The sequence below is a fragment of the Pholis gunnellus genome (genome assembly GCF_910591455.1).
Source record: "Pholis gunnellus genome assembly, chromosome: 3".
Lineage (NCBI taxonomy): Eukaryota > Metazoa > Chordata > Actinopteri > Perciformes > Pholidae > Pholis > Pholis gunnellus.
The window spans coordinates 22,351,604-22,586,821 of record NC_136529.1 but is presented as its reverse complement, the minus strand read 5'-3'; the positions used below and the strand labels follow the sequence as shown (position 1 = coordinate 22,586,821).

Below are 235,218 nucleotides of genomic sequence, written 5' to 3'. Positions count from 1 at the left end.
GTTTGTGTGTATGCGTGCACTTTGGTGTAAGCATGTGTGTGTGTGTGTGTGTGTGTGTGTGTGTGTGTATAAAGGAAATACAGGAGGGCTTGGAGCCTGTGTAAGCTGTGAAAGAGCCGCCACGCAGCTCGCTGAAATGCTTCTCATTGTGACAGCGGCTCTGTCTAAACAGCAATCACGGTCAGAGGGCAAGCCCTGCCACCTGCAACGCTGGTCGTCTTTAACAGACCCCCAACGGGACCGACAGTAAATTAGGTGAAGCTATGTCTACCCGGACAGTGAGATTCTGTAGGTCACTAACTGAAGGTCTTTCCAAGCAGCTCGACAGGTTTCCCTTCCAAGTCTATTTAAAGCTAAGCAACTGAAGTCACAGCCCGCTGTTTAGAAACGCTGATTTCAGTGGAACCTGAATGCAAGCGATGAAAAACACATCTTTGAGTGAGTTCAACTGTTCTGTATAGCACGGTTCGTACAAATCCACAGTGAAAACATTGGTATAAAAGTTTCAGGGATGTGATGGTAAATAGATGAACTCACCACATCACCAATCTTATTTTTATTCCCATTTCACAATTAGCAATACAAGGATAACATGTCATGAATTACACAAGTTAACATTATCTACAAAGACCACAATAACCTGCATCAACCTGTCAAACTGTATTCTAGAAATAAAATGGTGGCTGAACTGAGTATGTGTTTACTCTCCACTACATTACTGCCTGTTATCACACATTACACAATGAATGTATCGCTCCTTGCAATGGATTGCTCATCATAGTGTGTAGCTCCTGAGTGATGTGTATCAGTGCCTGTGCAGCCTTGTTAACCCTTTACTTCAGCTTTATTGGGCAGGAGGGGCTGCAGCGGGGCTCTCACAGGGATCCTGGAGTGCGTCAGATTGTCTGCGGGCCTGTGTTTGGATAAGGCAGCATGCCCATTGTCTCTGATGCCCCAGCTGGGTCATGGTATGCCTCCATGCTCCTGAAATAGAAAGACAGCTGAGGGCTGCCGTGCATACTGAGGGCAGGGCTGGCCGGGCAGGCCGGGCCCACTGACCCAGACCACAACTTAGGACAATGAGAGACGCGGTATTGTCTGGAGCCAGAGGCTAATAGCTGACGTATCAAACCCCCAAACAGCTCGCTAAAAGACTGATTAACTTCGCTGTGTGTTATTACTGCGCGCGCGTGTGTGTGTGTGTGTGTGTGTGGATAGATGTCAGGGGGGTGGAGTGGGTGTGGAAAAGTAATTGGGGCTTTAGAGAGTTTGTGCCACGCGTCAGTCCGTCTCCACTCTGATGAACCGATGGCTAAGACCTGAGCCCACACAGTTGCTGCAAGGTATTGTGGGCAGGCACGAGGCGATTACAGAAATATCCACCCTCTAAGAATGCTTTGATCCAAAATGAAACACTGCTCCACCGCCCATTTTTAGGCTACTGCTAGAGAGCAAAACAGGGAACTTAATATTTGTTCTGGTCAACAAGAAGAATTATACAGCACTTTTAACAGAAGGGGAAAAAAGAAAAAGAGTTCATAAAAGTATAAAAACATGGACAAAGAGTGAAGAAAATATGAAGTTATAGCTACATTTCTCAAGACGTTTTTTCCGTCACATTTTGCACTGATAGTTGAGTTTGAAAATAATCAGATAAATGGATAGATATGAGGAATATTTATTTTGACAAATTCAACTCTGTTGTCCCATATTTCAAAGCGTTAATAATAATGACATATCCAAATTAAATATACTCATAGGAGAAGGAGAAAAGGTATATCCCAATATGTATATTCATTTTAACATGGTCGTGTACTTTCTTATTTAGATTCTTTGGCAACATTGTTTTTTCAGAAACTTTCATGCCAATAAAGCCACTTTGAATTAATAGAAAGATAGAAAGATGGATGGAATGATAAAAAGATGGATGGATGGATGGAAGGGTGGATGGATGGATGGATATTGTCCCAGCAGTCCCACCTGTGCAGAGGCCGAACATGGAGAGAGGTGCGACTCTGTGATGTGCGATTACACAGTGCTGAGAATGACTGCAGTCATAATTCCCAATCTCTCTCCATCCCGCTGCCTAAGCCTGCTGGCATTCTGTGCATGATGATCTAAAACAACTGTGACAGACCCCCAGATCAAGTCTTGATGACCAAAATGTCGGCTCCTCACTTGCATGTCACCGAACTGTCGGCGAACCAATCCATCCGAGTGAACTGAGGACTTCGTCCCAGCCTTTTGGGCTTGAAGGCTACAGCCGGATGCCAGTTTGGTCATTTTATGCAAATGTATTATAATCAAAACATGAGCATTAATGGGCCTGGCCACATTAGGGTCTAAATGATTTTGAGAAACACTGGGGACGTAAGGAGAGCTGTTGCTCGGAGGAGTCAGCTGTTGCAGCGGGCTGCGGTATAGCAGTGCAGAGAGATGTGCTGGGGGACTGCGCTAACGGCTGCATACATTTCACTATGTGTTTGTGTGTGTGGGTGTGTGTGTTTACGTGCCGGAGAATGTGGACTTATTTAAAGCCAGCAACTCTGGGGACTTTGGGATTCATCTCCTCCTCATGTGTTATCAGCATGCCAGCTTTTCAAATGGTGCAGCGAGTGACATAGTACATAAACCAGCCTCTGCCTCTCTGAAGAGCCCCTTTTCCCAGAATAGCCAGGCCCGCTCTATCTAACTGATGCCCAAGAAAGTTTGAGCCATCACGGAAACACCTCTCAGTCTGCCACGGCAACAGATAACGGCATCAACAAAGATGGCCGTCCCTCAAGTCAAGACATCCATTTTGGAGTTTGTTTTTCTTGTTTGTCAATGTGTGTGTGTGTGTTGAGAGAAACTAGAACGAACCCTTTCTGCCGCATTAAAAGCAGGCCCATCGCTTCTCAGGGTTTGTAAAAGTTAAAGCGTCTCAGTTGGCAGCAGACGGCCGTCTTCGGGCTTATCTAGGTGGCGTTCTGCAGAATCCGACACAGCCAACAGTTAACAGTCAATCTCCCTATCAGGAATGCTGGACTCTGGCTTTGTCTATTCTGAGAAACCATGGTCCCGTTTCCCTCCCCCCGTGCTGCACTGTCACCCTGCTCTCATACCAGGCACCCACCTCTCCCCTTGCTCTGAAGGTCAGATCTGGTGGAGCCAGAGTGTGAGAGGCGCAGCACTAATGCCAGAATTAGTGGATACAGGGGAGCAGTTTGTGGATATACTGTATATTAAAAAAAAACTTTTTAGCCAGGCCTTTCAATGTAGTCATTAGTTGTATCATAGTATACGTGTTCAGCAATTGGAGTGGCATTTGACATGTGACTTGTTCTATATAAATAAAGTTTGATTGATTGCTTGATTGATACATAAAATGACAGCAGCTACATGTGACAATTTAACACACCGTGCTACCAGTGGATAGTTTCCAAGATACTCCACATTTTCCATCGCAGGCCCAAGGTGCTAAAGCCCTACATATTGCTGGCAACAGCTTCGTAGAAGCAATCTGAAAAACCTAAATGAAATAGAAGATCATCACATATCTTGAATGAATCGTCGCTCATGTTTATTGCTTTTAAATTATTGCAAGACTCTTTATTGCGTAGGAGCCCCGCGCCATGTTTCTCTCTATTAATATAATGTTGTGTATTTATAGTAGCATGTTTAATGCCACACAGCTCCTGAAATAATCTCTTCTAAGGTTGCATCCTCTGTGGCCAAACACAATAGCAAACATCACTGTTGGCACTGAACGACACAAAAGCTACAGGGCTGTTACTTTGAGGCCAACATGAGCTCATAAGCATCACATAAAGTGGGAAGTGTGTTTATCAGGAGGTCGGTGGTGAGTAAAAACAAAAGTAAATTCTAGATGTGTTCCTAAAACTACGGATTGTTACTTAAAAATGTCTTTTAATATTCCATGCACATACTTTGGTGGTTTTCCTTAAAATATTCCGTGTAATTTCCTGGTTTTGTTTTTGTGTGTGGACACACATGATGCACTACCCTTCAAAATCTGCTAGTGAAAAAATTCCCCCCAACAGGGATGCTCCGAATGCCACTCTCTCTCCTACTCCCTAGCAGTGTGTACAGTGCATAAAATAACTGGGATACAAAAATAGCCGGCTTGGTTTTAGCGCAATGACAAAAACGTAGCTTTCCTTTTGTGTCAATTGTGACAAGCACTCAGCACCAATAGGCGTCGGAGGAGGTGGCATATGCTAATGACGGACAAATGTCCACTGACCGTGACCTTGAGAGACACAGTATAAAGGAGGGCACATCTCACCAAGCTGTTATTTCGTTGTGGACGTCCCGAGGTCAGCGGACAACTATTGTTTGGTAGGTTGATCTCTACGCATTTTACGCACGGGCTGGCTGCCCTTTAAAGTGTTTTGTAGAGTAGAAGTTTCAGTCAAGCAGTATAGGGTTAACTGTTTGTCTTTGCTGGCACGGGTCAATTAACGCGCAAGAGGTTTCTATATTTGTATTCTCACTTGTTTATAGTGGATTTGCGCTCTTTACGCACGGGTAGTGATTTCATGGCCACGTATTGTTTTCATTAGAAATTGAGGGCTGAAGTAAGACAATCTAGCTTTAACATATAAAGAACTACTGACCCTAATGCAAAGCTTTGTTTTCTTGCCAGAGGAGTTCCTCACCTCGTCTGTCTCACTGGTGCTTCGGGTTGTTGGGGACGGCGAGGAGCTGCCACCATGTCGCGCTTTGACATGAAGGAATTCGGGGAGGCTGCAGGGTTTTTACGCAAGTCTGAGCTGGAGCTGCTGGCGACGCACAACATCGCTTTTGACGGTAGGCCTAATGAGGAGAGTTCAACGAAAACGGAACATAATCAACAGATATTCATATCAGAAATTAATTCAGTTTTTGATTTAAACATAAAGTCATACATCTGTTTTTAAATAAGGCAAACATTCAGCTGATGGTGTGAGATTCCTGTTCGTTATTGCAGTTGCATTCGTTGCAGTGTTTTTAAAGACAAAAACATAGCAAAATAGGTACAAACTATATTAACCTATTAAATAAATCAATAACATCAACAAACAGTTTTTTTCAAAGCAAAGTGTTACAATTCATTTTATTGTAAATGTGTTTTTGAAAGGTGCTTTATCAATGTAGTTTAACAATTTGTCTTCAATAACACACTTCGCTGTCTTCGGTGATGATTTGGTGTATTTCTTTATTTTTTGTACTATGGAGCGTTTTGCTACTTCCCAACATCCTCCTCTGTCTGCTGTACTGTTAGGTAAGAAGCGAGCCTGGGTCCCTGATGAAAAAGAAGCGTACATTGAGATTGAGATCAAGGAGCTCACCGGTGACAAAGTCATTGTTGAGACCAAAGATGGGAGGGTAAGTGATAACCCGCTCTCTAGGCAGTACTGAATGAAAACACTACAGCACGATCCCATGTTCCCCTCCTCATGTCTGCCTGCGTCCATCCCTTTAGACTCTGACAGTGAAGGAGTGTGACATCCAGCAGATGAATCCTCCAAAGTTTGACATGATTGAAGACATGGCCATGCTGACGCACCTCAACGAGGCTTCTGTGCTGTTCAACCTGCGCAAACGTTACTCTGCCTGGATGATTTATGTGAGTATCACGTTATGGACTGATGGTACTTCCCCTCTGCCAGGCATCTTTATCCAGATTATATTTCAACTGCAAGCTTGAGCAATGACAGTACTGGCCATTTTGGCTTTCGGTGTGTTAATGTCGTGCCATGTCCTGTGTCCCTCAGACCTACTCCGGGCTCTTCTGTGTGACGGTGAATCCATACAAATGGCTGCCAGTCTACACACCCACTGTGGTCGCTGCCTACAAAGGCAAACGCCGCTCTGAGTATCCGCCGCACATCTACTCCATCGCAGACAATGCATATAATGACATGCTGCGCAGTGAGTACACACTATGATATTATAAAAACACACAGTACACACAAACATATACCAAAAAAACAACGCACAAACTCTTCAGTCATACGTATGTTACAAGCCTTGTGTTATTTTCTTTTCCTCAGATCGGGAGAACCAGTCCATGCTCATTACGTAAGTATCAAAGTGAACACATTTCTCTGCCTCGTCACAAATGAGAGAATTAAGAAGTTTGTAACTGTAGAAGCCATATAACGTGTAGACCGTCCACACACAGCCATTTCAAATTTTTTTACTCCAAAGTTTTTGTCTTTAATTGAAATCTATCTTCACTTGGGTTTTTTTTTTCTGTCTGTTTTGTGACATGCAGTGTAATTATTTTTGATTTACACTACCTTTGCCACTTTTTACCTGTTGTATGTACACTTTGTTATTTTTTCACACTCCTATAGCGGAGAATCCGGTGCTGGCAAAACTGTCAACACGAAACGTGTCATTCAGTATTTTGCCATTGTGGCAGCTATTGGGGAAACAACTGCCAAAAAAGGAGTAAGGCTGATGTGGCAACATTTTTGTTTCCCAGCTTTTTTCTTTTTTTTGCTGTATTTTTTTTTTTGCCTTCATTTTTCCTTCATTTTTTGGTCCCAGGAATCCTTCCGTGTATCCCCTTTAAACCGTGTCCATACATTCTCCTCACTGTGAAAATGGTGATTGTCTTTACCCTCATGTGTTGTGAAGCCCTTTCCAGCCACTTTACTCTTTCTTATTGATTTTTTAACTATTTTTATTTTTCCCTTTCCCTGTCATATTTTTTGGCTTTTTTTTCCATTATCTTTCCTTTTGCTTTGAGTTTTGGTTTTGACTTTTCTGTGTTCATTTTTCTTACCTTTTTCTCCCCTGAGTTCCCTACACCTCATCATATAAAACCAGATGGCCATTGGTTTCCACAGCTTTAACAACCACTATCTAATTCTCCAGTTGGTTATGATGTTTCCCTTTTGCTTGCGTAAGCATTATTCAATCTGGCTTTATATGATATGAAACTCACAGGCTTCTCAACTTATTCTTTTGCAGCAAGGTCCTGCCACTAAAACAGGGGTGAGTTTAAGCTGCAGGGGGAGAAATGACACAACAACATTATGTTTAACAGTGATTTAAAATAAAATGCGAATTGTCAAAAATAATTTGACTGGGCATCTCTACATTTTACTTACTCAGGGGACTCTGGAGGATCAGATCATTGAGGCGAACCCTGCCATGGAGGCGTTTGGTAATGCCAAAACGCTAAGAAATGACAACTCATCCCGCTTTGTGAGTACCAGGAAAATCCCCTGTACCCTGTACATGCTGTATGTACATTCAAATGAGTTTGATACATTTTTGCCCGATTTCTGGAGCATTTAAAAGATATTCTTTCCCACAGGGCAAGTTCATCAGGATCCACTTCGGGCCTACTGGCAAACTAGCCTCGTCTGACATTGACATATGTGAGTTAACGGTCAAACATCGTGTCAATCCTGTAGATTCTCTTCTTGTTCCATACTGAAGACGGACATGCTGCTCTCTCTCCTTTCTGTCCTTCAGATCTTCTGGAAAAATCCAGAGTGATATTTCAGCAGCCCGGCGAGAGGAGCTACCACATCTACTACCAGATCATGTCACAGAAGAAACCCGAACTGTTAGGTTAGTTATTCTGGCTGCTTCGGATATTTCATGACGTACTACGGCAGGACTGCGACGTGATCCTGTAAACTCTTTCTTCCAGACATGCTGCTGGTTTCCTCCAACCCGTACGACTACCACCTCTGCTCGCAGGGCGTGACCACCGTGGAGAACATGGATGACGGACAGGAGCTGATGGCCACCGATGTATGAGCTTTTATTATGTCCACATTGAGATATGTGAAGTTGTGAGATAACTGATCTTGGGCTTCTTTACAGCATGCCATGGACATCCTCGGCTTCCTGTCCGACGAGAAGTATGGCTGCTATAAAATAGTTGGAGCCATCATGCACTTTTGCAACATGAAATTCAAGCTGAAGCAGCGTGAGGAGCAGGCGGAGGCCGACGGCACTGAAAGTAAGAGCCAGTAACGAGACATCCGGCACAAGAACAATTTGATTTAAAAAGCAAGTTTGTGATTTCTTTTTCCTGTTTGGTCACCAGGTGCAGACAAGGCCTCATACCTGATGGGTGTCAGTTCAGCTGACCTCATCAAGGGCCTCCTGCACCCAAGGGTGAAGGTGGGCAATGAGTACGTGGTGAAGGGACAGAATGTCGAACAGGTGAGGAGGTGCAATGTCTGCCGCCTGTGCTTTCATTATTTAGATAATCTGAAAGACAATGAGATGATATTTCAGTGATAGTGGAAGTGGAAAATGAGGCACAACATACCAAACAACTAAAAGCAGAACTGCAGTACGAAATGTACTTTACAGGGTAGAAATAATTCAGTGTGTTCATTTTCACTTCATTCTGGTTGGATGGAGTGTGCCGATGTCGGACGGCTTCTTAAACCTTGCTCGATCAATACACTCGCCACTCCACACACACACTGGAATCTGGTATCCAAGCAACAGAGGCTATTCATGTGAATGACAGCTGTATTGCTCCTGCGTGTGTGGGTGCTGTAGGTTAACTACGCCGTCGGTGCTCTGGCCAAAGCCACGTACGACCGCATGTTCAAATGGCTCGTGGGACGGATCAACCGCACCCTGTACACCTCCCTGGCTCGCCAGTACTTCATAGGTGTCCTGGACATCGCTGGGTTTGAGATCTTTGAAGTGAGTAAGCATATTTTGGTGTAATATCAACAGGTCTTATTGTGATGAATTAGCAATACTGCAGCATGTTTTTCTCCGTGCTGTTCACTTCTGATGCTCCCTCTGAACACCTGTTCCTCTTTCGTTGCAGCTCAACAGCTTTGAGCAGCTGTGCATCAACTTCACAAATGAGAAACTGCAACAGTTCTTCAACCACCACATGTTCATCCTGGAGCAGGAGGAGTACAAGAGGGAGGGCATCGACTGGACCTTCATCGACTTCGGGCTGGACCTTCAAGCTTGCATCGATCTCATCGAAAAGGTAAACAAAGCGGTTCATCCGTAATAATAATTACAAACAAGTTTCAAGGAGAGGCGTATGTAACACTCCGCTCTTTCTCCAGCCACTGGGCATCATGTCCATCCTTGAAGAGGAGTGCATGTTCCCAAAGGCCACTGACAGCAGCTTCAAAGCCAAGATGTATGATAATCACATTGGCAAGTCGCCCAATTTCCAAAAGCCAAGGCTGGACAAGAAGCGCAAGTACGAGGCCCACTTTGAGCTGGGGCACTATGCCGGAGTGGTAAGTGCGTTCTCACTCAAGCACTGTGACCATCTTTCAACGTTAATTCTTACAGACATCATTCTCTAACATTGATGTCCCTGCTGCTTTCACAGGTACCGTATAACATTATTGGCTGGCTGGACAAAAATAAAGACCCACTGAACGAGACGGTGGTGGCGTGTTTCCGGAAGTCCGCCAACAAGCTGCTAGCTTCTCTGTACGAGAACTATGTCGCCTCAGACTCAGGTACAGTGAACAGGATTTTAATAGCATACAGCGGACATCTTAAGGAGGTCAAATTAATCACCCTGCTAATTACCTCGCAGTGTCCGAACACAAGATCGGCGGCAAGGAGAAGAGGAAGAAGGCAGCCTCTTTCCAGACCGTGTCTCAGCTTCACAAGGTGAAACTGACACCACAAGTTAAAATGGTCTTTTACTATCCTTTACTGTTATTCCAATGTTTTTGTGTGGTGCGAGAAATTGCGGGCATCATCGTTGGACAGCTGAGGCGGAGGCAGTTAAGACTTGCAGTGATGTTTAGGGCAATGATCACATGAACATCACTTTAAGTCTGTGCTGGCTCCTCTCTCCTTTACGTCAAGGATTTCACGTGTGAGGAACTCAAAGTCCTGCAGAATTAAACACTTTACATGGTGATAGTTTTGTTTTGTTGGAATAGTTAAGGTATTGTTATTTATTCATGTAACTTGACTTGCGGCGTTTTTCATTTCCCGACAGGAAAACCTGAACAAGCTGATGACCAACCTCCGCAGCACCCAGCCTCACTTTGTTCGCTGCATCATCCCCAATGAGACCAAGACTCCAGGTAACAAAGCAGCACAATCACGGCATATCATTCGGAGGTAAACAAATGCGACTGGACTCATGTTTGAAACTTGCTCTGCACAGGGATCATGGACGCCTTCCTGGTGCTGCACCAGCTGCGCTGCAACGGTGTGCTGGAAGGCATCAGGATCTGCAGGAAAGGCTTTCCCAACCGCATCCTCTACGCTGAATTCAAGCAGCGGTACAGACCACCTTCAGATCACTTTTGGATATCATGGCAAGGACTTTGAGTCCCAGTAATCTGTCCTAAAACACTCTTTTTTTCGTCCTTTCAGCTACCGCATCCTGCACCCCCAAGCCATCCCGGATGATAAGTTCATTGACAGCAGGAAAGCTGCGGAGAAGCTGCTGTCCTCGCTGGATGTCGACCACAACCAGTATAGATTTGGGCACACAAAGGTAGGAAGTAGCAGCTTACGTAAAGCAGAGCCGTGAATGGCAAAATAAAGCTAAATTGAAAATTATTTCAAATTGGATGATGATGGTGTTTTCTTTTTAATGAACAAGTAAAAATAAATAATCTCTGACTGTATGTGATCGATTCGGTGATTCTTTGGTTCGGTGTTTTTCTTGTTTGTTTTTTTAAAAATGGAGACCTTTAATCACCGTTTCATTGTATCCCCATTCATGTAGGTGTTCTTCAAGGCAGGCCTGCTCGGTCACCTCGAAGAACTGAGGGATGAGCGTCTGGCCAAAGTCCTGACGCTGCTGCAGGCCAGCGCTCGTGGCAGATTAATGAGGATGGAGCTGAATAGGATCTCAAAAATGACGTAAGAAGACTTTCGTTGTCTATCACTGGTTTTTATAGTTCTGAATGAATATAAAATGTATTCATAGGCAGAGGAAAGACTTTGAGCTTGATACTTCACCGGAAAATGAAGACATGAGTACATAAAAAAAAAGAAAAGAAACGTCCCCCAACAGTTGCTCTTCTGAACAGGTTCAATAGCAACACAATCAGCCGCGAGCCTTTCAGCTTGTGATACACTATACCTTAGTGTTCACTCCCTCGCTCCAGTATGTGTGGCATGCAAGGGCAGCGTTATCAGCGTGTGTGAGGCGTGCGCTTGCCCTTGTATGGTTACCAGGCATGTGTGTGGCCTTACTGGTAATAAGGGCCGCGTCCATATCTCTCTCTCTCTCTCTCACACACACACACACACACACACACACACACACACACTTCTCGCAGGTCTCCGGCCATTCTCTCCAACCAGTCTCTCTAAATTACACAATGCTGACGGTGTCCTCAGAGCCAGGTGGCGACATGTGTCAAGTGGCAGCTGCTCGGGCCCTCCCTAAAAATACAACCCCCGGCCCCCTCTCTGGATGCCCGATGGCCCCTGGCCCCTTTTGTCCGCGGCGCCTGTACTTCTAAGTGAGTGCATTGATGGGATGTGTGGCGGGTGACAGAGGATTAAAGTCGACCGTCGGACAGAGGGCTTTAGTTTCTAAATAAACACAGACGCTCACCTTTGAGAGGCACCCGGCATGGAGTCATGCCGAAAATGCAATCATCCCCCCCCCCCACACACACTCACCTCCCACCCCGACGTGTGCACGCTCACTCAAACTCACCCTCTAAACACTGACAGGGAGTCCTTGACCAGTCTGCTCTGGGTCCATATTTAGGGCCGCGAGACGCCATTCTACTGAGACTAAATCAATCTGGTAACCCTGTTTGGTCACAGTCATGAAACATCAAAAGCAGCATAAGGTGTATGATTTCATTTCGCATCACTCTGTGTATGATTAGATACAAGAGAGCGGATAGCAGCAGGATTAGTGCCAAGATAAGTAACTAAATAAACAAACGGGGAACTCCAGGATGAATCTTTTTGACCTTCTTCTGTTAACTTGATCTGATCTTCCCTTCTGCTGGTTTTAAGAGCGGTGAACTCAAGTCCTTCATACAGTCTACCACCATGTCATGTCAGAAACGCGTGCACGTGTTTAGTTTTATTTTAACATTATTATAAAAGTGGATATTGTCGCAACTGGCAATGTTTAGTTTGATTTAATTACGTTTGCATTTGTACTATTAGTGTCAGAAGCTACATGTTTCCATTATTTATCCAAACTTTTAGCTAACTTTTTTAACTGTTTATCTATTAGCTAACTATTTCAACCTTTTATTAATTACTTTGACTAATTACTACAACTATTGTTTATGCTGTTCTTTCAGCTAACTAGTAGAGCCATTCATCCGTGACTTTTCTCTAAGTATTACAACTGTTTCTTTCATTTATTTTTAGCTATTTTCAACCATTTATCCAATATTTTTAGTTAACAGTTAGACCTTTCCACTTACCTACTTGTTAACCACTTTTCACACACTCTCAATTTAAAAGTTAAAGTGTTTCAGCTGATTCCACATGTGGATATATGCATCCACATATAAATCAAATCACAAGTCTTCCTAATATTTTCACGTACCCTCTGACAATTGCATAAGTATCCCCTCGAGTAGAAGTACACCTGAAAATTTGAATGGCATAAAAATCCTCACTCTTCCAACGGATCCGTTTATTTCGCCGTGTTTTTAGTGAGGCTCTGATGATCATCCAGTACAACATCCGGGCCTTCAACGCTGTCAAGCACTGGCCGTGGATGAAGCTCTTCTTCAAAATCAAGCCTCTTCTGAAGAGCGCCGCCACAGAGAAAGAGCTGGCCGCTCTGAAGGAGGAGATGGCTAAGTTGAAGGAGGCTCTAGATAAATCGGAGGTCAAGCGCAAAGAGCTGGAGGAGAGGCAGGTCAGCCTGGCCCAAGAGAAGAACGACCTCTCTCTACAGCTGCAGGCAGTAAGTGCCAGTCCTCATGTATTCACACATTCATCTTTTGGAGAGACAGACAGTAGAGTGAGAATGTTCTAAGCGCATACGCTTTCTCCCCTGTAGGAGCAGGATAATCTTGCAGATGCCGAGGACCGCTGTGAGCTGCTCATCAAAACGAAGATCGTGATGGAGGCCAAGGTGAAAGAAATCATGGAGAGGCTGGAGGACGAGGAGGAGATGAGCTCCAACCTGCTCGCCAAGAAGCGCAAGCTAGAGGACGAGTGCGCTGAGCTAAAGAGAGACATTGACGATCTGGAGATCACTCTGGCTAAAGTGGAAAAGGAGAAACATGCCACTGAGAACAAGGTATGGAAAGTGGAAGTGGAATGAGTGGCCTCCAGAGGGCGCTAAGAGGCCACAGAGAGAGCCACAGCACATTCAGTAGATTGAGAATGTCAATCACTTTTCATGAGTGTCAAGTATATTTTCTTCTTCTGGCTTGCAGGTGAAGAATCTGATTGAGGAAATGGCAGTTATGGATGAAACCATACTGAAGTTGACCAAAGAGAAGAAGGCTCTTCAGGAGGCTCACCAGCAGACTCTGGATGACCTGCAGGCAGAGGAAGACAAAGTCAACTCTCTGACCAAAGCCAAGGCAAAGTTGGAGCAACAAGTGGATGATGTGAGTGTATTTTTCGCCTAAAAAGAAAAGCACAGGTCGGTCACCATCCTATACATAACATGGAACATATGTTACCTTCCTACTGTGAATTAGCTGGAAGGATCACTGGAACAAGAGAAGAAGCTGCGTATGGACCTGGAACGGGTCAGACGTAAGCTAGAGGGAGATCTGAAACTCTCCTTGGAGTCGGTTATGGACTTGGAGAATGACAAGCAACAACTTGATGAGAGGCTGAAAAAGTGAGCTTTCATATATTCACAGAAAAATATGATCTTGCTGTTAAGAAATAATGATTAACAATGACTGTTCTCTACCAGGAAAGACTTTGAAATGAATGTGATCAGCTCAAGAATAGAAGATGAGCAAGCCTTGGTCAATCAGCTCGAGAAGAAGATAAAGGAGCTACAGGTGGGACCAAGTCTCTCAACCTCCAATAGAGCAGCTATGAAACATCATTTTGACGAAATAACTGACCTATTCTTTCTTCCAGGCTCGTATTGAGGAGCTGGAGGAGGAGCTTGAGGCCGACCGGGCTTGCAGGGCCAAAGTGGAGAAGCAGCGTGGCGATGTGGCCCGTGAGCTGGAAGAGCTGAGCGAGCGTCTGGAGGAGGCTGGTGGGGCCACCTCGGCTCAGATCGAGGTCAATAAGAAGAGAGAGGCGGACTTCCTGAAGCTGCGGCGAGACCTGGAGGCAGCCATGCTGCACCACGAGGCCACCACGGCAGCCTTGCGGAAGAAGCACGCCGACAGCGTCGCAGAGCTCAGCGAGCAGATCGACAGCCTGCAGCGGGTCAAGCAGAGGCTGGACAAGGAGAGGAGCGAGGCCAAGCTGGAGGTTGATGATCTGGCCTCTACTGTGGAGCACCTCTCCAAGGGCAAGGTAAATCGAAAATAAGAGGATAGACACGCTGAGTAGCATGGAACCAAACTAGATCAATCCCTCAAAAATCTAACATTTTGATCGCTTGTCTGCAGGCCACTTCAGAGAAGATGTGCCGCCTGTATGAAGACCAATTGAGCGAGGCTAAAGCCAAGGTTGATGAGCTCCAGAGGCAGCTCAACGACACCAGTACCCTAAAAGCTCGTGCTCAGGCTGAGGCTGGTAAGGAGCTTTTGTTTTATCATAAATCTCATAAACAGATTTCACAGACAGGTGAGTTTCACAGGTAACTTTTTCGCCTCCGTGTAGCCGAGGTGAGCCGGAAGCTTGAAGAGCGGGAATCCATGGTCTCCCAGCTCCAGCGTGCCAAGAACTGCTTTGGCCAGAATGTGGAGGAGCTGAAGAAACAGCTGGAGGAGGAGAATAAGGTGAGCTCCATGTCACTGCTTCAGTCAGTGGTTATTTACAAAACTGGTAGCTACCTCTGAAGAAATTCGGAGTTCCTCCACTTCGACTAACTGCTGTCTACCATCATGATTGGTCTCCTAAGGCTAAGAATGCCCTGGCCCATGCACTGCAGTCATCTCGACACGACTGTGATCTTCTGAGAGAGCAGTACGACGAGGAGCAGGAGGCCAAGGCTGAGATGCAGAGAGGTCTGTCCAAGGCCAACGCTGAGGTGGCTCAGTGGAGGACTAAGTATGAAACTGACGCCATCCAGAGGACTGAGGAGCTGGAGGAAGCCAAGTGAGTGAGATGAGTTTAATTTACAGAATTCGATGGTAATGATCGTTTGAATGCATGAGCGTAAATTGTGATTGCCTTTCATTAGGAAGAAGCTGGTGACACGTCTGCAGGACGCTGAAGAAAAGGTGGAGGCTTCAAATGCCAAGTGCTCCTCCCTGGAGAAGACTAAACATCGGCTCCAGACAGAGATCGAGGACCTTGTCATTGATCTGGAGCGCGCCAATGCTGCTGCTGCTGCCCTGGACAAGAAGCAACGCAACTTTGACAAGGTATGGGCTGATGGCAACTAATACAGAGGGTTGCTTTTGCTGTCCTCAAGGGAAATCACCCTAATTAGTCAAATGAATAATAGTTAATTTGTGCATCTGTCTTATTACCTGGTGACTTGGTAGGATTGGGTTCTGGTACCATTTACAACCATGCATATTATTTCAAGACTTCAAGTCTTATTGTTTTCTCCAGCTGCTGGCTGAATGGAAACAGAAGTATGAAGAGTGCCAGTCAGAGCTGGAGAGCTCTCAAAAAGAGTCTCGTGGCCTGAGCACAGAGCTCTTCAAACTGAAGAACTCCTACGAGGAGACCCTGGATCATCTGGAGACCATCAAGAGGGAGAACAAGAACCTCCAAGGTACCTGTCTTTGTAGCTCACATCACAGATCTTTAGTGTGTTTTTACCTTGACTTTATAAGAAATATAAACGTTTTTTTCTATCTCTACTCCCTTAGAGGAGATTTCTGACCTGACAGATCAAATCAGTCAGGGAGCGAAGACCATCCAAGAGCTTGAGAAAATCAAGAAGAGTCTGGACATGGAAAAAAGTGAGATTCAAGCTGCCCTGGAGGAAGCTGAAGTAAGCAGTTTGCAGTGTTCGCTCACACCTTCTTGTGGTCTGGGATATTTTTTGACAGAGGTGACCCACAGAATATCTTCAAGCATTAAGTGTATTTCTGTCTCAGGGCGCTCTGGAGCATGAAGAAAGCAAAACGCTCCGCATCCAGCTGGAGCTTAACCAGATCAAGGCCGACATTGACAGGAAGCTGGCAGAGAAGGATGAGGAAATTGACAACCTTCGGTGAGATTCATCGCTTACTCTTTTCGTCCTTTTGATTCTATCCCGTCGGCCACTCCATACAAACTATTTTCTTTCCGTGATGTCTTTCAACTTCTAGCCGTAACCACCAAAGAACCCTGGAGTCCATGCAGGCCACCTTGGATGCCGAGGCCAAGTCTCGCAACGAGGCAGTGCGCCTGAGGAAGAAGATGGAGGGCGACCTGAATGAGATGGAGGTGCAGCTGAGCCATGCCAACAGGCAGGCCGCAGAGTCCCAGAAACTCCTGAGAAACCTGCAGGTTCAGATCAAGGTGAGCCCGTCTAGAGGCCGGTCGATGGACCTACCCGTGTCAGATTCATTAGCACATGGAAAATAATTCCAATCAATATATTTTGCTTGTACATCCTCTGTGACTACAGGACATTCAGTTGGAGCTGGATGAGACTATTCACCAGAACGACGAGCTGAAGGAGCAGGCGGCGGTGACGACGCGCCGCAACAACCTACTGTCTGCTGAGGTGGAGGAGCTCAGGGCTCTGCTGGAGCAGAACGACCGTGCTCGCAAGCTGGCTGAGCATGAGCTGCTCGAGGCCACCGAGAGAGTCAACCTGTTGCACTCTCAGGTAGGAGGAAGCAGTTAAAACATAGTGACATAGAATACTTCAAATAAATAAATGGGCTCATCCAACAATGGTCACTCACTTTCTGTAGATCTGCATGAAGAGGGTATTTCCATTTTCCCGCTAGTCTTTGTAGATATTATCTGAAAAGAATCTGCAAATGGTTAAGATAATCTGATTACATAATCCCAGCTAGTGGTTACTAGTTTTAGAAAAGAAATGAAAGAAACCATATTGAAAACAAGATTCAACTGACATTTTAATCCTGTTGGGATTCTTGAAACTTGCTCTTTTGATGCAGAACACTGGACTGATCAACCACAAGAAGAAGCTGGAGAATGATCTGTCCACGCTGTCAAATGAGGTGGACGATGCTGTGCAGGAGTGCCGCAATGCAGAGGAGAAGGCCAAAAAGGCCATCACTGATGTAAGATCTGGAATGAATAAAATACAAAGTGCATGCTACAATACATTTACATAACAGAATCAAAAATGGATCTACAGGGGGTTTGGCAGCAAGTTTGTAATATTCTGTAGTTTGAACTGTGCTGTAAGATCACTTAATGCCCATTTAACACTGATCCTCTGTATTCTTGTAGGCAGCCATGATGGCGGAGGAGCTGAAGAAGGAGCAGGACACTAGTGCCCATCTGGAGAGGATGAAGAAGAACATGGAGCAGACCATAAAGGATCTGCAGATGCGTCTGGACGAAGCCGAGCAGATCGCCCTCAAGGGCGGCAAGAAGCAGGTCCAGAAGTTGGAGGCCAGGGTGAGAGATGAGACAAATGAAATGCTTTTATAGAATCTCCGTCACACATGATAATCCTCATGAGTTTTGTTTGTAATGAGTGGATTGGTTTACTTTCTGGTCTTGCTGGTAGGTCAAAGAACTGGAGAACGAAATGGAATCTGAGCAAAAGAAGAGCCAAGAGTATCAGAAGGGAGTACGCAAGTACGAGAGGAGAATCAAAGAGCTCTCCTACCAGGTAAACCACCAGTGTGGCTGCACATAAACACATGCCCGAGGCGTAAAATATGAATCCATGTTATTAAGAGGCCCCTGTGCTGTCTGTGAAGGGTGAGGAAGACAAGAAGAACCTGGTCCGCCTGCAGGACCTCATCGACAAGCTGCAGAGCAAGGTGAAGAGTTACAAGAGACAGACGGAAGAAGCGGTGAGTCCACCATCAGTAGTTTAATATTATTGTACTGTCAGTGATCAACTAGCCCGAGCGCCTCTTCAGGTCACTGTGTACACTAAATGGGTTTCTCTGGTTCCTTCTGTCTGCAGGAGGAGCTGGCCAACACCAACCTCTCCAAGAACAGGAAGCTCCAGCACGAGGTCGATGATGCAGAAGAGAGGGCCGACATGGCCGAATCGCAGGTCAACAAGCTCCGAGTCCGCACCCGGGACCAAGGCAGCAAGGTGTGTAAACTTACATGTCATATTACAGTACGCAGCCAAATTGAATGACCTTTTAGAAGTATTTATTAAAATTAGCCAGCAGGCTGCATAACAAGAACTAATCTCTGACGAGACTGGATGTAATCCTCTGTTGGAGATGACCTCACGCAGCCCTCTCATGTGATCTCTAGTGCGGCCATGAGTTAACGCCGTGACACTGTGTACGTGGTTGCTAATAAACAGCCCTGTCTTGTGTATTTCAGCATGCTGAGTGACGGGAGGCTGAACGCTACGGCCTAACATATCACAGCCAGCCAGCTGCAACAGCTGTGCTCAACTGTGACGACACACCCAAATAAAGACTTCAAAAATGTACTTTAAGCGTGACTGTTCTGTTTTTCCATTGTCAAATGTGTGATGAAGATAGAAATTCCACAATGAAGGTCTAAAGAAGAATTTATTATAATATTAATTTGACAAACAGCTGTTAAGTAAGGAAAATGAAGTTCAATACCAGCATTAGAGGAGGAACAGGTGGGTGAAAGTTGGTTACAGAAGTAGCTATAGTAGAACGTGAAACCTAAAACATTAATCTTCTCTCCGTCTCTCAAGAAAGAAATTAAAACATTTGTGTGCAGAGGTGAATTCTTAACATAACCGTGAGGGATTTTTATGCATCATTCAATGCAGACACATATGAAAAAGCATGGCTTCTTATCTAAAATGAATTAATAATTACGATTTTACACCATTAACCGTGTTCACATCTCTTAAAAGTCGTTCCTTTCAACAAACAGTAGATGCTATCGATCATAGTGAGGTGTAACATAATCATATTCCATAAAAGAAAGAAAAAAGCACCACATGGTCTGAGTGAGTTAAGGACTAGATGCGAAACACATCTCATAACAAATCGTCTTCATGCCGAACATTACATGAACCTCCAGTAAATAAAGTCAAAGCGTCAGTGAACTAAAATAAAAATAAAGTGTTTTGTTCAACACTGTGCAGCATGTTCTTGGCCGAGGGGGATCACATGTCACCATTTTCTATACAAATCAGTAAATGAAATCTAAGGCCTACGAGGAGCATCACACCACATACAGCAGAAGTGTTGAGAACCATTTCTCTTGTGCATCATACAGAGGGATCACTCGCTCTGAGGTTCAGATCACAAAGCTACAGAAGTCACGGTTCAGAGATTGTTTATATAGTTGCTCCAGAAGAGCGCTCACAACATTCATGTTTCTCTTAACAATAGCGTCATTGACTTCCATGGTGGATGACTGGAGTGATAAAAAGAGGTCAATGATAACATACGGTGAGTATTAAGAGTATAACACCGCTGCAGAGGTACCCTGTGTCAAATCACATCATGTTATCGAGGAACCACGGCAATTATCTCGGGCCTCCGGCAGACAGACTGAGGATCTGTGAGAGAGAAGCACTTGTAAAGTGTACCTGCATCAACTTCACTGCAAAGCACAAAAGATGAACTAATTCAAAGTATGCGCACACACCCATCAAGAGATTTAAGACATGCTGAATGAAAGCTAGAAAAAAAAAAAAGGAAACATTTCTGGTTAATTAGCTTTAAAGCAAATAAAAGGCTTTCAAAGTGTAAAGGACGTTTTTTGTTTGCATCCCAAGGCGGCATAGCACTAGCAACTCATGGCATCGGGATAACCGTAGAAATGCCCTTATACATTCACATGAACATTTATTATGACTTATGACATGCTGGGAGTAAAACTGTACACTTTGTCATTAGAAGTGGTTTGATCTGTACGGTGTCGGGACAAAATATGAGGTAGCTCATCCGTGTGTGTGTGTGTGTGTGTGTGTGTGTGTGTGTGTGTGTGTGTGTGTGTGTGTGTGTGTGTGTGTGTGTGTGTGTGTGTGTGTGTGTGTGTGTGTGTGTGTGTGTGTGTGTGTGTGTGTGTGTGTGTGTGTGTGTGTGTGTGTGTGTGTGTGTGTGTGTGTGTGTGTGTGTGTATATTGGTGTCGGGTCCGTTTCATCTGAGACATTAGCTCTGCGTCTTCCGTTTCCATAAAACAGCTGCACATTCAGGCCGTGAAACACGTCAACACAGTCGCGATTATGCCATGCAAACAGAGCCGTCACATCCCAGCTCGTGGTCAAACATTTTGAGAGGCCAGTGGAAAGCGGTCGACGCTGATGGTGTCGGGCGGAAGGCCAATTCACAGAAATGTTGTCTGGACCGGAACAATGAAAAGTGGTTTCTTTAACACTAGCGCCTGCATAGTTTATTCTCTTCCCAAAGCATCTCTCACAACATGGGTACAAGTTCTGTTACAAAGAGGAAAGGATTTTTTTTTTTTTTTTTTTAAATCAACAAAATGTGGTAAAACATAAACAATAAAAACAATGTAATCTGTGCAATGTTTTATTCTACAGTTCATCCAGAGCTAAAAATCCATTGTTTTCAACAAGACAAAAGTAAATCAACAACCAAAAAAAAAAACCTGGTAAAGAAACGAGTCCCTGGGCGAAGACGCCACAACGAAGTGGATGGTTTCCGGTGAGAGGGGCCGCCGTGGGGTCTGTGAAAGTCGTCAGCCGGGCCCACGAGCTACCTAAATGTGCCAGTAGAGCCAGAAAGCACCAATCAACAACAGCCACCTAATAAAATAGACCCACAGACGGGTTAAATGAAAATGCTGTTCATTGAGAAGACCCCCCTCCTGCTAAAACTCCACCAGCCGCCCCCCGCCCACGAGCCAGGCAGTGGAGAGGCATGGAGTCCACAGAGAGAGTGTGCCGGTAGTGGGAGAGTGAGACCGGCGACGCACCACAGACCTGCGTAACGGTTCAAACTGTGGCCATTTTCAAACAAAGTCCACTCTTTTTTTTCTTCTTTCTGACATATACTTTGTAGAATCATACACTTTTTTTTTTTCTCCATAGAATTTTATATAGGTTATATAAAAAAAAGGCTCTATTTGAATTTCACCTAAAGCAAACAACCAATGCAGGTGTCATTACGCAAGGTCCCTTAACTGTGTGTTTAAACGGTGACGGCGATCTGGGGCGGGCAGACAGGTTTCCACCTCCTGCTTTGAAGAGGTTGGTAACTTAGTGAGTAGATGACGTCCAATCACGCGCGAGACGACGGCCTCGATGAGTACAGACGGAAAAACAGGAGAGTCTTTACATCCAGAGCGCAGTCACAAAGCGCCCGGATGAGCTCAGCGGAGTCTTCACCAGCTTTAGGTGTCCATGCTCCCTGTGACCGTCTGTCCCACCCCACCCACCCCACCCCCCCGGCACGGAGTGTGCACACACACAGGAGGTCAATCTTCCAGCAGGTCTTTGTCAAGATCCATGAAGGGCTCATCGATGTAGCTCGCTATGGCACACAGAGAAGTCCTATCTGAGCCCAGCAGCACCGACACCGTCTCCTTCCAGTAGCTGAAGGGGATACAGGAGCTCTGAGAAGAGGAGAACAGAGAGCATTTAGAACAATCATTTTCACACAGTGCTCGTTATTAACAGCCTCTTAATTAGCTAACCACCATATATGGTAATGGTGGATATGACCTCATTTCATTGTGAAATTGTCAGCTCAGTATAACGTCACAACTAATAGCAGCTACCAAAGGGATCACAACCATGTGTGTACATGAGTAAACATCTACAGCTTTGGGGGTTTTATTATATACGCTTGTGAAAATGTTAGGACACATCGTTAATGTTGAAGCAGCCATGATTTGCATTTTCTGCCACTTGGGGGCAGTGGAACCAGCAAACCCTAAACACTGACATCACCATATGAAGTTGTCAGGCTCACTCGTCAGTCAAACAGTTGCCTCTTTACACATCCAGCAGTTAGGAGCAACACGAGCAATACTTTGGAGTTGTGTTTCTCTCCACCTGGTAAATCTGTGGGCTCTTCAGTGGCTAAATGCTCCAGTATGTCACTCACTCACTAAAGTATCTGCTCCAGATGATGTATTTCTAATGCAGACTTGGGGTCTCTGGAGTTGAGCAGAAGTTCACGTTACCGTTTTTTCCCAGCAGTCTTAGAGAGTCATCAGATATGGGATAACAGCCTGGTGTGCTAACTTGTCTGTACAGTATAGACTGCTATGAAAAGTATGGGGGTTAAAAACACTTCTTCCTCCAAACAACCTATGAGGAGTCTAATATCAGACGGGCCCAGAACATATTGACAGATCTAACTCACGTTCTCTCTTACCCTCTGGTAGAAGATTCAGTGTTCCTCAGAGAGGCTGAACCCATATAAACACTCATTCCTGTCAATCAAGATTCTCAACATTAACAGGTAATGTAGGGTGTCGGCCAATGGGGGGTTGTGCAATATGTCGCCATTGTCTAAAGATGCATACTGTTACATGGAAGCTGTGTGTTGTTGTGTGTTTTTCTCATCTGTGGTACTGCAGGGAAGAAGTCCTGAAATTTCCCGGCAAGGAAACTAAAAGTTTATCTTATCTGAGCTTTATGTGAACAGCTGAGAGCAGCCACACAGCTCGACCGCGGCACACCTAAAGGTTCAAGATGTGGTCTATTCTTCCGCATGCAGTTCACAGATAAAATAGTTTACAGACACTTTTTTTTTTCTTCCTGAGGACAGAATCCCTTAATTTGTTAACAGAAGGCTTTTATTCTGAAATATTTGCAGGACAATATAGAGGACTTGCACCGACTATAAATTATTGAAGTACCGGCTTTAAATTGTGGGACTAAAGTTAAGAAAGGTCTGGTTGTAGCAGTGTAAGATACGCTAAAGACAGGAATCAGTTTGGTTCAACTAAACAGGACAGAAGTTATACAGCACAAACAAGATGTTTGTTTATGTTGACTGAGATAACTTCTCAATATCTGATTTGAACTAGTTCCGTTCAAGGGAGCTAGAGCAAAGTATTCTGTATCAGATGAATGGAACATAAATGCACAACATCAGTCAATACTTGCTACTGAACACGACTACATTAACATGTGCTGTATTTGATTTTCAAGTCCTATTTGAGGTTTTCTGTGTGCAGCCACTTTCTTTCTCAAAGCACATACATGAGTATTCATTCCGAAAACGGCAATACGAAGTTTGGAAACTGCTACTTCCTGTTTTCTTTACCTCAAGGGAGGTACGCAAGAATACGTTTTATCTATACAGAACAGAACTCACCTGCATTTTATTTTGTATATTTGTCTCTCTGGCTTCAATTTGAACCAATACGAACGTCTAAACCAATTGTACACGCTTCTGTTTCAGCCCCATAACACAAACAAGAGTGTTTGCTTATCCCAGCATGCAAACATCCAATGTCCCCGACAGAATGTTTGGAATGAGTGACAGAAAAGTGACTGAATGTAAACAGTAGACACCGAGAGGGGGACTCGCACATGGTGCTGCTGACTTTAGTGAAACGACGGTATTTACGGATGCTTTAATTATGTACAGAGCCACTCACGTTCTCCAGACAGGTGCTGTCTTTGTCCTTGTTGAGGTAATGGCGCTGCCAGAAGCGCAGTAGGTTGTGGAAGTTGTTGAGCAGGAAGCCCGGGTACTTCTCAGCATACTCCTTCTCGCGCAGGGCGTTGAGGTAGAAGGGCAGTTTAGCCTTTCTTCTGGCCAGCATCAAGACCACCAAACTGGTGTTCAGACAGCTCACGTTCTCCTGCAGGACAAATGGTGATGGATGCAGAAAGGAGCGAGATTTCAGCGACACCCCAAACAAAAAAATCAAAAAATCTATTAAAAGACTTATTGTAGCCGATGTTACTTTAAGTTTACATTCAAATAGTTCACAATTAGTTTTGTTAAATCTGTGAGTCAAATAATAATAGTATAAAGTGATAAAATGAAGCAATACCTGAGTGAGTGTCTGTACGTTGATGATGTTGATGAGTCGGAAGAGGAAGGACAGCCTGTTCTCAACTCTGGCCATGTAGGACAGCAGGCAGCATTCAGACAGCACCTCCACCACTGAAGGACACAGTGAAAAATGTTCAATCAATCTAATACAATACATTTATTTCAGTAACTTCTCCTTTAAGTGTTAAACTATCTATAAGTCTATAAACTAGTCTAATCTGTAGACTTTCCATCCCTGTTTACCTTTGACATCTTCAGTCTGGCTTTCAAAGCGGTCCAACGACAGGACGATGCAGCGCACCAGCATGTTGGAGTCCACCAGAGAACTGTTGATCTGCGTCAAGAAGGTCTGAAACTACAGAAGAGATGAACCATTAGTGGTGCAACGGATCAGAAAACAGATCGGATCACAGAGCAGATCAGCACAAAAGAAAAAAAGGAGCAAATAGAACTTTTTTGCAGATCATTGATGATCCATATTGACAGATACAGATCCCTTTGCTATTTGATCACAGCAGCTGGTCTGGCTCCAGAATATTATTTTTTGCAACCGTCCCAAAAATCATTTCAACCGCTCTGAAGTGTAAACCATCAATGTTTCTAAATGTATCCTTTTATTTTGTTATAGTAATTTATAGTGGTTTTTTCGATGTCCTGATCGCATATTTTACTGAATATTGGCGGATAATGATGAGTCAGTATAACTTTATTTCACACTGCGATGGTTAACGTTAAACTGGGTAATTAATCCGCGGATCATATGCATCCAAAACCCTGAGAGGGGATCCGTAAAGATGGTCCATTACACCACCATAAAATATACTATTAGACACACTTGTTCATCCATCACACAAGCAATGTGTAAAAATAAAAAAAAATAAAAAAATCTATACCAGCAAATGCATTTGATTAATGGCTTTACAGTGTCCAATCATACCTTCTCCGGAGTGTTGACATATTTGTTGAATCTTTTGAAGGCATCAATGTTGAACTTCATGAGCTCTCCCAGCAGATCAAAGTAGCTCTGTAGGACGTCTCTTGATGTACAGCCGCTGTCTATGATGCAGAACAGGATGTGCTGTCGAGGGGACGGAAGCAGAAAGTCAGCAGCCGTTCTTTCATGACAAGATCTGTGCAACGTGGACGGTCTCCATGGAAGGTGTGTTGGCTGCAGTTCTTACCTCTAGTAGTCCCCTCTTCAGGAGGAACATTTGGTCTGCATAGGAGGTCGCTCCTCTGAGGAAACTTTCCACCGCCCTCGCCTGCCAGAATCTACGTACACAACAGAGTTATAAAAAGCAGAACTAGAGACAAATCTTGAGAAATCCTTTTTTAAAAATAGAAAAGCGCTTGGTGCTCCGGAATGGGAACTCTTTCAAGGAGGCTGCCACTTAAAATATAAACATATTTATATCACACTTCTTAATCTTTGGCCTATGTGATGCTGACCTGAACGACGAGTCTGGAGGCTCCCTCTTCATGACGGTGAGGAGGCGTGTGAGGAGGCCCTTCTTCCCGTCACACACTAGGCTTCTGTCTGTGTTGACCAGTGCTTCCACCTCTGGGATGTTGGCCTTCATGGATATGGCACTCAGTTCATTCAGCTCCTGGCTATTCAGCAGGAGGTATTTGTTCCTGAAAGACAGATAAAACATTTTAACAACAGACACAACTTGTTAGGAGAAGTCAGATCCAAGGACATTCCGTTACGGGTCGCTTACTCATGGTGATCACTGAAACTCTGAAGTAGCCGCAGGAACTGGATTTTGAAGGATATTTCCTGCACAACGAGAATAAAGAGTTTTAATGGTTAAATGTTAAACTGTAAAAAGGTTTCATTTAATTGCCAGTTATTGCCAGAGTATTGAAGGTTCATACCGGACTGCAGTCGCAGTTCTCGTTCTGACCGTGGACCACATGATTAGAGGCCGTGTATTTCCTCCAGATCAGCTTGTCAAACAGGTTGTTGAGTCCCGGGATGAGGCGGAACTCAGCCAGCATCTTGTGGACCTGTGCAGACACACAATACCGGGCTCAGTGAAATACACAGTCAAACTCTGCTTACATGAAACACTCCATCTTATATCTGAAGGAGGGAAGAGACGTGCGCTGTTAAGTACCTGGTTCCTCTGTCGGCCCATAAGAAGGACACACAGCACATAGAGCACTTCCACCTTATACATGATCTCATGGACGATCTTCATGGACTGGGGCAGTCGGTGTCTCAGAGGGCTGGTGGCCAAAGAGCTCTCATCGGACGACTCTGGAGGCGAGGTAAAAACATAAATCTATCTCAATCGGAGGCCAGGGGATTTTAAGCAACGTAAAGAATCGGCAGCACGACTGACACTTGTCTCACCTGTACTGCTCTGTTCGGCCTCCTCGGTCGCCATCTGCATGAGGGCGTCCAGCACCAGAGCGTTGTCCAGCCATGTGTACCAGTCCTCCAGCTCCTGCAGGAAGTTCGCTCCTGTGGCCTCAGACACCTTTCTAGTGGCCAGCTTACACAACCGCTCAATGAAGCCAGGGATGTTCAGCAGGGTTACTAGCGGGGAAAAGGTAATGACATCGATTTATTTCACAATTTACTGATCTATTTTTTTATTAAAAGCACAAAATTCATTGCAGCGTGGAGTCGTTACTCTGCAGTCTGAAGACAACCTACCCTGGTTGACCTCTGCCAGCGATGGGCTAGCGTTGCGTTTCTGCTGTGCATTTTTGGCCAAAAGGGTGTGCTTGTCGTCGTTTCCGACATCAGGCTCCGAGATGGTGACGGAGAGGATGCGGCAGAAGTTGGCGAGCTGTTGTTGGTCAAAGCTCTGGACCAGGCCCGACAGGTTGGGGATGCCCTCTAACTGGATCATCTCCTGGGAAATGCAAACATATAAACTGTTACCAAAGTGAAAGTAGACATTTTACATTTCACTCACTTAAGATTGACCCTGACTGAATCTGCTACTCATATTTCAATAGAGAGAGATATATATATATATATATATATATATATATATATATATAAAACGATATTTACCCATAAAACATACTAAACGTAATTTTGACGTTTCATTTGAAAAGTAGCAACATAATAAATAAGAGGGTAAAATTAAGTTGTGTCTTATAAGTTTCTCATTCCATTTTTGTAGCAATGGTTCACAATTTATTTAGCAATACTGAATTGTGACAAATACTCAGGACAGGTTATAAGAGGCAAAAGCATTTTCTCAAGAACATAATACATGCAAGGTATGCCTACACATCTTCTCTTTGCACAGGGAAAGAAAGGCCACTGTAATGCTGGAACAGAGGAGGACATCCATGTTTTTATACCCTAAATTCTCCATTGCTACAAAAAGAGTTTTTGAAAACAAGAAATGTCTCAGCTTCCTGCTTAACGGGAATTGTTCCCCCTTTTAGCACCGCTATTCAATAAAGAACTATAGTTCTGTCATAATGTTGCAGAGGTTGTAATATAAATGTCACTTTTAAAAATGTAAACTGTTGCCAAACCATCGCAAGTAATGTAGACATGTTGTGTGTTATCTAACCAAAAACAGTCCATAAGACATTCTCTCACTGTTTAGTAATTAATCTCATAATTACTAAGAAGATGAACATAGACTTTTGTCAAACTGCTCCTAGTTGTCTTCACCACTTAACACTACCGGAAATATGAAGGTAAAAACACAAAGCTACCCCATAACTGCACGAGTAAGGTCTACAAACCCTCCATATGTAGACACCACAATACCAGCATTATTTTAACATTTAGAAGATTTAGCAACACTCATATCACACTTCTGGGTTTGACTACAGAGTACAGTGTTTGTCAAGAAATCTAGTAAATCAATAAACTTTCATTTTACAGAGCTTAGCAAACAATGCTGCAATGCATTGCATTGTAATTTTAAAATACTGAAGAATCCAAGTGGAACACTAAATTATTCTACATAAAAGACAAGGGTGAGACATTTGGGTGGAAGCCGCTGCCGAGCATAATCATTCTGGCTTTAGAGGCGTCTGGACATTGAACATTTAAATTGAAAGAGCAAAGATATAAAAAAAAATGATGTCTTCACAGAAAAATTAAGATTAATAATAAATTTGACTTGACTTTTAAGTAAGAGGGGCTTTCCAAATGTGTAAATGCTGCATAAATCATAAAGTAACTTCATCGGCCCCTGGAATGGCCATTAACAAGTTTGACATGCTCATGAATTAATACAAGTATAACTCTGACCTTTTTAACTCCAAGAATATCTTCAATTAGGGTAGCCGTCTGCAGGAAGGTCTTCTTGTTGGTCATCAGGGTGAAGAGAAACAGCACAAAGTCGTCCCTCGCTGCCAGGCTTTTCGTGACCCCCTCCGTCTATGAATTGAAAGAAAAAGACATGAATTAAACCACGCCCACTCCTGTCTGTAAACATGATTTGAGACAACAGCACAAACCAACTGCAGGGAAAATACTTCTAGTTATACACACGTGCTAATTAGAAGTAAGATATAATGCACCGTGTTATAGGATACTTACACATATACAACAGTTGTAGAGAACACTAAGGCAGTCCTTGACCAAGTCATCATTCACTGTTGTAACGCAAACACAGCCGTTAGTCTTATTGTTAGAACAAATCATATTATGATCATGTACAAAAATGTTTACTCCCAGACATATTCACACGTGTGTTGTCATTACTTACGATTGTTTTTCTTCTTCTGCATAGTTAATGTGGGTCTCATCAAGATCTCCACAAGCAGCTTCAGGGGGAAAGAAAATGTTGTCAGTGCTGTGAGCAAATACTGTTTTTAACATCCAGTGTCTCCACATGGAGGTGTACTACACATGACAACAATTAGAGAGCATCAAGGAATGTTGAACTTACATCGACTCCGCCGAAGAGGTCAAAGGTGTACGTGTTGGGGAAGGTGGATTCCTGAGCGGTCTTCCTGTCCTCCGTGACAAAAGACATGGCCTCCATGGAGAGCTGGGATGATAATACCTGTTAAAAACCATTGTCCACATGTTTTTACATCACCCAGGCTCCCAAGTAAAACAGTCAACCACAAGTGGCTAAAAACAGTTAGTTCTCAGCATCGTTGTTAGATGGTCTAGTCCCGTGTGGCTACCTTAAGAAAGCTGTGAGCGTTGGAGAGGTCACTGTTTGGATGGCTGCTCTCGTAGAGCCTCTGCAGCAGAGTAGGGATGCCATGCCACTTGGCCCGTTTATCTCTCTCCTGGAGCAGGCCTCCTGGAAGCTGAGACAAATAAACAGAGGAAACATTAAACAGTGCAATAAAACGCAGTAAAAAGGAGAAGTTTTAAAAAGGTCTACTTTTACTTGAAACAGTAAACTTTAAGAAAAATGCAGGTATTTATTTTGGCCATAGAATCATTTTGAAATACAGAGGAAAGCATTGTGTGATTTAGAGTGAAACAATGATATGCAGTCTATAACGTGTGCATTGCATATGTAGTCGATCAAATTGCATAATAAAAATAATAATAAAAACCTGTCTCAGTCAATCTTCCCCCATGGAAAACACATTAACAACTAATCAAGAACAAAAGGTCCCAGAGAATAGGATGGCTGTGAGTATTCTTTTAAATGAGATTATTGTTGAGACATAGCAGACTATTGCAACAGGGAATACAGAAACCGAAAGCAAACTGAGCAGCTTCTTATTTTATACCTGTAATAAATTGTAAGACAAGAGAGTCCTGGCCTGGCTCATACTCTACGGGTGCAAATGTATTGTGGAGCAAAGACATCACGTGCAGCTGAATATTAAAGATGAGGTCACCCTACAGCACAATGTGCGCAAATACAGTGTAAGCATAGGTGTGCCGTGTTGAGTTTTTCTCCTTTAGAATAAACTTATGTGGGGCATTTTGAATAGGTCACAGAGAAAGGCGTTTTAAATATTTCTCCAGGGCTAATGACTTTACAAGTCATTAATGCATGCACACCTTTTCTGTCTGGTCAACTTTTTTTTTTTAATAAAACGCTCTGACAACAGTGTAACTTTAGAGATATGCATGAAAAATGTGATGATAATTCCTCAGCTTGCATGGCTCATTGTAGTTAAAAACAGATCTCTTGACTGTGCATTTACTCCTAAAACCAATGGGACCTTTCTGCAAGGGAGACGCATTCTGTAAAATCTGTATTTTCTATACCAATCCTATGTACCAGTCCTATAATCCAATCGGGTTCAGCCTCCTTCTGTAAAACGGTGCATTGTATAAGATCTGGCCAGAATTTTAGTTAAAAACATTCCAAAATGATCAAAAGAACGTGAGGTAGTAACCGTTTTGACGTTACATCAATGTGCTGGAGACGCCTACTGCAAACCAGCAAAGCTCGGCACGTGCTTTCTTGAAATATTACTTGTTCCTCGAGAGGCGACAATGAGTCGCTGTAGCGCCAGTCTGCCCTCAGTCCAACATGAGAGGACAAAGAAATAAGAGCAGCAATTTAAGATATGGCACATGCTGAAACCCTATAGTTAATGGGGAAATACGTCAATTTTCAAAACTCATACATGTTATTACTATGATTTAAGAGACACTCCAAAAATATTAGTAATAAACATGAATAAACTGTATGAATGAATGAAACTCAAACGTGTATACGTGTCCATTGACAATGAATTCGGTAAAGATGTTGTGGATGAGACGTTAAGTATATGGGCTCATTTACTGTTTCAGATCTATAAAGCTCATTTAGGTATTAAAAAAATAAAAACATTCTTTGTGTTCACACAATCAGTCTCCCATTCATTGTCTATGGAGCAGCTCCAGACTTGAGACTACGTGACATCACAGGTTTGAGACAGTCTTAGGTTTCGGGCTTTAAAAGAGAGCAGCTCATGTTCACTCTGCTGGGGCTCGGAATGAACATACGGGAATTCTTGGCATCAGAGACATTCCGCTCCAAAAACAAACCAAGAAGTGACTATAAATCCCTTTTACAGTTGAAAAAAAAGTCACCACAACCCACAAAAACTGACCCCAAAGTTAAAAACTCTCACTTGATGACAGTAACTCCTCATATTTGTTGTTACTGTGTCTCAAGGTTATAATGCACATCTGTATTTCAAATTGAATTAATGGATATTTTTTTTGTGTCGCTAATGGTTGTCAAATTAAGTAAGAAACAGTGTTGGGAAAAAAGGAAGTAGCCTTGTTGAAGAATGTTCTTAACCACAGCTTTTGACATGCTAATTATAACAGACTCCTTGGAAAACCATTCTTTACACTTAACAGTAGTATATTTTACTTAGTGATCATATTAGGGGAGCTGTCTAAACACTGAGCAGTATTAAAACTTGACAAATTCCACATTTTCAAGTTGATCAGTCGTCATACTGCGTCATACTAATAGTTCACTTCACCACTGAAGTGTAAATCAACAAGGAAGTTAAAGGTACTGACTGCCCAGGGGAAAAAAGATTTAATTAGTTTTGCAATGTAGGGGATGGTGTAAATAAAAACGTGAAATAGAGAAAACGCTAATTAAATCTCAGGACGACGTTCATATCGATAAAGACCCGACAATATCCCAACAGTTTAATTTAACGTCAACCAACATATCGAAATTAACCGAACGAATAGGTACACCAACGTTACAAATGTCCTATTATTGTTTGCTTCCGTGGAAAATTAAAATAAACGTGCTAACGTTAATTTAGGCAAACAGCTGTTGTTGCCACTCCATTTATGGAAACGGTCGTTATTGTGGTTTCTGTGTCGTTACGTAATCACCTGAGCTGTTCAGCTGGCTTAGCTTAGCCAGCTAGCTAACGATACTCCGTTTGCTAACATTAGCAAACGATACTGCCGTTGGTCAACGTTACGTGATTTAATAAGCGCTTCAAAAAACAAACTAATGCATCTCTAGTAGTATTCAACATCTAATGCACGAAATAAACTCCAGTTAAACGCGGTTATCGCAGTTAACGTGGCATACTGTGCTAAGCTAACGTGGGGCTAACAACAAAAGACCCACTTGAAGCGGAGCTAGCTTAATACACTTTGTTGTATAGTGCTAACGGATATTTGCATGGTCAGCGAGCAAAATATCAACACCCAGAAACTAAATGGCGTCAACGTTTAATGTGTTTTGCTGTAGCTAACTGTAAGGCCAGAGCTGTGACTATATCTAACGGTCGGGTCTCCTAGACAACAAGCTTCATGTTCAGGCTGGATTCCAAGCGCGAGACCGTGGTCTCAGTCGACCCAACTGTCGGGTCTGTCTTTAACGTTCGGAACATTTCCTCGTTTCCTCTTACCTCCGTCCCTCGACTGAAACCCTGACCGGTAATTTTACTAGCCGTAAACTTCGTGACGATACTGCCGTTGCAATGTCTCCGTTTTCCTCCGGTACAGGGGGACTCGGAGCCCAGAAGCGTCGCCATTGTTTCTTCTTCCTGAACTGAGCTGTTCAGGGCAGGAAGTGGAGGGCTCTGATGACGTATTCGAGGTTAATTAAGCGGAAGCCCACCCTGCGAGAATCAAGTGGCTTCAATATCATTATATGAATACACATAGATATACATTATTATAACAAGAAAATACAGTCGAGACTCTCTTGTGTTTAGGTTGGATTTAGGTGTTTAGGTGCTGTTGTTGTTTGTTTGTTTGTTTAAATCGTTGCACTATTGTTTAGTTAGTTAATTTTAACTTGATTCTATTTCATTGTATATATTGTGCATTTTCATTTTTATATTTCATTTTTATATTTATTATTTTTACTCTGTTATTTTTACTGTATATATTGTGCATTTTCATTTTTATATTGCATTTTTATATTTAATTAGTTTTACTCTGTTATTTTATTTAACTGTATAAATGCTACTGTAGCAAAAAAAATCCCCTTGCGGGACTAATAAACTATCTATCTAGCTATCTAGGTGATTATATACAGTATATGCATGCGCTGCTTTATTACATAGCTAACATATTTTATTGGATTCCAATAACATAACCATGACAATGATCATATTACAAAATAATTAACATATTTCATATTGCATTCAAACAGCATGTACATATATTGGAATATAAATTAAGAGAAATATTAAACTTTTGAAATCAAATAAGAACAGATATCTCATTGACTTTAAATGTTCAGCTCACGACTCCCCTGTGTGACTATAAAAACAATCTTCTTGCTGACATACATGTAGTGTCTCAGCCCTCCTGCTAATCCAGGGCGGTCCGCAAACTCTATTGGTCGTACACATGACCTCTTCCGATGGCTCTCCCAAACTGCAGATGAGACAGGACAGTATCTGACTTCACTATATCCTTCTGACTTCTTCCTCCCAGACTGATCCACTGTCTTCTCCTCAAGCGTCCCAGCTGTGGTTGTTGCCATCGGTCATTTGGAGGTAGGAGCTGATGGCCTCCCTCAGCCCCTCGCTCACCAGAGAGTTGTCTGACTCTGTTCTCATCTTCCTGAAGATCACTGACCTGGAGGAGAAAGAAAGGGGATTTCCAAAGACTTGGATGAGTAAAGGGATTATGGTATTGGTTATAAAAATAAAAAATGGTGCTGCAATTTTACCACAATGTCCCAAACATTGTATTTTTAACTGCGCGTGTTGCACTTTATCAAATAATCGTAATCTATTATGGTAGTCTTTATCTTTCTGAGGTATGGTTCACTGAACATTATTGCTTAACATCCTGCTCTGCACTCACACATTACACACAATCGAAGCTGACATCCAGTACAACCAGTCTTAGCTGTTGGCATATCTGCTGCCATTGTGTGCACGCTCTTCTCAATCAGTTTACTCAGCACTGAGTCACAATCAACGGAAATAATAAGCTGCACGAAGATTTATCGATTGCTCTCCAACCAGTACGCCACCAGGTGCTGCTGCTCTACTGTAATAGAGTGACATCTTGTGGCAGTCATCAGTGGAAGCGAGGCTAAAGGGAGTCTGGCTCACCTGCTAATGTCCTTCCAGTTGATAGTAGGCATCCTCGTAGTTGTAGGTATAGGCCTGGCCTCTCGAGCGTCGTCTAAACCCTGGATGAAGCAAGGCTCCCTCAGCCGACAGCACAATCCACCTTCAGACTCTGTGAGAGGAGGCAACATTTTAATATCACTCTTCTAGAGTTGTCTCTGGTATGTTTAGGCAAAAGAAAAATCAGCATTTTGCATCCTCGGTGCAAACCTGAATAGTGTTCCACAAGGTGATGCAGGGTGGGGAAGGTGACTCTGGGAGATATGTAGACCCAGCCATTTTGGAGGTGAGAGATGCGGTAGTGCTTGACGCAGTCCAGGTATGAAGAGTTGGCCCTCCTCAGGACAGACAGCGAGTAACAATCTGAACATGGACGTAGCAGACAGATGCAGCAGTTAAACGACGCGGCTCTTGATTCTTAATTGTCTAGATTGAATATGTTTCTTATGCAATCCACAGTTGAAAAAAACATCCCTCCAACTAACCTTTGTTTGTCTCTGACTCTCGGATCAGGAAGGCTCCGCTCCGGTTATTAGGCTGCATGAGCACCTCCACTGCTTTGTTCCTGCTGATGCCTGTGAACAGCCACCTGAACAGAGAGAAGACACATCAGGACAATGAGACAGAAAAACAAAATTGTTTTTTTTATTTTTTTCAAGATTGGAAAGTCCACTGGAAACAGTATCAGAGCACATTCCTCACTGGAGGAGGACTGAAACTACAGGAGGCAGAGGCTGATGTCATGTCACCGGAGAGAACAGCAGTCTTGTTCCAAACCTCCGTCTCCACTGAGGAAAAGGTCACCTACACAGAGACTCCTCCCACCTGTCAGGGGACTCCCGACCTTTCATTTCATCTCTGTACAACCTCTCTGTTGTCTCTCTCTCTCTCTCTCTCTCTCACACATACACACACACACACACACTGCGATGACACGGGTGTCTTAACACACGTTTTCACAACTTTCTTATGACCTACCTGTGTGTCAGCCTGGCTGTGTAGTTGGTGGGAATGTAGCTCTCACGGCCCGTGGTTGTGGATCTCACCATCATGAAATCACCATCGCTGTTGAAAGAATAAAAGGCAGTCATGACTAACTGTATCTGTTTAGGTGAAAACGAGAGCAGAGGGGTGACACATTAAGAGCTCCATCACGTACTCTGATATGATGGTGAGTCGTTCTCCAGTGCACATGGTCAACTCTGTACACTCAAAGGACGGGTAGTCACAGAGGGATACGAGCACACTGTCCTGGGAGGCTTCGGAGAGAAAGAAGGAGATCAATAAAATAGTTCAATTTGTTACATTTTTTTTTTTTAATTTTGTGTGTTAATGTTTTGGCAGTATAACCTACGTGGTGATTCAGTTTCAGGTTGATTTTCCAGGATTGTCCGGTTGAATCTGCATCTGATGGGGCAGGTCCCCATGTTCTCTGGCTTCTCGTACTTGTGGCTGAAAAAAGAGAGAGACAGGTTGAGATGGGGAGCATAATTAGAAAATGTCTGTTGTCAAAGGCCTTCAACAACTTTCACATCATAATTTAATCATCCCCCTAGTTATCAAGTTATGACTGCCACATGGGAAACAGTTTACAGGTACTTCACAGTTTTGTAGCCTGACAACACAAATCTAGATGATACAGGAAGGTGCCCAACCACAACAAGAGGCATTGATATCCTGTGCTAAATGTCCCTGCTGCATGTTTACGAGGAATCAAATCTATTTAATGTGACCGATAGATTAATAAAACGAACAGATGAGATTTTATTCGTATGGTGCATGCTCATAATGGCAGCAGCAAGTAAGAATAAAATATCTTAAATCAAATATAAATACAGTTTATTCTAATTCATACATATTTCATTTAACACAAGTCAGGCAATAATATTCTGGAGGTAAAAGTCAAGTCTTTGAAGAAAAAAAAGAAAAATAAAGAAAACTGCCTTCAAGCAAAAGACCATCATCAAATCAAATAACATACCTCCTTCAATTTCTGTATTAAAAGTGTTCGTAGTGAGTCAGATCCTCCTCAGATCAACTGGTAAATTCCAAATCTTTTTTTGCTGAAAGATGCTCGTCCGCCTTCAGCACACACTAACACACACACACACACACACACACTGCCGCTGTTATATATGTGGCTGAGCTCAGGGTTCCAACTGGGGCCTGCTGATCAATCGGAGTGACTGTGTTCCCTCCTCTGCTCTGTTCCAATGAAGGCGGCTGTGTTTTTGCAGCTGACTGAAGAGATGAGGCCCCCTGCGAGGCCTTTATGTATGTCACCCTGCTGCAGCTTCCTGTGACGCTCAAGGACCTCGACATCCGGACTCAGAACAGCTCGCGTTGATCTCTCAGGATGCACAATGTTTTTCAAGTGGGACTCAAAGTGCATCACTTGTTTATGGAATTAACTGTACGTCTACGTAAGCAACTTGTGGTGCAACGTGATGGCTTTCAGCGGTGACATACATTTCACACAGAGAGTTGGTGTCTTTCAGGCTTTAGACTGGTCCACACTACATCTTATCTGCCTTTAGATGTTGCAGCTGGACTGCGATGACTGGATAATGGTAAACGGTGACCACATTTTCATCTTCAGTCCAGTGCTCTGATTACATTCAGTTACTGTCAGTCATGCTAAAAATCAGATAAGAGTTAAACCTCTGCAGAAGCATGACGAAGGCTCCCCTGTCTGCCTACTCTTGATTCATCAGCAATCATAAAGCTCATCCATCATACTGACACTGCAGTAAACAGTCGTAGTGCCGCAGTATGACTGGTGATTTTGTTAAAATCAAAAATAGAATTTAGTTTCAGTCTCTGCTAAGAGAGATGTTCACTCTCACAGTCCGGATAATTTAAAGCAGCTCAAATGTTCTCTGTGATCTCCTCTAGTCGTCTTTAATCAGATGGACTGTGAGTTTCTTTAGAGTCAGAAGAGCAACGCAACTGCGGATGGGAAAAGTTAAATAATCTTTACCAGAACAGGCCAGTGTGCTGTAATCACTGAGAAATGAATGCTGGTGCAAAAGACGGAAACAACTTTTGATTAAAGAATGTAATCATTCCATACCAGTGTGGGGGTTATATTTCTGAAATAGTTTTCTAAATTGGTTCACCAATTACTGCAAATAACCTATTATCTAACTGTGTGCTTGGTTAATTCCTCTTTGCAATCAATTGAGGCAAATTGTAGCGTTGCACAACGAGGAAAATGATATATCAGATACCAGAAGCGTGTAACACATCAGATTTGGCGCTTTATTCCTATAGCAGTACATCGTTTCAGTTTGAAATCAATCTCATCTCATTTGTGGTGCAGCTGATCATTGTTGGCTTTTTTAAATGTGTGCTAAATATAGACAGCCCCATCTGTGACAGACAACAGAAGTTGTCACTCTGTGGTTGGAAACTAACTCACCACTGTCACCTCACTTTTCCACTAACAGGAGAGGAAAAGTACAAGCACAAGCACTCGCTGCACTGAGAGGCATGCAGTACTTTCTTCCTCTGGCATTCAAATACATTTACTTGTTATTTATGTGCATTTCGCTGGCAGAATTATTGGCAATGTACTGATAAATGAAAACACCAGACATGCGGTCATGTTGTAGCTTTATTCAGTAGTAATATAAATGAGTTGAATCAGCAGACAGTCCCTCAGTGAAGGGACTCGTACTTTTCACTTCAGAACCCACTTGTTGCAGGTTGTTAAAACAATAATCTATTCAACTGAACAAAAGCATCCAACACAAAGCAGAAAGAAAAGTAGACGAGCTCAGACACAAAAAGAATACAAAATAAACAAATGTCTGTGTGAAGTGAAGGAGTTGACATACCGGTACGTGACTTTACACTGAAAAAAAAGCAGCTCTCACCACAGCTGTAGTTTAGTTTTACTGACATTGTGCTACAGTCTGCGATGGTTCTTACATGTATCACTTTACCTACATTTCTGCAGCTACAGCAGGTTCCGTGATCCCTCTGTATACTTTGTGACTAAATCGGCCTCACATTGCAGCAAGTTTTGGATTAAAACACAAAGATACAGTGACTCAAATTCAACCGTTTAGAGATCACAACCAGCTAGAAGAGTGAAAGTGTTGTACCTCGCAATGAATGTTATTTTGAACACAAAATTTCTATAGTGTGTGTGAAGACATTCAAAACAAAGACGATGTGAAAAAAAATAAATAGAAGGAGTTGGGGTTGGACAGTCAATAATAATGGTTTAACCATTTGAATACGCAACACATTTGAACATGGTTATGGTTTCTGGTAAGAATGTGACACTGTATTAAATATTCCATATTTAATAATATGCATCTGTTAATATATTTATTACATCTTCTCTAATCACATAGTTTATTACAGATCCTCCTGGCATTGAGTTGCTTAGGAGCAGTGAGAGAGAGAGAGAGAGAGAAGAGGGGGGGGTGGGGGGGAGGGAGAGAGAAAGAGAGGGCACATAAGTTACTATAGGAATGTGCAGAGGGCGGAGCTTAGCAGGAGACCTCCATGGTCTGGGGTCCGGCCTGGTTGTCCAAGGCCCCGGTGACGCTGCCCTCCAGCAGGCTGTTGAGGTTGTTGCGGCTGCGGCTGCTGTCCATGGAGGTGATGCTGGAGGAGGAGGCGGTGCGTGAGCGAGCCAGACGAGTCATTCCTACGGACGCCACTGAAAAAACAACAACAAAGCGAGACTCGCATTAATATTCCACTCACACGGCGCAGGAGACTCAGTGCAGTGTGGGAACACCCGGACACAACAACAACAGAAGTGCGCACCATGCAAACAATTCTCAAAAGCCTAAAAAAAGACTAATAAAATAAACAAAATATGGAAGAGAAAATCATTGCATGTGTGTCCACTGTTGGAAGCACAACAACATGAAAAAGCAGTGCAACAGCAGAACACAGCAATCCAACTGAAGTGACCGAGGAAGCTTGTCATGCAACAAAATAGGACACTGAGGACAGAATCCATGCTAACGGGGACAAAGTGAACTCCTACGGGGAGATGAATGTATGCAGAATGATCTCACTGCGTTTAGTACTGTGACTGTGTCCACCACACTGAGCTGCTGTTGAATACCAAAAAATGAGCCAGTGCTCTCTCTGGAGAATTTCTGCATACATTAACATTCATCCACTGTGCAGTAATATGAGGCCAATGGGTTCAAAGCTTTCTAGTCTGACTGCTGCTCAAAAACCAGATACCTGAATCGTTGCTCAGGTGACTGAGAAGAACGTAGGGAACTGTAAGCAATGATTAGAGAAGGAAGAAAGAAGAAGGGAGAGACATGTTGAAAAGATAGCTCTCATGTTGCTTTATTCCACCTCAGTGTGTTTCTGATTCAAGCTGAAAATCCGTGGCAGCTTGTGGTCATTGAGGACAGAGAAAAAAAGCTGTTTGCTACCAACAACAGGTAAGAAATCATAGCATGTGTGCAAACTAGAATCTTAATTAATCTCCTCTACTCTTTGGCTGTTTCTCTTTTGCATTTCACACTGCGGCAACGTGTTAATGAGGGAAAAGCAGCTTTCAGAAACACGCTGAGGTGTTTGAGATTTATTTTCCACACTTTCTCTGCATGAAAGCACTCTTTTTAATCAGTTTTAATCCTGCAGTGGCATTTACTCAACAGGGGGACTCAGTGGCCTTTAAAGCAACACTGAAGCACTGACATACTGGCTACACCCGGGGGTGCCTCCCACGGTGAAGGGTTTGGGAACGGGAGAGAGCAGAAGAGAATTAGCATTACAGAAACACACACACACACACACACACACACACACACACACACACACACAGAGACAGGCGTCATCTGTAAGCCCAGAGCAACGATTTCATCCATCCATAGAGGCTGGTGGGTGCACTGAAAGTCAGAGCAGTCTGACAGAAACGTGTTGTTTTTCTTTGCAGATGAATGACCTGGAGTCCTGTTTAAGTATGCATGTTGAGTCTCTCGAGAAAGAGACTGCACCATTAAACAGTTCTGGATAGAAAAGAAAAATCACACAAGGCAACAAAACAAAGGGTATTTTTTGACGCCCACTTCGAACTGAACAGGACGTGAATTGCTGTTCAGCATATCTCGAGTGCCACTGTCATTTCAGCCATGCTAGAAGCACTCACACCTCACCTACTGAGGGTTGTGGGGACCACACACTGCAAAGAGCAGAGAGGAAATGGCGTTAGCATCCTCTGAGGCGCTTGGCCTGCCTCTCCGTGACCTGGCTGACAAAGAACTGTGTCTTTTCATGCACTGCTGGCCACAGTCCAACCACCATCAGCAGGGGTGTTTAGCAACAGCTCATTGGGAGACTGCAGTGAAAACAATCCTCGTTTAAGTTACTGTTGTCATTGCACTCACGTCAACAGGAAGTTCTGCGAAAAACACAGACAAACCTCGACCACAAACACGTCACCTCGAAAGGTTTGAGCCTGTAAACAATTCTTGGACATTCAATATAGAGTCAACTAGTTTGAACTGGTATTATTTCATATTTAGATGTTTTTACTCACAAACCAGAAGTAGCTAAACACATGTGAGCACGTGTACTTACTGTAGCCCATTCCCTGAACAAAGTACTTGAAGGCCTCGGCAAGTTTCCCTGGCTGTGAACAGATACAGTTAACAAAGTTAGAAGATAATCTAGACAAAGGAAATTGCTAAATGATTAAACCTAGAACCTTAAAAACAAACCTGCACAACTTGGGGCAAGCCTCCACAATCAGCCATCTGGAGAAAATGATCCGTCTCATTAATAACTTCTTTGTTCAGTCAAAAGAAATATATATTTTATTCATCAAGAAATGCAAAAAGCGTCACCTTTAGCAGTGTGGTCTTGACTGGATTCAACCTGGAATTGCACTCCACCTGAAACACGAACAAGAGAGTTACTACTGAGCTCAAAAAACGCTTCCCAAAGATCCTTATGTTGCGGAGATGACGGAGTGTAACTCACCACAGCCTCCACAGCGGGGGATGTGTCACCGACCACCAACAACGCAGGGCAGCTGGATGGGAAAAGAAAAACGAGGCTTAAATATTCTCAAAGCTGTGCACTCAAGAGACAAATGTTCATCAGAGTCTTCTTAGCCTCAAAACCTACGTTAATGTGTTGACTGTATGCTCGTTCAGACCTACGATCGGCCTCTCGATCTCCAGGTCCCGACGGCTGGTGCAGGGAGACAAATTAGGATTTAGTTAGTGGAGCAGGAACAATGCGATCCGGCTAAAATGTAAGGTGACTTGGCAGGAATCCGGATTTTCTGTGCACCTCAGAATTTATTATTATACCCTTGTCCTTTGTAGTGTTTGATGCATTGCTTCTTTCTATATTCAGATCTGGCTTACTACAGAGTTTGATACTGGAAGCAGAATTTACATGCTTCCACTGTACCTATAAATGCGATCAAGAACACAACAACTGAGGGGAAAATGCTGCTTACAAAGCTATTCATGTACAGTGTGTACTAATGTATTGCTTCATACTATTGGTAGGAGCCACAGAAGAGGGCCAGGTTGTCCTGGTTGATGTCTTGGGTGATGTGGAGGCGGTAGCTCTGGATCAGCTCCGTGTTATCCGTCAGCTCGTCCTGGTGAGCAGAGGAAAACAGATGAGTTCAAATGAAATAAGAGGGAGAGCCGACAGAAAGGGCAGTTTAGCAGCATGTAGTGAATGTGCACGTGAACATCAGTCATCCAGACAAACCGTGGGATTAGTATATACAGTACGCTTAGCTTCAGCACTGCAGTTATTAACTCAGAGTCTGTAATCTCCATGTCACACCCTACCAGTCTATATATCCAGGAGGACAGAAATAGAATAATTAGTAAATGCTTGTTATAAGAGCGAAATGAGGTAAATGGTACCCAGGGAAATCAAGAAAAGCCTCCTGAGGTTCTGTCTCACATTGTCAATAACAAAAGGTCACCATCACTATTTAGCAGAAACAGAAATGACAAAAAACGAGCACATGGTGAGTAATGTACTGCAGGAGGAACTCACGGTGCTGAAGTGGTGAGACATGATGATATCCACCAAATCACTGGTCCATCCAGACAGCTGCACACGAGAGGAAGACACATCACGTCAAGACAGAAACAAGAGCAGACTTTGTTTTATTTACGCAGTAACCTCATAGTTATGGCTATACAAGCATGTCTGTGCTTACATGTAGTGGATGCACTGACAGCTTTAATGTTTGATTTTGACGCAAATGCACAAAGAAGTCATATTTAAGTTTTAGACCTAGTAGGTGTTGTGGCACATACCGTCATTAAAGAAAAAATCTTTTAAAAAAAGCAAAGGATGTCTCCTCTCTATCATTGCCTTTTATGAATTTGGCTTGTTGAGCCAAATAACAAGACAACAGATGAAATGTGGAGATTCTGGTTCTGTATGGGACATATGGTGGTTCCATGATTCCACAATAACGTGGCACACAATGTTCTCCCCTGAACAACCGTGTGCAGTACACACAGCAATGTACAGTTCACAGCATTATTAAAGTAGGACAAGCAAATTATTCTACTCAAAATCAAACTGTTTTTCAAACTGAGCCAAAGAGTTGTCCCCCAAATACATTGTGAGAATTCTGGCTTCCTGGTTTGTTCACCACACTATGCAAGTAAAATGGAGTAAAAGTGTCTCAGCCACATTTGGGGTTAGCAATGGTGTCCGACAAGTTATTTTAATTTATATGTTGCTGATCTGTTTAAGCAATGAAAGCCTGTAGTACTGGGTGCATGGTTGGAAATACTCTGGTTAACCATATTATGTATGCTGATGATCTAGTGTTGGTTCAAACCAAGATAGAGAACGAGTCATTAAGCCGACAAATAAATTCATACATAAGATTTCTGAAAACAGTTTGAAAAGTATTGACTCCTGCAGCCATGAACATTTCACTGGCTCTACTCCATCTCGGTCTCTTTAGGAATATTCTCATGGCGTCATTATAAGCTACTTGAAGTCTCTGTCAGTTCTTTTTTTTGTAGTTTGACCACAAGTGTGCAGTGTAGACTGTTGTACAATATGTCCTGAACAGAGACATCTGTACGCGTACCAAACATGCGTCAGAGAGTGTTTGCGTGTGCATTCATCCTACGACATTGCCTCGAAATGTCATCATCATCGGTCATGTGTTCTGTTATAAAAATGACCTAAAAGATACTTTACTTCATCACAGACACCAAGATCAGACAAGCACTCTCTGGTTCTACAGATCAAGATAGCAATCTTACTGGCATTGTATTTGATGTCATGCTCCACACCATAGACGGTACATATAGTGTGTGTGTGTGTGTGTGTGTGTGTGTGTGTGTGTGTGTGTGTGTATGTATGTATGTATGTATGTATGTATGTATGTATGTATGTATGTATGTATGTATGTATGTATGTATTTGAGTAAAGCTTAGTTTTGATTCATCAAACATATCGTTGGTATTAAAGACTTGGTGTCAGCCTCCGTGATTTTATTACTAGTAATCTCATCATATAGAATAGACTGGAATAAACTCAACATACCATAAAACCGTGAGCTTAAAATAGTCTGGTGATAGTAAAGCGCATGAGCAGGAAAGTGGTTGAACTAGACAAGGCATTCATTAATAACAGCCTGACAAATGGCTGGAAATTGAACTCAAAATGGCCGGTTAATGATTTAAGAAATAGCTTTGTGTATGTTACAGAGTGTGCCGAGGACTTTCTGTGCTGCAGCGGTAACACTGACCTTTGAAGCTGCCCAGTCGATCCAGCCTTCAGCACACGGGTCCACGTTGATCAGAACCAGCCCCTCCACCAGGGTCGGGTTGTTCAGCTGGGAGGAGAGGAACACACGTCAGTCCCAACTCCATATGGACAATGAGTGGACACTTTGACCAATAAGACATGGCTGTTATCGAGCACGATGCGTGCTTTCAGTTTTCACTCTTCAAACCTACAGAGTGGTTCAGTCTGATCCAGTGAACTAAAGGAAGCATGCCTATCAGTAGCTACATCTTCACAATTAAACGTTTTTAAATGTTTTGCTGAGGATTTAGCGTATTCCCTGGACATTGCAGATATAGGATAAACCCACGGCAGTGTTTTGGTGGTAAGAAGTGAAGCATTTCTGTTGCTTTAAATGAAGATATGAAACAATGAAGATGGAATCCTGGCTTTTAAATTAAGATTTAGTAATTGCTTGAAGACAGAAAAGAGGGCGTCAGGGGAAATCTAAGATCCATCCTGCCCAATGTTGATACTGCGGCTGCTGCTTTCAATGTGATGCAAATGCAATGCAGCAACAGCTGCTATAAATCCATCAAGGGTAAACTCATTTCGTTCCAAGCCGGTTAGAGAAAATGCAATTCAGAATCAATTTTCTTCATTAATTCCAAACCAGAGCAGATTCTCCATAGAGAGGCTGGGAATGTGACTGCTAACCCCTACACCTTCCCTGTTTTACCCCTGACCACCATCTTCTCTCTCTATTATTCATCTTTCAGTGCTCTTCTCCGTCACTTCCAGCTCTTTCTGCTCTACTGTACACACATCAGGCTTATTTTAGCCCCACTGAGCCGAGTGCGGAAACAAGATGTAAGCAACTGAAAAGGAGAATCACCGAGGTGATTCATCAGACTGTGGAGAAACCTGAAGCCCTGTGTGGGCTTGATGGGAGGCTTTAATGTTCAGCGTAACAAGCTGTGTGGCCCTGAAAACCTTTAATTATTACAGGCGAAGCTGAGAGGTCGGGGGTCAGATTAGAAAGAAATAATGGGGTTGAAAGTGTCGACGTTCTGGTACGGACGGGGACTCACCGCAAAGCGGCTGAGGATGTACGCTCCCGCTCCCACGCCGATGGCGATCACACTGTTGACCCTGCAGAGAAAGCACTGGTTACCGTGGGACTGGACGTGAATAGTTAATCCAAACACATTAGCATTGATCGGCCGTCAACATGGGAGCCACTGACTTGAGCTGAGTCATCACGGAGGGCAGCATTTCAGCCAACTCATCCATGGTCGGGTAGCGATACCTGGAGAAAGATGAAAGGCATGCGATTCCATGTTAGTAGTGAGTACGAGGTCATTTCCTCATGTTTGAATCAACCAGAGAAACGGAGTTAATCATGAATTCAAACACAGTCTGACGCGCACCCGCTGGGGAAGGGAGGAGCACCCTCCTGCTGGCCGGGCGCGTCCACATGAACCACCGCAAAGTGCTGCATGATCTCCTGCATGTCCTCATAGTTGAACAGGGTGTTGAAGCACGACTTGTCTGGAAAAGGTGCAAACAGGTCAGGGGTTTAAACTCTGTGGAGGACCTCTGTGTGTGTGTGTGTGTGTGACTGCACAGACTAAAACATCCAGGACATTGTGTATCGATGACTCTATTTTTGGCGGACTCACGGTTGAGGCCGATGTCGTGATAGGTGAGGATGACGGGTTTGTTGCCCTTTGGGACGCCTCTCATCGTCACGTGGAGAACGCCATGAGGAGTCTCAATGTCATGCTCCTGCAGCCACAGAGAAGAAGAAGAAGAGATGAATGTTTAAGACTGACGGAACAATACATGGTGTGTTTTAGGTAAAAGACCTAACTGATTAAAAACATGTGAAGGAGTCATTTGGTTGACATATTCCTCCACCACGATGAACCGGGATAATGTAGTGCATTTGTTTCCGTTGGTCAAACTATCAAAGTAGAACAAAACAGGACTACATCCCCCAGCATTCTCAGTAATGTCTGCACAACACAGATTATCACTAGAGAGAAACAACACTGTCCATTGTAAGTGTTTCAAACTATGTTTGGGACATCTATGGAGTTGTACGGCACTGAGAGATAAAGTACATCAGGCGGTGGCAACACAGACAATAGTAGAAGTAGGATAAATTAATCCAAGTATTGTTTTATTCATTGGATTTAAAAATAATAATAAAACAGCTTTATGCTTTTAGCAGCGGAATATGTATTCTATTGTGTGGGCGTTTTCCTCTATAGATTAACATTATCTCAGCCAAGCACAAAGCCACAACAGACATAAACTCAGAACAATTACAGCTAAATTGAGCAATTTATGCCAGAAACAATACATATTGTGAAATGCCTGAACTAAGCTTGGACACAACAATCAGACACAGGAGACACATATTGTGTTAAACAAACATGACATGTGGGGTTTCTATCTCAGATTGAGGATGCAGAGCATGCTCCTCTTCTCCACCACACATTCCTCGCTACCCTGGACAAACAAAGCACAGAATGGGCCCGTCTGTGAAACGAGTCCTTTTCTTCATCCTAGGGCCTGAGCCGCACAGCGCTTTCATAAGTATGACTCTGCAAAAATGACCGTCTTTGCAGAAAGACCCATTAAAATTCAACGAAGTCACACCAGCTTCATTCTCTCTCCATCGCTTCCTTTTGAATATATTTCTTCATCGAGCACAAGGACGCCCCACGTCAGTATTTCACAGTGCTTCAACTGTAAGCACATTAAATGGCTTTCGGGTCATTTTCAACTGACACCTAAAATCGACTTGAAGACACGGAAATGTGATTAAGCTAAATCGGGGGAAATAGTGAAAAGATGACATGGCGAAAAGAATCAGAGGCTCTCGTGAATGTTTCTGAGAGTTGTTAATTAAGAGAGACAAAATCAGGAAGTGATGACATTTACAGGAAGTAAAGTCAGTTTCCAGAATCATAGCATCACACACACACACACACACATTCCCAAGGTCAGCATGCCTTGGTGCTGCATACAAGGTTGTGCAAGGCGCAGCTCTGTGTGTGTGTGTGTGTACTGTTCCTAGCAGGACAGCCTGGGTGGGGCCCAGCGCCTGCCTGGTCTCAAGGCCCAGTGGTCATCAATAATAAAAGAGAGCGAGCCTGGGCGGACGAGAGGCGCGCGCACACACACACACACACACACACACACACACACACACACACACACACACACACACACACACACACACACACACACACACACACACACACACACACACACACACACACACACACACACACACACACACACACACACACACACACGTACGTACGTTATGGCTGACAGACACAGACACAGACACAGAGTGACTGACTAGTTCCACTGCAGACATTTTGTCTGACGGATATATGTGTCAGAGTCTCTTCAGAGGACATAAAGGTATACTCTCAAGGACAAGGCTGCAGTAAGTTGCATCTGCAATCTGTAAAACACCACATCTAGTCAGTACCAGAATGAGATATTTTCATGTGTGTGGGTGTTAGTCGCATGAAACATGAAAACGGTGCACACAGAGCCACCGTCACCGACTGTGTGCTACAGTCTGCTGCTACTGTGATATAACCTCCCAACAGGAAATGGAATAAACCCAGAAGAAGGTCTCCTGCTGACAGGAAGCCTTGCGTTTATCGGAGGCCTTTTCACAGATAACGAAATAATTCTGCAACCTCGGCCTGGTGTGTGTGTGTGTGTTTTTGGGGGGGGGGCAACAACCTGTTCTGTTATAGACAGAGCAATCTCATGATGGCTGTGTTGCTGCTGATTTCTCTCTTTATTAGACAAGGACAGAGTCAAGGACACTGTCTAGAAATGGAGGCTTTGCGCGAAGTAAAAAGGCAAAAACACATTTGTGCAAACGCCTGCCTTCTTGTCATGTGTGTGTGTGTGTGTGTACTGAGAAAGCAGGCGTGTACGCCCCACCAGTAATAGAAAAAGGTGATGACATCAAGTAAAAAGACAAGAGAGATGGATAGAACAGGGGATGGAGAGTCTGGAAATGGATGAGAGGAAATGGAGCGTGAAAAGCGAGCAGGGGGAGTCCTGTAGGACTAACAGAGGTATGTGCCTTGAAACAGAAGGGGCGCCTTGCTTCAATGCATCGTGCCTCTCCAGCCAAGTCCTGGCACAAACAAGGGTGAAGAACCGTGGAGAAAAGGGGCTGTGGGAAAGGGAGTAAGGGAGAGGACTTTTTAATCTATCCATTTAGCTCTTGGCATAGTTTAAAAGCTTATTGATCGGGGAGCGCTGCTTCTTTCGCAGACACACACACACACATATTGGTATACATGTACACACAGCAGCATCTCAAGAAAAACATACATAGGGTGGGGCTGCTAGCCTGGACAGCTAGAGGGGGAGAAAGAAAGAAAAGAGGGAGAGCACTGCAATGGCAGCAACCCCTCTTCATCTTTGGTTAGTTGGACAATAAGTGTGTGTGTGTTGTAGATGAGACTGGAATACTGAGTAGGGGGTTTGTGCTTCGAGGAGAAGGGCTCCAGGAGGTTGACCGGGGCAAACCTGGAGGTAAGCACTTGGGTTTGGGTGAGGGAGGTGAAAAAAAAGAGAGAAGAGAGCAGCATGTCATGCTGTTCCTCTTCCCGCAATCCTTCTCTTATCAATCTTTCCTCCCTCCCTCCCTCCCTCCCCCCCCCCCCCCTCCTCCCCCCCCCCCCCCCCCCCCCCCCCCCCCCCCCCCCTCCCTGTTTTCCACGCCCTGCCGGGAACGACATCCATCACCCCTGAGAGCAGCATTACAGGGCAAGAACCACCCAACAGCCTGCAAATGAATGTAATGGATCCACAAGCACATCCACACACACACATCCACGTCTCCTATGCATGTTCTCCAGTGGGATCATCCCAGGTATGTACCCCCCCCCCCCCCTTGACACAAACACAGCCCGCATACAGTAAGCATGTGTGTCATTGAAGCAGTGGGTTGAAACTACAAACTCAAAAGTCTCTGCAGGGAAGGGAAGAAGCCGCCACAGTGGTTTTGGTGTGTTGTCGCTAAAGTGTGTGTGTGTGGGGGGGGTGACCTCCCTGTTTTCAGTGATAACAGAAAAAGGAACACAATGCTAGCACTATGCACCATCCACAGGCAAAAACACATTCCTGCAGTTATGGATGAACACGAACAGCTACACATTTGAGATGTTCAGAAACATGCATCCTAAAAAAACACAACAAGTACCAACAATCGTGCTGATAGGACAGCCGTGCACACACACACGCACGTATGCATCATTTTGGTTGTGGCATCTGCAGATTACCGTAAGCACTGCACACATGCATCTTTCATATCACCACATTAAAATTCACCACTGCACCCTCAGCATGTTTAGGCTGAGCAGACTGCACACATGGGCACTGTGTGACCTGTAGACACAGACACAGGCACACACACACACACACACACACACACAAACTGAACAAATGTTCACCCCAAACTAGCAGCTGCCCGGAGAGAGAAAAAGCCCCAAAGTGCAGGTGGTGACAAGCAAAGCCAGGAAAAGAGCCGCACCAGCTTTTCCCTTCCTCGAGCCAGCTGCTGTCACCTTCTTTGGGGGAAACTGCACAACAACCTCCAAACCCTAATCCCAACCAGAAGCCCCTGCTGCATGGACCCAGCCAGGTGTGTCAAGGCAGGCAAGATGCATTTGTCACTCACCACTCCATTCCCTGAGCATGCAATCTGGTCCAGGTCCAGAATAGCTGACATGTTTTTCCCACGCAGGAGAGGAGTGTGTTATGCTATGTGCAAGTGTGTGCTGGGCAGCTTTGAAGATCTCCAAAAAGGAGGAGGAGGAGGAGGAGGAAGAGGAGGAGGAGGAAGGCGGGAGCGCTGGAAGGAAAGGGAGGGATGTAGGGTGAGGAGGCTAGAGCAGCAGCGACAAGGAAGAACCAAGAAGAGAGGGAGGAGAAAGACACAGCGGAGTGAGGAGGAGATGGGTAAATAATCTGAATGGAAAGCAGAAGAAGGGGGGCTGGATAAGATGCAGAGAGAACGAGAGAGAGAGAGAGAGAGACAGAGACAAGAGGTGGGAAAGAGACAGAGGGGGAGGAGAGTGAGACTGCAGTTTGTGCTTTAGTAGTCACAGTGCGTACGTACATCCAGCCACCGGTGCGTCTAATTGGACTGCGGAGGGTCAGGTGGGTAGAGGGAGGGGCTTAGAGGAGAAAAGAGAGAAGGAAGGGGGGAGAATGGGAGGCAGAGTGGGGGAGGTGGGTGTGCGATGAAGAGGAGGTGAAGGGGTGCAAACGATGCAGAGGCAGTCCTGTAAAAATGGCCAGGCTGCTGACGTCACAGCCGTGATACTGATGAAGTGAGGAGAGAAGGAGGCTGATCTGACAGCTCGCCCTGGACGGTGTTCTGCATCAGCAAAATGGCTGCTGGTCACTGAGACTTTAGCAACAATCGTCTCAAGGTTCACCTCACCTTGCTGAGGGAGACGACCGAGTGACCTCGGCATCCACATTAGAAACACCTCAACATGAATACCCAACAATCAGACCCGGTTAATAACTTCTATTTGACGTATAGTCACCCAGCAGGACGAGCGTGAACTGCAGCAGTCTGATGTTCACCAGAAATAGCTTTGCAGCAAATGTTGGCTCATCGTGTGTTGACATTCAGAAGATAACCCTCGTTATGTTCTCGGCTTACCAGAAAATAAACCCACAATGATCTCCTATTTTTATTTACATTGACGACCCTACATGAGAGGATCCATTTCTTCTAAACCTGCCTCTGAAGCATTTGATCCTAGTAGTTTATTGATCTCTGTTTATTCTACTCTCCTCTGCCAGCACTGTGGCCTCACGCCTTTGTTTCAGACAGGCTGCTCTGTGCAGCCAATGGCACACATGCGAGCAGCACAGAGTGGGCGGGATTAAGGAGAGAAGGGGCGCTTCTCATTGGTTAGTCTTTGTTGCAGCAAGTTTGGTTGTGTGCTGATGTTTCTCCTCTAAATGTTTCCTAATCCAACACACAGAGGGTGCCACTGACACAACATGCAGTGTCTGCACATTACGAGAAATAAACCCTTGACGTACGGTTTAGACGATTAAAGTAACACAGGTATGACAAATACACATATGATCTCCACAAAAGAGTTGCATCAGTAGTCTTTTCCATGGTGCAAAGTTTGCATACATTTATTTTAGTTCAACTTCCAGTCCTTCAAGCCAGATTGTGGCGAGAACATGACTAATTGTACATACGCAGTGACGTTATACCAGATTATAGTGGACATGCGATTCGTTACGTCGGCTCATGGAGATGATGTGTCGTGACTGAACTTGTGTGTTCTAGCCTTTCCTCAACAGAGCCGGTTTGTGTCACACACTGAGTCACGTCTCAGCGGGACACTGCAGTCAGAGGAGCGTGACGCTCTGGTCTGCAGAGCTCAGCTGAATGCAGAGCTTTGCATTGACACAGACAGCGTCTACGATTTTATGTCCGAGCACATTAAAAAAAACGCACAAGCTCAGGGAAAACATTTGGTATTAAACCGTCGAGCACGCGGCACGACACAGCATGTTACATTACATGGTCTATTCCATCCTCTTCTACGATGGTGACCGAGCAACACCTGTGCACTGCTCTACATTTCTGAAACAGACGATCGACACCAAGAGGAGCACAGCGGACGATGAACACATCACATGAGAACATCGTCCTCCAGCCACACAGACTTATGGCGCCCTCTGCTGAGCGCAATGAGACGGTGATTTAAAAAGCCAAAAGACGTGACCTGGCAGCAGACAGTTTCTTCTAGTATTTGTGTTAGAATGGATAAGAGAAGAAGTAGAATCAAAACCACAAAATGTGAAACCTGGTGAGTGATTACAATCAAATATTATGATCTAATAATGACAATTATGAGCTCGCAAAACATCACATGCATCCAGATTCCAGAGATACATCTCAGCCTTTTTGCTTCCCCACAGCAAACACCATCAACCAACTAAGATGTTCTATTTGTAAAATGTACAGTCAGCCATTTCCACGAGGGAAGTCGGTGTTCATGGGTGGGTGAGGCTGACTCACACCTTCCTCCCCTCAGTGATGTGAGCAGCTTAAGAGACACAAGACTGCAGCACCACACCCTCCGGCTTCTCCTCTCTGACTCCACCTCACCACCACCACCACCACTCCCACCAGCACCGCTCTCTCTCTCTCTCTCTCTCTCTCCTCCTGCAGGTGCAGACAGTGTTGACTGTGACCGCTGCAGTACCTCGGAACCGCCTGTGGAAGGCGCTGTAGTACCAGTCAAAGAGGAGAGCAGCTGGATTTGTCCTCCAGCTGCTGGAATGTCACATCAGTGCTCAGAGAGAGGGTGTAGCGGTGAGGACGCCTCCCCCAACACACATACTATATATTCATAGGGAGTCTGCTGCTAACGCCTTGTACTGCATGTGGGCTCCGGCTGTTCTTGTATTATTAAACTGGGAGTCGGGAAAAATGACGGACCTTTTTATAACTGGCTTTTTTTAGATCAGAATGGAGCTTTATGTCAGTTCAACTGAAACCAGCAAGACGAGCCTTTTCCTACACTTGAACACAAAAATGCACGAGGTATAAATAGCAATTCTTGTTCTTTTTTCACAGCATAAATTTTGACTTGCAGGAAAAAGCTCTGCCGGTACTCATAACACCTCCAAGTGTCCCAGTAAGCCATGACAGTGCAACAGTGAGTCGGCATGCACATTACCAGGACCATGAGACTGAAGTGGCTAAAAGTAATTCGGTCATCATTGATTTTTTTATCAGTGACGTGAAAATGTCTTCAACAAAAAAAAAAAGGCCTCTTATCAATATACATTATATCTATCGAGTTATCACTTAAGTGTTGAAGTAGCGTTATTTAAATGGACATTTTTTTGAAGAATCAGCAGGTTAAGGATGTGTCTTAATCATTTCTTCAAGACTCTGACCGTGTGAGGTCAAAATGGCTGCCATGGATATAAGGTCAAATACACGCAACCCTCAACACCACTGGGACAAATCCTGGAACACGCCTTTCCTTTAAGTGCAGCTGCAGCAGCTGAATCACAAGAGGCTATGTGGAAAGAAACACTACACACTGAAATACACTGAAAATATGAGCACCTGAGTGTTCTCATTGGTTTTAGTGACAAAGCATGTAGCACACCTGCTCCAGCTAACATGCTCCCCCCCCCCCCCCCCGCCCCCTGCCTGCAGCAGCTATATTTAGCTCTGGTGGGATGCTGGAAGCAGCCATGACTGCAGAAAGTGAGAGAGGGATGAAAGAGTTAACCCTTTGTGGCCATGATGCTTGTGAAACACAGCGTGGGGAGTGCTCGCCTGTGGGAAGTCTCATGCAAGAAGAAGATTGCACAGCGCAGAGGCAGAAGGCCGGCAAAGAAAAAACATCAAAGAAAAGGCATCTGGAACAGAACCCACTCAAGGCTGATACACTGCTTCCTTGAATGATAATTATTCTTACATTATCACGTTAAAGACCTGACCACAATCTAACTGTGGGAGACACTAGCTGACACAAGAGGTCTGAAATCGATACCTCTTCCTGACATTTACGAGAAGAGGACACACTGTCTCTAGAGGCAACAGCACAACTCACCATGTTGTTCCTAAAGCCCTACACGGGAAGACCAAAACGGTCCGATTCCAACTTTTAGGTATTATTATTATTATTACTTTTAGGTATTTTGCTTTGTTGCAGGGCTTGACAGTAGAGAGTGACACGGGGGAGAGAACGTGGGTTGACTTGCGCTTAATGCTTCGTGTTTAGAACAAACACACACACAATGCTAATCTCTAAATCTTCCTTGGCCTAAATAAAAGAAATAGGCCACCAACGTGATTGTATGTTGGCTTTTCATATCAGTACAAAAGATCCACATTCCAGAAATGTAACAGGTCAGTATGCATCCATTCCAGACAAAGAAGCCCTGAACATAATATAAGCTAGAATTAATATATTATATATATAGTTAAGCTATTGGCTCACCACAACACAACCAAGAATTTACATTCCAACAAATAACGGCACACTCGCGCTCTTCAGCATTGCTGTCTGTTTAGACTCGGGTGGTGTTCTTGTGCTTTCTCTCTGACTAGTACAATGACACGAAACAGGATTTTCCCCGTGTACACACACACACACGCACGCACATGCACTTTAGCAACAGTAACAGAAGGTTGAGGGGGAAGGAGCCGGTTTTGCTGAAACACAGTGTTTTTTATATTGTGCTCAGGGTCAGAATGAGCGAAGGAGAACAGGCTGGAAAAAAATGTGTTCGACAAATGCATTCGACGTGAGTGGACGACCCTCATCAATTTATCCTAAAAGATATCCCCAAAACACCTATATTTGCGGTATTGTGCGGTAAAACTGGATTTTGCCCGTGAGGAATGTGATCAGATGTAGGGCAAACAAACAAATGGGTTCAGTGGTGGAAGGGGGGGGATGGGAACAACGTCCAAATGCAACAACCCCCTTCCACTAACACAACAAACCATCCGGGCGTTGTGTGGGAGCAGTGAGCAACACTCACCTGGCAGTCGAAATCCTGAAAGTTGCGTGCATCCTGCAAGACAAAGTGAAAGAGGAGAGTTAAAATATAGCATAGGCTTATATGCCATATACATAAGGCCAATAATAATAATAATAATAATAATAATAATAATATCTTGTGTACTTGTGTAAAACTCTGATAGATGGTCGACTGTGCAGTCACATGATGTGTGTGTGAAGTATTCATGTGGGGACAAATAGAATACATTTGTCCCACGTTTTGACGAGCTCTTAATGACTTACGGTTGCCAATATCATTCGTGATAATTAGAGCTCAACATTTGGTCATTATGCTCCAGACAATAATCACGTCTGGTCTGGTTGATTTCACCATATTTTAGTCGAGGGATTCAGGTAAAGAACTGTGACCAGACTGCAGTACCGGACGCACATTACAGCTTTAAGATGTAGATCTAGGTGTTTATGGATCCATCTATTGCTGGTTTAACCTCGTGCTTTTGAGAAACAATTGTGTTCTTCTAAGCATCTTAAATCCTCATCATTACCACGTTAATATCATAACTTCACTCTATACGCATGGAACACGAGTAAGGTTGAAGCAGTGTTACTGAGAGTAAGCTGCAGAATAGACGGGTAGGAACGTGAGAGTGGGCAGCAACGATAAAGGAAGATTCTTTAGGGGATTGAGTAGTGGGCCAGACCAGTAGGGTACATGTTGGTGGGGAGGCAGATGGTGGCTTTGAAGCACTCGCTTTCTTCTTCCTGCTGAAATAGCTGTGCAGCAGAGAACAGAATAAAAACGTGTTTCTGGCCAAACGTCTGCAACATTCCATCGCTGTAATGCAGTTTTATGTGTGCAGTTTAAGTGCCACATACATATAAGCTGTTTGACAATTTAAAATATAATTCTGCACATCAAGAAAGATGCATGTTGTCATAAAACCGTTGAAGAATAAGACCGTGAAAAGACGTGTTTCGGTCTTCTGCTTCATGGCTGACATACAACGAGTCGCTGGATAAAACACATCAGGCGAGATAATGGTACATTTGTGCACGGAGCATAGCTAAGCTACCTAGCTAGCTAGCCACGGTAACGGCCATGTTGGTGCTGGTGACGTACAGAGATGTAGCTCACTGAACTAAATGGTACTACGACTAACTACAACCCTCTCAACAGATTATCTTTTGAACTACCAAACAGGGTCATACAAATATTTCTCTGAAATGCCTCTCGCTGTTGACTACCATACGTATTTTCCCATGTGGACAACAGAAGAGGAGACACTTCGCTTCGTTTTATTATCGTAAATCTTTTTTTATTCCAACTGAGATCTGCACTGTTGTTGTGGCTACTTCGCTGCTGCAGGCCATACTTGTGCCTGGCTGCGTCATAAATGTATTATCGTTGTGGGACTCAGAATGTGTCCTCATCACTTCTACAAAGGATCAGAGAGAGAGAGAGCGAGAGCGAGAGAATCCTCTTTCATCACTGTTATCATTGTCATGATCTCCATCTGCTTTCCAGACTGCTGGTTGGTCTCTTTAAAGAGCTGGCCACTAGGTGGTGTGAGAGGTCAGTATCGCTATCCTTCATTCGGATCTTTTTCTTGATGACATATACTCTACAATACGCAGCATGCAGCTGCTCCTCCTCAGACCTGATACTCCACCGCTCACTTCTCCTGTGAGGCGCCGGACCCTCCTGACTGTCTGTGACAGTTGCCTGGGGAGAGAACAAAACAGTCCTTCTAATCAGCTAATCAGCTGTTGAGATGGAGCAGGGAAGAGGAAGAGGAGGAGGAGGAGGAGGCCAGACGAGGATGGGAAGAGCTTTGATCTGACACAGTTTTTTCTTTCCCCATCCTTCCTTCTGTTTTATGCTGTCGCTCACTTAAAAATAAAGAGATGAGTTTTCTTCAAGTTTCTCCTTTGATGTCTCCTCGTTCTTGCTCGTCTGTCTCTTCTGACTCTCTGTCTTGTGTTATAGACGCTGTGTCTTCCACTCTCTTGCCTCATTCAGTCTACAACCTTGATTTTTCTCCGTTTGACTTGTTCTCTCCCTTCTTTTCTTTTCCCACTCGACACAGTCAAGCGGATATGAATAATTCACTTTGATGAACAGGACTGCAGAGTTTTCAGCGTATGCATTTGCCTGGGAGGACCATATGGGGTGCTCAGTCACTTTAATTTGCACCACGTGTCCGTTTAGTTTGTACGTGTGGTTCTGAATGTTGGTTCAGGTGCAGGAGTTGCGTGCCTGTTGCCTCAGCAGCTCTTGACACACACACCACCCCCCCACACACACACACAACTCACCTTATTGGTCAGCAGTGGCTTGATCTCGGTCAGCTGTACGTCCTGCAGCTCATCCATCTTCCTGTCTCGTCACTGTAAACCACTCTGTTGAAGAAGAGAAAAGAGGGAAAACACATTACGTGCTGATAACAAGCATCGGAAGTCAGGAACGCTACATTTTACATTGTGAGGATTTTCTTCCAGCTTCTGAAGGGGGAAAAAAATGCCCATCACTACTTCTTCTCAAAGTCCAAGATGTCAGAATCAAAGTAAAAAAAAACACAATGAAATCTAACAAATAGGAACCCAGGAAATGATTAGCAGTTCTAAACAATTAATCGACTAATCTATTCAGTACTAGGTGCAGTTGATGGCAACACAACCTACTTATCCGATACTGATCGATCGGTATGGCACTGACGGAGGTGGCAGCAGGTCACAAGTCAGCCCTGATAGTATTTCTCTCGGAAACCTTGCCGTCTTGACTCCATATTGGCATCCTGTGATATGTACAGTACATGACACATGAGCCTGTTCTTCATCAGTTCTGCAGGAAAGGTCACACTCCCAGTCCACACAGGTGGTGTGCAAACACACACACACACACACACAAAGATGGATCAGCGCAGGTTTAACAAGAAGCTCTAAAGTCCACCTCATTTGTTTTCCCCTTGAAGCCAGCCGTGTGTCCCTGCACATAATTATCAAACAAGAACACAGACAGACGAAAGTGTCCCCCCCCCCCCACTTTCCCTGAAATGACACCTCTTCTGCCTTTCCTCAAGGTGAGGACGGGAAGAGGTTTTGAATTACCCGACACCTGCCCAGGAGAGAGTCTCATGTTGCACATAACAGCAGATGGAGCTTATTTTAGGTCAATGCTTACGACTGGAAGACAAAGCCAAAATTGTCCTGCAGCACACCACAAACAGCCTTGATACAGAATGATGCACATAACGCACAGACAAACAGGAAGTGAAGGGCAAACTGAGCAGAGCAACAGCCTGGTTGGGGGAGCTTTTACGATCACTTCCTGAGTCGGAGCCAACCCCCTGGAACGGCCTGGAGACCGCTGGTATCAAATAACCTTCAGGGTTGGTTAGCGAGCTGACAGCGGGAGGAACCAGCAACGAAGACGTAACGCCACATATATCCGTGTGACCAGCCGTTTTATCCTCTTTAATTCCCTGAACAAGGTCCGAGCAGACAGCTGTCTGTTGATGCATGAACCGGGTCAGAGGTCATCCTGCTCTGGAAACAACCAGGGGAGCAGACGGGTACAGCGGAGCACAATCCTCAAATGACATGAAAAAAAAACAAAAAAAAACAGGCAGAAAACATCAAGTGGGGAGTGAAAACATTACCAGCAAAATCCCCTGCTGACAAATCCGGCTCAATGGCGGAGCTAAATAATATTTAGACAAGTGAACCGAGGAAAAAAAAAAAAGAATAACAAATACTCTGCATGCTCGAGCGGATTGAGCGTATTGGCCCGGATCAATCCAACGTTTCCTCAGGCTGTCACAGTAAGTGGGATGGAGGCGAAAGCTGCTTTAATTGTAAACAGCCTAGCCGGGTAATCGAGGTGTTAAGAGAGCGACGGGGTCAGGTCCAGCTTGAAACCATTCAATCCTTTGGTTTCCTCTGGGCCCTCTCAGATCTCAGACACCCTTTTAACCAATGCACCAAAAATCACTTGATTTAACAACAGATCCTATTTAGCAACATGCGCCATCATCTCCACCTCCTTCCCTTCCTCCTCCACGCTCGCTCTACCGTTCAGCATGCGCAGCTGTTGCCATAGAGACAAAGCCGGTTGCCCAATGTTTATTCTAAGCCGGGCTAGCCCCGAGGGGACAGATGTGAGGCGAGGGGAATAAATAGCGGTAGACACGAGAAGAACTCGAAAGCATGTGCTTTCAGCAGCATTTACTACCCCCTCTGACAATTACGGGGACTCAAATGAGCCACACAGTCATGTCGAGATATGACAGCGAAGCTTTGTGGGTAAGCGAAACAGAAGATGAGGGGAAAAAGTAGTCCCAGATGACAGGAAGGGGAATTCCAGTTTGCAATCTGTGCCAGCGAGCATTTGTCCCACATTCACACCAGACCATTAGTGGATCGGGACGGGAGAAGAGAGCTGATGATGGAGAACACGTCCCTCTGGCCTCGACAGCAGGGAGCCGTCTGCTGTGCCGGATCGCTTCCACGTCAGAATCCGCTTTACTCTGCTCTCCTGTGAGTAATGAGTAACATGCGAATTGCATGATGGACTCTCACACATGATTTCCCCGGAATCTGTCCTTCAGGTCCATTTCCCCCTCACGGTGTTCATCTCAGCGCTTCATAATGCCACGCAGCGAGGGACTGAAGGAGGCTGAACAATCGTCAGCAGACACAAACACAAGCCACATGAGGCCCTTTTTTTTTTTCAACGCAGCAAAAGGTCAACCTTCACTGTAGCCTAGCGTCAGCGCTGCCTTCTGGGAGACTGAAGAGTCTGCAACTCTGACACAATGACTCACAGCAAAAGACGTGTTGAAGTATGTCAACTTAATAAATGGATAACTTATTTAGCATCCCTCCCTCTCCCCTCTCTAGCTGGCACACATCATCATCCGGCCTCTATGGCTGTGAGGAGAGAGAGAGAGAGAGAGAGAGAGAGAGAGAGAGAGAGAACACGCCTTTAGCTTCATGCTAAGGTGCAGGTGTGCATGTACGCATGTGTGGGCACAGACACCTATACTGTAGATATATACGGTGTCTCTGCCAACACAAAGGGAGCCCTGTAGCTGCCATGTCAGCAGACGGTGCAGAGTGATCGATGAACACAGCCTTTACTCCTCCTCCTCCACTCTCTCCCCGTCTTCATCTATCCATCTCCATCTCACCTTGGGCCGTCAGGCAGCATGATGGACGACCGAGAGCCCAGCTGTGAAGCTGACCCTACTTTTAGCCCCTTCAATTAGGCCCCTTTTCCTCTCGGTCCTCATCATTCACATCATGGCCGTGCTCTGACTCTCTGACCTCCTTCTTCGGCTCCATGTTGACCTAGGTGAATGTCACCACAGTGACCTCATGTTAACCTACCTCCGGGTCTCCGTGGAGAGGTTTACCGCTAATATTTATATTAAACTCAATCTGCCACATAAAACAATATTGTAAAAGCGTGATAAAAATGAACATATGCTTGATTTCCATGTAGAAATATATTTGTGTCACTTCTAGTGTCATTTTAACACTTGATGGAAGCTGTGAAACAGGACATGGTGCAGGGTTTCTAGCTTGAAATCAGTCCGTAAAGAGCACAGATTTAAACGAATGTTTGTTGACGGTTCAGAGAGAGCATTGCTGCTACTGTATGTTCAAAATGTAAGGGGGTTGGGTCCTCCAAAGTCTGCATCTTTAGACTGAACACGTCTTAACGGACCAACAGTGCTTTTCCCAAATAAACACTGATATAAACTCCACAGTACCATATGAAACATGGTCCATAGAGCAAAAGGAGCCGGTTCAGTCGGGGCTACAAAGCCTCCGAAGGACTCATCTTAATGGGCTGCGTTAATCAAAGCATCCGGCTCTTGATTTTGGGTGCACAGCTAATTGCAAATTCAATTCCAGCCAGAGGAAGTAGCCGGGTGTCTTCCGCCTGTCTGCTTTCTCTGGGAGCCAAATTATTCTAATGACCGTTACTATTACAGAGGAACACACACACACACACACACGCATGTCTGTCCTCGGTCTTCAATCGACCCTTCACCGGGCTTCACTTCACAACAGAAAATAGGCCAGCACGAATTCCAGTCATACCAGCCGCCGGCCAGCCACTCGGAAAGCCTTCGCTTCTGTGTCCTCCCTTCGTCAGAGCTACAGACCGGGTGAAAACAACGTATCCCTGCACAGTCACCGGGGCGGTGACGCCTTCCTCTCAGAGCTCGGGGGAGACTTTTAGTCATCCGAAATTTCTTTCCCCCTCCAACTTTTTTTTGCAACCAGGCATCATTTGTTTACAGTCTGCGGAGGCAGCAAACCCCGCCGGAGTAAAGCTAATGAACCGTGACGAGTCTCAGTTCCAGATTACTGCTCTAAACCGGGGCGGTTTGGTAAGAGAATTAGAAGAGGGAAGTCTATTTGTTTAGCAAACAAGCCCGGTGAACAACAACCTGGATTCTTGGATTGTGTTCTGCTCTAGAGGCGGAGGGGTAACACCGGATTGTGATCTGGAGTTTGCCGTTTTGTTCTACAGACCACCTCCTGCTGATACTGTCAGCAAACACACACACACACACACAGCTGAACAAGCACATACACAGAAAGCACACACACACACTCGCACACAGCTTCACGTCTACTTAATTAAATGACAGCTGCTCTCCAGAGGCTCCATCATCCTCCTCACAGCTTACACGAGTCTCTTGACACAAGATGACAGAGATTCCTTTCTTCCTCTTTTTCACGATGAGACACTTCTCTTGATGTCTTCTTCTGTCATGACTCCATCAAAATAGTCTATTCTTATCCAAAATGTGGAACACCACCCACCTCTGCTGTTGAAACCAGACTGAAAACTCTTTAAGACGCGATGCTGCTCAGCTGTATACGTTCACATAACGGCTGTGTGTGCACACAGATGTGTGTAGATGACCGCTGAATATGAGACGAAGCAAAGACAAAAGAAAGATAAGCAACTCAATCTGCAAAAACTATTTTAAGACCATTAAACACCGACCTCCGTCTCTGAACCTTCCGAGATTAAAAAGATCTAATGAATGCTAAATACTGCATTACTATAATTGACTCGTCCCCTCATTTGGAAACCGAATCTGACGGCAGACCCACATTTAATATCCTGAGCCTCTGGCCAGCTGTAACTCAAAACACGAGTGGTTAAAATGTTGAAGAGGTTTTACTTGGGATGGGACACGAGATATCTTCACACACAATACATTGCGGGTGCTGCTGTGACACACAAATCCGATACCATGACCATGTTGTGATATATTCTCATAGTGTGCACGTCTTTGTCTCTTAAATGTGTCAAACTGCATCTGTTTTAACAGAGGAAATCCTGAACCGATCGTCCGTCACTTGAATTGTTCTGTGTGTGCCTGAGAGGAAAAGGCTGGTTCATCAGCACCGACACTCATTAGCACCCCACCCCCCCCCCCCTTTACACCCACCCAAAACCCTGACCTCTATACTCACGCAGGATTAGGGTCAGCCTTTGTGGCGCTCACAAACAGACAGCCATGTAAACAGACACACAAACTCCATCTAAAGACCAGGCGGCAACCTCCAAGCCAATGAGGATGTCCCTTAAAGTTGCATTCTCTCTACTGACCAGCAGGGGGCGACTCCTCTGGTTGTATAGAAGTCTATGAGAAAATGTGCTACTTCTCACTTGATTTAATACCTCAGTAAACATTGCAAACATGTGTTTATGGTCTCAGTCGCTAGTTTCAATTCTTCTTCAATGAAGACTGATGTTCATTTAGTAAATTATGGTCCATTTAGAGTAAAGTAAACCATAAAGCAGGATATGTTTTAGGGCGATACAGGTCGCTCATAACGACCACAAACCATTGGGTGATGTCATGCTGACTACGTCCACTTCTTAAATACAGTCTAGAGACACACACACACACACAGTCTTAGAACACAGCATACACACAGTAACACATACTGTATACACACTAACACACATCTCTAATCCTGCAAAGCAACTTGAGTGCAGGACCCCACCCATTACTCTCCGAGGGCTTTTAAAGAATTACCTTATTCCTCGAGGGGCCGCTTTATCTGCTAATGGTCTTATGAGATTAAAGAGTTCCATCGAGCTGAATTGATTTATAACCACATATCTATCGGCATCATCAGCATGCTCATGAAAACGCACACAGCCAGAGCGTCTGAGGACCGAGTGGCTTCCTAAATACGGTGTGTTATGGTTCATGAACACTATTCGTCATTATGTTCCAGTGGCATGCTAAAGTTACTGCGCTGATCCGGAGACCAACAGACAGATTTTCCTCCACTGGTGACGTAATGTTTCGGACCAGCAACCTGGAAACTCAATGCATCCATTAAGCCTGTGTCAGACAAGGAAGTGTGCGTAGTCATGTTATGAATTTTGTCTGTGTATGATATGTAAGGACAGTGTACTGTAGCCACACAGTCAGAGTCGAATTTGGTTTCTTATGTGTTTTGTTTGTTTCCTCTAAAAACCTTCTTCTCTGGTATTGGTCTATAAACTAAGTCCTACTTAATTAACCTAAATCTGCCCTAAATGTACTCATAATGCAATTTTTTTTTAACTTAAAATATGTCTGAATGCCATATAATTGAACCGAGAAGGGCTACAACAATATATAATATCTAACAGTGTCGTACTAAGCACATATTTTAGCTGATTAGACCCATAAACTGAATATAACGAGTGGATGAAGTCACCGTACGTCACCCATTTGTTTTATGGCACGTTGGCTGTTCATAATCTATCAGGATAACGATATCAGAAACTAAATATAACGCATTTATGTACTTTCCTTTCCATCTAAAATGTAGCATAATGTAGGTTTTTAATCACATTATCCAGCCATTAAAAATGGCTCTACATTACAAGCTGTAATGAGGTCAATGGCAATATATTAAATATATGAATTATGTGCCTGCACACACACACACACGCGCACAGACAGATTCACACACGTGAATCGTGTTTTTCCATCTTTCCTTCGACTCTAAATAAAAGCCTGTAGGGAGCTGCCACAGCAGATCCTTTCAAACGGTGATAAATAAACTAATAAGAGAACGCGGCAATACAGACAGCAATTTAGATAGCTGTAGCTACATGACACACATCATCAATAAATCAATACACACACTAGCATAGACTAGTCTCACACAAACGAAGGCATGGGAGGGATGGAGGATGAGGTAAAACCACAACATATCACTAGTAACGGGGGAGCCGAGATAAATCTGCTGCGATGGGTCAGAGAGAAGTGAGAGGACTGACCGAGTCTCTCCTGGCTCCTCCTGGTCTCTGCTATAAATAAGACTGAATGGCTGCTTCTGTCGGACCTGCACTCAGGGCTGCTAACAGAGTACCCGCCCCTACTGCGCTACGCGAGGCTAGCTGCCGCTCAGTCTGTGGGGATTTCCTCTGCCTGGCTTAGCTGTGCAGACAGCGAAGACGAAGATAAAAGTGCGAGAACGGGGCTACGTGTGTGTGTCTGAGTGTGTGTGTGTGTGTGTACGTGTTTGTCTGAGTGTGTGTGTGTGTGTGTGTGTGTCCTGGGGTCCCAGCTGGCTGATGTGAGTGGGCAGTTTCCAGAGCAGCGGCGTCCTGCTGGAGGCTCTCCCCAGGATCTGTCGACCGCGGTCAGGCTGGCCTGAAGGGCAGCTGTGGATGCAGCAGAGAGGCCATCTGTGTAGCCTGGCCACTAGCTCACTCACACACACCCACACATGATCTCTCACACTCACACACACAATCCCTTTCAACAAGCTGGGGTGGAAACTTAAGAAACGCTTCCATAAAATATTAACGCACCACGGAGACATGAGAGCCCGAGTGAAGACCTCTTGGATCCACCGAGCCCTTTGAATAGAAACACGTCTCGGCGTGTTTTCAGTGTGTGAATCAGTGCCGAGAGGCCTGTTGCCTCACAGGAACACGGCCTCTGCTAACAGAGTTCTCTGTGTGGTCAGCTGGGCTGTCTCAATGACTGATTACTGACAACTCAATCATCTCCCACAGAAACACACAGTGGTGGCTTCTCTGGCATCCACTTATCTTACCAATGCTCGACGTGGAGGTCGGTGGTGTCCTTGGCAACCCCCCCCCCGACACACACACACACACACACACACACAAACAAACAAGCCATCCTAGACTCCGCTGGTGGTTGCCTCTGAAATCACATGACCTTTTCCACCATCATTTACATAAAGCTATTCTCTCCTCATCACAACAACCAATGCTTTACCGCTCGGCTCTCATTAACATTCAGTGCAGCGATAACGCATCAAATGAGTCATAAAAAGGCATAACCAATCATTTATCTCTCTCGTATGCATCAACACCACGTACACATCGCGTACACAAGTCACGACTCGGAGCTGAGCTGCTCTCACCGGGGACGTGAGCGCTACAAGTGAAATGTGAGCGTTTGATGATTCGGGGCTTTTGGGTTTCGTCTTGGCCTGAATTTTTAAAAAGCTTCCGAGTAGGAACACAGCCTGGGGGGGATGGGGGGTCTTCAAACCCTCTGCCGTTTGCTCGGTCACCATAAACCACCACTATCTTTCCTGGGTGATCCCCAAACCATTAAAGCCGACCAAGTGTGAAATGATTTATAATAAGACGGCGTAAAGAGATCTGCTTCAGAGAGCTCAGTGTGCGCTCTGTGACAAAAGTCTCAGTGGAGAGCAGGAACGTCACACACAACATGATCCTAAAAAGGAATGCTGAAGGACGGTCCGGGGCGTCCGAGAGGTCCGGCTTGGCTCGTAGCCAACACTTTGGATCAACAAGCTCACCACCTGTGCTCTCTCCGCCTCTCCTCATCACCACCTGCTGAGTTTTATTGCCGGTGTTGATGAAGAAAATGGAGACAGACAAGAGCCGTCCCTTCAGCAGATGAGGGTGTCCGATAAATGGGTGGACCCCGCTAGCACTGCACTCAAAGCCCGCTAGCGACCGTCTCTAGTGTTTTTGTCATTTCCCTGTTTTCGACAAGTATATTTATCCTCAATTTCATCCCGACGGAGCGAGGAAACACGAGCTAGCTGCGCAGTTCAGCTGGGGTCAAGGGAAATAGATCACCTGGAATAGTTTGCATCAGCTGTTCTTGTGCTGAAACTCTCGGCCCGGTGCAGCTTAAATTACAGATGCAGCCCGGTTACACACACACACACACACACAAGCTCTTTCTCATAAAAACAAGGAGTATATTTCCAACTGTTCCGGTAAATGTCTGTGTCGCAGGTTGTGTTTTGCTCTGCTGTAGACTCGGTAATGCTGAGGAGGTGAGAGTGAACACCAGGCAGACTGACTGTCAGCACCGTGGCTTAATTACTGTCTCCGTCTCTCTCTAGTGAGCGTTATTCCCTCACATCCTGACATTCATCCCTGCAACAAATCCTCTTCTAACACAAACAGCACTTCTCGCTTGTCCTGTGCTCTGTAATCCCCGAAATAATGCATGTGTAAGTAGCAAAACAAGCCCGAAAGGCACCTTAATAGTGTCGTTTCTTGACGGTGACATTTCAGATCATTCACTTACAGAATTAAACAAGTTTGTTTTAATTTGCATTTGTGGTGGAATTCCTCCATAGGTGAATCCCATGATTGTTTCCTGTGTGTGGCTTAATTAACAACTTTTAACACTCCCTTTAGTTAGGCAGTAGGTTTTCACTCTGCCTAATAATCAACTAGGGGTGGATTGCCTCCAACGATACGGCAATAAACCTCAAACTATACCCACCGCCTGCTGGTTTCTGTTCGCAGTTATTCTGTTTTTCAAGGCTTCACAACCGTCTTTTACGACAATGTTGTCAAAGACAACAACGCGCCGGGCGTTGCTTGTTGTGTAAGCACCACTCAAGCCTTACTGATCATGTGACACTGCTGGGGGGCATTGTGGGAGATAGAACACCTGCATTTAACCCCCCCCCCCCCCACCATGAAACAATAAAATACAAAAAAATTAGATGCCAGAATTAAGGCTGTAATACACAGATTGTGTATTATGTGCTTGTGGTACTTAATACAAACTTAAAAGGGGATTTAATAGATTTCCGATAACTATGACTACTTTAGTACTAGTTTTACTGGGGAAACTGTAGAACATGTCCTTGTTAAAATACATCCCCAGATGTGGTTATTTTAGGGATTTGAGGAAACACCTGAAACCCCCCCCCCTCTCTCTCTCTCTTACACTTCCCACCTGGGTGACCTTCGCATGGCCACCACTGACATTGTCACATGTCACGTGGTGTCTGAATGGTGTCACACCTGCAGCTGCATCATCATCATCATCATCATGACTGATCTGGTGGATAAAGATGGATCTACCATGTGTCGACTCAGACAAGTGTTTTGGAAAAAAAATGTGCAGATTAAAGGAGTATAATCTACAGAACAGTGACACCATGAGAGACACATTCAACACACAGTGTTTGGGCCTTTTTAAGTAGTGTTCAAGACTTCTTGTTCAAACTAAAAATAATATTCCTCTAATAAACCTGGTTGTAAAGCTTGTATTTTATTACACATAACAATGAGTTTATAACATAAGAACCTAAAACTGGTAAGTTATCAGTATACAAGGATAATACCTGACGTTATTCCTGAACTGTACCACTGTATAAAAATTCATCAAGCTTTAAACTATTCGACAACATTTCTTCAGCTGTTTTTAGCTCGGTAATTTACGATGTACAACGCATCGTGACAGGTCACATTTCATTATATTAAGTTATTATTTAGCACGTACACAATATAACAGAAAAAAAACTAACTAATACCAAAACGTACCGCATCGACAACAATGAAGATACGGTGTGAAAATAGTGGTCATGTCGCATTTAGTGTTGAGAGAAGCAGCGAAATGAACTCCATTCAATTGAGCTGCAGATAATCTCCTGTGGCATCGAGCACATCTGCAGATAAACGGGAAGAAACTACCGCGAAAACACGGATTTAAGACTCACCTCGTCGGTAAAAATGAGTGTCCGCTGGCTTCCGGCTAATTCCTCTCCGAGTATATTGTTGAGTATTAAAGGAAATGTTAATATTTAGGTGAACAGTACACGCCGCTCTCTCTCTCGTCTGCTTCAACTAGTATTTCGATGTGACTCTGGGGCGGAACTACGCGCTGCGTCGCAGACACCGCGGAGGAGCCAATGGGAGGAGGCGGTGCACGCCCACAGACAGGAGGAGCCAATGAGAGGAGGCGTTGCACACCACGGACAGGAGGAGCCAATGAGAGGAGGCGTTGCACAGCACAGACAGGAGGAGCCAATGAGAGGAGGCGGTGCTCACCACAGATAAGAGGAGGCAGCAGGAGGTCTCACGCCGCTCCGAAAGGATGAGGACGAGACTCGGTGGAAGCAAAATGAAGAGGGCTCGCACTACCTGTACTGTTACTGATAAATTAAATGTATTTAGAGTGCATTCAAGAACTTAAAGTACGTTTCATGATGTGTATACCAACTTTATTTCAGCAGTCTTGGGTTAAAATAGATGACGTACAGCGCATGTCTGAGAGTAAACGCTCACTTTTGATAAGAGATGAGATAATAGCATTTATTTTATTTTAATTTTTTTAAATTAAGGGTATTTGTCGTTGTCCCATGTTTGGTAATAGTACGACAATGTTCGTGAGGAACGTATTTGTCCTGATGAAACACCACATGATGCTGGCTCAAATTTTGGAGATTAACGATTAGAATTCCCATCAAGTTTCTATTTTCAATCTTATTATGTAACCAACCCAAATCGGCTACGTAATAAAAAACACATTTCATCAAAGTATGCACGCAATCACTCTTTCTGGCATGTTTTTTCTTTCATAAAAGTCCTTTCCAGTCCTCGTTTCCAGATTTCACCCAAACTGCAGCAGTCCAGTGCAACCGGTGCTCTGCGTTTGGTCATGAGCAGCTTTACTGTAGAGCTGTTGGTCGAATGCCTTGCTCAGTGGCACATCAGCAGGGTTTCCTCTAGTTTTGAGCGCGGCCCTTCGAGGCTACCTGCTGCCCTCAATTTCAATCTGATTGTATAAGAGCACAAACATGTTACATGAAACTGTGAATGATGCAACCGTTAACAGCACTGGTGGTGATGTCAGAGGGATAAATAGGAGGAGGAGGAAATCTTCAAACTTTGAGAAAATAGCCAAGAAAATGCCCGTAGTGATTAATAAGAATGATAGTTTATTTATGTACCAGCAGATCTGTTTGCATTGTTTTTGACATTTCCCTGCTTCTAAGCCACACACTTACAGTACAGTAGCATACAATAAATGAATTTGGAGGATGTTTTCAATAAAGAAGAAGAGCACATTTCTTTGAATAACATATTTACAAACAAGCCGAATACTGTAAATAAAAGGATGAAACGGAACAGAAAACTTTGCATGTCTTCATAGTAGTATTTGTCAAAGCACGAGATGCTAGCTGAAGAAAAGACACGTCCACGCTACAGGTTTCAGTGAATCGTGGGTCAAGTGCTACAGCAACAACGATGGGATGCTAAACTGAAGTAAAGGATGCAGTAACTAACATACAGAGAGGTTAACTTATAAAACCGTAACACTCGTGAGAGGACCGTTAGAAAAGAAGAAGCATTACCGTTTCAGACAGAACAGAAATCACTCGTTACGTCTCTAAAACGGAAAGAAATAAGATGCCTTTGATTCCAGACAAAAATAACTTCACAGTGTAGTAAAAAAAAAAAAACTCCTTGAGTAGATCAAAAACAGAACTAATTATTCGAAGAGACGGCTTGTTTCAGTGTCTTCAAGTTACTGTCCGTCCACACTTGCAGCAAATTGTTTTAATGCAGTACGACGTGAAACGACCAAAATGGAACTTTGGGACATTGTTGATGCAAAAAACAACAGTGAGCATTTGAAAACTATTGCAAAGAACTCAATTGCAATTTCAAAATATAAAGCTTCTGCGTGTAAAGCGCTGTGTACTGAGACAGAGAGGGAGATAGAGAGAGAGCGAGGGAGAGAGAGAGAGAGAGACAGGGCGACGTTAAGCAGTAGCTCAGACAAAAAGGCATTCATTAGGTTTAGAGTTGCATGGGAACCATAGAAGTGGAGTCTGGTCCGGAGGAGTTTCTCCTGCGTTTACGAGGTTACTTTTTGTGTTTCATCCTGATTTATGATGCCGGCTTTCCATTACGTGTTCATATAAAACGTTAATATACGACACTGGCTGGCTGCAGCATCGGATTACACCACACATAACCTTTTTTTTTTTTAAAGTCTGGTCACAGAGAATGTGCGGAACAATCCGAGTCTTGCACTAATCGTCGTTATCTTTGCAGCCAGAGACCAGTGGGCTTTTCCTCCGCTGCACTGCCCCTGCATGCCGTGTGGAGACCGACCGACCGACCGACCGACTGACTGACTGACGCTGTTCTCTGGCGCCCTCATGTGGAGCTGAACAGGGCGATCTGCTGCACCTTTCCCAGCTGTGTCAGCAGCCGTTTCATGCGTTGTTTGAGCTGAGGCAGGCGGGCCAAAGGTTCAGGAGGCTCCAGCTCCCCGGTGTAGTCCAGCCAGCTCTCCAGCACTGAGGGGGGATCAGAAGAACCAGAGGTTAGCAGAGCCCGTGGTGACACAAACACTATCCTGTTCTTAAAGACACACCGTGATGGGAGTGTTTCAGTATGCTGGCTTTGATGCAATCCTCTCAACCACTAGTGCCCGACAATGAGCTCTGAGCTGTTGAATAATATCATGAATCATCAAAAGCAAATGTGTCTTTATTGAGGGCTCAACTCTGAGTGCTTCTTAAATTGTACATGTGTGCTTGACCCAGTTCTCAACACTGTGTCTGCGCCTAAAAGGCTTTAACAAGGTTCATCTTCAACATTTCTTTACATCTAGGCTCAAAGTGTCGTGCCCTGCTAAAGAGACCAGGTCAACGCCGCCGTAGGACTTACCGTCCAGCTCCCTCTCAATGAAGTCCATCCGGTGCGAGACCTCGTCCTGGACCGAGTCTATGTGGTCCAGCAGGTTGATCTGCCTCTGTTGATGCTGCCTGCTGTTATCGGAAGCCTCTCCGGGACCTCTTCCGCCCTCCTCCCTCGTCTCGGCCTGGGACCACGAGCCACCCATCGAAGCCTGGAGGCGTTCAGGGGAAATCGTCAAGACAAGAGTTTCATAACAAGCAGGTTTAGACCTCTTCATACAAACGCTTTCTGCCAAACATCGTTCAAGCACACAAGAGACAAACAACCAGTCTATAGTGACCACACAGACTGCACTTTGTGGAACAAGTCCTAACCTTGTAATTGCTGCCTGTTGATTTGGGCTTTTCTATCTCCATCAGGCTTCCGTAGCGCTGCTCCCGCTCCAGCAGCTCCTCCGTGCTCCTCATGCTGTCCTCCAGCTCCGAGCCCTGTCGGGTCTCCACCACCAGCCTCTGCTCCACCGCCGGGTAATACGCCCTTGGCTTCTGGTAGCAATGTTCGCTGATAATGTACGAGTCCTGGAAGGACGGGAAGGGGAAGGAGGAGCCGGACGAGGAGGCGGTGGCGGCTGTGGCCGCCCGGCTCAGCTTCTCCAGAGCGTTGGACATGAGGATTTCCCCTCGGCTCATGTCGTCGTCGGGAGTCGCGGGAGACGGAGCGGCGTCACTGCCGCGCCACGAGTCCGAGCCGGTCCGCGATCGCTCCAGGTGCTTCCAGGGCTGCCGCCACAGCTGCAGGTCTGGGTGAGTATTGCTCCTGAAAAGCCAAAAGGAGAGATTAAAACTACCATCACATAAAACAAAACGAGCAAATAATGAAACGTTTAATAGAAACCGGGCGAGAAAACAATCATTTCTGTCGTGATCCACGTGTAATGCAGAGTGTCTTCCTGCAGTACTCACTGTAGGATGCTCATCTTGAGCTGCAGCCCGTTGAGAATCTCGACCACGTGGTGCACGTCTCCCAGCAGCTGGTGGGTGGTGGTGATCTTCTTGGCGTTTTGGTGAGAGTAGTTCTCATCCAGGAAGGACAAGCCGTACATGTGACCGCTGCTCAACCACTCACGGTCGTACCAGTAGCGCAGACTCTGCCTCTGACCTGGAAATAACCAACACATTGCAAAGATTTATCAAATGCAATGACTGAATTGTAAATGCACGAGTAGGTAAAGCGATCAAGAGCGTCTCTTCGGGAGCTACGCCGTGTCCGCTTGCTGGTGTACTTGGTTGGTTGCGGTGTAACAATCTCCATTTAACCTTTTTAAAATAATTATTAAAGTTACAATTTAATTTGGATCAAAAGGTTTTGAATAGTCCTCCTGAGCTTGGCTCAGCGTTTGAAATGATCAAACCTTGAAGATCTCTGCAGTGCAGTTAGATTTACGGCTCTAAAATAGTTTTAAGAGTTTATTAAGTTACGTATTTAAACTTAAAAAAAAAAAATCTATTGAAGAGCAACGACTCCCCGTTAAACGTCTGTGTCTGTGCTGGGTGAGATTATATCACAGCATCATGTTCTGTTGAACATTATGAGCTTATCTTTAATATTACAATCCAAATCATTCCCATTAGCATTAACTACTCTTATGGAACGCAGAGAACATTATGGTGAGCAGGCATAAAGCCGGGTGTCAGATCCTTGAAGAGAGACGGCAAACTGGTTTGTAATTAAGGATTTAAAAAAAAATCACTTGTGCTGATTTACGGGGCTCAGCAGGCGGACATGCTGCTCCAACTGAAACTTAGATTCTAGAGATCATTTTCATAACATCTTGGTTCTGATAGCAAGTTTGTTAAAATCTGCACAGAAAGAAACAACTGCTGACCATCACCTCAATCGTCCTTATACAGTCCAATCGGCAACAAGAACAAAAAATACAATTCTCGGGTTTATAGAGAAAGACGATGTGTTTCACTTGCTCCGATCATCAACAGCAGCTTCAGAGTTTCTCTGAAGCATAATCAATGGATCGTCACCGATTGTTTTCTCATTACTTTCTATAGCTGGAAGCATATTTACTACATCCTGTGGTTAAAACGGTTCTGTTTTAGCAGGAAACAGTTCAACATTATGATGCGCGAGAACATAAAATCCTCAGCAAAGATCCGTGTGAATAATGATGCAGATTTATGATCCAATTTGTTGAAAGAAAATACTTTGAGAAACTCGAAAAACGGTGAATTTCAGAATCACAGCATTATTACACAACGCACTGTTGAATAGTCACTTTAAAATATACGTCCACTGTTAACTGTACACATTGTCATTATTCTTATTGTCCACTAGATGGCAGAGGATGCTTCGTCGGGAGGAGGAAGCCTGCAGTGCTCTCTACCAGACCAGACTAACAGATGCTCTGATGTCAACAAATTTGAATTATGTATACTTGAAAGCTAAAAGGTGGTGTTGTGTCCCCCCCCCTCCCTCCCTCACCTGGTGGGTCTCTGCAGATGTGGCAGGTGTATCGGTCTGGAACATTGTCTTCCAGCAGGCCCATGCAGGTGCCGTGCTGCCAGCACAAACAATCTTCACACTGAGGGAAGGACACGCATATTTTATAGAAATGCAACCTTAAGACTAACACAAAAAAAAGAGCTTTCAATGCTTTAAAAATAGACTCACCTGGATCATGAAGTCATTCTCTTCCTCCACCTCACAGATACATCGCACGATCTCTTGGTCACTTGTGTCCACGGCACCGGAGTCCACGCTCAGGGGAGGCGTGGTGACGTCCAAATCCACCCCGAAGTCATCGTCGCTCCACCCACAGCTGTCAGTGGACCAGTCACTGATGCTGTCCTCATCTACCGTAACAGGAACAGACACACACATATATTGTTTCATTGTTACGGGAACGACACGATTTAGCTAAATTTATGTTCTTTAACCGATTCAAAATGTGTCGCACTGTGTGACTTTTAACGAAGCAAGCGGTGGCAGCAAAGAACAGCTCAGGATTCAATCAACCAAGCGTTTCAGAAGTATTGATTTGATCTGCAGCTTGTTTCACTCTGCAGGTCATGATGTGTTGTTATGAGTAACATTCAGACACATAACAGGTATGATGCACATCAGACTAGAACAACATGATGGATTGAATCCAGAGGGAATAGAGGAATGGAGGGGAGAGGAAGCCATGTGCAGCATACACACACACACACACACACACACACACACACAGATACCCACCATCCACATGTATCTGCTGTGAGCAGCTGTATCCGGGCCTGCTGGCGTAGGCCTCAGGCTTGTGATTGTGTGAGGGGGGGAATTTGAATGGCAAATTCAATTTGGACTGAAGACCCAATACTGAGATGTCAATATTCTCCTCACTACCTGTGTAGTCTGTCAATACAGGGAAGGGGGAGGGGGGAGGGGGGAGGGGGGGGGAAGCAGATGTAGAACAAAATGTCAACTTTGGAAATGCTTAACAAACGGCCATCAGGAGGAGGAGGAGGAGGAGGGAGGACAAACTGTGGCAAAACAAACATGGACAAATAATAGACTCGAGAAATCAATAGCGGCCCGTGTTCCAGGCATTTTAACTTTTAACTGGCATTATCTGCCAAAGCTACTGTACCTACATGTGAATGCCAACTGGGACTAGAGAGAACGGTGTTTGATTTGGGCTTTTAGGCAATATCACAACTAGATTCTGGCTTTTCAGACGCAGCCGCGTCGTCGTATATATACGAGAAGCCACGACGTTAAAGGAACAAAGTTGAAGCGTTCGGATTGAGTGGCAAGAGGCCGGCGACAGATGTAACACTTCTCCCACACACTCAAGGCTCAGCCAGCACACCAAAGAGGAGTGAATGGAGGAGCGCTCAACGCTTTGCAGGAGAGCCGTTTCCACAATGTCACAGTGGGTGCACATGCAGAGCAACAGATATGAGAGGAGGCCCGACGCCGGGGGACCCGTTCTTACCGGACTTGGCCTTCTTTTTCTTCTTCTTCTTCTTTAGTTTAATGCGGAGGAAGTCCTTCTGTTTCGGCTTCTCCTTCAGTTTGTCTTTTACTGACCCTGGGGACCGTTAGGTGGTAAGAGTTAAAGCCTCGCGTGTGCACAGTTATCACAATTCATTCTCTCACTCGTACTGCACGACACCTACCGACGTCAAAGCCACTTCTGTCCGAGTCTTTGTCCTGCTGCTGGCATCCGTTCCTGTCCAGCTGGTTCTCCTTGCTCTTCTCCCTCAGTAGCGTCCTCTGCTGGTGGCCCTGGGTGTTGACTGCAGGCGGGGCGGATGTGCGCCTGCCTGCAGTCTTCACCTCACCGCGGGGAACCGTGGCCGGCCCGACAGCGTCTGAGGGAAAAAACAATATCAAAGAAAAGGGTCAAATAAAAGCCCCAAAAACCCTGATCTATATACCGCGCGGCTGGAAGCGCAATATTTACAATACAGCCTTAATAAAGAAGATGATGCTTATCAAATAAAGCATGTCATGATTCAGCATTTCTGTTATTTCAATCAGGGCGGAGGTGAAACTAGAGAGGAGCTCACGCATAGAGGCAGAGATGGTTCTCCTCCTCTTCGGGCCGTCCAACCCGGCGGGGGGGGCGGCCTGCTTCTCGGAGGCCCGGGTCTGGACCCCCTCCAGGGGCTGCTCCTCGCCGTGGTAATATTTCATGTGGTAGTGCAGCAGCTTGGCCTTTCGGAATGACTTCGTGCAGCCGGGAGCGCTGCACTTAAACGGGTTGTGGTCGAGGTTGATGGACAAGACGGGGGGTGGTTGGTTTTTGATGACTCGGTACACTGAAACAAGGAGCAACACCAAGTGAATAAAGTACATGAAAGAAGGGCAGCGATGGCTGTATGTGTGCGATAGGTTCTACGTTGTACTCACATGGCTCCCTGCTGAATCTGTTGGGGTTGTGGAAACCCTGTTTTCTTACCGCTACCGAAAGGCAAAAGAAAAGAAAAACATTTTATTCGCTTACGCCTTCAGATATGCCCGTTTTCACGACCCTACAGATCCAATGGATCGTCTGCCAATCGACTTCATCAACACTTACGTTTCACAGGCTGGGGAGGCGGCACATCCGCTGCAGGCGGCACATCCGCTGCAGGCGGAGCGCTTTCCGATTGGACGTTCGGCTTCTGCTCCGCGTTTCCATTGGACTCTGTGGTTGTCATAGGGACAGGCACCTGCTCCATCTGTGCCGACGTCTGCGTGGGCGACTCTGTGTATGGCTTTGTTCCACTCGGTTCCGTTTCCACCTCTTCCTTTTTCACCTCTCCGTTTACGTGACACCTTTCCTCGCTACGCTCTACTTCTTCTTCTTCTTCTTTCACCGTCACCCCGTTTGTGAGTCCTGTTCCCGTTTCTACACCTCCGGCCTTCTTCTGGTCTGCTTCCTCTTTTATGTCCTCTTCCTGTTTGATAGCGGGCGCGGCCTCGACCTCACCGTTCGTTTTCTTGTTCTTCTCGTTGACCATCCCCTCGGCCCGCTCCTCCTCCTCGCTGTTGCTGTCCTCCTCCTGGTCGGACGTGCTGCGTCTGGCCCGCTTGTTCTTGGGGCCTCCGTTCTCCTGGGGCCTCCGGTCCCTGCGGTTTGGGGCCCTCCTGACCATGTTCCTTTCAGAGGACCGAGACTTCCCTCCTCCGCCAACACCACCACCACCACCACCACCACCTCTCTATTTGGAGGCAGGACAGAGAGGAAGTTGAGGAAAAACGAGCAGAAAAGGGCACTTTTTACGGATGTTTATGCTTATTTCTTACATGTACCTCTTTGATAAAAGGCTTCACGTGTATCCCCTTCACTGTCTGGATTACACCATCGTAGAACTTCACAGTGTAGGATGCTGAGCGGGACAAAGGAGAACATGTTTTACACCAGAGCCAGCAGCAGTCAAGTAGCCCATTAAACAGTTATCTCTGTTGTTAGTGTGAGTTTTGCGCATCAGACAGATTTCTCTTTGCTGAGCCAGTGAAAGGAAAAGTCATATTGCTGCTACTGAAAGCCACAGCTTCCTTTATAAAAACAAAAGTGAAACTATAAACATGTCAGTCGACCATGTGCTCCATATTGCCCAATCTTGTACTGTAAGCACACAGCTTGAACAACAAAAGGAAAGGCGTTATCGTCCTCCAAAAAAAAACATCTTAACTTGAAATACTTTGTCTCCATATATTTAAACTGTTTTAAGATAGATAGAAGTTATTGATACCCACCATCTTTGTTGACAGAAATGACCTTAGCGGGGTAGAAGCGGCAGTCGGACCAGCTAGCCAGGACCTTGTCGTTCACCTGAAAGTCCTGGAAGGAGGACGGAGACACTCGGTCAGCGACATACTGGAGCTGGTAAATGCTAACAAAACCAGCACTGTCGGCGCATCTTTATTAAAAACGGCATAGTGGTACCCGCAAGTAAAAGTAGCAGATATCCATTTGGCTTATGCAAATAAAACCCTAGTATCATGTTTAAGAACCCTTCAATGCAGATATACATTACAAACAAAGGCGAGAGGAGCACAACATAACCAATAAGTGGGGCAGAATGGATCATTTCTCTATGTAACGGAGAACAAAGCTGGCGGGAGAAGCGCTGAATGCTTACAGGTTCGGGAGCGTCGTCATTCAGGCCCTGCCGCCTCAGCTGAACCCTCTCCACGGGCCTCAGGTACGGACTAGTCCAGTCAAACCACTCGTCGTAGCGGTGGCTCCACTGGCGGTAATGGATAAGTACTTTCTCCCCTTCGTAGTCGACCTTCTCTATGTTGCCAGCATACCTACACGACAAAAAGAAACTCAATGACGTGCGATTGGACGGGGAGAGGTTTTCAAGTTCCTTATCCTGTATTATAACATATAATAAAGGTCAGGAGGAATTAGTCAATCTAGAAAACGTCAAAAACATAAAAGAATCATGAGAGGATGGTGTGCGAATAGACACGCTAGTATAATGTTTTCGGTACAGCCAGGAGTTGAATAAGAACAATATCAACTGTATGTTTTGTGTCTGTCCGTTAAAAAGACTGCTGAGTGTCCCTGAGAGGTCTTTCCAAAACACTGCTCACATTATTGTGCTTTTGACACCAAATTCACGTGGTTTGCTTTAAAAAAATGTCACAATGACTATCTTCATTTCTATCTTTAGCGTATTAAAACCGTTATGATGTATAATACGATTTAACAGTCAAAGATTATTTTACTGTCCTTCAGTGTCAATCCGGATGAAAAGGCTGCTTCGTTGCAAAAAATGAGGTCAGAGTGGCTTCCTTCTTTTTTTTTAACATTTTGGTGGGACGTACAGAATGGCTGAACCCGGGCCCCAAAAAATGGAGAGAATGAGAATTTATGAGGGGGAGGGTGAGGGTGAGGGGAAGTGAACGGTCACAGGGATGGGGGAGGAATGAGCGAGGCCATGACTCACCAGTTTTTGAGGGTGTCTCTGGCCTCAAGCTGAGCTCCCACCTCAAAAGATATCCCTCTTCTGTTAGGGGGCGTCTTACTCATACTGCCCACATCAAGGCTCCCTTCCTGTACACACACACACACACACACACACGCACACACACACACACACACACACACACACACACACACACACACACACATTAACATACCAATCATATCTCTACCTCCTATGACTTTTCGTACAACTACTGACAAACACACATTGTGCCGAACCCAAGCACACAACACACTCGACTATCAAGGCCTTCACAGGCTATCCTGCAGTCGGCCTCGTCTCGGGTCATCGCTAACAATTATTTTACCAAATCACAGCTTTGCACCAGAGAAGCAATCTTTGGAGTGGCACTCCCACTGTATGAACAATAATGCAGTCCAGACTCGGGAGAAAACATATTACCGGTCTAACCACACACTGCAGCTACACACGTTTTAAAAAACACATTGAAAAACGCAGTGGGGGATACAAAAAAGTGACATAATCACGGTGAGCCATGTACCTCAAATGGTGATGAAATGTGTACCTAATAACAGATGTTCCAGTGGTTTGAGACAGCAGGAGCACGACCTCACACAGGTTGCTCAGAGAATCTTCATCATAAATGAACAATATCTGAGTATTCAGTATTATTTCACTCCCTATCGAGAAGAACGACTACAAGAACTTGCTTTCACTTCCTCCTGTAAGCCCCCATTGGTCCAGTCATCGGGCAGTAATGCACCAAGCCTATACTCAGTCAGATGAACAGTATATTTGGTGGTAAATTGGGTCATTGTCTCATCGAACAACGTCTCATCACACATGCAGACTACGGGTCCTGCTGCTGATTATCTATGGCTTGGTGGAGGCGGTTAATCGCGTCGGTATCGCCTAGAAAACGTCAACTCCGTCCGGATAACAGCGCCTCCTTTGTCAGGCAGTACGGAGGACGGAGTGGCGATATCGGCGCCCTTTATTAAAAAGGTTTACACTATATATAATATATATATATATATATATATATATATATATATATATATATATATATATGAATCGTCTTACTGTTCTCCGCGTTGCAGCCGACTTGGTTCCCCATCGCGGAGGCAGTCTGGAGCCTATTGGCGTTCAAACCGGATATCTTCGCACTGCTCGGCCCACGTGTTTTCTGGTCAGCCGATTTCACGCATACAGACACAATAGAAGACGGTGGAAAAAGACCCTAATGGCTCTCCGTCTGCGACAAGTCACACACACACACCTCCCGCGTTATCGGAGAGCAAACATATGCTGTTCAGTAGAATACAGTGTGTGTAAAATATATAAAAGGTGCATTGTAATGGGCCTGCACAAAGAAACCCAGACAAGAGACGATAGCGACACAGACCGAGACTTTGTGATGCCACGATCACGAAGCAGGAAACGGATACATTTAAATGTTACACTATAATATTTTGCAAAGATTCATTTAATCGTAGGTTTGTATTCTACTGTTATAAAAAAGGAGAGAACCGCATCTCGCACCATTTGTATTAATTTTATTTTTTAACTGTACATTTAACATAAAATACATACAATAATATATATATATTAAACTGTTGACGACGTCTGCTGCTTTAACCACTTTATTGTCCAGCGTTTTATAATCAGTGGGCGTCGCGCGAGAGAGGAAACCATCGCCTACGTCAGCGCTTTGCGCGAACGTGACTGGTGGAAAGATTCTGGTGTGGGCGGAGTACTCGAATCTGATTGGCTGAGAAACAGGTCACTCACGGAGAGAGCTCTTCGGGGCCTCGCGCTAGGGCCTACTTTGTCATACTTTTTTCGCGCTGTGAACGCGCGGCGTGGAAATGCAAAGCATTATAAACTTCCCCCCAACTCAAGAAACCCACGGAGCCATTTAAAAATCACCAAGTGGGGAAACAAACCCGACACAAGAGACAACAACAACAAAACGAACATAACATCGCCATGTTAAAACGTTACGTTTTATTATCTACTTCGTCACGTTTGTTTTGAACTCAAGAAGCCGACATGCGGCACCTACATCATCTAAAAACCCGTTGACGCATCCACCAAACCTGCCTCGGTCTCGGTTTAGGGATTATGAACTCGGTACGGGCTCCCTACCTGTTCTCCAGTCCCTCTTTGTCCGGTTGGGTATCAAATCTGCCGTGTAATCACCTCCAAAGTGCAGGTCCCGCCGCCTCCGCCTGTCTCCTTCCAGATCACGCAGTTGAATTTCTCCCAGTTGCATTCACCACCGGCGCGGGTAGTGTGGCACTACATTGCGCATGCGCCAACAAGGGCCATGGCCTTCAAGCATATATCACCTAAAATAAAAAAAGCTAAATTGTGTTGCTCTTAAAAAAGCCACGTTTATGTATTTTCATTAGCATGTCAAAATCTTTAAGTCCACTTTAAATACATTATAAATGGATCTAAATGAACAAATCAAGCTCTTAGGATGTGTTTTAACACCAAATAATATTCTCAACATGAATCAAATGGAGGCCATTATTATAACTTGGTGGTCTTTTAATGCATTTGGATCCAATATGTCAGGAAAGGCACTGAGCAAGTCATTATTCAGGTTCTCATTTAAATATCTTTGGGCACATAGCGCCACCCATCGTCCACACAAAGTAACTGTTGTTTATTTACAGGAGTGGAGGGTGACCAAGCTAAACTCAATTTACTAGTGTGTGAGTTTCTCTCTATCTACTTCTGGTACATTAAAAAGTAAGTACAACACGTACGATTAACTATTTACACATATGGTACAACTACACTGTGACACTATAAACTCAATAAAACACACTGTGGTGAAACCATAGTTCATATAAACACAACAATGAAAGTAAAGCTGATGTTTTTTTGCAGTTGAGGACGATTTGAAAGGCTGTCATTTGTTTTATTTTATCTTTAACAACTAAAAGTCCCGCAGGCTGAGGCCAGAGGTCCAGTGCCTACCGAGCTTCTCACCAGTGACGGACAGGTACGTGGTTGCAAAGAGCGTGGCAGATGACGCAGGTGACAGTGATTTTTGTGCAGCGATGTGCATGAGAGTCCAAATCAGTTGAGTGTGAGGGTGATGCCGTGTGACAGGGTGGGGAGAGGCTTGTATCTGTTTGCCAAAACCTTTCGCTTTTGAAATAGACTTTAAAACCTTCTGAATGGCGTGTGTCTAAAGCTGATATGAGAAGTCTTCTTTAGCTGTGTCAAAACAAATGAGACCAATGGATCCTTATTCTCTGTGTCTGATTGCGTAACTTTCAACAGGCCTTTGGATTGAGGAATGCAAAGAGTAACTGCCTCTACTTTCAAATTCCTTCATTTTTAAAATGAATGCTCCATTTATTTGTCAGTGGGCATGTTTACTGAGGTATTAACGGGGTAATTCATAGATTTACACCATTCATGTTATAAATATACATTTACAAACCTTTGAGTGTTCACCGTGATTGAAAAGTTACGGTCCTTCAAGATCCAAATTAAGGAATACATGCAACGTTATTTTGTGGATTTGACACCTTAGACTGTTTATATAACTCATTAAAACAGCTTAATATATAATAATCAATTAGTTTAGCCTTTTATTGAGCCCACATTTCAGGTGTTAATTCACAAATGCTGTTTAAATATGATTAAATTCCACCTGAAATGAATAAAAGAACAATGCTCTTAGGTAAAATAAGAATCCTGTAAGATATCACCTGCAGGTATTTAAGACCAAATCCAGGTGATCTCACTGTTGTAGGTGATCAGGAGAATATCCAACATTTCTGTGGATTATTTCAAGCTTTAATTCAGATTTGTTGTCATTTAATTCATGAAGAAATACTTTCATTCAGAATAAATTCTTCACAAGAGGCAGATGAAATGTTCTCTAGAGACCCTGCACACTCTCTCTCCCCTCTGCAGTCCACTACCAAAATAAACACAAAGCATCCGATCTACAATTGAACAGATCTTTATTTATGGACAGTCATTCCATATTATAACAAGAATGTATGCAAACACACATATACACACACACACCCGCACACACACACACATGAAGAGTGGTTTGAATCCGTCCTATGTTCAAAAGGCAGGCGGTTACAGCAGAGAAATTAACAGTTAATTACAACAAAAAAAACACTTTTTGTATTGCTCTTTACAGCGACGTTTAAGTTCACCCTTAACCTGGATCATTAGAATACACTTAAGGAGAGTTAATACTATTTACACAGATAGTTTATTTACATATAGGCAAAGCCTGAGAACGGACACAAGAAGCTTAATCTACATTCTCGTAGTGCTCGACAGTTGAACAACACTCCATTGTTAGTATCGGGGTTTGTGGTAGATTCAATGTTTAGTCTGTGAGGGAGAACATGTACAGTTATCACATCCAACACCCGTTTTATTAGAAGACCTGAGCCAAAACACATACAGACCGCAACCAAAACAGAACACTAATCCAATTGAAAGATGTTTTTTATATATATAGATAACAGAGATAGAGTGTCGTGAGTTGAATTACCAACCTCCCACATCGCTATGACATGAACTGTAATTACAACACTCTTCACTCGAGTGTTTAGAGTTGTAAAATCAAAGCACTTCCAAGATTATTTTCTTAGGAAATGTCCGTTACAAAGAGCTTTCTGCACATCCTTCCAGTTTGTGCTTTGAAATGAAGGCTCTGTGCTCGGAGCGGCTTCTTGTGCCTCGTAAAATGAAATACGAGGAGACCAGCTATCAGCACGACTACTCGAAACGGCACAAGCTTATTAGTAAGACACCATCACAAGAGTTCTTTTACTTTTTTCATATTTTAAATTTTCCTGTACATGATTAAGGGAGGCTGTGTCTTTCTTACACGCTCAGACAGTCACACACACACACACACACACAATTGACTGAAACCAGAATGTCAACACTGCCGTCTTTAGGTTTATTGTGATTACTGCTGAAGGAAATACTCTAAGACTCTCACTTTTCACCGCCCAGTTGTCCTGTGAAACTGTAGCACTACTCATTCAGAGTAAATCTGTTTTCACACGCAGCGCTTACACTTTAAAGCCGTCGCTGTTGATTTTAGTATCAAAGAAACAGTGAAAACCTAAAAGGTGATGTGTTTTGTCTCTCAGTGAGAAAGCTAAAGTGAGAACAAGGAGTCCAAAGTCTGAGCTGTTTTCACAGTGCTCGTGTTGTAATGTCTCACCCAGAGAGTTTCCAGTGTGGTCTGAACCGAAACAGTGTTTGCGTATGATTGTAAATGTGTAACTGGAGATGCTACACCACCCCTTCGATGAAACTCGTCTCCAGGTGAACGATCAGCATTCTCAGGAAGGACATCTCCTTGCGCGTGTTCTCGAAGATGATCCGCGGGTCATCGGATTGGCACCGAAGGCAGTTGGGGGCCATCACCATGGCCAGGTTGTTCACGTCCATCTTGGTCACAGCCACGTTGGACGGCTGAGCGAACACCTGGAGATAATCGGGAGGGAGGGCGAGAGACAGAGAGACAGCAATGAGCGAGGCTGAGTGCACAGGCCGACCTCTGACCTGCAGCGAACAATGGATGAGTCACAATCAGTTAGAGCTCAAATATATTCCTGTTTTTAAAATCGGTTTAAAAGCTTGAGTTGAAGTTTAGTTTTAATATGTCGGTAGGAGTAATACATTTTTAACGTAAAAGATTGAAGTTCACGACAACATTGTACTCAAAATGAATTCACAGTAGATATCCCCGGTCACCTAAAAGTACCAATGTAGGTTCTTGGCCGTTACTTTCTCCAGTAGCGGAAATGACGGACGGTGGAACAAACTGTGACAATAAAGTGTGTCCTGTGTTGGTGGTAATTGCTCGGCTCGGAGGAAAACAGAGCGCCAGCTGGTTGTATTCGCAACAGCGGTGCCAACAATAATGCCAGTTGGAAACACCGGTGTGGAGGTTTAAAAAGTTGTGGGTTTTCACTTTAAAAAGACGAAAACTAAAATCATTCGACCTCGAGTTTTAATCCTGATTTTCATGTTTCATTAGGTTTTAGTTGGTTTGTTTATTACATTTTAAATTAGTTCCTGAAGTATTTTATTTTTGTTTTCGTTGGCAATAATGACCTTTCTTTCAGGGCTGAATATAATATTACAAATAGCTGTGTGTGTGTGTGTTTGTGTGTGTGTGAAAAGGTAACATGGTGCGTCTTCATTAAAACAAACTAAAGATGGAAACCCAAGAAAACGACAGGTGCAAAATTAGGAATATGGACCCTGGTTGGGGTAAATTATGGGCTGTGCGCACAAATCTTCATCAACATGGTGGCTTACCTGCAGGAAGTGGATGAAGTAGCAGAGCACCAGCCTGTTGAGCTCCGGCAGGGACTGAACCACAGCGATGGCCGCCGCTGGGTCGTCACAGTTGCTGACGCACTGCTTGTAGAAGTTCATGGGGATGAGAGGCTCCTCCAGCTCCCGATACCACAGCTTCATCAGAGAGGCTGAACGAGACAAAGGGTACTCGATAAACACATTGTGAAAGACTGCGATATTGTTCAGGGATTTTTTTTGAGCTAGTTGAATTCAACAAAGTATTGGCATATGTTCCTCATATTGTGCAGCCCTCACACAGACACACAATAACAAAACGAGCCAAATACATCCTTCCTCACCAGGAACGTTGGGATCAGAGAGATTCTCTGGGATCCTCCACTGGTCTACTTGGAGCTTCAGCGCATTCACTTCATCAATGTCTCCCGGCACTCTGAAAATGTATTAAAAAAACAACAGTTACACTCAGTGGCCACAAGAGGGACCTCTACTTCCATCGTCTCAGCTTCCCCATGCCCTTTGGCAAATCCGTTACTCATGCACACCCGATTGGCTTCACATGTGGCCTGGTGGCTGAAAGTACTCTGTTCTTTGTTTGCAGTACTTCTTTGTAAGGAAACAGAAAACAGAAAACAAGAATAAGAATAACACGCGCCGCTCAGAACGGTCCCTGTGTAGGAGCTGTGAGCTTCACAGGGAGATCCGACACTTCTCTAAACAAGTCAAGATGTTACATTTGCCGGAGAAAACCCTTCACAAACACACGGCCGTGTAATTCCCACGTGCTTGTACGCTTAAGCGGTAACGTAAACACACATTATGAAGTATCACATGAAACAGTGCTGGTCTCAGGGCTGTGTTTGTTCTGCTGTCTGCTGTGTGTACTGTACACACCCTGAAATACAGTGATACAGGAGACCACACGCACAGTTGTTTATGCACACTATGCATACAGTAAAGCACAATACAGTACATAGATCCCCCGTCTAATTTCCTTAACTCCTCCTCTCTCTCACGTCGCTCAAGTCGAGGCATGCAAGTTAGGAGTTGGTAAAGCCCGTCTTACCTGAAGATGCCCTCCGTCTGAGCCCCGCCCAGAGCCAGGACATACTGGGAAAGCTGAACCTGCACCCAGGGCAGTTTCCTGTCGGGGAAGAGCTCGCTCTGCCTCTCCATCACCTCCTCCAGAGAACTGCCAAACAGGGAGGGCGTGACGATGGCCCGCCTACTGTGGTCGATCTCCTCCAAGGTGGGCTTACGAAGACCCTGGAGGGGTGAGAGAGGTAAGGAAAGGAGAGAGATTTACTACCTGTGTGTGTATCACGGACTATGATACTAATCATGACTGTGTGTGCAGGTGCGCTACTATGACTGGGTCTGTGTTTATGTTCCTGTGACTGTGTCAGTGGGCCTGTAATTATGTGTCTCTGTGACGGTACCCAGGGTGACTCAGTTGCCGAATCGCAACTTTCAATCTGATGCGTCCTATTTTTATCACGTGCACGTTTTTATATTTCACTCCCCTGTCTTTATTTCTTTCAGCTTACCTTTTTGCCTCCGGTGATCGCCACCTTCTGCAGTTTCCGATAGCAGAACTTGGAGTACGTGCTGATGGGCAGACCTGCAGGTTGACAGAGGAGGAAAAAATCGAGACTGAAAACAAAGTCCGCAAGAAACACTATGCGCACTATGATATGTCCTCAAAGGGCCCTATGTAACACCCTTAAGCATCAGGCATTACTGAACGCACACAATAATAAATGATTTAAATTCTTTCCCACAAACACGGGAAAAAAAACTGTGTTTTTGGTTCCCACAGATGTCTCGTAGCGTACGAGAGACAGGCGGTGGTAACTGGAGAGGCATGTTGACGGTGTGACTCTGGCATATGGGGATTAGAGCAGGCCCGGCTAAACTGTCAGGCTGAGGGAAGATTTACTACTGCTGTTGAACAAAAGCTTTAGAGACAGGATCCGGCCTGCACGTCCAACGCTCAGGTGATTCATCAGCGTACAAAGACATGAAGTGCTCCGAAGACAACGAGAAGCACAGAGGCTCCCTGTCTGCTACCTGCCCTTTGTAGCTGCTGTAGGGTCCGGATCTATTTCGTAAGTGGATCGACGTGTTTTTTTCGGAGTTGAAGGTGTCCTTCGTGAGACCTGATCTCTCCTTAAAACAGTTAAGAGATACTGTACACTTCTAGCTCTCAAACAAGCAAAAATTCAACAGAAAAACCCTGATTGTTGAGTCATTGTGTGCACACATGAAAATCGTTCATTGCTGCGGTAATGCGGGTTCTCATTCCCAGACTGTATCAGCTGCCTAAATCAGGGCCAATGGTAACGTTTTTTCAAAAGTAATAAACACCATCATGTTCCCTACAGCCCCAGATTTATGGCAAACAGGTGACTCCCGGTCACAACTGCTGCTAATCTGACCGAGTTTGACTATAATCATGTCTAATTAGACCTTGATCTTGGCAAAGATGGGCTATTTTCCCCCCCAAGGCTCCCAAGACAAGATGCTGTACACCCACTCGCAGAAAAGCAAGAGTGCACAGTCCTTTTGGTGCAGTGAGAGAGGGTTCAAACACTACCGGTGGTCTATATTTACATCAGGTTTAATGGCATGAAAACAACAACAACCAGGCAACCAATGCCCAGGAGACGTAGGAGCTCATTAGGAGCTTGAGTGTACTGTACCAGGCTGAGAACAGCATGACACCCGTCTACACATGCGCTTAACAACAACAAAACAGAGGCATTAAAGGATGTCGACGAGACAACTTCAGTCTCATCTCTGGGATTGTTTATGAGACAAGTCTACACTAAACCAAGTGCAGGCCGAAGCCAGCGCTTTCCCGGGCCCCGAGCCCAAAGAAGTCCTTTTCCAAGCCAAGACCTGGTCTGTCCTGAAAAGAAGCCTCCACGTGACTCCTCATCCTGCTGCTCACAGCTGCTCATTACTCTGGTCCTACACAATGGACGTGTCCCAGCTCCTCCGTCCATCAAGCAAACAGCAGCTCCCATTATGCTGTTTTTTTGCACATGTGAGACTTTTTTCTTTCTTTTTTTCCCCTCGCTGGCTTTCATCAAGATTCCTTTCTCTAAAAAGACCTTCAGACTTAGTCAGAAACATTCAGCGGGCTCTCTCTGTGACCTCTTAGTCAGTTGGCGTCTGAGTCACTGAGGTACAATGTGTGAGGCCACGGCTGTGGTGTCTGCTGTGAGATGATTGGGTTCCTCTCTGGTGACGTCACCGCCAGAGCTGGCAGTGTGGGCTGCTCTAATGAGCGCACGGGCCGATGAGTAGGTATCCTTTTAAACGGCTGTGGGGACATGCGAGTGGCAAGAGCGAGGCCACTAATATGACTCACAGTGTGGTCCATTGTGTGCACAGAGAACGTTCTAAAAATTCTCATCCTACATATTTTTTTTTTTCCAGCTCAGCTTTCTGTTAAACCCATTCATTGTGTCTGCAAGTACATCAGCATGTACTCATCTGACAAACTGCACAGAGTTGAATTTTCCATCCCACTCAGAGTGGTCACTCTGCAGGGAGCGATACCTTAGATCTGTAATGGTTTCCACGGCTTAGACTAGAAGTATAAAAACATCTTGGGGAGTTCCTCCCCTGCCTACTTGCTGCTCTGTCAAACAGATACGCTTGTAAAAATGGGATCCAGTTCTTCTTAAAGTAATATTTTGTACCGACGACCAAGTAAATGAACAATTGATTTACCTTCTTCCTCATCTGTATTCTGCTTCCTCTTCTTTCTGGACTTTGAATTCTTCTTCAGCTTTAGTTCCTGCTGCTCCAATATGAACTGAGTCACTGCGAAACAGAAGAAAACACAAGATAGATAGTTAGACAAACACAAGGCCGACAATCAGATTATTGGGCTCATCAATATCAATACTGTGCTTTCTCGCATCATCATAATAACTCAATTCAATTACAATTCTGAATCAAAAGGGAAATGAAATGCAATGCAAACGTGAATCTCTCTGGCCTGCACAAACAATGCTGACTATCAAACAACGCAGGGAGGTACAGAAGAAAGAAAGTTGACCCACCCTCTTGCTCAGTCTGAGACTCACATTTCTTGTCGCTGGTGGGCTCCGTGTGTCTCTGGATGTAGCCCTCCAGGTAGCAGCGGAACTTGGGAGAGGGGGCGAAGAACGCCAAGCTGACGGCCATCAGCTCCCAGCCCGCCGCCAAGCTCCTTGGGGTGGCGTTGCTCGTGGTCTGCCTCACCAGCTGCACGTACAGCTCGTCCCGCAGCCCCGGCATGTCCCAGCACTTGGTGATGACGAGGAGGGCACAGTGGCGGCGGTCCAGACGCGAGGGCCTGTCTCCCATGTAGGCCTGCACCAGCTTGAACATCTCGCAGGCCTCCTTCCTGACGGCGCGGTTGCTGGTGACCAGCATGGGCTTTTTGATGGAGCCGCGGTTCCACGACAGCATGTTGGCGATGGAGACGCGGCGGCGGAACAGGCCTTGCGTGTGCATGTTGAGGTGCTTGCTGGCCCAGTCCTCCATGCCCGTGTCGGGAGGCGGGGGCTGCCGCAGGGTGGCGTAGCAGAGCTGGTAGGCGCTCGCTCTCCCTCCCGCCCCGTCACCTCCCTCCCTGTTGTCGTGGCTGGCCGGCCGGTGAGGGCCCAGAGAAGCCGTCCGCCCATCCACCATGCCTTTCTTCCGGCTCTCCAACTGAGCCTGCAGTTCAAGGGTGCCCTCCTGCAGGGGGTACAAGAGGTGGACATGAGATAGAGAAGAAGAGGAGACAGGGGGGGGGGGCAAGAGTGCAGCAGAGGTACAAACTGTGTGTGTGTGTGTGTGTGTGTGTGTGTGTGTGTGTGTGCGCGCAGCTGCAGAGTCTTCACTGTGTCACACTCGGAGCTGCGCTGCCTTCCACCTACAGTGCTGGGGCTCGAGGGGGGAATTGTTGTAGGAGAGGCACATTCATTTCCTGATGCCAGAAAAGAATTGTACTGGGAAAAAAAAACAATCCTCCCAAATCCTCATGAACCCTGGCCTCAGGAGCAGGTGACCAGATAGCGGCGTCACAGTCTTCACCTCTCCTACCCTGCAAAACCAGCGCTATGCTCGACACCTCCCTGTGATCCCTTGTGGTGGAGTTTAAGCCTCTGAGGAGCACCTCAAACTCCCTTAATAGAGGAAGACAGTAACCAAGATATGCTCCGCAAAACAGTCAGGAACAACACCAAACCCGAGCCAGAATCAAAGCTCAACTTTACTAATGGGACATAAAACTCTTTGGCATGTCTTTTCCATGAGACCCTGACGTAATGAGGAGCTCATGAGTGAAAGACAAGCTGGACTTTTTGGTTTCTCAATGAAATGGAGCAGATGTGAGGTTCGGCTTTGGCAGAGAGTCGTACAAACTTCATGTTTTTTGTTTTTATAAAATGGGTGACAGAGGTCAACTGCAGAAGATCAAATGCAACAAAGCACATGTTTAACTATGGAACGGGAATGTAAACTTCTATTTTTGGTAAATTACACTGTTCAACAGATAGCTTCCAGATGCGAAAGCACAGGATGGTCAAAATATGAACTGAGACAGTGAAACAGTGGAAAATGCTCACAACTTAAAAAAAAACATGAATTATTCATGTTTCTTTTGGGGGGGAAATGGACAGTTTCAGTGCATACTTTGAACAAGCTAGTTCAAAAGGTCTTTCAGCAAGAACAGAATGTTCAAATATGGAAATATAGAGCCGCTCATACATAGCTAGTCATAATCTGTGAGTGTGTGTGTGTGTGTGATATAACAGCAGGTCTGAAGAACATTCCAGGACAGACTTAGGGGGCCCGCTCAGTGCTCCTTGGCTGTTGTCTAACATGCTTAAGCTACAGTGGTACCAATCCGCCGTGGTACCAGCCTGCCTCCTCTTCCTTCCTCATCTCCCTGCCAAGCCTGGGCCATATGGGCCCCAGCGGCCCTCCTTCCTGACCGAGGGAAGCCGTGTTCTGAATCTCTCTGGCCTGGCGTGGGCCCCAGATGCCAAAAGCACAGAGCTGGCATGCGAGTACACGGTACCTGCAGTGCGAGGCAGATGGACGGTGGTAAGAGCACGACAGGTAATGCTGGGACTGTGGCCATTCTAGTCAGCAGTGCCCAGCCCGCCCACTGTCCCGGGGACATTCAGGAGACTCAAGATTTGGACCGTAAAAAGGCATCACTCACAAAATGCTCAGTGTTCTCTTTAAAAGAGACGGATTAGCCTGACTGTGTTCATCCCGAAGCTGCCTGTAGGACCAAACATTCATTATCATAGGTGCAGAGGTGAAGTGGGGGCCGCTTCTAAAAACAACACAACAACGTAATATTGCTGTATGGGGTGTGATTCTGCTACAAGAGAGGATTTGGAGATTAGAAGTAGCAGATCTTGAAACTGGCTCCACTTCTTGCTACTTATGTAACCGTTCTTCCATCTTTGATCATGTGCCGCTTTTGTGAGGACCCTTGACGCCAAGATAAGCCCTCATCGTGTCCTCCACGTGTTCCTCTTTGTAGGTTAGTCAAACTATAACCAACTCAAGGGATATTTATGATCAGTCACACAATCTGTCCATTCTTCTGCTTCACTGCTCTCTCTGGGAACCAGACACACTACACAATACGAAAGCAGCAGCTTAATATTCCCATAATACGCCGATGCTTTATTCAGGAATGACACATTGAGACCGAATTCTTCTCTAATCTGGAGAGACATCAGTAATCGGAGCACTTCTAGACCAAACAAGGCAGAATCCGAGCAAAGCTGCTGAGGTAAACAGACCTCACAATAACACGGTCACAGCTGAGCTCTTAATCAGACGGGAACGTATCATAATATTGGATTAGCTACGATGTTTTCACCTACTTATTAACAACAACTTATTGTCTGCCTTACACACACACACACACACACACACACACACACACACACACACACACACACACACACACACACACACACACACACACACACACACACACACACACACACACACACACACACACACACACACACACACACACACACACAACAGGAGGTGGGGTTACCTGGGAGGGCGGCCCTGGGGTCTCTGGCGAGGACAGGCTGACTTGGCTATTCACACTCATCTCCAAGGTGTCCACCTTCTCAAAGGTCCTTTTCTGCCTCCCCGGCATCTCCAGAGGCGTCAGCGCCGGGTTGCCGTGGTTGCCCGCCCTACTCAGTGACCGGGGCGCCCCGGGGAGGTCCTCCCGCGATGCGCACCTGCTGGCTGACCCGCCTCCTCCGTACCACCTGAGTGAGTCGGCGGGGGAGCGCGTCCGGGGTACGACAACCCCCCTCTCGCCTATTTCCGGGTCCAGCCCGGCTCTCACCTCCCTCATGGTGTTGGAGCGACTCACCACCTCCCTCATCTCGGCCATGAGCCTCTCGTTGAGGGCGCAGAGCTCCCCGCTGCTGCCCACCGAGCCCGGCCTGCCTCCTGCGGCAGCACCGCCGGCTCCCACCCTCCTCCTGCTCTTCCTTCTCAGACTCGGAGAGGGGCCGGTGGAGTAACCGGAGTCTTGATAGTTTGCCGTGGGGTTTGCCGTGGGGGTTGAGGAGTGGGTTGAGGAGGGGAAGTCCTGCGAGGCCTGGCTGCTTTGCCTGCTGTGTCGTGCCTCCATGGCGCGCTGGACAGTGGCCTCAAGGACCCGCCAGTTCTGCTTCTTGTCCAGTGTACTTGGGCCCGGGGTCCCTGGCTCTCTGTCCCTCAACGGGCCTCGAGCCTGGGGCAAAGAGTGGGCCTGGGGCTGGGAATGTGGCTGAGGCTGGGTCAAGACAGGATCCTGCCTGGAGGTAGGGGAAGGGGTACGTGTCGGTACAGGAGAGCTGGATAGCAGCCCCTGTTTGGGGTCCACGTTGATCATGTGCTTGATGCACTCCAGACCAGCTGGGCTGTAGTCAGAGGCAGAGGGGTTCCTCTTGTGTCTGGACCCTGAATGAGAAGAACCAGGGTGCTGGAGCTGTCTGGGTTTCTGGAGGCTATGGGTAGGTGTCAGGCGAGACAGAGGGTGTCCGTTGTACAGGTGTGCCCCCTCTACCTCCATGTCTGTCGGGGGTTCATCATATATGGGACACTCTGTAACCGGCTCGTCATAGATTGGGGTAGTGCAACCATACTGGGGAGAGATGGGGCACGGTGTGCTGGTCTGTGACCTGTGAAGGAGCGGACTGGGTTGGCTACCGTCTAACGACACCAAACAGAAGCTGCCATTGCTGGCTTTTCTCAGGTGATGGGCCTGACGTGTGTCGGCGGCCATTTTGCCAGAGGGGGCAGTTTTATATCCCTGGGTAGAGTTTGAGTGCCCCCCCTGGGGCTTGCTGCCGGATGTGTGCAGGGTGAAGGTGTTGGCTTTGCCGTGTGCACTGTGCTGGAGGTGTTGCTGCTGCTGCTGCTGCTGCTGCTGCTGCTGCTGTGGGGCTGGGATGGGCTGGCTACGGCTCATGCTGTTCACCTTCACCAGCATGGCTGCCTTAGAACCAGGGGCAGGCTGCCATCTTTGAGAGGCATCCCTAAAAGAGAGAAATCACAAGCAGAGTGAGATTTGACATCAGAGCAAACAAAGTATATATATATACTGTATATAGAGCCGAAATAAACAAGCTAAAGTCAACAGACGGTGCCATAAAAGCACTATTATCATATCCAATCGTGTACAGGCACTGGCTATATTTCATCCGTTCTAAAGAATCTAAAGCTGACAGGGCTGGGAAAGTCAGCAGCAATCCACAAATTCTTCTCCAAACATTTCGCTGACCTCCAAAGACTTAACTCCATTTTTAGTCTGGCAGTCATAAAAGCCTTGTCAAACCCTTGAGATGAAAACTCCAGTGTGTGTTGTGCAAACCAAGTGCCTAAAATACTGAGCACAGCACATCTCACTGAAGCTCATCCACACGTCCAACATGTGGGACTGGGTCTGGAGAGTATACACGGGGTAGTAAAATTATTGCTGGTAGTTGAAATGCCTGTGAAGTAGCTAATGGTGGTTTCATCGCATGGCATAAAAGTCGGCCATCTGAGTCAACATTTGGACAGTAAACCAGCAGGCCACATGAAAAGAGGTTGATGTGGGAGAAGTCCGGATGGCAGTAGTTCACAGCTGAGAATATCTTCACTCGGGTCCATAGGTTAATTCTTCTCCTCGTGGTTGAGCGGCTGGGCTAACCTCAAACCCAATGGCCCACTGCTAATCCCCGCAATGTAAAACAATCTGCCATCAATCTGGTCACGCTGCTCTGGTCGGCTGCCCTCCTCATAATCTCCCCCCGCAATCAGGACTTTTCATTCCTCGACTGATCAAAGTTTGCCCTTTTAAAACCAAAAGAGTGTGTCTAAAGTGGGCATTATCGCACATGGACACAGTTGGCGGCTGGCCTCAGTGAGACACATGTGACGCAGTAGAGAACACAGAGGCTCTGTTGACTGAATCAAAAAAAGGTCAAACAGGTAGTCTCAATGCATTAGGAGACTTACCTTCCCTCCCTGCAACCTCTTCTTAACATTCAGTGGGGGGTAATTAATTAGATCACAGCGGATCACCTTCTGTCCTTTGTGAATCCGAACATAAACACGGCCAGAGCAACTGTTCAAAGGCTTCCCTTTTCCAAGAAGAGCACTACGACTAAGTGGAGAGTTGGGCTGTAACCGTAGAAAGAGGACGCAGAGGGAGGAGGAAGGAGGCGGAGTGACCTCCCCCCCTCCCTCTCCTCCCCACATCTCTCTGGAACAATGCTAAAACGATTCCCCTGAGGTCCTGAAGCCAACGGTAAACTTCCTCTAATCTCTCTCTCTCTCTCTCTCTCTCTGTGCCACCCCCGTCTATAGAGTGAGTCACACCACCTCTTTGAATGTAAACAGGCTCCCATCTTCCAACGGTTCCACAGATTCGCCATCCAGGCAGGGGCCTATATACAGCTGGCTCTCAGCCACCTGGCACAGCACCAGGACAGCCTGCCACAAGCACTGCTGTTGGGAACGCGCCAGGGCCCCCCCCCCCCCACCTCCCCGAGACCAACACAAGAAGGTTTACCGTCTAAATGACACATAAGACACACACAAAGACAGACACGTGTGAAGACAAGAAGCTTCTGACAAGTCGGGATTCACCCCAAACCACCGCTGTTTAGTAGTTACGAGCAAGTGTGAGTGTGTGTGGTTACACAGGGTGGAGTCGGGGGGGGGGGGGGGTTGATAGGTGACAGCTGTAAACATGAGAAGCCACTGTTTGTACTCTTTGAAGCAGTGTATGTTTTCGCACTCTGGTCCTGTCAGGCGGGAGGAGGTGATACAAACGCTCCAAAAATCATTCCCACCTCAGCAGCTGACTGTTTAGCGCCGGTTTGCTAGGAACAGGAACAGCTCACACATGAAACATCAAGGCTTTCCTTATGATTGGACGGCCAAAGAACACAGCAGACCTCACACGTGAAACCACAATAATCAAATTCCCCTTCCGTTATCCAACAACAAATCAAACCTCGTTGTTCACACATAGAACGATCTGGGGTTCATGTGATGGCCGACTGTAAAAAAAAACAACATGGCTATCTTCTATCTTCTTGTTCTTGGTGGGTGGGTGACGTACTTTATGAGGACTGACCCTGAGATAGTAGTGACCACTACTTCCTGTCGGAGGAGGTCCTCTGGAGGGTCGTAGAGGGCTTCCCCATGTGCAACACAAACAGGAAATGCCGCATGCAACGCTCACACACTGCTCCCAGGGCGGAAGTGTGGGCTAAACCTTAATTATAGGGAGCTTATGTACAGATTTACAAAAGGTTTCACATCATGCATGGGAAATTCTATATCCTGTAGATGCTCCATCTTCATATCTAAAAAAAACAAACACTCAAAGCGTCTTTGCTATTCCTTCCTGTCCATAAAAAACACTAAATGATATCTTATGATAAATTCAGTAGAAACATTAAACAACCTATTCTTCAGGGACTGACACAGAACACATTCATGGGCCCGGGAGGAAGTCCAGCTCATGGTGTTGGCAGAGAGGGATTTTGTCAGGCTTTGTCTCTGTTGTCTGCCGACCATTGTCCCACCCAGGATCAGCAAAGGTCTAGCACGTTCACCCCCTCCGGCGCTGGCACATTATGTTGGCTGTCAGCAGGGAGTTTGGTGTGATGCTCAACGCGATCGCAAAACGGGGGTTTTGGGGGAGCCAACTCCGACAGTGAGTCTTTACGGTGTCTTCGATCTCTTACCTAAAGTCTCTAATCCCACTACGCAGCGAGAACAACACTCGCATATCAGTAAAACCTCAGGTCAACCGAATAAAGTACGATTACAAACCCCGAACCGAAAGAGGGACAAAGACAGTACAATGGTGAGAAAACAGCAACGGGCTCCGAGAGCGGGGAGACGATTGGTGGGGGTGTGAAGGACAACAGAGCTAAGGAGACAAGAGAGGAGGGTGTGAGCATGTGTAAATGAGAAGGGGTGGGGATTAGTCGTGGGAGAGTGCAGCGAGGGAATGAGCGGGAAGGGATGGCATTCCTCAGGGCTCATTCAGGGGCCTCTGTGTGGTAGTGGGGGGGGGGCTCACACAATGAATGCTGTGCCATCGTCATGGAGACGCCTCCGAAAACAACAGGGGGGGAGATGATAGGGAAGAGGCCATCTTTAACCTCCAGAGTCAGACAGGGGAAAACAGGCCGGCTCTTACGTAACACTGAACAGGCCTGGACTTTACTCGACTCGAAAAGGAAAGTTGTTTAGAAAGGGCGTGTGTGCGTTGCCTGCTAGTAGCTCGCCTGTCAAAGAGTTGAATGTGAGCTGAAGGTGGGGATTACGAACAGCGATTCAGCACAGAGGTTAAATGAGACGTGATGATTACATTCCCGTCAGATTTTTCTGAATCTCTCGCTGTTTGCGAAGAGACAAACCACATTTTAACCACTGCTCAAGCACACGTGATTAGACACACACCGCTGTCCTGCGTCCACAGACAAACCCCTTCAGTCAGAGTCTGAAGCTGGCATGTGAGAGCCATAGGAAGACGGAGAAATGTGCGATAAAATGAAGTTAAGAGGCCCTTTCGAAACCAACAAGGTATAATCTGATTGGCCTCTGGGGCAGCAAATCAACTTAACAGTCAGCAAATCTCAATTAGTCTCAGCAGCTCTGGTGTCTCACACCCACAAACACAGTCCCAGATACCTCTGTCACTGTTCTGCATATTGCTGTGGTCGGGTCGTCTCAATAACCAACTAAATATACTAGGGGGACCTTGCTGTCAGCAGATGTTCTGTCTCTCCTTACGCTCCCGCCTGGAATAACTGTCGTTTGGAAAAGCCATCAGCTGAGTCACTCTGGCGGAGAGAGGGATATGGATTTGGAAGCTCTTAACCCGCTGGGAATAGAGGGGGGTCTGAAAAACAGGGGTTATTATTAACACTGACTGGACAGGAAGAGGAAATGAGGTCGCACAGGCCAAGCTTCTGCTGCACAAACACCTCGGAGCACCAACCAATGGGATCACTGCGATCTGAGCAGAGGAAGGAAACTCAAAGGACAAAGAGGATTCGCTGACGACGTCGAATCCACTTCGTCAGCGTGCAGACCTCGTTTTTTTTCTCTCAATTTTGAACAAATCGGTCATAAGAATATCAAGCAGAAGAATGAAGTGACATTGTGGGCTTACGGCGAAGCTGGTAGCCCCCTGCTTCCCGCCAGGCCCCTCCAGAGAGCCAGCTGTCCTGCAACAGCTGAACTGATGCACCTCCCTCCTCTGAGCCAAGATGTCTACCAGTTGTGCATGTCTGTGGCTCCCGCTGCCCGACATCCAGAAGGGAGCTGGGCTGGGCCAGAAGACAGCCACTAGGAGCTTTTTCAGGGGACAGGATGAGGCCAAACCCAACGGAATTCCAGAGAGACCCCGCCTCTGGAATTTGAAAGTGCATCTGAAGCTCTGATCCCATTAAAAGACACACTCTCTGGATGATTAAACCTGGACCGCACACACAGAACCCGTTCCAACCAGTCTCAAGTCTCTGAGATAAGATCAGGGACACAAAAGAGCAGAAAAACAATAATATGGTAGTTAACAATAATCATCATCATCGTTAAGAAATGGATGCGCAAAACCTGTGGAAACCCTGGAAGCAGCAACCTGAAAAACACTGTGTCTGCATGCTGCAAGTCAGCTGATCCAGTCAGAGCAGCACGCCTAAAGGCCAGTTCACACGCAGTGCCACTGGTTCCTCATGAAAACACTGGAGATATTCTCACAACAGCATCAGGCGTAAAAGCAGCGTTTCAATCATTTCTAAAAGAAAACTGTGCCTCTGTGATCTCTCTCTCTCTCTCTCGAATACCATAAACCTTAATCGTTCAGAAGAGAGTGAAACACGGGACGTGTGGAGAAATAAGGACATCGCCACTGTTAACGAGACCAAGGCGCGTAGGCACACAACCGGATCCCAAGTTCAAAGTGCAACTTTTTTTTTTTTTCGCAAAAGGAAAAATAAATACAGGCAGACTTAAAAGACCATCTGGAAAGGGCTGGAAATGAGCTTTCCACACCAGGAGCGTACAGATGAAACATGTCTTCACAGTGTGCGTAAAAGATTTTGCGGCGGGAGATGAAAAGCACGAGAGGCTTGCGCTCTCGGAGTAAACACGCAGACAATGTGTGACTCATTAGCAACTTAAAAACTTTATCTACCCCATGAGTCGCCCCCTCGCTTCCTAAATAAACCCAGTGGTGATATCTACGACATGACTCACAGCCAGACAGTCTCAAAGCACACAAGAGGAAGCTTCTTCTGTTTGGGCTTTCTTTATATAATTTTGCTTTCACATGCATGTTTTATTTAAAAGAAAAACTTCCCCAAAGTAGAAATGTTTTCAGTTCTGTTGGTTGTGTCATCAGACACTTTTGGGTAGAGCTTTCTACTTTAGCTTCCCTCAAGTCAGACTAACATTCCTTTTACTAAACTTGCACACTCATGAAAAGTCAAGCTGCCCTGTCCCCCTCTGTAATGTGTAGAAGCTGATTCAACTGTGGTATGAGCTCATGAAACAACGCAGACAGAGCAGAGGTTTTAGGTACTGATATACCCGACTCTGAACCTTTTTAAAAGGCAACACAAAGCCAGTCAACAATCCGGAAAAGCGAGTTTCAAGTGTCCAATGTCAGCAGAGCTTGAATGCTGGTGCACCGCTCTCTGTCATTGCGGGGCTAAATGAAAGGGAACATACAAGTCATTTGGTGTTCTTCTCCATTCAGCATACCTAGACGCACTGCGTAGAGAAAGGACTCAGCTGACCCTGGGGAACAACTGGGTTTTAAGTGAGAACCTTTGTTCCTTTTTAGTGGTCCATTATACGCCCCAGGCCGGCCCATAAGACAAAAGAGTGCCGTGACCCTGAAGTGAACCACCTTGGGTCACTTTCTGGGTTGTCTTACACCATGCGGTCATGTGTCCTCAGTAGACTTTTAACATCCACTCAAACCTCAGCAGGTCTCCTGTAGCTGGAAAGCTCGGGGGAGAGGAGCCCACACACAGTGAAGACAGCCACACGGTGGTGAAATCCCATACAGATGTTATCAGGTTGACGATAACAACACGCGGACACATAAGTGCATCGAAAGGTGGGTGAAATTCAATACAGATGTCATAAGCCGGTTGATCTGCAACACCTAAATCATGGAAAGAGAGTTTGCTTCAGTTTCCTGTGCCCAATAACCACATGTGACTGACATGTTTACCTCCGGAGACCACGGTACTTCCCTGATGAGCTCCACAGACTCAAAGTACCCAGAAATTCCCAGGACATGTGATAAGACTTGGGCAATGAGTAACAGATTTGGCACTCAAGGCCTCCAAAAAGTGTGCTTCTATAATAATGAACAGAGACAAATGCAAAGATATGAGCTTTACAAAGACAGGAAGCGGCACCAAGCAACCAGTGCTTAGAATAACACGCAGGGTGTGTTGTGTGGAAACTCTTCTATCTGTAATGAACAGATTTATTAATAGCCCAAAACAAAAGGGAAACTGCCGTTGGAAGAACTGGGATTGTCCCATCTCCACAAAGAACACTATTGTTTTTCAACCGTCGTAAGTTAGTAACATTTCATCTCCGCTGAAGAGAAAGAAAAAAAAAAGGGAACATGTGACGACATGTCTAAAATAACTGAGACGCTCACAGAGGAACTGTAAACGATGAAATACCCAAACTAAAAAAAGTTATGACCGGCAGTAGCATGATCAAATAAAGGAAGAGGACATTCTCATGAAAGCCCCCAACACTCCCATGTTTTGGGTGCGACAGAACAATTAGCTCACCGCAAACCACTGTGGCCCTTCCAACTCTTCATTTAAAACTTTCTCCCCGGCTCTTCCCCCTTCGTCCTTGTCATTATCAGTGAGGCGGGCCACCAGCTGCAAACAAGCATGTTTGTTTTCATCCATTTTGAGCCGTCACATTCCACCGTCTCTGTGCATTTTGTGGCGGTTTCTAATTACCTGCTAAGAGATGGAGGCCGGTGAGCATGTGGAGGGGCCAAATGGCTAAGTAGGGTATCAAGCCTCTGTGGGCTAAAGTCCCCCTCGCCCCTTCCTCCGAGGAACACAGCTGGCCATTGTTTTAAAGGGGGAGACAGATAGGGCTCTGGGAGTGGTTGAATCACTGGGGCAAAGTGGGACCCAGTGGGGAGCTTTAACACTCCCCACACACACACACACACACACACACCAGAGGCAATGCAACGAGGCCTCCAGTAGTGTCATTCAACAGCCGTGGCCGACCAATTAGTTCCCCGTCCGTCTAAACGTAATCCCACAGGATTGGAGGGGTCAGAGGAGAGACCTCCTGAGGGCCAAGGTGAGGTGCACGAAGAGCCGGGAGGAACCGGAGAGCCACAGTCGCCATGAGGGAGCCTCTGAAAAGCAGCAGGGTCCGCCTTGTTTATACGCAGCTGGAATGTGGCGGTTCTGCTTGCTATTAACCACAGACAACACTCTCTCACATGCCTCTCGTGCATGCGCATTTAAGCTCTCACCCATAAGAGGCAATCTAGTCTTGAAACGGCCTGGGGCCCTCGGTTTGTTTTAGGAAAATTAAGAGAGCGTCGGAGCAGCGTGGGGCAGGGTGCTGGTGAGCACACAGAAGGACACTGAGACGGCCTCGGTGGCCCCGTGCCAGGGGAAACACAAGTGGCATGTCTGGAATCTGGCTCTGGAGGGAAGAGGCGGCGGTTTGGACGAGGCCCCAACGCCAAACACATGATGGGGTCTCTGAATGACTTACTGTTAGGGGCCGTTCTGCACCGGTGGTAACCCTAGCGTGAGAAGGGGAGGGGGGGGGGGGGTGTCGAGCTCTGTAGTATAACTGACCGTTCTCCCCATTTGGTAACGATTTGCTGAAATGGCTGAGCACGGTTCACAGGCGATAGTATGGCAACACGGGACATGTGGAATGTTCAGATAAGTGAGAATGAAAATTTCAAAAAGCCGTTTGAGCTCGGCCCCGAGTGGTCAAAAGTCAAAATAATCCTGCGAGTTCTCACAGCAGAAGCATTTGAAAGTCATTACGACTCACTATGCCACATGCTGCGATGACTATCGCATTTCCTTACTTTTCTCCTGGTAATTTGATCCATTAACGATTAAGCACAATTTCCTTTCCAGACTTACTGTAGAGGCTACCGAAGGTTTGAGTTAGGCTTACCTCTGTGGGTCTTTGCTGCCGTCGGTGCTGTTTTCGGTGCTGCTTCCGTCTCCCTGCGATCTGCTGTCCACCGCTGGGTCCAGCTCCGGGTCGGCGGCCTCCTCATCGGCCTCCGGCGCTCCGGGAACGGGGCTGTCTCGGTCCGGCTCGGGCAGAGGTGTGAAGCGCCCCTGGCTCCCTACACTGCCGATACTCCCCGTGGTCCCGTGCTGGTGGTGCCTGTCCACGCCCCCTCCGGCACGCTTGGCCTCACTGCATCGTCTCATGGCCTGGAGCTGGGAGAGGGGCACTATATCGGCTCCCTGGGGTCGGTGCCAGACTGTGCGGCGCCCGGTGGAGTTGTAGTAGTAGAAGCGGCCGCTCTGGGGGTCGAAGAGCTCCCACCACTGGTTGCCGTCGGCCTGGCGGACAGGAACGCCCGAGGGGGGGTCCCAGCCGCACTCACCGCTGGTCAAGTTCACATACATGCGCTCGCGGGAGCGTGGCTCCAGGATTTCCACCCAATCAGAGCTGAATGAGAAGAAACAAGGAAGGAGTATTAACAGATTATACACCAACAGGACACTGTGTTGCAATAGAGGCCACGGTCACGCCTCGGTACTAATCAGCTCAACGAGCAGTAAACAACTCACACTGTTTGACAGACTGAGAGGCCCAACGATGCCCATATGGATAGAGTCATGGCTTGTGTCCGCTACATGCATCCATCTGTGTGTGTGTGTGTGTGTGTGTGTGTGTGTGTGTGTGTGTGTGTGTGTGTGTGTGTGTGTGCAATGATGTCATCTCTTTCGTTTCCTTAATAAGGGGACAGGTGGACACTCTCAGCGAGACACCAGGCATGGAGTCAGCAACGGCCCAAAGAGAACCATACGCTCCGAGTGCCACTAACGCTAAAAAACCCATCGAGCCAGCTCAGCACAATACACACAGACAACAAATAGGAGATAGCGGAGAGGGGAGGTGCAAAAACAGAGATAGAAACAACCCAGATTGCAGGAAAGCACACATGCAGATAGGAGGGAGAGCCAATTACATGTAATTAGACCATGAACTGAATTTCAGACAAATAATAGGACACTATCTGTGTTAAAGGCTGCGGCATATTATTGCAATTGAATGATATCGCCCCATATAACAGGTATGTGCTGTAGCTACCTACATTTAAATCAAGGTCAATAAATGTGTCTGACAAATAAGCGAGGACTGCAGTCATCCAGGTCATGCTACACTTTAGTTTCCTTTGATCTAGTTCCCTGGTGCAGGCCTGAACTGTGCCAGCAAATCCATGTGGGAACAGGACGACTGGAAACAGCCAACGAGAGTCCTTCCCCCAGCCTCAGACACAGTAGATGTCGAGACCAGGGCGAGAGAAAGGACCCGAAATATAAATTACCACGCTCCTTACTTACTGTCTCTCATACCACTTGAGGGTTTTGGCAAGGTTAGGTCATTTCTCTTCTATCCCACACAACTCTAGCCTAGTATCTTTGAGAGAAAAGTACCAGTGGAGAGGAATTAGTGTCACAACAATCCGACATAGGTTTGGATATTTTCCAAGCTTTCACCGGACAGAGAAGCTTTTCTTCTCCCCCGTCACGGTTGTTTGCGACAGGGAGCCTGCTGTCCAGGCTACCTGTGATGATCAGAAAAAGGGGGCAAGGAGCTTAGCATGGATAAGAGTGCCGACAATGTCCACCACATATATACAACCAAATTCGTTTCTTACGTGCCTGCCAATTCAACCCTGAGGTGTGCGGCCCAGGGCTCAGAAATAGAAACAGAGAGGCGGTGCCAGTCGGGTCTGCCAGGGTTACAATGTCACCGTGATGACGACTAGGGATCAACAGCTGTTCTCCTTTTTTTAAACCGCAAAAGCCCCGAGTGACTGTGACCTACCTGTTCATATCGATCTACATCTCTTGTATGTGCTGCCAGCTCCTGTTTCTCCATAGGTGGATTTAACCACGAGGTAAACATAGAAAGAGCATGGAGCCTTTCACATACGGTCTTCACATGTGTCCCAGTGCTCTATGCTGGGAGGCCATCTGGTCCAATCCTTCACACCGGGCAAGTAGCCCTGACCCTAGTGGACTCTACATGAAGGGTGAGTTTATACTGCGTTTTTTAACTCCTCTCCCCTTAAATATAAAAGTGTAAGTAAGTATCAAAATGTGTGAATGTGTTTGTGTTGCAGGGGATGGATTCTATATAGCAGAACAGTGTTCACAGTCTGAAGGGACCACAAATGAGGCCCAACTATCAGAAGATGACTTACAGGCTTGATTCGATTCGCAACGCTTCATGGGAAGGAAGCCTTGCAAATAATGGGGCATTCAAGAGTCAATACCACCCCACACATACCAGAGCCTACATCCCTTTGCTGCTCCCAGCCTCCAAAAAGGGAGGCCTTCCCACTCTCCGCGCTGCATTCCTTGTTATTCAGATCCGTGTTTGTCGGCACTCTCTCTGGAAATGCAGCGTTCGTATCGGAATCCAAATAGACGAATCCCTCATGAACACGCAGTGACAGAAAGCTGAGGCTGTGTGTCCCGAAACTCCACGACAGTGGGGAAACCAGCCCGACCGGGTCCTGAACACCCCCAACAGAAACCAGGGTTTGAGGGTCACCCGCGGAGGCCACAGCTGACGAGTTCAGCAGCACGGGGTGTCGTGGTTGCGTACGGACCGTTCCCTCTGGGTAAATAAACAGCAGTTAGAGCTGAGAGCGAGCCGGCTGGGCTCTGTTGACACGACCAGATAAGCAGGAAGACAGACCAGTGTTCAGGTTTGGAAAAATTCCTAAAACATCCCTTTTGGGAGTACTCAAAAACAACAGGAGTGATGTCCATTACATGGGTTTGTCTAACACAAAAGGGGTTTGTCATCTGCAGAATTTACCAGGACTGACGTGGACACTCTTTGATTTCTCCACATTTAAAATGAAAATAGAAATATTTCCACCGTAACTACCTATTCACACTCACTCTCAAAACGCAGGTCATTCCCTGGTATAGAGAGGCAAACATGAAAGTACAGAGCAGCACTTCAAGTAACCGAGGCAGTCTGCCACGTGCTTCAAATGTTCATAAATGGTTTGGAATGCAGTTTGCTCAGCAAAGCGCAACTCCAACAGAAATGTTTTATGTTGGACTAAAATTAACTTACTACACACACACACACACACACACACACACACACACACACACACACACACACACACACACGGTCCTTTTACTGAAGGACACAGCACCTGATTTTACCTCTGGGGAAACTCAGTTTAATTGAAGCAGACTTGCATGCCGCAGACTTGTGTTGGGGGGTTTGTGCTAAAACAGAACCGGGTTGCCTTCAGCGACCACAGGAACAGTAGGATTTTACAGGTTCTTTTCATTAATAGTAACTTTTAGTTCACAAAAGACTTTCTTGAATATAAACAGGATCGGTTTTCCCGAATGAATCTATTTTTGCACTAGTTTTTCAGCTAACCCATTGTTCACATGAGTTTTATCATTCATTTTTTGAAAACAACTGCCCACAGCTTTGAAACATTTGGAAATACAATGTCCTCTCTGCTCTTGTGCGTAATAACACTCGCGTGGCACACAGGGTCTTTGTCTCCCATTTGGGTCAAGAAGATGCTTCAGCAGCATATTGGTATTCCACAGCGACTAAAAATAAAGCTTGTCAAATTGTAAAAAAGAAGATCTCTGCAAACAGAGCCTGCCACAGAGACCATGAGGCCAATGCAAACACACACACACACACACATGCACACAAGCACCTCTTCTTAACCATCTAGTTAGTTCCTCCCTTTCTCAATGGGCCAGAGTTCTCCCTTCTGAAGGAGAAATACTGAATTTACAGTTCGCTCCAAAAATAACTAACTGAGCGGTTTCCCAGAGTGAGGGAAACAACAGAATACAGCTCATGGAATCTGCCCCATTGTTTCGAAGCAAACGCCAAAGAGTAAAAAGTACTTTCCCCCCCCAACATTGGAAAACACAGAGGACTGGACAATACGGTCACTAGAAATAGGGCAACGAGATGCCTTGTGTCATTGTCCAGCTTTAGATTCCAAAACAAACTCAAAATACCAGAGTGGTCGTTTGATTTCATCAAAGAGATAAATAATACTGTGTAGCATAGAGTTTCGAATAAACTATGGCAGCAGTGTTTCATCAGATAATGTAGTAACAACTGAAATGCAGCTTACGTGCTTCAGTGCCATTGTGGCATTTCTGATGGACGGATAGGACGCCTTCAGATACTGAGCCAAACGGGGGTTTAACTGCATTAAATGTGTCCATATATTTGCGTGTGAAGATGAATTGATCAGCTCCCATTTAGCAAGCAGGACTGTTGTAAGGTAACCTCTGACCTTCACCAACAACAGCCTATTCTGAGCTTGTGACGGTCCCCTGTGGGCCCGAGGCAGGCTGAGCTCCCACACAGGGCCCGCCATTCATTTAGGAAATCTTAGCACTCTGTTCACCAGACACAGCAAAAAAAAAAAAGTGCAAGGTCCACGCTGGCAGGTATATATTTACAGACCTGCCATTTTCTATTTAGAGACATCACACGTCCTCTCTCCTCAGATACTGGCCGTGAAATAAGTCATTTCTCAGAGAGAAGAGGAAGGAGTTTAAACTCACCTAGCCGCACAGGTACAACGCTATTAAAAAATATAGTAACAAAGACAAACCTGTGGTGATTTGCTCTCTCGAGGGCAAGCAGAGGCCTGTAACTCAATACAATAGAAGGGACGATCTGCCTTAAGCTGACTTCTGTTTGATTATGTATAAATCATGTGCAAAGTCTATTCAGCATGGCTGCTCGGCAACCTGCTTATCTAAATATTGTAAAACAGACAGAGACCGACTACCGAGTGCTCGGCAGCGGTGCCAGTAGCCGTGAGTAATCGTAAACCAGGCGACGCTAGACGTGATCTGATGATTATGATAGGTCAGCTTGGCTTCCTCCTCTACGTTTCCACTGCAGGTGGTGTTTGTGGATAGTGATGACATGAATCAGGTTTGATGGGAGGCCAACTTTGTCCTCATCAAGGAGCATACTTCCTCTGCAAAAGGCCTGTGTGTTTGTTTCCTGGAAGTCTCCTCCGCCGAACTAAATGTTTCTGGGACGAGGTGTATGTGGGTCGTCTCTGTGCAGGATAGGCTCCAGAACAATCAGGGGGGGGGGGGGGGGGGTGCACATGTTTCAGATGAGAGAGGGGGGGGGAAAGCCCTGCACCTGTCGCACACACATTCTTTCGCCCCTTTTTTGTTTGACACCTCTCGTTCCTGCCGTGTCACCGGGGTTAGAGGTCGGTAGAACACGGCCTATTGGTCACTGTGTGAATGTGTGTGTGTGTGTGTGTGTGTGTGTGTGTGTGTGTGTGTGTTGCATTTAATTTAACAACAAACAAACTTGCATAAAAGGCAGCCGAGTCTGTTATAGAGTAATGGACTTCTGGGAGGCAACTCGGCGTCCATCCCCCACTCATAAAGTGAATGCTCGGGGTTTAGGATGCCGTACACTTATCTTGTCCTCTGACTTTAACAGTGATGTGCTTTGTGAACCAGACCCACGGGGCTGCATTCTGCCTGTCTCGTCTACTCTATTGCCCCCCCCCCCCCCCCCCCCTCCCCCCGGTCAGACTTTATGTAGGTTTGTACTGTAGATCATTCTATCGACTCTATGCTGCGCATTGTGGGGCTGCTATGCCTTCGGATAAAGTTTATCAATCTCCTGTGCAGCCCCGGAGGAGTTCAGACGATCAAAGGGGCGTGAAAAAAAATCAACGGACAAGAACGTGTGTTGATCAATGAGACCTTGAATGGATGGATGATGCAGACTTTCAAAAACCTACTAATAGTTATTATATATATATATATATATGTTATATAGATTTGTCAATGATAACACTGATATTATGTTGAAACAACAGAGATTTTTTTGCATTTTAATGTGTATAGAAAACCTGTAACGTTGACATATTAACACTTTTCCAAATTGAACCACATTAATGGGAACATGGCCTAAATAAAAAAAAGAGTCATACTCGTTCCCTCTGCTTCACCCCTCCTCCCCTCTCAGCAGCAGTTGTCAGTGTCCGTTCCACACTCCTCGTGTACTGACATTGGCAAACGAGCTCAGGGGGTCGTCTTTCACGGAAAAAACACGAACGCCATTGACAGAGCGGGCCTTCTGTGAGCCGACGCCGGCTGCAGACTACCACGGAGGGGAGGAGAGGTAAACGCACTTTAAGACCAAACGGCCAGACATCCACATGCCCAGCAGAGACAACAAGGCTGGCATGGGAGGATGGAGATGAACAGGGGGGGGGGGGGGGGGGGGGGGGGGGGGAGTTGAAGATGAGTAAATACACTTTCAATGTTGTCTGGTATCAACTGAGAACAGCGTGATCAGCAGTTCTGAGTCACTAGAGTGACTGCACGCTGCGAAAAAAACCCCTGCAAGAACCAGACGATCCAGTTTTGGTCTGTGTGCTACATGCTAGGCTCATAACAAAGCGTGCCACTGTTGGACATGGGGTGTATTTTAAAAGCATGGCGTGGTGAAAAAATGCAAAGTGGACTTTGATGCGTTCTGCACAGTCTATACTCTGTCTTCAGCAGGAAGGACTACAAAGTTGACTGCTCGCCCATGAGAGACAGCCACATGAACACACTGATCAGATCGAGACGTCAGAAAGACTTTCCCTGTAGCTGCAGTAGTCGACAGTTTCTCGCTATACATGAATCTGTAGGCTCGCTGGGAATAAAAGGGGAAAAAAATGGTTACCTAGTTGACAGGAATGTCCTGTGATGACTCACGGTCATATGCATTACAAAGCCTGTGAAATGCACCCTATTCTGAAGCCTGCGATGGATCAGGACAATGCAGACTATTGTCAGATCAACAGGCAGACTTCATTCTAACGAGAACTCTCTGTGGTGCCTCCAAAGCAGGGGGAACCGCAGCCAATCAGAGCTGGGGGGAGGGGGGGGGGGGGGGGGCTTGGGATGTGTATGCGAGGTCTGGGGTGACCTCCTTCAAACAGCTGCCATGATCCAGAACCAGAGACGGTTTCCCCCTCTCCACTGGCACCGATCAGACTGGACCTCACAAGGTCGTTCAGCAAAGTTCTCATGCTGCTTTCCAACTAGCGATTTGACATGGCCCGAGTGAATCCCCCCCCCCCCCCCCCACCCACCCCAACCCCGCTGCAACAAACTGATTCTTCATGCGATGTGAGATAACAGTGCCTACCTCGTCGCCGGTTCTGGCAGGACGCTTTAGTGTTGGCGGTCTTGGAACGTTACTTCAGATACCCGTCGCTGTAATCTGCCTACAAGCTCAGCGCTCTGAGGCTTCTGTATGGAGAGTATTGTCTTCCCCTGCTCCGACAAATGCCGCAGCTTTCAGCAGAAATGCCGGGAAACTTCCGGCCCCCTTTTACTGCTCTGCTGAACAGTCGCTGTCTGTCTGAGACACCGCTCAGCAACAGGGTCAATAAATTCCCTTTTTATAGGGTTAAGCCTGACCAAACAGAAGTACCCGTCCTTTCCTTGAATCCACCCCTTTCCTTGGTTGAGCGGGGAGGGGGGGGGGAATTTTCAGGTCACACATAAGACTCTGGACGAGAGCGAACATGTGCGGGAGACGCCGAGGACGGGATCAGGGTGTTTACCGCATACAGGCCGGCCTTTCTGTCCAGTGCACCAGCTGTCGGAGCAGGAACAATGGGGTCGCTTGTCCAAACAAGAGAAACGAGTGAGCCTATTAGGATGTAATTGTGCTTAATAACCCCCAACATTCATTGTCCAAACGTTATCTCGTCAGCTCGTTCAGGGTCATACATGCTAGAAAATGAAGACATGTTCTTTCGCAGCCAGAATAACATTTACTACGAGTATCTGACCTGCTTGCCTGCCACCAGCAGCAGCACCCCCAACCCACCCCCCCCCCCCCCCCCCTCCCTAGAATCCTCCCCTCCTGCTGACAAGACAAACGAGGCCGCAGCGTAATCCCAGAGGGCCGAGTGGCCGGCCGGAGGAGCCGCACAGGAAAGAAACGTCCGGATTGTCCTCTAGAGGAAGTGAAGGTGCAGACGGCAGAACCCTCCGAGGCCTCAGAGCGCAGAGCAGCCTGGTGAAGATGTTAACGCGGGGTCAGTACGGGCCCCCCGGGGGGGCCAGCAGGGGTGGATTATGATTTAAGAGGCCATCGCTGGGGATCAGCAGCGTAGCGACAAGACTAATGTTTCCAAACAACAGTTTTAAGTTCGTAATAGAGGGCGATAACTGTGACACTGCACAAGGGGCGAAAAAAACCCTTTACTGGTGTCAGTGTTACATTTCTGTGTATAATGACTCTGTTCTATGTGGTTGTTACATTTGTGTCGAGCTTATTTTAGGTTGTGCACTGACAGCTCACTACAATTACACAGACTTGTTCTTTAGAAGCAGATTACTCATCCGTATGACCATCCCACTAGTTATTATCGCCTGTAATGCTCGCGAGTGTTGATCAGCACTCTTACGATCAGGTTCAAGCCAGCGTGTGGGAAATAAAACCAGCCTTTAATCTCTGCAGAGGAACGGCTTGAAAACGGTGGCTGCACAGTAACAGTTCAATGTGTTTTTGCCAAATGGCGAAGAATCACAAAGTCGGCTGAAAAGTGTGTGTGTGTGGAGCGTTAAGAGCACCGATCCACAGGGACGTAAACCAGCATTATAGTGCAGAAAGCAGAGAAGATTTTAAAATATGATTTGAAGCATTATGTCCCACACATATTATTAACATGTCACAGCACACAACAAACCGCTGTCACCGGAGCACAAGCTTCAAAATCACTTCCTCTCCAAACAATCTTGTCCATTGTCACACCGTCTGTCATGTGGACATCCTGCCTGGTCCTCGTTAAAGGACACACAGGTTTGATTCATCTGGGTTGTTTTTTTTTGGGGTAAACGCACGTTGTTGTCCCGTCGACTTTAGTGAGCCAACAGAGCAAACAGTCAGAAAAGCATCCTATTGTGATTCCTGCTGCTCACATTGACAAGCTAAGACGAATGGAGGACGTGTTTAAGGAACGGACCATTGTCTCCGTCCCGGCCACCCTGCCCTCTCTGTCTGTGATGTAGTGCCGGACAGATAAATAGAGAAGTTACCCCGTCTGCATTGAACCAACACCACGCTGTCCTCGGGCGAGCACCAGCTGGCAGGAAGATGGCGAAACTTGCTGCACCCAGGAAGTCAGGTTGGGCCTGGCGTGCCAAAGTAACCGCTCCAGGCTATGCAAATTACATCTGTGTGGGCTGTTTAATCCAACAATATCCAGTATTCAACACGCATATGGAGGAGGAATATTAAGACACCAAAGACTCTCCCAAAAACTTCAGCTAGAGCCATTAAAAGTCTGAAAGTAGCTTATCCCATACATCTCAGTAGCTTTAAATAGTCTGTGAGGACTCAAGCAAAACCATCTGTCTCAAAAGCTAAACAAAAGTTTGAATGCAGTAAAAGCAGATGCTGAAGAAAGTCAACATGTGGAGATCAAACCAGGAGCCAAAAGCTGAGAGCCCCAGTTTTACCTTCCACCAGTAAAAAACAACAACATGGGAGCAACAAATGGGCTGTGGGACGTTTGTTGCCTTCTGTCTGTGTTATTGGTCTCTTCACCACAGCAAAGGGTTAGGAAAAACAATATAAAGACGGGGCTGGTGGTGATAGAATAACAGCGACAGTAGAATCAATATACTCTTCAGCTAATGTGACTCTACTACACATACTAAACGGTGTCAAACACAGTGTCTCATAGAAAACATAGCTCAGCTGTTCAGAGCTGCGAAACGTTGTGTCGTAAAGTAAATAAAATAGCGACACCACTTGTAAAAAATTAAATTTAAGTTTTAAATGACTCCTTTTATACATACTCTCTTGAATTTCCCTCTATTTAGCGAACTTTTAAAACTACAAACACACACACACGCACGCACACACGCACGCACGCACGCACGCACACACACACACACACACACTGTAAAGTGCTTAAACAGTGTTGTCCGCTGAGCAGCGTGGTCTCGTTCGAGCGGTCGGCGGCGGAGTGATATCGAGCTTTAGCTTCGTAACTTTCTCCGCTTTAAATGTTTTGTGTCCCTTTTTTAAATGAAAGAGTGAGAGAGTTCACCTTACCTTGTTCCGGCCATTCTCCTCACATTGTAAACAAGAAGTAACCAGACGGAGAAAACTGTGTTTAAGCGGTGTTGTCGGGATGAAGGTAAATGTTCTGAGGCACACGCAGCGGGTCCGACGAGTGAGTACGGGACGGTCCTCCCGGTGGTGATCCGATACGGAGTCTCCGCCTCCGCACGTGAGTCATTGGGATGAGGGGGGGTCACCCAGTCTGCCCCCCCTCTCTCTATTCTATGGAAGCCCATTTCCGCCAGCACAATAAATAAATAAAAGATGAAAAGTTAGACTTGATTATAAAAAATATCCCCATGGTAAATCGAAATTATCATAATTATGAGATAGACAGTCAAAATGATGATAGAAAGCCGAAATGATGAGATAAAAAGTAATAATTATGATAAAAAGTCATAATTATGATAAAGTCGAAATTATGAGATTAAAAGTCATAATTCTGATAGAAAGTCATAATTACGAGATAGAAAGTCGAAATTATGAGATAAAAAGTAATTATTAGTTAACAAGTAATAATTATGAGATAAAAAGTAATAACTATTATTTAAAAAGTCAGAATTATGAGATAAAAAGTCATAATTATGGTAGAAAGTCGAAATGATGATAGAAAGTCGAAATCACGAGATACTTAAACACAACAGTCATAGAAGCAGCTCTTTGGCAGGTTACCCTACATTTGACATAGAAATGAATGACCTTTATCTTTCCACTATTAGCAGCTAGCCTTGTTACCCTGGTGTTACCCTGTGGACAAGCAGATGGAGACACCTGCTGGACAGGAACACAAACCACCATGCAAATTTCAGAATAAAAGTCGGCTCATGGTAATGGTCAAACAACACTTTATTCACAATTACTATCAGCGCTCAGGTCTATGGAAATATTTGCTAAAAAAAAAAATCAAAGAAGCAGGTAGCTAAAATTCACATCGATAAGTATTACACTGTTGTGTTCTCTGGCACAGAGTAAACTATATATCCATTAAACGTACACGGCGCATCTCTTCACAGTGAACCCTTTTATGTGCTTTTCTGATGTAAATAAGAAAAGGACGAACATACAAGTTCCGGGCAATGACATTTCTCAAGCTACATTTCTCCCCACAAGTCTGTTTTTTTGTCACCCCATATCATACAAGGAGGTCTGCCTCTTCAGTATTATAAAAAATATTGTAAACATTTATATTAATTGCACAACATACATTCAAATACATACTGTACTGTACAGCAACATTTTCCTTCCGTATTGTTATCCTGTAGCACCATGTATAGCAAGCTGAACACACTATTTGGATACTTCTACAGTGTGGTACTGACAACACAAAGGAGTAAAATGGCATTCACTAATGACACATTCTGCCAGTGGTCAAATATTCTGGAGGTTTGGGTTGCATCATTGTGAGATGGTGATCACTGTATGCCTGTTCAGGGTGTGGCTGACTCCGGATGGGGTTGGATGAAGGCAGGCAATATCTAGTCACCCCACATCTCACAGCTTTGAGGAAGATGATGCTTCATAAAAGGACATTCATCGGCGTTAAGATCAACTATAATACAAAAGATTATGGCGGAGAGTCCTGTCGGCCATTCAAAAGTCCGTACCACTTTTCATGCGAAGACCATACAGTCTATGGTGCAGACACGTTGGTGCAGAGAAAGAAAAATACGTCTTGTTGTTACTCCGAGCGTTAATGATTTAGCTAATCAGCATTCGCCACAGAGACATCATGAGGCCATGACACCGTTGAGTAGCAGCAGAGTTGACATGTAACTCATCACGTTTTTTTCCGCCCAGTCCCGTATGACAAGAAAGAAAGCTGATTAAAGCTGATATATACTATGTACAAGCAGTACTGTTAGACAGAATGGCCAGTGGACATCAAACGGTCCCACGTGATTCACAGCATCCTGTTAATGTTAAAGGTACTGACAGCTGAGGGGTAACAGAAGATGATAGTGAAATGTGCGCGAAAGGTAGAACTGACAAATTGGAGAGTCTTTAAGCGTCCTCTCAGTCTCAGCGTCTCCTTTGCCTGGGTTAGAGTTACGAAGAGCAGCTCTCTCAAAAATGAAAACCCAGATTAGAGTGAAGTAGTATCTCAGGGTTATGGTCCATCGAAGTGTAGTCAAGGTCCTAGGGTTTGCCTGCACTCCCCCTTCCACTTCCTGTCGCCGGAGGAGGCCGATGTGGTGGGCTGAGGGATGCGGGTGGTTACCCAACCCACCCTTCCCAAATCTGCCCTCTGTGCAGAGGAGACAAATACTGTGAGTTAAATGTGACATTCACTGGAAACCATGTCTCCAGCTGTGATCTGTCCCTACCAACAGTGCGAGGCAAAAAGTAAGTAATGACAATAACAGGACTGAGAACACAACGTAACGAGACAATGTCACACCTGCATTGCTTTATTGAATTTGACTTGAGTGAGGGAATGACAAAAGAAGATGGCACTTTGCAATGCAGGTACATGAGGATTACTGTAAGTATAGGAGTACAGAATTACAGTAAATAGGAGAGGGGGGGGGGGGGGGGCATGCTGCTGGGTCATCTGACCAAGCTGAAAATAATCTGGTAGGAGATAGGACTAAAGCTTGGCTGACTACAAAGGAACAGATGGGTTATGACAAACTCACATTGATTTGGAGGAAGGCTTCTTCACTTTTGGCCTCTTTCGACGATGAACTGGCCTGAAGCATGCACAGCAAATGCACGTGCATGGAGACAAACACACAGGTATATATACACACAGACACACACACACACACACAGACACACACACAAACAGGTTCACACACATACATGTATGCACGCACACACACACACACACACACACACACACACACACACACACACAGACAGGCACACACACATACACCCCCACACACACAGCAGAGACAGGCAATTAGGCTTCATAACAAAAAGGGAACAGCAGAAGCTGAAAAGCAGGCTGGCATATTGGCCCTCTTTGGCTTCTGCAAAAGTCTAAAAAGGCTTTGATGACAACAGTAAGGAACCAGCTTGAAAAAAGGTTCAAATTCAGCACAACATCTCTGTATTTTATTTTCTTGACTCCCCTAGATGACTTGCAGAAAGAACAAACATAACCAAAAGGCACACTAGGGAGGCTGTAACCTCGCCGAGCTAAAACTGTAACATGTATTCCATCTGCGGTGTTTGTAAAAGTAATCAACTGTGCTGTAAGAGGAAGAAGAAAATACCTGTATTCGCTGAAGTAGTTTCGCTCCTTTCCTCCTGAAAGGAAGTAGAGGTAACATAAGTCTCAGTCTGAACTTACTGGAGACACTAAAATCAACCATGTTTGTCTCAGGAGGCGTTCCACTCACCCTTCTCCGGGTTGCACTGCTTGTGTCCCTTGCAGCTCCGTAAATCCATGAGCTGTTGATGCATTGCATTCAGAGCATTGCGGTCGAGGGTGCTGACAGCATTTATCAGCTACAGGAATAATAAGGACAAAATGTCAAGCAAGTGCTTTGGAAAAAGACTTTGGAATATTGTACCCCCTGTGCTCACAGGAATGTACTATGAATCCTGTCGTGGAATCATTTTATAGTTGTTATTGGCGAAGTTATTTCTGTATCTGCTGTATTGTACAGCCTGTACATATGACATACCTGGTATGGGTCAGTGTTGATGTCAAAATACTCCAGGAAACCGGTAGCAAATTCACAAAACAGGAAGTTGTGTGTGTCATTGATGGTCCTGAGGCACCAATAGGTGTTGTTGTTGGCACTGGTGCATGCACAGAATGGACCCACTGAGGGAGGGAGGGAGTGGGTGAGGAAGGGAGGGGTGAGAATGGAAAACAAGAGGTATTACAATAGCGTCCCAAAAATATATTTCACCATACCTGCTTTGGAAAAATATTAAAAAGTCCCTCAATAATATTCTTCAAATGTCTTTTTACAGCCATGCGTTATTCCTCACTTGTCCAGAAGGGGGCTGTCTGCCAGTGATGGTTGTCATGAGTGAAACAGGTGAGGCCCGGCATGCTGCAAGTGTCGTTGTTCTGGAGCCTCTTGAGGAATTTACGTAGTTTCTTTCTGCGCTTCTGGTCCTTCTGCATCCACAGACTCTTTTGCTTTGATGGCATCCTGATGAGAACAAAACAAAATTCGATACAGTGAAGACTGCGAGAGGAAATAAAACAAAGAATTGTCAAGCAATGTATATCTTTACCTGACTGAGTGCATGCGCCCTGCATTGAGCCTGAACGCTTCTTTGTTCTTGAGGACATAACTGTAAAGACAAAAAAAAACAGCTGTCACATATGCAATTAGATCAACATGCAGGCGACTGGTGCGGTTCGGACACATTCTCACCTGGGTGGTGTGTTACACTGGCATTCCTCTGGCCGCACCTTTTTCAGGTGACCTTTGACATCACGCAGGTTCTTGATTTTGGTCTGCAAGGTTTCAATCTGAACACAGTGGGAACAAACACACAGCCAGGCAAACACCCATTACATACCACGAGCTACTAACAACCTGTGAAATGGGCTCAATTTAACAATGCAGCAGTACCTCATGCTCAATGTGCAGTTTGTGGTCTTTCCATGCTTGAAGAGACTTGTAGAGGCCGCCATCACATTTCACTGTGTCATTCATAAGAATAGAGCACCTGCAGAATAAAAAAAACCAAACATAATAGCACCACTCTGACTCATGTGCAGTCTAAGTTTTATCTATCACGAGAAAGATTCCACATTAATGCAGACAGATGTACGCCAAAGTACCTGTAGGTGACTTTAAGAGCAGCAGGTGGTGTGGTCTTATTGCTGTCGGTGGGTTTGGCTGTGACCCCCATGCCACTGAACTCATCGTTGTCCTCCTCGTCCCCCTCTCCACTCCTCCTGTGTGTGGCCCAGCTGCTGTTCCCGGAGCCCAGGGGCCGGTAGCCGTCCTCCAGGTCTACGGCATACAGGTCACCATCCAGCTCAAACGACACAGAGCGGGCCCAGCGCTTCCTAGAGACAGTCTTGCCGGATTTTATCTCTGAATAAGACGACACAGAGGGACCTGAGTAAGATGAAAAACAGCGATTCGTTTTTGATGTAGACAAGTGAAGACAAAAGAAAATAGTGATGATATGAGACAAGAGCTCCGTGTCATATTCCAGGTATAATTTACAATCTTCTGTAATTGTTTCTTTCAAAGCCCTGTGATTAAAGACTCACTTGTCCACTCTAGTCCACCACTTGATGGCAGCACCGACACATGCTCCTCCTCTCATGAATACTTCAAAAGCTGGTTATTTTAGCTTGAGATTAATGGCCCTGTTTGGCGAGGCTTTGTAGGCTACTGCAAGGACATGTCAAAGTACAGCACGAGTGTCTTTCTGAACAAAATCAGATCTATTAATAACCACCAGAACAATGGTGTACGTGAGTGACAAGAGGAACTTACTCTTCTTGGTGAGCAGCCTCTTCCTCTTCAGGACGGATGTTTTGAATCCCACGTCGTCACAGTTGCAGCTGTCGGAGTCAGAAGTGGGAGACAGCTGGACGTGGGAGGCCCCGCTGGCCATCAGAGCCTGCATACGTGGAGCATAGAGACTAGCCATGCCCTTGCACTTATACAGCCTCAGCTTGCCAGTCGGGTCCTCCACACACTGCCACTTCTGAAACAAGGCAGAAGGAAGTTTCATGACATTGGGTCTTTAGGCTTTAACTACAGCAGAGCATCATTTTTGATACGTAGAAACCAATTGACTTAAATTGGGTTTCAAATTACCCGACACATACCTCTAATGGTGCTCTGAAAAAGCGATAAAAATGAATTAAAATATCCATTGAGTCTTTTAATTTAGCCCAAAGCATCGGTTCCCTCACACACGTACACTTATAATAACAATTGATTAAATGTAAACTCTGAAAGTTTGATGTTTTATGCACAATCAATAATCGTTACCTCTGCGTCTGTGGCCAGAAGCAAACACAGACACTCCCAATTTCCCGCCGTACACAAAGTCACTACAGGTCTCAGCTACACAGAAATAAGCATATTTCTGCCACTTATTCACACCCGCACACATTACACCTAGCACACCTCATTTTAAGGGATTAAAAGAGAGACTTTGAAGTCAAATTGAACCCTGAGAGTACAATGACTGCATATTATACTCAGTAAACTGTCAAACAGATTGCTAATTATCACCCTGCATGAGCTACACCTCATGTTGTTCTCCTGAAACTTTAATAACCTCTCTCTCTGAGCTCCTGCAGGTCAGGTACCTGTCCTGGCTGCTGGCAGGAGGTCTGGTACTCTGCTTTCTGGCACAGGTCCTTCACCCGCTGGTATTTTGGCAGGAAGTTCTCCTCCTGGGCCATTTCCTCCCCTCTCTTGTGCGGCGGCTTCCTGAAAGAACAGGAAAACAAATGCATATTTCTTTTTTTCAACCAACCAAAGACAAGGAGTCTGATGTCACCAGCACACAATGCCTGGACTGAGAACATGTGCTGCTGAAGGTCAATCAATAAAACATACCCTCTCTCCACCAGGAAAGAATCTCTCCATGTTTTACCCTTCCTGTTCAACTGGAACCTGGAAAATGATTTAAAAGAAAGAAAAAAACATCCTGTCACACCACTCTTTGATGTTTGCACTGAACAAATACGCTCTCCATTTTCAAATGCCATCCTTGTGTTGCATTAAAAAGAAAGTAGTGTTATACATTTATATTTGGATTGTTCATTATGTCCAAGAAAAACATGAAAAACAGAGGTCAAGTACAACTTTACGAAGTCCAGGGCAAATTGCTTTTTTGGCAAATGGCCATCTAATCTGCAACGTTATAAATGTCGTTCTTGAAATGTCTGCTGAATGCCAGGACACTGCGTAAAATAAATGTGTGGTGTGTTCACCTATTGACTGGCCTGTCTGTGTCCAGCAGCTTGAGGATAGACTTGCCATCCATTTCTGCAGGAATATCAAGGCCGGCCATGTCCAGCAGAGTTGGTGCCAAGTCGACGTTTAACACTATATGAGGATTACTGCAGTGAAGCAAGAATGAGGGGATATTTGTATTGGAATTCTTTTAGAAAAACAGTATCACAATGTCAATAATCTCACACATATAATTTTGGAACACAGCATCTAGAGATGATAATATTTGATGAATAACAGGAAAAGTAGCAGTCTGTGTCACTCACATGGCCCCTTGCTCCACATTAGGTCCTCGTACGAAGAAGGGAACACGGATATCAAACTCATAAGGCATTGATTTGCCCTTGACCAGACCAAACTGCCCGATGTGGTAGCCGTGGTCGGAGGTGTAAATGAGGTAGGTGTTGTCAAGCTCCCCCGTCTCCACCAACATGTTGTACAGCTACGGAAGAGCATATAACTCATTGAACACTCACACAGTGTAAAAAGTTATACTTCATGTTTGATAGCTCAAGTCCCCTGTGCAAGTTTCAAGGAAAAGCAATTGAACAATTTACCAAGTGTGTCAGTGAATATATTACACAGTCCCTCTCAGAACAGGCACAGATCTCACAGGACTTGAGACTGTCAGATGGAATGTGTGAGTGTGTGTGTGTGTGTGTTTAAGTGTCCGTGTGTGTTTCTGTGTTTAAGTATATATCTATCTGCCTGCATGTCCGCCTACCTTCTCCATACTGTCATCCACAGACAGCAGGGTCTGCATCCTCCGGCGCTGCAGCATGTTGGTGAACTGCATGTGGACGGGCTTCATTGCTCCTGTGTAGCGTAGGATCCAGTGTTTGTCGAGGTTCGGGGCATAGTTGTAGCTGGGAGTTCTGAAAGAGGTAGAAAAACATCAAACTGACTTAACATTTAATTTTTGTAAAGAAAATCAGCCTACATTTGCATTTATACGATAGCTGTAAATTGGATTATAGAAAAATGTACCAGTGTGTGTACAGTTACATTGTGCATTCACAGCAATATCCTCTGCCGGTGTCTGCTGATGTCTCCTATTCTTTCAAAAGTAGCAAGAAAACTGTTTATGCAACGCTAAACTGGAGGTTACATAAACCATGTAAAATGCGAAGCGGCGCAATCGATAGGACTGAACACAGTGAGCACAGTCTGATCAATAATTAACTCCGAGCCATATGGAACTTTAATTATTTGAGAATAAACACTGCTAAATAGCTAATGGGATCCGAGAAGAAAATATATTTAACGTTTAAAGCTAATCGATTCGACTTTTAAAAAAATGCTAATGTCCCACAGTGGAAACTCTAATGTAGTGTGAAGATGTGTCTGCAAGGAGCCAGGGTGAGGAGAAGGTTTATCACCAGAGGAGTGCGGGACTTTTACAGCCTCTCTCTCTTAATTTGGTTGATAAGAGTGGAGGGAGATGGAGTGAGAAAAATAGCCACCGAAGCGCTCTCAGGAAACATCACCCGAGGGAGAGCAAATTTATAGAGAAAGAGCAATTAAAAGTTTGTACAAAGACACTGGGGCTGAATTTACAGAATATTCTGTGTGTAAAGCCTGCGTGGCACAGGTTAATGATGCTAGAGGGATTAGACAAAGCAGGAGAACAGGTCTGAGTTGGAAGGAGGGGGCAGAAACGGCAGTCTCATTACTGGCCTTGGATCTGTCTCTGGGGGCCAATATCAGGCCCGCCATTAGCCAGCAGCACTAGACAGCAAGGCGGGGTATGGAGGGTCAGGAAGACAATGGCTGAAGTGTTGTGTGTGTGTCTGTGTGTGTTTGTGGGATCATTACCTATGCATTAAACACACATCATGCATGCCTTTCTTTAATCACGGCTGACAAAATGGTACAAATTAGCAGCGCTTACAGTGATAACACGAATGTGAACAACACATGAGCCGAACATACTGGAGTGAAACACGGGCTGTGCGTGGAGAAGGGCTCAGCTGCCAAGAGCGTACCGCAGGCGGAGGAAGATAAGATCGAGCTGAGATTATGGAATTCGTGTCATTCTGGGTCAAATGAATAAAAAGGGAGCCTGAACGTGTGGATGACTCATACGCAAGCAAATAGCTGTGGATGTGAAATTGTAAAAAATAAAATAAAAACCTACCCTTGTGTTTTGTCTGCTTTGTCTAACATGAACCAAATCAGTACACATTAAATGGGCAAAGCCAGTCCAGTTCCAACTGGAAGAGTTTTGAAGCGTAATCATTTTTCTTACATGTGCTGTGATGCGTTGAGGAAGGCAGAGCTGTACTGAGGGGCGGAGTCCTCTGGACCGTGCGGAGCAACGTGGCTCAGGACCATCATGACGGGACGGTGAGGGTACATCTTCTTGGACATGCGGAAGTAGTTGGTACTGTCGTTGGTAATGATGTCTGTCAGGTAGTCCTGCAGAGCGAGCAGACATTGTCCATCAGGCACTCGATGAGTGACAGAGGGAGGGAAAGAGCATTCGGTGCTATGCTGGGCCAGTGCCCATTACTGACCTGAACTAGTATATAAAAACAATGACAATAGTGTATCTAAACAATGACCCACAATGGACTTAATATGCCATTTGACCGTTTCTTTGCAAAGACAAAAATTGGAATTTTCAAATGCTGGTGATGCTTTTTTTAGTTCTGCTTAAACCGTGGAGAGTACTACATCTCTCAAAGCAATCTAAAAGCACTTTGTGTTATATCTCTCAGGTGGAGTGTTTAAATACCTTTGAGTAGACACCGCTGTGTTTCTCTCGCACTCCGTTCCTGCACAGGGTGTAGTTGTAGAAGCGAGAGTTCTTCACCAGTGCTACCCATTCCTTCCAGCCAGGGGGCACATAAGAGCCGTTGTACTCATTCAGATATTTTCCAAAGAAGGCTGAGTGAGGAACAGGCGAGCAGTGTGTTAATTTTGGTCCAGCGGCTCAACGCACCAGTGAAAGTATACCTGTTCCAGACTTGCGGCGCTCACCTGTCCTGTAGCCAGAGTTGTTGAGATGCACAGCGAAGGTATGCGGCTCGTGGTGGGCCTGCCACGAGGGTGAGGAGCAGTTCTCGTTGTTTGTGAAGGTGTGGTGGTTGTGCACATACTTCCCCGTCAGGATGGAGGAGCGGGACGGGCAGCACATGGGCGTGGTGGAGAAAGCGTTGGAGAAATGTGTGCCGCCCTTCTCCATGATGTGCCGAGTTTTGTTCATGGCCTGCATTGAGCCTGGGAGAAAACAGTGCGTGAAAGAGAGAAGGCGGGGGGAGAGGTTGTAAGAAGGGCAAGGAGGGTGAGAGGAGATTCAAAGGCCAAGGAGTGAAATGAAAGGGACGCAGGGGGGTTATAAAACGGTTGGAGAAGAGAAAAAAAAAAAAAAGAGTGAGAAATTGAGGAAAACAGTGAGCGAAAAATATAAACATAGGGCACGAGGGGTAAAAAGCTAAAACCATTATCGACATGGTATGAAAAAAGGAAGGGGGGAAACTAAATGAGGAAATAAATCTTTGTGGTAAAGTGTAACCCATTTGGATTCCTGTGTGCTAAAAGCTTTCCAGGCTGATGGCGATTGTTTGGGAAAACAGATGCTTGACCATAAATTCCTGCTTTTCAATGAGAGTCTTCTCACCAGCGATCACAGGAGGACAAAAGATGTCACAGAGGCCATTATGCAGCCACTCCAGTCCAATACGCCGCTAAAGGACTTAAGCGGGAAGGGAGATGGCCAGGATTTGGCACCCAGACAATGGAAGCCATAGGCCGCCCTCATTTAATGCCAGCATTGGAGGAGTTGGCAAAGGGAGCACATGACTTTGAGTGGGCCAGTTGTTATGATGCCAAGAGGCAGCATTAGGCTGACTTTCCTCTCGCTGATGTTGTTGGATACACATGGAGAGAGTACCCACACCCATGGGACACGGACATAAAGCAAACAGAGAGAGAGAGACAGCTGCACAAACACACAGGAAAGGATTAACGGCGGAAAAATGTCTTACCCAGTTCTATGTCCTGATCATCGGTGAGGATGAGGATGATGTTGGGTCGGATGTTGCGGAAGTGGCGGTCCCTCTGCGGGCGCGACTTCTGCCGATAACCGGACAGATAGCCAGAGCCATCGGCCACGGGAACGATTCCCACCAGGACGAGAAGGAGGAGAAGAAGAGGGAGAGGGCCGGAGAGCCCCCGCCCTGCCATCACGCTAGCCTGCAGTCACCTCCTCAGTCCGTCGTTTCTCACACAGGAGTCTGCAGCACCCTCACTCAAACTGAAAGACGGGACACAGAGGGATCTGATAAGAATAAAACTGCACACACACACACACACACACACACACACACACACACACGGACGCACACAAAACATGGTGAAAAATAGCAGATGCAAGCCTTGGACAGCCATTACAGGGTGCTCTTCCGTACATATGCACCCGTTTGGGCTGAGCTCAGCTCGTTAATCAATCATTAATGATGCATTAGAGCGGTGTCATTGGCCGGGTGTAATGATCTCTGGTGATGAGCACATGGCTGCCAGGCTGGGGCTAATGGGCCTGGGCCCTGGGCCAGCTCAGGACTCACCTCCCCCCTGAGAGGGTTAGGGTGGATGTGAGGGGTGTGGGGAGGAGGTGTGGGGGGGGGCAGAGGTGAAGGAGAGAGACAGAAGAGGAGGGGATGAGAGGAGGAAAATAACGACAGGGGTCAATGAGCAGAGTGACAAGACTCCAGCTCTAAAGATTAGAAAAACGCTGACTTTAAATTATACCGACTATACACACAGTGTGGCAGAAAGAAATGTGGAAGTATATGTGGAAAAAGAAAGCCGGTACTATTAATGTGGCAATATCACTAAGGACAATAAAAGCAAACTGCCTCCAGATGTGCGGAAAATTGCAAATTCTGCTCGCCGTGTACGAGTTTAACATAACAATTATAGTCAAGTGCGTGTTTAATAGAGCTTTTTCATAATTAATCTCTACATGCAGTTTACAAAAATTACACCACAATCCTATTAGTTCTCTACTAACTCTTCCTCATTAACAGCATATCCCCTCTGAGTTCACCATGGCAACTGTTGTAGCAGCACCTGACTACCAGAAGGAATGATTTATAGCAAACAAAGCGATAGAAACAAGAGCATTGTTATGTTTTTAGATTTATACCGTTCAACCACGTGAACTACATATTAAATCTCAACAGATAAAGCAAGAACCTGTCTTAAAAGATCGTGTAATTTTGAAACAATTACTATTAAATATTAGATGGGAAATGCATATTGATACATTTAGTTTTAAATAAAAGTAGGCTAAATAACATGAAATCGTTTTATTCACATATCTTTCATTGAGCTGTTATTTATCACACATGTATTATGCAACGAATATAAGATGGCTTAAGACAAGAGCTGAGTTTTGTGATTATTTTATCATGACACATAATATAAGAGCAGCAATATGCCTCAGTGACCAGGATCATAAACACAGCTTCAGTGTGCCCACTGAGATGCTCCGCTGTCAGTGAGGTAAGGTGGGGGTTTGAGCATGTGTGTGTGTGTGTGTGTGTGTGTGTGTGTTTGTGAGTCCACAAGGAGTATGAAGACAAGGTCAACAACACAACGGCAACCTCTCTCTCCTGCCTCCTTAACGACAACCCGCCTGGAGTACAGTCCGACATGGGGGATAAGCATGATAAGAACGGAACAGATGCACACACGCAAACACGCACGCAACTGACGCATTCATCAAAGACAGCATGAAGCCCTCAAAAAGCAAAAATGTAAAATCTATTAAAACATTTAAGGGAAAAGATGATTAGAGAAGAGAAACTTCGCTCCTCAGTCTAACGCAAAACTGTTTTGCAGATTGTGCTCATTAAGGTCTTCGCTCACACCCGCACATGTCCTCTATCCTCCTCCACGCAACGCACACACACACATACACACCACGTGCATATGAATAAGACTGTATAGCGGCAGCTGTGTTTGCTCTGGCTTCCTACTCCCAGGGCGTGCGGTTCTTCCCCAGAGGAACACATGAGCTCTGACCCGAGTCGCGCTGTTTGATATTGTCCTCGCTCCTTTCTGGTGCTCTCTTCCTGCCTGCCTTCTTTCATTTCTGGCATGGGATTAAAACAAGACACAAGCAAGGAGGGGAAAAAAAAAAAAAAAAACTTGGTGAAAGAACAACACAGAATTAACTAGCTCTGTCTGCAATCAGCAGTGAATACCCCCATCACCAAAATGGATTCCAGGACATCCACCGTGAATAGAGAATAGATTCAGTGTGCTCAAATTGAGACTCCTCTGCCATTGGCTCCCCTTTTTAGAGTGGTTTGTGGTGTGGGAGGTACAGTAATTCCCTTTGATAGTTGTTTATCTGTTCAAAAAGCTGATGTGGGCAAAAACCCGTCGGGGAAGAGTACCAAATGTAGACCTGATTTACAAGAAAAGATCCAGCTCGATTTTACATGCTGATCTACCAATAGCTAAGTATGTAAATGCTGTGTTATTGACATGCTACGGTGTTGGATATTTTCTGACACTACCCCCATGAGGCCTCCTCCTTCGCCTTGATACTGAGGACTAATTGGATTTTCAGGCTTTTATCAGCTCTAACTGACACATACAGTCCTTTCTTTCCAGTGTGCTCTCTCCCTCTCTCCTTTATCTACCCGTATTGTTTATCTCTCTGGGTGGCAGATGCTACATGACACCGCAAAGAAAAGAAAAAAAAAAAAAGAGGAAACCGTAACGTCCAAACAGACAGAAGAAGCAATTTTACCTTGAAGATGTTTGGAGAAGCAGAGATGGACAACCATTGAAAGACAGCAGTATCTATCCAAGCTTTTCTCAGTCTCCATCAACGAGACCAATGTGATGGTTTGTATACATTCGAGCCATGTTGTTTCTGTAAACTGGGATGGTTTAGAGCCCGTTTGCCTGATGGAGCTCTGGCCCCATCAGCTCTTTCCACTGAGCAAGCTACCAAACGACAATGCTGATTCAGCCCGATAGCGCGGAGTGAAAGAGGAATTTTTGCCATTTAGACAGAAGCACAAGACAACACGAGTAAATATAACTTTCAGCAAAACTCATTAAAAGGCTGGGGGCTCAGAGAGGAAGGGCTGGGGAGTAAGCTAGCAGAATATGAGATCACAGGGAATACGCTTCTAAAAAGCATGTTGTGGGAACGAGGATCATCTCAGGTTATACTAATGCCAAGTGATGCCTGGAAGTCAGAACAGAGAAGGAAAGTTTAGCTCTTCAGTCTTTTGCTTGTAAAAGGGGCTCTAAGAGACAGCAGCACTGCATCATCAGATAAAAACTTAATGCCGTCCATCTCTTATTGATACGACTGAATTATAAATGGCCGTGGCAACACAGAGCTGGCCATGTCACAGCATGGGCACGATGGTAAGACGCGGGACGAATACACACACCAGACCGGCAGTAAGATATGTTACACTGGCCAACAACACACATCTGTACTACAAGTATTACAGTTCCAGTGAGGCGGTGAGGAAGCTGGGAGAGCGCTTGATAAATCTCCCAAATACTTTGCAGAGGCGTTAATGTACTTTCCCCCTATAAATAAAACACCTTGGGCTTTGAAACAGGCATAAAGTTTGATTCATCCAATCTGAAGCTCCCTGAGAAGGCACAAAACACAGACAGCATATGAGAAAACTGAGGGCAAAAAAACAGACATTTATTACATATTGAAGGAGGACGAGTCATGGCGTACACTCGCAATTTAATCAGCTGTGTCTCATAATGCATATGAAATATGGAGGAGAAAGCCCACAAGCTCGAAGCCAGACTCCTGAATTCTCTATCACAAGTGTTCGGAGAGAGATAGAGAGAAAAAGACGGAGAGCGTGAGAAAGGGAAAGAAGCTCTAGGCATATAGTTTGGAGAGAACAAAGCCTGAGCACTACCCATTGCAGATGGATTTTTCCCAAACATGAAAACTAGATTCACAAGAGCAAGGCTTCCATGAAATAGAGGAGAATAAAACAGAATACGGTAGCAGAGAACCTCCACATCTCTTCTGCGCCGTTCTCGACGCAGGAAATTGCAATATCCAATGTATTCTAGTGCTGGAAAACATAAAGGAAGCGGCCAGGAAAAAAAGTTTAAATAGACACATCCCGTTCTGAATGTAGCCCGCTGCAGCACTATCGAGCCAATCCCTTTGGTCATAATTGAGGCTGGCAGGGCTTTGCTAATGTGTGACTTTGTTCCCATTGGCCTGCCTAGCTCTGAACAGAATGTGCAAAATCTCCAAGGACCCTTGAATTTACCAACAAAAGTTGGCATTCAGATGCAAATTCTGCAACGGCATGCATCTATGTGAGAGTAACTTTCTCTCAGAGAAGTTTATGTGTGTGTGTGTGTGTGTGTGTGTGTGTGTGCATGCGTGTGACTATGTGTGTCACTATGTGTCCGTCAGAAGGAGGGATTTGCAATTCTCAATACAGTATGGAATGCTTTTTTCATGATAATAAGAAGCCGTGGTTTGTTGCCATCCTTCATCTATCATTCTCTGCTTGCAAATCTTTGCTCCACCAACAGAACCTGGAAAAAACACAGCAGCAAAATCATTATTTGAGCATTTTCTGCTCATTTGACCCTATAGTTAGAGGTATGGTCGAACATGCAATAACAGATTTGTCGCAGGGGTCCACACTTGGGAACACATTGACATATCATCTTTTAAGTTGTTGATGGTGAACAGTTGCTTATTTAAACATCCAGCAGACGCAGAGCAACATGATCATTCAACATGAGTTATGTTTCTGTCCACCTAAACTATCTATTTAGCTGTTTTTGGTCCCTTCCAACTCTTGAGGGAAATATATGGCTCCTTAGCTGCTAAATGCTCCAGTTCACCAGCTCGTCGCTAACTGTGTCTCCGAGTTGTTTCTCAGAGCTGCCTGCTGCGGCTGGAAACAATGCAACGGGAATGAAAGTTGCTACAGAGCTTCATAAAGCCTCGGGGAGCTCGTTGATTAAACTTGGGGAAAGACTTCCATTATGGCTAAAGCGTAATGGATAAATGTGAACTGTTAGTAAGAGTTTCGTAATGCATTTCATGACAAAAACAAACCGGGCTTTCTGATTTCAAATGCCTTATGTGCCCATCAACTACCTCACACCTACCGCTTTACTTTCCCCTGCTTTAGTACCAAATCTAAACACGGATTACTTTTGAGTTGTTTCAACCAGCAACCTCCTCATGACAGGTGCTTTGACGGTACAGCGGCATCCCACATGATCGGTTCTACCAATGACCTTTAAACTAACATCTTATCATGAATAAGTGCTGGTTTGCTGACATCTAAAACAATGGCTCCTTTAACAGGTCAGCATGCGAAACTCTCCAGTCCCTGGCTGATAACCCTGAAATCATATTCAATAACTCTCTACATTCCTTTGACAAATGTGTCTTTGCTTTCTAATAACTAACTTTAATAGTTGAGAATGACAAGAGGTAACGATGAGGCTGATCCCATTCACCGGGAAGATTTAATTTAGATTTCCCCCAGGTTCCGATAAGCTCTGTATTCTGCAGACGTTTAAGGTGGCAGTCAGAACCTGCACAGCAATTTTATGTTTGAATACGCAGACACAAAGAGCCGTGGTTAGCCTCTAAAAGTGAGAAAGGGAGATTTGTGCTGCAATTAGGGGACTCAAGTGGGAAATATTTCTTTCCACAGTTACCGTTAAACTGCTTGCCTCACATTTGTGCGTTTCTTTTTTTTTGTTTATACATCATCTTCTTCCCTAACCTTTAATTCCGTGTGGAATGTGCTGCCCAGACAGTGAAATATGAATGAGAGTCATTTTAGTACTTAACACATCATTAATCCTGCAGAGAGTCTGTTGCCCTGAAAAAAAGGTGAAGCCGTGATGTGTTCCGGCTGGAAGCACCCCCACACAACCCCCCCCCCCCCCCCCCCCCCCACACACACACACACACACACACACACACACACACACACACGTTCCGGCTGGAAGCACCCCCACACAACCCCCCCCCCCCCACACACACACACACACACACACACACACACACACACACACACACACACACACACACACACACACACACACACACACACCAACTTATGTTATACACACATTCCATTTCTTTATATACATTTTTTCCAGGAGTGAAAGAATTAATTTTCCTACGTACACACCTAGATTTACTTTATCTACACTATATGGCCAAACGTACATGGACATTCCTGGTATGGGAATTTATGAATTCATGATAATTTGGGCAAAACACCTAAACTCCAAGCAAGTGAAATCTTAATGCTCCGGGATAAAATTATATTTTAGCCAGGTCCGTAAAGAAATGGTTTTCCAAGTCTGTTTTGAAAGCACTTGACTGGCCTGCACAGCTCTGATCTGTGAGCCAGGCGCTATCGCCCAACATTGGTGAGCGACCTCACTGCAGCTCTTTTGGCTCAATGGGAGTAAATCCCTGTAGCCAGAATCCAAAATGTTGAGGTAAGCTTTCCCAGATGGGTGGAGGCTGTTATAGCGGCTTATTAATGCTCACGATTTTAGCACACAATTTAAATTTCTACATTTGGCCATGCAATGCACTTTTTTTTATTTGGGATTTTAAGATTTATGCTGCAAATCATATTCACAAAGTAGAATGTAAAGTGAAAGTGACACGGAAATAGGGAAATAAACAAACTGCTACATTCTTAATGCAGAGAGGCACAGTCGAAAACTCTCCTCAGAAGTCACCTTCTGGTCACGCTTCGCTTTGGAAGACGCCTCATGCGGTTAGCTTGATTCACACCCAGACACGAGGAAGAAAAATCATCTCAGCTCATCTCAGCTGCAACTCTATAATCCACGGGGCCCATTATCTTTGAAACGGTGCGGCGAGTGATGGGATGCCGGGTGAATAGTTTGGTGGAAAAAAATTAGAGGGTGAGGAGGAGGAGGAGGAGGAAAGAAAGAGACATAAACAGAGAGAGGTAGGAAGAGAAAGAGACTGTATGATGGTGTCAGTTCAGACAAAAGGCCCAGTCATGATGTGTTCTCGCTTGAGAACAAAGAGCTCTGACAGATTCCCTGGGTCTGTTCTGTTGACTATAAATGTACCCCATACACACACACACACACACACACTCGTACACATACACAAAGACATGCAGGCAGAGCGACAGACAGACACACAAACACACCCACACTCTGCGTATCAGACTTCAAACATCTCTCTCCAACAAGGGGACATAAAAGAAGAGAACAGCAGTTCGGCTAATTATCTCAGAATCTGGAGGAAATGAACAGCATCGTTTTGTTGTATTGTTCTGAAATTGTTTGGCCCCAGCAGCACCAGTGGGCCATCACTAAGCTACTGCTTGCATATTTGTCTCCTCCAGGTTCAACAAACTAAAACAGTGAAGATATTCTTCAATAATGAGCTTGGAATGCAGCCACGACCACAAAAAAACAACAACGTCAAAACCTGCTGCAGTGAGGATGTTTTGGTCTCCATCTTCTCAAGACGCCAGTTTTTTCTTTCATCCACACACGTCCACTTCGCTGTTGCCAGCAGCAACAGAGTGGCATGTAGGGCTAGCGCGGTGGTCTGCAGGTTTTTTTTTTTTTTTTTTTTGGGGGGGGGGGGGGGGGGGGAGCTCTTCAGTCAGGGTCCACAGCAGGGTCATGGCATTTACCCCTCCTTTTCTGCACCCCTTGCAGTACGCTCCACCAGAGCCCAAAGAGAACACGGAGGTGTTAGAGAAAACACAAACAGAGCCCCGATTGTCCCCGACTTGGGTTCAACCCCCCCCACAGCCCCACCTCCAGGAGTTTTAGGACTGAGAGAATGAGCAACTGTCAATGGTGTTTTGTCAATACGTAGCTTTTTCCCCCCTTCAGATGGGTTTATTCTGATGTCAGAGGGAAATGCGCCTGTTTTGCAGTCTGCGAGTGTCCTTGCCTTTCCTGTCCCATTGAGGTCTGTATGGGAAAGCCATTTGTGGCGCGTCCGAGAGAGCGGCACAATTGCCAGCTCCTTTGAGACAGAGGTTGACAGCTGAAACAAGTGAGCAAGCTGGTGGACAGGGCAGCCCGCTGAGTGATGGCTGTTTCTTATTGGCACTTATTGACCAGAGGCAAAGCCCCCCTACAGTGTGTCACATCTCAGCTAAATGGATTACAGACAAATCAGCCGGGGCCAATTGTTCCACAGAACTAACTACCTCACCGAGGCCTCAGTGCAGCCAAGTGACTTCTGCTTGACATTGCATAGCTGGAGCACATCAGACATCACAAAATATGATCTGCTTCGAACTGCAGAAGACAAAAAAGAAGCTTAATGAGAGGAACGTTATTGGGGTGCACACCGTGATATTTATCTGCTCGGGATAATGCAATTATCCCTATAGTTCGTGAAAATTAGACCACGTTCCTTAGGATTCATAGATTTTAAGATGCCGTTTGTTGTGTTTTAATTACATTCCATTTCTCTCCCATCATCAAATTAACACCTGCAGTGGGGACTGATCCTAATGGCCCTGACTTAATGATGATTACAGACAATATCGGGTTCATCTTTCGGTAAACAACTGCTGCCATGCGCGCTGAATAAATTATAGCCCAGATGATTCAATGCGCTGTTTGGAAGTTACAGTTCAGCTGCTGACGAGGTGATCGCTTTTACAGACTCGAGATTCCTTCACTCCACTGATAAACAACAGCTCTCGACTACTCAAAGAGGCCCTGCGCAGCAGAGGTATGTTTTACCCTGGGGTGGTGGGGGTCTGTGGGCTCACTGGGGACCGTCTTCTCTGGTGTTAAGCATACCCTTGGGGGTTGGAGAGGCGACGACCACTTCTTTATTTCTTCACTCCGCCCATTCTCCGTCCTAACCCCTCAACCCCTCGCTAGCCAGGCTTTCTCCCGGGCCTTTTGTCGGCGGATTACTGGGGGTTTAGAGACGCACACAGTGATCCCGCCCTCCCCTATCGGAACCACACAGGGGGTTAAGACTGGAGCACAGAGGGGAGACCTCCACACAAAGATCTGGATTACAGAGGCTTTCTATGTATGGCCACTTATATTACCCCCATTTGCTCTACTCAGAAATCACCACAGATTCAATTCAATGCTTGTGGTTTTCCCAGCAGGAATCTTGGGATATGTGCCAAAATAAATTTGTGACAACACAGCGTACATTGAGTGTGTGTGTGTGTGTGTTTTTTTTCAAACTAAACTCTGTATTTTGTTCAGTTGTGACGATCCACAGTAATTGACCGACACAGAAAATACTCACGGCAAACAAACAAGCCTCAGGTGAAACCGCAGCGACGTGTAACTGTACGCAGTCAACACAACGCAGCCCACATCGTCCCTCCGTATTGCGAGAGAGCACAGGCTGTCTCCTCCTCTACAGGTCGGTATCCGTCTCTCTCTGCCACGTCGCCTGGACAGCTGCCCAGACAGCCCATCTGTCTGTGCTGACCTGTGTTTGGGACCATGGGGGGAGCCTAAGTGGTCCATGAAGGGGGTCTCTGGCATGTTGCCTGCCCGGTAATGATAGCTAAGCTGCCAGCGGCCTGCCTAACAGCTCTGGAGGTCTCTCTGTGGTGCTACAGTATTGATATTGTATCAGGTTGCAAAGGGCTTGGCAGCCTTTTAATGAGAGCTCAGATTGATCAGGCGGTAGTGGCTCTTACTGCGGATGATGCTCATTGGCTGTCCCTGTAGACCTGACCCCCCCCCCCCCTTTGATTAGTATCATTGAGTGAGGAGGGAGACGTACACAAAGTACACAGTCACCCTCACACAAATACACTCATGTAGGAATGTGCAAGTTGTCAGGAGGAATATTAGTTGTAGTAGTTAGTTGTAACTGAAATAAGTCACGGGCAAAGGATTTTGTTACAAACATTCTCCGCCTGGAGCGTCATAAAGTTTCAGCTGGCAGTGGTCATAGAACAGTTGAAACAAAATGCAACTGTTAAGGGACTCACAGGCACCACAGTCATCAACTTTAAAATACTACCGGCAGTAAACTTTACAACATAATTGAAAGTTGAAATTGACTTCCAAAGTTAAAAATCTGTTCCGTTTTAGTCTGCGTGTCGTTATAAAAAGTTGCTGTAATCTCAATAATTATTTCCCCAAACAGAATACTTTATCAGCATTTACACAGAAAAAAAAAAACGCTTTAAGCTTCTCTCAGTAAAGAGAATGGCTGAAATGACAACTAACAGTAATAACGCATGAATCAACCATCCACACACACACACACACACACACAGGGGAGAGAAAGCAAGATCGCTTTCCTTTTTGCAGAAGTAACTGGACAACAGGGTATGCAAAGTTAAAATAGACAGAGAGAGAGAGAAATGGGAGGAGAAAAAGATATTTAAACCACCTGCCTGTCACCCTCCATAATGATACTTCACCTTTCTGTCCCTCCCCCTCTTCACCTGCCTCCACGGGCTCATGTCAAGGTCACAGAAGTGGTCTCTGGGACTTGAATCTCTCCTATTAGACCTCTATTAGGCTCCTGTCAGACAGGCAGCCAGCTGTCGCGCCCCCCCCCCCCCCCCACCTCCTATGGTTGTGATCATGACCCCCCCCCCACCCCCCCCCCCCCACACACACACACACACACACACACACACACTCAGCCTCTGGACCCCCCCCCCCTTGGGATCTACAGCAGGGAAGTAACAGGATGGAGGTAGAAATGAAACCCTCAGAACATTGTGATTACTTTTCAGTGGCCTTTACTGCTGAAGCAGCCGAGAGACCATTTCACGACCGTGCTGCCGATCGGTCGTGCTGAAATGCGATGTGAAAAAAAAATACCGAATGCACTGGATTTGCACGGGGTGGAAATGGTACATGTTGTGATTATGACCTTCGTGAAAATGTTCTCGACGCACCCGAAGGCAGCCCGCTCGCCCCCTGCTTTGCCTTCTTTTCTCGGTTTTCTCCCGCTCTCTTTTATTAAACATGAATTAGCAGCGCTTTGATCAAGTTCATCACCCTTGTGTTGTAATTAGTGCGGTGTCAGCGCAGAGCGCGAGCCCATTCCGGTAATAGAGTAATTACCGGCCAGCTCTCTGACCTCAATAGCCCGACCCCCACACACCTACAAACCTTTCTTATCACACCTTCCTATCAGCTCAGATGGAACATTAAGCATCAGACAGGACAGGATATATAGCCAGCTTTTCAACCGGGTGATGGAGGGAGGGAGGGGGGGGGGGGGGGGGGGGGGGGGGGATTAATAACCTTTTACCGTGGATCACACTGAGCAAAAAGGTCAATCAGATTCATGAGAGAAGCGTCATGGATGAATGTCTGCACTTAATGAGCGTCGTATAGCGCCAAGATCACTGTTGCACCCTCCTATATGTCAAGTAGAAAAGCATTAAAAATAAATGGGGAGCACAGCCAATTCGAGACACGCATAAAATGGCCTGTAAATTCATAGGGTAAGCAGACCAGACAGGGAAAGAATTAGACACCCTCGGCCTATATGGAGGAGAGACGGTCACTCTTTTACGGCTGCAGAGATTCAATTAATTATCTCTACATTGTAGTTAAGGGAGGGTAAAACACTACAAGCAAACGGTATATATATCGCAACCAGATGCGCTGCATTTCTTACAGGGTGGGCAGCGATGCTATGCTTGGTGCCATCCTGTGTTTGGAAAGTGCCTTGTTAAACACGGCTGTGATTTAAAGCTATTAAAGCAATTTTCTGAATGGCAGGAGAGCTGGGCATCGGAAGAGAAGAAGAAGAAGAAGGCCTTTTTGTGGAATTCAGATGAAACCTCCTTTCAGCACCATCGCCCCAGATAGCTTAAAGTTGGCTGAGTGGTTATGCAAGTGGGCAGAGAGATTTCTATTTTTTTCAAGCGTACACACACACACACACACACACACACACACACACACACACACACACACACACACACACACACACACACACACACACACACACACACACACACACACACACACACACACACACACACACACACACACTTTATTTACAGCCACTTCCTTACAAATAGAGAGCCGACTTCCCAGCCAGCCGATGGGAGCCGACACGCAGCAAAAGAATGGGCTGCCTCTGTGTTGTTACTACAAAGCTTGGCCGGAGTGCCGAGTGGCCTCTCTGTGTGTGGCGCCGCAGGTTGGCACACTCACAGGGGGCTTTATTGGGGGTGCCGTCCTGACCGTCAGGCAGCATGCCCGATGTTGACAAAGCCTGGTATCGCCTGCTGTCAGCCCATTCTGTGTGCACCCGGCGGAAAGAATCAATTAGGCCAAGCTCACAACAGAGCACTTTAATATTTGACTTTTAATCAGCGGGCAGAAGGCAGGCAGGGGCATGAAAGCAAGCTAGCAGTTCCCATCTTGCTGATGTGGAAAATGAGGGACAGGAAAATACTCCCAGAGCCCCGCAATGTGCATCACGTAACCCCGAGAGGATGTGAGGAATCAGTCTGAAGAGAAACTGCCCCAAACAACAGGCTAATCTCCCAAAGAATTGGGGGAAAATATCTCTCCGTCACTCACAAGATATCAAAAGCACCTTACGCAACGAGCTGAAAGGACTGGAGGAGAAAAATCACAACGCTGTTCGTAAACAACCAGAGCTCTGTGGAAGGGACAGTGGTTTAAGACGAAAATGGAATTGATGAGGTCTTCACGAGGCAGATGAACTGCTCCTTTGAAGAGTTTCTCTTGAAGAGTTTTTTTTATCCCACACTGCCGAAGGCCCCTTCTGCCAGCAAGGAGAGGAGGAAGAAAGAGAGAGGTGAATGCTGTCCTCTCACTGGGGTTTTGAAGTGGAGATCAGTCCTCCCTCCTCAAACAGAATGGCATAATAAAAGGCGTATCATTCACCTGTCTGCGCTTGCGAGTTTCACAAAGACAAGACGGAAAATCAAAGTTCAGCTCCCTCAAATGCTCGGCGAAGAAAAGAGTTACGTAGCCAGGCATGTTTTTTTTTTCCCCACAAACAAAACACTGAACTAACCCGGCGTTATTAGGAGCCATTTGTAGCGAGTCGCTTGTTAATCAAAAAAAGGAGAGCAGATTACAGTCGTGCATACTGATGTTTTTGCAAGTGATAATGAGTCAGCTGTGCACAGCTGTGTACATAATATGCCCACATGTGCTGAGAGCTGCTTCATCTGCTGCTATCTAACTGTTCACACAGGATGACTGTGATCACAGCAGCAACACAAGCCTGTTACTGGTAAACAGCCACAACAGGACAGTGGTAAGTGGCCATGTGTCCAGATCATGCAGATTTATGGATCTTTTTAAAAACGGCGTGAGCACAAATGCATTTCCATTTTTTTTAAACTCAGTGCCTCCAACTACTGATTTAAAGCATAAAACATGGCCCCAGTCATCATTGCCTCTTTAGTGGAGAAATGAAGCTCCCCCAAAGCCACAGGGGGCGAAGGCAATTTTTCAGCTATTGATTTTTATAATTCTCAGCTTTGTAGCTTGCTCGTTAATTCTCATGACTATTCCCCTCAGCAGCCTTAACCCCCGCTCTCTGCATCCATCATTCCGCTCTCTTTTCTCTCCTCTTCATAATTACCATTTGGACAGACGGCCACTGAGGGGGCATGTGCTGCGGCCGCAACACAACCGCAACACCCACAGCCCTCTTTGATCTTCAATTCCACCTCGGTGGGGCCAACAACAGCCATCCTCTTATTCATGATGAATAGAATACTAAGCGCCGGCAGCTGGATCAAATGAGGTGATTTTGAGAACCGACTGAAGCGGCGTGATGCGCGCGTCGCCTCTGGAGGTGAGGAAATCTATCCCCCACAGTAGATAAAGCGTTGACATTAACTATAGCTCGCTGCGCTTGTTTCCTCGGAGGTCTGTAGAATCCATAGCAACAGGAACAATAATTAGAATGTGATTCATGTTCGGGATAGCCAGATAGCCAGATAGATAGGCAAGACTGCCCTGGAGAGAGTGAACCTTGCACAGTAGGGCACTGTCAAATGAATACAGAAACCCACAGTCGCTGTAGCAATCAGACAAAAACCTGCATCCATACACGCAAGTGAACTCTGTGTGTGTGTGTGTGTGTGTGTGTGTGTGTGTGTGTGTGTGTGTGTGTGTGTGTGTGTGTGAGGGAGAAAGGAGAGGGCAAAATATTTCACTTTCACAGTATATATAAGAGGTGAACAGCCTTACCTTCCTCTCTAAACAAGGTGTCTCTGATGTTCTCCTCTCCCACAGAAATCCGCCCGACTGCCAAGTTCTGTAAGCAAACAAAGTCCAGAGTGGATGAATACTTGGAACATAATATGCAACTTCCACTCAGAAGCTCAACCAGAGCCAGGCTATCTTGTTTCTATGCTATTCTGTCTTGTTTTTAAAAAAAATCTATGAATCTTTTAGACATTCTGGTTTGTCCATGCCTGACGCTGGCCTGCATTGTCTCTGTCCTCCCTATCAGACACCATAAGTCATTGCCACTCCCAGCCACCACTCCTCCCTCACACATACCCAGAGGATGGTGACACATCTGTTTTAGAGGAAAACACTGCGGCGAACTGCAGGACGTGGAGATAAACAAGCGCACACGTCATATCAGTCCACACGCTATTCGCACAAGGTAAAATCCATATTTGACTGATGCTGTGACGCCTGAGGGAGCCGGGAATAGCTCAGGAGGTGGTTTAATTAGACCTGTGCCAGAAATAGTGAAAGACATTTTTACATTTTCAACATAATTACTTCTCACCCTCCAGAAGACTTTTAGCGATTGTGATAATAATTAGTTTCTGTTTGTAATGCTGTGTAAGCACCGCTCCATCACATCTTTCCCAACACTGTCTCCACGTCTCCAACCGCCTCTAGTATGGATTTTTGTAAGCTACAAGGCCTTGTTCCGTGTCTGTCTGTGAAGACACGTTGACAGCAGTCTGAGCTGTCTGATCCATGTTCAGATTGGACAGGTGTCAGTGTCCCGCACGTAAACATCTGAGCTCTGTGAAATCTTGGCCTTAATCTCTCTCTACTGATGGAGCCTCTGATATGTCATATGGTAAAACGATTTTGCACCCAACAAATGTGGTGATGCACACACAAATGCATCCGTCTGGTATGTGCAGCGGGGCTAAGAATACACTGGAGAACCTTATAAGCCCACATGAATATCTCCCTGCCAAGGCACGTCTCTGACCCCAGCTGCTCTCTGCTGGAGCCAGCTCTGCCAGCCACTCATGGGCATCAAAGAGAGGTGGCCGGACACCTGCGCCTGTCTATCTGTCCATCTGAAGCCTAGGACCTCTGCCACGGCTCGCTTTTCACCGTGATGGCATATTCATAGACAGCTTAACACATTTGAAGCCAAGGACACAACGAGGAAGAGGAACGTCAGTTGCGTGACAACAATACAAACCAGCAGAGACGTCGTTTATTTTTGACAGAATTCTATTTGGCCGAAAGATGACATCCAAACAAACTTGCAGCATTCAGCAGACACCGCGGGCTGCAAGTGGTAAAAGTGATTTACTCTCCTTGTCTCTCGCTAAAATAAAGGAGCGACAGATTTAATATAAATAAGCAGAGAGGGGGAGGAAGAAGGGAGTGGATTGGAACAGGCTGTGGGTGACAAGGCAGTGTGACAAGCGTGGCAACTGAGAGAAAATGCGACACCTGGCCTTGTCCTTGATGTGAATAAGAGGATGATACATCATAAAGTGACAGGGCAGAAAGATGGCTATTACCCAGGCGAGGAGGAAGACCAGGAAGAAGAGGAGAAAGTGACTATTTTAAGCAGTGCAGTAAAAATATGCCAGGGATTCATTTAATATTCCTTTCTATAAAGCGCTCCCGTGTAAATGAATCATGTTTTATTAGTTCCAAAGATCCCCTGTTCTTGGCAGCTTTACACCAAAACTGTAATGGCATTTTGAAGCATTCCAGCGATGAGATCAAATGCCCACGTCAAATACAAGCAATCAGGCGACTCCATCCTCCTCTGACTGGCATTAGACGGAATGAGACATCTGTCTGCGGATGGTGATGAAGTTTGATCGCGAGGGTAAATGAGCGGAGTCCGAGGACGTGTTTTCTATGATTGGCTGCATTCTCCCTGTCGGGCAGGACGCTGATTGATTTCAGTGAGTTGGAACCCCGGCTCTGCCTCTATTGATCCCCTCATCTCCAGCCCCGTCTCTTCCCCAATTAAGAGTTCCCTAAGCCGGCGCTATGGAGCACTCCTAATGAACACCACCCTCCTGCCAACATCTCAATGTTCAATTCACTACGCAGCCCCTCTCTCTATCATTCACTTCATTTCTCACTTTTTTGTCGACTACTCCTCCACTCCAGTTGTGGTTTAGGCTCAGTCACATCTGAACAATAACAAGTTTTTTTTTGTTGGGGGGGGGGGGGGGGGGGGTACAAATGCAACCCACAGTTCATTAAACGTAAGCTTGGGGTAGACGGTTTAACTCTCTGTATCACTGAGAATCAATTGCGTCTCCAGCAGCCAGATTTTAGGGATTAGAACGAATTGAGCTACTCTGGGTGTAGAAATCTGTGATGTGTCTGGGGTGTCAGACGAGCATAGATCAAAAGATTCATTAGATTAGAATTAGATCAAACACAGTCAAAAGTTGTGAGGACAGACAGTGGAGGAGGAGTGTGTGAGAGTGGTCGACGTGAGAGAAACAGAAATCCAGACGTATAGAAGCCAAAAGGCTGTCTGACTCAAGATCTATTTAATTGCCAGGTACATACACGGATACAAGGGATCTGCCCGGCTTTCTCCAGAGCTATTGGCACATCAATCTCTTGATTTGCCCACCTTGAGGGTGCAGTCGGAAAAGACGCAGTTCAGACACAGGTCAGTTGTGCCTCCATGCGCCGGGCCTTAAACCCGTAATCCCACTGCTATGGTGGAGTGAGAAAATCCAATTTCAGAGATCTGTAATTCCATAAACCTTATTAGGCACAACAATAGCTGCAACACCCTGAGGGAGAGGCACGAGGGAGGGGTGAGTGGGCGGAAGGGGGGGTGGGTGGTAGCTGAAGTTGTGACCGGGCCAAACACAGTGACGGGGAGAGGGTGACGAACACAGAGGTGGAGATTAAGGTAGAGCAGCAGTGTAGCAAATCAGGGAAATGAAGAAGAGTTCTGGCACGGACACACTTCCACTAAGTCACCGTGACTCGGTACAACATGGTGAAAGGGGGCGACACACTAGGATTCACTGGGTAAAATGTTCAACTTGCCAATAAGCAGTCAGAGAATATGTCTTCCCTATTTCACGGATGTCATTCAATGTTGTCTTAAATTTGTCTTTGCTCTTCCTTTTTTTGTTTCCTATGTTTTTCCTTCTTCCCCAGACGGTTTTGAGTGATGTTTTGTTCAAATTAATAGAATTCGGGAATAGAAAATAATCTGTTTTTACGTGGTTTGGGTTGGTGTGTCCATACCATCACCGCCGCATCCTGTATTCATTTAGTCGTAACATCAATGGGCCACTTAGACTGCTGTTATCCGAGTGCTTCCATTGATTGTTTGCCTAAATCCAGGAGAGCGGGGTGTGTGTGTGTGTTTGTTTTGCCGTACTAATGGAAATCATCTCGGCGCACACCTCAGCGAGAGCGGAGCCAGTGGCGAGCGGTGGAGGAGACACGGCCATGAAGGAAAGCAATGCAGACAGGATAAATGGAATTGCATCAGATTGATCAAATTAAAAACACCGTACGTGAGGAACTACGGTAATGGCAATGCAGATAAATATAATTGTGATGATAATTACATCTGCGGTGATGAGACGTCACTTATCAGACAGAAAAGCGGTTGGCTTTGAACTTGAGCTAGATTTTGGCTGCGTTCCAAAATCTCCCAATCACTGCTTATAGCAACCGCAGTTAATTCTGTCATAAATTATTCACAACTGGAACAAAACTGTTGCAAAAGGCCACCGATAACCCACGGATCTAAATGCTGATTAGAGGAGATTGGAGCGTGGCTTTAAAAACAGAATTCAGAGGTATCGCCGGGCTTAAGTGACGTCTCCGCTGTTTGGCATTGCGAGTGAGAAGGGGCCTCTTATCCGCTGCATCTCCTGAGACGGACCGGGCAGTGAAGCCCGTGCTCTGCGGCCAGCGGGGTATGATTACATTCCCCCGTGGGACACCTCCGCTGCTGCAGTCAAATGGCTGTCCCCACGTGAACGTCGGGAATCACACGTACACACACACACACCGTGCGCTGACAAACAAACACACACAGAATGGCGTATAAACACAGGGACATGTGCTTCTCCTTATTTGCTCCTGTCAGCCGTGGACTAGGCCTACTCGCTGGTCTCTACACGCTGTTAACAGAGGAGTGTTTGAGAGGTCTCGTCAAATAACCCCTGTGCCTTTTTCTTTATCATCAGAGAGGAGCAGCAGCACTGAGATTTACACACTGATCTCCGGCTGCCGCCTCACAGCAGGACCTGTTAACAGCAGCTCATACATACAGATGGACTCGAGAGTGGGAACACACGAGTGCTGCTCACTGTCAGGCTACTTTTAACATCTTCTTTAGGAGCCCCGTGTGCGAGAAATGAAACACTAGCTGTGCCCTCCAAGTTTAAAGCTGTGTGCAGTAACTATATATGCAAATATATTTCAGTAGATACGCATTCAAGCTGCTCACCGGTACCGCTGATATAGCATCACATTTAATTGCTGCGCCTTCCTTAGATGCCATTTTGTGTTTGTTATGTTTTTCAAACCAGCGACATCATATTTATGTACGCCCCCAAAACCTTGCTCTCTTTATTCTTTACTTTTTTTAAGTCTCTCTAGTGGAGTGAAGCCTTGTAACGGTGTATGGCAGAATGGTATGAATGCCATGTCTACAGTAGACGAAGAAGCAGGTACGATAACGCCAAGATGTATTGGAAAAACATGTTTCCATCGGTTCTTTTATTGCATCTTCTCTATTTCAGTACGCCAACTTTTCCCCCTCAGTCGAGCATTAAAAACTTTTTTTTGCAGCTTTTCCTACATTACTGGTGTTTTCCACTGAGGGCTTTTATGGACGAGTTAAAAATGTGCATAAAAAAAACAGCAAGTGGAGCAGGTGGAAGAAGCTGCAGCGTTGAGAGGGCTGAATGAAGCTAATGGGGAAACATTCGCTTTAGGGCCCTCCAGTCTAACCTCGCTGTGTCTAACCACAAAAGGTCAGGGCGGCGGTAAAAACGAGCAGACACCGGCGCTGCCCTGGCCGCCTTCGGGGGCCCGCAGAGACCATCGAGCGGTGTCACCTTGGCTGCTGCCACTGATATCTGCCACCTGTCACCACACTGCCCCCGCGGCCGGGGACGCGGCTGCGTTGACAATGGGTTTGTCGATAGGGCTTCCTCCTGAGAGTGGCGATGGGGGAACATGTCCTCTGCTTTCATCAACAGCTTGAGTCAACAGCTTTGGCGTGCGGCATTAGCATGCAATACATATTCATGCCAGTGTGTCTCCCTTCAACTGCCTCGCCAGCCCCCCCCCCCTTGCACATTTTCCAGTCATTTTTACAAACGGAATGTCAAGCGCCCCATTTTCGCCGGGAGTCCCACATGGCCTCTTATGTATTCCCGGCACAACCGCAAAACAACGACAACAGGTCTCAAGGTCGTCACTCCCACTGATTGTGTGCGTGTGTGTGTGTGTGTGTGTGTATGCGGTGATTATGTGTCTCAAAGAGTGTGTGAACAACGGAGGAAGAAAAAAAGGAATTGGGGAAACGTGAGCAAAATAAAATGGTTAAGGATGTAATGAGTGTGTGTGTGTGTGTGTGTGTGTGTGTGTGTGTGTGTGTGTGTGTGTGTGTGTGTGAGCTTGAACACTAATGTATGCAGTGTGAGTGCAGCAATTGGACGTTTGGGTTAATGCAGTGGAAATACAGTAAATGTCTTTGTGTGCACTTCCCATTTCATTTGTGAGTGTAATCATGCAATTACAGCTCAGAGTGTGCAAATATGAATCTGAACAAAATCTCGTCTACATCTGGGGTGTGGGCCTATGCGTCCGTGCATGAATGTGTGTGTGTGTGTGTGTGTGTGTGTGTGTGTGTGTGTGTGTGTGTGTGTGTGTGTGTGTGTGTGTGTGTGTGTGTGTGTGTGTGTGTGTGTGTGTGTGTGTGTGTCTGTGTGTGTGTGTGTGTGTGTGTGTGAGAGAGAGATAGAGTCCTGACATGCAGTCTAAACATGCCTGGGGACTGGCAGACAGGTAGACTTAGCAGGAACATCCTCCTTCAGTCCACTGGCACCTCAGTGAGAAAAGAGGGCAGTTGATGTGGGGGTTAGAGCCTCCATGGCAGAGTAGTGGTTGTGATAAATAATGAATGCTTAAAGAACAGATCTCGGAATCTCTTCTTTACTTTCCATCCATCATCCCTCCATCCTTGCATTCTTTCATCCATCCACCCACCCTTATCGCTACAAACAGCACGGGGAGTTCAGCTGTCTCCATCATAAATATTTCAGCCTCTAGGTCAGTGCTCGCCCCCCCCCCCCCCCCCCCCCCCCCTCCACTCCACTGCTCTTAACCGCCACCGCTTGGTGATGACACAGCCTTTTGACCCATAAAGATATTGACAAAACACTGATAGTGAGTACATTCACTGGAACCAGCCTCGTAGACTTAAGCCGCGCGCCAGCTTCTATAGGAGTGGCTGCAACTGTTGAAATGGCGTCTCCTGAATGAATGCCGTTTGCCGGATACCTCCTCAATTTCTACAAAACGAGGTCCCCACGAGGTAAACAATCCAAAACTGGACCGCTCCTGCCTTTTGGAAAAAAGTATTAATTCCTAGTTGTTCTTTTTGCTCCAATTTTAAACCCCCACATACACATTCAGCAGCAGGATTATATGTGTCTGAGTAAATACAAAGCTATGCCGAGACAATGAATGTTCCATATTTCAAAAACACCACAGACTGTGAAACAGGAAGACAAAGAGAACTAATCACAAAAAATCAACACCAAGACGGACCAAAGAACAGTGAATGCTGAAGCGATGTGCTTTCTGACAGATTCGGAACACAGTCGTAATGTAATCATTTCCCTTCTGGAGGGTACCATTGTGTGGAAACATGATCACTTAGATGGCAGACACTTAAAAAAAAAAAAGAAAAAAAGCTACTAGAGACACAGCACATGTCAACAGCGTCCAGCCCCCCCAAAAAACTACCAACTTGTTTCACCCGATGAACAGCAGCTCCTGTCAACACAGCTCTGATTCAGACTGGGAGAAGAGTCCAGTGATGAACGAGAGGTCTTATCTCTCTATAGCCTGATGAGCAGCGCCGTTAGCGACTCCATGCATAAATCTCAGAGGCGAACAGGAAGGATGAGAGCATTCAAGTGTAAACTAGGGCAGAGCTTCGGCACTGTACCCTCTGGATACGCTACTCTGGAAGCAAGTCCTGTGTGAGGAACAAGCGCTCCCACACTGAGGGATGCACATGCCGCTCTCTGTCATCTAGCACAAATCCACACACACACATGCACCGACACAAATTCACACACACACACACACACACACACACACCTGCTCTGGCCGGTCCAGTAGCATCCAGTCCTGTCCTGTCCGGTCCGTTCAGATCCGGTCCTCTGTGCTGGCAGAGTGAGGAACTCGTCTCACTCGCCACGCAGCCCGGTGCAGACAGCTCACTGTTATAGATGCTCTGAAAAGTGAAAGGAGGGAGGCGTGGTTTCACATGAGATAAATAAAAGAGGGAGGGAAAGAGGGAGGGGAGAGGCTCCCTCAATCTACAATTCAATATTGTCCTCACTCCCTTGTTCAGCAGCGTTCCGTCTTCTTCTATTTCTCTCTTCTTTCAGCATATTCTCGCTGTTATTCTATCGCTCCTTCTCCCTTTTCCCCATTCTCCTCCACCGACTCTCTCCGTTTCCATTAGTTTTAGTCTTCCTTATGTGTTGCTGTCTGTTTCTTCTCTTTCTCCTTGTCACATTTAACTCTGCCTCTTCCTCTCGTTCTCTCTGGGCTCTCATTCATCGGGCAGTAGTGTGTGTGTGTGTGTGTGTGTGTGTGTGTGTGTGTTAGACAGTGAAACAGGGCAGCTCCGGCCATCTGTTGGAGCCTGTGAGCTTCACCTATTCACAGTCTCATAAAGGCAGAGGCACACAGAGGAGTGAGAGAGAAAGGAATGGGAGGGAACGAGGGATCAATCTTAATGCTGCAGGGGTGGGGAGGGAAGGCACAGCCTGGCACACACACACACACACACACACACACACACACACACACACACACACACACACACACACACACACACACACACACACACACACACACACACACACACACACACACACACACACACACACACACACATCTATCAGGCTGGCACCTCTGAGGCTAACTGGCGTGGGCACGCCTGCTCACTGGGTCCAGGCAGCACAGGGGATTTGGGCTCACGGTGCACGGGCACGCAGATAGAGAAGAAACGCACACCCAAATCAATTTATACACAAAGCTCACAAAAGGCATATACATGGGTGAGTTCACACATACACACACACACTCTCACACAAATCCACAAAACCAATTTCCTCTTTGACAAAACAAACAGGATCTATCATGACGGATAATCCTGCAAACTCAAAGAGACAAGGGGACGGAGGACAGGGGACAACTCTACAAGCTTATGCAGACGAACATGCAAAGCCCAGGACAAATCTTTTCATCTCAGCAGAGCTAGAAGAAAGCTGAAGTAGGCGTTTCCCTGGCCAGTCTAAGCCAGGTATTTCTCCTGAGTGCCGGTGTCACTTCTTTTCCCTGACCAGGGGGGGAAAGGTTCGGCGGAGGGCGGAGGCATCCATCACTGTCCGCACCAGCCGTCGCATGATGGATGCGCCTGTTTATCCCTCTCTGCAGGTTATTTAGATGCAGTCACAGCCGGAGAGATTAGTGAAGGAGAACCTCTGCACCTCCTCACCTCTCCTCACACCCCATCCAATCAATAACACTCTTATCTATTATCTGCATTTCTGAGGTGGTTCTCCGTGGAAATTTGAAGCAGGGAGAGAACGAGAGATTAATTGTCCACCCCCCCCTCTCGGTGTTTTCAATTACAACGTCTGCAATGGATCATCTATCTGTCAGCATGGCACACTACGGTATTTGTGTCACTGCAAAAGAGACGAAAACATGCTGCTTTGAGAAAATCAGACGGTATTTTCTTTCCAGCCGTCTCAATGCTTATGCAAAACAAACTATTCAGAGCGGGGGATTTGCATGGCATTTGAGGATAAAGACAATTATATTTCCTGCTGCAATGTCAGGTGCATTCAACACTAATCCTAGTTCAAAAAAGTATTGTCATTTAAGCCAATTGGAACCATGAGCCCTTTGTAAGCATGGCTTAGCCTGTTCTAATGCAATTCATAATCATCCTGAAACAAAATATACTGATGGGAAATTATTTATTTCTCCACTGTAAGCATATCAGATGATGTCTGAGACTCTGGGACTGCTTACATAAAGAAGCCATCTAGCTGCTCTAACATGCCGGATTACAGACAATGCCCCAGAGACGGCCATGTTTTTCCAGAGCGGTGCCGACATGCCAACACAGCAGCCCAGCGACACCACTTTAGGACATGCTTTATTCATGCTCCCACTCTGTCTCTCTCGCTCACTCTCACGCACATTTAAGATGTGTCATACCCTGCCTCTAATTGGGTTTAACATCAACAGATGTAGTCTGCATCAAACCGGTATATATGAGCAGGGAAAGGTCTCTGCGTGTAAACTACAGAACGATATCTTCCAACCCTGCTGGCTTTAGCGGAGGTCCCAAAGAAAAGTCAGAAGGAAAAGACAGACAGAAAGGGAAAGACAAAGATTGAAAAAAACAAGATGAGCTAAAAGAATACAAATGTCTGCATGCCGACAGAGAGACACGTGTGCACTTTGTAGGCAGGTCCAGACCTCGGGGAACACATTATTTGCTTTTCTGACACATTTTTAGCTATTCAGTTTTCTGCTTCATTGGACACAGAGCGGGTGAGGCCTTGAGCATGATAGTGTCGAGGCAGGTGCATAAATAAGAACGAAGGATTTCTATTCTGATCGCGCTGAAAGACAGCTATAGCTTATCCTGCTGAGATCTTGTCCTTTTTTTTTTTTTGCACTGTGTGTGCCAGGCTGATAAAAATATCCCCTGTCAGCTGGCTGCGTCAAGAGGAGAGGACTCCAGTGCAAATGAGGCAAACCCCCTCACTGTCTTCTCCTCCTCGCCAGCCTTCTCTATCTACAACAGCACTCCTCCTATAATTGTCTTGGTTTGGGCTAGTAGTCAACCACCACCACCACCACGCATCCCCTGCACTCTGCCCTCCATCCATTCTGTGATTCCCTGGGCGAATGTGCACGTGGGTCCTGTGCAGAGACAGCTCGACATCACCATGGCTACATTAGGAAGAGAAACAGAGGTAGAGACAGAGGAACAGAGAGAGAAGCCGCGATGAATAGCCCAGGAGCTGAAAACGTGGAGACTCAAGGACACGGAACTGACAGAACCGAGGATGATAGAAGTCCTGGTGCCATGAAACAACTCTCCTGAACATAGTCCAGCAGCTGCTGCAGGTAGAGCTTCTGAGCATGTGGCTTCAGAGGCAGACAGCCACATACCTCATCCTCCTGCTCATCTTGTATAGACTCCAACTTTATAAAAACAGGTCTCCTGTGTGTATTAAAAATACAATGACCAGACACAAACAACACACGCAAACAGCAGAAGATTAAACATATGTCCAGAGGACGGCTTTCTTGGCTATTTACAAATGCAAATAGTCGAATGAGTCTCATTCTGCAGCTGTGCTCATTGTTCCTGGACCACGTTTCCTCGCTCGTGTTGTCCCGTGGCGCAGAAGGTCGTCAGAATGCCAGACATAAATTAGTGGAATAGTCCAACATCATTACATCCTGGAAGTGATGCACACCACACAGCGTCCTGTCATGTCTAATGTATTCTCCTCTTATTTATCTCATCCTTCCTGTCATAGTCACATCACACGCTTCCATTGAAAATATGAATAGTTAATAAGACAGTTAGGAGAAACCATCGTTTTCCAGCAGTTGGTTCCATATCCTGAGGTGATGTTATAATTCATTCATGACTGCCCCACAACTCTGAATGGTACAATTAAAAAGAATAGAGGCTTCTCCAAAGTTTCCTACGCCGCAGATTTCAAATTTAATTGCTAAGCTTTTTGTTATAGACGTTTTTCAGACCAAACTAGTCTCTGACTAAAAGCTTTGCAATAAAATATGAAATCTACAAAAGAGCAACTGTGAGGAAGCCATCATCCCCGTTAATTGTACTACAGTCTGTAGATTTCAAAGTGCAAGTTTTGGTTTTTAAAATGTTGGACCCAAGCTGCGGCTTCGTTGATGCCCCACGAAGCTTGTTTCATTTCTTGTTAGTACAAAACAGTACACTACATTGATTTCTTGAGTACTCTATCTGCCAAAACAGTGTGCTGTCAAAATTATTATGTGGTGTATTAGCACACAGTAATTAGATTTGGGACACCCTGCCAGCATCACTCAAGGAACCCATGTTGTTTGATGATCAGCCAGCAGGGGGAGGTGTACTCAGGCCTGGAAGGAATATATCAACCACTGAGCGTTAGGGTGAAAAAAACATATGCATTACTTTGAGGCTGAACAAACAACTGTACTGATTATAAAAAGATGGTAATATCTCATTAATATCTCGTTGTTTTCATTGAAACAGTGATGCTGAAAACTGTCTTCCACCTTTCTGGTTTTTGTTTCTGTTCCCTCGTGTTCCTGCACGTACCGAGCTGTTGTCTTTTGGAGCCAGAGTTTGTCATTGGAAATCAATGTCAGCCTTCGTTTGTAATGTTTACATGTGTTCCTTCCAATACCTTTAACAATTCATTGTTATACTTTCGGAAGAACGAAAAGTGAAATTCAGTTGAATCCATTCTTTAGCGTAGTGGGATATTTTATGATTAACTGAATCGTTGCTGAAAGGAATGAAACCAATTAGAAAAGCAGTTGCGTTCCATCTAATATAGTGCTCTGTGTTGAAGAAGAAGAAGAAGAAAGATTTCAGTATCGCAGTAACATTAACTATCATTGCTCAAACTTGTAAAGTTTATTCAACTTTATATGCCCGTTCATTAATCATAGTAAAGGAAGTTGTTGTAAAAACAACAGAACAGATTGGATCCGTCACATGCACGAAGGTGCACCCACACACACACACACTTCGTTCCCATCTGTCCATGCGCAGCAGGCATTGCAGAGGTTGGGGAACCGTTAGCAGACCGTGGGATCCACAGATCAAAGAGCGCCCCCCCCCCACCCACCCACCCACCCGCGAGGTCTGCGGTCCCGAGGAACACAAGCCGCTATGGGCCAGAGCCAGCATCACATCTCCAGCTAATTAACTAAAACCCCTTTGACACCGAGTTATTTGCATTCCTAATGTACAGCTCTCCGTGTAATATCTGCCACACATATTAAATAAGAAGCACTTGTGGGTCTGTCTAACAAGGCACCCCTGTGTTTTTAGCACAAATACGTTTGTAATCACTTTAAGACGTGGTGAGGGCGGCTACGCGGAGGAGTTGAATTACTGTGAAACACCGGTGAATCTTACAAATACATCTGTGTGAACTTGCTTGGTGCACACATTCATATTTTAGTTTATTTTAACATTGATCGCCACAAGAATACCTTGCACATAATGCACACAGGACCCTCACTGAAAAGTCACACCTTGACCCAGTTGGAAGTTTCAAGTGTCCTCAAGTGCAGCCGTCCAACGTCGGCACTCACCGCAGTGAGAGAAGAAAGGCCTGAATTATAAATCGTGGAGCTTTGCACGGCTGTGAAGATTAGTACGCAGCCGTGTTTGGTGTCCTCAATAATTAATTACTTGTTTGTACCAGAGTGGACCTCGCTCTTCTTTTCTGTATGGCTCTCTGTGTCTGCAAACAAACACTCGCTGACATGCAATTAGGAGCTGTCAGGGTGTGAGCAGGGCTCCTGAAGAGTCTGGTGTCGGGACTGACTTCACAATGAAAGGTCACCGCCGCAGGGGGGGCATTCTCATAATGTGTGAGTATGTTTATTTTTGTACTATACTGTACAGAAAGATAAAAAAAAAAAAACTAGAGCTGGGCCATAAATCGATTTTTATCAATTTATGTAAATGTATGGTTTAGGACGATGTCTAAAAATCAAAAGGCGCGGCCCCCTTTAGCAACCTCGTGCAAAACACTGTCCGCTTCACAGCTCATCTGTAGTCTGTCGCAACTAAAAGCAACAACACAACTAATTTATTCCAGCATCTCAAACAGAGGCACACACAGCCGAGTGGAAGAGGTGTGCGGCACTGCGAGTTGCACAGACGGTGGCAGCCCTAAAACCACATCAGCAGAGTCATGTTCTCATTCTGTGTGAGAAAAAATGAGGCAAGGACGAAGTGTCGGCGTTTCAACCACCGTTGTAGGGTACGAGAATGGAAACACATGCGACATGCTAACACACAGTGGATGTAACATGGCCAAGAAATACCTCTCCATCTCAAGTGCCACTTCAGAGAAGGTCTTCAGTGTGTGTGTGTGTGTGTGTGTGTGTGTGTGTGTGTGTGTGTGTGTGTGTGTGTGTGTGTTTACATTGCATGCTACAGAGTCATCAGATGAAGATGATAGTTTGGTTTAACTACACTGGGGTATTTTCATCAGCAGAATTCTTATCAAATCAACTTTTCTGAGATATTTGAGTTAATATGTGCTTATTATCATCAATTTAGACAACGTTATTGTGTGTCATGGTATATCTCATATATGATTTCATCACAAACGTATCCTCATACAACGGTTCTTATGATATCCTACGAAAAGTTACACCTCATTTCACCAACGAGTTTTCCTACGAAAGCCAGCAACGCGTGTCAATTTACGCTTTTTGAAATAAACGTAGGTTTCGACAACAAACCTACTTAGTTAGGTTTAAGAAAATATTGTCACTTGGGTTCAAATAACTTCGGAAGTGCAGTTACTGAAGAACACAAATTACGTGACAAAAATATCAACCTTGACTTCTCGTTTCATATGCGGAAGCAACGAGCGGTCTCCTGGCTGAAAGAAAAAGCAAAAAGCTCTCTTAAGTGAGGAGGTTTTGTGTATGAGGTTGTTAGATTTATGCGGATTAGATTTGGTTCAGTTAATTGAGTGTGTTCTGCTGAAACGAATGGTAATGGAGTTTCAGTGCTCTGGCAGCATATGGACCACTCTCCAGTAACTCAAGGACTCCTGTAAAACAGACTGTCACAACACGTCGCCTCTCCACCGTTTCCTAAAAAGTGTAAGACACACCTCCTCTCCTTATCTCAGCCCCGTGGCCATCTCGCCGTGGCTGCCCTGAAACAGCACTGTAAGCAGACTGAAGACAAGTGGGAGGATGCAATAGCATCTCCCCTCTCCCCTGTGAGGAGCAAAATGATGAATTGTGTAAAATCTCATTCGGCACCTCATATTAAAAAAAAGTCAAAAGATTAAGCCAGCAGCGCAAAAGGCAGGAAAGAGCTGATGCAGACAGAATAGAGGAAAGCCCATTAGAGGAACGCTCCTGTCTGTCTTTCTGTCCTGCTGGGTGACACCTCGTCCCTTAATGAGCTGTCTGAAGTCATACAGGACAAATACCAACACAATAAATTACCAAGCTCATCGCTTCCCGTTTCCCTCCACTCAGATACGGCTGAGTAATCTCTCTATCTGGCCTCGCACCATCCACAATGAGATTCTGTCAAATCACATTCCACAATACTCAGGGCCATTTGCATAACTACATTCGATGTTTCCAGTCAAACTGGTGGCATGTTTTTTTTGCCTCAGTTAATTAGATTTTAGAATTACTTTTTCAAAAAAGGAAAAAAAAAACAGAATGATTTCTCCTCTGCTTGCTCTTCTATTCCCATTTAGAAGTGACAAGATTAAATTGTGTATAAGGGTAATTGCGTGGCAGTGTTGGAATTAGAGCTGGAGAGAGAGAGAGAAGGTATTTTTTGCAGTTGAGGAGCTAATACTCTATTGCAATTCCAGTCTGATTAGCATGCAGGCTCTGAACTGTTCCCTCTGACATGGCAAACCTCATTAAGATAGAGCAAACTAATCCACTTGGGGGTGAAAGCTAATTCTTCAAATCTTTTTTTTTTTTTTGAAGAGATGTAGAGACAAGCCGAAATTGGGTCTTCGGGGTATACACACTTGAAGGTAGAGTGCTTTCCCAGCTCTTATCATAAAACATTTGGTGTAGATTAAAGAGAAGAAGGGGCGAGGACGTAAACATGAGATACTTTTGAACTGGTGCTGCCAGCGAAAGAGAGAAGAGGCCAACTCTTTGAACGCCAAGCCCTCTCTGGACAAAACTGCCCCGAGCGTGGACGTCTGATCTATGTGGGATCATTCAACTCATTCCCGCTGATAAAGCACCGCTAACCTTTTATGAAGCAGAGGCGGAGGAGAGGCCAGAGGAAAGAGAAAGGAGGAGAGGAGGAGAGGAGGGAGAGGAAAGAAAGGAAAGGCCGACGCTGGGCCTGCAATGGGCAGACATCTATTAACCAAGCACTCAGCATGGGATGTGGCATTTACAGAGAACAGCCAAATGCCATGGCAATTAATCAGGGTGTTGAATGCCAGCTGTATCAATACCCCTTGTTCACGGTCATGAGCGCACACAGAAAAGAAACACACAACTCAAAATAGAACTACACTTTTCTCTCGTCTCTTGACGATCGCCATGTGGATAGAGCACCGTGGCTCGTCTCGCACCGTAATACAATTTCTATGCCTCAAAGTTGGACGCACACAAAGAGATGGAATGAACACATCACTTGAACAATCATACACTAAGGCCGGGGAGATGGCACACATTTTACTCCGCGGGGAGTTGCAAATTGCTTTTGAATAACCAAGGTCTAATTGACAGGAAAAGAATGCTCTGTCACTTCGCTGGCGCGCCTGTCATTAACACATTTTTCATTTTCTACATGCTCCGAGGCATTATTGTTTTGTTGGCCCCAATCCCTCCCCGGTGCAGTGAATATGTTTTAAAATGGTTGTGAGCAGAATGTTGTTAACTACACAACGCTCCCCGAGGGGAACAAAACACAAGAACAATTGGCTCATTAGAGGCAGAAAACATTTCAAACCACAGTATGGCTGGAACACACTCGGAGGAGAGGCAAAGTCAGCGAGCGTAGAGCACAGATGGATGGAGGGACTGGTGTGGGAGACAAAGGCCCACCAGCAGGGAGAAGCAACCTTGTGTTCAACACACAGTGTGCAAGAGAAATCTACTGCAGAGATGAGGTGACGAGACTGTACTTAAAGTCAAGATGAAATGGAAAAAGTGCACATATTAAATAATATATGCCATTTTTTTGAACAAAATATCAATTTCGTAGCATTTTCAAGTATAATATCCATTCACACTTTCTAGCGTAAGCTATGCACCAACCAATTTCAACCAATGACATCATGACGTCCAACATCCATCAATTAATCTGCAACCTTTGGCGAGGGAGGGGTGTGTTAACCCGAGCAGCCAGACGGTTTGTCACACAGAACCATCTGAGAAGCCGTCATTGGGAACTGTTTGTTAAAGGGCAGAAGCTTCCAAAAGAAATGATTGGATGAACAACCTGTCAATCAAACGCTTACCGAAGCCAGTGGGGAGGAGAGCAAAAACATCTTTTCCATCAGGAAAAGCCTTCAGCGTGATTGTTTTCAATGAAGAAATGTTCTCAAGCTATTGCAGCATCTACGCTAACCTCTTCAGGAGCCGCCTTTGTTTATGACATCCATGGATGTGTAACAAGAACTGGATACGGTGTTGAAGACTCCCGATTCTTTGCAATAAAAGGTTGCTCAGTGGCTCATAAACCAAAGAAAGTTTGACTTCCGAGTATATAATTACCCGGATGTTACGATGATCTTACGCACCCATGGGGTCTGTAGAGCAAGGCACTAGTGTTTTTTTTTTACCCCGCCTCCCAGGCTTCAGTCCAGCCTCGTTCTTGGCCTCATTCACACAGAGACATATATTGTACGTTTTACTCCGCTCCATCTGTCTGACAGCTTTAATTACTTTTTTTAGATTACAATTTTTCGTCCCCTTCCTGTCCAGTGAAAAGCATTTATCTCCAAATTAGCTGATTGTGTGTTCTTTGATGTGTTGATCAAACTCTTCTACTTCTTACGCTAAAAAGCTATTTAAAACCTTTCTTGGATCAGCTGGAAAATGCATCGTCGCAAAGCTGAATACAGGGCTGTTTCTCTGAGCTCATGAAAAGTTGACTACAAACATGTGAAGATCTCATAGAAAATGCTGCATTGCTGGAGATTAAACTACCCAACAGATTACAAAGACATCATAACATCATATATGATAGTAGAATACTGACAGCGAACATGTTAATGTGCTTACTGAGTACTTTTACTTTTGATACAAACGAATATTTTGCTGATTACAGTAAGATTTTGTATGGAGGACGTTAACTTGTAGTGGAGTATTTTTACAGTGTGGTATTAGAATTTTACCTTTTTCACAGTAATATTGAATGAGGAAAAACACTATTGCTACTGATAACATGAACTAGATCTTTGATTTAATTTTCCCGGTAAGCCACAACACTGTGACAAAGAACCAGCATGCACAAACACTCCTTAAACTGAACAGCTGATTGGATTCAGCCGTTGTTCATCTTATTATTTACACCCACAGACTGTATGTTTGACTTATTATAGTAGTTCTGTCCTGTGGGACAGAGGACGTCGTATATTGTACAAATTATAAAGCCCTCGGAGGCAAATTTGCGATTTGTGATTTGGGGCTTTAAAAAAAAAAATATTGAATTGAACTGAATTTAATTGAATTAACTAATTGTGATTTATAGTTACTTGGAGGGTCCCAGTCCATATTACATACTAATTCTATAAGTAGATTTTTGAGTATGTAGATGTATTCACACTGGAAAAAGTAACTAAATAAAGTAGCCAATACTCAAACCAGACAGTATCAAACCAGTAGTCAAACCAGTAGTATGTATTTAGTATCCAAACTAAATACAGACAACGGCTAAGAGAAATGATGTCCTAATGCCTTTTCCTAACCACTTGTCCTTTAAGGAGAATTCATAAGGATCCACACGGATTTAGGAAAACCGCGGTGCTCAGAGAATCCAGCTGCCCATACGCTAGGCAACCTCATTTTATTTAACAGTAAAGTGACATAGTGAAATTCCAATGCTCTAAAAGATGGACAACTCAAAGCCCATTTCACCCTTTGCCTTGTATTGTATGTTCTCAATGTGCTGCTTCATGCAGGTTATATAAACAGCTCCCTCAGCGACAGACTGCTTGGCCCGCGGCGTGTGAAGGAGAGACACCGCAGCGCCTTCCTTCCTGCTGCTGTCACACTTCACAATCAACACTGCTCCCAGTTCACCGCACATACCAAAACTGACAATTCACTAATGTGCAATATCAATTACTCTGTTCAATATACATATTTCCTATGTGGAAGAATGTGAATTCAACCGTTCAGTCTGTCTACTGAGCTTTCTTTACAGCTTAATTAGCCAATTTCTTATTGGCCTATTTTAAACTGAGGCTTCTTGTTATTGCACTATCCCCTCAGCGGCTGCAACACTGCTCATTTCCTCTCCCTGGGACTAATAAAGGATTGTCTTATCTTGAACATGGACAACACAATGAAAAATGTTACTTCATTACCAAAGTTGGAATTCAATTCAAAAAAACTAATACAAGCTACCGGTCACAGAAGTTGACATGATAAATAGTGTGTTCATTGTTGGAGCTATGGAGAAGGGGAACCATATATACCTCTACTTCTTCCAACTCCTGGGGTATGAAATATTTATTTACGTTGATTATAGATGTAGTTCGCTATATGTATTGTTCTTTTTATTTGTTAGTCTTGTTTTGTTTTTTACTTATTATTTTACATGTTTTAAAATAAATAAAAATAAAAGTGAAACAAAATAGTTGTCACTAATAATGTCAATAATGCAAGATGAGCATATTGTTTCTTTTTAAATGTTGCTGCCACAATGAATTGTGGGACGGCATTATCTCCCTTCCTGTCGTAAAGGAATGTCCAGTGTTTCCTGTGCTGAGGGAGGCTGGCTGCCACTTAGATACGTCCGGGTCATTTTACTCAGTTGGGAACCTCTCGAAGCAAAAAATGCTTTTTGACAGCAGCCAGTTCTTGAGCGTGCGGTCGATGGATACTTATCTTCCACAATGCAATCCACAGAAAAGGGGAGAATCTGTTCACAGCTTTGAAAACTAAAAGTCACGTTTCAAATCATAAGAAATCAATTCTGAAATCAATTTCCTTTCAGTACAAAATTATAAAGTATGTTGATTTTTTTTTGTATTAGTATTTTGTACCTACTGAATAGAAAGACTATGTAGTAAGGATTTGGGACATGCTGACAGTAGAGGGGAGGTTGTGTGAGTAACTGAAACTTACAATGAGTATTGTACTTAAATACACGTTTGTGCTCCCGGTGACTGTATTGCATCACAATCCCAAAAAATGTGATGCAACACAGTCTCCTGGACCAGCAATATCATTGAACGGCTGCTTCTGAAAGGCTCATTACTCATGATGAGTAAAGAGCCCCACACACACACACACACACACACACAATTGTACTTCTATCACCTGTACTTTTTCTTAAGTGCACTTTGTCAGTACACTTGAAAGGCTGTATTTTTACATTGATGTGTTGCAACTGTTACTTAAGTAAATGACCAATGTGGCCTCCAGCTATTGTAATCAATAATCAATACTTTCCTGCCTTGCACATGGATGAACTCTGCAACACAGCTTCAGCTGCTCTCTGGTTGAGACCGAGATCCTCATCAGAGCTGCTTCACTACAGCGTTTGTCACAAGACACATCTATAAAAAGAATAAAAGAGTGTAATTCAGCGATTGAATGAACTTACTGTGAGAGCCACACTGAGACACAGACGTCCCAAATAACACCTGGCCGAGCCATACCACTGATCTGTGTGTGTGTGTGTGTGTGTGTGTGTGTGTGTGTGTGTGTGTGTGTGTGTGTGTGTGTGTGTGTGTGTGTGTGTGTGTGTGTGTGATAGAGCGACAGACAGACAGACAGAGATGAGAGAAACAGTGGAGCATGTTATCACAGACAGCCCGTCTCCTTTCTCCTTGGCTGCATGTCTTCGAGGCAGACTGGAAGAAGCTCAGGAGCTGTAGGCTCCTGTCTCTAATGTTTTGCTCAGAGATTAGAGAAAATATTTTCCAGCACATATATCATCTATAATTCATCCCGTCTATTGAATCGGCAAACATCCCTCACGGTCTATTAATATCAAGTTCACAGACTTACAGTCTGATGAAAGTGACTCTGCATTCATGACACTGTACTACAAACACATGAATGCAACGTGTGTTAGTGTAACACACCGCCTGGAGGTTTAAGCTTATCACACACTGTATGTTTGTAACTGTTACAAGTGAATCCTTATTTTCATGTGACTTCACTTTCCAAAATTGCATAAATATTGTGTAACAAGTGTCATTCTAATAAAAACAGTAATGTTGCACGAATTGCTGTTTGTTTACGGGTGTTGTAGGCTAACTGATGGTCTCTATAAACTGGCCGATAAACGTTTGGACCTACCTTTTCTTTGACATTGTGGACATCTTGAAACAGTTGCACAAAAACCTTGACACACAAGGTGCTTGGTAAGTCATTAATAAAGACAAATTCACACACCTGTGATTGAATAACCTAACTTTTGCATCTTCAAACCTCTACTATTGTTTCACAGCGACCTCTACCGATTGTTATTGTTGTCTACAACTACTCTCATGAGTTCATAAAAACAATAGTACTGCAACAATAGGTGACTGACCAAAGACGGGACATGTATAAGGATGATTTTCACAAGTTTAGTCCGTGTTTGTTTCCTTTAAAGGCGAGGTCGTCGAGCAAAAAGGAGGGCCGGGCTGACGTTTAGCTCAGCGCATTGATATGTGAGTTGTTATCCGGTCGCAGGTGATTTTACAACTCACTCTGTCAGGTCTAGGGTTTTTACATTAGCGATTTTGTATCACCATAGCATGGACGTTAGCATATTAGCTGTAAAATAACAGACATCTCGAATAAAATATAACACTGGCTGTCTTTTTTATTATTGTTACTTGCCCATTTGACACACTAGAGGGCGCCACCAGTTTGGATTATTTTCTCAAGTAGTCCAAGCAGGCAGGAAAACTGGCTCTAGTTTTTCATTTCAGGTGGCAGGACAGAGGGAAATGTGTGTATCTGTCATATAAAAAGGTTTTTCTGATGAAAATAAAAGCTTCTTTGTGCTGAGTTGACTGAGTCTGGGTGTGATTTTATGGATTTGTGTTGTGTGGGCTAATCTAATAATAACGTACGATCTAATAACTCTTCTTTTAGTGGATTTCTTTATTAACCTACTGCCTCTGTAAATCTAGAAATACTTTAATAACAAATGTCATATTTATAGATTTATGTATCACTCGTCTTTTATTGTTAGGAAAATTAAATTAATCTGTGGGGATTTTAGGCACATCGGGGGCCAACATCCTCTACAAAAGATCTTAAAATGTCTTTAATTAAAAATTATTATTAACTATTTAATTATCTGTGCACTCACTGGGTCTCAGCATCTTTTCAATGTTGTAATTGAATGCCCTAAATTTCCCTTACTTTGCATCTTCTTGCACTTTGCATATGTTTCTCGACACCCTATACAAGTAAACACAAGTTGAGGATGTGAAGCAAACATTGGGGCTGCACCTTTGTTTTAACAGGTAAAAGAAACAAAAAACTACACAAATTGGACATATCAGGAAACTCCTTCAGCTCTCTTTCAGATCAAACCATCAGGAGGTTGTTTTCTTATGAAAACATTGGGAAACATGAGTCTATAACCTCGATGAACGGAGAGGGAATTGCTGCTTTCGCATATGACATGTATTGATGTGATTGACTACATCGACCCCAGCCATAAGTGAGAAATCACAGCTTAAGAAGATTTGGATCATAAACACCCTCCATCTATACATTACAGCTGCAACGCAATAGGTGTAAATGAGACATGACAGCAGCATCGGACAGCTATTGCCCAGGAGGCCAGAGGGGGGGGGGGGGGGGGGTTAGATTACATAAACTCATCCAAGAGCCATGGGAGAGCAGGAGAGAGAGGAGTGCAGTAATAACCTGTGGATCACTTCTCTCTGAGTCAACATCAAGGCTCTGTGTTTATTTTTCATTATTTCCCAGAGGCACTGAGCTCCTGGGAGAGAGGCCTCATGCACGTCAACAGTGTCTCATCCGAAACTACAAGCTTAACGTTAACAGTCCCTTTTTTTCAAGTCTCAAAAAACGACTGTAGCCATGAGGACCAAATGATGGCTTCGCTGTTTGTGTTTGCAGCTTTTTCTCGGGGTGATGGTGGAGCTTTAACAGATGACACAACAGCCTACAACCCAGGGAGAAGAGCTCCATAATCTGTTTAAATATATTCTCTGAGAATAGTTGGTGTGATTACCTGCAGAGCTGTTATTACAGGCATTACTGCGAGCTTGTTAAGTATCTCCCTAGCAATGCTTTTCAGTTCACTGGGCACGTTGAGATCACTTATGACAACAATAGCTGGAGGACAGATGATACGTACGTGCATCATTTCAGTTCAAGCGTTGACATGAGAGAATAAAAAGAAACGAGAGACCGACCGTGAGTGAAAGCGAAAAAGATACAGCCGGACAGAGTTTGAGTGAAAGGGTAAGTGCCACCAGCAGACAGCAGAGAGTTCAGGACGCCACAACACAGTCGTAAAAAAAAAGAAAAAAGAAAGCTCTTTAGGCAGTTTGTTACGAACCAGGTTAACACACCAGAGGAGTTCACAACTAATGGTGAGGCACAATAAAGCACTTTACACAGTCACTGTGACTGACTGGTTTGGCAGACACACACACACACAGACACACACACACATACAAAGACACTCCCAACACAGATTTTGGAACAATTATCTTTGTTTTGAGAGTGTTTGGGTCTGGTTCTTCATGACTGCTGACACCACTCTTTCATTTTCATTTCAACTCCCACGTTCAGTCCCAAACCAGCCTTTGATAAACAGTATTCAATTATTCATTTTAACCCCACAGATAGTGGACGTTTGCTAGATCCGCCTGTCCATCTGTAATTATATGTAAAGCTCGGCCCAGTGGAATTTTCCATTTGATGTAAGACAGCAGTTTGATTTTTTTTCCTTTTCTCAGTCAGCAAAGTGGGATATAGCTTCAGTGAAGAGACACAGAATATCAAAGCAACTCCCTGCAACATTAGCTGAAAAGCAAGATAATATCACACTCAATTTCTCTTCATTTTCACCAGATTGTCTTCGGTCTGTTGAATTAAAGATGTCATGATTAGCTGAGCTGAATAAGAGCGAATGGAATGGGACCACAAGCAGGAAACAACCCTGGATGCATTAAGAGAGCTGAATAAAGTATCACCAGTTGGTGTTGCTGCCAACCTGCACCAGTGGCCACTCCCAGTACTGCATCTGTGTTTTCCCTGTATAGTCCATCAACACAATACAAGTCAAACTGCAAAATAAGCCAATTATTACTCTCTATATCATCACATGTAAACCTCTAAAGGTGTAAAACAGCTATTTTTTAATGAACGTGACATCAATGTAAAGTCAAACAAATGGGCTCAGGGAAAGAGAGTAATGTGCATATTATGCCTTGGGCCAGATAATGCAAAAGCAAACTGTGAAGGGAGTAAACATAATGTACTAGGTGAGCAACATGTCTAATGGTAAGATAGGGAGTGTTTTTATGATCAAACAACTTAAATTCAGTGTAAGAGATAAAGTGAGTGAGCTCACTCAGTAATGTCAGTTACTCAGCAACATAAAGCGTGCTTACATTCGCCCCCATAAGATACCGGTCATACCAGAACAACCGAGGCTGGAGTAGCCAAAACAACAAGTGCATTGAATTGAGCAACGGTGCATTTACTCGCTTTAGAATTCACCATTGCATTTTACAATTTACAAAAGTTACATAGAATCACTTTTAGGGGAGGGTTCAGGGGAATGATGCAAACACGTAAAAGGAGCATTTACAGTGAATCAGTATTTGTTGATTTCATGGAACCAGGTGGTCGGTACACATTGCCGTTCTCGCCCACTGTGGCTGCGTAATTGATCTTTGCTCACACCTTTCTTTATAACTTCACCACCACCACTTTATCAGCAGTCAGATCATATACGCAGCACTTCTCACCTACTGCAGCAGTCTGATTGCCTGTCTTCATACCTGACTTTATCACCCGTCAAGAGTTTATTCTAAGCCTCCTGATAACACGTTGAGCCTGTGTTTACCTAACTCTCAAGCACAGCTAATACCAGTGCGGGCGCACCACCTCGGCTGTTGAGCCTCTCCCAGCGGGGCACTTGGCAGGCGTTTGTTGACAGTGGTGTTGCCCCAGTAAGCCTGATGATTCACACACAACATTGTGCCAATCTGACACGTCTCAACATACACCAACGGTACACATGCCGATAGCCAGCCAGCCGGTTGCTTATTGCTCAACAACAGGACACCACCTTTTTCTTGACTCATGAGTGGAACACACTCCTCTCTCTTGGGTATTTATTGTGCAACTACAACATGATTCAGCACTTGAAATAACAAAAAATCCACTCAGTTTGCCTTTCGGTCTGGTTTGCATTAAGCTCTATTTGCGGCTGTCAATGGGGATACAAAATATAACCACTGCTGTATTGTTTGGAAATGTCAAAATGATGCTTTTGTCAGCGACCAATAGAAGGTATTTTACTGCGTCAGTGGAGAGCACCTTTTGTTCTCAAGTCAAGCAGGGTCAGGTTGGTGCTTGAGGAGAACCTTTGAGCCGTGTGACTCTCGCAGAGCAGCACAGTGGAGAAAAACCTGTCGCCGCGACCTTTGTCAGGCGTGACACTCAAGCCCCGGGGCCTCACTGCAGGTGAGAGCCGTGCAGACGGTTGGCACCTGTAATCGGAAGCCCAAGTGATAGGTCACCTCTATCACTTGGGTTTACTTGTTCTCTTTGACTTTTCACAAAAAATACCCCCCCCCCCCCCCCCACCTCTGTTGTATCTGGTGTCTTTCTCCCTCCTCTCACCCTCAGTATCTGTCCTGTGACGGAAAACAAGGGTGGGAACCAGAGCTGATACAGATGGTGAGAGGACGTGGAAGGTGAAACGTGAGAGTGACAGAGCAGGAACGCTGTTTGTCCTAATGGCTCCCAGAGAAGGCAAACAGCAACCAGCGCTATCCAGATGTTGGCAGGTCCTTCTTTACTTCTTTCTCTCTTAAATGAACATTTTGTTTTACCCAAGTAGCAGTATAATTTGTTCCATTTGAGGGGAGGGGGGGGAGGCAGGCAGGCAGGCGACAGTCAGGCGAGCAGCCTCACAGGTTCAGGCCTTGTTGGAAGGGTATCATGTAGCCGCTTTTTACGACCTGTTTAACGCCAGAAAGTTGAACGCAGCCATTTATCCCGCAGAGCATGACACAGTGTGAATGCGATAGGGTGAACACGGCAGTAAAAAAAAAGAGCTCATGTTCATTACTGGGAGAGGAAATCAGGCAACATGGAAAGAAAGAAAGGCCCCTGTTTGTCTGCAGTAAATTACACTGACGCTGCCTCTCTGGATATACTGACAGAAGTTGTTGCTACAACAACTTTCCGAGAGGGAGACACTATTGTGCTTGTGCTCATGTGCCAAGGGGAAACCCTGATGCATGCTGTTTACTGGAGGAGCAGTTATAAAACTGAAAGCAGCCACTGTCAGAGCACAATGGATCATTTGCATAACAATTCATGTCTCAGCTAGAAAGTAGAAGTTCCCAACTGCCTCCCAAGACCATCTGACCCACCAAAACATATTTATCTTATGGAGCCGAGTGCTTCATCCATCACGTCGGTGTAATGAGAGATAACACACATGTCTCTGTTTACACATTAAGGGCTGCCATACAAAGGTAATGAGTGCTCCCTTATGTGATGTATGTGTGAGAAAGCGGAGAGAGAAAAAAAAAAATTCAACATCAGCATTATTAGCTTTATCTCGTTGTGGGAGTGTGTGATAGAGAGAGGAGAGATTAATGGTGAGAGAAGACGTGCGCGAGGCGAGGAAGAAGAGCAGGAGCGTGTGTTCGGACACGAGTCGTCACCTTTACAACGTCTTCGGCAGAACGAGGAACATTTTTCTTGACAGCAACCAACAGGAGCCACGGTTAAAAACCGGCTGTGTGTGAGAGAGAGCGAGTATATGTGAGGTATCATGTTTATCGCACTGCTGTTTATTATGAATGTCAGAGCCAATATGTTTATATGACCGCTCTTTGGCTGAGGAGCATGATCCACCATTTTCTTGAAAGATCACGAGAGGGTCCCCCTGTGAACACTTAGGCTCTGGCTTTCAGAGGGAGAGGAATAACAATCCCCTCTATGATGTCTTCCACATGCGCTCCATGACGCGCACTCTTCATTTTTTTTTCTTCTTCTGACTACTTTGTCCTTCATCAGATGTGTTGGGAGGTTGTGTATGAAGGAGGGAGAAGAGAAAGAGGGAGACATGGGTGAAGGAAAGCGAGTGGGAGAGAGGAAAAAGTGAGAGCTGATCTTAAATTTCAATTGAGCCCCGGCAGCTACGCAAACAGTGGATGAAGGTGGGAGGGGGGGGGGGACAGCAGCTGAGGCAGAGGGATGGATGGATGGATGTGGATGTGGAAGAAGGGAGGGAGTGAGGCGCTCGGCAGAGCCACTCAGTCTAGACTCCAGATGTGCAGGCAGCAGCAGTGTGGCTGTTTTGGCCCCCACCAGGCTGCTCTGGGAGTATCCCCGGCACATGTCCCCACGCCGCCTGTAAATCAGCCCAGCCAGGCCTCAGGCAGCACCGCAGCCACAAAAACCCTCCGCCCGGACCCCCAAAACGGGCCGGCCAGCGACAGACGGACGCCGATGAGCCCACTGTGCCGCGTTAAGCCTGTAATAGTCTCCCTCACTGCCTGTATGAGATAGAATGGGCTCCAAGTTTTAAGAATTGCCATCATTTTCCTTGTACACCTTATTTTTTATTTGTTTTTGCTTCTTGTTTTCGTGCGTGCGTGCTTGCATGCATGTGTAAGTGTTTCTATAAATGCAGATGAGGTACAGCATCAGGGTACGGCTGCCTATAGATCAGAGAGGAATGCAGCTCGGTGTCATAAATGCTGCCGTCTCTCCTCATTTAGATCTACCACAGCTCGTCTGCTGCTCCGCTCCCTAGTCTCACTGGCACCAGGGCATGCCTTCAATAGCACACTGCTTCCCAGACTTCACATCCACTCCAACATCCACAGAGAACATTCACACAATTACAGATTCCTGCTGGATGTGAGTGTGTGTTTGTGTGTGTGTGTGTGTGTGTGTGTGTGTGTGTGTGTGTGTGTGTGTGTGTGTAATCCTTTCCCATCAGTGCTCAACACATAATTAGATGTTGGACTGGGAGGCCCGCCCCATATATAGTAAGTAATGCAGACCGCAAACATGTACTTAAAACCAGATTTCGTATTGTACTCCGTCAGACCAGAGTGAACTATTTTAAGCGGGGGGGGGGGGGGGGAGTCTTTCAGTGGGTCACCGTGCAGCGTTTAACACATCCAAGTCCATGCGAGCAGAATGAGCACATGGAGGAGGAAGCCTGTGTGTGTTTCCAAACCAATCCCGTGCTATTGTGCAAAGTGCTAAAGTCAACGCTTCACTCAGCTGTTCAAACAGGTAGCGTGGAAACATTGGAGCACTGTTTAAGTTGATCCGGCTGCAGGCATCCTCTGAACAAACAGGTGAGCGCCGGGAAAAAAATGCAGAGGTCACTGTGTGTGTGTGTGTGTGTGTGTGTGTGTGCGTGTACACTCAGCCGTGACTGTGGCCCTGTGAAAAGAGGCTGCCTCCCCTTCTGTCTACTGTGTGTGAACAGGTGAGCAAGCCACCATTTTCGGTCCAACCAGTAGACACAAACACAGGAACTGAAACACACAAATACTCCTATTCACACACACACACACACACACACACACACACACATCCCAGCTGATCCCCTTAAACACCCTTGTTCCATGGTGGGATTCTAGTAGCAGTAGCACGCACCCCGCCTCCTCCTGCATCCACACGTGTGTGTGTGTGTGTGTGTGTGAGTGTGTGTGCACTTCACTTGTTCAAACACCTTGATTGTGTTGTTCCTTGTCGTTGGGATTCGGTGGGAGGTTTCCCAGCATCAAGGCCCAGACCCCGTATGGGACGCTGCAGGATAAAACAGCTGACAGCCGTTGGAATGCTCCTGGACATATGAGGTTAACTGGGCTTTAACCTCTGCACCTCAGGAGGGGAGCGCTGCTAAAACACAACACAGACCCCTGACTGGACTGTCATCCCAAGCTTACATTACACAATGAATTGTACAAGTATTACAGTACTGTGAGATTTGTAGTCAATGTTGTTTGTATACAGTATGCCTTTGAGATGATGAAACACCGAGAGATGAAAAAGAGGGGGATGTTTATGAATTAGTAGGAGCGCTGAAGTAATGAATTGATAAATTGACAGGAAATAAATGTGTCTTTTTTGGTAATTTATCAAGAAGTTCATGTAACTTTAGTGAATATCTTTAGGTTTGAGACCGTTGGTCGGACAAAATGCGGCCAATTGAAGTCTCTGGGAAACTAAACCAATGGTTCCCATGGTTTGCACGTTTCCCCGCTGTGGGACCAATAAAGGATTATCTTATCTTATCTTATCTTTGTTTGTCAGGTGACCAGTAAAACTCACTCATTAACACCAGCCCCTCAAGCTCAATAGCACTGATTTGAAGGTGGATGTTATTTAACACTATTAATTAAGAAAAAGTTAATACTTTTACAATATTTTGTCAATATTTTCAATAAGTTTGTATTTGCACTACTGCCACTTGGAGTGGCATTACCTTTAGCGAACACTCGCTGACTTTAAACCCTTTCAACCGCTGAAATAGCTTCACTTTCAGCCTTTCGACTGTTAATCCAGTATCTCTATATCTATCACTTTGAGCTATTTTAATCATTCATCCGTCAGCCTTTTCATTTAATACTTCTGGCTATTCATCTGTTTCATGACCTTTAATGATTTGACCGTGTATACAATACATTTAGCTATCTTAAGCTAACTTTAAGCTATTTCAACAGCTGAAATTGTTTTCAGTAAGATGGATGAAAACTTTTAGCTTGTTCATTTATTTAATAGGCCACTTAGAACTGTTTCAACTGCTAACCCATTACCTCTATATCCATCACTTTAGCTATTTCAACCACTTATCATTAGATTGTTCATCTATCTGTTCAATTTAGACTAACTATTCAAGTTAACCATTTAGCTGCAGTTTCAACAGTTTATCTAATACTTTTAACTATTTGACCTTTGGTCAAGTTTAGCTATCAGTTTCCACTGTTCATCTATTACTTTTGGCTAACATTTTGAACTGTTTGTTCATTATGTTTAACAGTTTAGACTCCTGGCAGTCTCAATTGTGTAAAGGGGCAATGTACACGTAACCCTGGTTGGGATTTCTGGACTAAACAATTAATTGTGTTTCATAATAACTGGAAAATGATTTGATACTGAAAGTAGGCTAAAAGTTAGCTGCAGCCGTAGATAGCATGTAGCTATCCACAACCAAGCTTAAATGTGATCATCTACTTCTTAGGTTTTAGGAAACTCATTTAGTCGAACAGCAACTGAGAGGATTACTGAGGACTGACTAATTATCATCAACAGCCTCTGCTTTGTACCACAAGAGGGCCACCTTCACCGTCTAAGATCCTCCTGGGGTCCACAACAGATTGGAGTCTGTGTGTGTATGTGTGTTTTTTTCCACTGAGTGTCTGTTAGTATGCATGCATGAGCAATCCTGAGTGGGGGGATTGCAGGAGACAAGGCGGTCAGTCAGAGGGCCCTGGGCTCTCCCAGTTAATTAGTAGCAGGGCTAGGCCACAAACGGGCCAGCAGCAGCCGCCTGGCCCACAGTCATCATGTGAAACGGCTGGAGGGGAGAACGTCTCCCTGACGCTGCAGATAGAGCCGTTCAAAGAGCTTATCTGAGGCAGTCTGGCCTCGCCTTATCTGATCTGACCCCAGCTCATACGCCTCCTGTTACACTATGTTTCATCTGCTGCAGAGCGTGGAAGGTGTTCCCGTGTGTGCATGCAACTGAAGGCCCTCGGAATCTGGTTATAATGTTAAATGCTTGGATTGGATATCAACCAGGCCAGTGTGAGGTCACCATCCGTTGTAACGCAGTAAAATAATAGCGAGGTGGGGGTAGTGGAGGGAGGCTGCATATCAAATCAACCACAGGTAATGTCATTGTTACGAGGCAATCTGAAATCATTTAAGCGTACATTTGTGCAGTGATTTATGAAGTGATTTATGGGAAAGTTACTCAGGCGAGCTCTGTGGCCTGAGCTGGATATGTTCGGGAGTGTGTTTTTGTTTAAGTGTGTCAAGACCGCAGCTCAACCAGCACAACAGAACTTGCAGAAACCCAGGGTTTACAGAAAGAAGACCGATATAGTGGAAGGTAATCAGTAATCTGTGCAAAATCATTCTTCAAACAGCCCTCTGAGCTTTGCAATGAGTATGCACTCATCCTGCAGGTGATCATTTATTTTCCATTATATGCTAATAAGCAGTGTTGTGTCTTTCAAATGAGCCGCTGCACAGTAATTACGTACCCACTCTAAGCTTTTCTCTCTTGGCACCGGCTGGCTGTGGGCAGGGACGAACAATTCAGACACAATTTAGCTACAATGCTGCAGTAATTGTTGTTGCCCACTGTCTCCCCCGGGGGTGACCCCTCACTTCCTGAAACACAAACACATGCAGATACAGATGCACATACTCACACACATTAACACACAATGTTGACACAGCTTCAACCGGGACACCCCCTTCTACACCATGACACCCTCCCTCCTCCTCCTTCTCCCCCCCTCCTCCTCCTCCCTTTTGCCTTCTTGATCCCTCATCCCACCGTCCCTCCCTACACACACACACACACACACACACACACACACACACAGTGCTGTTTGGTGGAGATCAGAAGCCCAGCTCAGAGGCCCCACACCTGGGCATGTTTGCGAAGGAAGCGGGCCCTGGGCGGGCTGCGCTCCATGCGCCTGTCGACTGGCTCCACCAAGTCTGGCCAGCTGTGCTCCTGGCCTGGCCTCGCGCTGTGGGGGCTGTGCAGCTGGGAAAGGCATGTTTCCCAAAAGAGGAGAAAAAAAAGACAGGGAGAGGGGGGGGGGGGGGAGGACACAGAGAAGAGAAAAAGAGAGAGAAAAAAAGGGCTTTAGGGTTATTTCAAGCTCATTACACATTCATCCCCGAGCTCTCCTAAAGCATCTCCCTTTATAAGAAAAAATAATTCTGGACTAAGCTGGTTAATACCTTTGAGGTGTTGGAAGTCATTATTAGATTTTTTTTTTCATGGAATTATCAAGCATGTTTAAATGATTGGAAGCTAAACATGTGGGTCTTGCATAGCAGATAATCAAATTGTAGCTCTCTTTTTGAGATAACTGTACCATGGTTTTAGCACATTTTTGTTTTGAACTTAAAATGAGACTTGAATGTAGACTTCCTTGCACTTTTCCTTTTTTTACTGGTAATACTTAATATTCCTTCCAAAAAAATCTCATAGAAAGCAATATGTTTTAAATTATCAGGCACAAATTCCACAAGAGTTTTACTGCAATGAAAATATAATGTTTAGTTTGTTCCACATTGTTATTTGGCAGATGCTCCAGTGTGATGAGACGGCCTGGGGATACAGTGTGCGCACTCAAAACGTTCACCAGTTCAAAGTGACGACAAACAAACTGTTGCAGCATCTGCTGTTTCAGATGTCACCTCTTCCTGTGTGTGTACTTAGCCTGCTGCCATGTGGAGCTCCTGAGGGCTGTCGAGCCCAGCAGTAGCTCAGGAAGTGGAGGACGTGTGGAGAGGCCACCGTGTTCTCCTGTCACTCAGCACTCCGAGGAGCAGCCAGCCAGGCCGAGCCAGGCGGACCGGGGCCAGAGCCCGGCAGAGCTGGTGGATCCCGTCGCAACATGCCCAGAGAGCAGGCCACGTCCTGGGCAGGAGCCACTTCTTAGCCCTCTCCCTCCAGCACCTCCATCCCTGAGGATAAGTCTCGAGAACAACATCAACTTAATGATGATGGATGGAGAATGAGATTGTATCTCTGCTGCTGTTATTTTGTGTGAGGAAAGTGAAACTGCCAGAGATTGCTACACTGATATGTCTCCAAGGCACCTTCACTTGTTCAGTATCACTTGTGTGCTTTATGCTCTGTTTGCATAGTTCAGATTTTAGACACCTTCATGCGCTCTGTGTCGGTCAAGAAGCTGTACACTTCAACAGGTACGCTTTGGGCTTTGAGTGTTCAGGTGAAACAACACTAGTTATCCTGTCTAGATATTTATTGCCCCTGCCAGCTCGATCCCCTCAGAGGACCTCAAACACATGAGGGCTGCCGTGCAAACAGAGGAGCAACACACTAAACCCATTTGTCTGTTTCGCAAAGCACAGAGCCTGCTGACACACAACGTGTTCTGTCTGCAAGGAGCCCATGTGTGAGCCACATCCCTCAAAGGAGGCTCTCACAGTTTGGCCTCAGCACGGGGGGGGGGGGGGGGGGGGGGGGCTGAGGTGGCATACTGGCCTCTCTACAGGTTGGGTTGGCCGGCACCCCAGGACTTTCCCCTCTATCCCCAGACTAGTGCTGCTCCCTGCTGCCCCCTCTCCTCTGGTCTGACCCCCAGACCTGCCACCCTGCTGTCACCAGTGGGCCCAGGTGGCCAGATGGACACACGGTGAGGAAGCGGCATAAGGTGAACATATGCTGCCGAAAAAGAAGTGGACTGCTTTCACCACAAAGTCCATTTTCTTCATGTGTTGACAACAGATAGAAGATGTTGCGGCGATAAAACAACATGCATGGATGATTGGTGACGTTTTGCAGGATGGGATACACCAGGAGCTCAGATAGAGAGGCCTATAAAAACCAAACTATTCTCTCTCCTACACACTCTTTCAGCTTCTTTCCTCTCTTTTTCTCCCTTTCTCTCTGCAGGCCTGTCCTTGCTCACCCACTGAGTCGTCCTCCTTGCCGGCTGTCTCTGTGCTCTGCCCTTCCTGCCCCATCCCAGGAGCCTGTTCTCAGGCTTGGCGTACCAACCGGAGCCAGTCTCTGCTCGCTACCAGAGGGCCCACACACCCACCACATTCCTCCACCTTGTAGCCAGAGGGGAGGGCGAGGTGAAGATCAGTCCTAATGGATGGGACGGCCTGCCGTAATATTGCAGGATATTTTCTTCAGATCAGCAGGTATGAACTGCGCTTTGTGCCTGGGCCAGATATCATTAGGCTATGTGATATCTGTTAGACTCATTTTCCTGTGATGTCCTTCATAGGTCTGCCCTTTCAGAAGATGATCCATCTCTGGGGGGATCAGATGTGCTTTGCTTCGTATCAAAAATAAACCTGCAGCTTAGCAGAGTAAATGGAAAAAACAGTACAGGGGGAAAAGGAGACCTCTGGAGACACAGAAAGAGAGATAGAAAAAAAAAAGTCCTGACAAAAGCAGAAAGAGGGGATTATCTCCCCAGCTGTCTGTGCATCAGGAAGTCTCTCCCAGAGAGTCCACTCTGACCGGCCTGATCACAGAGGCAGGACAGGAAGTCCCACCAGAAGAAAAGGAAGTGAGCACCAGCTACAGGAAGTGAGTTTTTGCAGCTTCGGCTCCACAAAGTCTGGACCCCGAAGGGAGGGGAGGGGGGAGGAGGAGGAAGGGAGGCAGCCCAGCTGAACACCAGAGTGTGAGAGAGGAGGAAAAGAGAGGGAAAGACACACAGAGGGAGGGAGAGACAAGTTAGGGCGTAGTGACGGTAGTGACAGCTGTCTCCATGCCGCCAGCTGTGTGTCATTTAGTGAGTGCTTATAAAAATGAGCCTGGCACCAGGGAGCGATGTGCCTGATGCTGTGGCGCCAGGCGCTCCGCTTCAAATGACACTGGGTGCCACCACTGACTTCCTCTCAACCTACACACACACACACACACACACACACACACATATATCTGCACACAAATGAAAGAGCACAACAAGTCCAATTGAGCACAAGTAAATGCAGGCTTGTGTTTGTGAGAGGCGTGTTTTCGGCTTCTTGATATCCTCTGCAATCTCCTACAATAGAAAATTGAAATGTATTGTTCCACAAGTCATCTAATCACACAATGCTGTGATTCAACACTATCACGGCAAAGCCGAGTACGTCAGGGCAAACAGATTAGTGGCTCACCCCCACCGCTCACATACCCACCTGTGTTCACACATTTTCTGCCTAAGCCCGGCGTTTTGCATGTAAATAGTGTGTCGCTGTGCTGAGGAGGTGCTAACTTCCTCTGTGCTGCACCTGGCCGACTGCTCATCTGCATAAAGAGAGAGGGGGGGAGGAGTGGAGGAGAGCTGCAAGGGCAGAGAGAGAAAGAGGGGGAACATCAGAGGTGTTAATGGGTTAAAACCTGGTAATTGGGGGGTACTTAGTCAACTATTGTCATCCTGATGCCCGAGGGACAACAGATGAAGCCTCATTTGGATTTCTTAGAGTTCTCATGTCACTTGGAGCGCCGATTCCTTTTAACTCATACAAGTTACTGTCGTTTCTTCCAGTATTTTTTTCACCTCATGCCAATGAAACACTTTTTAACTATTCCAGTACCTTTTAGTGTTTGCGCTTCACATTTTATATGGTATTCTAGTGTTTTAGGTGACTTATGCATCTGTTTTGTGGGATCAATAAAGTCGATCTTAATCCTTTATCCTAAAAAACATTTCCATTATGAACAGACTGGATGCCATGTATATATTTTCAGCATACGATATTTTTACCAGCGTCCATGCCATAAACATGCAGTCGTAAAATCCCAGCCAGTCTTGAAACCACATCTTAAAATGTGCCCTTTGAGATCTCTCCTGATTTCTCAGAGGCCGCTCATGCGGAAAGGCAGAACATTGAATGACGAATAATAAGAACGCACAGTTTGACTTCGCACAAAACACAGATACGTTGTCGTGTTTCGGCACAGCCAGTGGGCCGCTTGCCTTCGTGTCCTGCTTGTCCTTTACATCCATCCTGTTCATTTTTTCCGCGATGAATGATAAAGCAGAGAACTTTGTGTTGTTTTTTTTGCCACCAGAGGCTATCAGGGCCTTCCAGCAGTATAGTATCTACCAGGGCCCCATCAAGGTCAGGCCGCAGTTCATCCAAAAACCCTTCAGGCTCGCAACTGCTTTTCAGATTGGACTCTGGCGTCTTGGAGTCAGCACGAGACACACAGTCATAACATTTGCGTTGGAGTCCTCCAACAGACATAATTCAGCACAGCTTTAAAAGCAAAAGCTGATAATATTCAAAATGACCGCTGTCATCATACTCATGAGAGTGAGCACTCTGGCTCGGGGCCAGCCGAATCGCTGCTCTATATTTGGTCATTTCTCCCGGCTTAAAATGACTCCACCGATGCAATTTCAGCCCGGGCCCATGTGTTGTTTCAGTCTCATTTTCAGTAAACTCTGTGATCACCTTGCCTCTGCGTTCCACAGGCCTTTCACTGGGAGCACAAAGAGAGAGAGGGGCGTTAGTCCACAAGAAAAGCCCAGCTTTGGCTTCTTAAATAAAGCAGAGGTTTAGCTCTTTCACTTCCACTGCATTGTTATGCTAAGGACCAGCTTGGGAATAAGAGTGAACCATTAGCATCTGAAGAAGAGCCAACATCTGAGGGAAACATGTCTTTAAGGCCCCAAAGAAAAGAATCCATGCTGTCTCTCCCTCTCATTTTCTCATTCTCTAACTCACTCACTTGTTCCTCGACTCAACTCTCATTCCTCGCCATTCGAAGGCCCATTCTCTTCCCTTTCAGTTTCTCCTGCTGGCTCTTTTGGCGCGAAGAGGGATAAGAAGTGTATATATATATGTGTGTGTGTGTGTGTGTGTGTGTGGGTGGAGAGGGGGATTAGGAATTGAAATAATCAATGAATATAGTTCTTACCAGATACTATGCATCTATACCAAAGATGTTATATTCATTAAAGGTCTATTATTAAAGACACCACCTACTTAACTGATGTACCCAAGAGAATGTGAGCTTACTTGAAGATGTTACTTAAAGTTTACAAATTGAACATATTTTACAAAATCATCTCAAAGTGAATGTCTTAACCGATGCAGGTTACAGGTTATTATTTGAAAATTGTAATACTTCAGCCAATATGTGTTGATACAAACACTTTACTGATATATTAGTTCATGGAACATAAACATGTTGCTTGGTTTCGAGTTAAAGCTTTAGGCTACAACTTAACCTTATTTATGGTAGTTTTCATTGTTTTTGTCAGGTGATCACTGGAACCACAGTTGAGACACTTTTAAAGCACTCTTCAGAGCACTCAGCAGGTTATAATGTTCTTTGGGATCAGGTTTTTTACGAGCGAGTCGGTTGAAGGAAACTCAAAAACTTTGCATGTTGGTGCGAGACAGCTGAAGAACAGGAATCTGATGCCAACAAGTACTACAAGTACTGAGCCGATACCTGTTTTTGGTATACCTCACTGCAAGGCAGTCATTGGAGTATTTCATTATTTATTTCAGGTAGCATGAGTCCAGGGATTACTTGGTTGCTGTGGCTGAATGAATGTAACTGACGATAGAAACAGAATTCTATAAGGATATTGACAAAAAAATTTAATTTAGCTCAGATCCGACGCATTGGATTGGTGCATCCCTACTGAATTCACAGTTCACAAACAAGGAACAAGTAAAAAAGTTGCTATTCTAGTTTAGCTGAGAGCAGGGTAGTTGAATATACAATCCCTATGGCATTTAGTTTCTGCATTGAAGTGCATTACCATGGAACGACAACAAAGCTTTGACAAAACCAAAGCCTCACAGATGCCAAGTCTCACGTGAGCGCAGCCTAATCTACCCGGAACAATCATGTTACCTGGATAATTGAACATGGCATCATTGCGGCATCCAAGTGCGAAAGCGGCTTTAGTTTCCTCACTGCTGTGAGCTGGGTTTTTTTTTTTGTAAACAGCCTGAACGCTGGCTGTGTTGCTCCTGCAGAGATGGAGACGGTCAGGGGGCCAGCTGTGGGCACACACACACAGACACACACACAGACCCACACACGCACACGCACACACACACACACACCCACACGTCATCCTGGGTGTGATCACCACCCCTGGGTCACAACTAGCCGTGGAGTTGACCGAACTGTAGCGCGAGAGTGATACTGTACAGATAAGGGATAAACAAACACACTGTAGGGCAAAAAGCATGAACCAAAACCTAGAAATGCTGAGTCACTGGAGTTCTGCGGACTGTTATGTTCCCAGCTCGGTGTTGACATCGAAGGGAGGAGTGATGAGCTGAGTGGTTACAACAACACCGTCACCAGCAGCACTGTGAAGCCTACTGTCTGTCTGATAAACACATGACTCTGACAGGGCTTTTTGGTCAAGCCCTTCTGGCCGTCTAAAGTCTTAGTGAAGCACAAAACCGTTCGGCGAAGAAAAGAATGACTAAGTCGTGCACCTGCCTCTCTTTCAGGGTAACACAGCCAGCACACTGACAGGAGGGAAGGGGGTGAGAGGGTTGTATGAAGAAAGAAAAAAAAAGGAATTTCCAAGGACAGGGAAGATGTTGTGAAATCATATTGCGCATGTGGCCCGCACAGCTGCAGAGGGAGTGAATCGCTCCATGTGTAACAGCATGAATCACCAGAAAAGTTTCCTCAGAAGTCAGTTCATGCTTTTGGCTCTCTTTCTCTCTTTCTCTCTCTCTCTCTCTATTTCTCTCTCTCTCTCTCTCTCTCCCCGTACCTCTCACTCCCTCTCACACACTCCTCTCTCTCCTCTGTTTTCCATACCTCGCCTTGTTTATCACAGGTGCAAGCAGTGAAGTAAGCTGACTAGATTATCCACATATGCAATCTATGATCACACCCCGATCTCACAGCAGTGTGCGCACACACACAACAACACACACCTCAGTATCACAATGAACAATGCTGAAGGCATCCAAAGTCTCTTCATCAGCATGAGATCATGTGGCACATATAACCCACATCGCTCACACACTTCCTCCCCCCCCCCCCCCCCCCGCACTCTAACGCAGGTGGCTGACTGCAGCAGCCGGAGCAGCATTCCTGCTCGGATGTTAAGTGACATCTCCTCTGTAGAAGTGTCCTCATCCAGGAAAATGAGATGACTCACAAGCTTTTTTACCTCACATGGATCTCGTTGAGATTTCCTTTTTTTTTTAATGTCTGGAATGCTTATGGGGGCTGCTTTGGGTCAGTGCACCTACAGCATATTGCTGCAGATGTCTTATTTTTATTGTTAGCGTTTTGGCTGCTGCAGCTCACAAAAGGCCTGGTCACGTCAGCATTTAAATGGCAAAATTTGGGGCCAAAAATCAATAAATCTTAGAAAAGTAAATCAACTTTAAGCTGTTGACCAATAGCAAGCCACTTTGACAGTGTTGACTTTTGAGGAAATGGAGGGCTAGATGGTCCAAAAAGGAGTAAGCTATCATTTACTATTAGCTGTGTTTAAACATCAACTTTTTACTTAGTGTCATAAACTTCTCCACAAAAAAAGGAATGTTTTTTTCAGACAGATATGAGACAGGAGTCAAATATATCTTTTGAATAATCTGTGTCAATGTATTTTCCCATTAGCAACCAAGCTAACAAGCTTAAAGGGCTTTTATCCACCTACGATAACCCTTATTGTGTGAAATGATGTACAGCCTGAGGACAAACTATTGTGACTGAGCTGTGCTAGCATGTTACTTGCTAGCTAGCTTAGAAGTTAGCGTGCCAGCTACAGTAGTTCTCCAGCTAGCCCTGCCAAAAAGTCATCAAAATTCCTAAGAAGGGCACAGCGACATATTTCTTATGAATTTTGCTGCGTCACGCTCTAAAGTGACTGGGCTTTAAACGTGATTGTTCAGGAAAGAGTTGGCCTCCAAAGAGAAACAGTGTGTTGAAAGGAGGAGCGACCTCATGAAGTGGAGAGGCTGCCGACATCTTTATCCGTCAAAGCTTTGGCTCTGATGCTAAATTGACAGCTTTAGAATGTGTCTTTAATGCTAATTCAATAGCTAAATCCACCCCGAGCCGGGCTAGCTGTAGTGCCCTGTAGGGCAGCAGTGTTATCCAGGGTCCCTAAGGACTGTCCAGTGCTGCTCTGTGTGGTCTAGCCCCCCCAGGAGAGGGCTGGGGCTGGGGGGCTTCGGGCCTCTGCCTCCCTCTCCTCCTTGTCCTCCTTTGATATCAGGAGTGCTGGAATGGAGGAGCAGAAATGGAAGGGAGAGAGGGGGGGGGGGGGGTCTCCCTAGTTGCCAAGCGAACGCCATATGGGCAGCTCACTGGTGTTACTGGGGGCCCGGGGCAGTTCCCAGAATTCACATGATAATGAAGCCCGGGGCCATTCACAGTGCTGGCCTAAAGCTGGGCCTAAGAGCTTTTGATAGCCCCCAGCAGCCTGTAGGCCTGCCCACCCCGGGCCCAGCCAGCTTTCCTGCCAGGCCCAAACCACCTGTTTGATTTTCCCAGGGCCCTACCACAGCGGAGGGAGAGGAGAGAAAGAGGGAGCAGAGAGGAGGAGGGGAGGGGCAGCAAAGGAATGTCTCCCTCTTATTTTGTCACTGAGTGTGTACTTCCCATTCACTTCCTCTTTATAATCCTCCGGCCCTCCCCTCACGTGCACACACGCATACACACTGTTGCATAGACACAGGCGCGCACGCGAACACATGCACCCGAGTGTAACCTAGATGCACATACGCACACACCCCTGCTGACCCGCACACAGGCTCTTTCGCCTTTTGTTAAACCCCCTGAAACAATCCCAGGGAGAAGAATGACGTTTAAAAGTAGGGCACCTTCTGCTGCATCGAAGTTTCACACAAGCAGATTCCTGGAAGTGGGCCCTGGGTTAAAAGCAGGGCACTTGTCTTAGATGTTTGTCTCTCGATTCTACATGGGAACCAGGGGAGGGTCCATCCTGGGCGGCTGGGGGGAACTGGTAGTGGAGGGACCTGGGGGGGGTTGGATAAGAGGTTGATGGAGACTGGTGTGGGTGAGAGGAGGGAACAGGGAATGGCGCTTGTGGCTCTTGCGGGGGGTCGATGCATGTTTACAAGAAGGGCACATTCCTCTATCGTGAGAATGGCTGGTCGATGCACAGCAATAACACCGGGACAACAGACAGGGCAGATGGCCCCCAGGCCTCACTTACTGTAGCCACAGCACATGAAAACAAACGTTCAATCCTTGCTTGTTGCGTTGTCAAACAATCAAAGGTTGAGTGGTGGAGCAATATGAATGTCGGGTCTGTTTAATTTAGCTATGGGGCCTAAAATGACATTTACATACAACCCGCTGACTGAATGAGTGCTCTCTAATCCGACAAGAATTTCTGGTAGAATATTTCCTGTTGGGAAATCATGTGATGTGATCACAGCAGCAAAACAAACACACACACACACACACACACACACACACATACACAGGGTGCACAGGTGTGCAGATGTGACGCTGTGTACTCTGCAGCCAACTCTAGTTTGTGGTGTTAGAGGCGGGGCAGCGTTCCAACAGTTTAACCTGAAATGCTACCTTGCTGGGGGCTAAACACCTGCGTTGCACTCACAGCAAGAGAGAGAAAAGGTAAGAGAGGATGGGGGTGGAGGGGGTTTACACCTGAGATGCCTGTGTTTACCCCCAACCCTTACCGAAACAGGGTCTCTGGTTACTGTTCTTAGAGCTGTTCTTTTAACACATTATTCAGGTCAGGTGGGACATCTGCATAGAAAACATCACAATAAGTCTGTGCTGCAGCCCTATTGACTGTGACAAGAATACACGCACCTACACCTGTTGCACCTGCACTGCCTTCTGTAGGGCGCATGAATGGATAGCCAGATTCCCACACCCAAGAAAATTAACTTCCTCTCGCTGTTGTGCCCCCTATACAGCTTTCATATAAAGAAACAACAAACAAGGGGCGAAACTTGAGCAGGCTCAGATCACAGCTGAACCAGCAGAGGCTGTTAAGGTGGGACTTTAGTGTCAAGAGCATCAGGAGAGAGAAACAAAAACTCCCCGAGGCCCAAATAACTTGATTATACCCGCTCCACAATCAAAACAAAAGTGGCAGGCCCAATCTGTTCACTGTCAATGGCGGCTCTCATTTGTCAAGCCCATCCAAGAGGTTGGTTCTCAGGCGACTCGCACAATGCCCAGTGACAAACAGGAGGGCTCTCCTTTTAGCCCTGCCTGCCACCGGGAAGCCCATCTGAAGTATTAATCTTTGGGTGGAAGAGTGGAGGAGAGGGCTCAGCCTGGCCCAGCCATTGTCCCCAGGCCTGGGCCCTCTGAATGGGGCTTTGTCAGCTCCCCAGCTGCCACTGTCCATGCTCCATCTTTGGGCTTTGGCTCCCATGTCCCCTGGCCGTGCTGACTGGACGCCTCTGTGCAGCTGTGGGGATGTGCGGGTTTGTGTGTGTGTGTGTGTGTGTGTGTGTGCGTGTGTGTGTGGGATGGAGAGAGAGGTCAGGTGACAGACCATTCCTCTCACACAGACACACACTGGCGTGGCCCTACGTGGTCATTTCAAAGTAGTGCATTCTGTTACCATGGAATCATAAAACAACCGGAATGAGTCCCCGCCTTTAATACGTCAGTTCAGTTTCTTAACACAAGTTCTATTGGGGAATATAAAAAAATGGGTATTTATCTCCGTGGCTCTTGATTTCATTGCTCTTTTTATCGATTTGATTGAATCACGGGAACACTCTCAGGGGAATTTGCTGGTGACCTCTCACCTCTCACCCTTTTATGTTGGGTGTTGATGATGACAACCTGGGCTTGATTTCATACACTTGATTAACTCAACTAAATGTCTTCATTAAATGATATATGCGTATATATATATATATATATATATATATACATCCAGTCCAACAAGGCTGTCTGGGGTGTAAATAAGTAAACCCTGGTGATAGACAATGCTGGAGCTGATCTCATGGTTCCCCAGGAGCAGTTATTTGTTTGTCCCTCATCTCCCTCCTATAGTAGGGGGCAGCTGGCCAGCAGCATTCAGGCTTGTCCCCCATGGGCATCCTCTGGCCACCAGCTGGGAACAGCTGGTCCCCCCTTCTGCTACCAGTGGACCCTGGGCCCTGCTGGAAGTCCTGGAAAGGAGAAGGCCTCATAGGATCTGACAAACAGGCCGCATTCACTCGTAGACAGGTTCTGCTAATGAAGAGGCCTCATTAGGCCACATTTACAGTTTCTATAGAGGTGCACCTATTGTTCGGTCCAAGAGGGAAGCAATAACCCTGGGGCTCCTCAGAACAATGGAGCACCTCATCAGGTTGCGTTGCCAGTTTCACAGTTGCCTCAGCGCAGAGTCAGATGCAACTCACCGACCATCCCCTGTGTGATGTCAGCGGCAAACTGTTGCTAAAGTGAAAGAAGTAGAGGGAGGGGCGAGGTGGGGTTGTGAAATAGTTGCTAGTGGTGGTGTGTGTGTGTGTGTGTGTGTGTGTGTGGGGGGGGGGGGGGGGGGGGTTGATGACCAGTGGACGGAAAAGAGACTCTGGCGTTATTAGATTTGCAACAAGCCGTAACACTGTCTCCCATTGTGCATCCCTCCACCCCTGCCCTCCCCCAAGCCCCTGACTGTAAAGAACACTACCCAGGATCCCCTCCTCCTCCTCCCTCTCACCCCCTCCTCACCCAGCCTCACCCCAGCTCCCCCCACCCCCCATCCCCCATCCCCCCCCAACTAAAGCTCTCTCTCCAGGCAATTGCCACTGGAGTGGAAAGTATTCCAGAGCACAATGCCTATGCTCTCAATGGGTGCTTTAGCATGCCACCAGTGCGCTGTCACCAGCAGATGGGGAGCTAATTAGAAGCCATTAAAGGGCTTTGATAGTGTGTGTGGGAACCAGGCGGAGGGAGATGGCCACAGGGGTGTAAAGGAGGGGTGAGCTCTGGGTCCGGTGAATGCACACACATACACATAAACGCACGAGAGAGAAAGAGATAGAGAGAGACCAAGCTGTCCCTGCGAGTCCTCCCGGGCCAAGGACACAGAGCAGAGGACACCTGTGGGGCTTCAAGGATCTCTATCCGATGGAGATAGTGTTCCTGTAACTTGCCCCTGGCTTTCAGGGAAGGGCATCTATCCACCCACCCAGTCTGCTGCCTGCACACAGGAAAAACACCAAACAGGCGGCGAAGGCTCCAGCCGGTCTGTGCTGCTGATGACACATCTCTGAACCAGGACTCCCACAGGAAGTGACTCCCAACCACCGGTCCTCAGTCATTACAGAGGCTGGGCGGCCCAGGGAGGTGCCAGGCCACGGCGGGGACATACCAGGAATCCAGGGCAGAAAACATACACAACGCACACCCACAGAAGCCGTGACACACACAGTATACAAAACCTCCCATTTAGCGCAAACTTCCTCCACCTGTAGCTGTGATTGATGAGTCCCGAACGTCCACCAGTCAATCATCACTCAGCTGTGAATAGAGATGTGACGCTGTGGTGTGGCAAACGTTTTTGTATCCGACACCGCAATCACCCCTCCCAGCCCTGTGTGAGCCTCTCCACACACCTGCACACAGGTGTGATCATTATCAAGCAAACAGGAAGAGCGTGACAGGGAACTGGAAACTAATCCCACAGCTGCGAGGAGATGGCCCATGTGTGTGTGTGTGTGTGTGTGTGTGTATGTGTGTATGTGAGTAAAAATTGTTGAAAACTTGCATGTCGAGCTCTCCTCTCATAATCAAATTCCTGAACATTTCTTTTCATCAGTGCCTCTCAATAATCATGCTGAAGTGAAATCCTCCATCTAAGAAAACCATTTATCCTCCTCTACCATTATTGTGCTTCGGTCACTTTCATGTTTCAGGAAGTAGTAAGCACACTACTTATTGTCCCCGCAGCAATAATAACAGCAGCAGAAGTGTGAAAGCATTGCTGGAATTTCCTCTGAGTGAATTCCTGCACCAGCTTCCTGTAAGTGTGCTTTTGTAGATCTATTTGCTGTGGCGATAAAGAGGGCGTATCAGCTAATAACGTTTCCTCTCCCCCAAATGGAACAATTTATCCTGAAAAAAACGCTACTGGGAAACATGTTTGTGTGCTGGAACAAATATAGCACAATGTCCTGAACAAAAGAAAGACAAGTGTTGCCTTTTCTGCATGCAGGACGTTGCAACAGCACTGTCACAAACAGTAGCCTGTCGCAGCAATAAAATAGCAAGTGATAATCGGCTCACATGTAATGAGTCCGCTGGGAGGTGAATTCTGTGTCAGCGATGGAGGAGGGAAAGGGGAGCTGGGAAAGGGCACTGCCATTCTGTCAGTTAAAATCAGGAGCTAATATGTTTCACTTTTCTTTCCCCTCCTCTGCCTCTTCCCTCTGTCTTCCCTCTCCCCTCGCCTTGATGTGCTGTAAACAGGCTAAAAAGGGCCCAGCTGTGTGGAGTTATTGTTGGTGTCAGTAGGAAGTGCTGATAGCTTTTGCAGCTGAACAAAAGCTGGATGAGGGGAGTGGAGGGGCGCTCCAGACACTGTGGCTCCAGCCTAGATTCTCTCCCACAATCCCTGCACCGCACTCCCATTGTTCTGCCCAACCGGCCCCCCCTCCCCCCTCTCCCCTCTCCGCCCTGTCAGCTGCGACCTAGGACAGAGGGCAAAAAAAGAGAAAGAGAAAAAAAAAAGAAAGTTTCTTAAAAAGTTTTTACAGGCTTCTGCGACAGAGAGAAGAAACGAGCCCGGTGGTAGTTAACTTTGTTACAAGACAGCGAAGCAATACCGAAGTTATCTTGGGTCTGGTACAACATCTGTGCCGATATAAGAAAGGGGCTCTTTAAATGGCATTTGTATTAAAATGTGAAGAGAACAAGCTGTTTTGAAGTCCCTCAATATGCAAATGATTTTAAAACGTGATGGAAAACTGTGCAGCGTGTCAGCTCAATACCTAGAATATTAATGATACTCTATATACTAAATCTAAAATGTGCAAAAACATGCATTTATTAACTGGTATGTTTCTGATCCTAAATGCAAGACTTAGTTTATAAGCATAACATATGGTCTTACACTGTGGTGGAATGTTGCTAATTTACTCAAGTAATGTGCTTAGTTACAATTTTTTAGGTTCTTAAACTTTACTTAATTATTTCTATTTTATGCTACTTTATACTTCTATCTTCAATAGATTTCAGAGGACGAAAACTTTTTTTTACTGCGTTTCACAACTAAAGTTACTGGTTACTTTAAATATTCTGATGTGATGGAATGCTATAGATTAGCATTCAGATCAGTTTAAAATATGAAGAATAGCTTCACATTGGCCAGCTACAACATTTAAAATACGTGGCACACGTTAGATCAGTGATCTAATTATTTAATAAACAATAATATGACACTGACAGGGGCCATAGCCTTAAATAATGAGTGTTAAAACTTTTCACACTTTCAGCACATTTTGCATATAATATTTAAGAATTTGATTCAACTACGTTTTGGAACGATAGCAACTTACGGAGAGTTCTTTTTAGCATTTCTACTTTTACTTGAACGCGGGATCCTAATACTTCTTCCACTTATTAGCTGCTGCAAATCTATAGAGAAAAGGTTGTTAAGGGGGGGGGGGGTTGAAGTAATAAGTCAGTAAATTAAATAATAAAAATGGGATTTGCATTCACTTATTTTGTTATTCCTGAAAAATAAAAAAAATAATGAATTGTCTTTAAATACCCTAAATGAATTTGATGCATGGTGTAGTCCCACACTATTTGACATAATAAATGATCGTGTTGGAAAAAGGTGTAAACTACATAACTGCAAATAAAATGCATGGAATCAAATGATTAAAAAGTAAGTTTTTAAGTAACCACATGTGACATGCAGAAGTCAAAGGGCGATGTGGTGGAATGCGACAGTTATTTTGTGTAAAAGTGCGGCAACAACATAATGGCGAAGCCTCTCCGCTCCTCTGACAGCCCGGGCTCTGCAGGTGCGCTGGGCGGTAATCTCACCCCGCTGCTTTAAAGTGATAAATGAACGACAAAGCTCCGGAGCCGGTTTGTTCTCAGGGGCTCCGCGCGCCACGCAGGTGAATGGAGGAGTGCGGAGTGCGAGCTCTCTTGTTTGACGTCTCCATGGAGACCGCCCGAGCGGCGCCAGGCTGACAGGCGTCAAGGCTCGGATGAATGGGTGACGTCACCGCGCTGGCGCCTGCCAGTCTGCTCGGGCTTGTTTGGACAATCTGGGGGGAAGATTCGGAACAGAGCGATGCGATCTGAGTGTGCACACAAGGCTGAGCACACACTGCAGAAACATGTGAAGGAATCCGTGAAGCTGCTGCTCACACTGGGCTTCCTTCAGCACAAGGAACCAGGAAAAGGAGAGTCTGTGCTGTGAGAAAAAAAAAGTGCAGTTTGTGAGCATAAAGGGAGCTTTGAGTTAAAAAAAAAAAAAAAAAAGCAGAGATGTTGTCCTGGGAGAGAGAAGTGGTGTGGGAATTAGGTTCGCAGCATATTTTCTAAAACAATCAACAATCTGTCCTCAAATAAATTGAATAAACTGCTAATCTCTTTAGCATTCCACACTGGAATACAAAATACAGTTTTTATTTTCTACACAAACTTCATCACCCTGAACTAATTGAAGTTAACAAAAAGTGAATGTTTTCCCACAATTGTTTGGCCACTCTATGCCACCAATTGTCTTATTTGACTGTACTATTGTCATCCACATCTGCAGCAATTGTGAGAGGCAAATCTGGGGCACCGTGGCAGCCTAATTATCATTAGCCATTCATCCTATTCATCCTGTCCCATCCCACACACATTCTCACAGTGCATACCCCGGCATTCACCACCCCTTAGCTGTCCCCAGGCTATCTACACCTGCAGAGTCCCCAAGCCATGGACAGCTGGATTCCCACATATTACCCATAAAAGACACACATTTGTTTCCATTTGTAACGCCATCCCTCAAACAGATTGTAAATCCCGATAACCAGGCGAGAGCTGTCATTGGCTCAGAGCGCTGTTGTGGACCGACCCATCAATACAAACGCTGCCGTCTCATTGGCCTGCTGTCTTCAAACAGGACGGATCTGGCACGCCCCCGACTGTTGCTCTGCTATAAAGCCGAGGAGGTTTGCCCATGTGGATGTTGCGAACTGTCAACATAATCTTGCCAAGATCTTTTAAGAGGAGGAGAAGCCTCATTGCTCAACTACTTTATTGCATTCCCTCGGCATCTTTGGAAACTACACTTTCTACACTAATCATGAAGGTTGTCGGATCTACCTGCGCCCTGAAGAGCAAGGTCGGCGGCGAGGAAATGGTGCGCTGCCTGTCCGAGCAGAGCTTGAGCATCGCCAAGTGCAAGATTCCGCTGCTGGACGAGCAGATGAGCGCCTTCCTTCACGACATGAACAGCTGCTACAGCAAGTTAAAGGAGCTCGTGCCCACACTGCCCACCAACAAGAAGGCCAGCAAAGTGGAGATCCTGCAGCACGTCATCGACTACATCTGGGACTTGCAGGTCGAGCTCGACGAGCCGGAGAAGAGCCGCCATCACGCCGCCAGCAGCGTAACGCGCACACCGCTCACCACCCTGAACGCAGAGATCGCTAGCATCGCAGTGGAGGTAAACATCCCTTCACATATACTGCAGAATAAGAGCCGTTCAGTGTGATTGTTCGGTGTGTTTGAACGTCAGTACGCGTGCGTAAAAATGCCAAGACCGTGCGTAAACGTTGTTTTTACGCACCGGTTTGCTTCATAGCCATGTAAAGCAGATGTACTAATCAAGCATTGTTTTCCTTTCCCCCTCTGCAGAATGGATGCTCAGACGACAGGATTATGTGCCGCTAAGAGCTCGTGGAGCATCGCACCATCAACCCATAGCGCGCACCGCGAAAAACGAACAAGGCTATCTGATGTGACTTCTCGACCACATCTATTAAAAAATAAACCTTGAACTGTGTAGGGACGTTTCAAACTCCCAATGCTAGAAAAATGACGTTGTGTGGACATCCTCCGACGACAAGGATCTCTGTCACTCAAGGCTCTCGATTCATCAGAGGGCCCTGAGAGAATGAAGAAGCAGACCGGCGGTGTCCAGATCTAGACTGGGTTAGCCGGGGGACCAAGACATGTTCAGTGCAACCAGCATCGCTCGTTGCTTGTAGAGTTTCTAAAGAAAGCTAATGTTTCTGTTACGCTCTTTGTATCTTGTGTAAACCATATAGAGATGTTCAACATTTTGTGAAAGATAAAAAGTAAATTTCTCAGATTCCTGAGCGACAAAACTGTATTGTATATTACAATGCCACAGTATGTGAAAATATTGTTTTCTTACAATGTACCTTATTCGTGTTTTTATTAAAACAAGACAACTATTTTTGAACCAGATCTCATCTGTGTCCTCGTGTGTGTGCGTGTGAAAGAGAAAGTTATTAGTTGCTGCATCACAACAAATACCAGGAGATTCTCAGTTTTGGTTTCACTGAAAACACTAGAAGTTGTGAAACATGACACAATCTGGTGGTTGTTATGGGCTGTTATAGCCGTATTATTCCTGTGATTAATAGCAGACCTGCCCATATTCATAGGAATGGCTTATCTTGATGCTGACCTAAGGGAGTGCGAAGTGGTTGTCAATAAAAAAAATTGCTACACCTAGAAGAAGCTGTTAAGTCTTTGAAACATGAAACTAAAGCTGGAGGTCAATAAATGGCTCCTAGCCAGTTAAATTGGTAATTTGCCTCTCTATGGGTCGTTACCGTATCACATTACCAGAGGAAGTCTCACGTTAAATCGTCAAGTCTAAAGATCTTGACAAATTGAGGCAGTTTGAAATTAAGTTTAGGATTAAATAAAACAATCGCAGTCATGACAAACGTGTTTTTTCCCCCAATACATTCAATTTACAAATAAATTAAATAAGCAAAACAAGATAACTGGTTTATTAGGCAGGACAAGCTGAAATGAAAACGATTCAAAAGTTTGTTTAACTCCATAAAACAGCCATTTAAATATGGTGTTTCGATATGTTATCGTATAAATCAGCAGTTTCAGTCTCTCCCCCTGGCACCGCAGGGGTTAAAATGGCTTTGGCGAGGCGATTCGTTATAAGATTTATTCTGTCTCCCTGGTGCAATGTTTTTCCCATTTCCCTGCGGTGCGATGCGCACAGCTGCAGCCCCGGCGTGGCCAGTGTGTGATTGTGTTTGTGTGATAGCTTTGTGCCAAGGGCAGGGGAGGGCGGCGGGGCCCAGACTGAGCGGCGCCTCGGCACACCTGGGGAAGTTCAGGTTAAATAGCTCCACATTCCTCAACACACAGCTGATTGAAACATTAACAAACAGTAATCCACGGGCCAGGCCGCAGATGGGCCGGGAACCACGCCAACACTCCGAGAGAGAGAGAGAGAGAGAGAGAGAGATTCCCACAGTACAGCCGTATGTTCGAAATGTGCTATTAATATATATACTTCTCTTTTTTCCTTTTTTTGTTTTGTTTATAGAACTTTAACATTGCCTGAGCCGCCTGAGAAGTGCCCATACGTACTTGAATATACATCTTTAGCATATACAATTCTTTAATGGGTTCATTTATACTGAACAAATTATTCTCAGCGCCGAATTTCTAATCACACATAATTATCTACAAATCCCCTTTTTACGTAATCTGGCTGAGCTGTGGAGAAACTGAAGACCAGGCTATTGTGGTCCCCGTAAAACTCGATATTGTCTTACCATTAAATCCCATTAGGACCGTGTCTTGGATTTTTATAGTCTCCCAATGCTTAATTATCATTATTACTTTAATCCCTCAGTCTATAAAAATGAATCAAACCTCATGTCCCTTGCTGCAACTCTCTTGTAGTCAGCGCCCTCGTGCGAGCAGGACGTGAATCTCAGGATTATAAACCTGTATGAGCTGCTGCGTGTGACGTTAGCGGACAACAGCGCCCCCTCGTGTTAATAGTGAAAACATCTGTTTATATGACGTTGGGACTTCTGTATGTCATGTCCCCCCTAAATATTTGTTTTGTTTGTGACAGCTATATTAGCTTACTTGACATTCAAAACACACGGGCATCTAAAAAATAGGATTCATTGTTATCAACTTCCTAGTGTTACATTTGACTAAAGTACTGTTCTGAAGTATAATTTTGAGGTACCTGTACTTTACTTGGTAGACATGTTGTGCTTTGAATTCATCTGCCAGCTACAAGTACTTGTTTCTTTTGAGATTAGATGATGTTAAGCTTTTAAACAATTGATATTTCAGATAAGTTGTTAGCAGTTCCACTTTGTGTTTTCTTCTTTACAGCTCCATAAATCACGTCGATGAACCCTGTGATCTTTAGGAGGCCTGACCTTTAGGAATCACCAGATTAAACTATTAAACTGGCTCCATCTCAACCAGCTAAAAATGCTACAGATTAGGATTAATATTAACAAACCAATAATGACTTAAACGGTAACAGTGGCAGATTATCTAATTCTACTATTTGCTACTAATACTTCTGAGCTTTCACTTGTGTAGAATTTTGAACAGAGGGCTCTTACTTGTAATGGAATATATTTACAGTGCAGCACTCTGCTTCAGTATATTACGTCTCTTCTAAAGTATATATACGCGGTTCTATCACTACCTTTACAGGACGCTTCTTCCACCGCTGTCTGTTTGTAGGTTAGTGCATCACAGTATTTGGGCCTTCATGAGCATCTTGCATCAGTGATTCTGCTGTCAATGTAATAAACTGGCGTATATTTACTGTTGCTAGAGTCAGGCTGGGTAAACTGCAGTCACGAATCAGAAGACAATCAGAGAGCCGGAGTCCAGGGTGTTTAAATAGAAATTTGTATTTACATCAATATCAACAACAGAAAAAATCTGTAATATACATCCTGTAAAATGACAGCTTATTTTACCTCCAAACAAAGAAAAACAAACCAAATGATCTCTTTTTGCACTTCATTCAAACTCTACAAAGTTCCTTTTTTTCATGAAGTAACAAAAGATGGACATAAAAGTTGCTTCCTGACAGACAGAAGAGATATTGATATGTCTTGAAGTGGATTTCATTCCATTGGTATTTCTCTTTCACAGCAAAACATGCCGTGTTGTTTTTTCTTTTCTTTTTTTTCTGGATGTAAAAACGTTCTGCTGTGGGGTTGAGTTTCCAGTACACAACCATCAAATGCTTTTACAGATCTGTGATTTGTACCCATTCACCATCAGACTACGACAACACGTGTCGTTAAAAATGTACACCAGAAACTATACAGAGATGTGGAAAAATATCTTTGGATTGCGCGTGTTGAGAAGGTAGATTCAGCGAGTTTAGAACAACAGTCAAAAGAAAACGGTGTGAATAAAAATACACTCGACAGACAGAGCTGGGGGGGGTGGGACCATTGCAAGGACCAGGCTTGTTGGTACACTGAGGAGTTTGTGTTCCCGTCTTCACTGTACTGCAGACAAAAAAAAAAAAAAAAAAACACAGCTCACATCACACAGAGCCCAACCAAAAAATCATATAATTTCATGTAATCGACCGTCCCGGCAGAATTCACTTCCACCACTTTCCGATAAAACCTCCCGAGAGCCAAAACCTTCAACTCATCAGATACTAGTCACAAGTAAAAGTGCCTCGCTTAAAACATGGAATAACATGACTTTTTGGAAAACTTTTAAAATACAGCATTCAGAAAAATGACAAACAAAGGAAGGAAACCCCGAACACGCCTGCAATATTTGCAAGGAGCATAAAAAACAAAAATCAACCAAATCAGTATTGACCTATGGGACACAAAAATACAACCAGGTCTCATACTTTGTGCAATAATGGGCCTTTAAAAAGCATGTTTGATATATTTTGTAGAATATTTACAATTCATATTCACAGAGGACATTTGAGACATCTAATACTGCAGTACCATTTGTTTGCTTATAACAGGTGTCATGATGCTCAGTTACAGTCTAAAGCATAGAGGCGAGAGTTATTGCTCCGATCTGCATAACATAGTTAACTGTGCTTATAGCTTCCGACGACTTCAAGAATGAGGCGCATTCCAAAGGAAAACAAAGAAGAAAAGAAACCCATCGTTGTGAAGGCATTGAATCTCTAGTAAGGCTGTAATGATGAAGAAATATTGCATCAATCGTTGTTCCACACAGAAGCTTCCAGGTAAAGTGCAGCCACAGCTAGTTGTACCATAGTCCCGTTCTGCAGCCCGGCCGTGATGCTGACTACTGCCCGACAGCTCCAGGTCGTTCACGCTCACCCACACACGCTGACGTTTTGGGGTTTTGTGCATCACCTTAACAGGGGTACAGTATGTGAGGCGTCGGTTGTCCCTGTAGCTCGCTTCCTCCAGGAGGAGCAGTATGTTGTGCACAGTCTCCTGCGTCATGTTTTATGGTGGAGAACTCCTACTACCTGTGTTTGTCTGTGTGTGTGTGTGTGTGTGTGTGTGTGTGTAGGTCCAGCTCTTCTCAGGGCTCAGACTGCTCCGCCACAGCTGAAAGGCTCCAGATTCTCTCATCAGCCACAGGTCTTCAGCAATACTTCTGCAGAGAGGAAAACAGTGAGATGTGCAAATTGTCCTGAAGGTTGAAAAAAACTGAATTTTCCTTCCCATTTCTATCATATCTCAAATGTATTTAAAAACATGAGTTGACCTTCACATAACTCCTGTGACAATGTATTACCTACCTGATCAGGCCCCATTGGCATTCTGCCTATTCCCATGGGGTTCATGCCTAATTGGCCTTGCATCTGGCCTTGCATCTGGCCCTGCCTCTGGCCTGGCATTTGGCCCATCTGACCCGCACCGGGTGCCCCGCTGACTGGCCCGGGTCCACCCATGGAGTTGTTCATCATCATGGGTCCAAACTGACCCTGGTTGCTCTGCTGGGTAAACTGTTGCTGGGGGTACGTGCTGGAAAAACCAGAAAAAATAAAGTAAGTAATTTACCGTTGCAACTTTAAACGGGAAAATGATGTATTGAGTATTGTGCTAAAATGGTCATGCTTAAGTACAAGCACTTGAATAATTGGTGACTCTACACAATGTAGTTGAAGGAAGCCTGACGCTACATACCTGCTGCGTGGCATGCCGCCCTGTGGCCAGCCTTTCATGTCTCCTGACTGGTACATTGGCCCTCCCTGTGGATTGCCCTGCATCCCTGGCATCATGGCGGTCTGTGGAGGACCTCCCATTCGTCCTTGCATCATGTTTGCTGGCGGGCTGCTTCCTGGAGCCATGAAGGATGGGTCCCCCTGCTGGTTCATCCCTGCAACAACAACAAGAGAACAGAGAGTCACGAGTGTGACACTCAAATATGGAGGAGGAAATGATACAGAGCTCTGTCTCAGTCAACTCACCATAGTTAGCTCCATAGTTATAGCCCTGCTGTCCAGGCTGGTTCATGGGGGGGCTTCCGATGGAGCCGTCCATGCCTCCGGGTGCTGTGACGTTTGGAGGGCTGAAGCCTCTCGCTGCTACCTGGCCCTGCCCCTGCTGCTGCTGCTGCTGCATCAGCATCATCATCCGCTGCCTTCTCATCTGCATGGTCATCATCTCCCTGCTGCGCTGAGCCATCATCTGGGCGTTCAGGAAACCAGGCTGCAGACCAACATCAATGTTTTGATCACAATCTCACAAATGGTGACCTGGCTGATGTTGTTAAAAAGCAAATGCACACTACATTAGATGTGAGGAAGTGCTGATCACGTACCTGACCAGCCATGCTTGCAGGCTGCATGCCGGGCTGCATGCCAGACTGCATGCCGGGCTGCATGCCGGCTTGCATGCCGGATTGCATGCCGGCTTGCATGCCGGCTTGCATGCCGGGCTGCATGCCGGGCTGCATGCCGGGCTGCATGCCGGCTTGCATGCCGGCTTGAATGCCGGGCTGCATGCCGGCTTGAATGCCGGGCTGCATGCCTGAATGCATTGCAGGGCTTCCTCCGGGGGCCTGTTCCATCTTCAAGACTTGTCGGGTCTGGTTCATAAACTGCCAGATGAGACAAGATTAAGCGTTAAATATGCCAGTTTGTTTGCCAACTTAAGACACAAGCTGACCTGCTCACTTTTTTAATACAACAAGGATATTTGGGTCTGTGTGATCACCTGTTGTCCTTGCAGTCTCTGCTGCAGTTGCAGTCGGAGAGGCTTGGTGGCAGTAATCATGCGAGGTCGCATCATGTTTGCACGGGGGTTGCCCATACCCGCCATGCCAGGGAAGCCCCCCGTCTGGCCCACTTGATTCATCATGGGGTTGAAGCCTCCAGGAGACTGGCCTTGCATCGTGTTGCCACCATAACCCGGCTGCATGCCCATAGAGGAGGGCCCTGGGGGCCCGGGGTAACCTTGGGTATACATGGGTTTTTGGTCCATGCCTAAGGAGGAGCCTGGCCCAGGGAAAGGCTCTGATGGTGGGCCCCGGCCCTGGCCTCGATCCGGGCCCTGCTGGTGGCCTTCGGGTCTATGGTTCTAGGGTACAGAGAAGCTGCATGTCATGCTAGTTTGGACGAGTAAACTTTACTAATAACACAAAGCCAGATGAGGGTATCGATGTAATTAAACTACAGACAGTACAAAACATTTGGAGCTTACAAACATTTACTGCAAACTAAATTTGGGCTCATGTCCCATTGGTGCCAGCACTGGTAATGTGTTACTATTTCCTACACAAAATATTATGTTTACTGTAGTGAGTGCTGTACCTGGCCTACTATGTCAGGGATGCCTAGGGCTCGGTCTATCTCCTGCAGAGCAATGACATCAGTGGTATTGAGCAGAGAGTCCAGCTGGTCGAGAAGTGCCCGTTCATCACTCGGGCCCTCGCTGTTGACCCGGGGCCCCAGCAGCTCCTCCAGGGGGTGCCCAAACTGGTCCCTAACACGACAAACCACAGTGGAAATGTTAAATCACTTCAAGGAAACGAGACTTCGGTCACTAACACCATTAACACCAGCTTCTGGGTTTAGTTTAGGGATAACCATAATCTGAGGGATAGTTTGGATGTTTTGAAGTGGGCTTGTATGAGGTACGAGTGAACAGTAGGTAATAAACTGACTATGGATACGTACCCCATTCAACCCCACTTCAAAACATCCAAACTTTCCATTTAAAGTCCAAGTTGGGAAACATTCAGAGGGATAGAGTTGGGACCGGTGCAGAAGGTTTACCTGCTTGTTTTAGTCTTTGGCCTGTCCAATCCCATTGCAGAGTCTGGCCAGGACGGGGACTGAGGTGGGGGCCCATGTCCACCAAACGGGCTCATGCCCATATTGGCTTCATTGGTACCTGCAGAGATGAAGATGTGTAGCGTATGATCAATATAGAGTGGATACAATGAGTCAAATTAACCACCAGTCAGTTCACAGAAAATAATTGCAATTCAGATAATTGTATTACTTTATCATATTAAGTACAAGTACCAAACATTCACTTGTTTCAGTTGCACACACCACATGAGACATACCCATATCCATGAGCTGCTGCTGAAGCATAGACCTGGTTTTCCCGGGTACACTGTTGGACCGGTTGATCATGGGTCCTCCCATTGGACCAGAGCGACCCATGCCAGGGTGTCCTGGTCCGGCCACGGGGCTGCCGCTGGACCTCGGCATCCCCCAGTCCGCTGGCCCAGACATGGGAGGCCGCTGGGGCATTACCATTCCTCTGCCCATACCTCCTGATCAACACAAACACCATGAACATTTAGTGTTTTCATCAGAAAGCTTAGCAACACACTTCTGTACGTTCATAGATGGTGGGTTTAGCTACAAAATGAAAAGAAACAAATATCCCCATGCGGTCTACTCTTAGAAGTAGAAAGCCAGGCTGTGTTGGGCATGCTAAGAAATAAATGTTTAAGTTACTTGTTGGGTTGCCCCGTGGTGGACACACACCCATGCCCCCTGGAAAGCCATTGGGAACAGGCCCAGGTCGAATCGGAGCATCCATCTTCTCTTGTTTGACCAAAGTGGGACAGGGAACATTCCGTCTCCCAGCCAGGCCTCCTCCTCCTCCTCCTCCTCCTCCTCCGACTACTACTACTGCTCCCTCTCCACCCATGGGCTTGGCGTCCATGGACAAGGCTCTTTGATAGGCACTGCGCTGAGCTGGAGGCATGGGGCCTCTCTCCCCATCTGAAACACACACAATACCAACGTTGGATTACACACCCTCACACATTTAGATTGTCAGACCAGGACTGCCCCTGACAAGGAATCCTGTACAGTGCGATACCTCATGCAAGACTTAAAAAAGTCGAAAAAATTATCCGACATAACATGAAGGCTGTAATGCATATTCCTCTGTGTTTTTCCACAGTGAGCGAGATTTGATCATGATACTCAAATAGACTGACTTACCATGCAAACTGTCGGGAACGTTTCCCTGTTTGTTTCCCGCTTCCTTCCCTGCTCTGGAGTCTGGTTCTGGGTAGAAGCCAGGGTTGTTCCTCGGGACACCCAGAATGGTCTCCAGGGTTTCCGCCTGAACCATCGAGACACAACAACGATCAGACAACAGTGTCCTAGTGGGCATTTCCAACTACATCTAACAAACGTTTATTCGAACGCTTTACCTCATCTGTCGGCTCCAACTTGACCTTCCCATCCATGCAGTGGGGGTCAGAGCTGGTGACCCCTGACCCCTGAGGTCCTCTCCCCTCCAGCTCCTCCTGCTTTGGCTTGACATCCCCACTTTCCTTGGAGTCGTCCTTATTGAGGAGGTAGTGAAGGAGGGCGTGGGGCTTCTCCTTCTTGGGGCTGTGCTGCTCCTGCTTTGATTCGGATCCCCTGACCCCTCCAGCGGCTGCAGGCCCCGGCTCCGGTGCCCCCGACTCCAGGCTGCTCTTCCCGGTGGCCTCGGCTGTGATGCGAGCCACCTCGTCGGGAGTGTTCCCGTTCTGCAGAAGCTTGTGTAGGATCTTGTGCTTCTCCTGCAGTGACTGGCTTGTTAAATGTCCTGCGGCGCCCGAGGAAGACACAGCGCCGGGTTGCCCGCCCGTAGAGGAGGACACTCCCGTCGAGGAGGAGGGGCTGGTGACCCCGGCGGTTCCGTCTTTAGCCTCGGGCGTGGAGCCGGGCCCGGAGCCTGGCGTGTGATTAGGCGGCACCAGGTCATCTGTAGGGGTGATGAGGAGCTGCAGAAGCTTCTTGTGGCACTTGGTGTCAGGGACCCGTCGGTTGGATTCTCCCCCGGTCGGTCCCGCCTCTCTGCTGGCCTGGCTGTCTGGCTTGTCAGGAGGGCCCTCGCTGGTGGGGGTGTGTGGATTCTGCTGAGACTGCTGCTCTCCTCCAGCTCCCAGTGAGCTGCCCGGGCTCTTGGAGTCGGAGTAGGCTGGGAGGCTTGGTTTGCAGGGTCCCCCTGCTGCATGGTTGGTGGAGTTGATGCTCGGGGAGCTGTCAGGCTTGTGAGGGGGAGGAGAGGTGAGGGGGGAGGGCATCGGATTGCCCACTCCCTCACTAATGGCTTGGAGGGCATTCAAGGAGCTGCTGGAGAAGGTGGTCCCTCCTCCAGAGTTACCAGGGTGACTGGAGCTCATGGGAGAGTTCATACCTGCAGAAGACACAACCAGATACATGTCACCTATCCAATGTAATAACACAAGTGTCACAAAATGTGAGAGTCAGGAAGCTGTGATTGTGAAATGTTTGGATCATACCTCCGGGAGAGAAGGGGCTGGCACCCATCTTGGGGCTTCCTCGGACTCTGGGTGAACCCATGATGTTGTGTGGGGGGCCATTAATACCAGGACTGGCCTGGGGGGGACTGGTCATTCCCATCCCGTACCCTCCACCTCCATGGAACTGACCCATCTGCTGATGTTGGTGCTGCTGCTGCTGCTGCTGCTGCTGCTGGTGCTGCTGCTGGTGCTGCTGCTGCTGCTGCGGATGCATGCCATGGTGGCCCATCTGATTCATGGGCGCCATTTGGTTCATGGGAGAGCTCATTGGATGCATGGAACTCATTTGATTCATTTGACCCATGTTGTTCACCTGATGCATGGAGTTCATTTGATTCATCTGATGCATGGGATTCATCTGGTTCACGGGGTTCATGCGGTTGCCCGCCGTGTACGGAGGCACTCCTCTTTGTGGCACGTTGCCCTGCTCAGCCATGCCGTAGCCCCTGTTCATGCCCCCTCCTGGGCCCATGTTCATCGGTTGGTTGGGGTTGTTCACACCCATGTTTTGAGGCCTTATGCCTCCACCCTGGTTTCCACGATAACTATTCAGCTCCCTACAAGGGAATACAGCAGATAACAAAAAATGAAAACAGAACAAAGTTTAAGCACGTACAACACAATACAACCCCAATTTAGGAGAAGTAATTCCTGAAAGTTGCACCTTTGTAGCAAGTGTGTGGAGAGGAAAGAGTGCGGTTCATTGGTGCTGGGATTCCTGCAGAGGTCGCTTCTGGTCTGGGCGGTGACTGGAGTACCATCACAGAGTGAGAAACGGTAGAGTGGGGTCTCCGCATGGCCAGTATGGAAAGCTAGAGTAGAAAAAAAGTAGAATTAAGAACACGGGACAAAGCATGCGCAACATGAAAAAGAAAAGGCTTATAAACAGCTGTCCCAGGTTGTGGCAGGGACTTAAGCTGAATTTCGATACAGTTGGTTAATGCTTGCTGTTCTGTACTGTGAGTGCTGGGAATAGGCACGGTACAAGCTGTTGCTCAACCTATAGTCGCTAATGTTGGTAATAAATAAAACTGCCATGTAGCCTCCAGTGATCACCGTCTGAAAGCTGTTAATGTGAAGCTGACTGAATTAACTCGGCAATTACAGTTCGGTAAAGTGGATCAGAGGCTGCTGTCTTTTAGAGGAGTAAGAAGAAAAAGACTGTGGAACAAAACTCCAACCCACAGAGACTCGTACATCACACAGGAGTTACAACAGTATGGAAAAGTAAGTGGAGAGATTAACAATATTGTGTTTTCTTCCTGCCACCCCATAAAGTCAAGGGTGTTATTCAATGCATCTTACAAATCCGGTAACGTTTGCTGTTGTACTAGAGATGACTCATTAATGCTTTGAGCCTCTTAATGATCTAGCAAGGGCCGTGTCCCACATACCAAACGTCTTAACGAGGTGACTTGTGTTCTGGTACATTCCTTGTAGACTTTTGTCTGTGTAGCCTTCTTGACAATGCTCAAACCTGCCCACCAGATACCTTTAATAATGGCTCATGCCTTCGCCAACGTTCACGCCCATGCGGAAATAAAGTTGCTGTGGCCTACAACTGCTAATGTAGCTACCATTTGTGGTAGCGACTGAGTGGTAGTGACAAGGGAAGGTAAATAAGAATTACATACCATCTTGATAGTGCCGTTTGTAGGACCACGGTTGTCCCTCGCTTCGATGGAGGAACATCTGCATGCAGCGCCTCACCAGGTCCTCCCAGCCTGGACGCATCGTGGTGTTGAGAGAGGTGTGCTGCTCGATTTCAATCAGCTTACCTGAAACAGAAGACGCACCGTTGGGATTACAGAGAGGATAATGGCCAGTGAACTTTAGATGCAGTGTGTATGCCTAAGGGAATTAAGAATCTATGGTGTACATCGCTCAATATCTAAAGTGACATGGCTTGAAAGGTCACATTGTCATATCAGCACACATAATGAGCACGAGTGGAGAATTTATATTTTAGTGTTGATTAAAAAAAAAAAAGAAAACAAAAGGGCAGAAGTACACAGAATCCCCAACAAAAACATTTCCAATAGTAGTGACACATGTATACAAAATGAATACATGAATTGGAATGTAGTTGCATTTATTAGTCATAGCACAGTGGAAACTTACCAGACAGTTCGTGGCGTGTGCTAAACCTCTCCGTCCTCTCTACTGCAATGATGCGTCGTGCCACACAGATCATACATGACTGCAAATCTAAAAGCAAAGAGACAACGCAATGTTAAGTCCTCATTGGACTACGCTGGGGGGACAAAACGGACATGGAAAAAATCTGGTGCGTATAGTATTATTAGCAACATTTATGCACACATTGACCAATAAATGCAGTAGAAAGCATAGCCAGCCACACACTAAGTGTAAGCCAAGAACGTCTTGACGTTTACCTTCTCCCTCCTCAATCATGGCCCGGGGTTGAGTGAGGGCAAAACACTGCATGGTCTCATAGCGCTGGCCCCCGGGCCTCTCTTCTGACAACCCATGACTCTGACCGTGAACAAAGTTCACCAGCATTCGACAGTTGAAGGTGTGGCTCTTCTGCCGGGGTGCTTCTCCACCCCACGATGCCCCATTTGGTGCTAATGAAGAGAAATAGGCAACAGGTTCGAATAGGCATACGCATGTGTGTGTGAGAGAGTGACTGTGTTTGAGCGTACATCTAGCTATGTGTGATCTTAGATGTATGTTTAAATCCATCACTCACCATTAGACTTGGGTAGATTCTTGTGGAACTCCTCCCTGTCCTCGTCGTGGATGATGTTGTACACGCTGGTGTTGATCAGCTCCTCCTGCTTGTACTGCAGGTACTGCGTCACGTTGTCCGACACAAACACGATGTTGCCCTCTCGGTTAACCACAAACAGAAAGCCGTCCAAGGCCTGAAGACAGCGGGGCCACAACAAGGGAGAGATGAATGGAAGAAGACTTATGAATAAAAATAAGAACACTACATTTACCATATTTGGCTACTAATGTTTGCCCTTCTATAAACCAGCTGAGACATTTCTATCAATGACAGGGAAGCACCGGTCCAGCATATGGGAAGGCAGCTAATAAGTGTTGTTTTTTTGCTCCACAGTGATTTTCCCTGAGCTGACCTGTAGGAGCAGCGGTCCCAGATGGTCCTTGTCAATGACCCCTTGACCAGTGGAAGACACGTCCGCCTTCTGGACATCGTCATCACTGCAAGAGCTCTTTCCTGAGGACAGATGAAGCACATCACACTCCTGATGAAGAGGATTGTCATTTTACAGCAGCTTTCTATGTCTTTGGATTTGTTATATTTGGTACTTTGCATATTGCAAACAGTTTCCATGGCGTAACTCGGGTAGAACAGCTGCTGTTCAGAAGACCTTTCCTTTTGAGAAGTGCACACGACCTGTTAAGATGTTGTTTTATTGTGTTTTTCCTGATCATACACGTTTTCACGACGACCACTCTATGACGTCCAGTTAGCTGTGGGAGCTGCTTCCTTAATACCAGGAAATAACATGCATTTGTTCCAGGCCAGCAGGTGGCAGCGTGAGTCACGGATGAATGACTAGCATGCCTTTCTATTTATAAAATCAGCATGTGTCTGGGGCTTTGTTAGATAGCTCTCTATATAGCAGAACCATCTGTGGCGAGAGACACCGAGCAAGACGACAAATAATATGACTCTGGATTTCATTTTATTTTTTCCCTGTATGAGCAAGCAGAGCCGAGTAAAGCAAGGACTGACATAAAAAAAAAAGGAGACACTGGGACAAAGAGCAAAGATGCGTAAACACAGGGAGGGAAAAGGTGTGTTAAATGAACAACAGACAGGAAAGAGAAGAAGAAGAAAAACAGAGGCCCTCCATCAGTCCCCTCCTGTAACTATGGCAACCTCACGGCATAACACCGGGGCCAGCAGTAGCCAGCTGTGACCCTCTGGATAGATTCCAATATGATTACCCTGTCTCTTCCTTACCCACTTAACCTCAAAGATCTACTCTCAAGCGAGCTCAAACAGTTGGAAGAAAATAGATATTCTTTTATCCAATCATGTCAACTGTGCAAAACAATTGGAAAAGGACCGACGGGTAGGAGCGATAAGAAGCCTGATTTCTGAGTCACCAGAGTCATTTGTCTCCCAGAGAGAAGCTCGGTCTGGCACTAACAGATACTCGCTGTCACTGACAGCCTTGAGCCGCGACCACCAAGGACTGGTCTCAATTACTGGTGTTCGTTTACCCCCAGCAATACGAAACAGCCAAACGGGCTGTCAGTGTGAAGCAGCCTGGCCGTGAACCAAACACTCCACTTCATCACCGGCATCATCTGTCCTGCAGCAGGGGCGCTTCGCAAGATCCAGTCTAACTCAATGTTTACTCCCCACAACAAATACGGGAGAAAAAAAACAAATACTATCTGAATAATAATAATAACAATATGATAAATGATAATAATGTGTGAGTGTATGGGTGTACTTTGGTGGTACCTTGCTCTTTGATCTGTCTGATCTGCCTCACGGTCTCCTTGAGGATGGCACATTTGTCCGGCTTGACGTTGAAGCTGTCGATGTTGGAGAGGTTCGCAGAGATGAGCTCGGCCAGCTCCTCTATGTACTTGCTCTCCTGTTCCCTCCGACGCTTGTCACACCTGCAGGGGGGGGGGGGGGGGTTTAGACACGTTGCCGTACGGCTCGGATGCCTCCGATATTTTTGCGAGCAGCAGACACACGTGTGAACCAGGGAGGGGGGGGCATGTTTGGGTTGCCGGAGGTAGCATGCACTTGCTGACATTTACACCAAAAAACAGCGGTGGACAAAGTGGAATGTTGTATGATCGATGCTTAACTGAAGCCACTGCACTCACCCTAAGCCCGGTGTGTCGCAAGTGGACAGTTTACGCTTGCGGTCGGCGCACAGCGGCTCCAACAAGTTGTCTCCTACGCCACTCATCTTCAGCGCATATCAGCACCTGAAAGCACAAAGCTGCACATCACATATACATGTAAACACACACACACACACATATATATATACACATGCATACAGGCGGTGCAACATGATCAGAGGGAATGAACCGAGAGAGTGGTTTTATATGCTCATATGTGTGTGGTGCAATCTATTCAAAGGATGAAGTTGTGGATAGGAAATCGCCCTCAGCTGTCAATGCTTTGCAAAGTTCACACTGAAATGACGTCAAATTCAGGCAAACCTTAAAAGCTTAGTGTCAACTTATGGAAAGGGAGAAAAAAATTAATCAACAACATCCCAGAGCTATTGAGGTTATAAGTGAAGGGATTCTTCAAGGGAAAGAGTAGATTGTGGATTCACACAGATTTATGAGGGTAGACCATCCAGTTAGTAAAGCAGCCCTGGTTCCTGCTTAGTGCTTGATGGGAGTGAAATCTCATCTGTTCCACTGCGAGGAGCGACTGATGATGATGTAGTGATTTGGAGCCTCGGGGGAGATGGGTCATCCTGCGTTCAGCCAGCCTGCCCGCTAGAACGACATCACTCTGCAAGCGGCAGCAGCAGCAGCAGCACACGTACACACCGCGTGCTTACAAACCGTTTACAGTACGCTTGCATGTACAGGCATGCCACAACACAGTCTGTCTGTGTGTCTGTGTGTGTGTCTGTGTGTAGCTACTGTCCCAGCAAGGCACATATCCACCAGCCTGCCTCTTTGTCTAACAGCTTGGGACAGCACTGTGGGAGAAGAAAAAAAAAATACACACACTGCTCGGGCTTGTGGAGCCCGGAGACAATCCAGGCGAGGCTCCACATTGCATTTCAGGGACAAGTAAAAATGATCCCTCTTCCGCATTCTCCATACTCGGCTACATCCGTTCTTTCTTTCAATAGCTTTTAACTGCCGCCACCCCCCCCCTCCCCATACCATCCTAAGACAACCCCTCCCTTCTCTCCCTCCCCTCCCTGGGTGTAGCAGCACCGGGCTGTGGACCCTGCCCTTGTTTTCTTGCTCTGGCATTGCCCCGTGTCTGACCCTCTCAAGAGTTCACGTTGGAGGAAACCTCTGAAGCCAGCCTCTAAGGTCACTGCTCTTTCCTATTCCCACCCAGAAACAGACGCACACACACACACTCACAGAGTTGTAGCGTGGGGCTGCACAACCAGATTGTTGCTACGACTCTATCCTCGACTCTGCTGCACGCACACACAAAACGCTTCTAAAACACACACACACGAGTGAGCTCATTCCACAGTGGAAAGCTATAGAACGGATGGGAGCCATTATGCAACTTGTGCTCGACGACTGCAGGCTGGGACACGCAGCCCAGTCGCCCACCGCCACTATATCCTACAAGAGGAGCACAGAGTCTCAGACACACAAACACACACTCTGCGCCATAAATCTGCATCGCATGCTTCTCGTCTGTCCACCTTTCAGCACCCCTCTCTAAATCTGCCTGTCCTGCTCCGGCTGTGACTCTCACTGCCTTTCCCTTCTCTTCCTTCCTTCCTTCCTTCCTTCGTGGTTTCTGTCCTACGGCTCACCTCTGCAGCAGTGGAGAAAGATGACATCAGCCCCAAGTCAGCCTCACATCCTGAAGCGGTGTTTCTGGGGGCCTTTTTCTGAGAACAGGCAATGCATAGCACGGTTTCTACTTTGGTCGTGGGAAAACAATGATGAAAACTTCCGAGGCTTTTTTGCGACACACAGCTTCACCAAAACAACCACACTCTCATGGGATTGGAAAGGCCGGACACAACTTACTGTGCCTTCTTAAGTTCATTACAGTGCGTCTCATTAGTTCAACCACGTTGACATTTTGCACTTTCTAAAAGTTTGACACGACTGAAATCCGAGAACTTAAACACACACACACACACACACACACACACACACACACACACACACACACACACACACACACACACACACACACACACACACACACACACACACACACACACACACACACACACACACACACACACACACACACACACACACACACACACACGGCACTTCTACAGCAGAGTGAGAGATTGAGCAGCAGCCCACCAAAACCACAGCTGAGTCTCAACAGGCCTGGCAGCATGCCACTGACCTGAATCAGCTGCGTTTGACAATGTGAAACTTGCTACAGGGACAAGACGAGATGTGTTGCACAAACAGCGGCCGCCGACGTGAGGAAGCTCATAGTCAAAAATAAAATGGTTCTGGATCAGATTGTCCACTTGGGGCGTGTGTTTTTTTTTTTTTTTACTTCTCCCACACGCCCAGCTTGACCAGTACAAGCTCCATTCAGGGTCTAGTGCCGCTTCAATGTCTCACCATCTCCTAAAAAACAGACGGATAAAAATCAAGACGACCATCAACTGGGGTGTCTTCTGAACGTCTGGACATCTCAACATGACTCTGTAATGGCACTGCTCCCTGTGAAAATAGCATGAGCTCTTTTTTGCTTTCACAGAAATTCAAGGGGGAAAAAAAACAACAACAACTGATTTCTAAAAATGCACAGGAAGCCACAGCAGATAGCATCCTGTTTGTGTCCTCCTCTCAGCCCACTCCACTGCGTCATCACTTCCCTTTCCTGGAAATGTGGCCACTCATCCACCATACCTACATGTTCTAAACGTCCTGGTTCCTATTCACACCTGACACGGTGTTAGCTTACTAACATCCTCATAAAAAGGTCCCAAAAATTTGAATTAAATTTAAACTCTGCTTGGTGAAATAGCTTTCCTCACATAATTGTTGCTGTGTCATTATTTAAGGGAACAAAGAAGCCATGTCACCTTCTTTCCCACATTTTATTTTAATATACAGTGCTTATAGACCCAAATAACTTAGAAAAACATGTTTCTTGTGTTAGTAACCTGTTCTGTCAAAGCCTCCATAACCTTCCATACTTTAGTGTATTCCTATTCATAATCACAGTGAAGAAGGCCCTCTGGGGTTTGGTGTCTTCTCATCACAGCAGTTGGATCAGCTTTCATCAGAGCAACAGCGAGGAATCCCTCTTGAGCTCACGTCTGTGTAAAGTCTTTGCATTTCAAAATAGAAGTTACAATGTTATACCCAAAAAATTGAGTTTGTAACTTTTTCTGGCATTATTTTCATGTCAAGGGATCCTTTTTTGTCTAACGTGTCTCTTGTGTGTTCTTTTTTTTTGTCGTTGCTTTCATTTGGTTTGACGTGTCGAGGGACTAAAGATGCAAATTAGCGTAAAAAGGTTTAATCTGGAACAGTGCAGCACATTTATGTTTTAAACTGTACTTGTAAATAAAATTCAAATAAATAAGAGTCACGAAACACAAAACTGGGAGGGCCTGACCTTCAGTGTTTGGGAACAAACTGCCCCCAAAACCAGTGACCTTTAGCACCATCATCCTACCGCCACAGATAAGCAGATGTCCTTTTCTTCATGAAATCTAATAATCACAAACAAATTCCTCATAATACAGAACAGCATGTGACTCTAAGATTCACTGAAAAGCATAACTGTTCTCTAGGGACATATTAAACAATAATTACAGATTTAAAACTGTAAAGAAAAAAATAAATATATATATACTTTATAAATGTTTCAACTCCCTAAAACATAGAATCCTATCATGATGCCTCCAATCAGGTTTAGTCTTAATAGTCACAACTCACACAGTCGTCACAGCCACACACAGCTAGCAGTTGCAAGCATGCAACCTACTATGCCCACACAGAGGGAGTGTGTGTTTGTGTGTGTGTGTGTGTGTGTGTGTGATCCTCCACCACAGACCACTGATCACATCAGTCCTAAAGGCAGGGCTGCTACTGAGCTAATGCTGCAGCTGAATAATTTAACGCAGAGAAAGAGAGAAAAGCGTTGCCTTTCTGTCAGCTGACTAAACACACTTTAATAATTCTAAATCGACTCTTCCGAACAATAAAACAAACAATTCACAGAAACTAGAGTGATAAAGAGCGACGCATGAATAATTCTGAGAATCTTATTGTTTTGTTGTATCCTCAACTCTCATCCGTGTCCACTATTAGTGTTCGACTTTGTTGATCCCCAGAGTTTGTCTGTCAAGAGTACACACTACTACACACTGTGCATGCATGAGTGACTTCTGGTAGAGAAATGTAATTCAAACCAGAGGATATAAGCACTGGTATGAATATGGCCGCAGCAGGAGGAGGAGGAGGGGGGGGAGGAGTCAGGGCAGACTGAGTAGAATAAAGAGGGGGAGGAGGCAGGGAGAACAGGGAGGGGGAGGGGAGAAGAGAGGAGACACAGCGCACCGACATAAATAGTGCTGGGGATCCATTAGAAAAATGTAGATACTGGTGGCACATTGAAACGGATCCTCAACTACACTTGTTTACTACTTGTATTGAAATATATGAAATATATATAACTTGTATGTGAAATTGCTAATTTAACAGATCGAAATGATCTTGTCTATCTACACAATCTCTTCTACTACAAAGCCCTTTGACTGCTTTCTCATATTTTCATTAACAATATCCGCCAACACGGCGAACACCACCGATTGTGTGTTATAATTAAAACAAGTATTTAACCCTCTGAACCCCGAGCAGTTTCGCCTCTCTGTGGCCTTGATTCTTTACTGCAATAGATAAGTCCTCTCCACCTCTATGGAAACAGCCCAACCATAGCTGGAGGTAGAGAACTCAAACACGTCTTTTGTGTGGTATAACTCAGTTACAATGTCAAAAATCATAACAAATAGAAAACCAAGTTGAATTTCTTTGATGATGTATCTTACAAAAATTGGCAAACAATGGAATTTATATATCCAAAATGATTTCAAATTGCCACGAGTGTTATCACTGTTGGGGGGGGGGGGCTCCACGTGCTATATATATATATATATATATATATATATATATATATATATATATATATATATATATAGAACTATTTACATCTTTACAACCTCTATTTACAACCTCTCCTCAAAGCTCTGCGTTCAGTAGCCTGCAGTTCAGTCATGTGACTGTTGGTCTCGTGGCCAAGGAACGCAGAGTTTTATGTTTTTTACAGGATCTGGTTCAAGTATTTGGTTTAATTGGGGGGAAATTTTATATGACACATGTAGGATAAAATGTTTTTGAGGAATTATCACAATTGTAAGCCTAGTTTTGGTTGCCTTTTCTGATGGAAGCGTTGGTCACACATGATGTGTTCAAGGACTGTCGGAAAGATATAAATCGGACTACATGAGGGAACACATGAGCAAGTCGTCGTCGTCTCTCCCCCCCCCCCCCCCCCATGTGCCTTCGAGGAATAAGAAAGCGAGCCAAACACCGTAGATCTCTAAAACAAAAAGGCCTCTTCTCTTACAGATACGATGCTAATGAGATTACTTAAAGGTGGTACTGAACGACACTGCATTTTTTTGCACTCTGTTGTATCAAAGCACTTCAGTTAGTATTATTAAAAGTGCGTTATTTCGCTGCACAGGCTAAAAGGCCAGCATGGCAGCAGCGGCAGTCATTCAGGACCAGAATAGTGACGAGGACATTCCTGCCCTGCCTGAAATAAAGCCTGCAATCTGAGCTCCCTGAGACAATGAGTGGCAGGCCCAACAATAAACAGAGGCCCACCCAACACAAAGATACACACAATTACAGACCCCCGAAAAACACACCCAAAACCCCCAAACTGTCTTTATTATAACTGTGCGTGTGCGATGTGGAAAGACAGCTACAAATATTGAGCTTCTGTCTTTTTAAGATCATGACTGACATGAGCTACTAGAAGCATTTAGCACCATTACTTCCCTGTAAACACACACACATACAGGGTAATAAAGCAACAAAAGGTGTCCACTAGAGTTCGGGACATCAAGAGTAAAAAAGAAACAAGAGGGCAGAATGACTTCCTGTTTCGCTTCAAAGAACTTCTCCTCCTCCTGCTGCTGAGCATACAAGCAAAGCAGCTACCGGGTTAAATGCAACTGGAGCTCACACAAACTCGAGGCTCAGTGTTTTTGTTCGAGACCGAATCCTGTGGAACAGAGAAGCCATGTTTCTGATGAATCCGAATGCAGAGCCTTTAGACTTGAGATCTGGGCCCACTCGGACTACGGGCATGAATAACATTATGTAATAATGACAAAATAGTACAAATTAAAATGATTGTGTACTATAGTTTTGATATATGATACTGTATATTTGGATCACACAAGTGAAAGCCCCTCCCTTCCAGAGCAAAACCTTTTGTAGTAAATCTCTGAGTACTTACATAGTAATGCATCTCATCAGCTCTTCACACTTTCTTTCGGTGTTTTAGCAAAACTAAAAAAAAGTTTTCGGCGAATCCTTAAGTATAGGAATCTGACTGTTGCGATGTGAGCTACAGTTAAGCTCTCTGTCCACGTCATAGGACGAAGGGTTGCCTTTAAAACCGGTTTGACGTGTAACAGGCCGAAGAACGCGTCGTCTATCACGAACCACCTGTTGAAATGTAGCGCTAAAATACTGTCCACAGTTAACGAGGAGTTAACGAGGAGCACCTTGTGAAGCTCGTTAACGACACTAATTAGTCCTGTGCAGCTAAATCCATCATGTTTTCGTGATGGACTTTGAGGACGTGGCATAATGTGTGAGGGGCCTCCTGTGATGTTATGCCTACATCTGTTCCTTGAACCTTTGCACTCTCGGAGAGACATTCAAATAAAAAAAAGATTGGACAATAAATATTCAGGGGAGGGGTTAAGCAAGGGGCAATTAATAAATGGTCTTTCTTCATGTCTTAATGCCTAATGGAGAGATATACGACCGATAGGCATGTACCAAAAGTACTCTGCTCCTCTGGCCCTCAGCGATGAATAAAGGAGAAGGAATCTACTCTGGTTGAAATCAAATTGTCATTACAAGCAATAAAAAGAGGTGCTCCCAGAACGGATTTCCATCAGTCTGAGTGAATGAAAGCATCACACCTTGAAAAAGTGAATATCATTTAAATGGTTTTAAAAGAAAAAAGGTCAGAATGCCGAGAGGAAGTAATGTCAGGAACATTTGAAAAAGGCAATTAAAATTGTGTCCCCTTTTGGCACTTTTTAAGATCCTTAATTAGTTCTTCTCACGATGAATCAGATTTAAAAATGATTTGAAATGAGAGGATAAGCTAGCGTCTGACACTTGTGACCTTTCAATGCTGTGAACTCCATGTTGGAACCAATATTTTCTATTTATTTGACCCCGCGAGATCGCAGGAAAAAAAAACAAGGGAACCATGGGCGACATTACTGCTCTCGCTTCACATCATTTAGAACCACATTTCACTTTGTTCAGCAGCAATCCATCATCTTGACATTTTGGGGATTTTCCCTTCATTTTGAGGGAAGATAACTTCCAGAGGCAATCATTTTCATCGAGTCAAATGCATCCTCGTTTAGTGAATATTGTTTTGCTGTTTTCCTGCCAACATTACACATGATTTTAATCAAACATGGGCCACTGGGACTAAACTGGAGCCAGAGGGTTTAATGGCATGATATGGAGTGTCGCCACACAATGTGACTTAGGGACGGGGACGGGGAGGACACATGTTAAGCATATGTGTACGTATAAGTGTGGATTCTTAAAGAAAAGTGAAGCTGTATTTGGGTGCTGAGGCAGCTGTGAAATTCCAGGAAGCACGGTTAAAACAGCAGGCTGAAAACACGTTTGTCTGCAGTGCGTCTGTTGGTAGAATAAGATGTTTTAGTGTCTTTATTCCTACGAATATCTTTATGGATGTGATGATCCATTCTTCCATGTCCGCGTTGCAAAAAATAATAATAAAACAAATCCAAATTCATTTCATTTCTGACCATATTCACTCACTTGGATGAGTTTTTCAAATGAAAAGCCGAAACAAGTTCCACAAGAAGCGGTTCACAGTGGGATAAAGGACACCTTTCAAAACCCATGGCAGTGACGCAAATGTGAGAGGACGGTATGTGTGTGTGTGTGTGTGTGTGTGTGTGTGTGTGTGTGTGTGTGTGTGTGTGTGTGTGTGTGTGTGTGTGTGTGTGAGTGTGTGGGGGGGGGGAACAGACTGAAACTCTCGCTCACACAAGCTTACTGGAGTTTGTGAAGAATCAGAAAGAAGCCTTTAAGGCTCATTTTGATGGACCAATCAAAGCCTAAAATGTGTGACGAACACATAAACGTGGTCTTCTGTGTTCTATACAATTAAAAAGTTAAAAATACTCCAAGTCACACACGACCTTCTGCAGATAAAAAATAAATGTGGGGTTCATTATCAATCAATTAAATGCTGCGTCGCCTCTCTGCGACTCGTTTTCTCCCGACTGAAAAACTAAATCTAATAAGACATTTTCTCATAAAAGAGAAAACCACGTTCGATGTATGAAAACACAAAACAGTTATATTTGACTTTGTGGCTTTTTCTCAAACTTGTAGTGTACAAGATGCCTTTTGATGAATGTAGTGAGGGAGAGAAAATAGTTCAAAGCAGAGAGAAACTGCCTTCATAGGATTGCTTTTTCCCTAGAAAAAAAAAACATCCCCCACCCATGCCCAGCGTGCGCACACACACACACACACACACACAGATCTGTGTGTGCATCTCCACATTTCTTCTCACACAAACTGCATCGTGTAGAAAAACCAGGGAAAATAAATGAAGGTGGAAACAAAGAGATGGCAGATTCCACTGTGTGTGTGTGTGTGTGTGTGTGTGTGTGTGTGTGTGTGTGTGTGTGTGTGTGTCAGTCACACATGCATCTCCTACAACTATCCATCATTAATACGTACAAAGAACAGAAAAAGGGCCACACGGGCACAGATCCAACCAGCCAAATCTCAAACAACCTCTTCATTTTTCTAGTAACTCGACATGTGTGTGAGTAAAAAGTGTGGCGATAAGAACAAGGACGCGGCAATATCCAGAGAGAGACCGCGGCGACCGAACAAGACGCAGGCGGCAGCGACCATATGAAGGCTAATATTATGGAAATGAGTTCATTAATCAATGGCAACACAGCCTTTTATCTGGAGAGCCAGAGCGCCGGGGCCTGATCAGCCGCCATACTGCCCGGTCTGATAACACACACACACACACACACACACACACACACACACACACATATATCTTCACTAGCAACGGATGGAGATGCAGAGTGAGGAGAAATCTCATGTAGCCTCGCATAATTCTGTGTGAAGATTTCTCCACCATTGTAATTACTTATAGGCAGTATTTTCTTTAAAAGACTGTGCTTGGTGTCACCTTTGCTTCTCAGAAGCAGTGCGTGTTGTAGTTTCAGCTGTGAAACAAAAGGCAGATATTCATTTTCAGATCACAGTCAGGCTCTGACCATTTTCTCTCTTCCCTTCCTCCCTCCACTCTTGCATGCCTTTCTCTCCTCCCTCTGTGCTCCCTCCCCCTATTCCTCCCCCCCTCTCCTCCCTCTCCTCCCCCTCCGTCCCTGTTGGATTGGTGGAGTAAACACAGGAAGAGAGCGGGCTCTGTTCCACCACGCCAGAGCTGTGGCTGGGCGTTCCCGCACAGCTCCTGCGCCGGGGTCAAAAGTTTACTGTGGTTTTCATTTCACCTTTCCTCAGCCAATCACAGCTCCACGCTGCGGCGCCTGAACTCTGACCCCAGCAAAGAATTCCACTCAAAAGACGGTCTGACGCCAGTTTCACAACTGCACCCCCCCCCCCACCTCTCCCTCAACTTCTCCCTTTACTACCCCTTTTCCTTTCTTTCAACCGGCCAGTTTCATGTGTTGACAGAGCCTAGGTGAAAAAGATTCCAGAGAGCAGGAGCAGCGGAACTGGGGGGGGGGGGGGGGGGGGGGGTGTAATCCTCACAGCCATGCCTTGCTAGAAAACTACCAGTACTTGCTTTCTTTTATCTCCTGTTTTGGCAAACAGCTAATCACGGTGCAATCAAAATTTTAAAAAAGATGAATTACAGAATTTACCTTAAAATCTGACAATCATGAGGATCATTTTGCACAAAGTGGAGACCGTTTAGTTGACTACTACCCAAAAAGCGAGGAGCACTGCTGGGCTTGTGTAAAAAACAAACAGGAATCTGTTTAGGAATCAAATCAGAGTTGCTCAGTTCTGACTGGACACAGACGCACACGTGTACTCTCTCACACACACACACAGACACACACACGCTGAGCTATAATCTAACTGTGGGTTTGTTTTCGTCCTGGTGACGCTGCACTCCGACCCATCTGCTGAGTGATTAAGCCAGCACTGCTAATCAAGTCCCTCGTACTGTACTCACGCTGACCGAGCCGACACGCGCCGGTCTTTGCTTCAAAACCTCTTTCTTAGTTTTTCAGCCACAAAAAAAAAAAATCTAAAATCTAAAAAAGTTCAGGGTCAATGTTGTTGCAGCCCCACACGCTGCTCCAAATGAAATGCTTTTCAAACTGTCAAACCAAAAGAAAACAAACTGCCGTCTACTGCTCATTTTGGGATGTCTTCATGGAGGGGCATGTACGGTGCCTTGAATCAAAAAACGACCCCATGCTCGTTCGTAGGCCAACCATTTTATTAGTTTTAGTTAAGAGTTTTGTCAAACTGACGTTGGCACCTCACACAGTCGCAGAGCTAAATGGCTCCAGTTGCTGGAATTCTTGCTAGCTCTTCTATAGCCTCAAGTTTACGTTTATTTGTAGTTTAGCAGCAACAACGTTTACTGTTTCCCACAGAAGTGAAAATAAAAAAATTTAGAAAACTACTTTCAGAACATGTCCCCTTTCTACTGAATTATTGAGGAGTAGCAGTACCATTAAATATTAGTTATGAAAAGTGTCATTGACAATACCCATTCCCACGGGGAAACTCCTTCCTCGCTGTTCTTGGGCGTTAAAGTCAGTCTTCTGTTTCTATTGGTTTTTGCTTAAAGCCTTGAGGGGCTTTGATAACACTGCATTACTGTGCAGCACTGTAGTGCAGCTCACGGTATGTTACTGCTGTGTTGAGGAGTAAAAATGAAATGATTTATGATATGTTTGATATGATGATTATGTTTGTTAAATTGAACCTGAACATGGTTTTAACAGAAAGCATCAATGCTGTGCCAGATAAAAGTTTAATTGTGGAGGCAAAAAAAATAAATCATGAGCACAATTCTGACAGGACTAATCGTGCAGCCCAGTTATCTCTCAGTCACAAGAAGAACTCGGGTCTAAAAGCTTAATGGTAACGTGTTGGCACATGCTGTTTGTAGCATTGCTGTGGGAAGCTTGAACACACTCTCCCTAGAGCAGCTGCATATACATCATTTCACTACACTGAACACATTAGATAAAAAAAAATATTCAAACAATCATATCTGCAGGACGAGGGGAAAATATGGTATCCTGTATTTTATAACTCATGTGTGAAGTTCACCATAACGACGGACTTTTCACTGGTGTGTACTGGTGTGGAAGCTTTATGTGGCTTACATGTGGAACCAGGTGAGACAGTATGCAGGCTGCACTGCTAGTACTAGTACAACTAGCACAACTAGTACCAACAACACAACATCGAAACACCGTAAATCCAATTGAACTTTGAAACGTGCATCGGATCTTATTTAAGTTCATATTTTCAGTTTTGCACTTTATGCCTATTGAAGTATGAGTAAGACATCTTGTCAATGTGGTTTTATTATTTAAAGCTTACAAAACCAGGTGGGTTGACTTCATTTCACTGGACTGTATTTGCGTCCCATGACTGTGAAAACCAAACTCATAAATTGCTCAAAATTATGTTTCATCCAATTTTAAGGGGGGGCCTCGTTGAACCGTGTGGTATCAGTCGGTGGTGCTGTACTTCTATACATCTCCTATTTAGTCACACCGCAGTCGTATGGAATCACTCGTTCCAGTGCAGCAATTAGATGAGCAAACATGAGCACCCAGAGAAACCAGCCCAATGGAAACATGCTGATCTTTTGCCAAAAAGTAGAGCCACCTCCGCACAGCAAAATGGTTCGGACTGGTAATGGGCAACTTTCGTGAGTGTTTTTTGGTACAGAAAATACTGCAACGGTGCAAAGCTTTATGTGATGTGGCAATGTCAGGAGGCAACCTTTTGATTGCCTTAATGACAAGCAGCACACACACACACACACACACACACACACACACACACACACACACACACACACACACACACACACACACACACACACACACACACACACACACACACACGGGTGACGTCAGCAGAGCAGCAATGGTGAGAGGAACATTTTCCTCTTTATCCCAGAGCGAGAAAAAAATCAGTCCAATTAAGAAAGAAATGTTGTGGAAAGAAACGGGATAGTAATAAATTATCTGACACATGCGTTGCCAGTGTTGAAAGGCTGTAGTGAGTCTGGAGCCTTTTCACGACGGGGGGGGCGGGGGGAGGTCTGTCGTTCACAACTTGACTTCTCACTGAACTTAAGGCCGCAATAAAAAAATACAAAAAAGTCTAAATCGCAAGTGGAAAAATCGGATTGCTGTGAGTGAACGTCTGCACGCTCGCTGCTATTTGTGGTCATTTCTTTTAATGAAAAGGAGCTTTTTAAAATTGCAGGTGAGCGCCACGCAGCGCACATACGTTAACACACACACACACACACACACACACACACACACCCTCCTGCAGCTTGCAAACTGCGGCGCTGTGCCAGCCACAGCTGCCTCTCAATCCACACGGACCAAGAAACCACACCCCACTGCCACAGACATCCAACGTGGAACCGGTTCATCTCGGAGATGCACAGAGAGGAAGAGGAACGCGACGTAAACAAAAGGGATAAACACAACCCAGCATCTAACATTGTTCTATTTCTCAAAAGCCCCTTTTTGTTTTGGTTGCAAAGTAACAACTTTGCCCGTGCTAACACACCCTTTTTTAATTTGTGTGTATATAATGGAGGAAGAGTGTACACAGCTGTAGACAGGGAGAAGATGGAGTGTCCATGTAACAAGTTGAGAAGTTTGTGTCCTTTCTCTTCCCCTCCTCACACAGCCTCTCTTTCTCCTTCTCTTTACGCTGAATAACAGACAGAGACAGCATCTGGTAGCAGTTATCTCACAAACCAAACTTTTTTTCACCCTTGTCTCTCCCCCCTTAAAGCATTTTTTCTTTTTTTTTCTAAAAGGGGGCCCTAAAAAAAAAAAAACACAAACAAGGTCTTGCTAACATTTTACAATGGTAACAAAACTAGGCCAGGGAGCCATACCCTCCCACTGGCTCGTTCAGGTGAACCCCTTTTACGAGCATTCTTCAACTGGAGGGGGGAGCGAAAGTTAAAGGGGGAGTTGAAGTTAAAGAGGAAGGGCAAGGAGGGGGTAGGTTGGGGGGGGGGGGGACAAAAGCTCTTGGCACCCCCCTTCCCTAATAAACTCTTGCCTTCGTCCAATCAACGAGGACTGCAGAGAGTGAACTGTTCCAAATCCTCACTGGTTATAAACTGGAATTGGGTGCAATGATTGCTTCAGGCTGCCCGTTTGGCTTTTCAGGAGTGTGCATGGCTCCCATATGGCTCAGCTAAGCCCAACACTCGGGTATTACCTCAGAGTTGAAGAAGAGGCGACCGGAGGGTGGGGGATGGGGGGGGGGGGGGGGGGGGGGATGAATGAGACGGGACTTCAAATGGAGTCAGAATGCAAACTGTCTGGCTTCCTCCGACCAGTGAACAACAATCTGGTTTTCGGGAGCTCTCCTCTCATATCGTCACTCTCACTCGTCTGGGCGAAGTAGCTGTAAATATTTTAGCAGTGGAAACACGACTGTCTTGTTGAGCAGCGTTTTTCTATATTTAGCTCCACGCAGAGGTAGGCAGAGCCTACCGGGTTGAGAAGTGCCACGCCGGCGACGGGGCTGTTCACTTTTGACAAAACACAAAGACGGATCGCCGTCACCGCGGGAGTGACCTTGAGACAGGCGGGGGGGGGGGGGGGGGGGCTGAACAGGATGTTTAACACAGCCCGAGCTGACCACAGGAAACTTTCTCAAACCTCGGTTGTAAAAACAGCCTCCTGGAGTCGAGTGTAATCCCGTACAAATGATGAATACCTTAACTTCACCTGGAAACAGGTCAATCCCATCGACATTAAAGAAGAAATTTACTGGAAAATGTAAAGATCTACTCTCTCCCTAAATGACAAGTTATCCGTCAGAGGCAGCAACTCGACTAAGCTTACACTACCTGTACTACAGAGTCATATTTCAATTAAAGGGGAAACAATCAGGCTTTGCTTTCAGCGCCGTGTGTCATCAAGACACCGCTCACCCGCACAGCCGTTCATCTTAAACTGAACACACGGGCCCGTCACATGACCGACGGGCAAGTTACTCGAAACGAAACATTTTATCTCGGTCTCCCTGCCTCTTTAGGCACCCGGACCTGACGAAACACTCAAAGAATGCCGTGTATTCAGACGTCGGCGACGCAAAAATGCAGCTTGACAAAGACAGATTAGAGACAGTTATTAAGAGGCAAGCGCTTCGCTTATTTTTCCTCCTTTTTTTGATGACACCACCCAGTATTTAGAACTCAATGCAACCACATAGCAGCGACATTTACCCAAGATTTTAATTATAAAAAAAAAAAAACACAGATCCAAATTCGTGAGAACTTCATTGAGAAGCATGTACGCTTCTAATTGAGCGTACAGACTTCAGGAATCCAGTTTGAACGCTACACTACAAATACAACCGGCTGGAGACGGCACTCAACAAGGAAAAACTGTACGCAGAGTCATAATGAACAAAGTCCAAACATTACCAGACTCAGGGAGCTACAGATGTCACTGAACACATCCAAATATTTCTACACAGATGTATTTTCTGACATGCCCGATCCCCAGATGTATTAGCTTCCTAAGAATCTTTGGACACCATCTCTCAAACTAAATATTTTCTTTTACACGTTTGCATTGTTGACAGGATGCTAACGACGTCAAAAGTCAACCTCTATGGAGTAATAACTAAATATCAGCAGTGGCACTAAACGTACGCTCATAGAATGATCAAATCAGGGAATCCGACATAACCACAGAATCTGCCACCAGAGAGAGACTTCTCCCAGTCCCATGAGAAAAAGTGATAAGTTAATGAATTATTGAGAGCTCGGGGGCTGACAGACAAAGAGCGAAAGCCATGCATCCCCGGTCACTTCTTCACCCCATCTGCAGTCAAAGAATCCCCCCAAAGATTGATTCATTGTTAACGCAGCCTGACACCCTGTGTGAGGGAGAAAGAAAGTGGGAGATAAAAGGGACAGAGAATGTGGGGGGGGGGGGACAAGGGGGCTCCATTTGAGAATATGAGCAGAAGCAGTTCATTGGACAGGTTCCCACAGTGGTCGTTCTTACCACTCGCAAAAAAGAAAAAAATACCACATCGGTGGGCTTTGAGTAATGGCATTCCATCGGCCCCTCAAAATAAAAGACAAGTTAGCTCTTCTGACGGAAGCATCGCTCTCCCTTGTTCTTTTTCCCATTTGCATCCCCACATTGTTCAGATAGTGCCGCTTATCTAATGAGTGGCCTGCATGAAATCATAAGAGGCAGGCACGTTCATCATTCAGCGGGCAGCCAGACCGTGTATAGTAACGTGACAAATACACCTCAATGACTTCAGAAACTCTCAAATGTGCATTGAGCTGTTAATAGCCTGCAAGTATTGGCAGGGATGGCCCCGGGCGATGAGAGAGAGACAGAGACAGAGAGAGACAGCACACCTAGACCTCAACAGTTTCACAGGAATGACTAACCCACCTCTCCTCATTGTCTGCCTCCACATGTGCACGCTCTCCAAGGATCTTCTCTTATACCGCCTCACAAAAACTGAGTGAACGCAAACCTGGACTCTACCTGAACCCTGTGAGCGATCGTCCTCCCCCTGCACCGAAACACATCCATCTCCCTCTGCCAGCCTGTCTGTCTGTCTCACACACCTACATATGATTCATCAGCAGGTGAAAACACCAACATGTACCATACTGCGATTGGCCATTCTATACCACCCATTTACAATCACGGTATACCTAATCTCATTTACAGCCGTGCAGATACATAACAGATGCTGTGGATTCTCCAGAGCAGCCACGCTGCTGCTGAGCCAAGTCAGTTCAAGTTTGGTTCGTCAGCAGTGAGGAATACAAGGTGGTTAATGGTGACGTCATGAATATATATATATATATAAAATCAACAAGAAAATATGACTTTTTAAAAAAAATAAAAAATAAAAAAAGAGACAATTTTGTGCGTCTCTCGTGTCACGTGACTTGACTACATTAGTGTGTTGCTGTTTGTTTAGATGCTGCTACACTCTGAAATTAAAAAAAAGCTAAGAAAAACTAACGTTATGTGACATACACACAATGCAGGTACATTACACCGTGTTTACCCTGCACTGCATTCACGGCGGAGGCTCGAAAAACGAGCAATACAGCTTTTTATTTTTTCTTGTTACACAAGCCTACTACTGCGGTGTGACTAACGTTAGCTGTGAACACGGGAGACTCCTGCAGCTCTCCGTTGTACCGAAACTGTGGAGCAAGTCCGATACAAAAAAATGAACAAAAAACAGCCATTCCGCTGTGATGTGGGATAATGATACACAACCATGCTCTACAAAGTTAACATTGTGTTTTTAAAAACACCAACGAGTTCACTTCTATGAAGCAGAGATGAAGGGCTAACGTTAGGCTATCGCACCTCCAGCGAATCAGAGAGCCTGTGTCTCGTAAACTTTGTAGCGAGCAGATAATGGAGAAGAAGAAAAAAAACGATACAAATGGCGCAATAACAAGCGAGACTTGACGCAAAAATGTTCGTTTTATTGCTACTTTAGGAGGACGATAATTCCACAACAGACATTCCATAACAAACGAGACAGTGGTGAGATGGTTCGTTGTATCCCCCCCGTATATAGCTCAGAAAAACCACAGCCTGCTCAGAAGCGGAGCAACACACACACACAACTGTCTCTGTGACAAATGTGCACGTTGAAAACACGCGCTACCGCCTGGGTTTTAAACTTGGTAATAAATAGAATCACAAACTAGTCGCAGAAAACTCACCGGCTTCGATGCTTTCATTGAGTAGAGCAGTTTCTTTTTTACGCCTCTACAAACTCTCCGCCATCTTCAGCAGGACCGTGTTTGTTTAAATGCGAAACACTCCCAGAAGCGGAGGGAGCCAGCTTGTAAGCGGAGCGCAGTGACTTCTGGGTAATGCAGTTGCTTTCCTTTGCGAGCCTTAACCTGAACTGCTTGACACGTTTCTGCAAACGAACTACACGCGCACCAATACCCATAGGCGATATGAGCAGCCAGTGACTGATATTATTAGGGGACAGATTTAAAACTTATTTATAGGCTGGCGGAAAAGCAGCTTTATGCAAATGACTTATCATACGTATAACGTATTACGTTATTATGTTATTCACTTAACATACAATTGCAATTTATATTTTTCCACATAAAATATATATAGTATGTAATATGGCCTGCATTAAGCAGGAACAAATATAATTGCCAAATATGGATTTGCAATCATGACATATGGTCTCTATGTTGTTAATCAGAATATCAGAATATGCCTTTTAATACCTTGATGTGTCCATTATAAAGTAACTGCCGCTGACTCTGATGCCAACATGTGCAGCCTGATGCCCCACAGATTCTGGGTCCAGTGTCAGTTATATTAATCGGAGTGAGTGCGGAGCCGCTGTGCCATATCGCCCCTTGAGTGGCAACAGAGGATGGAAGAAGCTTTCTCCATGGTGATTCCCAGGCACACAAGTTTTTAAATTGTACTACGACGGAGAGAGTGAGGGCCAATGATGGAGGGAGAGCAGCAGGACATTGGGGGGTTAAGGGAGTAAAGAAGAAGAAGAGTTCAAAACTATAGGTAATTAGCTCCTTACTTGTTCTTTCTTGCCTGAACTTTCTGCAATCCTCTTAAAAACTTTGAGGTGGGGAAAAAAAGAGAAAGGGTGTGTTTTTTAGCTGCCGAGGAGGTTCATTACCAAAGAATTGGATGAATGTGCAACCGATTCAAAAAAATGTAATCAGAAAAATCTATAGCTGGCAGTGTTACACAGCTGGTAGTGAAGGATAATAAGCCATACATGCATTTTCACCATATTGATGCAACACATGATTACACATAGGTTCATCCAGATCATGTGCATTGTTTTCTGTGTTTTTGGTCGGGTTGTATGTCTTCCTGAGCGAGGGAACCTCAATTACATTCCATGGAGACCCAAAGAGGGGCCCAGTGGCCCTCTGTTTGTGCCCCTTCCCCCACAAAACACGGCAAACTGACCTTCCCCCTCAATGAGTGTGAGACGCCGTTATCCCATCCCCCCCCTCCCTATACTCAGCCTCTCCACTTTGAAAGGACAGGAGATAACAGTTTGAAAGGACAGGAGATAGCCCCATAATCATTAATGCATTCAGATTAGTTTACCTGCAAACAGCTAACAGCATGCCTTTCTTTCTTTCTTTCTTTTCTCCAAGCCCGTTCCCATCCCCCAAATCCGCAACACTATGTAGATGCATAAAGCACAAACACATCTTGCACAACATTATCAGCTATAACACAAGTTATGACTAAACATGACAGACGACAATAAAGAGTCTGAAATATATAATCCAGGTTGACAAAAACATTCCATGATCCTGGGTCTAAAAATGTGATCGAGTTAAAAAGTTCTATGGTAAATAACTTTAAGACTTTTCAAATCAAGTCCCTAAAACTCAGTTGAGACACAGAGAGAGAGAGAGAACGAGAGAGAGTAGTCTATATTTTTCTTTTTGGTAACCGGATAATGATTGTGAGCCATATCATATAATCACGTCTTTGTTTGTGGGAATTGAAAAACAACAACAAAAACCATTGACGTCTCTTTTAAGATGCCCTACATGGCAACGTGAACGTGTTTCATTGCCTCTAAAACCACAAGTCAGTAAGTCAAAGGCTCATGTCTAATTCTCAACCAATGGATAAAAGAAACCTTTATCTGTAGGCTACATAACTTTCTGTGGGTTAACTGTATTCCTTCCTCAATGGAAACTCTGATAAATGTCATGACTTTTCGTGAAAATAATTAAATATTGATACTAATAAATACTGAGAGTTAAAGATATGAAAGCAGTCTCCTAAAAACCACATATACATGTATTGTATTCAAGGCCTTGAATCCAAGGAAGACTTAAAGCTCTTCAAGGTCTGACCGGAGCGGTCACACACTCGCTATAGGGCGCCATCTTGGGGACTGCGGGGCTCGTTACCGATCGACAACTGCTGAAGCTTCACCGCTCACCGTCTGCAGACTGGACACCAAACGGTATAACTCCCAGTGGAGACAGACAAAGGTGACATCATGTTTACAGTTACAACCTGATAAGGCTTCTTTTTTTACATGTTTGGTGCCACCAGAGTAATTTTATTTCCTAGTTAAAACGTCCAGTAAATTAACCTTATAAGACGACACATATGTACCTGTTTTGTGTGTTTTGTGCAGAAGCTCATGGCTAATTCCAAACAGGTAATTAAGGTTCATGCTACTTCAACTCAGGTATGCTCATGTTACCATTAACTGGTGTGAAAAGCTTCCCAATTACATAAAGTAACCTTGGTTGAGAGTAAGAAACGCAACTTTGTTGCTAGTTTATTTTGTTTGAAGTGAATAAGCCTAGCCACATCTCTTCACTTTAGCTACAATTTAGCTAGCAGCAGAGAGAGACTAGCTAACATTAAACCAAGTAAGTCTATCTTACCTTTTTTGTAGTTTAACAGTTAGTTAGACGTTGTACTAAAATAAATATCCTTTACTTTGCTGACAACCCACACAGACTGCCCAAGGCCATTTCACACCAGTTAAATGAGGATTTGCTTTTTACAGTACTATTAAATATTTAACAGGTAGTTCAAACTGTTATTAACTACAGGATGACTGCATTGATCCAGGCTTCACCCTTTATAACACATCACACATGATATACTCTCATGCATTCCCCTCTTGAATCAATCTGTGTGTATTTCTAAACTAATATTACCAAATGGGCTCCTTGGTAAAGTTAATTATTCGGTGGTTCTTTGACATGAACACTTTTGAGAATCTCTAGTTAGTGTGTATTGAGCTGTTATGACGTTTTGCCACAAGAGGTCACTGCTGTCTTTCGTCCTGTAGAAGGAGAGGCCAACTGAACAGTGCAGGCAGGTTCCTCTTAACAGCCAAATCTTAGAAAAAGCAAAGTATACTTATAATTATTATCAAGTGAAACAAACAGCATATGATGTTTTACCAACAGAGAAGCAATAATAAGTCTCCCCCTAAATCTAATTTACCCGTAAGGGATCATCTTAACGTTTCCTGCTATGATGCATGCCATGCATTAACAACAGCATGCTTTATGTCTGCATGAAGTGATAGATAACCTATTATATTGTAAGTAATCAATTACATTTTAGTTTTGACAATGAGCACATTGATCCTATCAATAACAGGGACAGTTTTATAGTTATAGTTATAGTTACCCGAGTGGTTACCAATTAATTCTATAGATTTTAAGTATGAAACCGATTTGTGGATGATTTGCTTACAGGCTGGTAGATACTTTATTTATCCTCAAGGGGAAATTCTCACGTCACAGCAGCAGCACAAGAACGAACCGCACAGAACAAAGAATAGTGTAAAAAAACCCAAATATCTAAATGCAAGTTGTAACAGAAAAGTTTGAATTAAAACATATGCCTTTTAAACATTCATACAGTGTGCAAACTAGTAATTAAATTAGTAAATTGATGTAAACTAGTGTTGCTATTGCTACATAACACTGTGAAATTGGTCAAAAATGACTTTAATAGCTTACTTTTAAGAAAATGATTTGGTGAGAATATATTGCAAAAGCTTTGCTAACATTTACCAACACGACACTTCCTCCTTGTCTTTTGTGAAATTATTTTTCAAAAGGAAAGGTCTGATCTGTAATAATGTTGATATAAGATCACATTTTCTAAAGATATACATAAAGCAAACAAAAGAGAAAACAAGAAGCCTCTAAAATGGCCCAAAGAAATTGCAACAAATGTAGGCGATCTGTGCATACAATATATTCTGAGGTACAATACAAGTCATTTAAAATCTAGTTGACTAATGCCCCGTGGTGGAACGATATAGCAGAAACTGAAAGTCACTGTTTCTTTAACAGTAGAACTGTGGCCTATGTGGAAACACCATGGTAACATGTGACCACACCGGTTCAAGAGCCAGTGTCAGGCAAATCACATGACTGTAACCTAGTTGTTGTTAAACCTTTATAGGCCAAATAAACAGAGTATACATTTCACCTATTGCCTGATTACGCTCTGCTTTTATTCACATAGCAGGTTGTATCTTGCCCATTTACGGTTGCTTGAGTTTGAGGGTGGGAACTAGTGAGGCAAATTCCTCCTTAGGAACACAGCCACGGGCCTGTTCTTTGTGTGCACATCTGCTGACTACCCCTCATAGCTGCACCTACTTTATAGCAAGTTTAGGAAGCAGTAACAGCTGTATGCCGTCTTCTTTGTAGCTGATAGGTGTGCAGAGGCTGACTATTTTTTGCTCCGGGCCTAGCTCCTCTTGCTCTGAGCACTGCGTTTTTAGCTTGCCCGTGCTAAACAAAAGACAAGCAACCAGGAAATGCACTAGCCAATCAGCAGCCGCCTTACATGTTGCCACCACGCGTGGCCAGTCTCAGTGTGCCTTACATCGGAGCGGTGAGTCGGACAGCTTGGAGAGAGCCGTGGCTGTGCTGTGAGCAGGGTGAAGGGCTGACAGGGCTGTCCTCCATGTTTTAACAAGCATTGACATATCACACAGAGTTTGTAGCCATGCATCCACAGAGGTAAGCCCTATTTTCATTCTTTTACACACACACACACACACACAACACTGTTGATAAGGCACCAGCCACTGTGTGTGGTCCGTGCCTGAGCAATAATACAGGTTTGTCTGACAGACTGGGGGAGGGGGAAGAGTGTTTGTCACCCCACAGCACAGGAGTGGAGCTTGGAAGGAGAGCATAGCATGGCACAGTGCAACATATTACTGCCTCTGCTAACTGGTTTGGCCGCCTGGACACAGGCAGTAGGGGGCCCACAGGTCAAGTGTGAGGTCATTTTAGATTCATAGGATACTAACTACTACCTGCTTTCTTTTCTCAAGATCTAAAAGAGGATTGAGTTTGTGTGGCTGCCCACTGGCCTCTGCTGTCAAGATGGCAGGCCTGGTGAGGGACCCGGGCATGATGGGAGAGACAGGGGGCAGAGCAGAGGGGAGTCCCCCCGAGGAATTAGCAGATGGTAAAGTGACAGCACAGCAAGTTTAATTTAGGCCTCAATCTGGCACCAAGGCAAGGCAGCGTTGCACTGTCGTTAATTGTTTGCCAGACCATCACGGCAATGAAAGAAGCGACAGTAGGGTCTTCATTTTGCCCACACTCACCTAAAACCCACTTCACCTCACCTTGACTAGGTTTTTTTTTACTGGGTGAATACAAAAAAAAAAAAAAAGAAGCTTTTCACCGGCCTAAACCTGTAAGCTGCTCACCAGTTTTCTAAAATACCAATTATCGGCGGACTAAATATGCCGTAGCAGCTTATTTATCCCCGGGTTGGAGGGAATTGCCCGAGCCTAATGGTGTGCACTGCCTCCCAGTGTTGTTCTCTGCTGCCGAGTGTCAGCCATTTTAGAGAGCTTCCCCTTTCTGTCCCTCTGCTCCAAGCACACTGAGTATTTGTATGTGCGAGAGAAGGGAAGAAGAGGGGAAGGACTTCCTCTGAAAAGGCTCTGCATAGAAACCCCATCTCATCCAGAGAGGCTTGACAGCCTGTTTGAAGTCGACAAGGTTGGATTGAATTCTGTTTATATATGGATGTTGGTGTTGGTTTTTCTGTGTGCATGAATCAGATAAAGATTTTTTTTTTGTTAATGATCAAAACTGTGATTTTATTCTTGAACATTTTGATATTTTCCAGGATTGTTTTTGTCATTATTAGTGGAGGATGTGTGATAAAGGCTCTGTTCTGCATACAACCAGGAGAACTATGGCCTGGATGGAATGACGCACATAATGTTGCTTGACCAGAGTTCAGGAGCAGGCTGCAGGGACTGAGACTGAAAATCCCCCTCCTCAGTGTTTTGTGAATGGTGCTGGGTAATACGTCTAATCCCTTCATTCCACTGTGGTGTAGACCGACACGCACTGCCTCTGCAGTTGGGTGTCTGCCTTTTTGAAAATATCCACCAGTTGACCTTCTTGGACCTGCGTAGATAATGTAGTTGGCCTTGCTATTTTGGCCCGGATGTGTGTGTGTGTGTGTGTGTGTCTCTGGCTCATACTTGCGTTGCCCTGAACCTGTACCAATGTTGAGTTCTATAGTGATTCAATGAAAGGCACACCTTTGGTCAAACAGATTCACCGTCCCACAGAACGATGGGACAAGGTACAGCGACGCTCTCAGTTGTTTGTGCGTGTTTTTGCCGGCTTACTCTTGCTCACACTTGAATCTCCAGGCAGATATCGATTATGATACAGTATATGTTGAAGAAGCATTGCAGAGAGAGGGAGAGAGAGAGAGGGAGGGAGGGAGGGAAGGGGGGGGGGGGGGGGGGTTGTGCCGTCCATGCTGTCTGGGAGGCCTGTGACATTTTCAGTCCTTTCTTTGTGTCCAGCATTAGGCCCATGCTGCATATCAACATGCTGGGGCACATAATAAGCTGCATGTGGTCTTTTACAGCAGATTCGACTGGTGCCGTGTGTACGCGCCGTGTGTGCGGTGTGCACAATGGTCAGAGTGAGAGAGAGAGAGGGAGAGAGAGAGAGAGAGAGAGAGAGAGAGGGAGGGAGAGACAGACAGAGTGTGTGTTCAAAATGGATGCCACACACATACACCGGCTGAGAGCACAGCGAGGGAGGGAATCTGATCCTCTCCCTGTCAGGAGCTGCGTCTTCCATGTCTGATAAAACACACACGGCCGGTGTGTGTGTCTGCACGGGCTTTTCAAGAGAGTGACAGACTCGGGTTTTCTGGTTGTTGTTTTTTTTTTAAGCAACAGTGAGGAGCAGTCCTCTCTGCATTGCAGCACTGTGGCTGAGGAGAGCGGGGAGAAGAGCAGCCCGTGTGGCACACCGAGCCGAGCGCCCAATCAGCCGCCTCCGTGTGGCGCTCGAGCCAATCGGCAGCCTGCAGCCGAGGTTAAAGATTGACAATTGCAGGAGAGAGCAGCAGGGAGAGAGAAGGCCTTCTGGGAAACCTGGACCCATCGTTTCCCCTCATCCCCCCTACGCCCTCAATAATTGAAAAAAACGATTAAAAGAATATAGGCTGAAGAATCTGTATGTGAGTAAGGAAGAAAAAAAAAAAAACAGGTATGCTTGTTGAATTTCCTACGTTGAAGCATGGATGTTGTGGCAGTGGTGGGTGTGGAAAGGGTTGTGTGTAGGTTACAATAGGCTGTTTGTGTGCTCTGTGGTCTTTGGTTCAGAAATGTCGTTGTCAGGATTGAGTGGTATTGATTTGTGTCCTTGTGCCTGTCCCTGTCTCTCTCTTTGTCTTCTGCTGCTGTGTTTCCTGCCCTGGACGTGACAGGATGTTAGATTGTATGAGGCTGTCCAGACAGGTTAGAGGAGGAGGCCAGTGAAGCCATTTCACTGCACACTGTCGCTGCAGATGTGCTATGTTCCTGTCTGACATGTTCATCCTTCTTGTAGTGATGTGGGAGCAGGAGGTGTAGGGGGTGGGGGTGTCTTAGTGAACAAGATTACTGAAACGGAAGCAGTATATTTTTGGTTTTCAGTCAATGCCTGACTGTTCTTCACGCAAAACATTCAAACGGGGCTTTCCTCTGGAGTAGGTGAAATAGAAATTGGCAGAATTGAAGCCAATCCGACCGACGAGGCCGGTGCATCTGCTGTGGCATCAGAGAAAATGGCAATCACAATAACAGGATCGACAACAGGGCGAACCAAGGTGAATCGTGTTGAACTGATACTGAGAGAAAAACCTGTTGGGCGGACTTGAATAGAAGGTGGTTCACAGCACGCTGTGGCTTGCATTCTCAAGGATGTTTCTCTAAAAGGACTCGGGCTGCGATTGTGCAATCCCCTGTGATATGCTGCCTGTTATCAGGTCACGTGATCAATGACTATTATGTGGTTGTTTTAAAAAAATACAGTAGGGAACTCTTCATTTACATGCGTTTCACTTTCTGGATGTCAGAAGGTTTTCGGCCACTGCAGAGTCTTTTGTTCTGGTGTTTGTCATGTTTACTATTTATAGATCTGTGGTGCCTGCTGTTTAGGCCCTGCACATCGAGCTGCATTTGTCTCAGGACTGGTCGTCTTTTGCTTTAATTGAGTTTAAAATGTTGTCAACATTTAGAAGACACCAAGTTGTGTTCTAGTTCTACTTCAGAGCTGTCTTTAAGCCTTTGATGTAGGGTTTGAGTGACACCATTGCTCTGTCATCAGTGTTGTCTATGCAGTATCGGGCTGTCAAAATATCTGATCTTTACTGCACAATTATTGTGGCCAAAAGATTTCACAATAAAGGTAATATCGCGATTTTTTTGGCAAAGGAATTACACTCAAACTATGCGTTTCGGGAGGTGGAGAGAGAGTCTGTAACTATAACTGTACAAAAGCAGGTGCTGGCTTGTTTACGCAACATCATATGTGATATGATGTTGATATTTGACATATGTGTATGTTTTTACATGATATCAATATTACATTTTTTTAAACATCATGGTTATTGCCGATACCGGTCTATCGCGACACTTCTAATACATTACTTGTCTGGCATAAGGTATTCTGGAGACTCTTCATAGTTGTTGTCATGCAGCGTAGTTCTTTTATTTTGTAGTCATTGTTTGGATGTGTTTATTGAAATCATGAAACCTTCAGCAGAGTAGAAAACAAGGTTTTTGTCAACCGCACACAGTCGAGATTTCTCAGTATTTCACCGTCCCGGACAATAAATGTTTGGTGAAAAATGTGATCATTCACGGACACGATCTAGCACCCCGTTACTGTGATAACGTCATTCACTGCCTTTATATCTGTAAGCCTTTGAAACCTATGCTATAAGCATAGCACTTTGTCAGATGTAGAATTTTAACAGAGGCTTTATGATGCTTCTGGTACCAACTGAGTGCCAAAATCTAACCAGAATTATATTAATGTCGAGAGACATTAAAATGACCTTTATCGTACAGAATAACCTCATCGTAGTAGGAAGGGGAGTTGCATTAAGAAGTGGATGAGCCTGTTTAATAACAAACCTTTGAAGAAATGTATTACAGTCATAAGACTGAAAAGCTGAGCATTTACATGTAGCACACAGCTGGAGGTCACGAATGGTCAACATTGTTTGGATTTTGCCAGACACAATCAGTTGTGTTTGGTCATATAAAATGCTCAGATTTGGCTTTAGATGAGGAAACGTAACACTATTTGCGACTATTTTCAATTAGCCGTCAATGGCGGTTTAGCTTCCTAGGCTAGTAGGCTATTATGTTGAAACGTACCTCTAAACAACGTGATGTCCCAAAGAACAATTTCAAACAACATCCTTAACGTTCTGATAATAGCATAAGTAATGTATACGAGAAATATTCAGCTGTAGGTTGTGTTTGACTGGTAACCCTTTGATCTTTTCTGCATCAGTGTGGCAGAGGAAGAGGAGAAGACTGAGATCACAACAGAAGGAATGGAGATCTCAACGCGATCCAAGGGTAGGAACACACAGAGCTCAACGCGTTTGTTTGTGGCGAGAGTGCAGGAAAACTGTAGTGTGTCGTCTGGTATTAAAGTAGTGCGCCCTTACTGGTTTTGTGTAGTTTTTTACCTCTTTGTGTGCAGTTTCAGACACGGGGCCAACAGAACGGACGACCCAAAAACGAAAGATGCCGAGTCCCTCTCACTCATCGAATGGTCACTCCTCTGCTGAAACATCCCCCTGCCCTGTGAAGAAGAAGAAGAAACCAGGTGCTGTTAGCGGCAGCAAAGACCAGGTAACAGTCCCCGAGAAAGAGGATTTAAGCTATCCATCGACTGCCTTCTGATATTCAGACAACAACTTCTCAAAGTTGTTCAATCAACAAGAGGTAGAGCTCTAGGCCTAAGATGTATTCAGTTTATGCAGTTGTCTTAAAGGGCCAGTTCAGTCAAATCACTAAAAGTTGTTCTGCTCTTACCCCAATGCGGAGAGTTTAGCTTTTACCTGCTGAAGGTCTGAGACGTCTTGAGACGATTTGATACAAATGTGTTATTTTCAGTGATTATAACTGAATCATATTTGTTGTTATCATTGTTTGTTGTCTTTTGGGTTAGTTTAACCCCCAGATTAGATTTACAAATATCTTTTTCAGTTTCCTGCTTATTGTTTGTCATTTAGTTGTCTTTTTAACTTACCTTGCAGGACATTATTGCATAGTCTGCTGCTTGTATTAATTTTCTCTGAATTTGTCTGCACTTTCTAATACTGGAAGTGTTTTCTTAGCTTTAGTTGGCAGAGAAGAACTTTACTGCAAACTATGGTGAATACTGTCTGGTTTCAGCAAGATATTGTGGACACGTTGGCATATCAAATCCGGTTAAAATCAGTGTAAAACAATCTATTTTCAGTATTTTAATCCAGGGTAGGTTCACTGCATGTTCTTTTGTAGTGATACTCTGCATCAACACACACCTGGAAGCTGCAACAGCTGGAAGCTATAACCACACTCTTAACTGTTGGCCGCTCCGTTGGAGCAGACGGGGGTTCTTTCAAAAATTCATTTCATTTATTGTAAAAAGAAAGAGGGAGATGTTGTTTACGTAGACAGTTCTTCTGAAATGGGCCCCGTTTGTCATAAACTTTCTCACCAGTGTTGGGTCAAAGCGATATTGTGTCCTGCTTCGTATTGTTGCTAAACATGACGGTGCATTATCTTGTGATAGCCTCCTGAGGCAGCCGTGGTTTTGTCCTTTTTATTATCCGTGATCGGTTGGATTTCTTGGAAGTTGATGGCTGTTTGACATTTGAAAGATGGAAAATATTCTCATGTAACTGAAACTCTTTGCACTTTGATACACGTTTGATTGCTGCTGTTGTAAGTCTGACTCTATCAGTGGCGAAATATTGTGATATTTTTCCAATACATCAGGGGTTACCTTGTGATTTCCACCTCTCAGTATTTCCGTGCACTACAGCCTATTAGCGTGTTATGTCACTGTGTTTTACGGTGTTAAGTTTAGGATTGTCTGCTCATAAGAATACAATAATAATTGTTGTTGTACCTTCTTATGTAATTGTTCAATCACATTGGATACCACTGGTACTAGTAACTTGGTGTGTTTTCTGAGGTCTGATAGAAAGCTATCGGTGCACCTCGAATTTTAACGAATGTTTTTCTGAGTCGCCAGTATTTTAGTAAAGTTCCCTGTAATCTGAGAAAGTGCATGCTGTGCTTCCTTTGTGTGTGAAGCAGTTAACAAGTGCACAGTGGGTAAATGATTGCTAGTATCTTACACTTGACGCATTAACTTGACCTTCGTAAATGATTCGCAGCAGCTGGAACTATGTGAACCCTTGCCAGTTTAATCCAGGCTGTCCACACTGTTTACCCGTGTGCACATCGGTGATGGTTGTGTTCTAAAACCAGATAGTGTGTAACACACGTGTGCCTCTTTTTTATTTTTTATGCTGTGCATGTCTGCTTGCCTTCTTTAATCTCTGGCTCTGATTTTGACCTTCCCCAACTTTGTCTTTCTTTTTCACCCGCATTCCAGTCAGAACTAAGACACGGCCCCTTTTACTACGTGAAGCAGCCGGCACTCACCACAGACCCTGTTGATGTTGTACCGCAGGACGGCAGGAACGACTTCTACTGCTGGCTGTGCCACCGCGAGGGCCAGGTGCTCTGCTGTGAGCTCTGCCCCAGGGTGTACCACGCCAAGTGCCTCAAACTACCAGCCGAGCCCGAGGGCGACTGGTTCTGTCCAGAGTGCGAGGTACTCGCCCAGGAACATGTGCAATGTAGGGTTGTTGTAAACCATATTTCACAGCCTTTAGTCAAAAACCTGTAGTGATATTTGTTTAATTACGGAGGAGGGCCTCTCAGTATGTTTGGACGTAAGTGAACAAATGTTGAGACCACATACATTCTGTGCAATTGTGGGATTAAGAACAAAGTTTTCAAATATTTTCCTCTTGATGTCTTTCAGAAAATAACAGTTGCTGAGTGTATAGAGACTCAGAGCAAAGCCATGATGATGCTAACTATAGAGCAGCTGTCTTACCTACTAAAGTTTGCCCTTCAGAAGATGAAACAGCCAGGTGTAAGTACTCTGGTCCCTCTGTCTTTCTAGGGAATTCATGCTACTAAACTGATTACATTGTGTTGTGGCAGACGATCTAATTACAGATGGGGTACACTGTTTATTCTCATTGCTGCCTTTTTCTAATTGTACATTCAGATTGATCACCTAGATATCGGCATGTGCTCTTTTTCTGGCCAGTCCTAATTTTTTAGATTGCTTACGCAACCATCATATTCCCATCAGTCGTGCCAGATGTTAAGATCTGCACCCCGAAGGTCTGCCTCTCAGTCCAGCATGATAAATGATTGATTTGCATGTGCAAAATTGTTTTTAATAACAGAACTAACAATCTTAGTCAATGTGCTTTATTGCGTCTGTCATGGCTGGAAACCATGAAGGTAAACATGCTAGCTGGTGGTGAGGATACAGCTGCCCCTCTCACTCTCTTTCAGGATCATCCCCGCTTGTCATCTCGCTCCCCCCATGCAGCTTCCACGCAGAGAAAGACTTTTAATTGGGTAATCAATTACAACACTAACAAGACCCCATCATGATTTCTTCCTCCACTGGTTTTCCAGCTTTAGTTTGAAGCGGCTTTTAGATTTTGTTTTCAGTAGTAGCATGGTGGTAGCATGTGCAGTAGAGGGGAAGGTTGTGCAGTGAGAGTTTATTTTCCTTCATATTTCTTTTCTCTCCACTCAATCCGACAGACCGAACCCTTCCAGAAACCTGTCTCTCTTGAACAGCATCCAGATTACGCAGAGTACATTTTTCACCCGATGGATCTTTGCACACTTGAAAAGGTAAACCACAAGCTATCACATATTCTTCTCTGATAGTATGAATGCAACACTGTTAAAAAGTTTGTCAGTCGGGCACCATCTTGTCTTTTTGCGCCGCAGAATATTAAAAAGAAAATGTACGGCTGCACGGAGGCCTTCTTGGCAGATGCAAAATGGATTTTGCACAACTGTATTATATACAATGGAGGTATGCTATTTAAGAATAATCCAGCTGTTTAAATCAATGTCCTGCTTTTGATAAAGAAAACATACAATGTCATGAATAATCTAATTGATCAACGAAATCAACTGTGTTCCACTGTTTTTAATTACAATATCCTTAGAATGATTCATTTGGAGAACACAATTTTGTCCAATGACTATCAATAATATAACAATAATATTGGCTTATGTGTATTTAAATAGTTTAATATAAATGTATATCCTTGTTTCAGGCAATCACAAACTCACGGCTACAGCTAAAGTGATAGTAAAGATCTGTGAACATGAGGTGGGTATGTGGTTTGGTTCAGAAAACACCTTTATATTTACGTTGATTGATTTGAAACACTGGACGTGACAGCTGAAACTTCTGATTCTTTAATTGCAGATGAATGAGATTGAAGTTTGTCCCGAGTGTTATCTGTCTGCTTGCCAAAAGAGAGACAACTGGTTCTGTGAGCCTTGTGTAAGCTAGTTGAGTGACTTGACGTTTCTGATGATGCTTTCACCTGATTGTTTACCGTTTTTAGCATAGATCCCTAATATACAACCACTCAGTTCCAGTGTTTTACTGTGTGTCTGCAGAGTAACCCACACCCTCTAGTGTGGGCCAAACTGAAAGGATTTCCATTCTGGCCTGCTAAAGCTCTGCGGGACAAAGATGGACAAGTGGACGCTCGCTTTTTTGGTCAGCATGACAGGTATCAGCCCTGCGTGCTTCAGTTACTCAGTTGCTTCGGCACATTGTCACACTTCGTTCATGATGTGAATCTTTATCCCTTTTAGGGCTTGGGTGCCTTTAAACAATTGCTACCTCATGTCCAAAGAGATTCCATTCTCCGTGAAGAAGACCAAGAGCATCTTCAACAGTGCCATGCAAGAGATGGAGGTCTATGTGGAGAACATGAGGAAGAAGTTCGGAGTGTTTAACTATGCCCCCTTCAGGACACCGTACACTCCCGACAACAACTTCCAGATGCTGCTGGATCCCTCCAACCCCTCATCCACCCCGCTCAAACCCGAGAAACAGGAGAAGATCAAGCTGAGCTTTGACATGACGGCATCACCTAAGATCTCTCTGGCCAGGACCATGCTGTCTGGGGCCGGGGTGGGAGGGAGCGCAGCAGGCCGGCGGCTCCCCCTCGGTGATATGCCTCGCTCCCCCATGAGCACCAACTCCTCTGCCCACACTGGTTCGGATGGGGAAACGGAGACAGCGGACAAGTCCCAGACAAAGGCTCCAAATAGCCAGTACAGTACCGGAGAAGAGTCCATGGACTGTACAGGTACTTCACCAGGTGCATTCCAGTGTAGCAACTAGTATTTATGTGTCTAATGGCAGGGGGCTTAATTTAACAGTGAATGTCTCTTTACAGCATCGCCTGCCCATCCTCGACCTTGTCCCGCAGGCAGTTCCTTAGACAGCCCTAAACCATTCCACTCTCAAGCTCCTGGCGCTGCCAAGCAGGAGAAGACACCACCGACAGGAAGCATACTGAACCTCAATCTAGGTGAATCTTTTATGGCAATTATGTAATGAGTAATGATGTCCATTCTCTGTGAGCAAATACAGGTCACCATTGGACACGATTCTGCTAGAAATAAAAGTATTTCTCCTGTGTAGATGTGGCCGTTTGGAACTATTTTCTGTTGTATCCTCACAGATCGGAGTAAAGCAGAAATGGACCTGAAGGAGCTTAGTGAAACGGTTCAACAGAAAAAAGGAGCCATGCCGGTCCTCACCTCTCCAAAAAGACAGATCAAGAGCCGTTTCCAGCTGAACTTGGACAAAACCATCGAGAGTTGCAAGGCACAGTTGGGTCAGTGGTGTATGCATAGAAGTATTTCTGTTGAGGATAGTCGGCAGAATCATTGCCCCGACTGGAAAAGTTGCTTAACAGAACACATCTTGGGATGTGAATATGTGATGATGTGTGATATATCCCTCCTTTCACTTTGTTTTGCAGGCATAGAGGAGATATCCGTCGATGTGTATAAAGGCGTGGAACACAGTGACTCAGAGGACTCTGATAAATCGGACTCCAGTGACAGTGAGTATGCCAGTGATGAGGAGCAAATAACCAAGGATGGTCAGGATGCAGCATCCAGTGATGAGGCCCATAAGGATTCTACCAAAAGTAAAGCCAAAGACCAACCTTCCCCGAGCCAAGAGGAGGGCAAAGCTGATTCGCGGGTGGCGTCCGAGACTACAGCAGGCGACGCCACTGCAACAGCGTCAGATGCTCCGACTAAAGAGAAAATAAGCACAGATTCTGAAAAAGAGAGCTTAGAAAAGACCAAAGCACCTTCATCATCACCTAGTCTCAGGGAGAAGGCTCAGGCGAAAGAAGAGGCAAAGCAGCCTGTGCCGGTGGAGGACTCTGACTCAGAGAGAGAGCTGGTTATTGACCTCGGAGAGGAACAGGGAGGCAAGGACAGGAAGAGGAGCAGGAAAGACAACGCCACTGTTAAAGAGTCTTCTGCTGGTAAAACTGAAGGTGAGAGTTCTACGTTTTATGTGTTGATGCCACAAGAAATAATCAAACACACACAGAATATAATGTCTATTTTTGGCACATGTAAAAGTGGAAAGATCACCAACTTTGTACAGGGGGAAACTGGTAAATGGTGTACTTTCCCTTGTAGGGAAAACCCTGACCCCATCGACGCTACCGTCTCAAAACAGTACAGCTCCGTCCACTCCTCCCAGCGTTTCCACACAGTCCCCCATGGCCATTCCTGTCACCATGGTCTCCTTCACTACTCCCTCACCCGCAACCGTAAGCCTCGCGAACGTGTCCAGTGCCACAGCAACACCCCCCTCTTCCTCCTCCTCAGCCTCCTCCACGCCAGCGTTGAAGAAACAGCGTCCTCTGCTGCCCAGAGAGACGGTGCCGGTGGTGCAGAGGGCCGTGGTGTGGAATCCCACTGCCAAGTTTCAGACCTCCTCGCAGAAGTGGCACATGCAGAAGGTGCAGCGTCAGCAACAGAACCAGCAACCTGCGGCGACCACGGAGGCGTCGTCGCCTCCCAGGCAAGGCCAGGCTCCAGCGCTGACCCAGGCACAGGCCACTGGGAACGGCTCGACGGCAGTGTCCTCATCTTCATCACAGCAGTCTTCTCAAAGCACACGCTATCAGACCAGACAGGCTGTTAAAGGTAGATATCAAGTATGACTAAACACAGTGTGTGCCCCGGTATATGTCGAAATACCTCCATGTATGGTCTTTAGAAAACCCTCTACAGCAACAAAGTGCTAAATAGGATCATATAATCAGTTTTCCCGTAATGTGTCTGATGAATAGTGTTTTCTTATTCCAGCTGTTCAACAGAAAGACACTCCCCTCAGCATAACCACGTCGGCCATCACCCTGGTTTCCAGTAGCCCATCTTCTGTTGCCACGACGGCAGCGTCAAGTTTAGGCACAGCTGCTACGTCTTCACCCGCGGTAACAGACCTGTATATCCCCACTGCCTCAGCGGACGTAGCTGCAGACATTGCCAAGTACACGAATAAAGTTAGTATAAGTTTGCATTTGCTTTGTAAGTGCCAAATCCACTGGACAGCACCGACTGATCATTCTCTGGCCAAATAACTTAGATGAAAACGAGCCCTGAGAGCAATTTGGTGTATTTCTCTTGGGGTGAAATGTACAAATTATAGTTAATTATATTTAGTTGATACCAGTTACTTATGCTTTCAAACTGCATATTTGACATAAAATAAAATATACAAACCTTGAAGATGACAAGTAATAATAAAACCAGATAAGTGTTGGTAGTTCACATTACTTTTTTCTTGAATCAAAATATTATGTTCTACTCTTTTCAGATAATGGATGCAATCAAAGGTACAATGACTGAAATCTACAATGACCTCTCTAAGAGTACTTCAGGCAATACAATAGCAGAGGTAGGTGTTTGCTCTTGGCCCCATAGAGACGAAATACTCTTCAGATCATAATAGTGGCTTTGCATGTGACCCTTTACTGAAGCTAACCCGTGGGTTTTTAATCCAGATAAGACGACTGAGAATCGAAATAGAAAAACTACAGTGGCTGCATCAACAAGAGCTGTCAGAAATGAAGCACAATCTCGGTGAGAACATCGTCAATCAGCGAAATACTAAGCACGTGGTCTTCATCACCCAAAAACCGTGTCATGAGTTTCGCTCGTGTTTTTGATCGTGTTTATGTGTGCTTCAATGTAGAGCTGACAATGGCAGAGATGAGGCAAAGTCTGGAGCAGGAGAGAGAGAGGTTGGTGACGGAGGTGAAGAAACAGATGGAGGTGGAGAAGCAGCAAGCAGTGGACGAGACGAAGAAGAAACAGTGGTGCGCCAACTGCAGGAAAGAGGCCATCTTCTACTGCTGCTGGAACACCAGCTACTGTGATTACCCGTGTCAGCAAGCCCACTGGCCAGAACACATGAAGTCCTGCACTCAGTCAGGTAACAGCACAAGCTGGTTTTTAGTTTTTTTCTATTCTTATGGCAACTCGTAACCCTGCAAGTCTCCAATCCTTTGCTCGCCTACATAATCACCAACCACTTGACACCTGACATTTTCATAGATGTGATGTATATTTTTTTGCTTTTCTTCTATTCGTAGCCACAGCCCCACAGCAAGAGCCCGAGGCTGAGTCGACAGCCGACCTCCCAAACAAAGGTTTAGGGCAGACTAGCAGTGGCCCGAACTCTCTGAGAGACACGCCGGTCTCTGCACCACCAGACAAAGACTGTGACACGGAGAAGAGCTCTGACACCGTTGCTGTCACTTTGTCCTGAACAAGTTTACCGTACTTGAAAATGTAAATGTGTATAGATTTTTTTTTTTTTTTCCACTATAAGGACATGTCTTAAATCGTTCTGTTCAAGCAGCTGTTTAAGGGAGCAATCTAAATTATTTTTATTTATATATTTTTGTTGCCTTTCAGGGCTCACATACTGCCCCCAGTGCACAGTGGTCTTTACATTTTAAATGTGGAATCAAGAATGACAGCAGATCGTTAGTAACCACTAGAGGGGGCAGTTTAAAAAGTGTACACTGCATATTCACGCACTGCTTTGCAGTCTATAGAGAGCTGTCAGTATAAAGATCTTAAAAGCATGCCTGAGTGTCTCAAAACATACATCTAGTGTAAAGGACAACAGTTAAATAGTTTAAGACTGCAAAAATGTAACCCATGCTAATGGACCACCCAGATTTAGACTAGACTGTTGACAGAAATGTCTGTAAATTCCTTATTTTGTATTTTATGTTAATTTATTTGTTATTCTAATGTTGCCTGCTGTATACTGCAAAGAAAATAACAAATACAAACATTTTAAACAAGTTGTTTCTATTGTTACACTGTGGTCTAATTAGTTATGAAGCAGTCTGCAATAAGTTAGCAAAGTGTCAACCATAGGTTTAGTCTGTAAGTTGGTTTTAAACAGAGAGCTTCATTTCTGAAACAGATGATACAACTTGAATCCTGAGAAGCTGTTGTTCACAAGCAGTTCCATCTTAAGTTTTATCTCATAGTTAGAGGAGCTTTGGTTATTTTGGTACATGTAGATTTCATAAGACTATATGTTGTCAGCTTCACCCCCACTGTGTTCTTAACTTGTTAATCGCTGAAATTTCAGGACTATGCATGTTAGGACTCCTGAGGAGGAGGTTTATCAGGACGTTAAATACTGACTTATGAGAGGTCCAACTTGTGTGCCTCATATCAGAAGCACAGCCGCAGACGGAAGTTAGGAATTCTGACTTTTGTGAATTTGCCTAATTTAATCTTACAACTGCAACTTCTTACTCATAAGGTTGAATTGTTACCTAACAGACACATAAAAAAAAAGACCTGACCAATAGTATAATAG

General features: G+C 45.4%; 10 protein-coding genes across 18 annotated transcripts; 3 read left to right on the top strand and 7 right to left on the bottom strand.

Annotated features, from left to right (window-relative positions):
• Positions 1–4,307: 4,307 nt before the first annotated feature.
• Positions 4,308–18,604, top strand: myh7ba (myosin, heavy chain 7B, cardiac muscle, beta a). Its single transcript, XM_079186463.1, has 44 exons — positions 4,308–4,341; positions 4,649–4,812; positions 5,267–5,370; positions 5,468–5,611; positions 5,760–5,916; positions 6,039–6,066; positions 6,345–6,441; positions 6,967–6,990; positions 7,111–7,203; positions 7,316–7,379; positions 7,477–7,575; positions 7,658–7,761; positions 7,834–7,972; positions 8,060–8,178; positions 8,527–8,676; positions 8,807–8,977; positions 9,060–9,239; positions 9,335–9,467; positions 9,548–9,624; positions 9,962–10,049; positions 10,133–10,250; positions 10,345–10,468; positions 10,703–10,839; positions 12,616–12,871; positions 12,968–13,210; positions 13,350–13,526; positions 13,620–13,765; positions 13,844–13,934; positions 14,017–14,406; positions 14,502–14,628; positions 14,716–14,834; positions 14,957–15,153; positions 15,239–15,422; positions 15,616–15,781; positions 15,879–16,003; positions 16,110–16,225; positions 16,323–16,515; positions 16,625–16,828; positions 17,127–17,252; positions 17,425–17,595; positions 17,708–17,812; positions 17,904–17,999; positions 18,116–18,250; positions 18,493–18,604. Exons 2-44 carry the CDS (start codon positions 4,716–4,718, stop codon positions 18,502–18,504), a joined length of 5,826 nt encoding a protein of 1,941 aa, XP_079042589.1. The 5' UTR covers positions 4,308–4,341; positions 4,649–4,715; the 3' UTR covers positions 18,505–18,604.
• A 2,889-nt stretch (positions 18,605–21,493) lies between these two features.
• On the bottom strand, positions 21,494–32,509 carry trpc4apa (transient receptor potential cation channel, subfamily C, member 4 associated protein a). Of its 2 annotated transcripts, none has more exons than XM_079186465.1 (18): positions 32,377–32,509; positions 29,212–29,340; positions 28,968–29,084; positions 28,785–28,842; positions 28,616–28,671; positions 28,325–28,453; positions 26,753–26,954; positions 26,447–26,632; positions 26,208–26,350; positions 25,966–26,097; positions 25,809–25,867; positions 25,537–25,722; positions 25,269–25,359; positions 25,025–25,165; positions 24,331–24,442; positions 24,086–24,198; positions 23,684–23,890; positions 21,494–21,682 (listed from the first exon to the last, which is right to left on the bottom strand). In XM_079186465.1, exons 1-18 carry the CDS (start codon positions 32,500–32,502, stop codon positions 21,545–21,547), a joined length of 2,325 nt encoding a protein of 774 aa, XP_079042591.1. In that variant the 5' UTR covers positions 32,503–32,509; the 3' UTR covers positions 21,494–21,544. The 2 variants fall into 2 exon arrangements, with proteins under 2 accessions (XP_079042591.1, XP_079042592.1); XM_079186466.1 differs by having other exon boundaries at positions 28,968–29,069.
• Positions 32,510–33,052: 543 nt separating this feature from the next.
• sla2a (Src like adaptor 2a) lies at positions 33,053–36,288 on the bottom strand. The gene is made up of 8 exons (XM_079186475.1): positions 36,044–36,288; positions 35,417–35,514; positions 35,222–35,321; positions 35,041–35,127; positions 34,548–34,651; positions 34,273–34,425; positions 34,045–34,174; positions 33,053–33,559 (listed from the first exon to the last, which is right to left on the bottom strand). Exons 2-8 carry the CDS (start codon positions 35,487–35,489, stop codon positions 33,436–33,438), a joined length of 771 nt encoding a protein of 256 aa, XP_079042601.1. The 5' UTR covers positions 35,490–35,514; positions 36,044–36,288; the 3' UTR covers positions 33,053–33,435.
• A 1,379-nt stretch (positions 36,289–37,667) lies between these two features.
• ndrg3a (ndrg family member 3a) lies at positions 37,668–67,528 on the bottom strand. Of its 4 annotated transcripts, XM_079186474.1 has the most exons (18): positions 67,389–67,528; positions 56,688–56,771; positions 54,391–54,423; positions 45,465–45,570; positions 45,213–45,333; positions 45,029–45,091; positions 44,874–44,934; positions 43,805–43,891; positions 42,079–42,135; positions 41,562–41,665; positions 41,179–41,244; positions 41,032–41,083; positions 40,896–40,943; positions 40,770–40,805; positions 40,630–40,681; positions 40,206–40,231; positions 39,280–39,318; positions 38,658–38,737 (listed from the first exon to the last, which is right to left on the bottom strand). In XM_079186474.1, exons 2-16 carry the CDS (start codon positions 56,742–56,744, stop codon positions 40,206–40,208), a joined length of 969 nt encoding a protein of 322 aa, XP_079042600.1. In that variant the 5' UTR covers positions 56,745–56,771; positions 67,389–67,528; the 3' UTR covers positions 38,658–38,737; positions 39,280–39,318. The 4 variants fall into 4 exon arrangements, with proteins under 4 accessions (XP_079042597.1, XP_079042598.1, XP_079042599.1 ...); XM_079186471.1 differs by lacking the exon at positions 40,206–40,231 and having other exon boundaries at positions 37,668–38,737; XM_079186473.1 differs by lacking the exon at positions 39,280–39,318 and having other exon boundaries at positions 38,621–38,737.
• Positions 67,529–68,596: 1,068 nt separating this feature from the next.
• On the bottom strand, positions 68,597–79,958 carry phf20a (PHD finger protein 20, a). The gene is made up of 17 exons (XM_079185554.1): positions 79,914–79,958; positions 77,766–77,872; positions 76,950–77,121; positions 76,564–76,648; positions 76,111–76,193; positions 75,401–76,025; positions 75,232–75,282; positions 74,889–75,140; positions 74,496–74,690; positions 74,312–74,407; positions 73,573–73,728; positions 73,006–73,187; positions 72,817–72,916; positions 71,286–71,481; positions 70,698–71,139; positions 70,354–70,534; positions 68,597–69,980 (listed from the first exon to the last, which is right to left on the bottom strand). The coding sequence occupies exons 2-17, from the start codon at positions 77,846–77,848 to the stop codon at positions 69,838–69,840; spliced, it is 3,042 nt and encodes a 1,013-aa protein (XP_079041680.1). The 5' UTR covers positions 77,849–77,872; positions 79,914–79,958; the 3' UTR covers positions 68,597–69,837.
• Positions 79,959–81,801: 1,843 nt separating this feature from the next.
• Positions 81,802–111,145, bottom strand: arhgap46a (Rho GTPase activating protein 46a). 2 transcript variants are annotated; one of them, XM_079156893.1, is made up of 10 exons: positions 111,039–111,145; positions 100,839–101,348; positions 91,174–92,659; positions 88,178–88,838; positions 87,843–87,935; positions 85,649–85,722; positions 85,168–85,367; positions 84,443–84,534; positions 84,102–84,271; positions 81,802–83,261 (listed from the first exon to the last, which is right to left on the bottom strand). In XM_079156893.1, exons 1-10 carry the CDS (start codon positions 111,050–111,052, stop codon positions 83,067–83,069), a joined length of 3,495 nt encoding a protein of 1,164 aa, XP_079013019.1. In that variant the 5' UTR covers positions 111,053–111,145; the 3' UTR covers positions 81,802–83,066. The 2 variants fall into 2 exon arrangements, with proteins under 2 accessions (XP_079013019.1, XP_079013020.1); XM_079156894.1 differs by having other exon boundaries at positions 88,202–88,838.
• Positions 111,146–111,964: 819 nt separating this feature from the next.
• On the bottom strand, positions 111,965–143,670 carry sulf2a (sulfatase 2a). The gene is made up of 22 exons (XM_079186516.1): positions 143,543–143,670; positions 136,175–136,241; positions 121,942–122,210; positions 120,935–121,174; positions 120,690–120,841; positions 120,201–120,370; positions 118,677–118,827; positions 118,219–118,394; positions 117,931–118,059; positions 117,554–117,610; positions 117,301–117,424; positions 116,474–116,687; positions 115,804–116,062; positions 115,592–115,688; positions 115,391–115,488; positions 115,248–115,307; positions 114,996–115,162; positions 114,683–114,825; positions 114,395–114,503; positions 114,269–114,302; positions 113,684–113,737; positions 111,965–113,292 (listed from the first exon to the last, which is right to left on the bottom strand). The coding sequence occupies exons 3-22, from the start codon at positions 122,138–122,140 to the stop codon at positions 113,262–113,264; spliced, it is 2,664 nt and encodes an 887-aa protein (XP_079042642.1). The 5' UTR covers positions 122,141–122,210; positions 136,175–136,241; positions 143,543–143,670; the 3' UTR covers positions 111,965–113,261.
• A 39,847-nt stretch (positions 143,671–183,517) lies between these two features.
• On the top strand, positions 183,518–184,754 carry id1 (inhibitor of DNA binding 1, HLH protein). Its single transcript, XM_079186515.1, has 2 exons — positions 183,518–183,987; positions 184,179–184,754. Exons 1-2 carry the CDS (start codon positions 183,625–183,627, stop codon positions 184,212–184,214), a joined length of 399 nt encoding a protein of 132 aa, XP_079042641.1. The 5' UTR covers positions 183,518–183,624; the 3' UTR covers positions 184,215–184,754.
• A 2,445-nt stretch (positions 184,755–187,199) lies between these two features.
• LOC306715993 (nuclear receptor coactivator 3-like) lies at positions 187,200–216,156 on the bottom strand. The gene is made up of 22 exons (XM_079186510.1): positions 216,073–216,156; positions 198,912–199,016; positions 198,535–198,695; positions 197,171–197,271; positions 196,777–196,951; positions 196,460–196,651; positions 196,185–196,271; positions 195,698–195,841; positions 194,728–194,875; positions 194,043–194,620; positions 192,960–193,936; positions 192,745–192,868; positions 192,250–192,519; positions 191,850–192,062; positions 191,554–191,671; positions 191,089–191,260; positions 190,493–190,855; positions 190,098–190,376; positions 189,745–189,985; positions 189,461–189,653; positions 189,073–189,298; positions 187,200–188,927 (listed from the first exon to the last, which is right to left on the bottom strand). The coding sequence occupies exons 2-22, from the start codon at positions 198,995–198,997 to the stop codon at positions 188,916–188,918; spliced, it is 4,860 nt and encodes a 1,619-aa protein (XP_079042636.1). The 5' UTR covers positions 198,998–199,016; positions 216,073–216,156; the 3' UTR covers positions 187,200–188,915.
• A 4,629-nt stretch (positions 216,157–220,785) lies between these two features.
• On the top strand, positions 220,786–234,671 carry zmynd8 (zinc finger, MYND-type containing 8). Of its 4 annotated transcripts, none has more exons than XM_079186512.1 (21): positions 220,786–220,890; positions 225,715–225,782; positions 225,910–226,061; positions 227,821–228,042; positions 228,256–228,369; positions 228,804–228,869; positions 229,062–229,154; positions 229,254–229,341; positions 229,589–229,644; positions 229,744–229,821; positions 229,941–230,056; positions 230,142–230,641; positions 230,732–230,866; positions 231,020–231,175; positions 231,323–231,853; positions 232,002–232,514; positions 232,677–232,873; positions 233,188–233,268; positions 233,375–233,453; positions 233,566–233,805; positions 233,966–234,671. In XM_079186512.1, the coding sequence occupies exons 1-21, from the start codon at positions 220,877–220,879 to the stop codon at positions 234,139–234,141; spliced, it is 3,675 nt and encodes a 1,224-aa protein (XP_079042638.1). In that variant the 5' UTR covers positions 220,786–220,876; the 3' UTR covers positions 234,142–234,671. The 4 variants fall into 4 exon arrangements, with proteins under 4 accessions (XP_079042638.1, XP_079042637.1, XP_079042640.1 ...); XM_079186511.1 differs by having other exon boundaries at positions 230,142–230,653; XM_079186514.1 differs by lacking the exon at positions 228,804–228,869.
• Positions 234,672–235,218: the final 547 nt, after the last annotated feature.

Coding starts and splice junctions, on each gene's coding strand:
- myh7ba (XM_079186463.1), top strand. CDS start 4,716: ATGTCGCGCTTTGACATGAAGGAATTCGGGGAGGCTGCAGGGTTTTTA. Junction 5,371..5,467: donor TTGAGACCAAAGATGGGAGG/GTAAGTGATAAC, acceptor CCATCCCTTTAG/ACTCTGACAGTGAAGGAGTG. Junction 14,407..14,501: donor AGCACCTCTCCAAGGGCAAG/GTAAATCGAAAA, acceptor GCTTGTCTGCAG/GCCACTTCAGAGAAGATGTG.
- id1 (XM_079186515.1), top strand. CDS start 183,625: ATGAAGGTTGTCGGATCTACCTGCGCCCTGAAGAGCAAGGTCGGCGGC. Junction 183,988..184,178: donor TCGCTAGCATCGCAGTGGAG/GTAAACATCCCT, acceptor CCCCCTCTGCAG/AATGGATGCTCAGACGACAG.
- trpc4apa (XM_079186465.1), bottom strand. CDS start 32,502: ATGGCGACGCTTCTGGGCTCCGAGTCCCCCTGTACCGGAGGAAAACGG. Junction 28,843..28,967: donor ACCTCTTCGGCGGAGTCGAT/GTAAGTTCAACA, acceptor TTCCCCCTGAAG/CTGCTTGTGGAGATCTTGAT. Junction 28,672..28,784: donor GCAGAAGAAGAAAAACAATC/GTAAGTAATGAC, acceptor GCGTTACAACAG/TGAATGATGACTTGGTCAAG.
- phf20a (XM_079185554.1), bottom strand. CDS start 77,848: ATGAGTAAGACGCCCCCTAACAGAAGAGGGATATCTTTTGAGGTGGGA. Junction 73,729..74,311: donor GAAAAAGAAGGCCAAGTCCG/GTAAGAACGGGT, acceptor CTGTATTGACAG/ACTACACAGGTAGTGAGGAG. Junction 73,188..73,572: donor ACAGCAGATACATGTGGATG/GTGGGTATCTGT, acceptor CTGTTACGGTAG/ATGAGGACAGCATCAGTGAC.
- sulf2a (XM_079186516.1), bottom strand. CDS start 122,140: ATGGCAGGGCGGGGGCTCTCCGGCCCTCTCCCTCTTCTTCTCCTCCTT. Junction 115,689..115,803: donor GCTCTTAAAGTCACCTACAG/GTACTTTGGCGT, acceptor TTTATTCTGCAG/GTGCTCTATTCTTATGAATG. Junction 115,163..115,247: donor GGGCGCATGCACTCAGTCAG/GTAAAGATATAC, acceptor TGTTCTCATCAG/GATGCCATCAAAGCAAAAGA.
- arhgap46a (XM_079156893.1), bottom strand. Junction 92,660..100,838: donor GGCAGCAAAGACCCACAGAG/GTAAGCCTAACT, acceptor TCTCTCTTTTAG/GGATGCCTCTCAAAGATGGC. Junction 83,262..84,101: donor ACTTCATCCACTTCCTGCAG/GTAAGCCACCAT, acceptor GATTATCTCCAG/GTGTTCGCTCAGCCGTCCAA.
- zmynd8 (XM_079186511.1), top strand. Junction 230,057..230,141: donor TTTTTTGGTCAGCATGACAG/GTATCAGCCCTG, acceptor TATCCCTTTTAG/GGCTTGGGTGCCTTTAAACA. Junction 233,806..233,965: donor GAAGTCCTGCACTCAGTCAG/GTAACAGCACAA, acceptor TTCTATTCGTAG/CCACAGCCCCACAGCAAGAG.
- ndrg3a (XM_079186471.1), bottom strand. CDS start 56,744: ATGGATGAGCTGCAGGACGTACAGCTGACCGAGATCAAGCCACTGCTG. Junction 45,334..45,464: donor TCACGACATCGGCCTCAACC/GTGAGTCCGCCA, acceptor CACCTTTTCCAG/ACAAGTCGTGCTTCAACACC. Junction 38,738..39,279: donor TCACCTGAGCAACGATTCAG/GTATCTGGTTTT, acceptor TTGTTTTTTCAG/TGGCGTCCGTAGGAATGACT.
- LOC306715993 (XM_079186510.1), bottom strand. CDS start 198,997: ATGAGTGGCGTAGGAGACAACTTGTTGGAGCCGCTGTGCGCCGACCGC. Junction 196,952..197,170: donor TGGGACCGCTGCTCCTACAG/GTCAGCTCAGGG, acceptor CGCTGTCTTCAG/GCCTTGGACGGCTTTCTGTT. Junction 189,654..189,744: donor TAACTATGGAGCTAACTATG/GTGAGTTGACTG, acceptor TTGTTGTTGCAG/GGATGAACCAGCAGGGGGAC.
- sla2a (XM_079186475.1), bottom strand. CDS start 35,489: ATGGGGACCTGCCCCATCAGATGCAGATTCAACCGGACAATCCTGGAA. Junction 35,322..35,416: donor ACCTGAAACTGAATCACCAC/GTAGGTTATACT, acceptor TTCTCTCCGAAG/CCTCCCAGGACAGTGTGCTC. Junction 35,128..35,221: donor CGACTCACCATCATATCAGA/GTACGTGATGGA, acceptor TTCTTTCAACAG/CGATGGTGATTTCATGATGG.